The sequence below is a fragment of the Echiichthys vipera genome, assembly GCF_963691815.1.
Source record: "Echiichthys vipera genome assembly, chromosome: 17".
Taxonomy (NCBI): Eukaryota; Metazoa; Chordata; class Actinopteri; order Perciformes; family Trachinidae; genus Echiichthys; species Echiichthys vipera.
Window position 1 is genome coordinate 26532874 of NC_139842.1, and position 272794 is coordinate 26805667.

The 272794-nt window shown below is 41.2% G+C and overlaps 5 protein-coding genes across 6 annotated transcripts; 3 read left to right on the top strand and 2 right to left on the bottom strand.

Moving 5' to 3' along the window:
* Positions 1–65561: 65561 nt before the first annotated feature.
* On the bottom strand, positions 65562–142659 carry nsfa (N-ethylmaleimide-sensitive factor a). The gene is made up of 20 exons (XM_083931704.1): positions 142541–142659; positions 97696–97781; positions 88962–89061; positions 88794–88833; positions 87283–87449; positions 86958–87065; positions 85706–85781; positions 85035–85190; positions 81627–81826; positions 81372–81537; positions 80678–80752; positions 79635–79822; positions 79097–79192; positions 78828–78984; positions 77235–77368; positions 76922–77068; positions 75014–75148; positions 74259–74372; positions 72161–72216; positions 65562–66795 (listed from the first exon to the last, which is right to left on the bottom strand). Exons 1-20 carry the CDS (start codon positions 142550–142552, stop codon positions 66774–66776), a joined length of 2235 nt encoding a protein of 744 aa, XP_083787830.1. The 5' UTR covers positions 142553–142659; the 3' UTR covers positions 65562–66773.
* A 13085-nt stretch (positions 142660–155744) lies between these two features.
* LOC310959313 (cyclin-dependent kinase 5 activator 1-like) lies at positions 155745–157329 on the bottom strand (the record flags this gene model as incomplete). Its single annotated transcript, XM_083930615.1, has 2 exons — positions 155745–156236; positions 156820–157329. The coding sequence occupies 2 exons, from the start codon at positions 157327–157329 to the stop codon at positions 155745–155747; spliced, it is 1002 nt and encodes a 333-aa protein (XP_083786741.1).
* Positions 157330–170005: 12676 nt separating this feature from the next.
* Positions 170006–176364, top strand: rpain (RPA interacting protein). 2 transcript variants are annotated; one of them, XM_083931832.1, is made up of 7 exons: positions 170006–170175; positions 170277–170468; positions 171075–171150; positions 171330–171441; positions 171996–172059; positions 175806–175946; positions 176248–176364. In XM_083931832.1, exons 1-7 carry the CDS (start codon positions 170104–170106, stop codon positions 176275–176277), a joined length of 687 nt encoding a protein of 228 aa, XP_083787958.1. In that variant the 5' UTR covers positions 170006–170103; the 3' UTR covers positions 176278–176364. The 2 variants fall into 2 exon arrangements, with proteins under 2 accessions (XP_083787958.1, XP_083787959.1); XM_083931833.1 differs by having other exon boundaries at positions 171078–171150.
* Positions 176365–177053: 689 nt separating this feature from the next.
* LOC310959466 (26S proteasome non-ATPase regulatory subunit 11A) lies at positions 177054–203449 on the top strand. The gene is made up of 13 exons (XM_083930826.1): positions 177054–177163; positions 177899–178000; positions 185824–186020; positions 192666–192723; positions 192887–193081; positions 193263–193407; positions 193946–194006; positions 197484–197546; positions 197665–197790; positions 199985–200020; positions 200148–200199; positions 200295–200438; positions 202278–203449. Exons 1-12 carry the CDS (start codon positions 177073–177075, stop codon positions 200435–200437), a joined length of 1269 nt encoding a protein of 422 aa, XP_083786952.1. The 5' UTR covers positions 177054–177072; the 3' UTR covers position 200438; positions 202278–203449.
* A 23690-nt stretch (positions 203450–227139) lies between these two features.
* On the top strand, positions 227140–249933 carry LOC310960032 (homeobox protein Dlx3b-like). The gene is made up of 3 exons (XM_083931624.1): positions 227140–227558; positions 233732–233916; positions 247796–249933. Exons 1-3 carry the CDS (start codon positions 227207–227209, stop codon positions 248210–248212), a joined length of 954 nt encoding a protein of 317 aa, XP_083787750.1. The 5' UTR covers positions 227140–227206; the 3' UTR covers positions 248213–249933.
* Positions 249934–272794: the final 22861 nt, after the last annotated feature.

The window sequence follows — 272794 nt, forward strand, 5'->3', positions numbered from 1 at the left end:
CCTAAGGTTGCTGCTTCACAATAAAAGCCTTTAAATAACAACATAATTGGGGACTTTTATTGTGAAGAATTTATAGGATTTTAAATGTGTTCATCTGTTTGATAGTGGTCCTCTGACCATCATCATTAGCTCATTGATAATCAACATTTTTTTAAAAAGAATGCATTTCTTGCCATGGTTTTTCTGAAATGAGCTGCTAAAAGGTGTAATTAAATTATACTCATTGTTTAACAGGTTTTTGTTTTTATTCGACCAATTGAACATCACATTCAGGAGAGTAGAATATGACCTGTGCTTGCCCTATGGGCACGTGCTTTTGAAGCCTTAGTGTCAACCTCCGCTTTAAAGAAATAAGATTGAGCTGAATAATTTCAAATGCTTCCTGTAGCTGGTAAAAAAATGTGAGCGATATCGGCCATATCACTCTGTCCTGTTTTCTCAGTTTTATTCCAAACTGTGACCAACGCCAGTCTCCCTTCCCTGCAGAACAGTGAATTTCAGAACATCTTGGCTGAATGTCATTGTGCTGAGTCTGCACAGGGGAGAGGTCAGAGCCCCTGCCTCTCACAAGGTCTCCGTGTGGCCCTGCACGATACATTGCTACCTGGTCCGTGGGAAACACTGATACATGTGTGTTTATGGTCAGAAATAAAAGAGGAAAATGCATGGATTGCTGTCAGATAGGGTAACACAAACTCATTGTCTTTACTGTAAGCAGACCCATCACACATGCTGTCACGCAAAGTCACCCCCCAAAGGCCTATTTTGAGCCTTGAAGAACCCTGTAACCTGTCAGCATCATAGAATATGAATGGACATTAGTCAGCTAAACCTGAACAAAACTGTAAATAAAAAGTGAAGTGGACACACACAGAGACAGCAGCTGTGTCAGTCCTGTTGACTAAATGAGGTGGAGAAAGAAAAACCATTTCCTGCTGGAGATAAAGAGACAATCAAGCTAAATATGCAGGAAGTTGAAACAATGACATGAACACCTGGAACATTATAGTGTTTTAGCATCTTTCAGCGCATTGTTTTGGTTTTCTGCTTTTCCTGCAACATCAAACATTTGGAGTTGTGTTAGTGTCCAGAAGTAAAGCCCAGGGGAGCTGCACATATAGGGTCTCTGCAGCTTAATCACTTTGTCTCATAGGTTTCACACTGTCATTTGGGACGCTGTTGTTACCAACACATTGATTAAAGTCGCTTTAAGGTAAAAGAGCTGCATAGCACAGATCATCAATATCTATCAGCATCAGTATTTGTCAGCCTTTAAGAAGGTGAGACACTTAAAGAGCAAACACAATTAAGTTTTTACAACCTGCAGATAGTTCTTAATTGTTAATCAATAATGCACTAGTAGTAAGTAATGAGCAATGCCATAACTACAGACAACAAACTACAGCTTCACAATGACCTGAGAGAACAGAGAAACATACATCAATTAATATTGACAAATACAAAAATTAGGACTGACACTAATGATTATTTTCAGTGCCGATTCATTCGTCGATTTTTTTTCTTTTTTACTATTTCCAATCTTACAAGAGCGATCAACACATTTATACATATATTTTTAGGATGATTGTTTTGACCAGGAACAACAGTGCTAGCCTACAGTTAACCCTCAGTTAGCAACAGGACCCTCTCCAAATACAGCCAAATACAGTACTGTATAATCAGTACTTTATATACAGTGTAGGGCTGCACGATATCAGGAAAACTTGCGATATGTGATATTGTTGTTGACGATAGGACTTGTGATATATAAACTTTGCATTAGTTTAACTTTGCATTAGAAAGGACAGACCTTTAATACTTAAAAGTCTGTGCTTTCTAATGCATAGTCTTGCAGTTTCTAAGGATCTCATTTTAGCTATTGCAAATTACTGTTAGTGTACATCAGAAAGTGACACTAGCGGAAACCAAAGTCAACATAATTTCCTAGTACTGTCCTTAAATAAATAATTAATAAATTAAAATTAAATAATTTTTAATTTCCCTGCTCCCCTTCAAATATTTTCTTCTATTTTAAACAAAACATCCCTCACTGACTGGACTGTTTATTAAGTACATGTCATGATCTGGTTCTGTCAGTACCCTCCTCTCTTCCGTTCTGTGTGAGTTTGTCTCCCTCTGTCTGTGTTTCCCTGCATGTGTCTCTCCCGTCTGTGTGTAGGTCCGGTAGGCATTCCCCCAAAGCTGCAGCCTGTTATGCTGATTACTCCACCACCTTAAATACCTGAAGCTGACAGGCATGCAGCGCCGGACCGTCGTCGACCCTTTATTGGTAACTCTATTCCCCCCGGATTGGCATCCCCTTTCTCGTTGTGGTTTTCACGCTCCCCGTAGTAAGTTGATTAATCGTGTTCGTTTTCTGTTTTCTCCTCAGTTTCCCGTGTTCCCGTTTCCCGTCCGTCTCCCTGATCTTCCGTCGTCTTCCTATTCCTGTTATTCCCGTGTTCATTTAGTTAGTCTTTTGTTTGTATTCTCTGTAGTGTTTTTGCGTTTGTCCGTTTATTATATTAAACGTTTATTTTGTAACTTTACTTTTTGTCTGTGTCTGCATTGGGTCCACCTTTCGTGTTATACCTGTACCGTTCATGACAGTACATTTTAATTCAAGTCAAATAAATACAATTGAACTTAATAATGTTAATCAAGTGAAATGGACTTGTACTTATATAGCACCTTTCTAATCTTCTGACTACTCGAGGTGCTTTCACACTACTCACATTCACACTGAGTGCAAGGGGAAAACTACATTATCTAATCGAACCATTCACACCACATTCACACACCCATGCACAGCACGGGGAGCACAGGTTCAGTGTCCTGCCCAAGGACACTTCGACATGCGAACCGAAGGAGCCAGGAATCAAACCATGATCTCTCGAATGGAGGACGACCCGCTATACCTCTGAGCCACAGCCGTCTCTCAGTACCATTGTCTGTGTCAACTCTGTGATGGTATCTTCAGTCCAATTTGTTTAGCAGACTCACAAAACTGTCCCTGCTCATTGAATTCACAGGCATCATGTCCTTTGACAAATGACCCGTGATGGCCTCCGTTATTTCTTTGTTGCGTTTGGATGATCTCTCAAAAGGAGAAGCACTTGCAAAACTTGGATAAATGGACATCTGTTGGGCAGTTTTGCTGCTACTTGTCTTGGCGTTAGGATTTTTGCTTTGTCTAAAGCTATTTTTTTACCTCCTCGTACAGTTCCAGAAAATACTTTTCCATCATCTCTAACCTCCTTGACCCCCCCACCTCAGCCAGTCCTCCTCCTCCAACCTCCCTTCTACCAAGCCACTTACCTTTTTTATGAATTAGTTGATACTTAAAAAGGTAGATGACATACACTCTTCATTCTCCACCCCACCTCCTGATCTCACCCTTTCACCAACCTCATCTACATCCCCGCCGCTATCTTCTTTCACCCCCCATCTTCTGATCAAGTTCTTACTCTTATAACCTCTGCCCGCCCAACCACCTGTCCCCTTGACCCCATCCCCTCTCACCTTTTCCAATCTGTTGCACCTGACCTTCTTCCTTTTCTCACTCATCTTATTACCACATCTTTATCAACTGGCTGCTTCCCTGAGTCTCTTAAAGAGGCAAGAGTGAACCCCCTCCTAAAAAAACCTCCCCTTGACCAATCTGAAGTAAATAATTAAAGACCTGTCTCTCTTTCATTTCTCTCCAAAACACTGGAGCATGCTGTCTTTAACAAACTCTTTTCATAGCATCACCTGAATAGCTAGTAATGACTATTAATCGATTAATCATTGCAGCTCTAAACAAAAAAACATTCCACCTTCCAGATATACTTTTACTGTCATCTTTTTTGTAGTTTGTTGCCTTGTCCTTGTTTACTGTAACACAGTGAGACCTGTTATTGGATTGCATTCATTGTTGCTCACTGTGTAGTCTATCCAGTAGGTGCTTTTGTACACATACGGGTGTGCCGTTGGACGATGATTACTGTATGTTTGACTTGGTGGGTCACTTTGGTTTTCCAAAAAAGCTGATACCTTGCAGATGTATTCACAGACTAACTGAACATTGAGTGAACAAATAGTTATGAGTGATCGTGTAGCCTTGTGCAGCTTTAAACCCAATCAGTTCCTTCTATAATGGCACGTCTCCTCATACTCTATCATGGACAGAGTCAATATTTGCTGCGTGAAGTGACTGCAGACAGGCAGCAGATCATGCCTGTTTAGCACAGCATGCAGTATTCTATGTCAACGGGGACAGTTATACAAGCAGGCCACACGAGGACACACAGAGTATGCTTAGTATGAGGACAGCCACAGGGACAAACACACATACATTACTGACGTATAGGAAAGTGCCAAAGGAATTCAGGACATTCACTTATGCCTGAACAACACACACTGAAGCTATTATTCACATCTCTGCACACAGTACGTGTGTATACATGCTCACTGTATACTGTGCAGAATTCTCTTAACCATCTCACACACACACACACACACACACACACACACACACACACACACAGACACACATACACACACACACAAACACACACACACACACACACACACACACACACACACACACACACACACACACACACACACACACACACACACAGCCCATTTGTCCGACTGAGAGTGCAGTATGGGTGACCAGAATGGGTGACCTTGAATGCAGTAAGCTTTGCCAGCAGCTGAGCCAAGACCTGGACAGACAGGAGGGCAGGGGGGCGGCAGCAGCACGGTGGACGGATGACAGGAGAGGAGGGCAGAAGAGTCAAAGCATTACAAATCATTTGGAGACAAAAAAAGAGGAGGATGGTCAGATGAGGGGGAGAAATGGAGCTGAGGATACTGAAAAGGAATGAAGAATAGCAGGGAGAGGGGAGGGGAGGAGGAAGAACACTGAAGACATGACTGGAGGTGTGAAAAGCTATGTATATGGATTAGCTAGAAACATCTTCCTTTGGTTCCATAGCAACGAAAGTCATGAAAACTGAACCCTGTGCAATCTGCCAAAAAGGGAAAAAAAAGTACCATTCTGCTTTTCAGGCACTCAGAGGCTGAACAACTCCCCCGTTTGAGCAACACACACATACACATACACACAATTCCATTTGTCAACCTACGCACACACAAATCCCATACAGCTTTTGGAGCCAGAGAGGATGTGGTTAAGGAGTGACAGAGGAAGAACAGCTTGAGAGATGGAGTGATGAAACAATGAGAGAAGGGGAAGGAAGTTATTAAAGAAAGGTAGAGAAAAAAAACTGAAAGCTGATTATTTGTGAACAATACCATTTACAGTAAGTTTGCAGGAAAATGTCTTCACAATTAGCTTCTACATATTGTCAGTTCTGTTTAACACATCTCTCATCTATTGTCTTGGATACAATGTAAATTGAACCTCTTTAGATGAAGCAGTTTAAAGAAATACTTTACCCATTTTAGCATCGGAGATATAACAAAGAGCGTGATGACACAAAACGACGCATTACACATCATTCTGCAGATCTTCGATGCTCCGCTCAACGGGGACTTCCGCCATGGAGACAGGCCAAACACTGTTCATCTGAACACAATGCCCACATTGCCATGACACAGACATTGATTAAAATGGGTGATATTTCTTTAATGGTTCTCTGTGTAACTTTCAAAAAACTCTTGTTATTAGTGACACAAGTGGCCGTTAACAAACTGTAGTCAGCATCCTGTTGCTCGCACACTCCATAGCCGGGAGCGAGTTCCAGCCAAAACAGTGACACTAAACATAACTGACCTGCATCATGTTAGTTTAATGCTGTAAAATGAATTACAAACATATTTACAATAACACTAGCTTGCAGCAGATTCATGCAACTCAGCCGAGACACAGCCAGCTTAGGTGTCAGTTAGCTAACATTAGCAAACTATCTTTAGCTACGCTGCATGGATCTGGCGTTGGTTGCTTCATAACATTAGCTGATACTGACAAAATGGCGGCAGCAGGTAGCGCAGGTGCGGTCGCAGAGCAACTAACATACACATTACTTTCAAACTTTTTCCATACCTTTGACACACATCCTCCTTTTAATGAAACCAGTCACGGCAAACATTCTCCAATCAACCTGCTCACCCGATTCAAAAATCAAAACAAACATTTCGGATTTATGGAAAACACTCCATCATGCTACTTCTCCCATGCTGGAACTGAAGACAAACAAACAAAAAAACTAGGAAAATAACTGACAGCACTCTTATTATTGCCATGTGAAGTAGTGTCCCCGGCTGACGTGCAAGAAGGGAGCGCCATGGAGGGGGGGGCGGGGGGGGGGGGGGGTGTCCAACCAACCAACCGTTGGCAACACTCCAAACGCACTAAACACAAGTAAAAATCAAACAAATACATTGACAAACATCCAAACGGCTGATGAGTGTCGAATAAATCCTCCTCACCGGAATTGAAGATCTATATCAATCGGGAGATCCGCCGCATCGGAGAAGATAAACTCAGGAAATTAGAAAAAAAGGAAAATGGAACTTTTTGCAAACTGTAAATCACTCTGATTTAATATGGTGTCCTCTAGCCAAACACAAACGTAGTATCAAAGCAAAAATTGACAGAAAGTCCATTACCTTCTCTGAGACTCCAATCTTGACTTTTTGTCTGACGGAAACATGACTCCACAAATATTCTCCATCTGCTGCGCTAATGATACTAGGTTACAGGCTCTTTAGAAGAGACAGGCCGGATGCAACAGGGGGCAGGGTCCTGATTATTTCTTTAGGATATCCAGTGTACTGAAATCATATGGCCTAGTGGCAATGAATGTTTTGGCCTGAATGTAATGCTGTCACCAGAAATGTTTTTTATGTTTATTGAATTATACCTCCCACCCTCATCTAACATCGAGTTTTACATTTTGTGATATGCTAAAGGCGTGCAATCTTAAGAAAGAGGTTATGATTACAGGAGATTCTAACATAAACTGGGAGGATAACCTTACTAGGAAGAGGCTCAAACAGATTACAGAAGGATTTGAACCGTCCCAGTTAATCCAGGGTTAAACTAGAATCACTAATTCCACCAAAACCCTGATCGATCTCATTTTTAGTAACAGACCACAACAAATTGTAAAATATGATTACTGGATCATCTGATCATCTCTCTTGTGGCTAGAAAAAAGCTGATATTCTATCAAATTCTGAGCAATAAAAAATAACAATATTTAAGAATAAATCAAGTAATAATATCATCTCTGCCTTTTTCTATTTCTTGCATCCTGAGCATCAATGTAAAGCACATATTGTATAGTCAAGGAAATGAACACAAATAATCACAATAATTCTCACTGGAAGGTATTCAAGCTGCGTGTTGTTTTTTTTATGGATCTTTAAAAGCAACAAAAAGCAATAAAAGATAGCTGACCAAATTAACTATTTTGAGTCAGGCCAGTCTTGTATATTGTTCTATGAAAAATCAAATGAATAAATATTTACAGTGTATACAGTATGTCACAGTTTAAAGTACCGTCTTGATGCCAGCTGGTTAGCTGGCTTTGGCTATCTGGATGAGCATTTCACGCTAAAATACTATTTGGTATACACTGCAGGCATGCCATCTGCAGTTCCAATTATCATTTTGATGAAATCAGTCATTAGTCTCTTATCTATTGATTAAAATGTAACCTAACCCTGCAGTGATAACACTTCTGTCATTACTTCAGTGCACCACACTGAGTAGCTGGCGCTCGCAGACTCAACAACATCTTTAGCAGCAGCAGAGCTTCTCTGGTCACGTGTCCACTCCCCTTCCTGTTATGTCCACTCTCAAGAAACAATCCTATTCAGTAACACTGATAAAGCCACTGTACACTACCTGCTCAACACCAAACAGCAGGCAGACACAGCTAAAGACTTTCTGGTGAACATAGCGGAGTTGTTAGCCTCTAAAGATGTTCCAGTAACATTTCAAACAGATGTTTACAGAAATAGGCTTTAACATGCGGTTATTTCATACAGACTATTTAATTAGTTAATTACCAAAAAACATGCTATATCATTATATACTGTTTATCATTATCCACATATGAAATTACCTATAATGGTGTAGAACAATTTGTCCATAACATCCACCCCCATTTAGAATAAATAAAAAAATAAACAGTTGCATGACACCATTTCTAAATCACCTCAAGCATCTTTTTCTGCATTATATGTTCTGACGGATACAGTAATATCACCCGAGCGATATGTCTCGCTGGCTCATAAAGACAGGTACATAACTGTGCTTGGCCATAGCCCACCAATATAATCATTCAGCTGAATTAATATAAATGAATGACAATCCAAATTGCATTCACAACCCTATCTTGAGAAACTGCAGTTTGATTGTCCAATCCAGTGTTTAAAAAAGTCCTAATGAGTCATAAAAATACCTCGACAACAAAACACTGTGAGTTACCACAAAACACTATGTCTGCATTGTTACTGCCACTTCATCAGACCGAAAAACAACCTCTGAGGACTCAAATTGGGTCATCACACAAATGTCGCATCACCAAGCAATGTCACATTTGTCTCAAACGCGATGAGTTCATCCCGGGGTCAGGAGTCTTGATGATCAAATAGATCATGCAGCATCAAGAAAACATACTCTTTTGGGGCATACTCAGATAGGAACAGGGCTTTCCTTGTCTCGAGGTCCACCCATATTTTCTGGGCCTCATGCCAGGTTGTCGAAACCTACCCAGAGCACTTTATGGTATCGTAAATGAGGCCTGGAAAGCGACAACAGATGACCAAACACTGATGCAGAGGCTGTGAGAGGCTTCATTAATGCTGTTTTGGAAATGAGCTGGAGTGTTTGTTGTGCTTTCAAAGCAGTGTCCCAATGATGCACAATGTCACAATAGAGCGGATGTTGACATGCTGAATATGGTGAGAGCAAACAAAAAATATTTCACACACAATAAACGTGTGAATCCAAAAACATACTGATACACATAAAGATGTCCACGCTGCGTTGACCTCACAGTGTGGACAAGCAGCAAAGAAACATGATATCTGACTGTGCTTGGGTTTAGTCAGCAAGGTTTCAATGTTTTAGACTGAGCCAGAGTAGCTTGTCAATACACTCTGGAAAAGATATTGTACTGTGCAGTTATTCGTCCTATCAAAATACCAGAAATATGGTCATTCTAGATGGGCATTCTGCTCTGAGCTCTGGGCAGGCTTTAGCAAGTGAGTACTAGGGTGCGCAACTATACGTGTCATCTGTTTAACATTTACGTTTTTCCTGCCTGTGGCTCTCACATATGCTCACAATGACATTGACAGGCTACTTGTGTTCCCGCGGGCTCAGAGACGGAGAGAGAGAGAGACGGAACGAGAGAGGGTAGGGCAAGCATTACAATGAATATGGAGAGGGAGTGCCTGCCGTAATCAAGAACAAAGCAGTGAACACTTGAATATTTTTGCCGTTTCATCACAACTAGAAATGTAGCTGTAGCAAGTACCTCACTGTCTCTGTCCTCATTTATATTTTATAACGCTATAAATTTTATCCAGCTACGCAAAACAGCCTGAAAAGTCGGAGGTTAAAAAAGAAATACAGAGAGGCGTTGCTATGGAGACGATAACCCGTCCCGCCTTGTCTCCTTGGTCTGAACAGGCGTTTAATCTTGCTCTGTCTCACACTCAGGGGTGAAAGTAAGCCGGTACTGGCCGGTACGGCGTACCACTAAAAGATTTAAATATACTGTCTCTGAAGAAAAAGCATTTTCAGTATGACAACACGCCTGCTATCGTCAAATTAGTAGAAGCAACACATTCTAAACTGTCTCTGAATTGTATCTGAACCTTCAGTGCAGCATTTCACTCAACGCACAATGAGCTATACAGCTTGTACTGCTTAACCATCCTGCGCCAAACTTACGGGTTTTGGCCCTGGCACACTTGCTGCTCACAAATATTAAGGGTTTAAATAGTAATAATAATAATGTAAACAGTGAGTGATATTTTGTAGGGAACTGTTTTGGTATTTGGACTTTGGGTCCAGAACATGTGTGTGTGGTCGGCTGGGGACTGATTACAGCGGTTACAAGTGTCACTGTGGCTTGGGTTTATCTTAGCAAATTTAGCATTGGGGAAATGGGCTCTATGAAGCATGATACAGTGGGGACTGGGCTCAGAAGAGCAATCTTAATATAAACGACAGATATCAGCCGTTTGTGTTGTACATTGAGAGACAGGTATTGGTCCATCTCAGCTTCAGGGGGGTGGTTCATAAAATGTGGGAATTGCTTTTGGATAAAGTATCTCATTTGAAGGTACCGAAAAAACTGGCTATTAGGCAGGCTGTATTTGTCTGACAAAGATGCAAAGGACGCAAAAACATCTTCGTCATACAGGGCATTTTGAGGCCCTTGTCGGTGCAGGAAGGGAGAAACGCACAGCTATTCAAAACTGGGGCAAGGATCGAAGCCCTGTGAAAGCCGTACTGCTTCCTAAACTGGATCCAAATTTTAATGGTATTGGTGAGGACTGGATTAGGTGAGACATTATGGGCAATTATGGGGAGCTGTGAGCAAATCGTATGCAAAGACCAGGAAGAAGATGTTATCTTGGTATGAGCCCAGGGCGGGCAGACGTCTGCAACTTCCCTGCGGAGCCAACATAAAAGTTTATTAATGTTGCAAGCCCGGAAGTAGTGGTGGAAATTAGGGAGGGCTAGTCTCCCTTCAGGTTTAGGGAGTTGAAGAATATGTTTTTTGATACGTGCTGGTTTATTCTGCCAAATAGAAGCGTTAAGTTGTTGGTCTAGATTAGCAAAAAATGATTTATTAAGACTTATTGGAAGGTGTTGAAAAAGATACAGAAACATTGGTAAAATGAGCATCTTAATAAGATTAACCCGGCCTGCAAGGGACAGGGGGAGGCGTGCCCATCTAGACAAGTCTGACTTCCAAGTGTAACATGTGTTATGTAAGCTATAATTTTATGTTTCAAAGGTGAACATGATTAAATTATGTTGGGTTTGCATGAAATCTAACAACTTAAAATTCATTAGATTCATTCATCTTGCAAGAAAGTGAGGCAATTGAGTTTCTACAGGTAGACGGGAAAAGCAAAGCGAAATCGCTTAAGAATACATCATTATCGTGATATTACATTGCAAGGAAACTTGGGAAGAAGATCTTCAACAGCCTTTAGTCTGAAGTATTTCTGATTCTGATTCTGATTCTGATTCTGATTCTGATTTTGCGTGCACATGGAAAAGTTAACAAGAAATCTATTATCCATCATATACATTCAAGAAATACTATGAATAAATGTCTTTAGCAGTTAGTCCATTATTTCAGCGGTATTGGGTCACAATGACTTTATGAATTTATTGTTATTAGACTAAATAGCCAACGTCATTATGTGCCTCTAGGCTATCATGGCGGTGTTTATGATTACAAATGAGAGTGGCAGCTAAAGTGACATTGAACGTGTGGCGCGTCGAGGCCCGGTCAATTCGCAACTTTGGAGAAAACTCCGAGGGTCAAAACGCAGAGCTGCTTGTGGCGTTTACTTTGCGGTAATGCGTCTCATACGTGACGGTTCGCAGCGTCGGAGCAGTGAAGTGAAACAACAACCTGCAGCTCACCTAAGCTGACGTGAGATGTGAGTCAGAACAATGCAACTTTAAGAGGATAAAAGCAAAATATTCAGAGAGACCCAGGGAAGGAGGTCCGATTTTATTATGATGAAAGACATAGATTTAAGGCTGCCTAATCCCTGTCACTGCATGTATGCTAGTACTACCTAATACATAGCTTATGTTGTCTTGAAGCTGCATAGTTGCCTGGATCTATGAATGGTGTGCTGCCTGCTAATTTGTTTGACATAACTCGCACATTGTTGACTTGCTAAGGGGTTTAAAAGGACAGGTGTTGAGATGACTTTCCTGCTGTCAGTTTTTTGATGATGTTGCTTTACCCCTGTTGTTGTAATAATAAAAAAAGATAAGGTTTAATATATTAACATCTTGTAGTGTCTTTGTTTTGTTTTGTTTTTTAGACTGAGGGCGCACTCACACTGTCCTTCCGCACCGCGACCCGGTCTTTAGGGTACTTGTCCCCCCTCCCTCTCCCCCCGCGCCCCAGCGCCGTTTGTACTCACACTGCCTGGGCCTCGGCCAATGCTTCTTGCTGTCCATACGACATCACGCCGTAACACGTCACACGCATTGATCGCGTGTGTGTGGCTTTGTTTACAAATCTTTCCACAGACCTCAGAGTTTTTGTGCGTCTTGTCCAACTGTTTTTGAATATTTTCATCCGACCAAATCTGCAGTAAACACTCCACCTCCGCATCACACCAACGTGAACCTTTCACCGCCATTGTTGTTGTTGTTAAATGTCCGCGCATGGTCCGTCATTCTATTTTCTATGTCCGAACAGGCGCACATACCGCTACCGCACGCTCGTGCTCGTACATGTGCAAACGGCTCTGCTAAAGCCCACCTCTTTCAAGCGGGCCGTGTCGGCTGTTATGCGCGGAACGGGTGCACTGAATTACATTACAGTATTAAATTATGATGTCAACATGGTAAAGGATAGTAATGTATTGACGACATACATTATATTTACATTTGCTAATTTATTATTTGTTGTCTTATGTTTATAAAAGCGCAATGTAACTTGATTTTTTTTGTGCTATAGTCATGCAGGTAACTAGTTTCACTTTTACTGTGTGTGTTTGCAGATTAAACATTTAATACATTCACATTTACCTTTTTCTCATATTCTAATCAGAAAAGCACCTTTTTCACTACTTGAGTTTGCATGTCTGTCAATGATATATACGTGCTAACTTAACCTACATGGACATTAATTAATCTTTCTCAATTTCTCACAGCACCCTCTCCGGGAACCATTACCTTATCGTGGCGGAGAGGTTTGTGTGTCCCTGTGAACCTGAGGGCTGTGTTGTCTGGATCCTGGTGCTCCTGGTAGGGTCTACCATGGCAGAGTGGTCTCAGTCGAGGAACCTAGCTAAGATTGGTTTAGAAAGACTACATGGAAGTAAGTAGGCGGTATTTTACCGAACTAGCTGTCACGGCTGAACATGATGAAGATAATGGAGACGTTTAAAAACAACGTAAGCTTTGCTATGTTGATAATGTTAACTACGAGCTAACTAGCAATCTTTGATGCGTGGGAATTTGAGGATACTGCTGTCACTCTGTGGCAAATACACTTTTGATAACGTTTTTTTGCAACCTGTGAGATGTGTAAGGGTTTTTCCTGCGCTGAGATTGTTGGGTCGCCCGCTAAAGGCTTATTAAATTGCCAGTGCTAATGAAAACCATGAGCACCACAATGATGAAAAGACAAGCCAGCCTCAGCATTTTCTCTTTAACCCGTATATGGATGCACCATTTGACTCCACTGTTGTAAGTAGACATTATCAAACAGAAATAATATCTCTTTGGATTCATGAGGTTACCGTACAACATAGAAAAATACAAACATGCACTTTGTATTTGTGGCAATGTTCTTCCTTAAGAATGACATGGCAGCTCTGCGGAGATGGTGGTGTGCAGTGCCAGTGGAAAACCTGCACCTGGAGGGGTCTGTGTCCTTTTTTTGTCTGTCATATTTTGACTATTTGTTTTTGTTCTACAGACATGGCAGAAGGTTTGCCCATTTTTCCAAGGAGGCAGAAAGCATGCTGAATGGTCTTCTTCAACCCGTCTTTAGACTAAAACGAAAGAGAGGTGAATTAAGGGTCCAATATTATAAAAGTCTATGTCTGTTAATCACCATAACTGATTGATTTCTAACATTTTGACATGGTAAAAAAATATATACTTTCCTCAAACGGACACAGCTGTTTTTAATGTCCAGGAGGAGGTGACAAGCCAAGCGGAGGACAAAAATGGAAAGGTTTGAGACATTATTTGTTTAAGAAAAGAATGTGTTTTTTACAATTTTAAATAGTGGTAGTAATGTACATTTTCTTGACATTGCTAAAACTTCATTATATTATAAATGTAGCCAACAGGAGCTAACACAGGATGATCACGTCATCAGGGAGCACATTGACTTAAAGAGGCCATGCACAATCAACCTGGCTTAGTTGGTTAGTATGTGATTTACTTATTAGTATCAAGCATGCTATCTTGTCTTCCTAATTTATATCAAGCATTTACTAAACATAACTACATTTTAAAATGTTTACTTTTAGAACAATGGATCTAAGGGAGCATGAAAAGAATAGGTCAGTAAAAAGCCATCTAAGTATGTGGAATAAACTGCGCTTAGTATTATTTTAATATTTGCTCTATGAAATTACAGGAAATGGTAGAAGAGGCACAGGAGAAGCGGAAACGGCAGTGTTCAGTACTGATTGACTTCATAACAGGGAACACTAAACTAAGACAACACCTTGAGGTATCTATATGGCACTAAATTCATTAGCGGTTATGGCATTAATTGGATGTCCATCTTAAAGCATTTATCAAAAGATGATCAGTGCCATGTCATTTTAAAATGATGTTTATTTGCAGGCCATCACCACCAGCTATCTGCATTCGCCGTGGGAAGGAAAAAAGCAAACGGCCACCATCTACTTTGATGACACGCAGCTTTATGAAGTTCTCTTTTCTTTTTGGAATCCTTAAAGACACACCAGGAGCCTGACAACCTATAGATTCTGTTGCCTTTGTCTTTAACATGCTTTTGCCTGAGGTAAAATGTCAGTGTTCATCATTCAGATCCAGATTGGTAGAAACTGGTATATTGCCTTACCCTACACGACTATTGGTGTTAGAGATTTGAACGGTGTAGATGTGAACCCAGTGCAGGACACCCCTGTGGCCTCCAGGAAGGATGACACCTTCATTCACTTCAGTGTGGACAAGGAGATCCAGAGACATTTGGAGAACTTACCAGAAGAATTAGCTATCTTCTTTGAATTCAAGCACTACAAACCTAAAAAGAGGTTCACTTAATGTTTTGCCTTGGGCCTCATTGTCATCGAATTGTACAAGAAGGCCACAGACTTCAAGAGGAAGAAACTGCAGCTTCTAACAAAAAAACACCTCTATCTCCATCTTCACAGCCACTGCCTTAAAAAAACAACACGCAAACTGCATCATGTTTTGATCCATCCTGCAGCAAAAAGTCCCGAAATTCTGTCCAGAATGGTTTCAGTGTGCCATAAAGACTTTTTTGAAGTTTAATTATTACCATTTAAATAGATTAAATAAAAGAAGCTAGATCAGCTCCAGCCCCCCCCCCCCCCCCCCCCCCCGCACCCGACAGGGACAAGCGGTTGAAGATGAATGAAAGATTACAAACTGGTTAACTTTGCCTCATTAAGATTGAAGTAAAAAGCGTCAATAACTTCTTCTATTGTTGCCTAGATGATTATTGATTATTGAATTCTAAAATTGGATCATGAAATCAATATTAAAAGGCTATTAAACTAAACTTTGTTAATCCATACTCATGTGTCTGCTGGTCAAACTCTGCCCCATCTCACAATTTGTCCGCTTTAACATTTATAGTTTCCATTTTGTGATTTCTTTAAAATTATCTAACCTTTCACATTACATATAGTCATTTATTAATATAAATTTATATATTTTTCAATTTTATTAATATTTATTGGCAGTCACAGGACTGTTGTGCTCGTGGACTGACTAAGTATCGTCCTTTTCTACAGCCCACTACATTTATTTTGAAATTTCATGTCACCCTGTTACAAAGGGCTTTTAAATATTTGTTTATTAAAGTTGCATTTCATTTTTGTTTCCATTAAAACTTTGCAGATGTTTATCTTCACTAAAACATCCATATTGTAATATTTGATTTTAAATTTTATCTTTGTAATGTCACAATATTCAGGACTAAATTAACCGTAAGATACACTAACTGATGAATATACACTAACTGTGTATAAAGGACTGAGACCTGACTGAGGGGAATTGTATGTTCTTTTTCAAAAAAACGAAAACTTATTTTTTCAATAAAGTTAAAAAAAAAAACGATTTCCTTTAACTTGCTATGTTTTGTGCTTTTTCAAAAAAGTTTAAATAGCCTATTAAAAAAAACTTATTTTTTCAGTAAAGTTAAAAAAAATGATTTCCTTTAACTGTTGCTATGTTTTGTGCTTTTTCAAAAAAGTTTAAATAACCTATTAAAAAAAACTTATATTTTCAATAAAGTTAAAAAAAAATGATTTCCTTTAACTGTTGCTATGTTTTGTGCTTTTTCAAAAAAAAGTTAATATAACCTATTAAAAAAAACTATTGCGTGACTTTCAATAAAGTAAAAAAAACCTCATTTGCATCACTTCCGTCAAGCAAGGGGCTTTGTCAAGTGAGGAACTTGTGTCAAGTGAGGGGCTTGGGCTCCGGGTCTGCAGTTGGATACTATTGGGCATCTGGTAAGTATGCTCCCTGGGCGCCTCCCTAGGGAGGAGTTACAGGCAGGTCGAGCTGGAAGGAGGCCTCGGGGAAGACTGAACCCACACAACAGGAACAAAATAAGATGAAAAAACGGGAATCAAAAAACATTAAAAAAAAAACACTGGATCTTAAATTAACATGTCCTCAGTTTGTTAAAAGGTCCGCTTAGCGATCTCTGTTCAAAACTCTTAACAGTCAGAATATCAGCTGTCCATCAGGACTGTAACTACTACTGCTGCGGTCCAAAAATAAACTCCAGCCAGTCTGGGGCTGGTTAAAGCACAGCTATATAGCTGGCGTGTATGGTTTTCTCCTTCATCTGGTATCTGTGCAGCCCGATATTGACTGGCTGTGTTCTCTACCCTGGCTTCGGTTTATCGGAGAGCATGCAGTGAGCCCTGTCACATTCTGGCGGTGATTCCAAGGACCTCCATGAGCAGCTCCGTGAAGAAGGCTGTCGGCTGCGGCCCCTCCACTGCTTCAGGTAGGCCAATCACACAGGGATTATGGCGCCGGCTCCTGGACTCCAGTTCACTGACTTTAGCCAGCAGCTTAGCGTTGCTCTCTGTTAGTGTGGCACAGGAGGCCTCCAGTGTCGACAAATGCTCATCTTGTAAATTTGCACTTATCTCGAGGGAGCCTATCTTCTGAGCGTGGTCAGACACTGGCGTGGACGTGCTCCAGCTTTGCTTCGAGCGTTGAAATGGAGGCTTTAGCAATAGCCACCATGCTAATCTCACCACCTGCCTCGTCTGCGGTGCTAGCCTTCGCCCCTTGGTCTTTTACAGTCTGTCCGGTTGCATGCGTCGTCATATTTCGGTGGTGTATCCGTCAAAAAAGATGAATATTACTATTTGTAGTGGCTTTTAGGGTCATGAAACATGAACTGGTCTACTCCATCTCAGCCAAACCGAATGTCGCCAACGTCTTTCTGCCAATATTTACAGTTTTTCTTATAAGCTTGAGTACAACGGTCCACTCAGGAGTGACACTTTCAAAACACATAGGCCTGAACGGGAGAAAAGGAGTTTCTCACAGGTGAAACAAAAAAGTGTTAACACATGAACAAGAGAAGACTTTTGCTCTGCGGAGAAAGTTGCATATCATCTGTTATAATGAGCACTTGTCTTTTCTTTATTTAACTGTCTCTCCTGATTAAAATTAATACAGAAACCCATCAACAGAAAATGTGAGGATCCAAGTGTTTAGAACAAAGTGCTTAACACTGGCTCGTTAAGATAAAGTATTTTTTATATTAGAAAGCTTTTGGCCCAGAACTACAGTATACCCTGGCATGAAAACTTTGGAGCCCCTGATCTGAAGCCTGCTGGGAAACCAGCTATGGATGCTCTGACACACAGCTGATGTTGAACATTAATGATTTTGCTTGTTGGAAACAGTATATTGCAAATAAAGATGTCACCCTCGGGCACAGAAGCTTTCATCTACGGCTCTGATCTTGTGAGTGAAGAAGACTGTATTGTTCCTCCACTGGGTCTCTCTTTTTTTACTCCTGCCATGAAAGGAGCAGGGATTATTTAGTGGAATATGGGAGCTCATGTGAGTGACTCGACCAAAATCCCCCTGGCAAACAAAGAAAAAAGTGAACACTGTGTTTCTATTGAGAATACTGATGTACTATTTGGAGTTCCCTGTGAATAACACAAGGATACACTTCCAAGAACTCTAGTTGCTCAAAGAGCAGGGGAAAAATCAAAATCATGGCTGTTGGTACTGGGCCCGAACAGTTAAAGATGTTTTATGATGTTTAGATCTGAAAAACATTCAACTGGTATTTTAAATTATTATGTCAAGAAAAAGCTTACAAAAGGCCCAAAAGCACTTAAGAAATATGCAGCTCAACTGTATCTTACTCACTTACTGTGTACTGGTACTTCAGGGGATTCAGATTGTTGTATGTATGTATACTATATACAGTGTATTGTATATAAGTCCATATGATAAATCAAGAAAGATTAATTAATGTACATGTAGGTTAAGTCCATTAAATATACTATATATACACTGGTACTCCCTTGCAGTAGATGCACCAAATATGCACCAACAACCTGAATTATTTTGGACGGATGCATCTACAGAAAGTCCAATTAAGCAAAGCCAGATGAGAGGGGGTAGTCAGAGGAAGGCCCGGGTTGAACAGGAAGTGCCTCCATTAGTGGACCATTAGAGTCGGTTGTTGCTAATTCTGTGTGGGTTTTGGGCAGCATGGATGACAACAAAGAATATGTCTTCAAGTCCATGGTCACACTCTCCCTGCTTCACAACTCTTTGACTTACAGTGTGACTAACCTGAGTGAGAAAAAAGGCCAGGGGGGCCAAATCTTTGTCTTGTGAAGGACAAATTGTCCAACTTCCAGGTAATTAGTGGGGTGGGAATCTCTAGGCACCTCGATTACGATTCAGTGGGCTGTGAAGCAATTTTAAAATGATTATCGATGCATCTTGATGCATAATTTTTTCAAGACAGAATTTATTTTTTCACACTGTAACTACTTAGTATGTTTTTAGCAAAGTATTAGTAATGATACAAAATTAATGTAATTCCTATATATTTTATTAATAAAAACAAATAGAAGTGTTGTGACGAATCAATTGGAAGGTTACATTTGCCAGCATATATGCCTGCATTATAAAGAACTTACAGAAAATGTAAAGTCTGCCTGTAGCAACATACTTGTAGTAAATTAATACAGACTTCAGAATATTCTGAACAACATAAAAAGCTGCTCTTATTGACAAATAAATAATAGAGAATCCAAAACAGTTCAGCCATATTTGCAACCGTGTGGCTCTCATTTACTGCTCTAATTAGGAGCACATTCAGGCACCAGCTGCCACTCATCTGTGATAAAATGTGCAGTTATGGTGACGTAAAATTCTGTGAAAAAAAAACGCACCACATGTTAAAGCTTTCCTACTAGCTATCCTAGTGAGCGGATCGCTGAGTCAGTAAAATATCTTTGAGACCGGACGCTGTAGCACAGACGCAAATCATTGTCAATAAAAGTTGAGATAGAGTTAGCTATTTGCTTCGTCTTTCCGAGTTGGGTGGAAGTGCTGCCACACACTAGCTTTTAATGTATAGGGTGCCGTTGTGTCAGATTCACTTGTTTTTGAATAAACTGGTGACAGTGAGACAGATGTGTACACTAACCAGGAAATAAACACTTAACCTCTCTATCTCATTAATTTGTCGGAGTCTTCTGAAACTTTACCATAGAAACGTTTGCTAGGACATTTATTGTGCTCTCAGCAGTAACACATGAGAATATTAACGTTAGCTGTCTATATTATGAAAATATCATCTGTTGTTTAGTGAGTGTGTGTCCCTACCACAGTCTGTACCGATGCCTTCTACAGTAATGTATAACCATGCCGAGCCAGGAGTCAATGTTGCGCTGCTCTCTCGGTCATCAGTTAATTAAAAAAACAGTTAATTCGACACACGATTTCTGTGCCGTGTCTCTGTTATGTGCAACGCCACAGACTGTACGGTGCTTCACTAATGTATTTCAGAGTTTCACCTTTTATGTTCCGTGGACAATACTTTTTCAATTAACATTTAGAAAATCGATTTTTTACATTTGTGAATCAATTCAGAATCTTTCAAATCCACATTGCGATGCATCCAAGAATCGATTTGTTACCCAGCCCTAGAAATTAGCATGCAGCCATTGGCCGCTGTAGCATATTCTTCACAACCTCTAATAGTGTTTCAATTCAATTCAATTCAATTCAATTTTATTTATAGTGCCAATTTATAACAAAAGTTATCTCAGGACACTTTACAGAGTAGGTAAAGACCACACTCTATGACTTATTTATGATTTACATAGACCCAACAATTCCCCAGTAGAGTACGGTGGCAACGAAAACCTTCCCTATAACAGGCAGGAACGTCGGACAGACCCAGCTCTGTCTGCACCGGTTGGGGAGGAAGAAAAGGAAAGAGAAAGAGAGAAAAGAAGGACAGATGGACAGAGAGAGACAAAGACAGACGGACAGAAACACTTCCAGTAATTATAATAATATCTATAGTAATGTGAATATGACTTATAGCCTGAGTGGTTCTGTGCCTCAGACTGAGCTCATGAACTGCCCTCCCATTTCTGAAATCTAAACACAAAACAGATTAGATGAAAAAAAAGTTCAGACTGATGAAACATGTCCTCAGCTTTTATGTAGGTTAATGCATTTTCTGCCTTTGGGTACTGGCATATTCGTGGAGAGCTCACAACCAAAATTATTAATGCAGCATTTAAAGGACTGTTAAATTTATGATGAAGGGGGAGTTTGCATCTTACATGTTCAGTGACTCTGAGGGGGTTGAACACCCACTGGCCTATAAAGGCATTTAGCAGAGTGACTGGACAGAGGATGCTCAACTTAGTTTCTCATCACAGATACATTTATTTAATAATAGAATTGCTGTGAAAGCCAAATGATGAAGAACTGAAAGAATATTCCAGATTACATCACAAAACTGAGTTTGTAATTTCATGTAGCATCATAGACTATCATACTGAATTCTTTCATTTTCATTCTAAATTAACAGAACATTATAACAATCAATATGAACTCACCACCATCCCCTTACAGTCCTGAAACGTCTCCTGTTTAGTTTTGAAATCCTTTATTGAGTTTGTACTACACTGAAGAATCTGCCCTCCTGACAGTCACGTTGTCAAAGTGTCTCCCACTTGTTGTGTCTACTTAATGGTATAACCTGACTTTAACATAAGAACTAGGCCTGTCGCAATAAGCAATAAATCAATAAATCGCATGATAACTTTTAATGAGCTTGATAACTTTGCAAACCGCGATCATTTCCATGTTTCCTGTGTTTTCCTGGTGTCCCTCTATCAAGAATGGACGACAAGAGTTTTCACTGAGCCCTCTCTCTTATTAAGCGTAATGAGGTGTTAACCCTTGTCTTGTGTCGTGTCAGTCACTTGTCAGAAGCACGGTCTCTGTGTGGGGAGTTGGAACCCTGGAGTTACCCAGAGTGCAGCAGGAGAGCCCTGTGAGGAGCAGGTTAGAGGACACGCTAGTTGAGAGTTGGAGGTATAAAAACAAAGATGGAATTGGTTTCAAAGCTGAATGCCACAGCTGCTGTCTGGGACCACTTCAGGTTCAAACTCAATGACCACGGTGAAACACTTCACCTGAGCGAACCGCTGTGTCGCATTTGTTGTACAACAGTAGCAACTAAACGCGTCAATGTGTTAATATGTTTTTTTATTGTTTATTTTATTGTTAATTTGTGGATTTATTGTTTTTGGCTGTTTTGTTTTTTTATTTTGTATTTAAAATGTTTTCCAGTTATAGTGTTAAAAGTTCTTTAGGAATAAACATTTATTGATCTTTGAAAGGTTGTACTTGCATTATTATGACATTATCATTATATCAGTTGAAAATGGTCTCAAAATGGCAATATTAGCGCTTCTCGCAATAATTTCTGGGACAATTTATCGCCCAGCAAATTTTGTTATCGTGATAGGCCTAACCGCCACTAACACTTGCACAGCTTAAACTGTAGTGAGGCTGATAAATTCAGATTTTAATATTCCAAATATAATTGGCACGCCATGTGGTGCAGCTCCATCCAGCTTTTGGTTGTTCACACGGATTCAGATCTGTGTTGCATGTGAGGAAATTAGGACAGTGAACACAGCCGTGGAGGTACCAAACGTGTGGTAAATTTGCATCAAGGGATCTCACGAGTATGAAAATAATTTGAGGGGAGGGGGGGGGGGGTGATACAAAGTTTTATCAAGTCCGATTACATGCACCGTCATGTCACAACACGTCCTGTCACATCACATCAGAGCGTCGAGAGCATCTATCTATGACTCCCACCACTGCTAATCTCTCCGCTCTGCTTTCCCCACCTCCACGCAGCAGGGGATATAAGTCCATATAACCATTATCCATTGTCTGCACATTTCTCTAACAGCAGGGGTGGTACTACTTTACAGTCAACACACACACTCACACTTCTTGTACTGCACTGACACTCAAAGTGGGGAATGGAACTAATCCTTTGCTGCTCATGTAGAACAATTATAGAGAGCAAAGGATGATTAGGCCTTATACAAAACATGTTTGTGTCCTCATTATTTATGATAAACGAACTGCTATCTAACATATTCATTCCTGTCACCTGCAATAATTCAGTTTGTTGTTCAGTTATAAAATGTTTTACCTCACAGCTATTTATTTTAACCAAATCAGAGGGATCGTAACATAACAGTGTCAAACTCATATTGCATTATTGCTAGAAAAATCCTTCAAACATCCCCAAATGGGATTTGAGGATGTTTAAAGGATTTTGGGGGAACAAAAGAGCCACCATTATTACATAAGAAGTAAAGTTATGCACCAAATGTAATGTGTAGAACTGTTGAGCTAGAGTGAGTTTAAAAACTATATATCATTCTGACCAATCTGAAGGAGTTTGAGTTTTCACCTAATAAATGATAAGCATCTGAGTTTAATTCTGTATTCCACTGTATATAAGACTTTAATTTGGAAATGTGATATTCACATATTAAGATCACATTGGATCAAGAGACCTAAGACCAAAGTGAAACCAGTAACCAGACTGAGAGTCTACAGCCATCCTAGCAGCTCTGAGAGGCTGTACAGCAGAGCTTTGAGCTAAATTCTAACATCAGCATGCCTTATGTTTACTGCTGATGTTTAGACAGGACACATTTGACTATGTTCTCCAGCTTAGTGTTGGTTGTTAGCATGCCAATGTTACTAGTTAGCAGTAAACACAAAGAACAGCTGAAGCTTATGGTGCTACAGGAAAAGAAAATCATCAGTCATTATGAAGTCTTTAGGTTTCAGCCTCTTTGAGCTATTAATGTCTGTACTTCATTTTGTTTCAATTCATCCAATACAGATTTCAGTTCGTATCCAAGTGATGGCAGTACAGACAAACTATAGAGCCATGCTGCGAGTCAGCAATTGAAATTGCTTGTATTGAAATAATATTTTAAAAAAACACTTTAGGCTCATTAATGCTCAACGTTAGATCTGTTTACGGATGAAGCCTTTTGTCTATACTCTGCGTTCATTTCCTCCATATTTCTGCATTTTTCTGAAACATAGCTTAAGGATACAGGCAAAATGCAGCAGTTTCACCACAGATCGTGGGGGCAGAGTAGCCGCTTTTTTTGTTTTTTATTGCATGTATAGTAGATTGACAGGAAATCTCTCATCTTCAACCGCTTATCCGGGGTCGGGTCGCGGGGTACAATTGACAGGAAATGAGGGGAAGCAAATCATTTTTTTAAAAGACTTATTGGCCTTAAATCATCAAAAAACTATCTAAATAACAGTTTGGACAGTATAAAACAAAGTGTGTTACCATGGACACAGACCACAGCAACAGCATAGAGACAGAATACCCTACTAACTGTTGCAGTGCTAAAACCAAGAAAAAATACAAAGAGACAACACTCTTTCCCAATACAAAACCAATGTTTGCTGACTACATCATATGCAACAGCTAGAAGATAAAAACAATATCCTCTCTCATACGGACCACATCAGCACATGGAAGCAGGTCATTTGTAATAACTACACATTGCCAAAGAAGACTTTGGTCATGGTGGTTGCTTGACTGTATGTCAGGATGAAACCCTGTGTAGAGACAACCCTCTGCTCATATTTACATACTATACTAAGCAAGGAACAGTGCTAGTGCAGGGAAATGAGGCAAGCCTCAACTCCTTTGACGAACTCTTCCCCAAAATGAAGGCAGAAGCTGAGAGAGACCAACCCGGTACAAGCAACAGCTCTGTAAGAGGAAACACAGCACTAGAACAGGAAGAGGAGGATGACATATTGGACCTAGAGGTGACAGAGCCGGACCTTAAGCCAACAACCAGGCTGCCATCTGGCCCCACCCCTCCAACACCTCCCAAGCTACTCCAACAACTAAGATAGAGCCTGTCCCTCCTGGAGCTGGACTTCACTGAGTTCAAGGAGCTCACTCGGACCAGGCTAACTGAGTCTGATACCACACAACCACTGAGACATGAGCTCCAACCGTGGAAGCAGGACATGAGATGAGAGCAACTTCAGGAGTAAAACACTCATATCTCAGCCCAGCGAGACACATGCCGCTGCCCCAACACCTATCCTCCCCCCTGCTGCTAAACAACCAGTCCCCTCCAACACCAACAACAACCCCCTCTCAAAGCCTTTGCCCACGTCTCCGACCCTAATACCCAAAGACTCCCCTCTTGATGCAAACTCCCTCCCTGCTGTCCAACCCCTGGCCAACCCTGACAGCCCAGCCAAGCCAGATGGTCCTACTCATGGACTCCAATGAAAAATACTTGGACACCAAACATCTCTTCCATGGCTTAAACACCACAACCAAACTCTGCCGAAACACAGGCCATGCCATGGAGCTGCTTAGACAGGACACCCCCCAGTATATTGTGGTACATACAGGCACCAATGACCTCCATACCCTACACCGGAGTACTGCAGGGGCTATGACCAAGGTAGCTGAGAGAGCCTCCAAGGAGTTCCCTGACAGCAGGGTGGTTATTTCGACCCTTCTTCCCAGGACATGAGATCAACATAGAAATCTTAAGGAGCTGTGTAGCCCAGTCCAATGTGGGAGGGCTCCCAAACATCCACACCAACATTGGGACATGGGATCTCTATGACGGGCTACACCTGAACAAGGCTGGGATAAGAACATTACTAAAACATGGAAGGATGTTACCCTTGGCCAACAACAACAAAAATAATTTCCATCTTGCAGGACTTCATCTACATCCCATATCCTACCCTCATGCCCCATCCGACCACAGAAGATCCCCCCACCATCACCAACAGATGACCTACGCATCTATGGCGAACAATTCCACCCCTCTTCTACACACTACACCAATGTCTGAACTAGGGTCAATTAAAAAAAATGCTGCAGACATAAGGTACAAAGATTTTATTTTATTTTTTTAAGTTAGTTTAATACATTAATTCTCCTGTAAATTACTTGCACCAGGCTGCTATTTTGTCTGTTTCGTTTTGTTCATGCTTTATTTGAATTAGTTTCTCTTTTTTTGTTTGAAATGAAATCTTTTAAATAAAAGATACTGATATTTTAATTTTGTCAGATCTGATGCAGTTACTCAGTGTCCCCCAGGCTACAGTGAAATCACAGTGCCTTCAGTTAAGCTGAGCACAGTACAACGTGGTAGAGACTAAGAAGGAATAACGATCTGGCTCAAAGCTGATCTCACCAAACACATCACAACTATAAAGCAAAGCAAAACCAAATTTGGCTAAAAATGAATAAACACATCGGCATCTGCGAGGTGGACTTATATCTGTGTGCAATATACATCCCTCCATCAGAGTCACCGTACTATTAAGAAGTATACACACAGGGATCTGTCACTTTCAAGCCTAAGGCAAAATACTTCTGGAGATACACATATATTCAGTCAGTCACTTTTGACCCCCTCACTCACAACCATGAGGAACAAGCCTGACAAAACAACGAATAAAAATGAAGTTGTGCATCTCTGTGGAGCCTCAGGCATATATATATTAAATGGGAGGATCAGCAGGGACAGTTTGGCACGTTTCACCTACTGTTCAGCTTTTGGAACAAGTGTGGTTGGCTATTCCATCTCAGACATGGACCCCTCTTCGTTCAATGCTTTCACTGTCAGAACACACACCCCCCTTTCAGATCACAGTCAAATGAATATTTACTTGAGGAAATACACCAGGGATACGGTTAAGAAACATCCCTACGTAACCAATCCAACCAACAGATGGGCTCAAAACAATGCTGAAAGATGTATACAAATCTTGAATTCGAATGAAATAAAACATGTAATTAACACAATCAACAATTCTCACTACCAAAATAACTCTGTAGGTGTTAATAATGCAACTCAAGAAAATAACCATATTTTCCAAAAAGCTGCATTAAATGCAAAGCTTGTAAAAACAAAGAAACCCCACCGTCGAAACGGTAAAAAAAAAAAACTCTGAAAAAAAGTGGTATGTAAAGAAATAAGTACATTTATTAAACTGTTCAACATGGTGCCGACTGCTAGCTGCTTTCCCGATATCTGGAACCAGGGGCTGATCCGACCCCGTTCTATAAAAATGGAAGCAAACTAAACTCCAATAATTACAGAGGGATCTGTGTCAGCAGCAACCTTGGAAAACTATTCTATAGTATACTGAATTCAAGGTCACAGCCTTCTATTCAAGAAAAAAACATACTTCGTAAATGTCAAATTGGCTTTCTTCCAAATTATCAAACCTTCGATCAGGTATACACCTTACACACACTAATTAATAAACGTCCACCAAAAAAAGGGAGGGGAGAATATTTGCTTGTTTCATCGATTTATTTCATCGAAGAACAGGATATTTTACTCAAGGTCACGGGGTGAAGCAAGGATGCTGGATGGAGCAAGGATAACTCGAGTTATGAGCTTTCACAACAAGCCCAGATGCCTTGAAAACAAATACTATTTTACTTTGAACAACACTATAATTGAACACACCAAACATTACACTTACATTGGTCTGATGATATCTGCATCAGGAACTTTCAATATAGAAGTAAATGCACTCAAAGAAAAAGCATGCAGGGCGATGTATGCGTTAAAAACTAAATTATTCCACATAGCACACTCCAGTTAGAATCTGGACCAAAATATTTGGTAATGTAATTTTACCAATAGCTTTGTATGGAAGTAAGATCTGGATTGGAGTATGGCTCATGGGATAAACACCCATAGAAGCCCTCCACACCGAATTCTATCCAAGACCGTCCAATGGAAAACGCCAAACAACGCCTGCCGAGCAGAAATGGGACATTTCCCATCACTGCTGAACATACAAAAACGGGCTCTAACATTTTGGACACATCTAAATTTAAGTGCAAAAGATACACTTCCATTCAAAGCACTAAAAAGCCAAGAGCTGAACCCTGAAACCAACCCCCTCAGTCAGCTGATGGTGAACCAAAACCAAAGTAGACCAAATTGTTAATCGACTCTAAACAGAGAATATAAATTGGCTAAGTATCTCCACACTGTCAGAGATACGAAACAGAGACAGATCCTGACCAAATACAGGCTCAGTGACCACTAACTGCCAGTAGAGACAGGAAGACACAGACAGACATGGCTGCCCACAGAGGAGCGTGGATGTGGTCACTGTTTGACAGGCGAGGTAGAAACAGAGATGCACTTCCTCCTTCACTGTGAGAAGTTCCCCTCACTGAGAGAACTCCACTACAGGGAAATAGTGAGGAGACTTCCACACTAGGAAATTGTGAGCCTTCACCCAAGAGAAGGGACAGCAGCTCAGTATGTCTCTTCCTGCCACAACCCGAGGGACCCACCATTAATAAAATATCTGACCAGCAATATATTGGTAATTGTTTCCCCTGAACTGTTACTTGATATTTTCTATTGTTATGCACTACGTTATCAATTAATTGTATTTTTTGTGTTAAAATATGAATATGTTATGCTTTGGCAATTTTCTTTACAGAGAGAGAGAGAGAGGAAGAGAGAGAGAGGAAGAGAGAGAGAGAGAGAGAGAGAGAGAGAGAGAGAGAGAGAGAGAGAGAAAAGAGAGAGAGAGAGATAGAGAGAGAGAGAGAGAGAGAGAGACAGAGACAGAGACAGAGAGAGACAGAGAGACAGAGAGAGAGACAGAGAGAGAGAGAGAGAGAGAGAGAGAGGATTACTGGCAGTAAAGGGCCGCAGGTCAGAGTGGGACCCAGGTCGCTGCGCCAAGGACTTTAGCCTCTGTATGTATGGGCGCCCCAAGAAATTGAAAAAAAGGAAATGGTGATTTACAGACAACAGACTATCGCCGTTTGCAACGCTGCCTAGTAGGAGTTTAACGATACACGTATTCGTATCGAACCGTCAGGGTACAGGCACTTCTGGATGGATACAGAGGTGGTCTGTAAATATGGCGTATGTAGAGTCTTGTTTCTTGTTTTTTTTTTTAAGCACAGGATGTGCGTATGGATGACTAGTGAACAGAGAGCGAACTGCGTGCTGAACAACAACATGAAACCGGAGCTTGCAGGCGTCCCCTGTCATTCACTTCCCAAGTGTGGGATAACTTCATATTCCAGGTTAATTTTGGACATGCACACGCATTTTATAAGGCACCATCCCGGTGCTACTGTCATTGTTGCTGTGAAAAAAACCAAGCTGTGCAAACATAGCTCCAGACACTATTTCAACAACCCCTACCTGGGAATTCACAAAAACAAATGCAATTACCTAAGTCAATGCTGCAGTTGTAATTAAGTAAGTATTTTATTTATTTGAGCATTGCAGCAGTGTTTTTTTACATTTGTTATACATTTTATTTGTATGTTTCATACCAACAGCTAAATCTGTTTAAGGGCGCACTCACACTGTCCTTCCGCACCGCGCCCCGTGCTTTAGGGTACTTGTCCCCGCTCCCTCACCCCCCCGCGCCCCAGCGCCGTTTGTACTCACACTGCCTGGGCCTCGGTGTGAATGCTTCTTGCTGTCCATACGTCATCATGGCGTAACACATCACACGCATTGATTGCGTGTGTGGCTTTGTTTACAAATCTTTCCACAGACCTCAGAGTTTTTGTGCGTCTTGTCGACTGTTTTTGAATCTTTTCATCCGACCAAAATCTGCAGTAAACACTCCACCTCCACATCACACCAACGTGGACGGTCTGCTGTCCGCAGTTATGCGCGGAACGGGTGCACTCACACTGCTACTAGCTGAAAAACCGGTTTTGGCCCGGTACAGAAGGACAGTGTGAGTGCGCCCTAACTGTTGTGTTTAATTTAATTAATTCACTTGTAATAAGCAGTTTTTTCATTTCCCCCTTAGCTATGAACCGTACCGTACAATACCGTACCATGACTTTAGCTTACCATTACTCCCCTACTGCCTAGCAGAGGTAAATTATTAGGAGCTACTCTACTGCCACCGGGTGTGTTTTCAGAAACCTTTGACTCAGAGCTGCCTTCTGGTGGATGTTTTGCTTAACATCTATGCAAACGTAAAAAAAAAAGTGGATTTAAAAGGAGATTAAACAAGCCGTTAATCTACTGACTTGTTTGCAGAACAATTAGATGTAAAACCTCAAGCTTGTATTTGGATGTAAAAGATGCATTCGTATAGTAATCAGACAGCACTGTCATCCCACTGCAAAAGCATGTTGAGTGAGCAGACAGATTTCTCAAAACATTGCAGAAGCTAATGAGCTCAAGTCAAGGCATGTCTCAGGATCTAATTAAAAAGACTGATCTGTGACCTTCTCCAGAAAAAAGCCTGCAGGCTGCTCACGGCTGCTGGCGCTGAAGAACACCTCTTGTTCTTTTCTTACCTTGCTGCTGCGTGCTGTGCAGGCTTCACACAACTGACAAATAAAATTACACTTACAGTATCTGTTACAGTTGCTGCCTGAAATAACCCGTCTCACAGTAAATCGTGTCACAGGTTCATACAATAGCTACATCTTATGACAGTGGCTGGAATTTGGTGTGACACACACTCAATTTCTTTCATTTAACCTTTCCTTAAAAAGCGTTTCCGTATTGTTACTAAATGTGATTTCAGACTAAGCTACTGAAATTGTAGCCTTACAGCACACACATACTACAGAACACACTGTTACATCAAGTTCCTTCCTGATTACCTGTATGTATGTTTTTAAAATGTTTTTCCACCCTGCTAAGATTTCACAGGAGAAAATTGTATTGCTGTATGTCATCCACAATATATGAGATTTGAGAGAAGTGGGTTTGGTATCTGGTCAGCCTGTTACTATATTCACTACAAGACTGCGATCAGCACTGAAGATGAACAGATTGGGAAGAAAACCAACCTGGTGCAATGATGATGGAGGCCTGCCCTGCTCATGGAAACAAACATCAGATGGCAGAGCGTCTTCAGAAAAAAAAGTTCCTGCGCCAGTCTGAAAAATCAGAAACAATAAAAATAACCTAAGATTTTTTTTTTCTTGAAAATGTGGCATTGGAATATACCTGTGTATATATATATATATATATATATTATATATATATATATATATATATATATATATACTGTATATATATATTATAAATATAATGACTTTAAATTCAGCCATCAGTCTTTATGAAATCATGTTAAGCTGAAGAATATAAGGGACAACACTTTGTGTCTGCATGTGTGTGTGTGTGTGCGTGTGTGTGCGTGTGTGTGCGTGTGCATGTATGTGTGTGTGTGTGCGTGTATGTGTGTGTGTGCGTGTGTGTGCGTGTGCATGTATGTGTCTGTGTGCTTGTGTGTGTGTTTGTGTGCGTGTGTGTTTGCGCGTGTGTGTGTGTGTGTGTGTGAGTGTTTGCGTGTGTGTGAGAGAGATTTTGTTTAAATGAAAAGGGAGAAAACAAATCTAATGAAGATGTGAATGTTCAGACTGTATAAGAAGGTCAACTGGTGCCCCAGGTCAGATCACATGATTCTGATATAAAGAACAATTTCCAAACTCGTCTTAAAGAAAACCTTTTCCTCAGTCCTCCAGTCCTATCTGCTGCCAGCTTTGACCAGGTGAGTTTAATGAAAACTGAGAACGCACTTAATCTACTAAGTAGTGAAAGGGTGGGTATTAAAGACGTAGCATCAGTGACAGGGTGTGTAGTTGCTGGCCCGTGGCAAATCCTGCACCAGCACTAAAAAAAACATCTAAATTACTAAACAAACATCACGATGACCCAAAGCTGACCCTCACCGTTAGGCTGTGGGTTATTTCCACTCCATTTACTTCCTGTGGAGAGTCTAGCTACTGCCACTTCCAAATACAGTACATGTGGCTGCCTTGGGCTGCCTTGTCCACTCTCTCTTATTTATCATCAAGCAGAGAACTCATCTGGATTCAGAGGATTAACAAATCGTTCACAATAAAACACTTTTTACCGTTGAATAAATGACATCAGAAAAAAAACTGATTGAAGAAGACTTCTTGTTAGTTAGACCCTGTTAGTCTGGTTAGCCCCTGAACATATTGCTCATAAATGCCCTCATGCATAACTGAACTGGAAGAGTCTTAAAGTGAAATTCCAGTGTAAAATCATCCCAGGGTCTTTTTCGGAAAAATACACTCATCCAGTAAGCCATCGAGAATATATTTTTTTCTTTAACTATTAACGGAGAAATCCCGGAGAGTTGCTAACAGTTGCTAACAGCTGAATGTGGCAAACAGTGATTAGCTCAGGGCAGTAGGGTGACGGCATTAAAACGTCTTTTTTTAACCACTAATACTGCTGAAAATAACAGCAAACCTCTGCAGTAGCATGAGATGAGTCCCTACACAGAAAACTAGAAGACAGTTGCAGTGAAGGTGTTGCATGTTGCTGAAGGAAGTTCACATAAACATTTGCACATTTGCATTCACACTGCCATGTAACTGTACAAGAGGCCCAGAGGTATAGACACAGAGGATATTCTATCAAATTATGAACAGTAAAAAATATTTCAGAATAAATTAAGTATTAATAATTTGTTCTCTAATTTTGATCTCCAGTGTATATATATTTTTTCTATATCATTTATATCGCTACACCAAAAAAAACAGCATCAGAACTGCAATGTGCCCTTTTACTTTTCATTTGTCAAGTATTAAATTCACACAGGAGTATAGTAAAAAATAGACTTTTATTTTTATTTTATATATTCTATTCTTGATTGAATTACTAGAAAAATGGGATATATACCATTATGTAGACACAAAATGATTTGGCCATATCGACCAGCTCCAGTTGCCAATGTAATGTTCGGAGGTTATCTTATAAGTAAAAAAAGAATATAATAACAGCACTGCTCATGTGTGATGGATAAAAGCCATTAGACCCAGCTCAGTGTAAATCCTCTCTGTTGGGGTCTTACAAGACTGGGGGGAGGTGGGGCACACACCAAATGCTTCCAACTTTCCAGATCCACCTATGAAACTTGACCTTTACTGCATCCAGCCTCTCTTGTTTCTCCTTCTATCTTGATCTTGATTCCCTGCAGTGTCTCTCCCCTACATTTCCCTTCTCTCAGATGTTGACAACAGCAGGACTCCAGGAAAATACTTTCAAATAAGTCACAGAGTGCACTTTACTGTACAGGACTGATGAAACCCTGAGAGGGCGAGTGAAGGCCTCGACCTCTCTGCAGAAGTTCACATTGAACAGGAAGTCCATCCTTTTAATGTAATCCCTGGACCACTTCCTGTTGTGGCCACTCCTGACGCCGGTCTTGGTTCCTTTCTCCATAAGACTGAGAGTGCAGAGAGTGCATACTGCAAGGATCCTTGTGTACTCTACATGTGTATGAGTGAGAATCCTCCCTGGAGGTGAGAGAGCTTGTTTTAAAGTATTTCTCTCATCCCACCGAAGTGGTTTTTTTGTCTTTCCTTTTATCCAGTGAAACAATACAAGCCCCTTGAGAGATACTACTGAAAGAAAGAAAGAGACTGCACAGCATCAGACTCAGAGATGGAGGCAGGGAGGAGAAACAGAACAGAGACTGCCACGGCCAACACAGTGACAGCAAACATGCCATCACTAACTGATGATGCCGTCCCCCCTCTGGGCCAATCAGTGTCATTTTAAGAATGGCAGCGTGCACCACTATGATGGCTCCACCTGCCGCCACACAAATGTTGGTAACCCTCCTGCACTCTCTTATTTATAGTTTACACTTAATAATTCATTTTCGTCCTGTTTTCTTTGTTGACCTTTTGATCTTAAATACATTGTAAATATATGATGACACATGGCGTTTGTCCATTAAAATCAGTCTATGAAAATTTGGAAGATCAGGGGCTTAATCCCCATCTCCTCTTGTCCTCATGCCCTTGGCAGATTAGGTGATGGGCAGGTATCCTCTGCCATCAGTATGAATGTCTGTGTCAATGTGACAAGTAGTGTTAAAGCCCCTTGAGTGGTCAGAAGACTATAAAGAAGCTATAATAGGACATGTCGATTTACTATTTAGAGAAGGGTTAGTGTTCATTGCATCCTCACACAACAAATGTAAGGCTGATCATTTAATAGGCTGTATGCATGTATAAATGAGCTTCTACAGCATTCCCACCAGGCTTCTCTGTGAAGTCCATTCTCTGTGATCGTTTTTCAATTTTTTATGACATGCTATATACTACCCTATTGAAACGAACCATGGCGCATGGTCTAAAGTGCATGGCGAAAGTGCATTTAGGGCTTGTCCAATGCCACTTTTGCTCCTTAGTCGGTGCATACTCTGCGTGCAAAGTGACGCCCAAGGGGCAAAGGGGTTGAATTTAGTCTCCTTATTAATCATAGGTGTGTTCTGGGGGAAACATAAATAAACCATTCAGAATATCATCTTCCATTCTCTTTCAATGCATTAACCACAAAGCCACGGATAAAGCAGTAAAAGTGGTTAAAGCCAATAAAGCAGGAAAAAGCTGCGCTTTCAACTGTAGACCAAGTTTTTTGATGCAATTGCTTTCTGCTGCCTCAAGGTAGCAACACGGCAACATGGCCACAAGTACATTTGCTACTTACACAACAAAGGGGCTGGGCATGAAAGCCAATTCCATCTGAAGCTAGCAATGACTTTTGCTTTGCGCTAGGTGTAAGATTATAAGTCCTATTCATTGTTATGACATTTTCAATATAGGACCTTATGATTTAGATTACGTATTTGTTTGTTTTTCGATAAAAGAAAGATATGTGTTAGAGAAAGAAAGTTGCTCAGTGGTGCATGAAGTTTAGTTTCCATGCCTAAAATTACCAAGATATTTAGCACTGCTTCCCCTAGGGCTGTGCGATATATGTGTCATACGATAGACGATAGAAAAATATCTATCATTTCATATTTTTCTATATGGTTTATATCACAATGTGATAAATTATGCAATTTAAAGGCTGAAGTTGTGTGAAGATGGAAAAAGGCGCACACTCAGCCTAGTTTGCACACATCAGTCTAACGACACACATGCTCCCTGTGACTCCGATAAAGGCTGCAGTGTTTCAGTGGAATTAATCAATGATCGGATAATTACGCTGTGCCGTCAGTCTGACAGTCTGACACAGCGCGAAGTGAAACTAATTCAAAATTAGAAAACAAAGTATAAATACACGATTTATTCTGAAATATTGTTATTTTGGTTGTTCAAAATTTGATAGAATATCAGCTGTAGCTATACCACTGCTGTACTAGTTATTTAAATAACCAAGGCACTTTTATATTCCTCCCAGTTATTGGTGTTAATCTGGCACCTGGTGACAATTGACTTCATTGTTGGACACCCGCTATTTATCAGGCAGCTCTCCTGGTTACTTTGCAAGATGGCGAGCTGCTCTAATGTGACTGAAACCCTGAGAAAGCAGGTTGTCCAGATGAAGGCGAAAGGGATGACCCTCTCAGCCATCAGAGGAAGGTTGGGCATTCAGTGTCTGTGATTTCAAGAAGATTGAAACTTTACAAGTACACAGATTAATTTAAGTCCCTCAAAAAGGCCGGTCGTCCACGTAAAACAAGTGCACGAGAGACAGGATTATGAGAAGACTCTCAATGGGGAATCAGTTCAACACTGCAGCTGGAGTTGGTCTCCAGTTCAGTGCTGAACAGGGCAAGGATCTGTCTCTGCACACAGTGGCTCATCATTTAAGACTTTTTAGAGTGAAAGCCCACTCTGCAGTGACCAAACCTCTCATCAGAAAGAATCAAAAGGCTACACTTGCCTTTGCTGATGAGCATGTTGTGTGGAGAGAGGAGAACTGGTCCAGAGTGACTTCAGTGATGAGAGGACATTCAGTTTATTTGGGTCTGATGGAAACATTATGTTGGGCATAGGACTGGGGAAAGACTGAACCCAAAGTGTGTAAAGAAGTCAGTTCCATTTGGAAGCGGAAGTGTCATGGTTTGGGGATGTTTTCTGCAGCAGGAGTTGGGCCTCTTGTTCAGCTCCGTGGCAGGGTGAATGCAAATGTTTATGTGAACCTCCTTCAGCAACATGCAATACCTTCACTGTTACTGTCTCCCGATCAGCTGCAATTTTAATGCAAGACAATGCCCCCTGTCACACTGCAAAACAGGTGAAGGAGTTCCTTAAAGCTCAGAATATTTAAACAATGAAATGGCCAGACCAGAGTCCATATCTAAACCCCATAGAGAATCTCTGGAAAATCCTTGGGGACAAAGTAACGTCTAAGAAACCCACTCATGTTAACTGTGGAAGACACTGAAGAAGAATGGACCAGGATCAAACCAGAGCAGTGTGAGAAATGTGATGTCCTGTGGGCACAGATGTGCTGAAGTCATTCAAAGCTGTAGCCTCTACACTTACTGTTCATTTTTTAATCCTATAGAAGAAAACATTGTTGAAATCTTCTCTACTGACACAATGGTTAAAGTTCTCTAATTTGGATCACTTTTTTTCAAAAATATAAAGGTTTTTGTTAAAGTGCCTTGGTTATTTAAAAAAAAACATGCTAGTACAGCAGAGGTATAGACACAGAGGATATTCTATCAAATTATGAACATTAAAAATTAACAATATTTCAGAATGAATCAAGTATTAATAATCATCTCATCTCATCTCATCTTCATCCGCTTATCCGGGGTCGGGTCGCGGGGGCAGCAGCTTTAGCAGGGGACCCCAAACTTCCCTTTCTCGAGGCGTTCCCAGGCAAGTTTGGAGATATAATCTCTCCACCAAGTCCTGGGTCTTCCCCGAGGCCTCCTCCCAGCTGGACGTGCCTGGAACACCTCCCTAGGGAGGCGCCCAGGGGGCATCCTTACTAGATGCCCGAACCACCTCAACTGGCTCCTTTCAACGCAAACGAGCAGCGGCTCTACTCCGAGTTCCTCACGGATGGCTGAACTTCTCACCCTATCTCCAAGGGAGACTCCAGCCACCCTCCTGAGAAAACCCATTTCGGCCGCTTGTACCCGCGACCTTGTTCTTTCAGTCATGACCCAGCTTTCATGACCATATGTGAGGGTAGGAACGAAGATTGACCGGTAGATCGAGAGCTTTGCCTTCCGGCTCAGCTCTCTTTTCGTCACAACGGTGCGGTAGAGCGACTGCAACATCGCCCCCGCTGCTACGATTCTCCGGCCAAACTCACGCTCCATCGTCCCCTCACTCGTGAACATGATCCGGAGGTACTCCTTCACTTGGGGTAAGGACTCATTCCCTACCACCGGTTTCCTGCTGAGAGCCATGGCCTCAGATTTAGAGGTGCTGATCCTCATACCAGCCGTTTCACACTCGGCTGCGAACCGATCCAGTGAGTGCTGAAGGTCACTGAACGACGATGCCATCAGGACCAAATCATCTGCAAAAAGCAGAGACGAGATCCTCAGCCCACCGAAACTGCAACCCCTCCCCACCACGACTACGCCTCGATATCCTGTCCGTGAATATCATGAACAGGATTGGTGACAAAGCGCACCCCTGGCGGAGGCCAACCCCCACAGAGAACGAATCCGACTTACTGCCGAGGATCCGGACACAGCTCTAAGGTGATGGTTTCCGGAGAAGTATTAATAATTGGTTGTCTAATTTTGATCTCCAGTGTATATATTTATTTCCTATATCATTTATATCGCTACACCAAAAAAACAGCCTCAGAACTGCAATGTGCCCTTTTACTTTTCATTTGTCAAGTATTAAATTCACACAGGAGTATAGAAAAATAGACTTTACCATGTGGTAAAATAAATCAAGTATTAATAATTTGTTCTCTAATTTTGATCTATACTGTATACCATCAGCTATCGTCAAAGAAAGATATAAACAAAACACAATAAATACTTTTAATAAGATGCCCAGAAATCACATATCTCAGTTACCAACTGGCATGACCACGGGCAGCCATCCTGGACTGACGTGCACCCACAGCTGTCCTGTGTCAGTGGCTTGCCACCCAGAATGAGAGGGTTTATTTTGTTCACACTGCTATCTAAAATAATGAATAGCCCAAGAATGTACTGGGAGAATGTATTTGGCAGTTTGCCTTTATTGATAGCCTACATTAAGGCATTTTTATTTTTACAAAAAATGTGCTATAAAGTTGTCGGGATATGAAATTACCTTTATCGTGATATGAGACTGGTCATATCTCCCCACCCTATTTGGGTCAATAGAGGAGGAACACTAGGCGTGGCCACTGGTTTGGCCATTATATCAAATTGTCCCTTGGGCATGACTTCCACCCGCCAGCTAGCTTCTTCCTGTTCAGCGCTCAGCAGTTTTGAGTGGGGATTAAATGATTAAATCGTGCAGTTCTTCAAGACTTTCCAAATGGATCAATTTCTGATTGGGAAATGAGTAATATTGCAGGGATAGTGACATGAATTTACAGTTGTCACTTTCACCAAAAAAGTATTTTTGGGCCCCATGACATCACGTGACCGACACAGAAGCTGTAATACCACCGTTTGGCTTCAAAGCACAGCACACTTTCTGGGATGTATGAAAATGTATACTGATAGACTAGTTGTCCTGTTTTATTTTATTTGGTAGAATTTTGTTTCTAAAATGAGCAGATCAGTTTTAAACAGTTTGTTCCCCTTTTGTTTGGTCTCTTCAATTCTTATTTAAGTCATCATATGTTAAGTCATCATAGTCTGAGTTTAATTTTGTTTAGTTGACCTTGTAACCTTGTTGCATATTTTAAAGATAGTTTTCTTTTATTTTTAGGTAAAGATCTGCCTGTGACTCGTGCCTGCCAGCTTGGCCTCTCACTGCTATTGTGATTAGAGTAATAAAAATCTCAGCTTGTCTGGGATGAGCAAATGCATGATTGACGTAACGACCCCCTTTGGGCCAATCACTGTAATTAAAACACATGAAAACCCATTGATGAGATGCATTATTTCCTTTAGGTTTAAGCTTATTTCATAAGGAGTGCGGGAGATATCAAGTGTGACACATGGACAAACAATTGTAAAGATTAGCATCCCCCTGGCGCTTTCACACCAGCCTTTTTACGTTTCCTCATTTGCTACAGTTCGTTTGTGCAGATGGGAATGCAGCGAGACCAGAGTCTGTGTGAGCCTGTTTGAACCCATCCCCTCTGGCAAATCACACCATAAAAACAAGTATTGCAGAGGAGTTTGACTGACGTTGCCGTTAGCTGTTATCCATAGCCGTTAAGGCTAAGTAAAGATGAAAGTGAGGTTAGCGAAAAAGGACAAGCATAGCCATTTGGGCGTGCGTTTTAATGGCGTTTTTCTCCTTTCTCTCAGTCCATGGAGTGAATGCTTGGCCTATATTGACTCTGGTTTTTGCCCGTCTCCGCTCACTCAGCTGCAGGATTGGCAAACTCCATTTCACCCAGTGCCAGCCTACAGTAGCTGCACCCAACAACTGACAACCCTGGCAATCAGCAACGCCTAACGCTATTGGCTGCTACAATGGAAACAGAACGGGACAGAAAGTCATAGTCAAGCCCGTCAAAAAATGTTAAAATATTCATTCACTAAATGTATTTTTTAATGGAAAAGCAATACTTTCATTTTGTACCCCTCAAAACACCCCATGGGTGTATTTTTTTTTTTTTTTAAGAAAAGTAGACAGTGAGGAACCTACAGAGAGTCATCTCCCCGCTGCCCCACAAATTTAATCGTGTCATTCACATCCAAGGACCCCAAAAAATCGATTATTACTTTCATTACAACATGTAGACAGCTAGACACTGGTAAATGCATGTTTTAGCCAAATTCCAGTTTTCTCTGCTTTGTTCCAGACCCTAAACCTTGGCCAGTTTTCAAAGTAAAAAGGCTGCTTGGTCTCAACCTTTTTTCTACATTCTTAATGTAGTTCTGGGAAGGCAACTTGAATGAAGTATGAACGAGAGGTAATTGCATCTCTTTTCTCCAGTGTTGGGATGAGATTTTGAAATCCATCTTTGGCCATCGTGTTAAGGGTGACCATGTCTTTGGTGAGGTTGTGTTAGCATTCGTCTCACCAAATATCACCAAAGTGCTGCTTCTCTTAACTATTAAATTTCCCGCCATTGTTTGTGGTTCAGCTGAAGCCATTTTCCACGCATCCAAAGTTATTTGGGCTACCAATTTGTTGTTGGTGAGTGTTCACAGTCGATTTGGGTCCTGATTTGTGAGCATCACTTATACACGAGGAGTAAGGCTCTACTGATTAGTTAGCATGACTAAGCACGACTGTCACAAAAAGGTGACAGCATGAACCTCAGTCAGACAGACTGCATGAAGGGGAAGTCTTAAACCTCAGCTTTCGAGCGGGCATAACTGCAGTGTTCTAAATTGCGGTTTTGATTAAAAAACGATTCATCGTTCAGCATTGATGCAGCTCATGTGAAACCAGAAGAAAACAAACCTTCGATAGTGAAGAATAAGTGTTATTTACACAAAGAATCCACAGAAAATGTCCAACTGGAGAAACTACTGGATTCAGGAGCTTCTGTCAGTGAGAACCAATGATGAGAAATCAAAACAAATTCAAGAAACGGCAAGAGACTTGGTTGTTTACGACCAAATTAGGAAGCGGCTCTGTGATTGTGATGTAATCCACGTCATGTCCTCCCGCCTGCATGCTCTACACAGGCTCCACCTGTGAGTACTGTGAGTATTGCCAGTAAGTGACAATGTGTCTGACACCGACAACCTCCTGTTGTGTGCTGCATGTGAGAAAGGACAACCTTCAACAATGTACGCACCTGATTCTTTGGACACTGTCTAGACTTCATATGAGGGAAGGGCTTGAGTAAAGCATTTTTTTCTGTGGTTCCTAGTTGAAACATGAAACCCTAACAAACTAGAAATGTCCCCAACAGTATGTCCCCAAATGTTGATCATGTTGTGAGTTTGCATTCATCTATATAGCACAACATTTAAACTCAAATTAACTCAATTAAAGCACCATGTCATGGTCCCAAAATGACACAGTGACTGTCAACCTGATAAGATTTAAGACCTTAATTATGAGTAATTTCCTATCAGATGGAAGGAGAACTGGCCTGGCTTACATGTTGAGTTTTCTGTGGGAGATGTACCTTATGTCTCGATCTGGTGTTTAACACTAATTGAATAGAGGCTGTGTTTAATGAAGATGTCCCTGCCTTCGCACAAAAGAACAGAACATTCCAAAGACGCTTGCACCAAGAAAGAGCCCAGAGGCTCTTCTATAATACTGTGTGTGTGTGTGTGTGTGTGTGTGTGTGTGTGTGTGTGTGTATGTGTGTGTGTGTGTGTGTGTGTGTGTGTGTGTGTGTGTGTGTGTGTGTGTGTGTGTGTGTGTGTGTGTGTGTGTGTGTGTGTGTGTGTGTGTGTGTGTGTGTGTGTGTGGAAGAACAAGAACTGTACAGCCTGTTTTATATTGCACTCAATCAGGTATTATGTACAGAATGTACATCCACCAAAAGGTAACCAACATTCCAGATGCAATCAGTCTGCTTTGTTGATCTCTTCCCCATTCTTTTTCTGCATCTCATTCTCTCTCATTGACCTGGACACATACAGACCTCCACTAATGACTGTAACAACAGTTATAGTCATTAGTGGTTCATCTGTTGACTATCTTTCAGATTACAGTGATTGATTGGTTAATCTATAAAGTCAGAAAGGGAAAAATAATTGAATAATTTTTCAGAGCCCATGGTGATGTCTTCAAATGTCCAACCAACCGTCCCAAACCCAGAGATATTCTATTTATATTTATAAAACAAAGCAAAGCATCTTCACATTGGACAAGCACTCGCCAAAGCAAAAATCTTCCCCTGGTGACTTCATTCTGTAAGGCTCCATGCCACGGGCAGGTAAATGTTTGTCCCAATGGTTGTGCTTGTGCTATAAATTATGCATGACCTAGCAAAACTTTGTAGTAGCTATAAAATGATAAATTATGACAGTAGCAAACGTTAACGCTAAACCAGTGATTTGTTGTGTGCCGCACTGAAAAAGCTCCCCAATGACACTGTAGAAAATAGTTCCCATCAGCAGCAACGTAGCGTACACATCACCACTCTTTAAAAGTTTGGAGCAGTGACTGTGATCTAGCACAGCAATGTGGGGGCACATTCCCAGTGTGACTGAACCAAAGAGGAAAACACAGAGGAGGAGATAGGGGGAAAGGAAGGTGAAAAAGAAGGCGAAACATTGACGAAAAAAGCAAAAGTGAAGAAGTTCAGTGCGAAGTGAAAGACTGACAGGGAATGGCTTCAGTACGACAACTCAGCAGGTATTTCCTGTTTTTCTCCATCTGCCTGACACACTATGATGCTGTGGCACAAGAGCTCAGTTAGAAGCAGGCGGCCTGACCGTTATATTATTATTATATATTATATGTGGATGGTGGTGCACAGAGGGTGTCTGCTGAAGACAGTGATTAGAGATGCACACTGGATCTGATCGGTCCCATCTGTAGTTCTGATGAGTCATTAATGAGTGTTTCCTTTGTCAAAGTTTTGACCTGTTAAAGTTTTCAATTTACAATTTTTTGAAATTCAATTAATAATATTAAAATGTATTTCTAAATAATACCTTGGCCTCTTTTGCTATATAATACTGTTATCTCAATGAAAAGGACTGAAACAGATGTACCGTATATGCAACAAAGTTTATTATTAATTCATTCGATTTATTATTTGGCACGTAAAAAATTGACTTGGCCAGTAGATTCTTTCATCTACCTATCCCCTTGGCAGGTGAGCCAAAAAGTTAGTTTACAGCCCTGTCGACGAGCTAACACAAGCAAATGCTTATCAACTTTCCTTTATATAATACTAATACGTTGAGTTTAGCGTTGATTGATATTCTTTGATCCATTAATCAATAAAACACCGGAACAGATAGCATGAGGAGAGAAGACAGCCTTGCTGCCTGTCATCCCCTCTCTCTCTCCCCTGTTTCCGTCACTCTTCAGCTGTCCTAATAAATAAAGCCATTCAAAAAACTACAGATTATAACTACAGATATCTGTAACTAAATTACAGAAGTCTGATTTAAACTGTTAGAATTATAAAGGCAATGTACCTTACATTTCAAGATGTCTTGTGGTTTCTTTTTAGCCTTTTATTGTTGACCTGTGTGGGCAGGACTATTCTATTAACTATAACGATGTGAGCATCCATACTGATGAACGATCACACTGTAAACACTGTCACCAAACAGCTGTGTCCCTCATCTTCTGCATTAGGGGGTTTCCTCAATGCATCAATTAGCTTAAATAAAAGAGTCACATACAACATTTATAAAGCATGGAGCGATAGAGAAAGAAAAATGAGAAAAATAACCAACCAGAGCGGAGGAGTGTCTGATGCACTGCCGACCGCCTGGACTAACTTTCTCATAGTACAGCTAAACAGTAACGTAAAGTTGATTCATATTTGATCAGCACTGTCTAGTTTCACAGTTTGATCAGACTTCAGAGCAGTAATTGACACTGTGTGAGACACTCCTCGGCCCTGATGGGTTATTTTTCTTTGGGCGCAGTGGAAACTAGCAGATGCCATTAGGAGCAGACAGGAACAGCATGTTGAGGTAAAGATCGTCTGTGTCTTTGTGCTTTCAGGACATAGTGACAGTTTCAGCAAATATGAAAATAATTTTAAGTTCATTATTTATTCATCAAGAAAAAATACCGAACATTTACTGGTTCCAGCTTCTAAAATGTGAGGATTTGCTGGTTTTGTTTTAAATGGAATCATTTGAGGTTTAGGATTGTAGTTCACTTTGGGTTTTAGGGCGCACTCACACTGTCGTTCTGTACCGGGCAAAAAACGTTTTTTCAGCTAAAGCCTAGTACGTTTAAGCAGTGTGAGTGCACCCGTTCCGCGCCGCCCACGGCCCGCTTGAAAGAGGTGGGCTTTAGCAGAGCCGTTTGCACATGTACGAGCACGAGCGTGTGCACGTGTACGAGCATGAGCCCTACGGCGGTAGCGGTATGTGCGCCTGTTCGGACATAGAAAATAGAGCGACGGACCATGCGCGGACATTTAACAACAACAACAATGGCGGTGAAAGGTTCACGTTGGTGTGATGCGAAGGTGGAGTGTTTACTGCAGATTTGGTCGGATGAAAATATTCAAAAACAGTTGGACAAGACGCACAAAAACTCTGAGGTCTGTGGAAAGATTTGTAAACAAAGCCACACACACGCGATCAATGCGTGTGACGTGTTACGGCGTGATGTCGTATGGACAGCAAGAAGCATTGGCCGAGGCCCAGGCAGTGTGAGTACAAACGGGGCTGGGGCGCGGGGGGAGAGGGAGGGGGGACAAGTACCCTAAAGCCCGGGTCGCGGTGCGGAAGGACAGTGTGAGTGCGCCCTTAGTAACTTGACCTACTAGACCTAAACATTTATCCATCCATCCACCTTCAACCGCTTGTCCCTATCGGGGTCGCGGGGGGGGCTGGAGCCGAACCCAGCTGACATCGGGCGTGAGGCGGGGTCCACCCTTGACAGGACGTCAGTCTATCACAGGACACATAGAGACAAACAGAGACAGACACCCATTCACACTCACATTCACACCTACGGGCAATTTAGAGTCATCAATTAACCTAACACGTGCATGTCTTCGTGGGAGGAAACCGGAGAACACGGAGAGAACCCACACAGACACGGGGAGAACATGCAAACTCCACACAGAAGGGCCCCAGCCCGTATTCGACCGATGGAATACTGTGTCATAAATAATTATTAGTTGTAGTCCCATATGGGTATTACATATTTATAAATAATATTTGTCATTGTTTGTTTTGCATCTACAAACGTGCAACAGCCTTCCAACAGTGAAGCCATTCTGCACTTACACAGTCCAAAGTGCTCAAGTAAACAGCATAAGCCGGAGTATGTGGGTTACATGTAGACACTGAAGTATTCTCCTGAAGGGTCTGGATAGATGAGTCAAAGCCCCTCCTCCTACATGTGTGTGACGTCAGCTGTCCGTGGGACCTCAGGGACTGGGGCAGAGGCTGCCTCCACAGCCCCTGTTATGTAACTGATTTCCCTCAGACAGAGGCAGGCAGGGGGCGAGAGACTGCTTTTCTTCCTGTCTCCTCCTCCCCCTTCCTCCTCCTCCCCCTCCACTCGCCATACATTAAGCCTCAACCTCGGAAAACCAGGACGCTGCCTTGCAGCAAGGAGCCATGGGAAAATGGAGTGGAGGAGGGGGGGCAGGGTGTTAGGAACGGACGTCAAAAGAGGTCACGTCTGGCTGCAGGCAGGGATTATGGCTCTGTATATACATACAGTACATACATACATGCAGTAGTTTTACATGGACTGTCTTTGGTTTGTTATTCATTCCAGCATACTAATCTTTTATTCTACGAGGTTTGTGAAGACCTGACAGTTGGCATACGCCTGCCAAACACATATTCATTGAAATGTTAGCATTATTTATTTGAATTTGTAAAGCTGCTTAAAAAATAATAATGTCCACTCAGACAAACTGTCTTTCTTTCAACTCAGAAGAATAATTCATCTTTGAAAGGTTGCTGAATCTAATTTAAAAAAAACACCAGCTACCAAAATCATAACTGGGTTACTGAGGGAAACAGTTGTAAACAAGGTGAGTGCTTCCTGGGAAATTTTAGGTATGCCTGGCCTCTGCACTCTGGGGAAATATTGTATTTGGTTCCATAGTCATTCCTGTTTCACACCCAGATGTGGTTATATGAGTTTTCCTTCTTGTCCCTATCTCCTGAAATGTTCCGCTGTATATGAGTACATCACATGCACGTTATAATTACTGACTGGATTTGAAGGTTTTAGACAAAACACAAATGGCAAATGAGTCATTGTTGACATGGCATGACTAATATTCGTGTCCAATTTAAACATTCTGCTAAGTTGTGCATGATGCACGCTGCAGGGCAGACGAACCTTAACTGTAAGCGTGTTATGTGGACAGTCCAGGTGAACACTGAACATTCAAGTGTGTGACATCACTCACGCCTTATCCTGACACACTGCTCTGACGTTTGTCCTGGTCACTTACCTTAAACCCAGGTATGTTCAACTGCAGGTCTGGGCCCAAAACCAGTCATAGAATCGAGAGTGATGGTCCACCGACGGAGCAGATGATGCTGCCCTCATCCTTGAATCAAAAGTTCAAAAAAACAAACATTTAACAGCACACTCCTTCTCCTGACCATACTAGCTACACACACAATGCAAAGACTCACACATCACAGATATACACCGCCCCTCCGGCTGGGAACCACATTTCATAGTTCATGCTGTCCCATAACACTTGCATGGTTCATATCAGGTCTTCAGGAGCATTTCAAGCATACTTTGGCACACTTTTGCACAAACAGACCTGCTTAATTGGATGTGTCACAGCAAAGGAATGCGAGCAGTGGCTGCACAGTAGGCTGTATAATACATAGCAGCCTATATACTGCCTATACATGTGTTGGCACAAAGCCCTAACTTCCTCTTGAATAACACCTCTGCGCCCAGACTACACAGCCATGTAGGGCAAACAAGAGGTGAACGGGTTTCTGATTGCGATGATCACACAGCTCCAACCTTAACCGTGCACTTTGCTCTACCTGATCCAGGTACAGTAATGGTTCATCAATACAGCGACAGTATAGGAAGCTCATGGCAGTCACGCAGGTCAAACTGCACTGATACTTTATTAAAAGACACATAGAGGGGATTCTCGGGACAGTGAGCAGGCTTCTTTACATTACGTTATATGCGAAGTTGGGTACAGTAAGCAGGCCGGCGCGGCGCATCGCAGCGCAGCGCCCGGGTTGACATGAGGACAGTTCTCACGTTGCACCGCCGCCCCAGAAAGAACCCGTCACTGTATGTCGCTATAGTGTAATAAACGGACACACTCACCAATGCTTGACTTGTGATATAAAGCCGCCTCCTGTACCGTCAGCATAGAGACCGTGAGCAAGGAACAGACGGATAACACGTGAAGCAAAAGCAGAACAAATATAAGCGAGTCCAGCTGGTTAACCGCCCCAAACGGCGGAGCTAATGTTTCACCTCCTCCTGGTGTTAGCCCCCGTTCAGTCCGCTATCAGGTGTGAGGAGACGGGAGCGCCGTGTCTGTCAGGGGACTGCCAAAGCCATGGTCACGGTCTACAAGGGAACTCTACAGCGTTTATTAGCTCTCTGTGCTCGGTCCTCCCCCCTGCCTGTACAGTACGGGTGAATGCGGGTCAGGAGAAGCAGAGCTGACGCTGAAGGGGTGGTTCATTAGCAGGCTCCACACCGCCCTCTATCGGCCCGAGGCGAGGACTGAAGCAGGGGGTTGCATAATCCCGAGAGCCCGGAGAGTTAAAGGGGAATGCCAGTCGCTTCCACAGCAACATTTAAAAGCAATAGAAGTGGACTTCAGTGGAAAAGAAACACTGCCATGCACACAGGCTACAGCTAAATGCTGTACTGTACTGTGGTGGGGGAGACCGGGGATGGTTGTGACAGGGATAGTTGTAACATTTGTCCAATCAGAAACAAGCTACAAATCACCTGATTCACTGTATGCTCAGTTTAGTCCTTATTCCTTATGTGAGGTAATGTCACCATGTTGCAGAAACAGCCATATTTATAAGGAAAATAATAATAATTTTAAGGTATTTTTTACTTTGATAGCCTTGCCTGCTTTGTGTACATTTCAGTGTTTTCCCTACATTCATTCAGTAGCGGAGGTGCACCACTGCTGTATTAGATCACCGCTGCAGAATTGTTAATCATTTATTAATTCATTATTATTATTATTTTAAACTTTTTTTCACAAGCAATAGAGGAGATTGGTCGATGAGACGGAGCCGCTTTAGATTGTTGCATATAAACACGCAGCGGTGTGAGCTGCCCCGTCTCAACTCCACTCAAACTGTCGGATGGTGTCCCCTGAGCTCATCTCACCACCTGGTTTATGAACGTAAGGCTCGTCAACTGGTTCAGCAGCCAATCAGCTTGTAGTCACTTACAATCTGTCAGCTTATCAAAATGGCAGTTTTGGGCAGAGGCTCAAGGAGAGAGAGAGAGAGAAAGAAAAAGAGAGAGAGGGTTAAGTGAGCTATACAATTAATAGGGACAGGGAACACCATGTTAATGCTTCCTGCGTCAGCTTTCTGACCTTAGTTAAAAAACACAGGGAAGACACTTTCTTTGCGTCTAGGGATGGAGTCTGCACACGCTCCGTAGTTAACCCCCTTTAGTTCACTCAGCAGCTGGGAAATAGCACACAGGAGGCATCCTTCGTCTGGAGAAGCTGAAGAATGTATTAGCTCAGTGTGCACTACTTTACAGTCACTTGGTCTAAACTTTTCTACTAGCATTAGCCCAGACAACACTCCACTCAACCTGCATGCTCATTTTACATCCAACATCACCTTCTCACTCACTCTACCCGCAGACACACATGCACTACGTACTGGTCTGCTATTCTCCTGAAGAGATACACTTAAAATAGCCACAATCAAAAACAAAGCAGTGAATCAGGGAAATAAAACAGTAGTGATGTCCAAATGAAGCTTCATGAAGCATTAGTTGTATTTGTTCACTAGATAGAGCTCTTGGTTTAAAGAAAAGGGCTCAATGCATAGTGATTCAGTATGTTTTCAACCCTGTGTTGAACAGAGAGCTCCATCTAGTTGACTGGAAAACAAAGAAAATGATTCATGAAGCTTTATTTGGACATCACTACGTTTCATCACTGCTAGAAATGCAGCTGTTGCATGTTCGTCACTATCTCTCTCTCATTTATGTTGTATGATGCTACAAATTATATCCAGCTACGAAGTTAGAACTGAATTACAGAGATTCAGTTCTAACTACAGAGATCAGAGAACCCGTAAGGTTCTGACCCAAAACTAGCCTGCTGATGATGAGGTTACTATACTGCCACACTTATGGTCGCGTTGCCTTGTGACACAGCGTAAAAAACATCTGCTCACTGTTAAGACAGGGAGTTAGTCATGGTCAGGCTTTTAAAGTCAGAGTTAGAGTCACTGTGTAAATGAGCAAACATTTAAACTGTGCGCTCTCTCTTTCTCTGACCGCACACAACTATATAAAAATGTGCCGCAAAAAAAGGGTAAGGGAACTGTAGGTCCTACAGGCACGCCGCAAGATGCAGACTTCTGCTTTGGTCAAATGTGATCAATTGCAAGGAAAACATTGCTGATAATGGAATGTGACGCACTCAGCCTCAAGTGTGGCCGTTAAAATCACTGTGTCTATGTATCTTTAATCAAGTTGTTTGCATGTAGTGCTAATATTTTAGCTGAGCAAGTTCATGACTAAAGGAGGCTGGGTTAGTTGTAACAACAAAATATTACAACCAACATAAAATGGTCTTTGTATTTATAGTTTGTTGAATTCCAGTAGGTCTTGGAAGAAAAAGAGTGATGGGGGTTCTGTCAACATTTTGAATAGATCAACAAATGACGTGAAACACACGTCATCTGTTGACCGTTTCAAAGATGTTAACATAAACATTCTTAATGTTTTGAAGCGCCTTGCTTTTTCCCATCAGTTTCTAATGACACTTTCTCAGATGGTTCTGTGTAAAAACAGCCAGGGTAACTGTGGAAACTCTAAAGAATGCCTTCATTCGTCCAGCAAGAGGAAATTCATTTTTTTCAATCTGATATTATATTTTCATGTTACACACACACAGGCCTGAAATACACACACAAATGCACATTGCCGAGCAAAAAAAAGAGCTCCATGGAAGGAGGAGAGTGATAAGAAATGTTTTTCTTACAAAGCTAGACCATTAAGTAACAAAGCAGTGGTGGCTGGTGGAATTTATTTCTATGTCATAAATAAAGCCGACTTTCTCTCAGAAACATATAATATTTAACAAATATAACATCATTATAGTGAACACAGACACAGATCATATTGTCCCTATTTAGTTCCTAGCAATGACTTCAGAAACATCGTTTTTAGATAACGATTGACACGTTGTTGCTGAAGTGAACATAACTAAACATACTTTTTTTTATATATGTACACAGCAAATTGAGCAGAGTTGAATTATTGGTGTTAAACTAGAAATACACTAGTAGAGTTAATTATACTCTGGATAGAGTTAATCCATTATAATTAACTCTCAGTTGTTAAAATGTTGTTGTCAAAACTGAGTGTAAAACTAAAGTGTCACTAAATCAAACCTGTAAGAGTAAATATTTAAATATTAACTCTGAAATTCTTACTCTAAACTCTGATCCTGTATTTCACACCTCAAGTGTCAACGTCGCCCTTCCCCCTAACGTGACTCCGTACAAACATCGCTCTGCAGAAGCAACAAGTGAAGAACCGTCTCAACTGCGTGTCAACCGGTCTGCAGAGGATAACGGTTAATTCTTACACTGTTCAGTAAGTATATGAACTAGTATCTGATAATGTTGTATTTTATATTAATATTACTCTTCGGGCACCCGGTCGTTTTGCAATGGTGAGCCACGGTAACTTTACTCCTCACGCCGCAACCACCTAACACCTGCGTAATGAGCTAGAGGTTAGCGTGCTTGCTGGTGTCACTGTAACATAAACAGTGGATAACGGCAGAAAACGGTAAGTTTGGCTTAACGTTTCGGCTGAGAGAGACGAGCACTTTGTAACCACAGATATAAAACGTGATAAGATGATGCTAATGATTCGGAGTTAGTAGCTAGCGTGCTAAAGTGCCGCTAACGCTAGCAAACCCTTCGTCCAAAGTAATTTATTTGTTCTTTTTTTTAACGAAAATAACACAGCTATTGGTGAAGTATAATATAACTTTTTTGTCAGTAACAACATTCGACAGACTGCTCATGCTTACTGTGTCAGAACCGCGAACATTATTTTTTTTCTGTGTCTTATGTCTTTTAAAATGTGTAGATTCACCAATGTCTCCTGGCATTTCTTGTGGTAAGATATTTTTATTATATAGGCTAAGCTGCATGATATTGGCCCACATTGACGTTTCATTTTAATAACAGTGGATCAGATTAATTGTTCATAAAGCTTTCCTCTCTTTTAATTCACTTAATTCGCATAGAAAATGCTGGCAAAGGTGGAATATGGAGGAGTCCAAAAATACATAAAAATTCCACAAATTGATGAAAACTTTGACTTCCAAAAGTTTCTTCAAGAAGGTTTGTCTTCACACATTTTAAGCTAAAACAACCTTATAGGCCAATTTAGAGAATATTTTCATTATTGTAGTGTGTCTTTTTTGTTTTTAAGCTTTTGTGCTCTAAATGTCTGAATGACATGGTTGATAATAAACTTAATGTAACTTATTTTTTATTTTTCCCAGTAACAGACAAATTTAGTCTGCAGGCCCAACTTGTGACTGAAGGTGTGCTCAGCTTGACTGACACATCAGAGACCGAGGTTGATGCCGACACATTCGATGAGCTGGTCAAGTCAGGGGTGAGAAACTTCAAGGTTGGATATCGCCAGTATCCAATAACAGGTAAGGTTATGTTGTCTTGATTATCTTTTTATCTTTCACAAATGAATACATTTAAATTGATTCTAAACTGTTTCTTTAGACGTTGCTTTTATTTTGGATGAATCAGATTCATCTGTATTACCAGACCCATCACCAGCTCTAGCCTCATTGCCAGACCCTCCAGCATCACCAGCTTCGATGCCAGACTTCACAGCACTATCACCGACTTCTTCCATTTCATCAGATTCTACTATTATCTTCCCAACCACAAAGAACAGGAAGAGGGCCACAAAAGACCTGGATCGCTATGTAGCAAGACAGGTAAACCTTGAAACCAACTTCACATGTATTACTGTAAATCATAAAATTAGTGCTAGATAAGAGGCAGCACTTGGACTATTTATATTGGGTTAATGAAATGTGTGAAACGGATCTAAATTTAACCAAATGTAGTCAATTTATTTGAAGCACGAAGCTAATGGTTAAAAAATAATGTTGTCTTTGCAGAAGGTTGAAACTGCTTTGAGCTCTAGGCCAAAGGGTGAAGAAATCTTTAAAGAGTATGACAAAACCAAAACGCTGTCAGTTGCAACACGCAAGCAGATGGTCAACATTCTTGTTGCAGAAATGATAGAAAAATACGGGTAAGAAATCATTTTTAATATAATGGCAAAGGAAAACATGACTGGACACATCTAATAAATAATTTGTTTCTAAAGGAGGATTCCACCAATGCATGTCCGGGCCAGTTATGCACTTGGAATTGTAACCCTTTTTCCATATCTCCAAGATCCTTACTCAAAACATGGATACGTAAGTTTTTTAATGTGCCTTTGAAGTCCAAAAATGTGTTGTAGAACTTATTTCATCAGGCCCTGTTTCTGCTTTATATAAGATATGCACAATATTATTGGCACAACTTTGATATCAGCTGATAATGACTTAAATTAAATACCACCATCGGCCCAAAACTATCATCTCTGCTGATATGACAAACCAATAAAATGATGCTTTATGTTATGTCTCAATGCCCCACAAAATTATTAAAGCTATAGCCTAAGATGAAGTAGTTTCCTAACATTACCCAGTGAGTGTTTTTTAAAGCCTTTCATTTATGTCTGTATCTACCAGTGCACCATCATGGTATGAGTAGGCATAATGTATTTTTTTCATTACAAGAAAGACTCGGATTATTTTAAATTAGGGCAAAAATATCCACATTATCAAAATCATTACTACAATCACAACTACTTTTTATTTGATGTGTGTGCATGCAGGAACACTACTATGATCCTCAGGCCAATACTGGCTATCTTGCATGGAGACTCAAGACAGTGCAACGCAACACCTATGATGGCTTCCATGAGTGTTCCAGGCCTGATTTCCAGGACAGTCCGACAACCCAACGAGAATCTCTGTTAACTGGTGATCAACTCCTTGGTGAGGAGTGCAGGGAGGCTCTCTCCATAATGACACACTCGACGGACAAATCTGTGGTCAGAGAGAAGATGAGAGCCACCTTTGACTATAGACAGAAGCTGGTTCATGACTAGGATGCAACCGCTTCAGTGTTGGATGTCTTTCCTCGTTTTCTTGATAGAGCCGGGCTTGTAAGAATAAGTAGAGATTATTATTTTTATTATAAATTGTTTGAAAACTGACTCCTTCTAATACAAAGTGCATTTTAGTATGCTGTATGGACGTTGTGCCTCTGTTTAAAGATTGAACAGGATTTCTCGATGATGTTCGGGGACCATGTATCTGGAAGGTTTCTTGGGAGGTGGTCTTCAGATTTCAAGCAAAGAGTCATCACAGAATGCCAGAGTCTTCCATCAAGTCCTCATGTTGAAGAACTGCTGGCTGCTTCTGATCTTGAGGCTGAGAATGACTACGGTAAATATGAAGTTTTTCTGTATCCAACATACAATCTGTTGCCCATCTCAATAAATCTAATATGTAACAGTCATCCAAAGCTAAATTTGTGGTCTTGAAATAAATTAATTGATGTCTATTGTCATTTTAATAATGATGAATTTGAAGTTAAGTATGTTATACAACAAAAACGATAATTTTAGTTAAATGGTATCTGTACTAAGCAAGAAATAATGTTTTACAGTGCTTTTGTTGTCTGTCTCTAATATTTGTATTCAAGGCTGGGATAGTGATATATCTGCTCTCCTGTTGCTGTTGCATCTCCTGCCCCCTACATCGAAAGGCCAGAAAAAAACTCCCAAAATGAGCTCAGCACAGGCAGCCAATCATATTGTCAGATTCATTAAGGTATGTACCATCAGCTTTTTTTGTACTACCATGTAAGAAGTGTGAGGTGCAGATTGGACTGTAAGAGTGTATCTAGTATGTTATGCTAACTATGTACATGTGTCATTAAAACTACAGGAAGGAGCCAGCCTCACTACATTCCTGGATAAAGTTGATGCAAGGCAGCCTTTCCTCCTTTGCATCGGAGAGCAAAAGAAGAAAATCAGAAGGTTCTTCATTGTTGTGGACCAGAAAGCTATCCCATGCAATGCTCAGACATCGGTGGCTGCTTTTGATGTGCTGTTCAAGACTCACTACGTCTTCAGCCTCTCCTATGATGAAGCACTTTCTGCATTCTACACTTTCATCCAAACAACGATATACAACATCGATGTTGGAACCACAAAGGAAACCCCAAGAGTCAAGGAACTGAGGGCCACACCACTGCAAGTCCATTAAAATGTCACCAGTTCACAAAGGTCAGAGCACAGTTGAAAAAACAGTCTGAGTATGTTCACATGTTTTGTTTGTAAAAAGCACCACAAAAATTGTTCAGTTCTTTGTCAACATTTAAAATTTCAGCATGGATTATATCCAGCTAAAAACCTACGTTTGAAATGTGGAGAGCAAGGATGTCCTTCATCTTTTTGTACATACAATGGCTTCAGAAAGCACCTAAAGACTGTTCATTACAACCATGATGAACTGGTCGATACTAACCAGGAAGTGGCCACACAAAGACATTTTTGAGTTTGAATCTTTAAGTGAACAGCCAACAACTTCTGCTGCATCCATGTTACAGGTTCCCCCTGTAATAACACAGAACTCACTTGAAAGAATGTGCGGTTCACTTGTTTCACATTTACAAACCTCTGGTTGTTCACAAAGCACTATCCAAACGATAGTTGGTTCGAGGAAGTTATGAGTGATGTTCAATGTTGAGCACAAGAAGCAGTTCTACAAACATTTTTGTCTGAAACGAAGGAGTCTGAAATTTATAAGAAAGTAGAGCACTGTTTTAATCAATTAGACAATCCATTTTCAAAATTTAACACACAAATGAAGAGACAAAAATACTATGATGAAAAGTGGGAAATAGTTGAGCCTAAAGAATTTGTCCTTGGTGTGAGAATGGATACACGCAGAAATAGAATTACAGGTGTTTATAGTCAGATTCCTGTAACAGACAAGTACATGTATGTACCCATTTTAGGTACTCTGAAATCCATTTTCAAAAACAGTGAGATAAGAGTGCTTCTTGCAAGACAAACACTGTAAAAAGGGGACATACAAAGACATTAATGATGGGTTTTATTTCCAAAACCATCCTCTTTTTTCACAACATAGACATGCTCTACAAATTTTACTTTATTATGACGATTTTGAAACGGCTAATCCGTTGGGTTCTAAGAAGGGGATCCACAAACTAGGTTGTGTTTATTTTACTTTAAAAAACCTCCCACCCAAGGTCAACTCTGTGCAAATGAACATACATCTTGCAGCTCTTTTTTACACCCAAGATTTAAAGACCTACGGTTTTGAAGAAATATTAAAGCCTCTAATTGACGATTTGAAAATTTTAGAAACTGAAGGAATCCAACTTCCATTTATTGATGAACCAGTGTATGGCTCTGTAATTCAAGTCACGGGAGATAATCTTGCTTTAAATAGTTTGCTCGGCTTTGTTGAATCTTTCAGCGCAACATACTTTTGTAGGTTCTGTCTGACAAATAAGGAAGAAATTCAGTCCATTTTTTCTGAGGATAATCCAGGACTTACTCTGTGCTCCAGAGAGCTTCATATTGAACATTGTAATGCACTAAGTGAAAATCCTGCTCTACCTACTGTTTATGGTGTTAAAAAACCTTGTGTGCTTGATTCACTACAGTATTTTCAGTGTACTGATAATTTTGCAGTTGATATAATACATGATTTGTTCCAGGGTGTCGTACAGTACGAGCTTAAGATGTTTTTTCAGTACCTGCTTAAAAATGGTTACATCTCTATGAATACGTTGTCAGCTAGGATACAGAGTTTTAATTATGGACACATGGAACGGAAAAACAAACCGAGTCACTTAAAAATTGAGGACAACAGCAAGCACTTAGGTTTAAATGCAATTCAGTCATGGTGTATTCTACGTAATACTCCACTTATTTTTGATGATGTGGTTGAAAGGGACAATAATCACTGGAACTTATTGGTCCTCTTGATACAGATTGTTGATATAGTTGTCTCCCCTGTCCTTACTGATGGGATGATTTGTTATCTAAAACATTTGATCTGTGACCACCATAACATGTTCAAAACTTTGTTCCATGATAAGAAATTGATTCCCAAACACCACTTAATGATACATTATCCAAGGATTATGAAAAAAATTGGCCCTCTTATACATATGTGGTGTATGCGATTTGAAGCAAAACCCAATTTTTTTAAGAGGTCTGTAAACATTTTTAAAAACCTTACTAAATCTCTAGTAAAGCAACACCAGCGTCAACTGGCATTTTACTATGAAAATTATTATTTTAAGCGGTTTGAGATTGGTCCTTTAAAAATAAAAAGCATTGATAGCTTGGAAGGTGGACAATTACTCTCTCATACATTACAATTAGATCCATGTTCAGATGTTTCAACTACCCGTTGGGTCAGAAATTATGGCACAGAGTACCAGATTGACATGTTGGTATGCACTGGAACATCCCATGACCTACCTGTATTTAAAAAAATCTGTTATATCATAATACATGAACAACGTGCTTTCATAATAGGCAGTGCTGTTGACACACTGTACTTCGATGAACATTTTCATGCATACTGTATAGAAGAGCAAAATAATGAACATATGTTGATTTTCATTGACCAGCTGACATATTTTAGACCATTTGATAAGCAATACTCTAATGAGAGTGAGAGGACATACATTGTGCCCTACTGTTGCATGTTGTAGTATTTGTGGTGCAAGTTCAAAAATAAAGTTTTTTAAACTGCCAAACATTACTACCTTTTTTATTTTAGCAAAGTTTATTTTCCATGTATTTTGTAGGAATATATATATGAATTATATTGACACCTTTTAAGTGTTATAGAGGTAACACTTGTGTAGTAAAGAAAAAGTGCTCTGAGAGAGTTAATTGCTAACACTACATAGAAGTGTTAAAAAAAATAACACTGGTTGTTGTTAGGGGGTGTTAAATTTTAACTCCAAAAAGAGTCAAATTTACACCAACTTAGTGTACAGGTATCAACACTCGAAAAGTGTTAAATTAACACTCTGAGGTGTGGACCCATATAGACATTTTAAAAGTGTTAAAATCAACTCTTACAGTGTTAATTTGGGTATGCTGATTTTACTGTGTATATATATATATGTATATATATGTATACTGAATTATACTGTCATGACCGAAAAAAAGCCGCCAAAATGGGTTTTCTCAGGAGGGTGGCTGGAGTCTCCCTTAGAGATAGGGTGAGAAGTTGAGCATCCGTGAGGAACTCGGAGTAGAGCCACTGCTCCTTCGCGTTGAAAGGAGCCAGTTGAGGTGGTTCAGGATCATCTAGTAAGGATGCCCCCTGGGCGCCTCCCTAGGGAGGTGTTTCAGGCACGTCCAGCTGGGAGGAGGCCTCGGGGAAGACCCAGGACCAGGTGGAGAGAATATATCTCCACACGGGCCTGGGAACGCCCTGGGATCTCCCAGTTAGAGCTGGTTAATGTGGCCCAGTAAAGGGTCGTTTGGGGTCCCCTGCTAAAGCTGCTGCCCCCGTGACCCGACCCCGGATAAGCGGTTGAAGATGAGATGAGATGAGATGAATTATACTGTGATTACTGGTCTGCCTGTTTTTTTGAGCTTGTGTAGCTAACTCCCTTGTCCTCTTTGCTTGCTTCAGATTTCCGTTGGAGTTTTTTCTTCACCTGGGTATTATGAGACACCACACTAGGATCACGGTCACTAGCCACTTCACCCTGGGATCAAGGACAACGCCACGAGGAACCTCGCACTTCCCCCACCTCCCCCTGCATATTTGTTTGAGTCACTTTGTGGAATAAATTTTGTTCTCTGCAAACTTTGCTTCAGGAGCCGTGCTTATGGGTCCAGATCCGATACCAGCCGTAACATTTTTCTTTAAACCAACATCTTCATTTAATGAACTCAACAAATACAATTAATGGTTCATGAAGCTTCATTTGGACTAGTTGTAGGTACCTTTTTAATATTTTTTTCAATAATATGTAAACACCCCTGTCTTTAATGAGTGTAATGGTATGTACCAATTTAGGGATGGTTCTGTCTACCATATAAAAGGGATGTGTTTTAGTTATAAAAAAGGGATGTGTCCTATACCCTCAGATAAGGGAGGTATTTTGTAGTGATGGGCAAATTAAGCTTTTGAGAAGCACTGTACCACTTGAACCAATTGTTTGTGGGTTCATTACTCAAGGCTTTAGTTACAGTGACCTCTACTGGCAAAGTGCAAGGCTGCAGGGGATTTAAAGTGTCTTTACTATGAAAAGTCTTTGGACATGGACACACACACGTACACACGCACACACACACACACACACACACACACACGCTTTGCTGCATTCACTTGTAACTGGAAATCTGGAAATTCCAACTTCTGAGTCAGGCTCTATGTAAGGGCAGAAGTGCAATAGGAACAACGCAGACCGCACGTTCTGTATTTGGAACAACAGCAGACTTGATGACGTCACCATCTCAGCTTGTCTTGGTTGTCAGGGTTACCCTAGGACCTCACATCTCCGAAAACGTTAAAGCAAATTTTACAATAGGCTCTATATTGATACATTGACCACAGATTCAAAGTTTAAACAACCATATCCCCACCTCTAAAAAAAATCTTAAATCTGCTTTTCGTGACACAAATAAAGTAGTATTTCGAAAACTATGACTCAAAGTTGTGTGTTGTCTCTTGCGCCATCTTCGCTGATGTTAGGCTGAAATACATTCTGGGATACCTGGCTTTCTGAAGTCCACACAAGTCATGTCTAATGCTTTGTCGATAAAATTGGCGGAATAAGTCACATCCAAGCATTTGGACTGTACTCGGTGAGATTCGGACTATTGAATTAGAACAGGGCTTGGGCTGCGACTGATGACGTTTCACAAGTCCACGAGAACACAAGTACGGACAAGAACGCAGATTGAGAAACTGCTATAGTGACCGTGAGTGTGACAAGATGGAGGCTCTGAAAGAACAGGCTTGCCTGCAGTTACATTTTACCTCCACAGAGGCCGCTAGAAACAACATATCTCAATTCTTACTGATTAGGTGGTGGTAGAGATATGAATGATAACAATAATTATCGTGGTGAATATGATAAATGAAATGAATAGTAGCAATAACAGATAACAGTAATCCAAGATGGCGATACACCCAATAGAGCAGTGTTTTCTTTTAATTTTAACTCTTCTTTTGACTTTTGACTGCCAATGTCTACTAAAAACAGCCGACTGAATACACGAACAGTCGGCTGTTTTTAGTAGACATTGGCAGGAAGGTTGACCGCAATTTTCCTGAGGATATTCTACCCAACAGACTGAGACACGAGCTGCAGGAACTCGGATTACTTCGCCGGTCGACTCATAAAACATCCTCAGCATCGTCCGGCATAAAGCACCTCAGCCTCCTCAGGAAGATGAGTCGGCTTTGGCCCTTTTTGTAGACAGCCTCTGCATTTCTAGTCCAGTTCAACTTATAATTGAAGTACACCCCCGGGTACATTCTAATGAGACCCCACAGAGCACGGCTAAGCCATAAGATGCTGCAGTCTTTAGTGTTCTTCAAGTGCAATCAACGACAGGTTAAACATGTGATCGATCTCTCTCTCTCTCACTCTCTCTCTCTCTCTCTCTCTCTCTCTCTCTCTCTCTCTCTCTCACTCTCTCTCTCTCTCTCTCTCTCTCTCTCTCTCTCTCTCTCTCTCTCTCTCTCTCTCTCTCTCTCTCTCTCTCTCTCTCTCTCTCTCTCTGCGCTGAAGCACTGCCCCCTGGATGGAGACAGGGGTAACAGGTGTTTTCACCCTCCTCAGATCCACTACTAGCTCCTTTGTTTTAGTCACGTTGAGCAGCAGATGATTCAGCTCATTTCAAGTGACAAAGTGCCTGTTGCCCACAACAGTCCTGTATTCACTTTCATCCAGCCACTTTCAATGCAGCCAACTATTTCTGAGTCATCAGAACACTTCTGAAGGTGGCAGGACTCAATAGTTGCAGTCTGAGGTGAAGAGGGTGAAGGGAAAGGGAGAGAGGACAGTCACCTGTGGGGCCCCAGTGTTGCTGACCTGCTGATCCGTCAGTAACAGTTCTGTAGGCGTAAATACTGTGGTCTGCCCATCAGGTAGACTTGTAGTCAAGACCGCCTAAACCAAGACCAAGACACTAACAAGACCAGAGAGTATCAAGACCAAGACGAGGTGAAGACCAAGACCAAGACAGATAAAGTCAAGACCAAGACTGGTTCAGGTTGAGACCGAGACCAAAATCAAAAAAGTCGTTTTTTTGCCATTTTGCACAAGTTGTAGAACATAAGCACTATACTGGGTTCAGCTGAGATTAATCTGAGCTGAACCCATAAATATAAATGTTTTCATCAACTAGCTAAAAATCAAATATGTGTAGCAATTGCATGACCCTTATTTCTACACTATTGAAGGATCGACTTGAGTGCTGTTAAGGACCGACATGACTATAGTCTTAAAGTCATCTAACAAAATAACAAGCCTCCATCACCACTCTGCACCGTAAAAAAAGTTTTACTTCACTTCGCTTTTCACTTTATCAATATATGATGCCTGTAGTTCAGTGGGACAAGAGCAATAGAACCCAGACATCACAAACAAAGAGCAGATACATAAACTAATACAGTAAAACTGTAAAACAAAAGGCATATTGTGTCATGCATGCATTTGTGTCTTGGGTGACTTTGTCTTTTTTGTAGCTTTCTGTGTGAAACCATTTGTGTTTCTGTAGTTTTGTGTGTGCGTATCTGGGGGGAGTGCAAGCATGTCAGTAGTATGAGTGTGTTTACTTAATTTATGTGAGGCAGTGCTTCAGCGCAGAGAGAGAGAGAGAGAGAGAGAGAGAGAGAGAGAGAGAGTGAGAGAGAGAGAGAGAGAGAGAGTGAGAGAGAGAGAGATCTATCACATGTTAAAGCTGTCGTTGATTGCACTTGAAGAACACTAAAGACTGCAGCATCTTATGGCCTAGCCGTGCTCTGTGGGGTCTCATTAGAATGCCTCCTCTGCTAAACACTCTCTCCCCTGGGGCAGAAGAGACAGGGACAGAGAGGACTTTTAAGGCAACATTGTTTAGTTGAGGGAAATGCTCTTGGTCATTGCATCACAGTCATAGTCATTCATGTTGTCCAGGTACTTGCTAATTTGTGCAGTAATGCTCGAGTCCCGGGTTGTGCTGTGCTGCATCTTAAATTTCCTCCTGCGTTGCTCAGTCGTGCGATGGAAGCCGTGGACAGCCATGCGCTGATAAACCTTTTCATTCTTCACTGCTCCATCCAGCTCTGGCGCTAATTCCTCTTCACCAACAATGCAAAGGAATGTCTGTGTCAATCGACTGCATTTTTCCCTACCTAGTTTTAGTATTGGACCATTGTGCTAGGTACCTCAAAAGAGGGGTAACGAAAAATGGAGCAGTTCCATTGGTACCATCGTCAACTTTTGACAGTGGAAAAAAAAACAGTTCTGTGTAACGAACTGAACTGTACTGAAGCTTTGTGTTTGGCCAGGTAGCAAACTTGCCAACAAGCTTCTACAACAGTTACGAAAGTCAACGTGTGGTGCACTTTATACACACAGTTGAGGTGGGAGGTTAAATGTCAAACTAGATAAAGCCAACCAAATGGTTGACATTAATTTAATATCAAACATAACCACACTGTTAATTATAAACAATATCTTATACAGGCATATACATGTAGATCACAAGCTCTGCACAAGTTGTTTTTGCTTAAATACATCTCTGAGAGCTCAAAGATTACATGTTGACAGGGAGTGCTGCAGTTTAACCCCCATAGAAAGTAACTAGTATTACCAGTATCAGGGAAAAGGAAGACAGTGTTACACAGACACACAATCACACACACACTCACTCACGCATGCACGCACGCACCTTAGAGCTGCTGTGAAGCAGGATTGTGAACTTGGTGGATTTGGCAATGGCTCTTGCTATTGCCTTCACTTCTTTCATGCCATCACTTACAACCAGTTGGAGCAAGTGTGCAAAGCAAGACAAGCGTTCATCTGATGACCACGGCTGTTCGAAGTCTTCTACATCCTCCCACATCATTTCATCATCATGGTCATCACTTTCACTTACAGGTTGCTCTGAGTCCGGCAATCTCACTTTAAAGCTTCCTGTTGGATGCATTATCCGTCAGAATAAAGCTAATTTTGTTGCTAATGCCATACTTCTCAACAATATCATCAAATTCTGAGGCAATTTTTCACCACAGTGCTTCCCTGTAAAACAGTAACTGTAGGAGTCCTTGTCTTTGCAGGCAATATGCGCAGTAACTCCAAGGAAGGAAGGAGCGAAGCCTCCTGTTGTAAGTGCAACACTTGCCTGAGCTTCCAGAGCTTTGATGATGTCATCCTTAACCTTACTGACTAGATAAGGTATCTTCTCCGTCAAGCTGGTCCTAGACAAAAGACTGTATTTGCAGTCCATGAAAGAAAGAAAGTGTCTAAAATTTTGATTTTCTACTGGAGACAGGGATAGAGAGCATCCAATGACAAGGTCCTGAAGGTTGGCCTGTGTAATGGCCTGTTGCGTGGATGAATTTGGGGCATGTAAGTGGACTGAAAGGAAAGGACGGATATTGTCTGCTGTGTGGTGTCTGCCACCGCCAGTGATGCCGGTCCTGCTTTGTACTCCAAGTACCTGCAAAATAGGGAAAGGGGCATCTGTAAGACATCTGTGTTTGTGTGTGTGTGTGTGTGTGTGTGTGTGTGTGTGTGTGTGTGTGTGTGTGTGTGTGTGTGTGTGTGTGTGTGTGTGTTTGTGTGTGTGTGTGTGTTTGTTATCACAGTCACAGATCGACAGACTGTGTGCAGCAACACCAGACCGTACCGGACTGAAATACAGAGCTAGTTGCTTGATTACCTTTCCCAGTGTTTTGGCTCCAGGTGTCTGGTGAGAGTGGATGTGGTCCCTCCTGTCTACGTCAAAGACGCTTTGCAAAGTTACAAATAGCAGAATGCTTCGTCTTATTGTGTGGCAAACAAACTCTTTATGGTCTGTGAAACCAAGCCTGACAACTGACGAATTCACCGACATCTTGCGTCCTCCTTCATGGATCAGTGACCGTGCTTGAAGGGGGCGTAAAAAAAAAAAAAAAAAACTGTGCCTGCCTGGATATTAAAGGTTACAAATCCCTTCGAGAGCGGTCAGAGACATTGCGAGACTGAGATACCTGAGACCGAGACAAGACCGAGACAAAAGACTGTTTAGGCCGTTGCAAGACCAAGACCACAAAAAAGTGGTCTCGAGACCAAGACCGGAGGAGTAGGGGGAGGTAAAGTGGCAGTAGTTGAAGGGCAGCCAGCAGCAGAGTCATGTGGGGGATGGACCGCAGTATTAAACCAATTGAAAAATAGGTTCAGTTCATTGGCCTGCTCCCCATGGTCCTACAACCCTGTGCTACCAGTCTTCTTGAACCTGGTGTTGGTTCTCATGCCCCTCCACACATCCCTCATGTTGTTTTGCTGGAGTTTGTTCTCCAGGTTTCTCCTATAATTGTCTTTAGCCTCCCTGATTTTCAGTTTCAGTACCCCCTGCACTCTCCTCACCTCATCACGGTTGCCATCTCTGAATGCTCTCTTCTTTTCAGGATGGCCTTAATGTCCTTGGTGATCCAGGGTTTGTTACGTAGCAGGTTACAGTCCAAGCTGGGACACTGCAGTCCACACAAAAATGTATGTAGTCCGTGATGCACTCAGTGAGCCCATCCATGTCCCTGTGCGGCTCACAAAGTGCAGGCCAGTCAGTTACTTCAAAGCAGCCCTGCAGTGTCTCATAAGCCTCTTCAGACCACCTCCTCACAGTTCTTGTGGTTGTAGGCTTCCTCTTCACCAGAGGCACATAGCAGGGTCTCCATCCACCTTTAATGACTTTAATGACTTTAATGACGTTGCACTGACCCCCATCATTATGAAGTGCTTTGAGAGGTTAGTCATGGCTCACATTAAATCCCTTAAACCTCCACCGACCATCAACGGTGCTGCTGTAGAGCAAGTGAGCACCATCGAGAGCATCCTGACCACATTCTAATTTTGGAGACTCTAGAACCACAAGTAGCCCTTTGGAAACATGAAAGGGGGTTATCTCAAAATGATATAATCTTTTAGTTGAGGTGTACTCCAAGTCTTCTCTGCTAAAACTGAATGTTGAAATGACCTGCAAGGAGTACTGGGAAGCTGCATGTGCTGAAGCACAAACACTAACTGTTAACACTTGTTTCAGATTGCTGCAATATAGTTGGTTAATGAGAACATATGTGACATACTAAACAAGTATAATAGTGCTATCCCAGACCTGTATATGAGTTGTTGACACAAGAAAGTGAGCTTCTTTAATTGTGTTTTGGAATGTGGCAAAGTGAAAGTTAAAACAGGTCTGAAAAATATACAGATCACACGGTGGTGGCCTTAAGGTTAGAGAAGCGAGCTTGTGACTGGAGGGTCGCTGTCAGTATAAATCTGGTTGGGAAAGGAACAAGCAGCACCCCCCTTACCTTTACCATCAAGGTGCCGTTGCACTGGGCAGCTTCCAGGTGTTACTGTGTGAATGCATCTCTGAAAAAGAGAACTGCTCTCATTGCTCTCCCCCAGAATAAATAAAGAGACTGTTGCCTTAAAGGTTGAATATGGAGAATGAGCAGAACAACGCCATCTAGTGTCTCAAGATTTTAGTCGCAACAACAAAAAATAATTCCAGCAATCGGGTTGCCAGGTTGGTCAGACCCAGCCCAGAAGCCTACAGGAGACCAGAGTCTGTTTGAGCCTGTTTGAACCTGTCCCCTCCAGAAAATCACACCATAAAAACAAGTATTAGAGAGAGAGAGATGGTAGCACAGGCAAGTGATTGCCTGTTAAGCATTTCTGCTTGTCGCACCTCTGATGGTGCCATTGCGGGTAGCTGCAGGGTCATCAGCCGGGAGCCACCCTGCATTGATGTTTCGCTCAATTAATCCCGGGACATCTCACGGTGGTGGAGCAACGGCAGGGACGTCTCCCTGCCGCCCCCTGCAGCTGGCCCTAGGACCCTTGTTTTCCCCATGCCTGGTCCTTCCTTCTTAGCCAAAGCCAGAAGCTTCCCTGCTCAGCCTCATCAGCTAGGTCCTTCAGAGCCTTTCTGAGTTTGGGGCCGGTGACCCCCATGTTTTTCAGGAAGCGCTGGGTGGATGCTCCCACGAACCCCCTACAGCCGACTTCCACCGGGTAGCAGACAGCTGACCACCCAGCCTCTCTGTGTTTCTCTGTGTCTCTGAGAAGTGTTTGACTGACAGTTAGCCATTAGTCCCCACTCACTCAGCTGCTGGGACAAATAACGCCCCCTTCACTGAGGCTCCGCAGCAGCTGCAGGATTGGCAAACTCCATTTCACCCAGTGCCAGCCCACAGTAGCTGCACCCAACAACAGTCAACCCTGGCAACCAGCAACGCCCAACACTATTGGCTGCTACCATGGAAACACAACTGGACAGAATGTTATTGTCAAACCTGTCATTTGTTTTTTTTAATATTAATTTTAAATATAAAATATAAATAAATTGTTTTATGGTAAAGCAATACTTTCATCCTGTACCCCTCAAAACGCCCTGTTATTATTTTTAAAAATATAGCCTTTAATAAAGATTCTACATGTTCAACCTTTAAACCTTTACTGCAAAGAGCTCTCTCACTATCTTGGAAGAAGTTATAAAGTTCATTATTTGGATCAAACGCTTATCCATAACTCTTCCAATGGAAAAGAAGACTCCCTCTACATATTAAAGGTAAACAACCACTCTTTTTTTTTTACACTATCTAGAGAATTATGATCTAAGTCATGTGGAGAATGTGGTGAGGTGTAAATGTAAGTTGTCCTCTGCAGTTGACTGTTTGCACCCCCTCTGATATGTATTCTGTTTAATGTAAACTTCACTAAATGTCTGTTATGTAGGGGAAGACCTCATTCTAATATTGCAACGCTTTTGTAAGAATAAACTGTACAAAATAAAAGACCAGACAAGAATCTGGAAGCTTCTTTCTTCTGTGCATCTGTGCTTTTTATTGCAATAATACATCTGCATGTTGATATATATTTACACAAACACACAAACATACACACATCGTCGATGGTCAGAACAAAACAAGAACTTTGGACAATAAGCACTGAACACATGACATGAAAAAACCCCCACAAATTAACCACAGATTTTCTGAGCCTAGATTCAAATGCACACACACACACACACACACACACACTAAAACACACACATGCTCACATTCATAAACACCACCACGCACTCGCACACGCTCTAACACATTGGACACATGCAGCGTTTAGTTCCCCACACATGCACACGAGCAGACACAAGCTCGAGTTGCCAAGAAATACCGCTGAGATAAGTACTAAAGGTTTTTTGAGTCGATGTCATAAGTGCAGAATATTTTTTAGCTTTAACACTGTAGCTACAATAGCTAGACTGAACTGAACTGTACTGTACGCAACACAGACAGACAGGCCAACAATCCAACATTTACTTTCACTATTACAGTAACCTGGTAAAGTCAACATCTCTGGACCAATAGGGAAGAAGAATCATACTGATATAGTACGAAATAGACTTGAGACTGATCATTTAAATAATTAGCATACTGCATTTGTCTATATATACTATTTACAGAACATGAACAGGTTACATACTGTATATTTAAAGGGTTTACATTTACACATGGAACAGCTTTTTTTTTACAGCCACTAAATAATCACTAAAAGCCTCGCATAGATTCAAGTATTAAATATTCAAATGGTTTGGAGTTTTGTGTCAGTTTTGAATGTATTCTGTTTATTCTGTGTTTGTGAGGATACATTGTACATACTGTATATCTGTATACATGTACAGATATATCATTCTAATAATAACTATCTTTTGCAGGACGAGGGATAAACAACAAACACAACAAATACTATAGCTGAAAACATACATGGCTTTTTTTGGGTTATTTTTACGCACAATGCACACAACAGAACTTTTTAAAATCATCTATTGCAATTTCTTTACAGATAACAGATTTTTAACAGTACGACTTCCAGTAGTTTGCTGCGATATGTCAAAAAGTAAAGTTAGTGGTGATGAAGAGGAGGAGGATGGTGATACAGTGATATTGCATACGGAAACATGCTGCGATAAAGGGGACTGGTGGGTTCCCCTCTATGACAAGGTGTGTATTTAAGGAGATAAATGGACAGATGAATCACTGGGTGGGTGGACAAAAGGAACGTCTTTTCTTCTGCTCCTCCCCTTCTTCATTTTGACCCACGGGTGGCTTGTTGGTGGCGAGATGCTTGCTTCGTTCCTCCGGCCCCTCTACTCATAGAAGCTGCGATCACTAGAAAGAGGAAAAAGCAGAAGACGAGTTGCTTCAGTTTCCTGTGGGTGTGTTGCGTTACGCCACCTCCCCTTAAAAGACTCAATTTTTAGCAACCAACGACAAACTCCGGTGTACTCACACAACACCAACACAACGCTGGGCGGTTTCTTGAGTAAAATAAAAAACGATGTGCAGGTTTTAACTGGCTATAAAACAAGAAGAGAGCCACAATATAACACCATCACTCAGTGCTCTTTTGAGACTACTGCACTCTACATTCTGTGTATGGAGGATTGAATACATTTGTTTTAATGTCAAACACAAAGGCAAGCCTCAATCCTCCAACACACCGCTTTCACTCCAGCCATCTGCTCTGGGGTTTTCAACAGGAATGGCCAGGTTAGGGTTGCAACAGGTATTTTTAAATTCAGTACTACTATTACTTTTATTACTAAGACTACTACTTCTGCTATTACTATTACTATTACAACAACTGCAAAGTCATCAGACGTTTTCATTGATTAAATCTCATTGCACTCATTAAACTCGAGAATGTCATATGGATCGTAAACATGGGAAGATTTCTTCCACAGATGTGGACTGGTCACTGTTTTGATGACTTACAACTTGACTTGACAGTAAATAAAAGACTTGAGACTGGACTTGAAAGTTAAAGACTTGTGACTTGACCTGAATTGAGACATGATGATTTGAATAACTTGTCTTTGTCAATTTGATGTTCTTGTAAAATTTTAAAATAAGTTGTCCACATTGACATTACAAGTTTGTGTGTGTAACGTTACCCAGTGGCTTTGCGGGCTGATGATAGCTAATGATAGCCAGATACAATCTGATCTCTCACAACTCCATAGATAGCTAGCGTTAGCCTGCTAAAAAGTTGTATAATCAAAACAATCACTAGAATAAAATGTTGGCATTTTGATTGAGAATAAATAAATAAATAAATATATAAACTTAATTGGTTGATGACGTTTTTGTCAGTATTTCACTGCTAAAATGAGTGGGAGGGGATATGTTTTTGATATACTATATTGATAAAATAAATAAATAATTAACAATAATTATGAAATAAAGAATAAGCTCTCATAAGGTTATTTGATGAATGTTCGTTTTTTAACTGTATATCAATAATTATAATACATTTTTGAACAGGTTACATGAACAGATCAATTGGCCAATAATATTATTAGATACTATTACCCTGTGTCTATTTAAAGACAAGAAACTGCACGTAAGTGACTTGACTTGTCTTAACTAAGACTTGACTTGACACAATTGTGACTCGACTTGACTTGAGTCATGTCTGTGCTATATTCATCAAATATATGTTGCTCACTTATTTGAACAATGGACTGTAGCTGACATGAACAGTGTTGCTTAGGGCTGGATGATATGCCCAAAATATTTGATCCCGATATAGGTTATTTAATTTCTCTGTATTGTTATATATCACGATATACAACCCCAATACCCATGAAGTTGGGATGTTGTGCAAAATGTAAATAAAAACAGAATACAATGATTTGCAAATCCTTTTCAACCTTTATTCAATTGAATACACTACAAAGACAAGATATTTAATGTTCAAACCGATAAACTTTATTTATTTTTTTACAAATATTCACTCATTTAGAATTTGATGCCTGTAACACGTTCCAAAATAGCAGGGACAGGGGCATGTTTACCACTGTGTTACATCCCCTTTCCTTTTAACTCCACTCAATAAGCATTTGGGAGCTGAGGACACTAATTGTTGAAGCTTTGTAGGTGGAATTCTTTTCCATTCTTGCTTGATGTACAACTTCAGTTACTCAACAGTCCGAGGTCTCCGTTATTATATTTTGTGCTTCATAAAGCTCCACACATTTTGAATGGGGGACAGGTGTGGACTGCAGCAGACCAGTCTTGTACCTGCACTCTCTCACTACAAAGCCACGCTGTTGGAACACGTGCAGAATGTGCAACTTTCCCAGTCTTTTGTTGCCCCTCTCCCTGCTTTTTTTAAAACATATTGCTGGCACCACGTTCAAAATGAGTGAATACTTGTAAAAAAACAATAAAGTTTATCATTTTGAACATTAAATCTTGTCTTTGTAGTGTATTCAGTTGAATATAGGTTTAAAAAGATTTGGAAATCACTGTATTCTGTTTTTATTTACGTTTTGCACAATGTCTCTGGTAATTCCATAAATAAATAGTCTCTATGAAATAACCACATGATAAAGCCTATTTTTCTATACTCTTGCGTGAATTTAATATGTTATAAACTAAAAGTTTTGAGAAATGTTCTCATTTTATTACAATGAGTTAGCATGTGCTTGTTATTATCACTTTAGATGACGTAATTGTGTAATAATTGTATAATAATTAATGTAATAATTTCATCACGATACAATTCCAGTAAAAGGCGATAAATGATTTTATAGAATTATTGCCCAGCCCTAGAGTTATTTTTAAGGCACTTTCCACAGGCTGTTATAACGTCGGCTAAATAAGAGCTTCAAGAAAAATCAGAGTGCATTTATGTGTAATATGTCACTAGGAAACATTTGCAGCCCAAGCCCAAGTATTACTTTAGTTTTTCCATATGCACATGGAGAAATATGTGTTTCAGAGTTAAGAGCATAATTTAAGCATGTTCTGTTGCTGGAGTTATTGTATATTTCTGTGAAATATCATTTCCACTCTACCCGGTTTACACCATTATTAAGCAGCATTTTGATCAAGTGTCTGGTCAGATTTGTCGACTGTAATTCATTTTGCCTCTTTTAGTCTTCCTCTAAAATCTAAATAGTTCATATGCTAACAAGCTAACTTGCTTTGTCAGTAAATTTAGTTAGCTATGAACGATTACACATGGCAGTAACTGGATGTTAATATTTAGTAACAACTACCTCTATGAAATATTTTGTTTGGTTTGTGTGGTGAGGCCATTTCAATTAAGTTATCTGTTAATTTTCATTAGGTAAACACATATAACTACTCTAAAGCCCAGTTTAGACCTAAGATTCGCAACGCAGCGAGTTGAAACTTGCAACTACTTGCATCGTGCAGGTCTGCAACGTTCTGAAACCTGCCCGACAGACCAATGCGACGAGAGGAGACGGTGTATCATCTCCATAGCAACGCCTCTCTGTACTAACGTTCTGACCTCCAACTTGTCAGGCTTTTTTGTAGCTGGATATGATTTGTAGCATTCTAAAAAAATAAACGAGGACAGAGAAAGTGAGATACACTCTACAGCTGCATTTCTAAAGACATGAAACAGAGAAATAAAATGTTTTATTTCTTTGATTCGCTGCTTTGTTCTGAATTACTGCACTCGCTCTGCTTATTCATTGTATTGCTCGCTCGACCCTCTCTCTCCGTCTCTCTCTCTCACACGCTCGTTGAGCCTCCGTTCATAACGCTCTTTTCAACCAGCTGACAGTTTGTCAGTGACTTGACCAGCGGACTTTGCTAAGACTTGATTGGCTGTTGCCACAGGTGAGGTGTGTTACGTTCTAAAACCAGCTGATGGAGATTTGACAAGTTGAATAGCTGGCGATGTCATCAGACGGTTAGATTCGCAACGAGACGGGTCAGTTCACACTGCTGCAACTTTCACCTGCGACGTTGGAAAACAGTTGCGTTGCGAATCTTTGGTCTGAACTGGGTTTAAGGTTCAGTTTATAAAGAGCTAATGCAACCGACTCCTGAAACATGTACCATAAGAAGCAGGACTGAAACTGATAATCAAAATATAACAGCTAAAATGTGCAAAAAAACCTTAACACTCATAATCACTCATCTTCAGAAACAAATACAAATGAACTTCAATGCTATGAGTCATAAATTGCTTGCAACAGTCAAATAAAGATGTATATATCATATACCAAGATATCATGGTATCTCTAGGTTTACACATTTTACAACGCCATGTAAAAATCCATTTTGCTAATGAAAGAGGTATGAAGATGGAGGGGCAAAGAGCTGGATAAGCGAGACTATTTAACTCAACAACAAACTTTTCTCTTACAAATTTCAAGTTGATATTAAGCCACTGGTGCTCTTTCCAATTAATCTCAATACTTTAGCTGATACAATTTTTATCAGTTGTGTCAGTCAGGTGGCAACATTAGCTTATGTTAGCAAACTTTATATAGATACTGTTGGATGGAGCTTTTGCATCTGAAAAGTGAAGGTCATCCCTGTGTTCCCCTGTCACAAAAGCCTCTGCCTTCGCTGATTTAATTCAGCATTTTTTTTAGGGTTAGGGTTTACGGTTAGGGTCAGGGTTAGGGGATAGTGTTAGGGTCTACATAGACCTATTTGCTATGGAATTTGGTGCTAATTTTGGAAAAAATAACAGACGGGGAACATAGGACCCGGGGAACATAGGTACGCTCCCATAGAGGCTTAGCAATACATATGCATGGCAATGTGGACATTATTTGTCACCTCAAAATGTCTTGTTAAGCAATCAGTTTCTCGTTGGTATCAGAGCTTATGTTACCAAGCTAGTGCTAGCTTTAGCTAGTAACTTTGTAACTTGGTAAAACTGCAATTTTCAACCAGCTCGGTGTGACTGCAGCGCGGACAGTACGCAGTGACTGTAGCTACAGTCTATGTAGCTGATACTACGGACTTCATTTTCTAACTCTTCTCCATTAGCATTTGACAATAGGACTATCATGTAAAAGTATCTTGTGGAGTTACATAGTCTCACTTTAAACTTTGAATGAGACACGATTGTGCAAAATAAAATAAAAAATTCCCTCAGCACAAATCTTTTTTACATGTAAACTGTAAACACTAAAACACCATTAAAACAGTTATCTGAAGCTAATGCAATCCAAATTCTAGATCAGTAACAAAATGAAGGGAAATTCTAATCTAATAGCTAACTGACAAGCTACAGGTTTTGTACTCCTAACTTCAGACACTGGTCTCAATGCTTTGCTGTCGACCTTACCAGTGCACAGCGAGAGCGACCAACACCTTAAATTCGGATTTGATCGCCTTCATTCAACCTGGTGATTGCAAAATAAAGCTGTTAAGGTCAATAGTTGGTGACTGACTGACTGTTAGCCCTTTTCTACACTGTTAGGACTACACTATGTGCAGTGTGGAAATACAAGATAGGAGTCTTCGAACTCAATATGTATTCTAGTGTAACATAACTGTGGTGTGTTAAAAGTTCAAGTTCAAAGTTCAATGATGTTTTTGGTAATAACAATATATACTTAATAGTCTAAAGAAAATAATCTGACGGTGTAATGAAAGGAAAACCATAAAATGGATGGAGATGAGAATAAGACAAGAGGGTTAAGGTTGATGGAAGCAACGAAAAGTATTGTGATTGGTGGAATGGTGTACTCACGCGCCCTCGTCTCTAAGCAGAGACAGGAACTTGGAGACTCTGTAATCCTGGTCCATCTGGAGACAGTAAAGAACACAGAAGGGCAGAGAGAGATTGAAGGGTCTGTTGACAGTAGGAGCAACCAGTAGTAACAAAAAATCAACAGAAGTCAATATGGGTCATCCCAGTCAATATACTGGTCCCTTTGTAGAGGTCCACTAGAACACAAATAGTAGCTTCACTCATCTTTATGGAATAGTTCAACATTTTTTCTTGCTAAGACTTTGATGAGAAAATTGATAATACTCACATTTGTCTGGTAAATAAATCTACCGTCAGCAATCAGTTCAACATATTCTCATCAACCATTTTGTAGGATATCATAGGAAAAGTTCTGCACAAAAACTTGTACAATATATTATGAAACAGCGAACGGAAGTCAACTGCGAGACTATGACGGACTGGAAGTGGACCTTGAAGGTTGCTTTTGGTTCAGCGCAGGGATCATTGTTTCACACGGAGCGTTTTTGCGGATGCACACCACTACATCCGGAAAAGGCAGAGGATATGTTTGGAATCATTTCACACTTAAAAAAGAAGCCAAAAAGGTGTAATGTGTCCACTGTGAACTAGAACTGTTCTACCACAACAGCACGGCATGGATGATTGAGCGTCTGTGCTAAAAGCAGCCCGTTGTTAACGCCACTTAACCGAGCGCCGCTGTTCAAGTTTAAGGAGGGCGGTTGCCGTGGTTACGGAGAAATAGGAAGATAATGTGTAACGTTAAGTGTCCTGGTGAACGCCTCTGTGTTTAGTTTTTCATGAATGTTAAACATAACGTCATCTTCATGATCAGTCTTTATAGTTTTGTTTGAGTAAATGTGTCAGTGGAGTTTTGTTCGTTGTTTGTTGTTACAGTAAACAGGAAGAGAGTGACTCGCTCTTCCTGATAATATCTTTCTCTAATTCATTTATAAATCAACCTGTTTGTGTTTAAACACTTTTGTCATAGAGAATTTTATGCACCACTTTGAATTGTTTCAATAGTAACTTATTCATGGTAAATTTTGAGTGTATTGCAGACACTACACACACATCATAATATTTGTTTTTACAAAATAACGCAAATTGTAATACATTTTTACGCAAAATTATAATTAATTTAAGGAATAATGGGTGGAATACTCAATGACAAAAAGATTCAATAGCTGAAGCCCTACTTCCATGTAAAAAAATTACCCAGATCTTCTGCATCTTTGGGGGCTATAGTGCCAACTCTTTATGTCCAATTGAACAGTTTGGCCACTAGGTTAAATTGGGCAGTTCCTGGGGGCTTGGTCATGTTGCACCATCAGGCAACATTTTTACCTAACCTGAAGACCTATAGGTTCAACTACACACTTAGAAAACGAGGAGTAAGGTAATCAATATCTGCTGTCTGCAATCCGCTGCAGAGCCCCTCCAGCGCTGGGGCCCATCTCCAGGAACCATCTCCAGCGCCAGGATCTATGGTGGAAAATCACCACTAGGGGTCTCTCAATGAAAACTGAGGCCATTGTGAAGCAGAGCGCATGGGATCAAAATCTCAACTTTTATTCACATTATGTTTTGTGACATTTATTCACTTTATGTCATTAATTATCATATTTCATTCAAATTATTTTTTTCTCTTTGTGGTCGTTACAAGAGTAGCATGAAGCATGGGTGAATAAGTCACTCTCTGATAGATATTAACTTAAAGGTAAGTAAATAGATGGAAATCTTACAGAGTACAACTTTAAACATACATGACAAGTTGTAGTTGGTCATGCCTTGACCAACGACATTGACCATGACGTTTTTTGGAAATATGGTTGAAAAAACACAAGGACAGCCTCTCAAAGTCCTTAAAGATACAGATTGTGTGTAACCCCAGGTTACAGGTGTACAATGGAAAAGGGCTTACTGTAGCTTTAACTAGTAAGAAAAAAAAGAGTTTATTGTTAATTGCCATGGAATTTCCTGTTGTCTTTACTCCTCTATGTACTATATATCTGTTGTCTAATATCTTATACATCACATCACAGCTTATGCATGGTGCTCTATGAGCAGCTTCACTGCTGCAGGGAGTCTGCCGTACCTGCAGTGACATCTCGATCAACACGAGGAGCTTCTTGATGCCGATCCAGACTCGCTTTCCTTTGAGCTGGTGTGCGATGCTTGCCCGCTCTTTATCTGTGAAGCTCCCCAGCAGCTACACAGACAACAAACATGAGATGAGATTTCTAATACTACCTTTGAGATAAAGAAGTGTGATGGCGTATTAGGGCCACATATAAAAAAAATAAAAATACAGAACTGGGGTAGAGACGTAATATTCAAGAAAAAAGTGACAAGTCTTCGAGAGAAAACTAGATTTATGAAAAAAAAGTCTGAAAATAGTGTTTTGTTTTACACCTCCCTGTTGAACCACATCACTTCAGGATCAGCACAGATGCTGCTGCATGCCGTGCAGACTACTATGTCTGCAAAAAAATACTGTGTTTTGAAAGAATGAAGGGTGCTACAAGGTTTGACAGCTTTCGTTTGAACTTGTTTCAATAATTTGCTATTTGCAGAGTAGTGCAATGTGTTTGTGTAAAACAGCGGTGGTTGATGAGAGACTTCATGGTGGCGCTTATAATGTTATAAGTGCAATAACCCCCCCCCCCTTTCAGTACTATTAGTGAATGCAGTTTTTTCTTCACATACACTACGGATACAGAGTCAGGGTCTTTCAAGGCTGTGTCCTTGTAAGAGCAGGCAATTGTGAACATCTTCTTTCAAGCAACTAAATGGGTTGACTATATGAAAGTGAATGCCTGTAATTGTGTGCATGTGTGTGCACGTTAATACCTCTAAAGCGTCGACTAGCTGCTCCCCAGTAGAGATATTGGGGACATGAATGGTGGTGCTGAAGGCGTCCAACATCTCCATCTCCTGCAGCACATCCTTCCTGCTGGTGGTGCCGATAATGAGCAGCTTCCGACCCTGCAGGCGGAATAAATGGCATGGAAAGAATATTCTTTCAGTTTCTGTGATGAGTGGAGATTAACTTACAAGCTCAAATGTAATGGGTACAGTGTAGATCTCATTTCAGCAGATTCATTTGTTTTTTTGATTGAGCAAATTCACAGTTCCAGCTTTTGTTGATCTAATTAAAAAGAAAAAATCTGATTCAAACACACAGAGCTATCTATGATCTAGCTAAATCTAATGACTTGTTGATGCAAAAAAAACAATAACAGAAAACTAGGCACAGACACAGTAAAAACTTTAAGGAGAAAACTGAAACACAAAGTAAAATGCTATGGGGAAATATTTAATTTATTGCCTGATTTATTACACAAAATATATATAGCTGTCATCTTGAAGGAATAGTTTTGAAAGACTCAAATAGGGCTGGACGATAGTTGGATGTGATCATTTATTATAATGTGAAATCATATATTGAGATATCATGATACACAATTACATCATCTACTGTAAATTGAAAATAACATGCACATACTAACTCAAATTTCTCCTAAACTCTGATGTGAACTATTCTGAGGGGATATCATTTGAAGACTGCCGTTTTGTCTTTATATCATATATTTGATATATTTATAAAGTAGTGTTAAATAATTAAATTCATACATGAGGATACATAAATATGCTTTAACATGTAGTAAGCATGCTATATCCTGATGTTTATATTGTTTTCCAGATATGAAATTAGTTATATCAGGATAGAATATTTTTGGCACTCAGCGACGGACAGATGTAAACTGACTAGTGTAAACTGACAGCGCTCCCCTTCACTGGCCTAGGTTTATGCGTGCTGTATTGGCCCCGGCATGAGGCTGGGTGAGCCACAAATGGTGTCATCCGCAAGTTCTCAGTTATTGTATCAACCATGCCACATATGAAAAATACTGCCATTAGGCCTGACCACATCAATCTGCCAGCAAATAAAACATCATCTCCCATTTTTGTCTGGTTCCCAGGCTAGAAATGATCAACCCTCATATCTGTCTGTTAAATATAAAGCTAAAGCCAGCAACCAGGTAGTTTAGTTTGGAAACGGATGGAAACAGCCAGCCGGGTTAATGCGCCATGTCAGAAAAATATCACAGTACATAACCACCCCCAAAACTACGTTGCACACAGTTTTTGTAAAGATTAAACAAATGGCTAGCTGTTTCCAGTCTTTATGCTAAGCTAAGCTAATCGGCTGCTGCCTTATTATCATCCGGACAGACATGAGAATGGCATTGGTTTCTTTTAGTAAGAATATTTGTATTTTGTTGATATTCTATATTTTTTATTGTCAACAAATCCCATGAAAAGACCAAAACCTCCTCTCAAAACTTCAGACAGTGATGAAAGAAGATTTTGCTTAGCAGAAATGAATTTCTTTAGCTTTTCAAATCTATTAACCTATCAAATGTATTTTGCGACCGTATGGGGGATCCTGACCCCTAGGTTAGACACCACTGTCCTAGTGTAGAGATCGAGTCAGTCAAACAAACTACAGTGTGTTCATGATAATGGAGGAACATGTCACCCAGTGAAACAGTGTGGCCCATTGGTGTTTCACGACAACAATGGAGCTCTGTGGCACAGAGGAAGGAGATGTATCAGGCTTTCATACACACACAATAATTGTTAGTAAGATCAGTTAATTGTTGGCTTTGGTCTTTTCGTGTGATTTGTTGACAATAAAGTATACATATATACTAATAGTAACAATATTTATACAAGTTGCAGATAAACGCTGACCTTGGGTGGAGCTTTTTTCAGCAGCACCAGCAGAGCCTGAAGCACCAGATTGGAGAAACGAGGACCGATGGGTACGTAGTCTAGCAGACGCTCAATGTCATCCACCACCACACAGCTGAGCTGTGACTTATAAGCATCATCAAAGACCTGAAGCAGAGTAGAGACAGGAGGAGGGAGAGAGAGAGGGGGACAGATGGACCGAGAAATGGACAAAGACAGGCAGGGAGAGTAGCTCCATAATCCATTGTTTAAATGCAAATGTCTCATTGTTTGTTGATATACTATAAGGGTTAAAACACATTACAGTACTCACCTTTTTGATTGCCTGGCACTTAGAGATCTCTGAGTGTCCAATCATCTTGTCTGGAGAGCACATCTTAATGAAGGGGAACTGCGAGTCCTCTGCAATCTTAGCTGCCAATGCTGTCTTTCCACTGTGGGGTGGGCCTGGGGGTGTTTGTCAAGGGGAGAGGAGAGGTACCATTAACTGTCTGCATGTGTCTGTATTTGTGTGTTATTGTGCCAGTCAGTGGGGGGGAAGCTGGGACATCGCAGCAAAGAATCATTTTCTCTTTTTGAATGTATTTAACTTAAAGGAAAACTGGTGGTCCCTTCTGCAGTCTCTGCCATCTATTTTAAAAGGGCACCGTCGTCTTAGCTCTACCCAAGACCATAGTCCAGCGCTATGGACAAAGTGCTGTGGAGACAATGTGAGGCTACTTCTTCAGTTTTTTCTTAACAAAAGGGTACAAAAATAACTCTTCGTCAGCTTGAACTAAACTGTAATTTTCTTTCCATTTGGATGGTGTAAATCTTTGTATTGATCTCGCTTGAATATCACCAACACTCTGGAAATTGGATTAAATCTTGTGGAAAGTAAGACAATATCAGCAAGACTGACAAAACTGTAAAAACAGCAGAACTGATTTGAAAACCTCTTTTATTAGACTAAATAGTGTATGTCTTAGTGTGCATAATGCCATCACCAGCTTTAGATGTTATCACTTCACTGAATGGCTATGGGTTAGAAGGGCTAGACCTACAGTTCCAGTAGTTTCAGAAGGCTGTTATTATTTATTAACATGGGAACGCTCGCCGACCTCTTGATGTCACTTTTAACACTCTGGGAGTTCCGTTGTGAATTCGAACAAAAACAAATGTTACATGGTTAGGTTTAGCCATCAAACTAGTTGGTTAGGGTGTGGTTGGACATAAACCCCACTTTCAGTCTTTTAATACTCCCTATCACTCCCTATCAATTATATTCAGGTTAAGGGAATAATACGGTTTCTTAAACACTATGCAAACACAGTACAGTAAAACCGGAGTCCTCATACCCTGGTTAACAGACCTAGAGAACTCCTTCAGTACCCTGATTATTCCTTCATGTACACAGCTTAACTTGAGTATTATCAGGTTTCTCGTCTGCACATGCTCCGTAGAATATAACTTCCCCTCCCCAATGTGAAAAACAACAATAATAGAGAGTTACCTTTAATCTGAGGGAGGACTTCACCATGGTAACTAACATCACTACCAAGAAAACCAGTTTCTGTCGAAATTCTGTCCAAGAGTCAGCTATTTTTGATTTTGACAAAGGTGAACCGGAATATAAAGCTGTATTCGAGCTCCACTTACTGTACCGGAGGAAGAGTTACTCTGTCATTTTATCATTCTCCCCCTCATGTAAACATGGGGAACTTCAATAATCTGATTATTCCCTTAACTGGGAAAGGCCATTTTCGGGATTGTTGCTGTCAATATTGCGTGTGATCTAGCGGAAGAGTAGGGCCATACTACCTCATATCTGTGGTACTACTACGCCCAAACAATTGTCTGACAACAGCTGAATCAGCTGATGCCAATTACTGTATTTTTGCCAATTACTGAATTTCAGGTTCTTTACCCTCCAGTAACACAGCCACCAGTGGTGTGCGATCACTGTTCTTGGTCTGCTGAACCAGCAGCTCTCCATCATCTAGGACATGAGTGACTGGGTCACCCCATTTGATAATGCCGTTCATGATGTAGCTGGAGTAATCCTCCTGGTTTGTACCAAACGCCTAGATGAAAACATGAGGAAGTGTTAGGAACTGAGTTTTGCCTTTTCACATTTCAGGATTATATTACATTCTCCAGTCAGGGACATAGTGTCTAAAAAGACCTGGTACTTACAGGTTTGATGTCATTGTTGAGGGATCCCATGAAGTCAGCTCTGGTGACCTGCAGCTTCTCTGCTCTCTCCATATCCACTTCCACTGTAGATGTGGCCTGGAAAAGAATACACACATTCAATTACATAAAAACAATGTCAGGCTTAAGGGGCACTCCCATGTTACACAAGGTTGAGTTTACTCTGCACAAGGAGTCGACTTTATAATGTTTTCTGTAGCTCTGTATGACCAACTATCACGCTCCACTATGGTCGCTGTTCTAAACACGGAGAACACGTGATTACGTTGCAAAAAGTCAAGATGAAATATCTGAAATCAAGGCAATATTTGCTTGTTTTTTTGTCTGACAAGATATGGGACAGTTTTTATGTTGAGCATTTCACTTGTTTCAAGGTTTTTGGTTATTAATTATCTTGATGAGATATTCTATCTTCTTACTGAGATTTTATTTTATTACTGATTATGAATAATGTCTAGGAACGGATTCTACATATGAATGTAGAATCAGTAGGCAACGGATCAAGACTTGGTAAAGTGACCTTGATGTGTCGGTTCATTGCAGTGGACTGAGCAGCCCTGACCAGCCCCTCCAGCTCTGCACCGCTGTAGTTCTTAGTGTCTGCTGCCAGTTCCTTGATGTCGACATCAGGAGCGAGCAGGTTGAAGCCTCGCATCTTGTTAGTGTGGATGGTCAGGATCTGGACACGCCCCTTCTCATCAGGCAGACCTGGAGATGAGAAGACGAGGTAACGAGGGACAGAGGAAGAGGGGTGGACAGAAAAGATGGACAGACGTATGGGAAGGAAGGAATTAGTGTTGAGAGGTCACCTAACTACATACAGTGAGTACAGAAAAACTAGTGATAGGAAATGAATTAACTATGTAAACATGTCTTGCTTTATGACAAGAAGTTAGCAGTTCATTTTAGACAAGCAGCAGAGTTTCGATCATCATGCAATCAAAGTTGGTGCTCAGCAGGGGAGTGTACCTATGTTCCCTGCTTTGTCTGTGACTGGGGAACATCAGAACCTTTTTAAAAAAAGTCCACACAGAAAGGGTCCTATGTTTCTCGGTCTGTTATTTTTTCCACAATCAGTGCCAAATAACCTACCAAATAGGTCTATGTAGACCTTAACACTACCCCCTAACCCTGACCCTAACCGTAACCTCTAGCCCTATCAAAAGCGGAATTAAATCCATGAAGGCAGAGGCTTATGCGACCAGGGAATATAGGACCTTTTTCGGGAAATAGGGTTTGATGTTTCCCGACCGGGGAGTGTGTATTGATTCCAATGGGAGGAGTGAACATGAAGATTATGACTGATCTCTTCATCCCATAATCACTAAAGTAAATATTGGAGCCATTTTTCACAAGCCACATATCTCCAGAACACTCTGACAGGAGGGCATTTGAAAAAATGAACTCGACTTAATGTTTGAGACCTGTTTCTGTCCCAGCAAAAAAGTCTTGTGAGATCTGCGAACATAGCAAAGCTAAGTTAAGAAAGTGGATAGCATTTTAAAGGCATGGAGCTGAACAGAGAAAGAGACAGAGAAAGAGAAATATTCCCATAACACTCACTAATTTCCATCTTGACCTCAAATCTGCCAGGCCTCATCAGGGCATCATCTATCAGGTCAGGCCTGTTGGTCATACCTGGAGAGAAAGAGAAAACAACAAATAATTAGACAATGGCAGCAACAACCCAGACTCATAACTCCAGCACAACAAGGTTTACTCCATTTTTCGATTCTCTGTTCATCATGGAGGCAAGCCACAAATCACAGTTTTCTTCAAGATTTCAAGGCAACACTCTAAGACTAACTGATGTACAAATGGGCATTTTGAGGGCATAGTAATCCTTTAAAAAGGAAAACCAACATAAAGTGACTTAGTGAGGTGCTGGGCCACCCAGAGCCTTCAGGACAGCTACCATGCTCCATGGTATAGAGGCTCTAATATCTGTGGAGCTCCACTGGAAGGATGATACAGTATGATTCGATTCCAGTTCCCTCATTGGCTGTTAATGATGGTTTCAGCATGTCTATCATAATAAAATGTACTTTGACACTGAAAAGGTTCACAGAAAGAAATATCACTGCAAGATTTACAGCCAGTGATTGCTGCATAAGGACTCTTGCGTGCTCATACATGAGTCAAGTACATTATGTGCTTTGATTTGACTGGTGGCCCCTGCTCTCCAATCAGTGTCAGGTATCATACAGCTGGTGAGGATGGTAGCTGGGGCGAATCAATTCCCTCTGATGCTACTGACCGATGACCAGGATGTTGTTAAGTTGCTCCACGCCGTCAATCTTAGACAGGAGCTGGTTGACCACGGTGTCGTGCACGCCCGTGCTGCTGGCGCCCGTGCCTCTCTGCTTGCAGATTGCATCCAGCTCATCAAAGATGATAATATGAAGGCCACTGTTGGCTCCCAGCTGGAGACAGGTGTAAATAAAATATGATGGTATAAATCTTATATATCTAAATATAGAAGATATAAAAAAGTACACTGAGCGTCTCTCACCCTCTTTTGCTCGTCCTCTGCATCAGCGAACAGTTTGCGGATGTTGGCCTCAGACTCTCCTACGTACTTGTTAAGGATCTCAGGGCCATTGACGACCTTCGGCTCACGGGCGTTAAGCATCTTGCCGATCTGCCTGGCCATCAGTGTTTTACCACAGCCTGGAGGCCCAAACAGCATGATGCCCTTCACATGCTTACACCCTGGAAGACAGAAAGAGGGGAGGGATGAGAAATGCCAAAGGGAAGAGAGAGAGAGATGAAGAAATAAAAATATGAAAGAAACAAATGTAAGATGCAGGGTGATGTAAGAAAATAAGGCATAAGAAATAACAGGGACAAGGCAGGATAAGAGTGGGGAAAGATGTATGCATGTCATTCAACTAGAAGAAGAAGAAACCAGATTATTAAATGAATCATAAAACCAAGGAATAAAATGTGTGTTACTGTCTGTGGCTGTATCTGTCTCTCTGTCTGCCCCCCCCCTCTCTTTCTGTATGAGAAAAAAACAACTGCTGTGACTAACCCTGTTTCCTCCTGTAATAGTCTGTATTATATTATCTACTGTGGTGAACACATAGTATACAATATAACTAGCAAGATCTGATTGTGCTAAACAAATGTTTTATCCATAAGAGTGAAGTTAAATCAAGAAACACAGAAACATGATGATAAATTGTCTCATAGTAAGCCAATAAACAGGCATCGAGTCTCAGCACAAAAAATAAACATAAAACTAAGGCAGTTGGGCCAGCTTTATCTCCCCTGAAACCAAACAACTGGTACAATCGAATCAGTCTCATGAACTGCCTGGAGGACATGAAATCTTCCTACAGTTGAATGAGAACAAGGTCCTCCTGACACGACGCGATTACAGACAATCTTGGCAACCTATTCACACTTGTTAAACTCCATATCATAAACCTCGGTGTGATATTTGGTTCCGCCTTTAAGGGTTGATTATGTAGAATCGTTATTAAAAGCTATATTTAAAAAAAAAGAAATACACCCACGGGGTGTTTTGTGGGATACAGAATAAAACTTTTGCTTTTCCTTAAAAAATACATTTAGTCTGAATTAATATTTAAATTTTTTGACGGGTTTGACAATGACTTTCTTTTCCGTTCTGTTTCCATTGTAGCAGCCAATAGTGTTGGGCGTTGCTGGTTGCCAGGGTTGTCTGTTGTTGGGTACAGCTACTGTAGGCTGGCACTGGGTGAAATGGAGTTTGCCAATCCTGCAGCTGCTTCAGAGCCTCAGTGAAGGGGGCGTTATTTGTCCCAGCAGCTGAGTGAGCGGAGACGGGCAAAAACCAGAGTCAATGTAGGCCAAGCATTCACTCCATGGACTGAGAGAAAGGAGAGAAACGCCATTAAAATGCACAAGTCAAGTACATTATGTGCTTTGATTTGACTGGTGGCCCCTGCTCTCCAATCAGTGTCAGGTATCATACAGCTGGTGAGGACTTTCTCCCTCTCCTGTCTCACTATGGGTGACAACTTTAAGCGGTAGTGCTTCCATGGGCACTGTGTCGTGAAAATGTCACATTTGAGGAGGTTCTGGTTTGAAGATAAGTTTAAAGTGTGAATAAGTTCAACTAAAACTGTCTCCAGCGGAGTTGTGTCGGTCTTAGCTCCATGGACATCGAAAAAGAATAGACAGCGAATTAAAAAATGGCGCCCATTTGACCTGTACTTATATAGCGCCTTTCAAGGCGCTTTCACAGTGTTTGTCACATTCACCCATTCACACAGGCATTCACACTGATGGGAGTGGACATCTACATACCATCTAATCTAATGTAACCATTCACACCACATTTACAAACCCATGTACAGCACAGGGAGCAATTCGGGGTTCAGTGTCTTGCCAAAGGACACTTTGACATGTGGACCGGGGGAGGCGGGGATCGAACCGTCAATCATTCGAATGGAGGACGACCCACTCTACCACTAACCCACAGTCGCCCCACCATTCATTCCTATGGAAAGCTACTCAGTGGTTCAGGTTCCCGTAAGACCGCCATCATTTTTGGTCCTCGTGAACACGGGAGGACTTACTGGATGTATAAATATTCGCGTTCCTGAGTCCATGCCCGAGCACGAAACAACACGGAGAACAACGAAAAACAATTAAAAAAACAACAGCCACAATGCAAAAGTTTGAGCAGAAGAGTCGTGTCTCTGCCGGAGCCTTGCACCGGGCTCTATGGAGATGGGAAGTTTTTCACTACACCTCTTTTTAGCCGCACACCCTCCTTCTCCTGCCCGAACTCGATTTTGGTCGGGTCTAAAATTATGCCCATATACATTTTTTTAGTAAAGAGTCGGAAGATAATTATGAGTCTTTCGATTGGTATCTAAAAAAGATTTTTGGAGGCGACCTCCTCTTCCCCACATGTATGGGAGTGAACGGGCGAGTGTGCTTCCGTTACAGGATCGTCACTTAAACAGGCGAGAGCTACAGTACCAAGCTTGGCCGCTAAACCCATGGTGGCATACGGTGAGGGCGCCAGTCCTCACTCACTCACTGACAAAAAATGCACAGATTTGATTGGCTTCATGTGAGGTGATACAAAGGTTCCGTTAATGCTAGAAACGTTATGAAAGTAAATGATGTGTCAAATTTAATAATTCTCAGTTATTTCTTTGGTTTTGGACTCGATTTTGGACTCGATCTGGATTGGACATAACCTGAATCCGCCACATGGATTGATTCGCATATTCGCATATGCTCAGCAGATCCATCTTGGAACTCTGGTTTGGGGATCTTTTGGGAAGAGGCGAAAATACTGGTTGCTGATTGGATAAATCATCTGTCTATCACCACTGCACTTTACCAGACTGATTTGTGAGTAAAATACAATGTACTAGATTGGACAGCTTCTGGGTATTAGCCTGGGCCGTGATCCACCTGTCAAGGTGGATACATACCTCTGGTTCCGGACGCAATTCGTCTGTCCGTCCGTACCACATTGTCTCCGTTACAACCCTTAATACCGTCCAGTTTCAGAGTTGTTATGGATGTTACGCAATATATCCTAGAGGACAGTGCTGTTTTGCAAATTACCGGCATCGACAATGATGATGATTGATGATCATCAATGATTGATGAGATGATATTGCCTTGTGTCATCCAAAATCAGCAAAAAAGGCGCAAGAAGTGCACGTGGCAGTGGCATGTGAGACCACTCAATGAAAACTGACACCTTAACAGCAAGTTTTTTTCTTTGGCTTTGCCAATGAGGGAGCTGGATGGTTTTGTGCTATCTATCTATCTATCTATCTATCTATCTATCTATCTATCTATCTATCTATCTATCTATCTATCTATCTATCTATCTACCATCCATCTATCTATCTATCTATCTATCTATTGATGTGTGTGTAGGAGGATAGAGAAGGTTTCTCACCCATCTGCTCCACAATGTCTGGAGGGAAGACTCGAGAAGCAAAGGCTCTGCGGAAAATATCAGAGAATTCCCTGTCCAGACCTCCAATGCCCATCTTCTCAAAGTTCCATTCGGGGTTGATAATTGTTTGACGTGCCTCTTTGGTCTTTGCTTTACCTGTTGAAATACATAAGGGAACTTCTTTGCCAGAAACTTACAGATATAATTTTTTCAATGCATGTGACTCCACGAGGACAGAGTAAGATTTTTGTCTAAAAAGTTCTGTAAAAAAAACATGCTTCAGAATGTTGTGTGATGGGAAGGAAATGGGATTTCTTTAGCTTAAGAATGAATTAAAAGCAGACAAGTTATTTATGGAAGATGCATCAGTGATACAACACTGTCATGTGCTCTTACTGCCATCCTGTGGAGGAAATAGATAAGAGACTGTTGCACTGTGGCTCCACGGCCCTTATATTGTTTATGCAGAACTCTGAGTTTACTATCAGGACTGAAATATATACAATGAAATACCTCAGCTTTTTAAAGCTGACGATGTTACACTTATATAATCATGCTCAAGAAAAACTGGCTATATTTACTGCCATGATTTAGTGACCTATTTTCCTTTTGTTTGCCCTTCAAAATCCAAATCCTGAGGTCAGTGAATGTTTTTGAAATAAGAAACGTACCAACTAGTGTGAGGGATGAACTCTCAGCCTTCTCAAAAATCACCTGGCTGTTGCCTACCATCAGTCCGATGTCGATCTGTCAAAGAGAACAGTTACGATCAGTCTCCATCAGTAGAAGTGGTATATTTACACATAGACTTTGTTCAAAAGCTTCCTTCATTTAGCCAGAAGTCAGATAAAATGATTCATTTATATATTTCTACATCCGTGGTTATTACAGATGTCTTGACTTTTTAAATTAATACGTAAATACAAGGACATCTTTTCCGTGGGTTTTCTGGTGAAATATTTAAATATACAGTATATCTCCTGATTAAGACATTTTCTGGGAGGACTCACATTTACATATAGATTACAGTGGTAATATAGCAAACATATAAACAAGCACAAGCAGCACCAGTAAGGAAATGCACTGCAAATGTGAGAATGAAGCAAATATCCTCCCAAAATGAAACAAATAAACCATTGATATTTGCAACACATTTCTCTCAATACATTAGCTTTAACTTGTGTATGTTTTGTTTGGTATTTTCAGCTGTTCATACATTTTTAATTTCTCCAGATGTTTGTGTTTTTATTTTTAAGTGTTGTAGTAGTTGATGCATTTCTGAATTTGGAGATTATTTCTTTGAATGTTTGTGTTTTTGCCTTGTTTGTATTTAGTGTCTGCTGCAGTTTTTTAATCTGAAGTGCATTTCAACGTTTGTACTTTTACTAGTGTATGTGTTTTGTCCTTAGAGGCCACCATATTATTGTGCATTAATAAATAGTATAATGCATTTAATTGGAGGGTAGGCCGCTCCCCTGTATTGCAGTGACCACTTCAGTGTGAAGAAGGTCTATATGAGCATCAGGATGATGCTTGAATTAATTATTCACCAGAAGCCATTAAGCAGCTGCAGTATATGTTAAAAATATATCATATCATTTCATTATGTTTGCCTCTGTAATGCCCTTTTCTACTTAATGCCAGATGACATTTGTGCCGTTTAATTTCTCAAAAGCAATTTAATTTTCAAGTGTATTCTCTATTAGGTATTAATAAGAGTTTAATTATGAAGAGGTATCTATATGTCAGTCAGTTTAGTAACTTAACTTTGGAAAGATTGATTTTCTGAAAAACAAGCAACAACAAAAGAAAATGCTATTCTCTGAACAGGACAGGATAGATTACCCATTTCAACAAAATGGTGACACTTTTAACCTTTCATTTCTCTGGTTTTGATGATAAATCTTAAACCACATTAGGTACCTTTTGTTTCTTTCCAGAAGCTGGTTCTCCTTTGAGGATGCTGGCATCCATGGCCTCGATATCTTTTACCATCAAACCAAACAGCTTGTCACAGAAACTGAACACTAGCTGATAGAAGGAGAGAAGGACAAATAAACAACCTACACAGCAACATTAAACAACAGAGAAGAAAGCAAAATGTATGTGTGCCTCTGCATCTGTGTGTGTGTGTGTGTGTGTGTGTGTGTGTGTGTGTGTGTGTGTGTGTGTGTGTGTGTGTGTGTGTGTGTGTGTGTGTGTGTGTGTATGTGTGTTTGTGTGTGTGTGTGTGTGTGTGAATCTGAACCTGCTGGGTAACGGAAAAGGCCTGGTTGTTGAATTGTTGGATAAACTCTGCAGCCATCTTGTCTGAGTCGTATGGGGAGGAGTCAGTACTCTTCTTCTGCAGGAAGTCAATTTCGATTGTCATGGCTCCAATGCACTGCTTGGACTTGTCAAAGTTGTAGTTGGCCACTGAGGGATTGAATTTGCAGAGTGACTTCAGTGATGAGATGACGTTCAGTTTATGTGGGTCTGATGTAAACATTATGTTGGGCGTAGGACTGGGGAAAGACTGAACTGATCACTGTTTTTTTTTCATAAAATAAAGGTTTTTGTTGAAGTGCTTTGGTTATTTAAAAAACATGCTTGTAAAGCAGTGGTATAGACACAGGGGATATTATATCAAATTATGAACAGTAAAATTAACAATATTTCAGAATAAATCAAGTATTAATAATTTATTCTCTAATTTTGATCTTCACTGTATATATCTTTCAATATACAACATTTCATTTGAAACAAGTTTTGCCTTTCCTGTGATATTTTTGTTTCTATATCAGCCTGCTAAGTAGCTCATGAATGTAGCATGAGCATACATCCATGGTAGTCACTGCGAAATTGGATGGCAAAATAGTTAGCCGAGGTAAAATGAACAGTTTAAAAACACAGAAATCATTACTCCAAACGGGAACTATTAGGAAGAGAAGTGTGGGTCAGGAGGAGAATATTTTGTGCAGCCCTGTTGAAACTGAAGTGAATGACAATACAAGTGCTAGTCGATACTTCAGCAGTGCCAGTGAAATGTCCCTCGCGGTGTGTAGTTGTGTGGCAGAGTTGAAGTGCCAGCTACTGTCCGTAGCTGGATAGGGTCGGCCTATACTGTATTTAAATGTCAGTCCTAGTGGTGGAACTTTGAGGAACTTTGTCTGAGGTGGTCCGCAGTGTAAAAAGTTGCAGAACCTCTGATCTAAGCTAAGATGATCAGCTTTATGTTAGAACAAAGAAGTTTGATTGTATATTGGCATCATACCAATAATACTAGGACTACTAGCACTACATTGCAATATAAGAATAATACTGCTCCTTTATTTACATGTCTTCTACAATGATCATCAATTGGTTAAGATCATAACTTCTTATCTGAGACATGCAGCTGTAGCCTCAGGCCTTTAGCACGCAATCATGGATGTAGGCACGCGTGCATTTTTAAGACAGGGTTCTTGTTTTATTACGTGTACTCTGGAAAAAATAAAAAGGCCGGCAGATACTACATTTTCAACTATTTCATGGCGCTAACATTAGCTTAATTAGATAGCCAGCTGCAGCTGATAAAGTACTTGAGTGACATTTGTCATTTCAGCCGAATGAATGTGCACAAGTTTACAAAGAAAATCCTGCTTTTGTCTACTTTGTATGACACCAAGGACCCATTGTTTCAGAAAGGGCTTAGTGAATGTCTATTACAGCAAAAGAGCTCTGATATTCTGTTTGGACAGTAAAGCATCATTTGCAGCGATCAAATAGAGAATGTTGTACCTTCCACCTCCTGGCCAATGGAGAGGCCGGCCCATTTCCTCTACAAGGGAAAGAGGAAAGACAGATAAGTAAAGAACATCCAACAACTGCTGAACACTGTGTGAATTCTAGTGTGTGTGCGTGTGCGTGTGCGTGTGTGCGTGTGCGTGTGCGTGTGTGTATGTGTACCTGCGGCAGGCTGAAGGCGATGCTTCCAGGTGCCACAGTGTGGTGGGTCTTCACTGTAAACACAAACTTGTGGTTGGGAGTGGTCTTCACAGTCACATGTCTGTAAATACAACAGTCAGTTGGACCCTGGTTATTACATGGCTGTCACTGATTTAATGACTACATCCTGACTCATCCTAAAACCAGTTCCTCCTATTTGACCTTTAGCTGTCTTCCATTTGGTGCTTTAAAGCTATGGTCTACCATTTGGAATATTGGTCATTATTAATAACATTGTTTATACAGCAATTATGGTCCTGTAGTTTGATCTACACAATATGAAAAGCAAAAAGAACCAAAAAATTTATTCAGTCTGTCAGCGGTAGGCCTTCATAGAAATTGACCAATGGGAGCCATCCAGTCCGAAAGGCTCCCATTGGCTCGTACCCTCCATTCAATCCCTTTGTCTTCCCTGCTCCTCGTCCCCTCCCACTCGCCCTCCCTCTCTATAAAGTCTGAGCAGCTAGTGATTAGCTTAGCTTTTTTCAAATCTGTCTCAGAGGCTCAACTGATTTTCAGAATGTAGACCAGAGCTTTACAGTTTTTTTTGATTGCTCTGACCTTGTTGAAGAAACTGGTAACCTCTCAGTCTTCATTATCACTCTCTCAGCAGAGCAAAAGACCCCTCCCGCAAATGAGTTAACCCATTGTCATTGTTTTGACACACTTCCCGCACCCTTTTGCAAATCAGTTAACGCAGATGTCATTCAAGCAGTCCAAACTCCATTGCTTTAGCTGTGGTAACCAAACAGAACATATATGTTCCAATCTCCTAGACACTTCTTGACCAGTATGCAATCACTGAAGCACCTGTTTGACACTGCTTCACAAAACTTTTCAATTTGCAATCAGTCTGCAGGCTTCCTCCATACACTTCTTTTTTTAAATCCTATAGAGGAATTCTTCAGTGCATGGAGATGGAAGGTTTATGATCATCGCCCCTATGACCAGATGCCCTTGATCGATGCAATGACCGCTGCTGCCCAAGATATAGATGCAGAGGCATGCCAAGGCTGGATCAGGCATGCAAGAAGATTTTTCCCTCGGTGCATCGCAAGAGAAAATATTGAGTGCGACGTAGATGAGGCCATGTGGCCCATTCGTCAAGAGAGGATTGACTAGAAGATATTTTTTTCTTTATTGTACAGAATTTTTATTTTCATTTTCCTTACGTCTTACACAGTGATGGATTTGTATACTATATATGTGGTTTCTGTTGGAATATTTCATTTCTTAGCAATGACAGTTTGAGGCAAGGCAAGGCAAGTTTATGTGTACAGCACAATTCAACAACAAGGCAATTTAAAGTGCTTCACATAAAACATAAAAAGCATTGGGAGAAATAACACATAAAACATATACATTTAAAGCATATGGAAGATTTAAAACTCATAAAAGGTAATTTTTAAAACATAAAAGATGGTTACAGTTACAGAAGTTGAGAACCAAATGAAACCATCTTTTAATGTTGATGCTTAGGATTGCATTACATGACATCATTAGTGCTGGTTTTCGACGGTGAGTGAGAGCTGTGCTGAGGCAATCCTCAGCATATTGAGAACAGCCTGTTTAAGTCATGACGTTAAATTTTGCAAGCAGACTATGAACATCTGCATATGTTCATTACAGTGACGTGCAGTGAGGGTTGGGGTTGGGGAGGCACTAGGAGGATGCCAATAGGATAGGAGGAGAGAATAGGATGCTGAAAACCATTTTAAAACACCAGTGCAACTGTATATTGCAGTATATCTGACCTTTACTGTAAATGACTATATATTGCAGTATATCTTACCTTTACTGTAAATGACTGTATATTGCAGTATATCTTACCTTTACTGTAAATGACTGTATATTGCAGTATATCTTACCTTTACTGTAAATGACTATATATTGCAGCATATCTTACCTTTACTGTAAATGACTGTTTATTGCAGTATATCTTTCCTTTACTGTAAATGACTGTATATTGCAGTATATCTTTCCTTTACTGACTGAAAGTCCAGCTTTGAAAAATGTCTTAGTTTAGAAATCAAATCCTCCATTTTCAGGGCGAGAAATGACAGCTTGTCTCTAAGCTCTACAGCGTCGCACAGCACACTTCTTGTGTTTACTTTTTGCACACAGGTCAGAGTTCACCGTTATCTGGCTGCAGGCTATCAGGCTGGTGGCTATCAGGCTGCTCACTATCGCCGCCTGCCTTGAGGCAGAGGTAGTGCCTGCCTCAAGCCAGGCATTTCCCCTGTGGATTTATGTCACAACAATAAGATGTAAATATTACACACATACGTAAAATACATCACTGAACACCATGGAAAAGAAGACGTATGCTTTTATTACATAAAAGTGTCCTCAACCATCATATTGGAAACATAAACAGAAATGGGAACAAGCATGCGCAGAGGGCACGCGCTCAATACAGTTTGTGAGTGATTGCGCAATCTGGAGGGAGGCACGGCTGTCCGTGCCTCACCTCTCGTCTCCGAAGAGACTCCGTTTATTTAAATAGGAAATACAGAATTTCCTGCCATTTTTACTATAAAAACGGTCAAAATACATTAAGAACCACACCAAAATCATAGTCCAGAGGACAAATATTAATACTTGTGTTATTTTATTATTTCGTTTCTTTTTCCTCTCATGATGACAGGGGAGGCACAGCCTCACCTGCCTCCCCTGACCGCACGTCACTGGTTCATTACCAGAAACTTGAATTTCCATAATTACAACCCGGTTCAACCTAGAAAATCCATCCTGAGCTACTCCTGATAAAAGAGAACATGAACGGCATCCTGTTTATGGCACCAACATTGCTGCTGGGTGACAGTGACTATAAAGACAAGCCTGCAGTTGCCATGGCAGTATAAATGCAGGACACACTCAGATCACACGTTTATTTCTTCTTCTCTTTTCTTTACCTTTATTTCTTCAGGGGGGTACACTGAGGGCAATGCTCTCTTCATCAGGAATGTCCTGATAACATTTACATGTGGAAGCTGCCCAGTACAGCCACAGTGTGGTCTGCTACCAATGAGCAAATCCACTGGAGTTGTTGGAGTTAAGGGCCTTGCTCAAGGGCACCTCAGTGTTTGTTTATTGATATCACCTTGGTATGAATGCACCGGCTCGGCTCTCTCCTTGTATTGGAAATTCAAAGTTACCATTTACTGCCATTTGGGATTAATAACATGTGAAATAGTGGTGCTAGCCCCTCCATCACTTTCACTTTCTTCACCCAGATTTACCCTCGGACCATAGACTGTATAAAAAATGGATGTATCCTCTCCCCCAACTTGATCCAGTCGTCCTCGCCTACGGGAGTCTCCATCTTGTTTTTTGCTACAAAAAAATATTTCATACGTTAGTAATCCCAAATGGCAGCAAAAGTAACTGTTTGAGGTATAAGGTCACATCAATGAACTCAACTTGTGCTGTGTTATAGTGAAATATGCCAAGTCAGGAATGGGAATTACCAAATATTTCATTTGATAGTCACAGTATTGATCCAATTAAACCTAAAGCACCCACATTGGTGCCCCGTGTGAGGCTTAGTTATGTTGGCTGGCAATAATTCATAATTGTCTGATATTAATATTCGTCATATTTTTGGACATTTTACAATTTCTGGATTTTTCATCCAATATTTTCCAAAAGTCGTTTTATTGAACTCCACTTGTTTCCACAGGACTAGACATCCAGCTGTACTTACAAACAAGTATAAAGTGGTGTTATTTGATTAATTCTCCAAATTTAGCTTAAGCGATTTGAGAATATTGATAACCTCTGTAAGCCTGATAGTTACCCTTAAGATTTTGCTATTGCTGCTAGCTATTTCAAGTTTGGTTTAGCATTTGAATATCACATATTCAATGCAATCTAATAAGTCTTGTCATAAGCTGTTGCTAAATTAAGTGCTCCTTCCCCTTAACTCATAGCGTGCCCCCGGCCCTATGATCCAGAGAGCTTGAACTGTTGGAACTGCCTTGCATTTCAACCCGAGTGGAGATGGATAGAGCCACAGTGTGCTACCAGCCCTGTGAAATAAAGTTACATGCCCAGCTGTTTCTTCCATGTGTCTCAGCTTGAGTAGTACTTTACAGATATAAATCCCTGACTGACTGCCCTGCATCTCAGTTAGTGTAAATTCTGGTCCCAGAATCACATAGTGCTGTTGTTGCACCTCCCCGTGCAGGAAGCAAGTTACCCACACAGTGTAGACCAGAGGAACTGTTGTTTTAGGCTAGTGTACTACCCAAGTCACATCACAAGGTGTCTGCCAAGCAACACAAGAGGAAAAAACAATTGCATTGTTGTACTAGACAACAAGTTTTAATCTCACCTTCCATTTGAAACAATGGAGAACCCATGTGTAGAGAATTTTATTTCTTCCCTAGCACAGAGCCTTAAACCTGGCTACCCTGAGTTCATTAACACATTGAACTTAGAGTCCCAGCTCTTCTCCCACAAAAAGGAATTGTTAGGGCTTAGATCAGAAACTCTTGCCCCACCAAAGTCATTCAGCCATGCTGATTCTGGCTTTTCAAATTCAAATTCCTCCCTCAATGAGTGATTAACGCCCTCTCCAGAGCCGACCAGGGAAGTTCAGTCCTGCTCTACCTCCTCACTGCGTCACTTTGAGAGTGATGACAGAGCTAGCATAGTCTTGCCTTCACAAACGGTGACCTCACAATGTCCCCGCCTTGAAGAGCTTGAGCTTCTAGCTAAAGATATGGACGTGTTTGATCCAGACAACTGCGATCACAACATTGAGGACCATTTTAGGGAATTAGATGAAAATCTAATTGACCTGCCATATGCAACATAGAGAGAGAAAGGTAAACTTGTGTGGAAAACCAGCTCAAAAGCTGTCCACAAAGTTATACAGTCTCAACCTGCCAGAGTCAGAAATGACTACAATGAGCTGCGTCATGCACTGACAGAAGAATTTGCTTCTACTGCAGACGAAATCGCTTCTTTGGTTGCAGCAAGTCAAATCAAACATTCCCGTCAAGAGAGTCCCAGGAACTACTACAGACGTTTGAGACACGTATACTTTCAAGGAAAGAATGCACCAGGCTTAGAAGAGAACCCAACCTTTAAGTCCCTATACTTGCAGAATCTTCATCCTTGTATACGTACGCACGTTATTCTTGAGACAAGAAAAGATAACCTCTCTCTTAACAAGGTTAGGAAAATAGCACAGGTGGCTTGGGAAACTGTTGTCAATTGCAAAGCAAGGGAAACAACATCTGGTTCCAGCAGCTCAAACACCGTAAGGTCACACAGACCTTCTGTCTCAAAACCCCACCCTCAGAACAGATCGAAAGGGGGGGGACAAAACACAGCATAGGGACGCAGAGCGTAACGCCATGTCCGCCAGCTGCCACGGGATAGTCATGCCCAGAGCAGGAGCTGTAGAAGGCCATATTCTGAGATCCTGGCCCAGCATAATGACCTGCCAAACCACTGCTCAGATGATGACTACAGCATCTCTGACCGCAGCTCAGAACCCGACAGTGACTGCGCCTCTGAGTGTCTTTCTGTACAGGGCTACAGGCAGCGTTAACGCCCTGAGCCACACGTGAAGAAGAACTTCAAACAACAGAACTCCAGAGTCCGCTCCTCTCGGTTCTGTAGGTAACAGTCCGCCTGTACTGATAGTAAGATTAATGCAAGCTCAGCAGCCTTACTTTTCTTACAGTTAAATTGGTAAACTTTGATTTGTTAGCAGCCGCAGCAAACTCAATAAGACCCAAATTGTAATTGGACTTAACACCTTGTACAAACTTGCAAATACTTTTGGATCAGCTCCTTGTATTTTGTAATAAGCTCACTGGTAAACACTAGTTTAGGACACACCTTATGATTAACACACCAGTCATACACCTGTCCTCATGCAACTGACAGCTGCACCACATCTGTGTCTCACCCAAAGACATTTACATAACTAACACTTCTGTTCTCACTAACCTAAAGAGTAGCTGAGAAACAATGTTCATTATGTATTTCATATAGTGCCATTGTCATGTTTAGATTTTGTTTTGTAACTTTTGTTCTTGCCTAGTCGAGATATTAGTAGTGTTTAGCCAATTCCCAGTTGGTGAAATAACTGAACCAAAATGTTGCAGACAATGAACTGACAAATGAACTCTGTACATCTATGGACTGTGAAAGATGCCCTTAAAACCGCACATCGGGTGCAGTCTCAAGGACATCGGGGGGATATGTAGGTGCAACCGGCACCCAAATATGATTGTTCATTTCTTGATTAACTCAAACTTTCAGTTTGATTAAGACTAGGCCCAAAGCCTGGTTGCCTTTGTCTCTGAAACAAAGGCCTGCCACGTCTTCTCCCCCACAAATCACACCCAGGTGTGATTCTCCAAGGGACCCCCAAACTGTTCATTGGCTGACTTTACCTCTGACGATGACATCACCAGGGCCTATATAAAGTGTAGCACACAACCTGCACTTCCTCTTCCTCCCTTTCCTTGTTCCGGATCTCACACTCAACTCGACACGCTCCTGCGGATCCAGGAGACCAGCTGCTTGCTGTCCCCTCGGCCCTGGACCTGGCCTATGGCCCAGGATCACCAGGAAGGTTAACCAACCGGTTATCCTCAACTGAGCACAGCAAGGAGCGATCTAAGACAAGAACCATTCTTCAACAGGCTTCTTTTCTTCAACCAGCCGCTGGCATCAAGCAATGCAAAAAATCTCCCATCGCATGGACTGGTAACTAATCACCAACTGGGCATTACTATATGTTATAGGACTTTATGAACGGCTAGATACAATTGTAACTTTGTCATAAGAACCGAGAACTGAGATTTCAAGCTGCTGGTGCTTTGTGTAACTTAAATGTTCACACCTTCTCTGCAGGGTTCCAAGCCCCCACCTCTTCTCTTTGTCTCTCTCACACACACACACACACACACACACACACACACACACACACACACACAAACACACACACACACACACACACACACACACACACACACACACACACACACACACACACACACACACACACGTACACACACACACACACACACAAACACATTTGCTGTTAGCTTTAGTTAGTTTATTGTGTTTTGTTTGTTGCATTTATTAACTTGCCAGCCTCTACTAAGAAAATAACTTTTAAATCCTTCAACTAATTAAACTATTACATTTATCAGTGTTTAACCCTTAATTAGTAGTTAAATATATTTAATGAGACTTTAATATTAGTTATCACTCCGTCTATGACGGTGGTGCCCCGAGGAACTGGTTTAACTACAGTAATTTTTGTTATTATCTTTGATAATTATTGGTGATAACTAGTATTTACTTGATGAACGATAAATTTATTGAGAATACTCAATCTCATAATCTGAACGTGAGTCAAGGCCCTACATTTGATTGGTTCTCCGTGTGAAGTTTTATTAAATTAAAATTATTAATTTTTAGTAATTTTTCTTTATTAATTTTCTTCATCAAATATTTCATTTGATAGTCACACTATTGATCCAATTAAACCTAAAGTACCTACACCCAAAATGCATTTGTTTTGACACATTGGGATGCACAATGTGGATTTTTTTTCAGCTGTTACAATGACCACTTATTACCTGCTTCTCATGGCTGACATCAAAAAGATAACTGATAATTGAATAAAGGTGTATCATGTATACACACCTGAGGGTAAGAAAGGCTCAAATATGGGGATTGAAGATGGATGATTGAATATTCCACAGCTCTGACCAAATCCATCTGACATCACTACTGTTAACACAACAAACAAACAGTTCTGACTCCTAAAATGTTCTTCTATTTGAACTTCACCAACATACTTACTTGTATAGAGCATTTGCCTGTGAATTCAAATGAGATGCTTTGACATAATCTTGTCAGTGGATACTCAATATGTGTGTAATGGCAAATCCCAAACTGAAATGGGAGTGTGTAGGTGCTGCACTCTTAATGAAAGCAACTTGGCTTCATATTCATCACCTGATAATTTCTCAGCTCTAATTCAATTTTTGGGATTTTTTTAATTGAATTGAATTGAATTTTTGGAATAATACATAATAATATACATTTAACATTATCAGCCAGAATTGTATATAGCTATATATTTGAAGATAAATACCGTACATCCCTAATGACATTGGATAGCCACAGTATCATTTTTTACTTTTTAAAGTTTCTGTTAATGGTCTGCAGTTTTCCACAATAAAGACTTTTTTTTTGTAATTGCCCCTCTACATAGTGATTTTACTGTTGCTCACTAATTAAATAACACCTTGTTTACTGATCAGGGATAAGATCAGAAAACACTAATAGGGTTGTTTTTAAAGGCGATAACAAATACGGTATTTTGTCATTTAGTTTCAAAAATCTGTTAGCATTAATGTTTCTGATTTATTTTATTTTTCCTTATGCTGGATTGAGAAAACATTACCCAAACTAGAACATGAGACTTCCCGGTTGAAAAGATGGTTTCTTTTTAAAGCTTTTATTTTCATTATTACAACATCCAGCAACATATTCTGAATAATCACATACTGAAAGTCCTGCAGCCTCTTGTCACATTACTGACTGTGACCTTCCTGATGAATGATGGGTGACCAGATGAGAGAATGGATGACTAGTGTGCGCCAGTACTGAAAAATGAAAAAATCATTGATGAGTAGGCGATTATGAAACTCACTGTCCTGACTGCAGATCCTTCTCGCTCACCACGGCACAGTTAGTCAGCGACAGCTCATCTGTCGGGCATCGCGCCGCTTGCATGGTCTGCGGAGAGATAGAGGAGGAGAAGGGGTGGATAAGAGCAAATGCTTGGAAGATGATAAAAACACACTTTTACTGAAGCTGTTGTACAACTAGCATAAAGAGCAGAACAGTTCTAATTTGTTTTATCTGAAGTGAAATGTTATCTGTATCCCCCACTGTTCTGAGAGTTGTATTCTCTATAAGAAATACAATCATTCTGTGTGTTGTTTCAGCTTATTTCTGCATTAACAAAACACACACAGTTTGTGTGCAGGTGATGTGCAGCCATGAGATGAGATAATGATATACAATAGATGCAATCAGAAGCACAATGCCATCTATAATATTTTCAATATGACTACATTTGTCCTTTGACCAAAAGTCCTTGACATCCTGACATCTTTTTTTTTTTTCTTATTCAACTGTACACTAATTCATTCCAAGCTGGTTCAACTTCAAAACTTTCTCTGATGCCTTCAAATGTGAGTTAAAGGTTGAACATGGAGAATGAGCAGAACCTCACCATCCAGTGTCTCCAGAGTAGTAGTAGTAGTCACAGCAACAAAAAATAATTCCAGCAGTTGGGTTGCCAGGTTTGTTGTTTGTTGAGTGTGTCAGTGATCAGCCTGATCCATGTCAGTGATGAATCATACAGGGGAACCAATAATTTGGACCCTCGACCTTGTTTTGGTTTATGGTGTGGAAATTGATGACTTAATAGTCTTTCCACAGAATCCTATTTTATCAGACCATTATTTAATAACTTTTGAATTCATATTACAGGACTACTCACCACTGGGTAAAGTGTCTACACCAGATGTTTATCTGATAGTGCTATAACTAAATTTAAGGAAGCAATGCCATCTGCATTTACTTTAATGCCTCATCCTAATATTCAAGACTCTTGCACTAACGTTAGTTTCTCTGAAATTGATCACCTTGTTGAAAGTGTTGCAGGCTCTCTAAGAACAACACTTGACTCTGTTGCTCCTTTAAAAAAGAAGATAATAAAACAGAGGAAGTTAGCTCCGTGGTATAACTCACAAACCCGTGAATTAAAACAAATATCGCGAAAGTTGGAAAGTAAATGGCGCTCCACTAAACTGGAGGAGTCTCACTTAGTTTGGCAAGAAAGTCTTAAAACCTATAGGAAGGACCTCCGTAATGCCAGAGCAGCATATTACTCATCTTTAATAGAGGAGAATAAGAACAATCCTAGATTTCTTTTCAGCACTGTAGCCAGGCTGACAGAGAGCCACAGCTCTATTGAGCCATGTATTCCTATAACCCTCAGCAGTAACGACTTCATGACCTTCTTTAATGACAAAATTATAACTATTAGAGACAAAATCAACTCGCTTGGCACCAATCTTTCATCGAACCCAGGAACCTTACAAACTGTACGACCTGATATATTCTTGGACTGCTTTTCTACAGTCGACCTTAACAAATTAAACTCTACTATTTCAGCATCAAAACCTTCTACTTGTCTTCTAGACTCTATTCCAACTAGGTTACTTAAAGAAGTGTTACCTTTAATTAGCACTCCTGTATTAGATATGATTAACATGTCTTTATCAGCAGGTTATGTACCAATGTCTTTTAAAGTAGCTGTAATTAAACCTCTTCTTAAAAAGCCCAGTCTTGATCCTGAGGTACTAGCCAACTATAGACCTATATCTAACCTTCCTTTTCTCTCTAAGATCCTCGAGAAATTAGTTGCCAATCAGTTGTGTGACTTTTTACATAATAATGAGTTATTTGAGGATTTCCAGTCAGGATTTAGAGCAAATCATAGCACTGAGACAGCACTGGTGAAAATTACTAACGACCTTCTAATAGCTTCAGACAAAGGACTTGTCTCTGTACTTGTCTTACTAGATCTTAGTGCTGCCTTCGACACTATTGACCATCACATCCTGCTACACAGACTAGAGCATCTGATCGGCATTAAAGGAACCGCACTGAGCTGGTTTAAGTCATATTTATCAGATAGATCTCAGTTTGTACATGTTAATGACAAATCCTCCATGCACACTAAAGTTAGTCACGGAGTCCCACAGGGTTCTGTCCTTGGACCGATTCTTTTCACCTTATATATGCTTCCCTTAGGAAATATTATAAGGAAGCACTCCATTAACTTTCATTGTTATGCTGATGATACACAATTATATTTGTCGATCAAACCTGAAGAAACCCATCAGTTAGATAAACTTCAAATGTGCATTAAGGAAATAAAAAGCTGGATGACCTGCAATTTCCTGATGTTAAACTCAGACAAAACTGAAATTATTGTACTTGGCCCCAAAGGCCTCCGAAATTCAATAGCTAAAGACATTGTTACTCTGGATGATGTTGTGTTGTCCTCCAGCACCACAGTAAGGAATCTGGGTGTTATTTTTGATCAGGATATGTCCTTCGATTCTCACATAAAACTAACAACAAGGACTGCATATTTTCACCTGCGTAATATTGCAAAAATTAGGAACATTGTGTCTCAGAAAGATGCAGAGAAACTTGTTCATGCATTTGTTACTTCTAGGCTGGACTATTGCAATTCCTTATTATCAGGCTGCTCCAATAAGTCTGTTAAGAGTCTCCAGTTGGTCCAAAATGCTGCAGCTCGTGTACTAACTAAAACAAATAGAAGAGAACATATTTCTCCTGTATTAGCTTCTCTGCACTGGCTACCTGTAAAATCTAGAATAGAATTTAAAATCCTTCTCCTTACGTACAAAGCTCTTATTGGTCAGGCTCCGTCGTATCTTAAAGAGCTCATAGTACCGTATCACCCAACTAGATCTCTGCGCTCTGAGAATGCAGGGCTACTCGTCGTTCCTAGAGTCTCCAAAAGTAGAATGGGAGGCAGAGCCTTCAGCTACCAAGCTCCTCTCCTGTGGAACAAACTCCCAAATGTTATTCGGGAGGCAGACACTGTCCCCATATTTAAGAGTAAACTTAAAACTTTCCTTTTTGATAAAGCTTACAGCTAGGGCTTACGATGAGACTTTATTCTGCTTAATTATGCTGCTATAGGCCTAGTCTGCCGGGGGATAATACTTTTCCTGATACTCTGAGCTACTCTCCTCTCTGTCTGAATCATTCATGTCCCATCAATGCATGTTACTGATTCAGCTTCTTCCCCGGAGCTGTTTGTGCTTTGTCGTCTCGCAGGTCTCTGCTGATCGTGGTGGTGCTTGCTGCCATGGTCCTACATGACGCTTCCTGCTGCTATTGTCACTGTTACTCATATATACTATCACTAGTTTAATAAACTATAAAATTTGTAGCTGTATCGTAGCTGCTATTGCCACTACTCATCATTGATCATGTTTGCCACCATAATTATTATCATTTTCATATTCTGTCACCTTAGCTGTGCTTGTTTCTACTATTCTGTTGTATTAACTGCCTTAACATATACGTTATATTCACATTACTATAAATATTATAGTTACTGTTAGGCTTTGCTTGCATCTCTGGAAGTGTGTCTGTCTGTCTCTCCCTGTCCATCTGTGTGTCTTTTCTCTCTTTCTCTCTCCTTTTCTTCCTCCCCAACCGGTCAAGACAGATGGCCGTCCTCCACAGAGCTGGGTCTGTCTGACGTTCCGGCCTGTTATAGGGAAGGTTTTCGTTGCCACTGTACTCTACAGAGGAATTGTTGGGTCTATGTAAATCATAAATAAGTCATTGAGTGTGGTCTTTACCTACTCTGTAAAGTGTCCTGAGATAACTTTTGTTATGATTTGACACTATAAATAAAATTGAATTGAATTGAATTGAATTTTACATTGTAAAGTAAATATTACCGTAAGTGGCTGTTTTATATGTTGCAAAAAAAAACTCCCATTTGCAAAAAAACGCAGCGCAACACACAATATCTGCTGTGATATAAGAGCATTACTGGTTGTTAATGTTGGAAATGTAAGGAGGGATGAGATGGACTGTGACATGAAACGGTGTTTCCCTGCCGTGAAATACAGCCCCTCGCATTATAGGTGATATTCTGGATCAAAAGGCTGTTGTTTCCACCTATAGGAGTAGTTTATATAACGGTAACCCAATTAAAAGCACACACTTTTGAACCTATGAATTGCAAGAAAAGCTGGGATTATATTTAGGAAACGCTGAGTCAAATACATTCAACTTGCTCAAAAGATCCATTTAATTCATTTTGTAATTATGGCTGCAGTATATTAAGGATGTCTATGCGCGGTCTGATAATCATCTCCCGACAAATATTTAATTCTCTGTGCAGTAATGCGTCAGCTTCATCCACGGGATCGTTATCAAAAGGACATGCCATGGTAGTGAAATAGTCACCACCTAATATAACTTCTAATGACTGATTTTTGCAATGATTTTCTGAAAAAACAGACGGAACTATAGCAGAACTATACTACGCCAAAACTCGCCCGCTGACTGAATGAATGAAGAAATCAAACACCGTGTGTGGCTGAAAGAGGGGGGAGACAGAGAGAAACTCAAGGTTTTCTGAGAAAAACCTGGTCCCGACCAGGTTAGTTTCAGAGAGCATGTTACCATGGTAACTGACCGAGAGGTTAAGTTACCTCTCTTTGTGAAACAGGCTAGAGTTACCCCTCTGTCTCTGGTTTGAGTTACCTCCCTTTGTGAAACGGAAAACTCAGAGTTTCCCTCATTTCAGGGTTAACAGACTCAGAGTTTTCACTAAACCTGCTTTGTGAAACAGGCCCCCGGAGTACAAGCCCCTCACTTGACACAGGTCCCTCACTTGACAAAGCCCCTTGCTTGCCGGAAGTGAATCAGTAAGTGGGCGGGAATTTTAGCGAACTCGCTGTCACGGCTGAACATGATGAAGATAATGGAGACGTTTAAAAACAACGCAAGCTTTGCTATGTTGATCAATCTTTGATGCGCTGGAATTTGAGGATACTACTGTCACTCTGTGGCAAATACATTTCTGATAAAGTTTTTTTGCAACCTGTAAGATGTGTAGGAGATTTTCCTGCGCTGAGATTGTTGTGTCAGCCGCTAAAGGCTTATTAAACTGGCAGTGCTAATGAAAACCATGAGCACCACAAGGATGAAAAGACAAGCCAGCCTCGGCATGTTTCTCTTTAAACCGTATATGGATGCACCATTTGACTTCACTGTTGTAAGGAGACATTATCAAACATGAATAATATCTCTTGGGAATCATGAGGTTACCGTACAACATAGAAAAATACAAACATGCACTTTGTATTTGTGGCAATGTTCTTCCTTTAGGATGACATGGCAGCTCTGCGGAGATGGTGGTGTGCAGTGCTAATGGAAAACCTGCAACTGGAGGGGTCTGTGTGTGTCTGTTTTTGTCTGTCATATTTTGACTATTTGTTTGTTCTACAGACATGGCAGAAGGTTTGCCCCTTTTTCCAAGGAGGCAGAAAGCATGCTGAATGGTCTTCTTACACCAGTCTTTATACTAAAACGAAAGAGAGGTGAATTAAGGGTCCAATATTATAAAAGTCTATGTATGTTAATCACCATAACTGATTGATTTCTAACAGTTTGACATGGGTAAAAAAATAAATACTTTCCTCAAAAGGACAGAGATGTTTTTAATGTCCAGGAGGAGGTGACAAGCCAAGCGGAGGACAAAAATGGAAAGGTTTGAGACATTATTTGTTTAAGAAACTAATGTGTTTTTACAATTTTAAATAGTGGTAGTAATGTAAATTTTCATGACATTACTATAAGTTCATTATATTATAAATGTGGCCAACAGGAGCCAACGCAGGATGATCACGTCATCAGGGAGCACAGTGACTTAAAGAGGCCATGCACAATCAACCTGGCTGAGTTGGTTAGTATTTGATTTAGTTATTAGTATCAAGCATGCTATCTTGTCTCCCCAATTTATATCAAGCATTTACTAAACATAACTACATTTTAAAATGTTTACTTTTAGGACAATGGATCTAAGGGAGCATGAAAAAACTAGAGGTCAGTAAAAAGCCATCTAAGTACGTGGAATTAACTGCGCTTAGTATAACTTTAATATTTGCTCTGTGCAGTGTTGAGTACTGATTGACTTCATAACAGGGAAGACTAAACTAAGACAACACCTTGAGGTATCTATATGGCACTAAATTCATTAGCAGTTATGGCTTTCATTGGATGTCCATCTTAAAGCATTTATCAGAAGATGATCAATGCCATGTCATTTTAAAGTGATGTTTATTTGCAGGCCATCACCACCGGCTATCTGCATTCGCTGTGGGAAGGAAAAAAGCAAACGGCCACCATCTGCTTTGATGATGACACGCAGCTTGATGAAGTTCTCTTTTCTTTTTGGAATCCTTAAAGACACACCAGGAGCAAGACAACCTATAGATTCTGTTGCCTTTGTCTTTAACGTGCTTTTGCCTGAGGTAAAATGTCAGTGTTCATCATTCAGATCCAGATTGTTAGAAACTGGTATATTGCCTTACCATACATGACTATTGGTGTTAAAGATTTGAACGGTGTAGATGTGAACCCAGTGCAGGACACCCCTGTGGCCTCCAGAAAGGAAGACACCTACATTCACTCCAGTGTGGACGTGGAGATCCAGAGACATGTGGAGAAGTTACCAGAAGGAGCAGCTATCTTCTTTGAATTCAAGCACTACAAACCTAAAAAGAGGTTCACCGGCACTAAATGTTTTGCCTTGGGCCCCATTGTCATGGAACTGTACAAGAAGCCCACAGACTTCAAGAGGAAGAAACTGCAGCTTCTAACAAAGAAACACACCTATCTCCATCTTCACAGCCACTGCCTTAAAAAAACAACACGCAAACTGCATCATGTTTTGATCCATCCTGCCGCAAAAAGTCCAAGAATTCTGTCCAGAATGGTTTCAGTGTGCCATAAAGACTTTTTTGATGTTTTAATTATTACCATTTAAATAGATTAAATAAAAAAAGCTTGATCAGCTCCAGCCCCCCGCACCCCGACAGAGACAGGCGGTTGAAGATGAATGAATTCTCATTCTCATTCATTCTCACTTATTTAGTTTGTACTTATTTTATTCTCACTTATTTAGTTTGTACTTATTTTATTTCAATCTGCTGCTAAACTGCACGCTGCCTATTGTTGTATATTGTATATACCTACGCTTAACCACGACGTCTGTTGCACTCTGTCACACTTGGTTCATTGCTTGATTTATCTGACGTTAGCTTTATTTTGATTTGATTTATGTTTATGCTTATTGTTACTCTGATCCTTTTCCGCCTTTGTATGAAACTGTTGCACAATAATTTCCCTCGGGATAAATAAAGCTTCTTGAATCTTGAATCTTGAATCTTGAATGATTACAAACTGGTTAACTTTGCCTCATTAAGATTGAAGTAAAAAGTGACAAATTAACTTATGTATTGTTGCCTAGATGATTATTGAATTCTAAAATTGGATCATGAAATCAATATTAAAAGGCTGTTAAACTAAACTTTGTTAATCCATACTCGTGTCTGCTGATCGAACTCCGCACCATCTCACAATTTGTCTGCCTTAACATTTACAGTTTCCATTTTGTGATTTCTTTAAAATTAACGGACCTTTCACATTACATAATCATTTATTAATATAAATTTATATATTTTTCAATTTTATTAATATTTATTGGCAGTCACAGGACTGTTGTGCTCGTGGACTAAGTATCGTCATTTCCTACAGCCCACTATTATTTTGAAATTTCATGTCACCCTGTTATAAAGGGCTTTTAAATTTTTGTTTATTAAAGTTGCATTTACTTTTAAAACTTTGCAGATGTTTATCTTCACTAAAACATCCAATATTTGATTTTTAATTTTATCTTTGTAATGTCACAATATTCAGGACTACATTAACTGTAAGATACACTAACTGTGTATAAAGGACTGAGACCTGACTGAGGGGAACTGTATGTTCTTTTTCAAAAAAACGGAAACTTATTTTTTCAATAAAGTTAAAAAAACGATTTCCTTTAACTTGCTATGTTTTGTGCTTTTTCAAAAAAGTTTAAATAACCTATTAAAAAAAACTATTGCAAGACTTTGCATAAAGTAAAAAAAACTACATTTTCACTTCCGTCAAGCAAGGGGCTTTGTCAAGTGAGAGACCTCTGTCAAGTGAGGGGCTTGTACTCCGGGTCTGCAGCTGGATGCTATTGGAAAAACCTGGTCCCGACCAGGTTAGTTTCAGAGAGCATGTTACCATGGTAACTGACCGAGAGGTTAAGTTACCACTCTTTGTGAAACAGGCTAGAGTTACCCCTCTCTCTCTGGTTTGAGTTACCTCCCTTTGTGAAACGGAAAACTCAGAGTTTCCCTCATTTCAGGGTTAACAGACTTTTCACTAAACCTGCTTTGTGAAACAGGCCCCTGGTGTGGCAGGCATTTAGAATAGAAATCGCACAACCAATCGTCTCACTGTTTCTTTGTCACTGTAGTGTCATTAGATACCCAGGATCAACATTTTTTAAATTTTCGATTAACAATAAACATTATATTTATAACAAATTACTTATACGTTTATGTTGATTTTCAAGATAAGACATATTTTGACATTTAGAGAAACAACAACAATAACAATCATAATGATGAACAGAAACCAAACTACATTCCACTGTAATGTGGAGGTCAGACACTAATTGAAAAACCCTTTCACAGAGCACAGACTGAGGCTCTTAGTCCTAAAGAGGAGGAGGAGCAGACTCTCCCCTCTGTTTCCTCCACTCTCCATACACACGGCGATCCCCACAGTGCATCTCCTCTGTTGTGGTGTCGTACACAAGCCAGTCGCCAACCTTGCGACCATCATTTTCCAATTTCCACTTTGTTTTAAAACGTCTTTTTTTTAATTGTCCTCCTCATCCTCTTTTTGTTCTGTAGCAATATGCCGCCACATTTTTTTTTTCTTCTTGTTTTTTTTATTTTAAAAAGTCCAAGAAAGTGGCGGGGCTTGCTTAGCAACAACAGGCTACCTGATTGGTCAACAACACACAACACTGAGTGTCTTATTGGCTACACGCCAACTTGGCGGGTACTGTAGATTGACAGTTTCACCCAGCATTTGGCGTGAAGGCGGATGCCAATTTCATGCCCTGAATGCAACAACATAAAAGTCTACTGTCTACTGTTTTTTAATTTTCCCAAGAGATCTGGGGCTATAGCCCCGAATCGCCCGGTTTAATAACACGCCTGCTTTTTAACCAATGACATTTATTTCATAGGTGGAGTTAAAAATGACTTTTTATTTTGGAAAATTAAGTGAAAAAAACAACAACAAACAAACAATCAAAATACACTTGAGCCTGTAATAACATTATTTGGCCACACTGCGACAGTGGAAATAATTTGTGAAGCCAACATTGAAGTGCCAAAAAACTCTAGTTCATCGAGTGGCATCTTGATTCTGGCTCCAAAACAGAGATAGCTTTACAGCAGAAATAAATGTTTACAGCCTGGAACAGAAGCCCTTTGGTCTCTAAAGCTAATTTCACTATTCATGACAACTGCGCAAGGGGTGAATTAATTTATATCTCACCCATTTTAATTATATTAAGGGTCTGCTCACATTGTCCTCCCGGACCACGACCCGGTCTTTAGGGTACTTGTCCCCCCTCCCTCTCCCCCCCGCACCCCAGCCCCGTTTGTACTCACACTGCCTGGGCCTCGGCCAATGCTTCTTGCTGTCCATACGCCATCACGCCGTAACATGGACGGTCCGCTGGCCGCAGTTGAGCGCGGAGCGGGTGCACTCACATGGCTTAAAGGTACTAGACTTTAGCTGAAAAAACGGTTTTGGCCGCGGCCAAAAGGACAGTGTGATCACGCCCTAAGTCTTGAAGTTCTGCAGAATTCAGGTTATGGCTGCTTGCAAAGATTGCAGGCTTCATTTTGCCCCCTTAGCTCCTGCCATGCTCCACTCTTTGCTCATATTTGGATTACCCAGGAGTGGGTCGACATCTAGTCTCACATAGCCAGACCTCTCTTCAGAGCACTGTGTCAGTGCTGGAGTAAGGGCTGGCTACACCAGTTTATCACTGTGGGATAGGGTAAAAAACGCTCTTGCTTGTTTATATTTCTGACCTTGGGCGGCGCCAAGGCTGATATTGGAGATAATAGAAGTCAGGCTTTATCCAAGCACTGTAAATCAGATAAACCAGACTAGGCAGCGTCAGGCACTGCCAAGATGGCGACGGCCAAACCCACCCACTCCCAGCTTCACAACGGCTCTTCAGAAACATACTGTATGGGTGATGTCATGTTATGGTGACTATGTCCAGATTTTATACAATGATGTTGTGAAACAGGCTGTTCTCCTTTTCCATGTTTGTACAAATACCTATGAAAAGTAATACACTTTAATTCATGTGTAATCCACATTTATTGCTGTAGAAATGACGTCAGGAGCAAAGAAGAAAATCAGGTGACGTAGTAGAAGATCGCTAATCTCCATGTACGGAGGTAGTTCAAGGTGGTCCCAAAGCACAGGACCTGGGGGCCGTTGTTCATGTCCCTGTGGTGTTCGTGTCATGACGCACTAAGCCAAACCACAACCTTTTTTCTAATCCTAACAAAGTCATTTGATGCCTCACGTAACACTTTTGGTGCTTTTTGTTTCCTAAATGTAATGTCAGAGTCCACTTAATGATGCTAAATAGAATGTCATATGCAGGGTTTTCTTCTGGTAAAAATTTGGACTGAGGCAGGCAGGGGAGCGGAAAGAGAGCTGGAACGTGCACCCTCGTCAAGTAACACTTGCATGAAGTGCAAAAACCACTAAATACTGAACTAACGTTATGTGCACAAAGCCAGGTCCACCTTTCTCATTCATACATCGGTGTCACCCACATTCCAAGAACCAAAGTAGTTCCCTACAAAATATCACTCACTGTTTACATTGTTATTATTATTATTATTTAAACCCTTATTATTTGTGAGCAGTAAGTGTGCCAGGGTTCACGTCAAAACCTGGAAGTTTAGCATCGCGCTGGTTCGCATAATCCAAAGCGGATTATGTCAGAAAATAAGATCTGTGACTCATGTTTATGATACTTACACATTTTGTTCAGTCAATCGTGATCACCAGAAGTAAAAAGCTAACGTTAGGTTTTAACCGGCTTTAACAGACTAACGTTACTACACGGCTGCATGATTTTAAAAACCTTGTATAATGGGGAGATTGGACTGTTTTTACTTGTTGGTTGCTCTGTGCCGGTGGTGTGCATTCAGGCTCAGCACAACGTTTGAACAGAGCGGAGTCCCTATTGAGAATGAGCAGACACGTGACAATTTGGTAGGGGTCTGAGTATGGTCTGAGCGCGCCCGCCATGTTGGAATCCCAAGCTATTAGTTGCCAGGGCAACAATGCACCAGAGAGTGCTACAGTACAGATTTAAATCACAACCCGAAGCACATAGAGACGGAATCACTGTGTTTAAACTGAGATATGACGAGACAACTGTGAAGAGATGGAGAAGAATAAGAAAAAAGAAAAGGGTTCTTATAGGGACAAACTTACAACCAGGGCCGAGCAGAAATATTTAGAATAAGACAAAAGAAAAGGGTCCTTACGGAAACAAACTTACAACCAGGGCCGAGCAGAGATATTTAGAATAAGGCAAAGGAAAAGTGTCCTTACAGGGACAAACTTACAACCAGGGCCGAGCAGAGATATTTAGAATAAGAAAAAAGAAAAGGGTTCTTACAGGGACAAACTTACAACCAGGGCCGAGCAGAGATATTTAGTATAAGGCAAAAGAAAAGGGTCCTTTCAGGGACAAACTTACAACCAGGGCCGAGCAGAGATACTTAGAATAAGACAAAAGAAAAGGGTTCTTACAGGGACAAACGTACAACCAGGGCCGAGCAGAGATATTAGTGAAGCTGGCAGATAGACGGCGTTGACCCATACGAGTTGGCTGTCATGTTTTGCAGCTTGTAATGCTTATTAATGTAAAGTTGGGACTTGATTTTAGCCCAGTGGGTGTCTGTTGTGGAAAAATCAGTTCTGGTTAGGCTAGACGGGTGAAAGGAGTTTTTATTTCTATCATATTGACCAGTGGGCAGCACGGTGGTGTGGTTGTTAGTACTGTTGCCTCAAAGCAGGGTTCCCGATTTGAATCCAGGCTAGAGCCCTTCTGTGTGGAGTTTGCATTTTCTCCCTGTGTCTGCGTGGGTTCTCTCTGGGTTCTCCGGCTTCCTCCCACAGTCCAAAGGCATGCACTTGTTAGGTTAATTGACAACTCTAAATTGCCCGTAGGTGTAAATGTGAGTGTGAATGGTTGTCTGTCTCTGTTTGTCTCTGGGTGCCCTGTGCTAGACTGGCGTCCTGTCCAGGGTGTACCCCGTCTCAAGCCCAATGTCAGATGGGCTCGGCTCCCGCCCTCGTGTGACCCCGATAGCGACAAGCGGTTGAATATGGATAGATGGATATTTACCAGTAGTGCGCAAAGCCCACCAGTGCTGATTACTCTAAGACTGCAAGGGAAGCTCAGCTTCCTCTAAAGGTCACAAAGAAAAGAAAAGAAAAAGGTGGTGAATTATGTAAATATGTACTGCTGTGTGTCCATTTCATTGACTAATACGCATTAGAAAGCCTTCATCTTTTGTTCAGAATCAGCTACTTATCACAGGTAACCGGAGCAACTTCCTCCTCATTCATCCCCACAGCTCCACAGCGCTTTACAAAGTCAGACGCTCAGCTTCTACTGACTTCAATGGGGAAGTGTAGAGCTGGTTGTTCCACTGCAAACTAGACGCTCATTGGATAAATGCTGGGCTTTGTCCCGCCCAATCGGACGCTCAGCGTCTCTGGGGGTCTATGGGACAGTGGGCTTGCCCGGACGCTCTTCTGCATGATAATTGAATGAGCTGTCTGAGGCAGAATCCTTTTTTGATTGACAGCTAAATGAGCGAATCAGCGATCTTGAAGAATAAACCTCCAGTGGAGCATTTTCGAAATTTTTCATTTCATTGTTCTGAACTGATCCAGAGACTTTACCAATCCCCCAGAGACTTTGTCTTAAAAACGACTAGTGTTGTGTTTGGAGACTCTTTTCTGTCACTCTGCGGTTTCTTTCCCCAACGAACAGCGGCCTCTGCGGAGCTTCTCCCCCCGTCACGATCACTCAGAGGTGGTCACACTTCACAGTAACCTGGCGCATACAGGGGAACCACTAATTTGGACTAATCAATGAATTTACATCAGTATTTAAGGTTAGCCAGTCTTCAACTGGAAGTCTTTCTTTGAGTGCTGTGGAATCCATTAGCTAGCTCTAAACTCAAAATTATTCTTGTTTCTGTAACAACAGACAACACTGCCAGCCAGCAACGCCCAACGCTATGGGCTGCAACAATGGAAACAGAACATGACAGAAAGTCATTGTCAAACCAAATGATTAAAATATTAATTCAAACTAAATAGATTTTTTTATGGAAGAGCGATACTTTCTGTACCCCTCAAAACGCCCCATGGGTATATATATATTTTTTAAATAAAGCTTTTAATAAAGATTCTACATATTCAACCTTCAAGCATATTTTGCTGATAATACTAGCAAAAAATCCATCAGCTGTAAAAACAGCTTCTTCCCCTCAGCAATAAGAACAATAAATCCTCCAATTCCTCCAATAAACAGTCAACAGTAAGGACTTTAGATGTGGTCTGCTGCTGTTATCCCACTGTATATATGTATATATATGTGTCTTGTCTATGGTCTTTGTTCTTTGAAAATATAGTGCTTTTCTCAGTACTCAAGGTGCTTCACAGAGTCCAGGTTCCATTCATTCACACAGACTTACATAGTGGTGGTAAACTAGGATAGTCACAGCTGCCCTGGGCAGACTGAAGAATGCGTGGCTGCTCATCAGCGCCTACGGCCCCTCTGACCACCTCCTCAAACATACAGCAGTCATACACATTCCCACAAGGCAAGGTGGGTGAAGTGTCTTGCCCAAGGACACAGCAACCATGACACAAGTAGGGCAGGGCAGGGATCGAACTGCCGACCCTTCAGACATTGGCTGACCCCGCCATGCACTATGTTTTGTTGGTGAGATTTGTGATGTGGTATTGATGCACTTCATAACTGTGATTTGTGTTGTTATATATGTTCATGTGGTAACAGTGAACCATCATGTACCGAACCCAAATACCAAAATACCACCTGGTTGCATGGCAAAAGATACTATTCTATTCTATTCTATTCTATTCTAGGATTTCACTTTTAATGGAGTAATTTAAAATTAATATATTGGTACTTCTACTTAAGTGAAGGATCTGAATCCTTCTTCTGCCACTTTAGATACCTTAGCTATACAGAAGGATGAAGGATGAGTACTGCAGGAATGGTGAAGAAGTGTTCACCTTGATTCTATAAATAGAAGGTGAGAATACATCTTACACTGGATTTGTTATATTTAACATTAGCAAGTAAGAAGCAGGGAACCCTGGCCAACACCACAAAGAACATCTTTAGCACTGAAAGAAAAGACGAAGAGGCAGAAAGCAGCTTCAGGAAAAACAGAACCAGCACTGCAGTCACCAGATGGTCAGAGACAAACACATTATATCTATCTTCTGATGTCTAAACTTTTTAATTACAGCTTTATCTCACATGAGGGTGAGATAACATCAAACTCCATGCTGCTTTATTATGTGTTCTCTGGGATTTGCTTTTACCCTGACCTCCCATTTGAGCGTGTAATTCTTTGTCTTTCAGGAGTCTCCAGGTATGGTTAGAATACAAAGACACACCGCCATGTTCTAATTTACACATGAATTGAAAAGCCTTTTCAGTACAACCATCTCTGCAGCACAGGGTTCGGCAGATAGAGAAATTCCAATGCATGTAACTGCAGCCTGAAATGGTTACCATGGTAACTGCATGAGGCAATCAGACAGAGCGTTTGACAGTAAATCGGGCTTTACTGCTGACTGATTTATCCCGGGAAGAACAGTCCCCCAGAGGCCGCAAAGTTTACTCTGCCACAAACTGTTTTAAGTCTTGTGTTTCAACGAGGCAGATACATCAGTCCTAATTGGTCCTATAGAGGTCTGTTGCTGTCTTAGATACTGCTTTGGATTAGGCTAAAAATAACAGGTTAAACATTTTGTCGATATCAGAGGTAGTAAAAAGTCGGCTTCACTACAAAGGAACGGACATGAGCTTTCAGAAAACCATGTCAGTTCACAAATGATGGGTTGGTGGAAAGTCAAGTTACTGTTATTCACTGTTCATTTTGAGTCGTGTTTCCAATTTTCACTCTCTTTAGCTCTGTTTTTGTTTTTCAGCTCCTGGAGGAAACCCTCTTTAGCTTTAGTCCAGAGATGTGAAATTATTTGAGTTCATTGGCCACACTCATCCTGATCTGATCTCAAGTGGGCCAGATCAGTAAAATCATTGCATTATAACCAATAAATAACAACACCTCCAAATGGCTTGTAGCATGCAAAAAATAATCATAGATTTATTGGCCTTGCTAAGGTGATGGTTTATCGGAAAAATACCAAGGATACTGTAGGTGCAACCAACACACCAAAGATGATTGTTCATTTCTGGATTAACGTGAACTTTCAGTTTAATTATGAGAAGGCCTCGGCCTGCACAGGCAAAAGGGACGACTAGGCCCAAAGCCTGGCTGCCTTTGTCTCTGAGGGCATGGTCACAAACAAAGGCCTGCCATGCCTTCTCCCCCACAAATCACACCCAGGTGTGAATTATTCCAGGGACCCCCAAACTGTTCATTGGCTGACTTGACCTCTGGCGATGACATAACCAGGGCCTAAAAAGAGTAGGACACCCATTCCCTCTCGGACTCTTATCTCACACTCAACTCGACCCGCTCCTGCGGATCCAGGAGACAAGCTGCCCGCTGTCCCCTCGGCCCTGGACTTGGCCTATGGCGTAGGATCACCAGCAAAGGTTAACCAAACGGGTATCAACTCAACTGAGCAGAACAAAGAGCGATCTGAAGCCTCTTTTGCCTAAGAGCAACAACCAAGACAAGAACCTTTCTTTAACCAGCTTCCTTTCTTCAACCAGCCACTGGCATCAAGCAACGTGACGTATCTTTCCATCTCATGGACTGGTAACTAATCACCAACTGGGCATTACTACATGTTATAGGACTGTATGAACGGCTAGAAAGAATTGTAACTTTGTCATCACCTGAATAAGAACTGAGATCTCCAGGCTGCGGGCCTTTGTGTAACTTAAATGTTCACACCTTCTCTGCAGGGGTCCAAGCCCCCACCTCTCCTCTTTGTTTCACACACACACACACACATACACACACACACACACACACACACACACACACACACACACACACACACACACACACACACACACACACACGTCATTTGCTGTTAGTTTTAGTTAGTTTATTGTGTTTTGTTTGTTGCATTTATTAATGTGTTAATAAATGTTTGTGTTTACCATGTATCTGTTTATTTACTATTACACAAAGATGAATGAGCCAGCCTCTACTAAGAAAAGAACTTTTAAATCCTTCAACTAATTAAACTATTACATTTATCGGTGTTCAACCCTTAATTAGTAGTTTAATATATTTAATGAGACTTTTATATTAGTTGTCACTCCGTCTATGACGGTGGTGCCCCGAGGAACTCTGGTTTAACTAGAGTAATTTTTATTATTATCTTTGATAATTATTGGTGATAACTAATATTCACTTGATTAACGATAAGTTTATTTAGAACACTCAATCTAGTAATCTGAACGTGAGTCAAGGCCCTACATTTAATAGGTTCTCTGTGTGAAGTTTTTAATAAATTAAAGTTATTAATTTTTAGTAATTTGTCTTTATTCATTTTCTTTATCAGATATTTCATTCGATAGTCACACTTTTGATCCAATTAAACCTAAAGTACTTACAATACACAGTTTGGGGTCTAATATTAGTTTTATAGCTGTAACCTGCACAATCATAAGCATCAACTCACTCCAAAGTCCTGAATCAGTGGGCATTCCCATAGGCAGTGGTATAGTGTGCCCTCTCTTCCACACTTTTACACGTGTCAGGGTTATTGGGGTTGAATTTATTTAGCTGAGTTGGTGTTACATATATTCTCATATCCACTTGTACTGAAGTAGTTTAAAATGGGTTTTTATTGTTTGCAATTTTGCTAAGGCCTTTGTTTTTCCAAATTTTGAAGCCCATATCTTTTTTGCCAGGTTTAAAGTCACTGTTGCTCCAGATTGGTGTACATTGAGATAACACAGGCATCTCATCTTTATGTTTATGAACCACATACCATGCCAGAATTGTGTTTTTAACAAAGGGATTACGTTATTGCCTTCAATTCCTTTAATTTAGCCGAGTATAGATATGAATTGGGTGGTAGAGGGAATTACATACTTCTTTCCATACTCATCCAGGACTGTGGTGTTTCTTCTGAGAACCAACAAGAGGCAGTAGTGAGCTGGGCTGCCCAATAATACCACTGGAGGTTCGGGACTGTCAAGCCTCCTCTATCATACGGGAGATAAAGCAAAGTTAAGCGTAGTCTAGCCCATCAGTTGTTCCAAAAGAAATTGCAGAACATGCTTTTCATCTTTAAAAAATAATAATTGGAGGACTAAGAGGAAGAATAATTTTAAGTATATTGATTCGCCCTATCATGGAAACTGGTATCTATTCATGGAATCTGAAACTGACTCTATCACTCTATCACATAATTTGTCTCTACTAGATCTTCAATTTTCAGAGTGATTCTAATACCAAGATATGTGAAGCTATCCCTAATCACCTTGAATGGAGTTTGAACAGGAGATTTTATTCTCTCTGAGTGCTTGAGGAAAAGTATAGCAGATTTGGATTCATTAATTTTGTAGCCGGATAGTTTACTAAAAGAGCTAATGATATTAAACAGGTGAGATTGACTGTTCTAAATGGGATAAAAAAAATTAAAATATCATCCGCAAATGAGCCTATTTTGTTGTCAATCTCATTTATTTTAATGCCTGTAATGTATTGATTACTCCTAATGGCTATAGCCAAGGGCTCAATTGCCAGCACAAACAAAAGGGGTGCAAATGGGCACCCTTGGCATGTGCCTCTTGAAAGATTAAAAGGTTTGGATATAATATCATTAGTTAATACAGAAGCTACGGAGTTGTTATATAAGACTTTAATCCAATCAGAAAAATAATGACCAAAGCCAAAAAGTTTGAGTGCTTTGTGAAGATATTCAAATTCTTTCTCTGCGTCTAACGAGAGCACTGCTGTATCTGGATGTTTTGTCTTCGCATAAACAATATTGAGAACCATGAGGACACAGTAGAAAGCTGTAGAGTCATGTGCTGACGTGTTACGGTGACGTATTACGTTATTTCTTGTGCTTGTGTGTTGGTCACTCGTTGTTGTTTCACTGTTAGCTGCTCTCACTAAATTCAACTGTTTTTGCTATAATATTCACCACAGCGGCTAACTACCGCTTAACATTTAATCATCAACTAGTTCTACTCAAGCACTCACAGCTCTCCTTCTTTCAGCCGCTTTCTTGCTAATTAATCGTTACACGCTGTTAGCCACTTTAGCTTAGCAGTTAGCTTCATGGCTGGTGATGGCTTCCCCCGCTCTCTCTCCTGCTCTCTCTTGCTCGGAGTGTCGTATGTTTAGCTACTCCTCTGCCTCCTTTAGTGATAATGGTAAGTGTAATAGGTGTAGAGTATTTGTAGCGCTGGAGGCGAGGCTCAGTGAGTTAGAGGCACCATGGAAGCTCAGTCTTACGCTACAGTAGCTAGCCGGCCACCTACAACTTTAGCCGGTGCGAAGCCACATAGTGTAGCGTAAGCTCCTGCTAGCCCTCCCCCGGCAATCCCTGAGCAGCCAGGGTCCTCCTGGGTGACTGTGAGAGGAAAGCATAGTTCTAAATCGAAGCCCATGGTTAACCATCCGTATAGTAAATATGGTAGGATTGTTATTCACGTCGGCGGTAATGACACCCGATTACGTCAATCGGAGGTCACTAAAATGAATGTGGAGTCGGTGTGTGCTTATGCAAAAACTATGTCGGACTCCGTAATTTTCTCTGGTCTCCTGCCCAACTTGACTTGCGATGACATGTATAGTCGACATGTCATCATTCCGTCGCTGGCTGTCTGGATGGTGCCCGGTAAATAATGTGGGCTTCATAGATAATTGGCAGTCTTTCTGGGGAAAACCTGGTCTTATTAGAAGAGATGGTATTCATCCTATTTTGGAGGGTGCCGCTCTCATATCTAAGAACCTGGACGCAGTTGTTAGCGGTCTAAAACCATGACAACCCAGTGTTAGGATCAGGAAGCAGAGTCGCAGTTTAATACACCTCTCTGCGCTGCCCTTATCGCAGGTGCCCAGGAAGCAGAGTGGCAGTCTTACACACCTCTCTGCGCTCCCTGTGGAGCATTTTCCAGCTCAGTTTAGTATACAAACACTGTCTGCCCCACGATCATTTAAATTAAACAGATCAAAAATGAACAGAAGAGGAACTATAAAGAAAAACTTGATACAAATCAACGCAAAATCTGCGACCATGCAACAATATCAAAAAATATAATGTGGACTTTTAAACATCAGATCCCTGTCATCTAAAGCTGTATTAGTAAACGATCTGATATCAGATAACCATATTGATTTACTCTGTCTGACCGAAACATGGCTGCGTCCCGAAGAATATGTTAGCCTAAATGAATCCACTCCTCCCAGTCATATTAATACTCATATTCCTCGAGGCAGTGGTCGAGGAGGAGGCGTTGCAGCTATTTATGACTCAGACCTATTAATAAACCCTAAACCTAAACTAAATTATAATTCATTTGAAAGTCTTGTTCTTAGTCTTTCACATTCAACCTGGAAAACTGTGCAGCCAATTATATTTATTATAGTGTACCGTGCGCCTGGTCCGTACTCTGAATTTCTGTCTGAATTCTCAAAATTTGAGGTCAAATTTAGTCCTTAAATCTGACAAAGTAATCATTGTAGGTGATTTTAATATTCATGTGGACAGCGATAATAATAGTCTCAGTATCGCGTTTATCTCTCTATTAGATTCGATTGGTTTTAGTCAGAGTGTACATAAACCTACCACTGTTTTAATCACACCCTCAACCTTGTTTTGGTTTATGGTGTGGAAATTAATGACTTATTAGTCTTTCCACAGAATCCTATTTTATCAGACCATTATTTAATAACTTTTGAATTCATATTACAGGACTACTCACCTCTGGGTAAAAGTGTCTACACTAGATGTTTATCTGATAGTGCTATAACTAAATTTAAGGAAGCGATTCCATCTGCATTTACTTTAATGCCTTATCCTAATATTCAAGACTCCTGCACTAACGTTAGTTTCTCTGAAATTGATCACATTGTTGACAGTGTTGCAGGCTCTCTAAGAACAACACTCAACTCTGTTGCTCCTTTAAAAAAGAAAATAATAAAACAGAGGAAGTAAGCTCCGTGGTATAACTCACAAACCTGTGAATTAAAACAAATATCGCGGAAGTTGGAAAGTAAATGGCGCTCCACTAAACTGTAGGAATCTCACTTAGTTTGGCAAGAAAGTCTTAAAACCTATAGGAAGGACCTCTGTAATGCCAGAGCAGCATATTACTCATCTTTAATAGAGGAGAATAAGAACAATCCTAGATTTCTTTTCAGCACTGTAGCCAGGCTGACAGAGAGCCACAGCTCTATTGAGCCATGTATTCCTATAACCCTCAGTAGTAACGACTTCATGACCTTCTTTAATGACAAAATTAAACTATTAGAGACAAAATCAACTCGCTTGGCACCAATTTTTCATCAAACCCAGGAACCTTAGAAACTGTACGACCTGATATATTCTTGGACTGCTTTTCTACAGTCGACCTTAACAAATTAACCTCTACTATTTCAGCATCAAACCTTCTACTTGTCTCCTAGACTCTATTGCAACTAGGTTACTTAAAGAAGTGTTACCTTTAATTAGCACTCCTGTATTAGATATGATTAACATGTCTTCATCAGCAGGTTATGTACCACAGTCTTTTAAAGTAGCTGTAATTAAACCTCTTCTTAAAAAGCCCAGTCTTGATCCTGAGGTACTAGCCAACTATAGACCCATATATAACCTTCCTTTTCTCTCAAAGATCCTCAAGAAATTAGTTGCCAATCAGTTGTGTGACTTTTTACATAATAATGAGATATTTGAGGATTTCCAGTCAGGATTTAGAGCAAATCATAGCACTGAGACAGCACTGGTGAAAATTACTAACGACCTTCTAATAGCTTCAGACAAAGGACTCGTCTCTGTACTTGTTTTACTAGATCTTAGTGCTGCCTTCGACACTATTGACCATCACATCCTGCTACAGAGACTGGAGCATCTAATTGGCATTAAAGGAACCGCACTGAGCTGGTTTAAGTCATATTTATCAGATAGATCTCAGTTGGTACATGTTAATGACAAATCCTCCATGCACACTAAAGTTAGTCACGGAGTCCCACAGGGTTCTGTCCTTGGACCGATTCTTTTCACCTTATATATGCTTCCCTTAGGAAATATTATAAGGAAGCACTCCATAAATTTTCATTGTTATGCTGATGATACACAATTATATTTGTCGATCAAACCAGAAGAAACCCATCAGTTAGATAAACTTCAAATGTGCATTAAGGAAATAAAAAGCTGGATGACCTGCAATTTTCTGATGTTAAACTCAGACAAAACTGAAGTTATTGTACTTGGCCCCAAAGGCCTCCGAAACTCAATAGCTAAAGACATTGTTACTCTGGATGATGTTGTGTGGTCCTCCAGCACCACAGTAAGGAATCTGGGTATTATTTTTGATCAGGATATGTCCTTCAATTCTCACATAAACCTAACAACAAGGACTGCATATTTTCACGTGCGTAATATTGCAAAATTTAGGAACATTGTGTCTCAGAAAGATGCAGAGAAACTTGTCCATGCATTTGTTACTTCTAGGCTGGACTATTGCAACTCCTTATTATCAGGCTGCTCCAATAAGTCTGTTAAGAGTCTACAGTTGGTCGAAAACGCAGCAGCTCGTGTACTAACTAAAACAAATAGAAGAGAACACATTTCTCCTGTATTAGCTTCTCTGCACTGGCTACCTGTAAAATCTAGAATAGAGTTTAAAATCCTTCTCCTTACGTACAAAGCTCTTATTGGTCAGGCTCCGTCGTATCTTATAGAGCTCATAGTACCGCATCACCCAACTAGATCCCTGCGCTCTGAGAATGCAGGGCTACTCGTCGTTCCTAGAGTCTCCAAAAGTAGAAGTGGAGGCAGAGCCTTCAGCTACCAAGCTCCTCTCCTGTGGAACAAATTCCCAAATGTTATTCCGGAGGCAGACACTGTCCCCTTATTTAAGAGTAAACTTAAAACTTTCCTTTTTGATAAAGCTTACAGCTAGGGCTTACGATAAGACTTTATTCTGCTTAATTATGCCGCTATAGGCCTAGTCTGCCGGGGGATAATACTTTTCCTGATATTCTGAGCTTCTCTCCTCTCTGTCTATACCATTCATGTCTCATCAATGCATGTTACTAATTCAGCTACTTCCCCGGAGCTGTTTGTGCTTTGTCGTCTCACAGGTCTCTGCTGATCGTGGTGGTGCCTGCTGCCGTGGTCCTACATGACGCTTCCTGCTGCTATTGTCACTGTTACTCATATATACTATCACTAGTTTAATACACTATAAAATTTGTAGCTGTATCGTAGCTGCTTTTGCCACTACTCATCATTGATCATGTTTGCCACCATAATTATTATCATTTTCATATTCTGTCACCTTAGCTGTGCTTGTTTCTACTATTCTGTTGTATTAACTGTCTTAACATATACATTATATTCACATTACTATAAATATTATTATAGTTACTGTTAGGCTTTGCTTGCATCTCTGGAAGTGTGTCTGTCTGTCTCTCTCTGTCCATCTGTGTGTCTTTTCTCTCTTTCTCTCTCCTTTTCTTCCTCCCCAACCGGTCAAGACAGATGGCCGTCCTCCACAGAGCTGGGTCTGTCTGACGTTCCTGCCTGTTAAAGGGAAGCTTTTCGTTGCCACCGTACTCTACAGAGGAATTGTTGGGTCTATGTAAATCATAAATAAGTCATTGAGTGTGGTCTTTACCTACTCTGTAAAGTGTCCTGAGATAACTTTTGTTATGATTCGACACTATAAATAAAATTGAATTGAATTGAATTGAATTGCCGTCCTCTAACAAATCCATTTTAGTCTGGATCAGAAAGAAAAGGCAGGTACTTCTCAAGCCTTTGTGCCAGTACTTTGGCAATTACTTAGTGTCAGAATTAATCAATTGGTCGATAAGAATCATATTTTGTTGGTGATTTTCCAGGCTTTAGTATCAAAATTATAAGTGCGTTACACATTGATGGTGGTAGTTTGCCGGAATTGAAGCTTTCTACAAACACATCCAACAGTGGGGATAGTAACTGGTCCTTAAACATTTTATAGATGTCAATAGGAATCCCATCTGGGCCAGGAGCCTTTCCCCCTTTCATTTTGTCAATTGCTTCAAATATTTCAGCTGATGTGATATGGTTATCAAAGTCAGCTTTAGCTTCCTCACTTAATGAGGGGAGCGTTAACTGATCAAAAATCTCTTGAAATGATTCATTAGTCACTGAACACTCCGATGAGTATACCTGTGTGTAATATGGTACAAAAAGTGAATTAATTATTTGAGGGTCTAATGTTTTAGCTCCATTAGCAGTGACAATCTCTGTCATAGTTCTTGCATTTTGTTCTGTTTTAAGCGCCAAGCAAACCTTTTCCCTGCCTTTTCTCCCTGATCATAATAGGTCTGCTTCAGTCTTATTAATCCTGCCAGGGCTTTATTAGTGGATAATGTATTGTACTTTGCTTTTAGGATTACTAATTTCTGTTGTTTTTCTCTACTATTGTCATCAGTTACTTCCAATTCAAGTTCCTCTATATCTCTTTCCGGCTACAATATCTCTAGATATTGTTTATTTGATTTATTTATTGTGTATCTCATCATTTCACCCCTAATAAAAGCTTTGAAAGCCTCCCATCTTACTGAGGCGGATGTTTCTGTTGTATTTAGTCATCAATATTTTGCCCAACATATTCAAGGATTTGGGGATTTTGTAACCACTGTGGCCTTAGGCTCCAGAGTCTTTTTCCTTTGACAGCATTGTAGCTGTGTAGTTTAGCATAAGCAAAGCATGATGGGAAATGAGAATACTCTTATAATTACAATCATTGACATCTGAAGCAAGAAAATTGGACACAAGAATATAATCTATGCAACTGTATGTATTATCTGTGGCAGAATAACAAGAGTATTCTTTCTTTGTATCACAGTTCATCTCTGCCTCACACTCTGCACCTGCTTCAAATCTGCCAATCAGACACACCCCCCTCATCAAGCAAACTCCACTCACCTGTGCTCTCTGCTCTGGCTGCATTTAAGCCCCAACTCCACACTCACTCATTGCCAGATTGTTCTCGATGCTTGCACCAGACTCTCCAGCGTTACTCTGCCTGATCTCCCGGTTTCGACCCAGCCTGCCTCTGACTATCCTGCCTGACCGATCTCCTGGAAACCACCTCAGCCTTCCGTCCCTGACCACGATCCTCGCCTGTCCCCTTCTGGATTCTGCCTGTCGGCTCCTGTGGCTAACTGGCGGTTACCTGGTTCAGCTCTTCAGAGTGAGTGTAACTCAAGTCTCCTCTGTGGCTACCTGCAGTGGCGTGACTCTGATTATTCCCTGCATCAAACCAATGAAGTTTGTTACCAACGATACCTGCCTGTATTTGTGCTGCTATTGGGTCCCAACCAAACCCGTTACACTTTGTCTGTTTTTTTACTCTCCAAATATCAATTAGGTTAAGCTCCTGCATGAATTGGTGAATGATCTTCCTGCTTCTTGCATGGGTTAGATCTATGCCTGAAGAGCGACAAGTTTTGGGTCAAGGGTTAAAATCACTGCTGATTATTATGACACCCTGAAGAGAAGAAATTTGCAAGAATACATTATTATAAAAGTTTGGGTTGTCATTGTTAGGACCATACAGGTTCACAAGAATCAAGTCTTGGTTTATTAATGAAGCTTGTATAATAATATATCTGCCTGCAGGGTCCAAAACCTTCTTTTGAATACGAAGAGGAACAGACTTATGGACAAGCACTGCAATTCCTCTGGCATATGACCGTATTTTTCGGATTATAGATCGCAGTTCTTTTCATAGTTTTGAGAGACTAGGCGTATATCAGCAATCGTCACACACACATGTCAACCAGTCAAAATTTGGCGGGGGTGGGTCATGGCAGAAGTGCATTGTGAAAAAAAAGATGCTACCTGCTAATGCTTGAGCTAAGCAGCGCATTGTCTACCTTTGGAGTTGGCGGAGTTGTTCAGAAGGGACACCGAGGAAGAAGAGTTCATTGGATTTAGTGATTAGGAGTGACAGATTGTTTGGTAAACGTATAGCATGTTCTATTTGTTATAGTTATTTGAATGACTTACCGTAATATGTTACGTTAACATACCAGGCACGTTCTCAGTTCGTTGTTTATGCGTCATATAACGTACACTTATTCAGCCTGTTCTCTATTCTATTTTAATTTTAAATTGCCTTTCAAGATGAAATGTCTATTCTTGGTGTTGGATTTTATCAAAAAATTCCCCCAAAAATGCACCTTATACTTGAGTGCGACTTATATGTTTTTTTTTCCTTCTTTATTATGCATTTTCGGCTGGTGAGACTTATACTCCTTTTAATCTGAAAAATACGGTACTTGACCTGGCCAACTTTTCTTTAAGTGACCCATTTCATTAGAGAACAAATGTGTTTCCTGTAAGAAAACAATTTTGGGATTACATTGCTTGATCCTATTCATAACTTGCTTAACTTTAACTAATTTTCTTAGACCTAACATTCCATGAAACTATCTGAATGTCTAAATTCCTATTAATGTATTGATACTCTGATTATGCCAAGGCCCTGATGATACCTTTTTGCCATTACTGTAAAGAAAAGCACCTTACATTTCAAGAAAGAGAACATTAAAACACTCATTGTAACACGGAACTCTTAACCCTTCCTGTCCCCTGTAACAGAGTTTACACAGAAACCCTTCCCACTTAAAGCGAAGCTAAACTCACTGATCATTCAGAAGGAGCAGGTGAGCAAAAGAAGTTACGAAAAAAAAAAGCAACCAAAAACCTACTACCTAAACTATATAAGTCAAGTGCTCCGATCCCGGTGAACATTAATCATCTCACCCATCACCCTTTTGATAAAAGGGTTGTAAGCCTCCAATCATATTCACCTGTAACGTTATACAGGACAAACACCACTTAGACACTGTGACAATGTTCTTAACTGTCCCTCATAAGACATGATGTGTTTAATAGCTTGATTTGGCATACATAATGTTGACAGTTATTTACCCCTCTTGCTGCTGACGAACACGTTGGATAAATGCTTCCACCTCTTCTGGTGTGTTGAACTGGTGTCGGCTGCCTTTAAGAAAGATCTTCATCTTTGCGGGGAATATAAGCCCAAAGTCCAGGTGCAGCTCCCAGAGTTTCAGCTTCACATCGTTGTATTGACGGCGTTGTTTCTGTACCTCCACAGACATGTCCAGAAAGAACATGACTTGGCACTCCCGATATACCACTTTTCCTTTTTTACGAGCTTCTCTCATTACCTGGACTTTGTCATGATAGTTAAGGAATTTCATGATGAGAGTGCGGGTTGGCCGGGCAGGCGGTGGGCACGTTCAATAACAATGGCTCCCGGGAACTTGTCCGGACTGAAGATTTCTGGCAGCCAGGTTTGAAGGAATGCAACCGCATCTCGCCCTTCAGTTTTCTTGGGCAGGCCGACGAGCCGTAGGTACGATCTTCTGTCTCTGTTTTCGAGGTCATCAAGTTTTAGCGTAAGCTCTTGAACTTGCTTTTGAAGGGACGATTCCTTACCAGCTAGCCCTTATATGTCGTTTTCAGCTTTGCTAATGCAGGACTATGCCGCGGTTAGCCTGTCAGAAAACACACCAATTGTTTCTTTTATGTCTTGGTTAGAAGAGACAACTTCACGCAGTTAAATAGAAAAGTCAGCTCTCATTGAACGAATGGCAGCTAAAATATTATTGTCTTTTTGGTGAGCCGCATTAACATCCTCTAAATCCACCTCGTTGTCTCCAGAGGTACAGTCCATGCTAGCGTCCTTGTCTTCATCGCCACCCGGTGATAACTGAGTTGGTTGAGGGTCGACTTGGCAAAATGGAAGTGCAGAAAAAGCACACGGGATCGGTGCTCAGAAACCTGCTGCTGCTCAGGTAGACGCCATAACCGGAACTCAAGGTTTAGCAATAGTTACATTTATGTGTTATATGATTTGTCAAAATACACTGGAAATTCATACTTTCTGGGACAAAAAATTGGCCCTGGCAATATGGCGGGTCCTGCTTATGCCCAGGATAATCTGACCTCCTCCCCTGTCAGTGGCCCTGGCCCATTTTCTACAAGGGTGGAGGATTTTTTTTCAACATTTGAGGAGGCTCATATTAAAGGGGAATCTCTCTCTCTCTCGCTCTCGCTCTCGCGCAATGTGATGTTTAGGACCATTGTCCTCTCAATGGCAGCAGAGTTAGGCTGCTTTAATGGCCTTGGCCCAGCTGGAGCTGCTGCGCCTGTGAAGTGTGAGTGATCGTGACGGGGGGAGAAGCTCCGCAGCAGCTGCTGCTTGTCGGGGAATGAAACAGCAGAGTGACAGAACAGAGTCTCCAAACACAACGCTAGTTGTTTTTAACAAAGTCTCTGGGGATTGGTAAAGTCTCCAGATTAGTTCAGAACAACGGAATGAAATTAAATGAAAATGCTCTGCTGGATGTATCATTGTTCAAGATCGCTGATTCGCTCATTTAGCTGTCAATCAAAAAAGGATTCCGCCTCAGACAGCTCATCCAATCATCATGCAGAAGCTGAGCGTCCGTGCCTGCCCACTGTCCCAGAGATGCTGAGTGTCCGATGGGCGGGACTAAGCCCGGCATTTATCCAATGAGCATCTAGTTTGGCTGCAGTGGAACAACTCGCTCTACACTTCACCATTGAAGTCAGTAGAAGCTGAGCGTCCGACTTTGTAAAGTGCTGTGGGGATGAATGAGAAGGAAGTTGCTCCGGTTACCTGTGATAAGTAGCTGATTCTGAACAAAAGAAAGGCTTTCTAGCGCATATTTAGTCAAAGAAATGTACACACAGCAGTTCATATTTCACTACTTTTTTTTTTTTTTGGTGACATTTTAGGGGAAGCTGAGCTTCCCTTGCAGTCTAAGAGCAATCGCCACTGCTACATATCAAAGATTTACATTTATCTTTTATACATTATACAGGACTTATTAGATCCTTGCATGTATTGGGACAAAATATAAAATTCATACATTTCTTGAGCAACTGTCAATGTACTGTATAATATTTATATATATATATATTCTTGTGATTATGAACTATTGAAATCATTTTGCAAAAGGGCGAACCATAAACTCGGGAATGCAAAACAATTTTCCTGGGGAAGACAATTTAAATGTGATGCATGATGAAAAACATTTTTTATGGTAATGGAGATGGGGAATGTCGCTTTCAGCAGAGACAACAAAGTGCCAAAAAATCCATTTGGAGTTCAAAGAGGCAAGTAACGAGCAAACATATCTTTTAGAGTTTTAATAAGTGATTGCCATGGTTATCTGCAAACTGCATCCCATCTAGGCTACCCTAGAAAGCACCTGTGTGACCGAGAAAACAGTGAAAATCAAGTGTCAGGGCATGGTTTAAACCCAATGACATTTGATCATTCACATGTTTGCTGGGAAATAAAGTTTTTAATCAGAAATTCTTTGAAATATTTCCCTTCATAAAAAAATCAAATGTAACAGCTTATGGTTTCCTTTCAACCCTATTACACCATCTTAACACATCAGTGCATTTCTTCACATGATGTTGTTCTTGATGTTTCTAAGACAAATTATTTAGATATAAGGAGCTACAGTGCTGTAAAAAAGTATTTGCCATAACATCCCCTTACAGATTTCTTCTGTTCTTGCTTTTTGTCACACTTGTTTCAGATCCTCAAACAAATGTTAATATCAGCCAAAGATGAAAGTAAAATGAAGTAAATAGAAAATTAAGTTTTTAAATAATGATTTAATTTATTAAGGGAAAAAAGTAATCCAAACCAACTTATGTGAAAAAGGACACCCCTGGTTAAAACATTATTTTTTTTTTTTTGTGAGCCATTCAGAGGTGGACTTGCTGTGTGTTTCAGATCATTGTCCTGCTGCAAGTGCTCAAGTGCTCTTGAGCTTAAGGTCCCAAACTGATGGATGGACATTCTCCTTCAGGATTTTCTGGTAGAGAGCAGAATTCATTGTTCCATCAATTACAGCAAGTGGTCCAGGTCCATCATGTAACAGGACGCACACCTCACAAAAAGTTCCACTTTTGACTTGTAAGTTCACAGAATATTTTCCCAAAAGTCTTGAGGATCAACAAGATGTTTTTTGGCAAATGTGAGATGGACTGCGTCACACAGTGTTCTTTTTAGTCAGCATTGGTTTTGGCCTTGGAACTCTCCCATGATGCCATTTTTGCCCCGTCTCTTTCTTCTTGTTAAACACTGACCTAACTGAGGCAAGTGAGGCCTACAGTGCTTTAGATGTTGTTCTGGGTTCTTTTGTGACCTCCTGGATGAGTCGTCGATGCGCTCTTGGAGTAATTTCGGTCGGCCAGTCACTCAGGAGAGGCAATAACTTTTTCACATAGGGTCAGATTGGTTTGATAGCTTTTTCCCCTTAATAATAGAAACCCCTTATTTAAAAACTGCATGTTGTATTTACTCAGATTATCTTTGTCTGATATTAAAAGTAGTTTGATGATCTGAAAAATGTAAATGTGACAAAAAAGCAAGAACAGAAGGCAACACTGTTTATGCTCTATGATTTCCAAGCAATATATGGACGTTTTTGCACTTGAGATATTGATATCTCCTGAAAGTGTTTTGACACAAATTGTTGCAATCTTTCAATTGCAATCAAATTGTAGTATCTTAATCACCTCCATGACCTGTGTCAAAACTTCTGCTGCTCCAGCTACAACCACAATATCTAAGTTTATATGCAGATTTTGATAGGTCATCGCCGGAATTCATTCATCCACATTTAAGATCTTAGATGTTAGCAAAACACAGAGAATGTGCTATAATACAAATCTACCTCACTGGGGTTTACGCAGACTATGTGCCACCTGAATCAAAATGGTGAGTCCCTCATAGAACAAATCCATTTTATTCTGGGCTTCAGAGACTAAGTGTCTGTGTGAGTTGTGGTGCGACGGGGCAATTAATTAATGGAGGCTAATGAGTAAGCATTTCCATTCTGTCAGCACATTACGCCAGCTTGACATTGCAGCTCACTGGGTTGCAATAGTGCCAGATATTCTAGGGCTGTGTGCAGGATATGTGTATGGTTGCCTGTCTGGTAAGGTGCTAGTTGGCTGTAAGCAGTGACGTACGAGAGCACGGGGCAGCTTGTTTTGGACATTTTGTGTATCTATACATACCTTGAAAAATATTACGACCTTGTGGGCGCCAGCATAGGCAAGCAGAGAGGAAGGACAGAAAACAATATTTGAAACGGACGGAGACTTAAAGCAGCAAGCTGGGGCTAAGGCCATGGTGGCTGAAGACAGGTGCATTCAAGCTTCATTCACATGTATGGATTTACTCATGCAAACCACGCTCACATAATGAGATCACCAGGGATGGGGTCAAGTACGGTTGTCAAAAGTGTCAAAGTATCGATACTTTTCAATGCCACATGTTGCAAAAATGATACAAAATCCACATTTGATAGCATCTAAAGTACAGACGCTATTAAAAAAAAAGCAGATCTACTGTCAGATTTTCAACCAAATGTTGTACAGATGAAAAAACAGGGGATAAAATTGTGACCCAGTGAACAGTGACTTTGTCTGTACAAGCACTGTATGCAGGTCTTTCAATTTTGTGTGTCAATCATTTTTTTTGCCGTGGTATCGAAAGAGGTATCTGGTATTGTTTTTTATACTAGCATTGAAGTTTAAAATTCTGGTATCATCACAACCTTCAAGTATCAAGTGCATGGAGACCAGAGTTAGGGTTTGTTTGGATTGAATTCGAAACCCTTTGTCAACCAGAAAACACATTTCTTTTTTTAAAATGCCAAATGTACGAATTTTCCAGTTATAAATAACATCCCAAATCTGGTAGTGGTCAGATGATGTGAGTCACATGCAGTGTTATGTTTATCATTGGGCTCTATCTCTTCACCACATTAGAGACAACATGCCAACTGTCTTAAAGTGGTAGTAGACAGAGTTACCAGAGAAAGGTCTGCTGCTTTTGTTCTCTGATGGGTGATTATTAATTGTTAATGGATGAATAGGGAAGTGAAGATGTGTCTATAGTGGGAATAGGACCCATTTCTGTCATATGCCCGTAATTTTCTTTCACATTTCACATTTGAAAATCCATTATTTTTTCTGGCGTTGTATTGTTAGGACTGGATCAGTTAGCATTAGCCGGCATGCTCAAAAACACAAGACATCACAGGTAGTGGGAAAATATCAGAAGAAAATACAATTGAACATATTTTTAACAAGTCATGTTAAAATCAGTTGTCCTGCATGAATTTTGCTTTGTTTCTTAGCAGGGCCGTGTTGATCTTTGTTTCAAAGGCTCCATTCACACTGCATGTCTTATTTATTTCTCAAATCTGATTTTTTGTTTGTCCGTTCACATCACGTCTTTAAATGTGGCCTGTCTACAGATTTCTGTGTGAACACTTCACGCTCCTGAAGTGACACGCATGCTCAGTTGATCATTGATGACATCACGCCACAACGGTGTTTACGGAAGAGAACATGGCAACGGCTACCAGTATTGTAAGACTTTATGGCCCCATTCGGACATTTCTTTTGAAATGCTATTGAAAACAGATGTGTTACAATGAGACCCTTCAAGTCGAGCCCCAAATAGGTCTAAAACTTCACTCTCCCTCCACTGGCCGCCTGCTTCACTGCTGTTCTCCACGTTTGTTTGGATTCTGTTACTGGCTCCCGCCAGATTGTGGTCGCATTCAAAAAAATCTGTTTTTATCATGCCATCATGACCACATCCTAGTGTATGGCCATAGTGGGTGTGTTTCTTGATATTGAGAAAGCGTATGACATGTTGGGGAAAGAAGGGTTAGTGATAAAAATTATATGATGCTGGGACTAGGGGTTGAATGATAAACTGGATGAAGGACATTTTGAGAGGCCATTCAATGCAAGTAAGAGTAGATGGAGATATGTCCTCTGATATGTCCACTTCCCCACCAAGCAAGTGTAATAGAGTTTAGATTTTCTGCCCGAGCCTGAGCCAGACCCGGCCCGAGGATATACCACTATCCTCGGGCCGGATCGGGCCAGGCCTTTGATCAAGCGCTCGTGTTTTGTTGTTGTTGTTTTTTTTCTTATTTAATCATTGCTTTCCTGGCCTAATCTGAGGAGAAAGCTATGCCATAAACAGAGATATTAAAGGCCAATACAGATTTTTAGCAGAGTAGGCCTAAGTAACAAATGTGTACAAAGTTGCACAAAGTAATAAAACAAAACAAAAAACAAGACAGGTTTCAGCGCAAAGTGTCTCCTCCACTCGCCTGCATCCTAATTGGCCTGCTGCTGTGCTGTGCAGCTAAAGTGCAACATGGAGCTTGGAGATGTAAAGGATCAAATAAAAACGTGAGAATTAACTTTTATCAAGTCTAAAGTCAGGTCTGAGGTATGGAAGCATTTCAAACACGTCTGGGCAGTGACAACATGTGTGTCGGCTTTGTCCAGTGCATTAGTGCGGTTCACGTTTCTTCATTCAGATTCTTTTGTGATCAATTCCATTCTGAATAATTCCATTCTGTAGTTCAAACAACTCCAAATTTTATTTGAGAACGTCAGATTTAATAGCCCATGTATTTAGAAAATTCTGGGCCCGATCTAAGCTCTAAAGTGTAATAAGTCCAGTTCTATTCAATGTAATGATACATTACATGTTTTATCTCCCTCTGTGGACAGGCAGGGAGACTGTATGGACTACATGCAAGCGAAATTACAAAAATTGGTGATGCTGAACACTTGATTAAATCAATACTCGGCACAGAAAACAGCAAAACAACAAAGGCTGTAATCAACTATCTATATCGCACAAGGATGAGGATCAACAATTGGTGATCTAAAAGTGACCTGTGGAGGACTCCACCTATTATGCATCTAGTCTGCCGCAAATTCCAAAAGAAGAGGGAGAAGATGACTTTCCTCTCTGCCTTCTTCCTGACTTCCAGCCAGACCATGCAGTGCCTTGATTTGCTGTGTTAGAGTTGATTGTGGAATAGAGTGTGAATCTTTGTTAGTAACTGTTGTACATGAAGAGATCATTTGAATAGAGCAGTCCTGGTAGGTTGGGTTGAGTGGCCATTTTGTTTTGGGAACTTAATTTTCAGGCAGGTAAGAACCCTGTATTTTCTTTAATTCTAATTATGTTAAAGGTTGAATATGGAGAATGAGGAGAACACCGGCATCTAGTGTCTCAAGATTGTAGTCGCAATTAAAATAATTCCAGCAGTTGGGTTGCCAGGTTCGTTGCTTGTGTCAAGTGAGACCGGAGTCTGTTTGAGCCTGTTTGAACCCATCCCCTCCGACAAATCAGACCATGAAAACAAGGATTACAGAGGAGTTTGACTGACCGTTACTGTTAGCCATTAGCGTTAGCCGTTCCAGCTAAGTAAAGATGAAAGTGATGTTAGCAATCGAGGAGAAACATAGTGAAAGGAGAGAAACGCCATTAAAATGCATGCCCAAATGACTGAGTCCATGAAGTGAATGCTTGGCCTATATTGACCCTGGTTTTTGCCCGTCTCCGGTCACTCAGTTGCTGGGACAAATAACGATTTCACCCAGTGCCAGCCTACAGTTTTTGTGCCGAGCAACAGACAACCCAAGCAACTCGCAATCCCGGCTGTTATTGGCTGGTACAATTTAAACACAATGTGACAGAAAGTCATTGTCCCATGGGGTCAAAGGCTATGACCCCATGAAAAAAGAAAAGAGAAAATTCAGGCAGAGGACAGGGTCTCTATCAATTTTATAGTATGATGATTGAGAGGGGTGACCTTTGTATTAGTTTTTTATTTTGTTTTAAGGGTATAACAATTACAAAATGCTGCAACGTGTTATTTTTACACTTTTATGTTTGGATGGATTTAACATATGAGGTATAATGTGTTAAGGAGATGGACTTATAAGGGTTACATCCTCTCAGCCTAAACAAGGCAAGTTTATTTGTATAACTTTTAATCGTTCTTCCTTGGCTCCAAAACCAATAATTTGAGTTTTTTTCCTTGTCTAATTGGGGAAAATTCTGGTCCATCCAATCGTTGATTTGCCCCATGCATCTGTTCAGTGCTTTTATTGGACTATAGTCACCTGGTGATATTGTCATGTATATGTGTGTGTCGTCTGCATATATGAGGTTTGATATTGGTCTATAATTGTTCATTAGTGAAGTGTCTAAATTGTTCTTTTTTAATAGAGGCTTAATAACAGCAGTTTCAGATGTTATATATTCTCCAAGTTTTAGGGTTAATCGCATTAACTTGTGCCATAGTATTTGCATTGGTTTTAGGTGGGCACATGGACAGCACATGTCCTGCACCTGGTGTGGAGGCACTGACTGTTTGCCTATTTTTTTTTAATTTTGTCATTGAAAAAGGAGGGAAATTTCTTCAGGCCCTGGTGGAAAACTGTTCAGGTGCTACTGACACAGGAGGGTTTGTTACCTGTCGACAGTAGAAAAAAAGGCACGTGCATTATTATTGGTTTTGGCAATGATGTCTGAGAAGACGGTCTCCTTGCATTTCTTAGTTTCAAACAGTATTTTTGAAGTCTTTCTTTATAGATTTCTTAGTAAACCTGGAGATTTGTTTTCTGCCATCTGCGTTCAGCTTTCTGACACTCTCTTTTTTCTATTCTTACCAAGATACTGTTTCTCCACAGAGACTATTTTTGCCAGGGACCACTTTCATTTTCACCCAATCTGAAGGTTGCACAGGTTCACACAGACCCTCCCAGAAACACAGCTTGTACAGTGAGTGTGCAGCTTCATATTTGCTGGTGTGCTGTGTTGGCTTCCCCGCAGCATAGTGGCTCTCTAAATTTAGCTACAGCTCAAAGCTCACAGAGGAAGGCCCTTTGTCGAGACAGCCGGGGATTAACCATTACTCTCCCTCTCACACATACACACACATAGGAACATTCCTACACCCACCCACTCGCATAGTAAACATGCAAGTAGGCTACCCATAACTACTCACAAATATAGGTAGGCTACAGAACACTTGGCTTTCTTAAAGATGGATCATGCCCTTATATATTAACTAATTAATATTAACACTCAAAGATATGCTATTGTTACTTTTTAGTGTTTGCTGGCAAGTAAAGAGGCTATGTGTGGTGAACTAAAAAACAATGAAAATCTGTCTCACAAGCTGCCAAGGACAGAGCCTTTTGGATTTTAGCTTGTCACTCAGTGAGACAGCAAAGTATGCAGCACCACAGGTGTCATGTAAATGGATACAATGCTCTTTATCAACTGATAATCTAACTAGACAAAAAAATCGGAATGCGTATTTGAAGTAAGTGAATTGGTGAAAAAGAGAAAACTACAAAGAGAGAGGAAGACTGACAGAAAGATAGGGAGGCAAGGAAATATTGGTGCTGCTGTTGTACAGATGCTTCTCAGCTCATTTGACTGACTTCATGTCATTCCACGGCAGTGCATTGCGGCGTTACATTGGGGACTTGTGGGCTACAGTTGATAACCGTAGATGCTAGGGGCTAGCCAAATGCTTGAAATCTGTTGACAGAATTGAAGGAGTGGTTTGCAATCAAGCCCCCACCACAACGACTTCCTGGTTGGTCCAATCTTGGAGATTCAAGATTTCAAGATTCTTGAATTGCCAAAAATGTCAGTTCTTCGAGTGTCCACCAGGAGAACTGACATTTTGAAGACTGATTGAACTGGTTTCACAACAGAGCAGCTTCTCATTGACCTTCATGTTAAACAGGCTGTTTTCACAGCATAATTAAACCTATTTAAGACCTGGTAAGAAAAAAAAGAACATTCTAGTCTGTATGTTTACGTCATATCTCCATGAAAACACTGGGGGGGGATTATTTTATACCACGCTAGTTTTTATTTTATTGGATTGTATTTCTGCATGTTGGCTTCAGCTGAAGAATTTACGTTTTAGAGTAACTTAATGACAGCTACAATAAATTGAAAACAATAACCTAAATATGAGATAACCGTGTCCTGTCATGTTTCTGGTGAATGAAACCCACAGGACTTGATGTTGATTGGTGGACTGACATTCATCATATTTATTCAGCCGATTCTCCACTGTGGAGTCAAAGCAACGGTAAGAAGAGACATGACCATCCTGTTGTCAGTTTTCATCATTGTTTACATGTGTTTTAATCGGTCTATTTGTCCACCAAAATGGATACTTCATCTAGTGTTAATGTGGCACAGAGTATAGTTAAATGCATTTGCTCGGCTGTTATTCTTATTACAATATAGCCTAGTAAAGGCCTATTTCCAGATACAGTTGGCCGTTGGTATCGAGTAGCCTGGATCTACGCATGTATTTTTCCAATTATTATATCACAACTTGTGACAATATATTTCTTAAGGTCTTTAGGGTAATGGCTGATGACTTGTTGAAGGTTTACGGTACACTCAGACCCAAAAGTCTGTCAACTAATTTTATAATGTCTAAGGTCATAACACTGTGTCCACTATACAATGAAGACTCTGATGTGTAAGTATACTGTAAAAGTCTGGCAGATAGTTTGGTAAAGGGCTGTGATTCATTCCCAGCGTGTTTTTATCTTGTTTCTCCCACTGCCCGTCTGTACGATAGACTGTATAACTCATCCAGGCTGTTCACACGTGCCACCTGGTGGGCACTGCAGCTACTGCAGCCACTGAAGCTGACACCTGAATAAATTATTTCTGCCCCCCTTAATGATGCTATTGCGTTCACACAGTAAAAACAGATTGTTTCTCAGTTCATTTGACCAGATCACTGAGTTCTATGTAGATTTTGCCTGTTGAAGGACCACATAGCTGCGTGCAGAGGGGGAGGAATGGATGAGCTGCGTAATACTAGAACTAAGCCCGCGGGCCCACGTGGTTGCATGATCCCTGTCGTGCCGCTTACAGAGTCCATGGAGATTCACTACAACAGTCTCTGACCTTGAAGATGCAGCCTGCTGCCTCAAAAATTGGGTGTGGGTGTAAAACAGAAGTTAGAGCAGGAAAACAAATAAAAGCCTTTTGACAAATAGCTGCGGAGCAAAAGATGGCTGAACAACAGCAAGATTATGAGAGAAATGAACTGCTCACTTCATTCAAGAGGAGCAGCCATCTTTTGTAACCCCCTCACTTGTTCCACAGATAAGTAGGCGTCTTTTTCTAATTTCTTTTCCTTCTGACTGTAAAATCAAAAGTCTCTCAGCTCTGGTTATTGATTCTGACACAATCAGATCAATCAGGTTGTCATTGAAGCTACTCAGCACTGTCAATGTTGACAGTGATGAAGAGAATTCCAATTTATACCTGAAACCATCTGTCAGAAGTTGAAGTGAGTTTGACACTTGAAATTATGGCTGGAAAAACAAAACAAATTAATATTTAAATAATAACCAATACTCAAATGAAATTTCTACTTCTGAATACACAACATAAAGCATAGAGGGTCACTGATTATTTGTCTAGAGTAACCCGGTTAGCGTCCACACTGCACTTGAAGTCTAATCCCCCTTTAGCTGTTCACCTGTGACACCTGCCACAGGTGCTCTTATTAGAGCAGTATACTGAATATTTGTGTCCAAAGATGGAATTGTCTGCCAGGAACCCTGCCCTTATCGGAGGTGGAGGAAGATCATCAATGTTTGCTTAAGGGGACATGGAATTCCTGTGAATCCTGAGGTCAATGTGAGATAGTAGATCAATAATTCATTAAAGTCTGCATAAGCCCCTACTTAAGACATTCATCTTAATCTTAAAGGCACTAAAACAGAGGGTGAATACATATATTCAGACAGACAGTATGATAAAATACTACAATTTGGAGTATGTGTCAGCCTGGCAATCCATGCATGCACATTTCACAATCCATCAATATTTGCATGACTCCAAAGCCATTGGGCTGGCTTTGTATTCCTTTAAAGACAAATTATATAAACATGGGTTATTTTCTTCTTTTTCTTCTTCTTCTTCTTCTTCTTGGCATATCAGCTACAGGGGTATGCCACCAACTGAACTAAGTAAGTAAGGAACAAGAGATGGATCATACATGTCCCCACATTTCCCTACTGCGTTAGCCGGTCCTGGGCGCTATCAGAATGTAACCATGGTAACGTTAGCAGGTCTGTCCTGCTCTACTTACTACTTATTGACTTATGAATATGGGGTTTACACTACAGCAACCCAAGGTGAACTTTTGGTCCAATTTAGCTTTTATCAAATACTTTAACTAAATTCAGGTTTTAAAATTGGTCTTGTTGATGTCCACTGGAAACAGCAATTCAAGCTAACATTAGCTTAATCTTATTAAAGCTTTAACTGATAAAATCTTGTGGAATAGCCCAGCCAGCAAAACAACAGTCACCAGCTCAAAATTAGAATTTTGCTTTTGACTGTGTAAAGTCAAGGACCGTTTTTCCAAAAACAAGGTGGCAGATTCAACAATTTAAAAATTGTTGAATCTGCCCCCTGTATTATTGTAGAGTTCAGATGTACCATGCAAGACCGCAAACACTGTCAGGCATAGCAACAGTAACTAAGGGGGACTGGGCTTATCAAACAACCAATGGATTTATCATTTAGGCTTATCTACAACATGCTAATGGAATTACAAGTTTGACTTCTTGAAACTGGAAATACCCTTAAAAAGACCAAATAACTGTGTTTAATACAAGTGTAGAAACCAAAACCACTTGAAGCTTATTAAAACTAAATCACTTAGTTGTAAACCCAGCATGTATATGACAAGCAAGCAGTTGAGTATTCACTGTGTCTGCATCTTCCCACACAGACAGTCAGTGACGGCTGGAAACAAGGCCAACCAAAATGTTTCTTTTTTTGCCATCAGTGATGAATCCTTTTTTTTTCCCTCTACAGGGATCTCAGAACATAGGGTCAGATACAGGAAGTCAGTGCTAGAGGCTTGTCAACATGCAGATTAGTCATATCTTCTTCTTTCATCACTGAAAGCTTTCCTGGCAGTATGATTATGAACAGCCATAAATAATTCATGAATACATTTGACAAACAGGCAGAGTGTTGAAAGCCATCGCCTGCTCTGGAAGTGAGAACTGGGAGCTTTAAAAACAGTGGTGGTCCGTTAAGGCTGTCGGGGCAACGCCCCTTCTACTTGTGAAAAACATATTTTGATGATAAATTTCCGTTACGTTACTCCTACATTATGATACATTATTAATAAAATATGCGATAAATAATTAAAAAGCGCTGCATACAATGTGTCGGTGTGCTTAAGGTTGTGCTTTTCTCAGCCTGACAGTTTTATGTTGGGATTTTCCTGGTAGCTCCTGATTGCTTGAAACCACGTGGTGAAATTGCTGGGTTTGGCAAAAAACTATGTGTATGCCCAAGAAATGTTGCCAGATCCACACAATATGGCTTAGGCTGCACAGCCACCAAATCTCAACGTGATAATGCGATAACAATATTCAGGTCACACGAAAATCCATCTTGTCAGGCTCCAAAATGAAAAAGAGTGAGCCGACCAATCAGCATCCTTGAAGGAGGTGTGGGGAGCGGGCGTGATGACAACACGAAAGATGACTCGTTGAAAACAACAATGGTGGCTCCTAAAGCGGTTAGCTTAATGCTACGATGGCATCACTTTGATCAGAACTGGAGAGTTTTTCTTCATTGAGTGAAGACAACGACACTAAAGGCTTTCCTCATTGGCAAAGCTGTTTTGCTGCAAACTGACTTTGGCGAGAGTTTGATTGACAGATGGTTCTCCCAACACCGTCTAATTAGCATTAATGTATCAACAGTAAGATGACAGGGATCTTTCCACCAACATCATATTAACCTTTAAAACTGTAATTTCTCTATCCCATCTTTTGAAGGTGATGTTGAGCCCGTCAGCGTGTGGAACTGTGTGTGTGTGTCATGTGTAGCGTTGCAAAGGAACGTATAATTCCTAGAAACTTTCCATGGAAAGATAAGCTGGGCAATTTTGGAAATTTTCCAAATTGACATTAACATTAATACCATACATCAACTATATTTACCCCATTATATCATCATAACTTACTTTACTTTAAGTAGTCCACAGGCTCTAATGTGTGCTCTCAATAGTCAAGGGTTCTAGCAATCATCTCTGCATCATGTGATGGAGGAGTGCACAGTGCATGTAGCGGGTGTGGCCTCAATACCTCTGCAGTAAGCAGTGTGTACTGTGCATGTGATTGAGGAATTGCATGGGTATTCTCAAGTGTACCTGCATTAAATTAATCTGGTTGTATTAGTCAAGATCATGCTCCCCATTAATCCCTAAGGGCCACTTTGTATGGAATTTTGGTGTGTGTGTGTGTGTGTGTGTGTGTGTGTGTGTGTGTGTGTGTGTGTGTGTGTGTGTGTGTGTGTGTGTGTGTGTGTGTGTGTGTGTGTGTGTGTGTGTGTGTGTGTGTGTGTGTGTGTGTGTGTGTGTGTGTGTGTGTGTGTGTGTGTGTGTGTGTGTGTGTGTGTGTGTGTGTGTGTGTGTGTGTGTGTGTGTGTGTGTGTGTGTGTGTGTGTGTGTGTGTGTGTGTGTGTGTGTGTGTGTGTGTGTGTGTGTGTGTGTGTGTGTGTGTGTGTGTGTGTGTGTGTGTGTGTGTGTGTGTGTGTGTGTGTGTGTGTGTGTGTGTGTGTGTGTGTGTGTGTGTGTGTGTGTGTGTGTGTGTGTGTAAAGGAATGTACCATCTCGGCCCCTCTTTTCATGTAGAGACAAACACACATTCTTTATTTGATTATTTTAGCCAGGACTAGTTAGCTTGTTTACAACCTGTGTGACTTTATTTGAACTTGAATTTATTCCTTTTGGAGTCTGTCAACGCACACACACAAATGTAGAATCCAATCTCAGTTTATGAAGAACTGGGAAAAGTACCTAAACCATAATACAAATACAGCATTTAGCACTGGGCAGATCAATCTTATTACCGATGATACAAACATTGATATCAGTATATATCAGTACTTGCAAGATGAGCTCAATACTTAAGTTTCCATTTCTCTTCTCAATAGTAACTAAGTAGTGGGGGTGGGGGCAGGGCTTTGCAAACAGTTGGTCCAATTCCTCAGACACCGTTTTTATCTAATTTATTCACCGGGTTTGTAAATGTCATTGTAAATTATGTAATTATTAAATGATTCTGCTCTATAGTTGTTATTAAATACTGAGCATGGGAATCTGTGAATTCTCACCCCCTATTCTTAAAAACAACTATTATATTGATAGTAAAAGAAGCACTTACAAAGACCCAATTAAAGGATCGAACTTGTATGTGTCATCCAGATATCCTGTGTCATTGTCTTGGGGCTGTCATATTACATTATTTTAGTTCATAGTTTTAAAGGTTTGTAGCACATTTACCACATCAGACAGGAAATACTATAATCAAATTCAACGTCTCAATGTCAGTAAAACATTAACTTATACTGTACTCCTCTGTTCTCATATGATGATCATCTGTCACACACTTGTAGCCAACCTGAGGGCCGTTTTTAATATGAGAGTGGCAGCATTGAATTTGTTTTAACTAATTACTTAAGAAGTAATGCACAAATCCATTCCCCTTGTAAAAAAATGACAAATGAAAACCAGCAGCCCTTCAAAGCACTACTGAACGAGCTCCCTCGGGTGTTGGCCAGCTGTCAGGCTGTGAAACAAACTGCTGCCGTTAGCCTGCCTGGGCTCTGCAGTCAAGATGGACTGAAAGGTCAGCAACCTCCAGCCTCATACATGTTTTGGCTTGTTATTTAACAACTATTCTGAATTTGCTGTTCTTCGTCTGTAGCTTGCCAGCACAGAAAGTGAAGGGGTGAAACCAATGAGGCTTTTAAGATCTGCATACCTGCTATGTGAGGTTATGAGCCCCCTGCTGCAATATACTGAATGTTAATGCCATGATCACTCTCTTTGTAGTGTAACATGAGCATGATGAGAAATCTTGCTGTGTAATGCTACAATCTATTAGCACCTTGCATCACGACTCTGCATGATGTCTTCACTATGATGTCACCTAGGGTCTGGTTTCTTTCCACAGATTTGAAAAAGAGAGCCCAAATAATAAGTTTGACAGAACTAGAGATAGACCAAGATACCCAGCCCTGGAGTAAAAGCTACATCACACCATTTTAAGAATAATCAAATGTAAGAATCTGAAACCCCTCACAACTCACTGATCTATGTGGCATACAGTCAGTACGCTGCTTAAAGGAATCCTTCAACATTTTTGACTTGACTTATTTGCTTTTTGGCGAAGAATTATATGAGAAGATAGATACCACTCTCATGTCTGTATGGTAATATGAATACCAGCTTAGCACAATGACTGGAAAGAGAAGTGACAATTCACTGCTTTGTGAAGGTGTTATGGGCTTGACTATTTCTTACATCTAAACAGTTTCCAGGCAACCATTGGAGACTGCTTCAAACCAAGAAATACTTCGGCACTTATAGCAACCCTCCGTAAAAAACAATGATTTGTTGTTTTTACACAACAAACAATATACCAGAGAAAACTCAACTCATGCACCTCATCTTGGCTCTGTTCGGCCAATCAAAGGTCATTTCAGAGCGAGAGAGAGAGTTCCTATTGGCTCAGGACAGAGAGGGAGAGCTGCAGGAAGAAGTCTCACTCTGCTTCAAATTCTGCCTTTTTGTTCCCTTTTTATCTACTGCAGCTTTTTTTAACCACTAATACTGCTGAAAATAACAGCAAACCTCTGCAGCAGCATGAGAAGAGTCCCTACACATAAAACAAAGCACCAATGGGCTTCTTCCTTTGGGATTGACTTTGGTAATCCACTTGAATGGACTACTATGAGAGGAGCTGGTACAGGTGCCATTAGGTAACTCTTTAAAACACTCTTTGAATAAACTCTGGGTTCACTTACTATGCTGATGGTGCTTTGTTTTCTGTGTAGGGACTCTTATCATGCTGCTGCAGAGGTTTGCTGCAAAAGACCATGGGATGATTTTACGCTGGAATTTCACTTTAAAGGTTCAAGGTACATGGTATCTTTATTATCCCTGAGGGGCAATTTGGTGTACAGCCAGCAGTAAAAGAGGCACAGCAAACAACAAATATCAAACAAAAAAACAAAAAACAAATTCATGTGGTCGTTGACCAGACTGATTGCAGCGGGCATGAGGTGGTGGTAGATGGATTTTGTTACCTTTGGACAGAGCCAGCTTTACCCTTGTTTCCAAATCTTAATGCAGAGTTTAACAAAGCAAAGGTTAACCACTGGCGCAGCTTCAAATTAACAGACATGAGAGTCGTAACAATCTTTCTCTGCCACAAATTTTATTTCCTAAAATAAAGTATAAGGTGTTTTGTCGTGAAGCAAAATGGTTGGGAACCATGGTTCTAGAATAATGATGTACTTGTCAAATCGGAAACAAAATGCAACCTTTGAAGTTCAGGTGCTTCTTCATATGGTACACATGATGAAAGAGTAGGATACCTCCATCTGTGAATGTGATCACTTCACTAAATGTACTGCAAACCTGCTTCCACCATCAATATAAAGGCCATGATGCAGCAAAAGCAGCTGTTGGCTTGCCCTGCCCTTAGTCAATAAATTTTTGAATCAGAAGATGCGGGTTTAGAGATGCAGCTCTACCCTGCCCGTCAGATGAAACACTGCTGCGTCCCTCCCTTCACAGCAGGGCCTGTGATGAGAGTGATAGACAGCGGGGCAGATTGGCACTGGTTGCCTGACATTATCCTCCCTGTACGTCGACAGGTTCTGCACAGCCATTGAAATAAAAATGCACACTATGTAGCAGCCGGCAGCGCAATGCTCCGCTCCACACTGCAAAGCCGCAGCAGGCTGGAGGCTCGAGCGGTAACGCTTCACCTCGTTGTTTTGAGGTATCAAATGCATGCTTACATGCTTGATGCAGGCTCGTTACACGATGTTCCTCGCTGTAGCAAACACTCAAAACGTCAGCTCTGATATTTTAGATGCATAGCTCGTAAAAGCCTTTCAGTGAGCGTTTTTTACGCAGCCGCGTCGGCTCAAGGACAAGGAGAGCCCAGGATTAAGCAGCGATCGTCCCGGAGAAGGGTCTGACCCTGGAGCTCATATGCAACTCTACATCGGAAATGATTCCTCCTGGCATTTGTCAGGGTTATGGTTCTGCACCATCATGTGAAACAAACCATATTCTGCTGTGGCGTTGACATTTAGAAGACAAATGTCCCAAGACTGCGCATAATATGAACAGAGACAGCGCTCGCCCGTCATGTGACGCCATGTTTCCCCTTATTTCCCAGACAGAAACACAAGGATATTACACATTTTGTTGAAATAAACCAAGCACATAGCCGATGTATAATCTTACCCGGGCCGCCATCTTCACGGTTGCGGTAGATGAGGGATGTAGCTCGGGTCAATGATTCATAGGACAGCGGGGACAGTGGACGGAAAGGCTCGGCAGCAGATGGATTTATAAGAGGCAGCGCACCTCCTTCTGATTGGCTCATACAAGCGGAAGCGCTCCGATTAGCTCGCGTGCGGTTGGGGAGGATCGTCTTCTCTCCGTAACCCTCTGCCGTGCAAAAAACACTCCCGTGGCAGATCAACAAAAACGAGCAAAACACGGCAGACATGTGGCTCAGAAAACGTCGACAGTCAGTGAAGCACACTTGACTGCTCTCGTTTCTCATTGATGGTTAATGTAAGGACCACTGAAGCTCTTAAATGTCTATCTGAACTGGCTTTATTATAACTGAAACTAAAACATTTGTGTTGATTTTTAAAATTTCTATTAGCATGTTAACATCTCTGCTATTACTGCTAAGGTTTTATGAAAGACCATCTTTATTTTGGTTGTTCAGCACCACGGACAGTGCCCCTGCACTCAAGAGCTCAACTGTCGCAGAGTTACAGTAACACCATTCTACTGGGACGAGGGAAAACAGTATAAGCACCGAAAAGTAAAAATAAAGTAGGCAGTGGAACAATAACCAACAGCAGGTAGGCCATTAGAAAAGCTCTACAGGCAGCTGAACACAATAACATCCATTCGATCGCAGCACCGCTCACCAGGGCTGACCTTGAAGCTCATTCACCCTGGACAGCTAAGAAAAACAGATGTGTGAAGACACCATAGACTGTATAAAAAATGGACGTAGTCAGTTCTCTCAACTTGATCCAATCATATTTGCCTCTGGGAGCAAATCTTTTCAGACTTTGACTCGTTATTTCCTCTGACCAAAAAAGGGCATGTATGTGACATTGGTGGGAGGGACATACGTCCATGTGACGTTTACAGAATTAGCCACATTAGCTCACATTAGCTCCACCGCCCGGGAGCTAGGCTAACAATACACGTTACTAGACGAAAGAGAGCGTTAGTCCAGTGTCTCTAGCAGAGATTACACCGGTTCCAGTAGTGAAGTGCAGGCAGCATTTATGATCTCTGATTTAAACTGATTTTCAACACAGTCCCATGCTGACAGACTGTAAAACACCGACCCTCCCAGCCTGAATCCTACCACGACTCAAGATTAGCATCGAGTGTATGTGTCATAGATAGCAGGCTGTACTGCAAGTCATGGTGCAAGTGGGGCTATTTAATTAGCTTAAGCGAGCTAACGTTAACACGGTGTGTTCCAAAACCATCTGTTGGTTCAGTTTAAGAGCAAACCATCTTGTCACTTACAGTAACACCACCACACGAATGACCACAGTCCAGGTCCAGATGATGGAGTTAGCATGCTAATGATGCTAATCCTGACAACTAGTCTCTGAGGAGAAGTGAGGGCCAGAGGCTAGCTGTCACTCAAGAGGCCACGCCTCTAGTTATTCATAAACTTTAACCTCCAACAAAATAAAAATTAGTCTGGTACAAAACAATTAACCCCCTTCAGTGCTGTCATGGAGATATGACCTAAACATACAGGCTAGAATGTTCTTTTTGTCCAAGTCCTTAATTAGGTTTAATTATGATTTGAAGGCGGCCTGTTTAACATAAACTTTCAGTCTGATTATGAGAAGGCCTCAACCTGATCAAACAAAGGGAAAGACTAGGCCCAAAAGCCTGGCAGCCTTTGTCCCTGAGGGCATGGTCACAGACAAAAGCCTGCCATGCAACTCTCCCAGGTCACACCCAGGTGTGAACTCTCCAAAGGAACTCCAGACTGTCCTGACCTCTGGTGATGACATCATCAGTGTCTATGAAACTGTAGGACACCTCCTGTCTCTCTCTTGGCCCTCTTCCTTGGACTCTTAGGGCGCACTCACACTGTCCATCCGTTCTGTGCCCCGTGCTTTAGGGTACTTGTCCCCCCCCTCTCCCCCCGCGGGCCAGGCCCGTTTGTACTCACACTGCCTGGGCCTTGCGCAAATGCTTCTTGCTGCTTAAATGTCATCACGCCGTAACACGTCACACGCATTGATGACGTCATCGCGATGTGTCGCTTTGTTTACAATTCTTTCCATAGACCTCGCAGTCTTTGTGCGTCTTGTCCGACTGTTTTTGAATATTTTCATCCGACCAAATCTGCAGTATACACTCCGCCTCCGCATCACACCAACGTGAAACTTTCGCCGCCATTGTTTTAAATGTCCGTGCATGGTACGTCTTTTTATTTATTTATTTTTTTCTATGTCCGAACAGGCGCACATAAAATGACGTCAGAGTAGACCTCATGCTCATGCTCGTACACGTGCGCACGCTCGTGCTCGTACATTTGCAAACGGGCTTTACAAAAGCCCACCTCTCCCAAACGGTCCGTGGCCGGCAAGCGTGCTGCAGCTAGGCGCGGTGCAGTTGCACTCACACTGGTCAAACGAACTAGGCTTTACCTGTGAAACCTGTTTGGGCACGGTATGGATGGACAGTCTGAGTGCGCCCTTACTTCGAATCTCCACACTCAACTCGACGCTCTCCTGCTGGATCCAGGGACCAGCTGCCGGCGTTCCCTAGGCCCTGAACATGGCCTGTATGGTGTAGGATCACCAGCCAGGTTAACCAACTCAACTGAGCAGAACAAAGAGCGATCTGAGTCCTCTTTTGTCTAAGAGCAACAACCAAGACAAGAACATTTCTTCAACCAGCTTCCGTCACAAGGACCAGCCACTGGCATCAAGTAACGCAACTTATCTTTCCCATCTCATGGACTGGTAAGTAATCACCAACTGGGCATTACTACATGTTATAGGACTGTATGAACGGCTAAGCATAGAACTGTATCTTTGTTATAACTTCTGAGGTCTTCAGCCTGCTGGCTTTTGTATAACTTAATGTTCACACCATATCTGCAGGGGTCCAAGCCCCACACCTCTCCTCTTTGTTTCACACACACACACACACACACACACACACACACACACACACACACACACACACACACACACACACACACACACACACACACACACACACACACACACACACACACACACACACACACACACACACACACACACACACACACACACACACACACACACACACACACACACACACACACACACACACACACACACACACACACACACACACACATCATTTGCTGTTAGGTTTGGTTAGTTGACTGTGTTTTGTTTGTTGCATTTATTAATGTGTTAATACATGTTTGTGTTTACCATATGTCTGTTTATTTAATATTACACAAAGATGAATGAGCCAGCCTCTACTAAGAAAAGTTTTAAATCCTTCAACTAATTAAACTATTACATTTATCGTGTTCAACCCTTAATTAGTAGTTTAATATATTTAATGAGACTTTTATATTAGTTGTCACTCCGTCTATGACGGTGGTGCCCCGAGGAACTCTAGTTTAACTAGAGTAATTTTTATTATTATCTATGATAATTATTGGTGATAGCTAATATTTACTTGATTAACGATACGTTTATTGAGAATACTCAATCTCATAATCTGAACGTGAGTCAAGGCCCTACATTTATTTGGTTCTCTGGTTGAAGTTTTTAATAAATTAAAGTTATGAATTTTTTGTAATTTTTCTTTATTAATTTTCTCTATCAAATATTTCATTTGATAGTCACACTTTTGATCCAATTAATCCTAAAGTACCTACAGACGTATGTCCTTCCCCCCAACGTCATATACATGCCCTTTTTTGGTAAGAGGATATGAGGCGGAGTCAAAGTCTGACAAGATGGTGACTCCTGTAGGCGAGGACGATTGGATCAAGTTGAGAGAATGGACCTCAATGTCCATTTTTTATACAGTCAATGTTTCCCAGCCTCCTCCCCAGCCCAGCCCACCTTTGAAACATAAAGACAAACACAACAGCATAATAACATTAAGCAGATACTCTTTACCCAGATTGTAATGGATGTAAAAAACAGTTTATATGTAAAACAGCTAAGTTATGGCATTTTATAATAATGTTCTGATACTTTTTGTTTGTCTGATATAAAATGTCCTTGCTGTGTGAAATCATTTTGTTGATTGGGGATGCCAAGGAGAGCAACAAAAACATAAATAACTGTAGGGATTTAAAGGTTTCTGAAGTTCAGCAGGAAATTTATACAGGTCATTTTTGACCCGCGTACGGAAAAGTGGAGTTAGACCTGCACTATGGCATGCTGAAATACTTTTATCATAGAAATAATGGGGAAACATAGATTAGCTGGGTCATTTCTGAAATGCAAACGCAATGACGTGAATTGAGCGACAACTCTACATTGAAAATCAATGTAAATGGCGTGATGACACACGATTCACTGTGCATTCACACCAAAAGCGATGGAGGCGATGAAAGCGTCAAGCCGTTAAAATCAATGTAAATGACCCGATGACACACGTTGTCGCTTCAGGCGACGCATTTTGAGCGATAAGAGCGATGATGTGTCCATCGCGTTTATCGTCTCATCGTGTGTGTCGCTTGAAGTTGAAAAATTTGAACTTTTCAAACGACATCGCGGAAGCTTTGCCACGACAGCCAGTCAGTGTTGAGATTGCGGTAAGAGCCACCAAAGTTCTCTATGAAACATCCAGGGGCTCACTGGTCTCACCAAAGCTGCCATTGTTGCAGTCCTTGGGGGAAATCAGACTGTTCTTGTGGATATAATATAATGGATATAACCATGGACTGAGGATGGCAGCAACGTGCCTTTAGGCATCTAGTCTACGAGAAATCCAGAAGAAGAAGAAGAAGAAAGCCGTCAGTGAAGAGTGAAGCGTATCCCGGTCTGATCTACCGAAGATCGGGCCGCACCTGTACAGCTTCAGAGGTTAAATCACTAACGACCTGATCTCACTACACTATAACGGCTCTTTTAAGAGCCACAAACTTCCTGTGAGAGCTAATTTCTGTTCTTTTAAAAGCATTCAGATCCCTGGTTAGCACTAGCATAACTTCCATTTAGCACAACAGCAGAGTAGGCTGAGCCGGGGTTAGCTTCAGTTAGCCAGCCGCCTTGGCTGCTACGTGCGATTGAAGGGATGAAGTGATGATCAAAAATGTGACAAATGTGAGCAAGCGACGCGATACTCGCGCTCTGGGCGATTTAATCGCCTTCTATTGCTTTTGTTGTGAATGCACTGTCAGGCGGAGGCGTAGCGAAAGGAGCGGTTGAAGCGTCTGAAGCGCTTGGAGTGTGTAAAGGAATCCAATCAGCGACAAGTTAAAGCAGATGATGTATTTTCCCTCACGTACTGCTGTTTACATTCAGACCAACATGGATCAGAAGCTAATTGTAGCTGTGTGTGGGCACGACACTACTGCACCCCCCCCACTCGCATCAGGCATGATAAGTGCGAATGACGTGAAAGACATGAATAGACCAAAAATTACTCTCTGAATCTTTTAATGATATTATGGATTGTAGATGATGAAATCCCTAAAATCATTGCAATTGTACATTGAAAAACGGTCTTCTTAAACTGTTGGACTATTTGTTCAGACGGTTGTTCACAGAGTGGTGAACCTTGCCCCATCCTTGCTCTAAAACAAATGAGTCTTTCAGGGATGCTCCTATTATACCCAATCATGACACTCACCTGTTTCCAATGATTCCATGTTCACCTGTGGAATGTTCCAAACTGTTGTTTTTGAGCATTCCTCAACTTTCCCAGCCTTTTGTTGAACGTGTTGCAGGCATCAACTTCAAAATGAGTGAATATTTGTAAAAGAACAATAAAGCTTATCAGTCTTTGTAGTGTATTCACTTGAATATAGGTTAAAAAGGATTTGGAAATTGTTGTAATCTGTTTTTACTTATGTTTTACACAACATCCCAACTAGGGCACTGGGATTGGCTCCAGGCCACCCGCGACCCCGATAGGGACAAGCGGTTGAAGATGGATGGATGGATGGACAACGTCCAAACTTTATTGAATTGGGGTTGTAGTTTCTGTTGTTTGTTACCTTGTAACTGTCAGTGTCAGCTATGATGACAGTGTGTTTTCTCTCTGTACTGACAGACCACTCTGAGATTGAGGGTTCAGATTTATTTGCCAGCTTTTACGTTTTAGACTGTGATTGGTTTATGGATTAGTGACGTCCAAATTAAAGTTGGCTGAACACGTTTGAATGCTGAAAGCTCAGAGAAGTGCTAAGACGTGAAATCACCTTTTTAGTCACAAAATGTCAGTGTCAGACAGGGTTTACTGTTTAACTCAGTAGAGGGTTTCTTTTCTTCTGTCCTACTTACAGTATTTGGTAAATACACTCTAAAAATGCCAAGTTGTATTTTTTGGTGTATATAAAGAATACAAACCTTTTGAGTTCAGAAATGTAAATGTAGAAAAGGTTTGTGCCTACTGAAAATCTTCAACTGTGATTCATTACAAAGTGAGAAATGTCTGTGAATAGTTAGGTCTCTGTAAATCAGTGTGATCTCTACCTTCTCTATATGGAAAGTGTCCTGATATAACTCTTGTTATGAATTGGCATTATAAATAAAAATGTAATAAAATTGAATGATACAATGTGTGTGTTTGATGCCGAGCTTTCAAGTTGTTTAGAAACATTGTCAGTTTACTGAAATACTTCCCTGGATACATATGTTTGAATTAAAATGTTTTAGTATTTGAGGAACTTATGATCGAGGCTTGTGAATCGCTATTTATACCTACCACATTAAGGGTACGTCCACAAGATCGAAAACAACCTTTTATTCTTTGTGGTTCCTAAAAAGTTTTCAATCCACACGGACTGAAACAGACTCAAAACGCTGTAGTACACATGCCAGGCCTGGATGTGGAGCTGTAACTGCCACAGAAATTAACCAACAACGGAGAAGAAGATGTGACCCTGCGGGGTTAGAGGTCGGAGTGAGGAGATGATGCCATCCTTTAACAAAGTCTGAGCTTTCACCGTCTAGACGACAACGCCATGGGGGACTTTTTAAAAATCTTTCCACTCTGGGAACCCGGTTTGAAAAGATACAGCTTTCAGGCTCCGATAACGCCGACTGTGTTTGGATGGTTGGCCAAATCAATAATAAAGTTGTGCGGTAACAGGAAAATGTGTCTCTGTGTGGACGGGCCCTAAAACTTTGACCAACCATGAAGTAGATTTATTGCTTTTCCAGTAAAAAATAAATAGATACAACTAGCATTGCAGATGACTCTTTATGACAAAAGTAAACAATTGTTGGCTCAACTTAATTTCCTGTCTCTTATTTTCATACTTCATACTAAGGTGGTTTAAGTCCTATTTATCAGATCACTCTCAATTTGTTCATGTTAATGATGTGCTAAAGTAAGTCACAGAGTTCCACAAGACAGCCCAAAATTTAAGCATCCCAGCTATAATAATGTGCATCCTTGATGGCTCTTGGTGTGGCACAACACCTGTCAAGACTACCCCCAAGCAATAAGAGAACTGCCAATTATGGGGCTTCATCCCAGTTAGGAACTCTCAAATCACCCCAAATACCTCTTCATCCCTGAGCCAAATAAACTCCTCAGCTGCCTCACCTGTAACTGCTGTAGATTACAAGAACAACTCAGTTCTGCACTGCTGAGAAGAACAGTCGGTCTGTCTGTCCGTCTGTCTGTCTACCTCTCTATCTATCACATCATTTCAGGTGAGAATAAAAAAAGAACGCCGTTCTTGTAAATGTTTTTTTTTATAAAGTACCTGTAACAGTTGATCAAATGATTATTTCTCACATACATATTCATACATCCACATAGTAACAGACTGCAGCATCAACAGTCTAGTAACACTAGTAGCCTTGACTTTTGTTCAACAAAGATTTTTGTTTTCACAATATGATTCACAAATGAAAAGGAAGGAAAACCATAATAACTTCATCATTATCATAAGCTTCATATGTTACACGATAGTTTTGGTCTTGTACGTGTTGCAAGATAAAATATGGCACATAGTTATGGGTTGATCAATGATGAGAGCATGTATACGAGGGGGTCTAGTCATCCCATACTTCTCTCTACTTCAAGAAAGAGGCTCATTCAGAGGATACGGTTCCTTTCCTTGCCTCCTGTCCTGGCTTCCTTGTCTTTTTTTTATTGTCCCTGCAGAGCTGGAAGGACCTCTCAAAGGATCTTTGCAGATCTTTTGTTTCACAGAGAAATACCTCTCCTCTTGTCTGTCAAAAGCTGTCATCTGACATCCACATGTTATTAAATAATCAAAATATAATATTCCGAGTCTGAGTGGGTGTGTGGGTTTTGTACTTAGGATAGGGAATAATTTAGTAGAAATAATTGGGTGTTCGCTAAATCCCCTCCAAAACTAAAACCAAAACCAAAAGACCAAAGGTTTTAGGAGCATGGCAAGCTAACTAGCTTACTAGCTAGAGTAGAAGCCCAGTTTCCAGACATATATTTAAGACACCTTTTACATCATTTTAAAATCCAGTCAGCTGGAAACAATAAAAGTGAACCAAACACATCATTTTAACCAGCTCATTGAGCTGATATTAGCTCAATTATCTAGCTACAGTTTATAATGTGTGCCAGTGACCCTTGCCAGCTAGAAAGTAGAAGCTGACAAACACATATATTTTCCGACTCTGTCTGAAATCGAGGACCTATAGTTTCATTCATCATAAATCTGCCACCATTGTCACTGTAAACTGTATGTGCTGTGTAAGAACAGAAAGCTGGACGGTGTGGCAATGATAAAGGGGACAGGGCTTAGTGAACAGTAAGTTACGGTCCTTAAAGGAGCTGTACTCAATATTCAGAACACTAATATATCTGCATATATCTGGATTTGTTTGGATCAGACTAGTTTTTATTTTACTGGAGGTTAAAGTTTATCAATAAATCTTTAAAAAATAAAGTTTATGAATAAACTTTAACCCGCTTTAAGCCGCTGGCCCTCACTTCTTGTCAGCCAGATGGAAGTGAATGATCTCCCTCCCCCAACAGCACATACATGCCCCTTTTTGGTAAGAGGAAATGGGGAGGAGTCAAATTCTGACAAGATGGCGGCTCCCATAGAGTACGATTGGATCAAGTTGAAAGAACGGTTCTCGATGGGTATGCTACATCCATTTTTTATACAGTCTATGGTCAAAACCCAAGGCAGTCTGGCTTGCTCTGTCCGGTGGGCAGTACTTAGTTATGGCCCGACTGTTAACAACATGGGAACCATGTCACAAATGTTCTCAGTTTACAGGTAAACAGTACACTAATATATATTTTTGAAAACATTTCAAGCAAGAAATTTGATCAGCGATGCCTAGTTTGACTGTTTGATCTGAGCTTAGCGAGCCTGGTTTGTTGAGGTGGACGGGTCTCATTTGCATAAAGTTGAGGTTGAGTCGTGTTGATGCAAATTCAGATCCAGTCAGACAACTCACCAGGCTGTATCCCTCCTGTAACGGGCGGCCGGATCGCCTGCTCTCCATAGGAAATTCAAAGGACTTTGTAGGCCCACTTTTTTCAGTATTAAAAGCACAGCTCCTTTAAGATTTACCACAAAGAATCCAGGTAACAGTTCTTGGTTTCAACACTCCTCTACTCCGCGACCAATCAAATCATTATATTGAAGTAAAACACACATTTTTAGTTAATCCTTGTGGCTTTTTTCAGTTAGCCAAATATAGGATATAATTCACACCAAACTACTATTTACAGTTTGGATCTTTAAGTACAACAAATTAAGAGAGAAAATGACTATTCAACAGTCATCATAGGAATGCTACTGGTGTACTGTTCGACCCATCAGAAACAGCTAGCAGGAAGGACATGTAAACAAGCTTGTTTGCCATGGATTCATTCTTCATGTGCATATTTGTCTCATGAGGTCTGAGTCTGCATCAAGGCTACATTATTTTCACAGCATAGCACCTACTGCAGCCCAGCCGGTTCTCATTTGAACACAAAAAATCACCTGTATTGTGGACCAACCCAGCCTCAAGACAGGCATGACATTCTGATTTGATAACAAGCTTTTAGAATGCCATCCCCATGTTTTTTTTAAAGTAAATAAGGAACTGTTATTTTAGTTTTTAAAAATTGGAGAGCAGGGCAAATAAATTTTTTCATAGATTATAAATTCACCAACAGAATGCTAAATATTCCAGCTTTGGATGACTCGAAGTTTGGCTTTCATTTTGCGGTGACACATACAACCTCACTGTGTGTTAAAATCACAAGCTTTCCATTTCGACTCCATTTCCTTGACATCTGAACAAAGTCTCTGTTTCCTCGTCTACACCTCTGACACATGATGTAGCAACATTGTGAAAGAGTGTATTTGTGGTTCCATTATAGTCTTTCTCACAATCAGAGACTTTGAGTTGACTCATGTTTCATAGTGTCTTGTGTGTGTTTTTTTTTTTTTTTTTGCATGATAATTAGTCTTTAAAATGATATGGCACAAGGTGCCCTGTTTGAGAAGGCAGAGCTTTTCTAAAACTGGCTTTGGTTAGACCTAGTGATGTGACATGATCAAGGAAAGAGTATAATTTCTTTAGTGGCTCTGGAGGGATCTTCCCAAAGTTTGAAAAAATAATCCTAATGATATCACCAGGGTCGTTTCTGCTTGGGCTTGAGACTTAAAAAATGTTTAGCCTCCGTTACAAACTGAAGGTGTGGGCTTTAAAGTTGTACTCTGTAAGATTTCCATCTATTGACTATTGACTTTTAAGTTAATATCTATCAAATAGTGAGTTAATACACTGGTGACTGATCATTTGACCTACTAATGAAAGCACTTCTACTTTCCTTTTTTTCTGAGTATTTCACATTCCGACATTCCTGGGCTAAATGTAAATAAGCCGCCATGTTAGTGACCCTGCGGACAGCGGTTGGTCTATCCCTTGTTATGCTGCGTTCATTTGTAATCGGAAATTCAGTCAGGCTTGTAGTAAGGGTAGAAGTGTAACAGGAACATGTGTGTGTGGATTTAAGAGGGAACATATAGGGGACAGACTCGGACTAGAGAGGTGAATGTGTTTCAATAGTGTGTTTCAAGTTTACAAAAGAGCAAAAAAATGTGACCATGAACGTGACAAGATGGAGGCTCCGAAAGAACAGGCTCACCTGCAGTTACATCTTACTGCCACAGAGGCCGCTAGCAACAAGGCATCTCAAATCTTATGGAGAACAACTTTAAAATCATGTAATATGGGTGATGTAGGATCCACCACTTTTGGAGCTTTGCCCAACTAGGGATTAAACATCAGGATACCTTGGCATCTGCTGCTCAAATTTAGACTATTCTTTCTAAAACAGGTCACTTGTGAAGCTGCCAACTTCACTAAAATGCAGTATAAATTGCTCACTTGCGCTATTACTGGATTAGGCAAAGATACAACTAGCCGTTCACACATTTCCTTCATTAGGGAGTCCTTGTGCCAAGTCCCCTGGATGTCACATCACTGAGTCTAGCTTTCAGCAGTTCAGTGTGGCGACTGCCAAGTCTCTTCTGTAACATTAGGTGCGGTGTGCCCAACACAAAGCAGAATGCTAGGAAACCTATAGAAGCACACATGCATGTCAAAAAACTCGGTGAATAACTAAGCCATCAGGTCATCAAACCAGAAAGTCTCTAAATATGGGACAATTGAATTGGACTGGAGCAAGTGGACAGAGAGAGCGAATCTGTTTTGTCCAGGTTGTCGTGAAGCGTAACGAGCGGAGGAAAGAGGAGAGAGGAGAAGGAGGCGACACTCCCAACAGCAGAGGAGCTCCCTCGAACTGAGTGGTGAGAGCAACATCAAAGCATCGTTTTGGAAGAAAGGTCCGATCAACACTTGTAGCATCTGCTCACACACACCCGGAATATAGTCACTTCTTTCATTCGGACGTGTGTAGCCATTGGTTGAGACAGATCTCATGACCCAATGTCTATGTCTTCCACGACCCAGCTCAACTGATCATTCGTACAGTAGCACACAACAGAAATCTTTTCTTTCTTTCTTTCTTTTTTTCTTTCTTTCTTTCTTTCTGTAAAACAGAAAGTGGTCACTCAGGACAGCACCAATATGGACTGCAGGAGGAAGTGCAGGGGAACAGGAAGGAGTGAAATAATTGTAAAATATACCCTGGAGGTGTAAGTATTGCATTTCCCCATGTTTCTGCCAATGTTAACAGCTTACAGAAGGGCTTGTTTGATGATTTATAATGTGTGTCCAAGGGATTAGTATTTCATACAGTACATAACTGACCTCCCAATTCATAGCACATTTGACTGGATAAACCCAAATATTCCCTTGAAAGTAGGCCTACAGTACTTCATGTAAGATGTGGATGAATTCATCCACTACAGTACAATTATGCCAAATAGCGACTTAAATTCAGTCCCAGTAGTTTGACGACTAGTTGTGTGGTTGATTCTAACTCATCCATGTTGTGGTGTTTAATTTAATGATCTTAAAGTTTCAAAAGTGGAGCTCACAGCCTGTGTTGGTGAGTGCAATAAGCTCGGGCAGGACAATAGGAATAAGGTAAAGTGGAGTTGGCAATAAGCAGGTGGTCATGTGCAAAGACGTATGAAGTGACCTCATGCAAGGTGGTTCTTGATTTTCATTATCGTGACATTTCTCTATAGTGGAAATGTCTGGACGCTATCACACAATATCATCATATCAATATTCTGTATCTTTATATTTATAGTCTTCACCTTTAATTAGTAAATCTGTGTTGTCTGGCATTTCTAAAGCCATTCATTTTTTTTTTAAACAATAGACAGAAAAATACTTCAACGGGACAAATTATCATATATTTGCATTAAAGCATGTTCTTGTCACATCCTGAGCCCAGTGTTTAAGGCAGGATATCAACAAGTAGCCTGTCATTAAAGAGAATCGAATCAGATCCAATCATGGCCACACACCGCAGGCCTGATTTAATCGGCTTTGTTGTTGTTCAAGTTGCTGCTTTCAGAAGCAGTTCAGTTTCTGCCTCTGTCTGTTAATGTTTTGTGGCTCATTGCCCAACTCCAATGATTTAAATGCTGTATAACACCCCACAGGTTCTTCTGGGTTACAAACAGGAAATTTGGTTAATGATAAACTAGTAGAGACGCCAGACAACAGTACTGCTCCATAGTATTACTATACTTGAATTAGTCCAACTCAACCTATTAACTCCATCAATCTTTCCAGCCATCCATCCTTCCTCCCACCCTCCCAGCTCCCTCTTATCGGTCAAGGCCTATGAGGAGCTTGGTCTTCTCCTCCTCTTTCTTGCTCTCGTTCTTCAGGTCAGCAAACACCTGGGTAAAGAAGTGTGGGTCGGTGTTGATCTGGAGCATCTTGCCGCTCATGCGGTTGATGATTTCCAGGCAGCGGTCCCAGAAGGCTTCCTTCTCCGCTTCGACCAGGAAGGGCTTCAGTGGGTAGGAGATCTCGTTGCCCATGTAGGAGTAGGACAGGTAGAGGCAGGTCAGCAGAGAGGCCTGCAGCTCGCGCTCTGAGGCCACCTCGGATGAGACAACGTCACGGCACAGCATGTAGAGGAAGACCACGTTGGCCGGAGTGATGAAGCCCTGATCCTGCCAGCCCTGTAGGAGGAGGGAGCGGTCGACACTGCGCAGCCACAGCACAGGATCAGTCGGGGATAAACGCTTCAGTCTGTAGCACCGACGGCACAGGAACTCACCCAGGCTACGCATCAGTTCACTGGTTGAGGCCTGTGTTGGAGAGAGAGGGAAAGAAAAAGGGAAGGTAAGAAAGAGGATCAGGGAAAGGATTGGTGAAATGAGGCAGCAAGAGTCGAAGAAGCTAAAGATGATAGAATGCTTTGAAAAATACTCATTTTAGGCCTAGTCAACACAAACACGGGTATTTTTGAAACCGAACTTTAATGGATCCCTGTTAAAATTAAAATCCTGTCCACACCACTGGTGTTAAAAAAAAAATATCTCCCACCACATGAAACCCCAAAATCTGCCTCTGTCAGCTGGTCACGTCTAGAGTGCTCCACAAGTCTCCATGGATACAACTTACTGTTTACAGCCGCACAGTGTGACCTCAAACAATGTCAACAAGAAATTAAGGGTTTCCTTGGTTTTCCGGGCCACACATGACTGCTGAAACTGGACTTTTCCAAAAAGTTCACCTTGGACTCCGGTTACAAAAAACCCCGGTTTCAGGAGCCCAAAACACATGTTACGTGTGGATGAAAGGACAAACCGTGCAGAGAAACACGCTTTGAAGAATACACACGTTAGTGTGGACGGACCCTTAGTGACAGACAAATAGGGTGAGGGTTACCTGGACAATGACACGTTTGGGTGTGCCGGTTGCAGTAGATGGCTGGATGCCGGAGCCTGTGAGGGAATTCTTTTTGGCAACAACAGTAGCTACGTTAGCCAAGGTCTTAGAGATAGGCAGGTGGGAGGAGGTAGTGGTGGTGGTAGCCGAGGGGTCCTGGCTTGAGGAGAAAGAGGAAAGGTTAGCGCAGGACTGAGACTTCTTTAGCTTCAGGCTATTGGAGGCTGAGTTTGCCGTGGCATGGCCATCTGGAGAGCTTCCTTTCCCCCCGTCCCCGCCGTCTGCTTGCAGCTTCTTGGAGCCCTTCCTTTTCGACGATACAGCCACAATGCGTTTCCATGGCAACACACTGATGATAGAGGGGCGCTTAAGGGATTTTCCAGCAACTGTTGCAGCATCCTTGGAGTTCTTGCTGTTCTGGACCGCTGTGTAGTGGCCTACCGTGGCCGGGCCGTCCTCAAACAGCACTGCCTTGCGGTAGCTGGGAGACAGAGACAGCACCGTGCCCATGATGTCTGCACAAGGGTTACTAGTGGGGCAGAGGATGGGTGGAGCGGGGAGTAGTGGGGGGAAAGCTCTTTGATTGGTCTAGACAAAGAGTTTTGAGAGGACCAAAGTGTCTCACTTCTGGAGGAACTTGAACCTGTAAGAGGAGAACAGGAAGGAGTGACCATATTCTCCATTAGTTACATTACAGGTAGTAAACACTGCAAAATGAAGCCGACAACAACAATGACCAAATTATTCCAGTTTAGTTAATTAAAGGTTGAATATGTAGAATCTTTATTAAAGCTATATATTTGTTTAAATAATACACCCGTGGGGTGTTTTGAGGGGGACGGATTGAAAGTATTGCTTTTCCATACAAAAATATATTAAATTTTAATTAAAAAATGTTTTTAAATTTGATAGGTTTGACAATGATTTTCTGTCCCATTCTGTTTCCATTGTAGCAGCCAATAGCGTTGGCTGTTGCTGGTTGCCAAGTTTGTTTGTTGTTGGGTGCAGCTACTGTAGGCTGGCACTGGGTGAAATGGAGTTTGCCAATCCTGCAGCTGCTTCGGAGCCTCAGTGAAGGAGGCGTTATTTGTCTCAGCAGCTGAGTGAGCGGAGACGGGCAAAAACCAGAGTCAATATAGGCCAAGCATTCACTCCATGGACTGAGAGAAAGGAGAGAAACGCCATTAAAACGCACGCCCAAATGGCTACGGTTCTCCTTGATCGCTAACATTACTTTCATCTTTACTTAGCTGGATCGGCTAATGCTAACGGCTAACGCTAACTGTCAGTCAAACTCCTCTAATCCTTGTTTTTATAGTGTGATTTGCTGGAGGGGACAGGTTCAAACAGGCTCAAACAGACTCTAGTCTCCTGTAGGCTACTGGGCGGGGTCTGACCAACTGGCAACCCGACTGATGGAATTATTTTTTGTTGTTGCGAATACGACTTTAAGACACTAGATGGTGGTGTTCTGATCATTCTCTGTATTCAACGTTTAAGATTATATATATATATATATATATATATATATATATATATATATTTTTTTTTTTTTTTTTTTTTTTGGTCACACTAGTGTTTCTAAAGCCAGTAATTAATATTCACACTGGAATCTTCAGCTGTTTTTGTAAAGAGGGAGCAAAGAGAAATCTAATCAAGGTCCACTTATTATCTTTCCCAGAGCTGAAACTGTCCCTATATCCTGACGGCCCAATGCAGGGCTCCAGACTAACTTTTTTCACCAGGAGCACTGTGGCCCCTAACTGAAATTTTTAGGGGCACAACCAGAAATTTTAGGGGCACACACAGCAAATCAAGAACAGATGCAGAAATTACAATGTGCTGTTTCAAATTCAGTGTCACATTTTTATTGTTCTCTTTTGAAGATGCAACATAGAAGGTAAACAACAGCACCATGACTGTCATGACAGTACAATGTTGAAAAATATACCATTCGTTCAGAATTAGGGCTGTGACTAGCCGCTGCACGATATTGAGTCAACAAGAACGAGATTTTAACTCTATTTTAAAATGTCAGTATTTTCTTTACAGGGGGGTTGATTTTAGCAGAGAGCTGTGGGGCTGCAGGTGCCTTTGCATAGTGTTAGCCGCAGTGTAGCCTACAGTACTCACAGAGGTAAAGTATAACACTACGACCATCTGGTCGCAGTCTGGAGCCCTGCAATGAGACAGGCGATCTGTGGAAAAGTCATGTTTCTCTGCTTCCAGCTGACAAACCTAAAACAACCAATCAGAGCCGTGGAGTCTCTGATGCAGTGTCAATGAATCAATATTGACAATAGTGTTTCAGCAACATATTTGAGTTACTGTTTAGATATAAAATGAGAAGGTTTGTCCCACTGAAGGATGGGTTTGGTTCTGCCTCGACTTGGTCAGAAACATTCTAATTTTACAGCTAAACAGTAACTAAAATATGTTTCTGAAAGACTTTATGTGAATAATAGGCAGTACAGTAACAGTCTTTATTTGTATTATTTTATATATTTTCACAGATGGTCCGAGTTCATGAACAGTCATTGACAATGTGTCAGAGACTCACCGGCTAGTGAGTGGGTGGTCAGACGCAGTGGGACTCCAATGCAATTAGGAGAGTCAGGTTGAAGCGGGTCTCCAGGATTAGCGCTCTCACTGTATGCCACCATTGGCCTAGCGGTACTGTAGCAATCGCCTGTTTAAGTGACGATCATGTGGCGGAAGCACACTCGCCCATTCACTCTCACAAAAGACTCATAATTATCTTCAGAACCTTTACTAAAAAAAAAGTATTTGGGCATAATTTCAGCCCCGACCAAAATCGAGCTACGGGCAGGAGAAGGAGGGTGCACGGCAAAAAAGAGGCGTAGTGAAAAACTTCCAGTCTCCGTAAAGCTCAGTGCAAGGCTCCGGCAGAGACATAACTCTTCTGCTCAAACTTTTTGTGCATTGTGGCGGTTGTTTTTTCTATTGTTTTTCATTGTTTTCCGTGTTGTTTCGTGCTTGGCGCTCAGGCATGGACTCAGGAACGTGAATTTTTATACATCCGGTAAGTCCTCCCGTGTTCATGAGAACCAAAAATGGCGGCAGCCTTACGGGAACCTGCACCACTGAGCAGCTTTCCATAGGAATGAATGGGCGACATTTTTTCGTTTGATGTCCATTCTTTTTTCTGTCCATGGGTTGAAGCAGAGGAACATGACTTTCACAGATCTTCTGTCTTATTGTGCTGTCAGGATAAAGTGAGAGTTTCAGCAAATATGGAGTAACTGACTGCAATTTTAAGTTTTCAAATCACTGTGTTTACCTTTCAAATGTTTATAGATATGTATGCATATATTGTTTTATTATGTTTTATCTTACAACCTGACTGAAGTGTGATTATGAATTCTATAGCTATAATGTGATGGCATTCCTTCACAGTAGAAATGCAGCCTACAGGTCACAGCACTGGTGTAATGAAGGATCACATAAAGGAGTCAGCTGAAGATAAAATCAACATGTCTTGGCACCTCAGCAACTATGAATTTCATTTCCATCCGGTTTTAATCTTCAACATTGTTACTGACTGATGTATCTCACCTTAAAGCACAGAGTATGCAACACGGGCCTGCAGCCGCTCCACTGTACATCAGTATTATATAAGAACAGAGGCATGAGAAAGAAATGTGCGCAAGCATCCATCTTAGCTTCAAAATGGAAGCCTGGAAAACAGCCCAACACACGGCAGCTTCACAACCACCAGCTGATGTGCCTGTGTTCTCACACATCCGCAGCCTCAACATAACACATATGATGCTGTTGTCTTTTATATATGTATGATTCATTTGTGAGCAACATAAATCATGTCAATACAAAGAATAGAGCGGCCACACACCTGTGTGCCTTCCCTGGATTTATGGCTAGGCTTCTCTGGGTTGATTTATCTTTTAACATTTGCAGAGCTGAAATAATGTTGATTCATGAAGCAAAACAAATCTTTATCTGTTCTTACCTTGTGATTAATCCACTCTTCGTGTCAGATCCATGGATCACAATTTGACCCCCTTGCTTTTGGGCAAATACGGTCAAAATGTGAAAAAGGCTCAGTTTCCACAGCGCCGACACAAGCTGTACAGGGTCCAGGGCGTGAGAACGGTTCGGTCCCTGATTCTAGCCTACAGAAGCGCCCGTGACAGGCGGACAGGTTCGTCTCCGGCCGGTGGCCTGCTGCCTTTTTCAGATCCTCATTTAGCTATAAGACGTCCCTCGCTCGTCGATGGGAATACAGATGCGAAGCAAACGTGAACTGTGCTCCACTCCTTCGCTCGCAGCGAGTAGGAAGATGTCTTCCATTGAGAACCGAAAATTCATTCGGTCACGGCTGTTAATGTCGGACAAACCTAGCTCTGACATCAATCAAAAAAAAGCGCACTCCGCTGTAAAAAACTTCATCAACACAAAGGAGAAGAGCAAGAGAGCGAAGGAGAATGAAAATGGCCACAATGAATTCCAAAAATAGACCTAAGCTATGAAAACCTGCCAGAGAGAGAGAGGGAGAGGGGGGAGAGGGGAGAGAGGGGGGACCGCTGCTTTGATGCGGGCATCTGCAGTTATTCGGGTTGGATGCGGGAGAGAAAGGGCGCCTCCTGATTGGCTGCAGCCGGGATGCTGCTGCTGCTGCTGCTGCTGCTGCTCGTCGCTGTCGCAGCAGCGCCGCTGAAGCCATTGGCCGCTGACGAACCGCAGCCTATCGGAGAGTTCTCTGTCCGAGGTGCTGAACCAGCCGACAGATGTGTCACAGAGAGCTGCTGTGGCGGAGGAGGCCGGCTGCTGAAGATGCACACGGAGGATTTTATGAATCACTTTGAGTTGGCCGGGCCCCACGAACATCCGGCTGCAGACACATGAGAGGCGGTGACTGTATGGCCTGATGCTCCTCTAATTATTAGAAACGTTCTCTGATTATTTACACAAATGAACCAGCAGTGGAAATGCACTAGGCTACTTTGACTCAATTACATTTTGGAGGTATACTGTACTTGTAGTTTAGTATAGTTATAAAATCCACTTTCTGCTAAGTTGATTTTGTCATGCTTCCGGTGTAAAGTCATCCCAGGGTATTTTTCAGCACTTACATACATCAAATAAGCCATGCACAATTTTATTTGTGTGTATGAACTATTAACGGAGATACGTCTTTTTTAACCACTAATACTGCTGAAAGTAACAGTAAACCTCTGCAGCAGCATGAGAGGAGTCCTTACACAGAAAACGAGCTTTACTACGAGGGGAGCTGGTACAGGGGCCAGTAGGTAGGGCTTTCAAGACACTAATATTTCCCCCAATTTTTTTATTGAATTTTGCAGACAAACAAACCAGAGCAAGTATAACAGTTGTACAGTGTACAACTTGGTTAAAAACGACTAGCGTTGTGTTTGGCGACTCTTTTCTGTCACTCTGCGGTTTCTTTCCCCAACGAGCAACAGCTGCTGTGGAGCTTCTCTCCCGTCACGATCACTCACACTCACAGGCGGTCACACTTCATAGTAGCCTGGCGGCCCAGCTCCAGCTGGGCCAGGGCCGTTTAAGCAGCCTAGCTCTGCTGGCCATTGAGAGGACACTGGTCAAGTCCCTGGAAAAGATGCCTAGTTGGTACGACAAGGTTACAGATCATTTTCTTGAAAAGGAATGAAGAGTAGAAATTACATATAAATAAACAAACACATTTATGATGTAGGCCAGGAAGATGAGCTTCCCCTCCTTCAAAGACCAGCAGCCGCCACTGACTTCTACATAGATAAATTCATGAAATTCAAAGAAATCGCGAAGAGCAACCAAATCCTAGCGTTCAGAGCTGAGCACAGCTGACCCAGACAGTCTCAGGGCTCACGTCTAAATGCAAGTACTTCATTGTTTGATACTTTGGTGTCTTTTAACATGACTATATGTGACCTCTCTGTGGGGCGTCCTCTGGCCAAATGAATCTCGGAGCTGATCAGGTTTGGGTAACAGCCGTTTATTCGTTCTGCGTATATAACAAAAGATAATGGTGGCGTTCAATCATCTGTCGTGGACAAACAGCGCATGCTCTCAATGTAATCCTCCGTTGCTTTGAGGATTACCCATTCGTTACAATTTGTTTTACATTTTTCATGCTTACAAAATTAAAGTACACAGTATACAGTGATCGTATAGATCTAAACTTATGTAAATACAATAAACACAATAAAAACGGTCTGACTGTTAAATTATGAATGAAAATAAAATACAATAACAGAAATATTTCATATTTAAAATATATCATACAATTTTTTTAAACTGGACTGTTACCCGTTTTATATTTTATATTTCTAAAAATGATGTAACTTACTTACATAACATCGTAATTACACCACAACATTACTGCAGTCTCTTTAACACAAACGAACCTGCGTATATAACAAAAGATAATGGTGGCGTCCAATCATCTATGTTATTTTTAGCTAGCGACACTGGAGGGAAATCACTAACAGCAAAACACATAAATAAGACCAGATGACTTAATAAAAACGTGACAAACTTAATGCAAAATAACTTATATCCTACAAAATACAGTCAGCTTAGCGTTTAAGTACTTAAGAAATAAGTTAACATTGTTTTTGTCCACAGGCATTCTCAGACACGTTACCTCAATGTAATCCTCCGTTGCTTTGAGGATTACCCATAATCCTTTGCTACTACGGCAGGTTTTAGAACTGTAGATGGCAGTGTTGTCCCATTTAGTGGGATTTATTTACCATGAACCTTTTTAACTATGTTACAAATACAACATGATTTTTTGTCTAGGAAGACGTTTCACCTCTCATCCAAGAGGCTTCATCAGTTCATGTACGCAACTGACCAGGCTGGGACTGATGAAGCCTCTTGGATGAGAGGTGAAACGTCGTCCTAGACAAATACCCAAGTCCAGTTGCTTTTGACTGAAATTGCTTTGGGGATGTATCAGTATGTACCAAAGTATCAGGAACAGTATTATCCCCAGGCAGACTAGGCCTAGCAGCATAATTAAAGTGAGATTCCACCACTGTCTTTAGAAACTAAAAACCAAGTCTGAAACCTTGGCGTGCTAATAGACTCAGATCTGAGATCAACAGCCATATCAAATCAGTCACCAAATCAGCCTTTCATCAACTTAAGAACATATCCAGAACAGTATCATCCCCTGGCAGACTCGGCCTATAGCAGCATCATTAAAGTGAAATTCTGGTGTTTGTGGGTCTCTCTACAAATTCATTAAGAAACCCACTGTTGCAGTCCACTATAAAGGAGACACACTAAAATGTCTGCTCAAACAGCGTTTAAATGATCAGTTGTTGCTGTCTGTTCCTTTTGCCTGCACAGAACTGGGAAAAGGGGCTTTAGTCTCCTCTGCTCCTTCCTGGAACATGCTGCAAAAAGACTGGAAATGAACTGCACTGTTTTTTATAATTGTATTTGTTGTCTGTATATTGTAACTTTGTAACTTTTGCTGCCTCTTGACCAGGACTCCCTCAAAAAAGAGGTTTTGAATCTCAATGGGACTTTCCTGGTAAAATAAAGGTAAAATAAATAAATATTTAAAAAATAAACAGCACTGGACAGGCCATTTATAGCACTGTCACTCTTTCTGATCATTTCTGTGTGTTCTTTCTCCAATCATTCAGTTAAACTCTGTATCTGTTAATAAAAAGTTCAGAAATGAGAGGACCAGAGTTAAGTTTATAGAAGCTGCAGATGCAGAGACAGTTGATGAACTCCTGGATAATTTCAACTGCAAAATCTCAAATGTCATTGATACCATTGCACCGATTAAAACTTAGATGACTGAAATGATTAATAAGAACATCAGCAACAATCACGCTCTGTTTGCTATGGTTGATAAGCTTACAACCCCCCCCCCCCCCAAAAAAAAAAGAATACAATGATGCAATCCTTAAAATCACCTAGGAATAAATCAACTGTAATGTCAGAGTTTAATACACTTGACCAAAAAACAATAGAAGAAACCGTTCAGCATCTTAAATCATCGACATGTTGTCTTGACACAATACTGTCTGACTTTTTTAAAACTACTGTAAGCTATGTCCAAACTGATCTGCAGCCAATAATAAATTGCTCACTTCAATCAGGCAGATTGCCTAAACCCCTAAAAGTAGCTGCCATCAAGCCACTCTTAAAAAAGAGAATGTTGGATACCACCATTTTAACCAACTACAGACCCGTCTCAAATCTTCCCTTTATAACCAAGACTGTTGAGAAAGTGTTTTTTTAATCAACTTAGCAACTTCTTGAACTCCAGTGAAGTTTTCACTTTGGAACTGTGGATCCCAGTATACTGCTGAACAGGTTGGAAACCCGGGCAGGGATAGTCCTAAAATAGTTCAGGTCCTACTTGGAGGAGCAGAGTTATTTTGTGACCATTGGTAGTTACCAATCTGATCGAGTGGCTATGACATGTGGCATTCCTCAGGGGTCAGTCCTTGGACCCCTTCTGTTCAATTTATATATGCTGCCTTTGGGTCAAATTCTGCAGAATTCTAATGTCAACTATCATAGTTATGCAGATGACACACAGATATATCCCGCACTGTCTCCAGATGACTGCAGTCCAATAGAGTCATTATGTCACTGTTTAGAGCAAGTCAAAAATGGGATGAACCAAAATTTACTTCAGTTAAATCAAGAAAAAAAACTGAGATCATTGTTTTTGGTAATAAAGAGAAGAGGGTTGCTGTCAGTAAACACCTTGAGTCACTGTCTTTAGAAACTAAAGACCAAGTCTGAAACCTTGGCATGCTGATAGACTCAGATCTCACCTTCAACAGCCACATCAAATCAGTCACCAAATCAGAATTCTATTAACTTAAGAACATATCCAGAATATAGGGGTTTTATGTCCCAAACTGATCAGGAGAAGCTGATTCATGCTTTCATCTCCAATAGACTGGACTACTGTAACATCTTCTGTCAGGACTCCCCCCAAAAAGGATCAAGCAGCTGCAGCTCATTCAGAATGCTGAAGCTGGAGTTTGAACCAGAACAAAGAGACCAGATCACATCACCCCAGTTCTTAAGACCTCACATTGGCTCCCAGTTAGCTACAGAATAGATGTTAAAGTTCTGCTACTGGTTTACAAATCACTGAATGGGTTTGGTCCAGAATACATGAATGACATGTTAGTGGAGTACAAGCCCAGTAGAGCTCTGAGATCCACTGACTCAGGTCAGATAGTGGAGCACAGAGTTCAAACTAAACATGGTGAAGCAGCATTAGCTGTTATGCTGCATATAACTGGAACAAACTACCAGCAGATCTGAAATCAGCCCCAACTGTGAGCACTTTTAAATCCAGGTTAAAAACATTTCTCTTTTCATGTGCTTATAGCTGAGCTATTTTTAATCACTTTAAACTTCTATCTATTTTCTTTTCTTTTACTTTTTTTATTCTTATTTGCTCCTGCTTTTGTGTTGATGCTGTTTTAAAAAAAAATGTTTTGTCTTTATGTAAAGCACATTGAGTTGCCTTTGTATAAAATGCGCTATATAAATAAAGATGCCTTGCCTTGCCTTTTAATTTTTATACTCTAAGTATACAGTATTTTGATGATGATACTCCTATGCTTTTATTTTGAGGGCTTTTATTTTTTAAATAAATGTATCAGTCTTTTTTTCCAAGTAAATGATCTAATCTTTCAACTACTGAAATTTGCTAATGCAGTATGTAACTATGAATCCATTAAACTTTTGTATAATTTGGTACTTAGAGGGAATATGGAGACTAATGTTTTTTTTTGCCACACGCTCCTCACATTAATCAGAATTAAAGTGTAATTCCAGTGTAAAATCATCCCAAGGTCTTTTTCAGCACCAATGGGCTTCTTCCTTTTGGATTGCATTTGGTAATGGACTTGAATGGACTAACTACGTTATTGATGCTTCATTGTGTAAGGACTCTTCTCATTCTACTGCAGAGGTTTGGGTGTTATTTTGAGCAGTATTGGCTAAAAAAGCCGTTTTAATGCCACGTCCGTCTGTTAGCAACTCTCCCGGATTTCTCCATTAATAGTAGTTACATGAAAAAACTGTCTCAAAGGCTTATTTGTTGTATATAAGTGCCGAAAAAGACCATGGGATGATTTTACGCTGGAATTTCACTTTAATTGTGATTACCATGATCAGTTTGTACCTGTAAATCAAATTTAAGGTTTAGTCAAATAATGCAGCTCCGTCATCCAAGACTCACTGAGCCTTCTGCACCCAAGCAACACCTACTGGAGCCTCGCCCTTAGTATTTGTTCCCACCAGTTATTGTAGTTCTAGTACCTGTTTTTACAGTAAATACAGAGGATATCTCAGGGTTTAGACTAGTTAAAAATGACTTCTTAACAGTACAGCTGAATTATCTAAGTGGTTGAACTACTCCTGTACAAAGAGCTAGAGATTGGTATTTGGTAGGATTTTATTTTTCTTTAAAGTTGTACTCTATAAGATTTCCATCTAGTTAATTGTCTGTTAAGTTCCTCTCTATCAAAGAGTGAGTTAAAACAATGGTGATTGATAATATGATCCACTAATGAAAGCACTTGTTGCCTTTTTGCTGAGTATTCACATCTGTGTTTCTGTGGAGACATTCGCAGGCTAGATGTAAATACGCTGCCTCGTCACACCAATTGCTCAAGATGACAGGAAACCCTGCGATGATCCTAACCTTGCAGGAAATCACATTTGCAGTTGAACATCGTAAAACTAGCACATCTCCTGGAGTTGATGGCCTCTCTGTAGAGTTTTATCAGGCTTTTACAAAATATTTAGCTCCCTTTCTACTTGAAGTAATATTAGAAAGTGTTGAAAAAGGTACTCTACCTCCTTCACTGACCCAAGACTTAATCTAGCTGCTAAATCTGACGTAACGTGACAACAACGGCCGAACATGTGAACAATTATGGTCACCTCTTTTTTCAGTGAGACACCTTTTCATCGATAGGAAAGAGGTAAAATGACAGTAATGTTGTTTTTTAAAAACAACGGGGAACACAGCACTGTGGCGTTGTAGAAATACGAGGCTTGGACTCTGAAATCATACTGTAGTTTGAAAGGGCGTTAAGTCACAATTTAACGGCGGGATTACATTAATCCCAAAACCCAAAAAGGAGAAACTATTTATTGATAACTGGCGACCTATTTCATTACTAATGCTTCAGTAATTGCAAAAATGATTAGACAATGTTTTAGACCCTATTTTGGATGAAGTCCAATCAGGATTAATGAGAAAAAGACAACAATTTGTGGCATTACCTTAGATATAATTATTCATTTTTACCCACTAAACATTGGATGTTGGATAGACGTGCAGATCACGTCTATATTGGGTCTATGACCAGTTCTGAACATCTATTCAATATCCGAACTAGGTCCGCTGTTTGGACGTCCAACTATGATAAAGACTTGAACATTGTATTGACGTTTATCATTTGACCTTTGAAGTAGGTAAATTTTTTGGATGTCATTTGGATGACAGGTGTAGGAATTATACATAAGTTTTTTTTTTTTTGTTATTTAACCTTTTCTTGTCTTTCTTTAACTGGTTTATTTCGAATAGTTAAGTTATTTATTCATGCATATATGTATTTTTGCATTTAACAGTTTTTATTTTATTTGGAAATGCAATTTGTGTTAAATAATTTCATGGTGGCCGATCCACCTTATTATGGCAGAACTCTCCGACAGTCCAATTCTACCAAGCCAGAAAATGCAGGTCAGGAGCAACAAGCTAATGTTGGCGCATCAGGCTGTTAAGTTGTGACGTAACACCCTTTCAAAGTATGATTTCTTGGACCAAGCCTTGAATTTGTACAACGCCACTGTGCTTTGTTGTCAGTTGTTTGAACAGATCAGAGTTTTTTTTAAAAACAATGTGTCATTTTATCTCTTTTCTATAGATGAAAAGGTGTCTCACTGAAGAAAGAGGAGATTGTAATTGTTTACGTGTTTGGCCATCGTTGTCCTGGATATCATATTTTGAAAGGGTGTTAAATCAGACTTAACAGCCGGATAGCTGAAGATGAACGGCCAAACCTTTAGTCAAAGAATCAAGAAAGGATTTCTTTTTTTAACCTGACGGTTCTGTTACAATCCCATTTGCCCTGGTTTAACAGCAAAGAGGAAGACATTGGTGATTCATATTTTGTAGCCTGTTAATATATCTGGTGCCATTCTGATTGCATTCAGAACAATTTCTTTTTGAATAATTGTCATGTTCAAGATTGTCTTGAAGCATAGGACTAGCTCAGGTAGTAGACTGGGTTCGGCACTTCAACCTAAAGTGTAACTAAACAGTATAACCTGAAAAATTAACAAATGGCTGCAAATTACCAAAGAGTGAGAAATTTAAGGGGTTGGAATACTTTCCGTTCCCACTGTATGTGTTAACTGTTCTTTATGGGGAAAGACTGAACACAAAATGTGTAAAGAAGTCAGTTCCAACAGGTGAAGCAGTTCACTGAAGCTCGGAATGTTGAAACAGTGAAAGTTACTGTGGAAGAGACTGCACAAAATATAGGTTTTTGTTGAAGTGCCTTGGTTATTTAAATAACTAGGACAGCAGTGGTACAGCCACAGCAGATATTATATCAAATTATGGTCAATAAAAATAACAATATTTCAGAATAAATCAAATATTGATCATTTGTTCTCTAATTTTGCTCTCCAGGGTAGACGCGCTGACTCTGCTGCTGTTAATCACAACACTTTCACTTTTCAGCCCCACTCACTTCATTGTGTCATTTGAATAGTTTATTTTTTATCCTATTCCACTGTATTTAATGGACGTGTTTGTATGTATGCCTAGTTGTATTCACTTCTGATGTTTCTATTGTACTGCTCCACTGATCAAAACCCCCCCTGGGGATCAAGAATGGTGTATTTTATTTTATTTGATCTTAAAATATGTTTGACAGTGTTATTACTGGTTTTGAAACAGCCTCGAGTAAATAAAATGTACACGAGAAAAACGAAACGTTTTTTTTCACTCTAAAGGTAAGGTGTGTGTTGGACTATATCTCTGAATCAGTCCATCTTTCGGGATTGCTCGCAGTTCAACCATTTTTGACAGCACACAACTACATAACCCATGATGCAATCCGATTCAGCGCACAACAACTTCCGGGTCACGGGGTTAAAAGCTGATCTGTTTTGGTTTGGGAGTCTTCCCTGAGTCTCCCCCACTTTCTGCGTTTTTGTTGGACGAAGGTCTCTGTGTGTCTGTTACTGGACACTGTAGCAGCAGTAGAGATGGATGCTTTGCACAGACACCGGTCACTTTATAAAGGAACCACTCCGCCATGGAAAGAAACATACCGCAAGGTGAGGAATATCATGGTATTTTGTCAGTTAGCCAGCTAGCATGTCGGCCTGTCGTTGTGCTCAGTGTAACTCTGCTCTTCTGCTTCTCTTCTCTTTTTTAGCGCTGTGTAGACAGACTTCGAAACAGTCGGTCCAGGGTGCTGGAGAAATACCGTCAGATGTCAGAGAGCCTGCAGCACAGCGGCTCCGCTGCCTCCATCATTGTCCAGGAGGTGATGGAGGAGGAGTGGACTGCCCTGCAATCAGAGGACCGGAGACTGCCCTCGCTGTGGGGGCCAGAGGGCATGTCAGAGGTCGGCCTCCGTCAGTCTTTTTCTCCCGAACCAGGGACTCTACCCCTGGATCTCTGTAGACTACCTATTTCTAGTTGTCTCTTGTCTGTGTGTTTCTCCTGGTCTTTCTGTGTGACTGTAAGAAGTGGTCACAGAAGGGAACATATCTTTTTATTTTTTTAAGAAAAAAATCTGATGTTCCCTGCTTTTCACAGAAAGGATCATGTGTTCCCCGGTCTGTTATTTTTTCCACCATCAGTGCTGAGTTTCATGGCAAAAAGGCCTATGTAGACCCTAACACTAACCCCTAACCCTAATACAACCCCTGACCCTAACAAGATGCTGAATTAAATCAGCCAAAGGCAGAGGCTTATGCAACCGGGGAACAAAGGACTGGGGGAAACCCCACAGAGAGAGCTGCCACCCCCTTAAGTGACATGGCACATTTCTCATGTCAAAATAGGGTTCTCTCCACATTAAACCAGTAAGTAAAACACTGCACTGTAATGACGGAGTGAACAAGAGAGAAAAGACTTGGACTGCCATCATCTGGGGGGGACTTGTAGAGCTGAATTGTATATTTATCAGATTTAGAACCAAGTGTTTGCTTTCTTTCCTTTTTAAAAGCAGATGTTCAGTACCATGAAGGAGTATGATGAACTGGCAGTAATGGAAGAAATCCAACAGGAGCTCATGTCTCAAGGTAATATATTTCCATGATCAAAACCACCCTGTTTTTTTTTTTTTATCCAAACTGTAGATATGGACCAAAATTCCATAATGCCACATACATATCAGAATGGTTATACACCATGGTACTTTGAGCAGGGACCTGTTGATTTTGAGCCCTTACCGAAGATGTGTTTTCTTTTCTCTGTGCAGAAATGTCTATTATTGAAGAGTACGAGAGGAACCTGCAGTTTGAGCAGCAGTACATGTCATCTGTTGTGGAAGGGATGGAGGATATGCATCTTATTTGCCCCATATGTCACATGTAAGTCCTCGAAATGACTATATGCTATAATATTTTCCCATTATATCTACTCATTTTTAGCAAAAGGCTGATAAATCGTTCGGCCGGCTGATATAATCGACAAATATTTGCCTTTTCTACGTGTATAAGTTTCGTCCGATGCGGGCTGCTGCTTTTGCCTTTTTCCCTGCATACAGACAGGCGTCCACAGGCAGCTCTCTGTTGCTGGAGACACCTTTTTTAGGTTCAATAAGTGTTCCTTTTTAAATTGAGACAGCAACATTTGTTATCATCATTGTGTAGTTTTTATGATGTAAATTGAGGGAGCAAAAGTAATATCGGCTCCAAATTTAAGCTCGAGAAAATCGGCAGTCCGTATCAGTCATCAATACGACTAATTTGTAACTATTCATCTAAAGTTATACCAACACAGTTTCGACCAGTGGCAGTCCGTTTTTCTTGCTTTTCCCCCCTCTGTTTTGAACTGACATGAGATGACACTTGAAATCTATCACTGCCTACCTATGTCAGGAGTTTTAATGATTCAACATCAGCATGCTTCTTTTATCTCACAGAAACAACTTGAACATCAACAGCCACTCCATCTGCTGCCCCTGTGGACTGTGCATCAACACTACGGTTTGTTTATGAAACTCTATCCTATTCAAATTGAGGACACTTGTCACTCCATGTATGCATAAGTGTAGAGCTGCTGGAACACACCCGAATGACACTTTTTTTCTCCAGGTGAAGACATCCAATATTCCCAGGTTGCATAATTGGAATAAATCACATAATTTTAAAGCATGTGATGATCCAATCATATATGGTTTGCTCAGTACGGCGCTACAGTGCCTATAGAAAGTCATGATACTTTTTTTGTTTTACAGCCTGAAATGATTAAACATAAAAATGATATATTTTTCCAGCGTGATTCAAACAGACTGATGGCCCTTATTAAAGAAAAAGGTGCCTCCATAAAGGATTACATCTGGGGACTCATCACTTTTCCAACCCTGCTATTCTAGTTTTAAATTTTTTATTCATTTTCAGAAATTTGTAAAAAAAAAAATTAACTTAAATGTTGTAAAGCCAGATGTGTAAATCAAGCTGGGAAAAAAATAATAATCAGAATGTAAAAAAGTGACTATTTCAATGCGTGCGTGCGTGCGAGTGTGTGTGCGCCCTATGTTTAACATTCATGAGAAACTAAACACAGAGGCGTTCACCAGGACAGCTACACATTCTCTTCCTGTTTTTACATCTGCCTTCTCTACAACAACCAGTCAGCGCTTTTGCCTCAAGGATTTTTTTTTTGGAAGTCGAGTCATTGTTTCAGCCCTACACCTTAGACTGTATGAGTGTATTAACAGGTCTCAAATACTCTTAAACCAGTTCAATTGTTATTGAATTAACTGGTGATATACACGTGTTGCAAAGAATGAAGATGACTAAGTAGGTGGTTGAGTCGATGCCTGTACACAATACTGTAAACATCAATATTGTAAATAATCGTCCTGTTATCAGTCTTCTATTTGTATCATTTGTTGTTATCAATCTGAGTTCAAGGTGATCTAAGAACGGTTCATGCTTTTATACAGCGTATAAGTGAAACATTCAGTCTGAGTTGTTTGTACCTAGTGCTGCTGTGGCAACGTGTGATACGACAACCAAGCTGCAGGCTAGCATAAACAGGAAGTTTGACACGGTATTGTTCTACACTTTGACTCGTGGAAAAAAATCAACGTTCGATATAGTTCATGCACGTCACAACTCTAGTGTGAGGAGAAGAGCTTCAGCTGGGAGCAGGAAATCTGTGCAAGCAGCAACATATCTACTATAAGTACTATAAGTGTGAGCACTTGAATAAAGATCGTAAACTAACTCCGCTCTAGTTGAGTCACACAAACACCAGGGTTTTCTCTTGTATATTACAAAATGGAAGCCCACCAGGCCTAAATTGACTTCCTGTCGGGCTTAGGCACCAGGGATTTTTCCTTTTTTGCTTCTATTTTTAAAAACTAAGATGTGTTCAACAAATAGCGAACACCTTTTTTAAGAATGAGTGTATAAGGTGAGAGGGGAAAAAAAAAACCATGCTCAGATAAGTTTGTTCTTTTTCTCCACATTTTTTTTAAATTGAATTTTGCAGATCAAAGAAGAAAAAGGACAACAGTTGTACAGTTTCAATGCATCTGCCTTAAAGGGAAGAAACGGGAACAAAAAACAAAAACCCAACATAAATCCCACTATCCCTCCCAACAACCCATATCAAACATGATCACAGTAACCAACTAAATAATTAAATAAGGTGCAATGAAACCAAATAAAGTGAAATCTATAGCTAATAGCAAAAATAAATGAGGTAATTCAGGAAAAAGAAGAAAAAAAAGGGGGAGGGGGGGGGGGGGGGGTCTCTCTCCTTCCAGCACTAGGAAGCGTCCTCAGCATCATCAGGAACAACAGTAAGACGATTACTAATAAGAGTGAGCAGTGGGTCCCAGGTTTTGTGGAAGGCTGTTAAAGATCCCCTCTGTGAAAACCTCAACCTCTCCAACCAGAGACATTGTAAAATTTCACGGATCCAACTTTTGTGAGTCTGTGGAGAAACATGTTCCCAGTTAAGGAGAATGTGACGCCTGGCGAGTAGGGTGGTAAAGGCCACGACACGTTGTGTAGTGATGGGCAGATTTTTAGCGAAGGAAGCCCGAAAAGAGCAGTCAGGCTCTTAACACAGATTTGAAACCAAATCCCCTGTTTGAGGGTTTGAAATATATCGGACAAAAATTCAGCAAGCTTCAGGCACGTTCAGAACATATGTGTGTGGATGGCTGGGGACTGCTTACAGGGGTTACAAGCATCACTGTGACTAGGGTTTATCTTAGCCAGTTTAGCGTTGGGGAAATTGGCTCCATGAATCATGATACAGTGGGGACTGGGCTCAGAAGAGCAATCTCATTATAAATGACAGATATCAGTCGCTGGTGTTGTACGTTGAGAGCCAGGAACTGGTCCATCTCAGCTTCAGGGGGGCGGTTCGGAAAATGTGGGAATTGCTTTTGGATAAAAGGTAGCATTTGAGGGTACCGAAAAAAGTGGCTATTAGACGGATCGTATTTGTCCGACATAGATGAAAAGGACACAAATCCCCTTTGTCATACGGGGCATTAAGCGTTTTGAGGCCCTTATCTGACAATATGCGGAATGCAGGGTCGGTGCAGGAAGGGAGAAACGCATGGTTATTTAAAACTGGGACAAGAATCGAAGCCCTTTGAAAGCCGTACTGCTTCCTGAACTGGATCCAAATTTTAATGGCATTAACGACAACTGGATTAGTTGAGACCTAATTGGCGGTTATGGGGAGCTGTGAGCAAATCGTAGAATGCAAAGAGCAGGAGGAAGACATTATCTCAGTATGAGCCCAGGGCAGGCAGGCGTCTGCATGCTCAGATAAGTTTTGCTGTAATTTCTGCTTGCACTGCTGAACTGTCCTCTTTGTCTGTGTCAGAGTTTCAATGACAGTGAGAGCGAGCTTGTGTGTGACAGAGAGTATGAAGTTAGCTGTGACATTGTAAATGTGACCTAAATGTCAAGACCAAGTCCCTGTGTCTTTGCTTACAGTCTGCTGATGAAGGAGAAGGGGTTAGCTAACAACAACTTCAGCTGAGGCTCACTGGACCAACCTTTAAGGTGGACCAGCTGTTTTTTGTTTGTTTTGTCCCTTTAGTAGTTAAGATGGACCATTGGACCACTGATTCACATTGTGATGGCAAGCTGCTCCATCCCCTTTTGGAAGGGAGAGTCTGTGGCTGCTTTTCTGGAGAAACCCCTGCCACAGACTCTCCCTTCACTTCTTCACTGGGAAGCAAGACATGGGGAATGGGGCCGTGTTTATTCATTGGCAAACTGTAACCTACACTAAACATTTACTGCCACCAGACAACTTCTCTGCTCGCCTTTCCCGCTGCTCTGCTTGTCAACACTTCTCAGCACTGCTGCATGGTGCTTTAAAGTTCACAAACAAGACTGAAAGGATTTAGACAGTCGCCTCTGTGATGCGTGAATGCTGTCAGAACAGGAGTGTAACGCTGACGTGATTTTTGCGGTCTAGAGAGGGGGTACGGTATTAACATTCACACACAGATATTTGTATTGGAAATCTGTCAACAAAACGTGAACACAGTTTTATATCGCATAAAAAAGGTTTTCATTTCTGAGTAGCCCATAATATTCTGCAAAGACTATATGTCATGCCTGGCTAGACATATGGTGACTCTAATGAAGGTCTGTAATTAAGGAAGAGACAGGGTCTCTAAGCCTGCTGTTCAGTTAAATAAGTAGTGACATTGCTTTTAATGCTGCAGTGTTGTATACTTTGTCTTTAGAGCCAGAACATCACCCCTGATATCCTGCAGCATCTTCTGGAGTCACAGGTGTCAGAACACATGCAGGACTGTCTCCACAACCCTGTTTTCTCTGTAGCTCCCACCACAGACTGCTCTACCAACCTGCTGATAAGCTGCAAGGTAGGACTCAGGCACTGCCCAGTCATTTGTAAAGAAGTTTCACAAAGTTCATACCAATACAATCTGCTGCTACTGTAACTCCTTGCTGCAGAGGATCTTTTTCACAGGCCTTTAGGTCCTTTTGTTGTAATGAAGGGCTGTGTTTTCCTTTCTTGTTGTGTATGTGCTGGCCTGTTGCCCATCATGTTATCTGCTGCTTGACTGATCCAGTTTCCCTCATGGAACAGTATAACAGTAGCACCACTAGTTTTGGATGGATTCTTTGCCATCACACGTTTACTGTTGTTTTCTCTGTTTTCAGGTTTGTGACTACCTGTCCATTGTCCTGTAAAGACTTGCCTGTGAGTGACTTGACTGAGATGAGGGTTTTTTTCTGCTCTCTGTATGTTTTGCGAAATAAAGACTATTTTTTATTATATTTATTGTGTTTATGTTCTTTATTGTGCTGTTGAGCACACCCCTGTCTATCTACCATTTTATACCAATTATCATATTAAGTTATAATTTTTTTTCAAACACAAATGAAACAGTTGAGAAATCCAAGTTACTTAAAGGAAACCTGACTGCTGAACTTCACTTTATTTGACTCCTATCTTCTAAGGGTAGTACTGAGTATGGTTTGAGGGTGATGTGTATGGACCTGAAATTATTAACTGGAGTCTGGCTGACAAGTCAACCTTTTGACCCCCAGTTACAGTAAACACCGATGTGACTTTAATTCAACCACCTGCTCCAACACAAAACTTCTATCACTGACACACACTAGAGATGATGATAATGGTGGTGGTGATCTCAGCAAAACATTTTTTTAATGCATATTTTTGAAATGTATCTGAAATGTAATGCTTTAAAACGCCAATAAGGAGGACAAGGAAAGTTTGTCTGTTGAAATGCTACCGGATTAAGACTAATCAAATCAATTAAACGATAAGCTGAGTGTTCAATAGAACATTGATCATCAATAAACCTGACGGTCCAGTATCACGTTCGTTTTTGGAGGTTCCTATACCTCAAGGCGTGCAGAACTCAGCACCACCGTTACGGGGCAGCATTGTTCGGGCCATCTGAGCGAACTGACCGGAAAACAACTCGGCAGAGCGGAGCGGAGGAGGCAGGCATAGGAAAGATGGCAGCCGCTGCAGTGGCTGAGTTTCAGAGAGCACAGTCTCTTCTTGGAACAGACCGGGATGCCTCTATCGATATCTTACATTCTATAGGTAAATATAATTGGCACAATATGGCACTGGAAATACAAGAATCATACACTTAGATACCGGAGCTATACACCCCTCTATCAAACGTGGAGCAGTTGAATTAGCCAATTAGCAGCTAAGCTAAGCTAGCTACCCCAGTGCTGCCCGTCTCTTTTTTTCGTCGTTGCTTGCACAGTGAGTCAGCACCAGTGGGCTAGCAACATGCCGGCTAGCTTATCAGGGAAGCTAACGTTAGATACCTCGGCTCATTCATTTGACAGTAACTTGTGTGACTGTTGGCTAGTTAAGGTTAGCATGCAGCTGGCGTTGCTAGCAGCTATTCCTCGTCTTGTCAGATGTCAGGCCGACATGGGAATGGGACGTGAAACTGAGTTGACGCTTTTAACACCACCTCCTTCGTCACAGCCTCTAGGTTGTGCTGATGTACCTAATGCTTTATGTCGATATGTAAAGCATAGCTATCTAGCTGTCATGGTCGGTCATTGTTTGATTTGGCAGCTCCGATCTTTCACAGCTTCGCTTGGCTGCTTGCCATTCAATCCAACCTGTCCATGATATACATGGACTTAATACGAGTCCCTAGAGACAGAAGGATGGAGTGTCACATCAGCAGTTTCCACTGTTTGTATATCACAGGGATTCATGTCAATACGGATCAGATTACATCATGTGTGTGTGTGTGTGTGTGTGTGTGTGTGTGTGTGTGTGCGCGCGCGCGTGCGTGTGTGCGTGTTGTAGTGAAGCGGGACATCCAGGAGAGTGATGAGGAGGCGGTGCGTGTTAAAGAGCAGAGCATCCTGGAGCTGGGTGGGCTGCTGGCCAAGACAGGACAGGCGGCAGGTAACAGTACATGATGTTCATAATCTCAAACACAAAGCTTTACTATATCACTACAGATTGTGACATGTATTTTGGTCTAATTGGATTGTTCTGCGACTAACACATCTTGGCATGTCATGTGATTTTGCTGGCAAGAAATACTTGCAAAATTGTGTTTTTTCTATAAGGAAACACCAATGGAAATGTGACAAATGCTGAGTAGCAAGGCACTTAAGACAAGGGTGTCTGTCAAATGTAAATGCTATCTGATCACCTCACCTACCCTTCTTTCTGAATAAACTATCTGCAGCTTTAAAAATCAAGTCCATGATCTTTGCTCTGTTGTGGGAATAATATCCAGGTAAAAGGCGGTTTGAGATGACACTATAGAGGATGCAGCTATATCAATTCCAGGATACAATGTTACTGTCAGGGTACTCTGTAAGGTTAGACAGAGAAAGGTTTGCAGGTGTGGTTGCTTTCTTTATACAAGACCATATTCCAGTAAAAATTAGAAATGATCTTGGCATGACAGGAGTGGAAGGCCTTTGGCTCCAAGTTTATACTTCACATCAGAGGCCTATACTCGCATGCTGCTGCTTTAGAGCACCACGTTTGAATATTGAATATTTGAATAATATATGCACTATGCTCCATAATGCAGCAGATACTAGTTATGACATTTTTTTTCTTGATGATATGGATATTGACTGGTTTTCTGAGAATTGTTCATTGAAAAGGGTGTTTAGGATGATGTAGCTAATATATGCAATTTATCTTAAGTTATTAACTTGCCCACTAGAATAAGTATTAATAGTGATGGTTCAATCACATCAACATGCACTGGTAACTCTTTTACTAACTGTGGGCAAAAATACTCAAAAGCTGTGTCATTACCTGTGGGGTTCAGTGACCACAATATTATTGCCTTGGCTGTAAAACAAGGGCTCCCAAAGCAGTGCCCAAGTTCATTTATAAGGGAATTTAGTGTGGAAAATATAGAATGGGATAGTATACTTGAGAAGCTGCATGCAGGACCTGCATTGGAGTCCTTTATGAAGTTTTCTACAGTATGTGACTGACATGCTCCAATTAAGAGGCTCTCTGTAAGATCGAAAAAAGCATCATGGCTGGAGGATGAATTAAGAAATTGCTTGAAAGTAAGGGATCAACTGAAAAGGCGTGCTATTACCTCTGGTTGTTTGGCAAACTGGAAAGCTTATTGCTTGCTAAGAATCAAGGGAAACTACATTAAGACAGAAGAAAAAAACAATAATGTAAATCCAAATTTGATGAGTGCAGTGGTGACAGTAAAAAACTATGGAGAACACTTAATGAAGTTATGGGCAGAAGTAAAAATGGTAAAAAAAAAAAAAAGTCTTCTATTATAGAACATAATGGGATATTAATTACCAGACCATATGATATAGCTAACTATTTTAACAAATATGTTACATATATTACAAGAAGTTAAATTAGTGATCAGCTGTTGCCGGGATGCTATAGGCCATCTATAGCTAATATGAGAAATCACTTTATGGTTAATAAAGATTGTTGCTTGAATGTAAAATTCTTAGAGAGGTAGATATGGAAAAACATCTTCTCACAATTTAAGTGTGACATTTTTGCAAGCAACAGATTCCCATGGAACTAAGTGTTGCAAAAAATAATTATGTCCATCCTTAATTCAATTCAATTTTATCTATAGTGCAAAATCCCGACAAAGGTTATCTCAAGATCAAGATTGCTCTAAGACTGCAAGGGAAGCTCAGCTTTGCCTAAAATGTCACCAAAAAAAAAACAGTGGTGAAATATACACTGCTTTGTGTAAATTTCTTTGACTAAATACGTGCTAGAAAGCCTTCATCTTTGTTCAGAATTAGCTCCTTATCACAGGTAACTAGCCCAACTTCCTTCTCCTTCATCCCCACAGCTCCACAGTTCTTTAAACAGTCGGACGCTCAGCTTCTACTGACTTCAATGGGGAAGTGTAGAGCGAGTTGTTCCACTGCAGCCAAGCTAGACGCTCATTGGATAAATGCTGGACTTTGTCCCGCCCATCGGACGCTCACGTCTCTGGGAGTCTGTGGGGCAGTGGGCTGGCCCGGGCACTCAGCTTCTGCATGATGATTGGATGAGCAGTCTGAGGCGGAATCCTTTTTTGATTGACAGCTAAATGAGCGAATCAGCAATCTTGAAGAAAAAACATCCATTTTCCAAGTTTTTCATTCCATTGTTCTGAACTTATCCGGATACTTTACCGATCACTAAGGTTGCAAAGGGGCGGAAAATTTCCGGTAAATTTCCGGAAAGTTTCCGGTAAATTTCCATGGTAAGTTAAGCTCGGGAATTTTGGAAATATTCCATATTGGAAACTTTCCATGGGAATAATGCGAATTATGGAAATTATTGGGAATTTAGGAGAACTAACTGGGAATATATTATTTCCAAGCATAAATATAAACAGAAGTCATAAGAAAAACTCCATGCAAAATGTTTTCAACAGATATTTCAACAGATTTATTTGTAATACAGTGGAATAGAACACGTTTCAATAACTTGTTTCATGGATGAACAAAAACAGAAATGTTGAGTTTAATAATACCATCCCCTAACCCCACTCCCCCCCCCCAAAAAAAATGCCCCCCATCCAGAAATCTCCACAAAGTCCCATTCAAAAGGTTAAATGAAAAATGCCACTTTTCCTCCAAAATGTCTCTTTAAACATGCAAATCTTCCTTCAAGCAATCCTCTTTTCTCTTTTTTGCTCAGTCAATAGACTCTTCCTGGACCTCATCATCATCCAACAACATGTCCACTTCCTCAATATCCAACTCTGAGTCTTCCTCTTCAGTGTCACTTTCCAGCCTTGTTGAGGATGGCTCTGTGTCAGGCTCAAACAGCCGTAGGTTTGCCCGAATGCCAACCAGCTTTTCCACTCTCACATTTGTGAGCCTGTTGCGAACCTTTGTGTGGGTGTTCCCAAACAGTGACCAGTTGCGCTCGGAGGCGGCTGATGATGGTGGGATTTGGAGGATGATGGAGGCTACAGGTGCAAGGGCCTCAGATTCACATAGTCCCTTCCACCAGGTGGCTGCAGATATGTGCTGGCATGACTGCCATATTCCATCCCCTTTCCAAAGGCCTTGCTTTGTTCGATACTTTGCCAAACTGCCTAGAACTTTGCCTTTATCGAGACCCAAGTGGTCAGCCATGGCTGTAATGACCGCATTGGCACCGTTGATCTCTTCCCCAGAAAGTATGCCCTTGTCATATTTGGGGTCCAGCATGTATGCTGCTGCATGCACTGGCTTCATGCAGAACTCCCTCCGCTTTTCCAATGACTTGACCACAGCCGTTTCCTCTGCTTTCAGCAGTAGGGAAGTGGGCAAAACTGTCTGGATTTCCTCCTTGAGCTCTGCAAAAAGGCACTGGACATCCGATAAGATGGCACCATCCCCCTCTATCTTTGCTATTGCTGCTGCAATAGGTTTGAGGATTTTCTGACTGCTAGATACCCTTTCCCAGAACACATCATCCAAGATGACATTCTTGATGTCACTGTCGATGCCTGCAGACTGGGATATGGCCATCTCTTGCAGAGACTCCTTTCCCTCCAGAAGGCTGTCAAACATGATAACAACACCACCCCATCGCGTTATGCTGGGAAGCTTCAGTGTAGTACCCTTGTTCTTTTCCTTTTGCTTTGACAGAAATGTAGCGGAAGTTACTTGTTTGCCTTTAACATATTTGACAACTTGCTTCGCTCTCTTGTTCAGAGTGTCCATTGTTTTCAGTGCCATTATGTCTTTCAGGAGAAGATTTAGTGTGTGGGCAGCACAGCCAATTGTATTGATTTGAGGGTAGGTCTCCTCCACGTGTGCCCAGGCAACCTTCATGTTGGCTGCGTTGTCAGTGACCAGTGCAAAAACCTTATCTGGTCCAAGGTCATTGATGATCCCTTTCAGCTCATCTGCGATGTATTGGCCTGTGTGTCTGTTTTCTTTTGTGTCAATGCTCTTGTAGAACACAGGCTGAGGAGTGGTGATTATGTAGTTAATAATTCCTTGTCCCCTTATATTGGACCATCCATCAGAGATGACTGAAATACAGTCAGCTTGGTCAATGGTCTGCTTCACCTTGGCTTGAACTCGACTGAACTCTTCATCCAGTAGATGAGTCGACAATGCATGTCTGGTTGGGGGAATGTATGCTGGTCGGAGAACATTCAAAAATCTCTTCCAGTACACATTGGATGTCAGCATCAGGGGTGAGCCAGTTGCATATATTGCACGAGCGAAACACTCATCTGCGTTTTTCTGGCTAGTGTCATCCATAAAATCAAAGAATCCTTTGATGCCAGAGGGACCAGGAGCTGATGAGTGGGTATCTGACTCTGATGCAGCTGAAACAGATTCATTTTCCCCTTGAGTGGAGCTCCTGGCTGCTGCATGTGTTGGGCCTTGAGGAAATTTCTTGCACTTTGCAATGTGCTGTTGCATTTTTGTGGCATTCTTCACGTAGGTCTTATCACAATACTTACACATATATACAGACTTCCCTTGTACATTAGCTGGTGTAAAATGTCTCCACACATCAGATGGCGCACGTGGCATTTTTCTGTAAAATAACACAAGAGCTTGTAAGAATGCTAATGCAATGCAAGAGATTGTAGTAATACAATGCAATATGATAAACAGATATAAATAGTAAGGCTAGCTAAACAACTAGAATGATCTTCAAAACAAAACAGCCAAATGAGGTAGCTAGCATCTGTTTTATGCTATAGCCTACTAGCTATTGCTTATTTAGCATCTAACTTATCAGATTGCTATCTACCAGATTAATACAGTTTATGTGATATTTGCAATTTAAACATTTAATGAATATATTTCCCCATAATATCATCAAAACTTACCTCACTTGTTAAGTCCACAGGCTCAAATGTGTGCCTTCAATACTCTTTGTCCTTCAGGCTCTAAAGTGTGGTCCATGTGTTCATGTGATGGAGGCATGCACAGTGCCAGTAGGGGGTCTCAATAGCCATGGAGCAAGCATGTGCTCTGTGCATGTGATTAAGGAATGGCATGGATATTCAAGTGTATTTGAATGGCATCTGTTTGTTTTAGTCAATATTAGGCTAAAATATACTTTGCTCAACTAAATTTAAGTTCCCTAAGAAGAGCCAACCTTCAATTTTGAAAATTCCCAGTTTATTCCCATAAATTCCCGTTAATTCCCGTTTATTCCCATTAATTCCTGTTAATTCCCATGGAAAGTTTCCATCTTTGAAAATTCCGGGAATTTTGCAACCCTACCGATCACCAATCTTTGTTCAAAACGACTAGTGTTGTGTTTGGAGACTCTGTTCTGTCACTCTGCGGTTTACAGGTCTGGATACGTTTGGAAAAAGGGAAAAAGAGTATGGAAAAATATTTGTATTGTTTCCAGACTATTATCTCACTTTCTAAAATAAATATATTAATGATGAACTGATGAAGCCTCTTGAATTGAGGTGAAACCTCTTCCTGAAATAACCAAGTCCAGCTGCTTTTGACTGAAATTGCTCTGGGCTACAATTCTAAGCAATTTTTATTTTTCACATAATTTCATAATTATTGAATGAAATAGCAGAATGAAGCAGGTGAACAGTGACCTCTACTGTGCAACATGAACAGCAGCTTTAAAACACCTAATCTTATTTAGGATAGTATCAATTGTTACTTAAATATTACAATTTCTGTTTAAAGATCATCAAATTGAAGCTTTTTCATTTTATTTAAAAAAAATGTAATTGTGCCACTTTTCTTTCAATATTTGCCACTTTCTAACCAAGAAAAAGTGGCTTATCACAGAGAATGAGTCAAATGAGTGTTACCTACTAATGGATGGTCACCTTCATGAAATGATTTATCCAGTGTTTTTCCTACATTAAAATTAAATTAAAAGTCGAGTTCAGTGAAACGCCTTGACTGCAGTCTTTGATTTCAGTGTCACTATTATAGGTTTTAGACTGTAGGCGTAACAAGTCAGGTGGTGTAAGTATTTTCTGTCAAATGGGGTTAACAATATTTTTCTTAAAAATATCATGTGCAGGTAAATAAATGATTGATAAAAATGACTTACTCTACTCCAGTGTAATAACAGTTTTTTTTAAGACTTTTTACCCAATTTGTCATCAAATATTTAGAAAACAGGCATTTTTTTCCAGCATGTCTAACTTGATACTGTGAAAACAAATATAATTTAAATATAGAGGTAATCCTAATAAAATCTATTTTCGGGTTTTATTTTGAAATATACAATAAGTAATTATTGGTAGCAGTACACCCACATAAAATGTGGTGGATGAAATATTAAATATTTATCATTCTTTTGTTGTTACACCACTTGGCGTTTTTGGTCCATTTGGTCCTACATTTTGTAAAAAAAACAATGGTGCAAATTAAATTACAAATGAAACAAAATTAACATTTACACAAAATATACATTTTAACGAAACCCAAGCATGCTTTTTAAAAAGGTTTTTCAAATATTTTCAAATTTCTCATGTTGCAAACCCCTTTTTGTCATCGACCCTTGGACAATCTTTAATCAAAAACAAAGAAACTAAAGCTTTGCCTGTGTTTCGACAGTAGTTTGGAATTGACATGTTTTTTAAGTAATATCAGCATATCTTTATTTTCAGAAGCTGATATCTCTGCACATTCACAAATGAGTGCATTTACATGGACATGAATATCCAGTTTATGAGGCTTATGATCATATTCAGAATGTGGTGTTAACATGAGCAAAGAAAACTCGGGTTATTCATATTCTCCATACACATGAGGAATACCATTCTGTTAGCAGAGGTGCTGTTTATAGAAACAACCCAGCATCAGGAAATATGAAATATTTACTAAAACTTAACAACTTAACTGCTAATTTCTCCTCTGCTCCGACCATCAGCAGCTACAGCTGTCTGCTCTAAGTTCATCCTCCGTCTCTCTTCACCTGCACACACACACAGACTAGCTCACGTAATGTACTCATAGACTGTATTGAGCTGTTCCTGAAATTATTTACGTAATAACTTCCTCTGCGCCGCTGCCAGCCTGTGTCACTAACAGAGCGTAGTACAGGAAATCAGTGGATGAAGATACACAACTTCTTTCACTTCCAAAAGACAAAACTGAGTTAGAACCTCCGGACCGGAGCGACCTGCTGCGGCCGCCGCCATCTTGAGAGACTGACGGAGAACGTCAACAAACAAAATCCAAAGTAGATAGAGGCATCTGATTTATCTTTCATCTCAACAATTTGAATCGTCACACATTTGAATCGATTTTTAACTGTCTCAAGATGCATCGTTACATCCCGAGCTCAGATTTCAGCAGCAACCAGAAGTCAGAGTGAAATTGTGCACACACAAACAGGCTGCAATGAGGTTACTTGCCTCTCTCTATCTGTGTGTGTGCGTGTGAACGAGAATGACAGGGAGAAAGAGTGCTATGCGAGTATGAATTAATGTAAAAATACTGTATCTACATTTCAAAATCGCGTTGAAAAAAAAGCCCAAACTAACTCTGAATTAATTAGTGGCGCTCAGTGTTGATTCTGTGGCGGTCTTTGTTTGGGAAACACTGTTTAAACATCCGGTGGGAAGCTTGAGCGGCCTTTGAGGAAAGGTTTGCTGCTGCTTAGGAGTGTTCTTTCAGAAAGTTGCCGTCAGAGTGTTTTACAATTCTTTTAAATAATCTGATTTACTTGGATAACATTTTGACATTTACCAGCCATAGTGGCAGATTGATCATAAGTTCATTTTGACCTGTGTTCTGTTTACTTACTTGTTGTCTTCTCAGAGCTAGGTGGTCTGCTGAAATATGTACGCCCCTTCCTCAACTCCATCTCCAAGGCCAAGGCAGCCCGTCTGGTCCGCTCCCTGCTGGACCTGTTCCTGGATATGGAAGCTGCCACAGGTCAGGAGGTGGAGCTGTGCTTGGAGTGCATAGAGTGGGCCAAGGCTGAGAAGAGGACCTTCCTCAGGCAGGCACTTGAGGTGAGACTTGATGGTGTTGCAGGGTTTGTTCCCACCCAGCGGCTTGTTCAGCTTCCGGAGTTCTTCTTTTCAGGTTTGTCCGGGCAAGTGAGAACAGGCGGGTCACACTCAAGTGGCACCAGATAATTGGGCCAAGATGCCTGGAATTGTGGATTTCTGAACTAACTGTGATTTGTTTCATTGTTGCCCCTTAGCCAGCAGCAGACAAACAGACAGTCCACCTCAAAATTAGGACAGCTAATTGGCTGCTGTCCAGTTTAAAAAGCTATGTGGACAAATCAGCTCATCAACATTAGCTTACTAACTGGAAGATTCCTAATTATTTCAACAGTTATGCCGTAATTTGGTTTAGAACTTTCTAACAAATGTTCCCACCTTCTTTAAACATGAATCCAAAGGGAAATGTTGAAAGAATCCCTGGCTTGGTCAGGTTGGCATGACAGCATCTGAGCATCTCTGGGATACTGTTCCACCTCAGTGGGTGTTATCAGCAACTGCAATAGATACAGTGAACAAACAGCACTCCAGTCAGATAGATATTTGAGTATGGGTAGAAAAGTGGATATGTGTTCAGTCTACTTGTCCGAGTCAAACAGTTATCTGCGCTGGCTGGAGCCGTGGCTGGAGCCATGATGTTATCGGGTTGTTTGTCCCTCCCATACTTGTGAACGCAATATCTCAGGAACCACCGGAGGGATTTTCTCAAATTCAGCACAAACGTCCACTTGGACCCAAAGATTAAGTGATTAGATTTTAGAGGTTAAAAGTCACTGTGACCTCACAAAACATTTCAATGTTTCTGCTGCTCATTGGTGCTCCAGGAATTTCATCGCCGCTGTTAAATTACCGTATTTTTATTACATTACATTATAAGGCGCACCTTCAATGAATGTCTTATTTTGAAACTTTTTTCATATATAAGGCGCACCGCATTATAAGGCGCATAGAATAGACGCTACAGTCGAGGCTGGGGTTACGTTATGCATCCATAGATGGAGCTGCGCTAAAGGGAATGTCAACAAAACAGTCAGATGTTTGTTGCTTCCTCCACTTCCGCACCATTGATTTGTTAATGTTAAACTCTCTCGCTGCTGCTCTATTCCCGTGTTCTACTGCGTGACTAATCGCCTTGAGTTTAAACTCTGCGTCGTAAGCGTGTCTCTTAATAGGAGCCGTTTTGGGGGCTTTACACAAACACACAAATGGAAATGAAACGGCACGCTTCGCGCAGTCATATATCTCAACATGCACCGCGCATTACTTCTTCTACGGGGGAAAATAGAGTCGGCGGCTGCTTACCGTAGTTGCGAGACCTGTTGTGGCTCAATATTGGTCCATATATAAGGAGCACCGGATAATAAGGCGCACTGTCGGCTTTTGAGAAATTTTCATCTAAAAGACCAAATTTAAAATGGCTGTCAAAATGAACAATGGGTGATACGGGTCACTTATAACTGCTTGTTTGTCAAATCACATGTTTTAATTTCCAGATGAGTAACTATGCACAGAAGTACAGTACACAACATAAGTGAGTACACCCCTGTGCAATATCACCAAAATGTCAAATGATTCAAAATTGTATTACCTTACAGTAATTGCATCACTTCTGAGTTGAACAGTCGGGTATTTGCTCTTCTATAAAATTAAAAAAAATTAAGTTTAGATTTACTATATTTACAAAAGGCCCACTTGAGGAACTCAACGCAACAAAAGTAAGTACACCTTTCATTACTGAGGTTCAAATTTTTTTTGATGACAGACTCAGTCCTCCTTGGCATGGAGGACACCAGTGTTGCACACATTTCTGGAGAGATGTTCTGCAATTCTTCAGTGTTTTCTTCAGTATTTTTTCTGGCTGCTCTTGTCTGGAGGGGTTGTGTTGCTCTACCTTTTCCCTTAAGATTCCCCAAATGTGTTCTATTGGATTCCAGTCAGGTGACCTACTTGGCCAGGTCATAGTTTACACTTTTTCCTTCTTTAGGAACGCTTGTGTGATTTTGGCAGTGTGCTTTGGATCGTTATCATGCTGGAATATTCCTCTTGTGCCAAACTTTTGGAGACTGGGAGTCATCTTGTCAGCCAGTCAGGGTGCCATCTATAAATTAGAGATGCAAAGTATTGTTTCATCTTATCGATGGATCATCGATTAATTGATAAGCTGAAATTGTTCTGAGAAGCTGAATTTCCCTCTTAATAGGTTAACTGTATCAACCTTTTTAATGGAATTCCATTACTAGGCAACAGCCTTGGTCCTTGGTAACTTCCTGTAAGCTGATGTCATTCACATTCACTGCAACAGGAATCAAACTTGGACACATTTAGAATGTTTATGTTTATAACTTTGAAAACTTCCTTATGACATAAAGAAAAATGCAAACCATTCCTTATTCACTCACTTGAGGGCAAATGTTGGTAGCATATCAAACATATTCTGAATAGAAAATATCAAAATATTACACAGGCTACTTAACATTGAAATAAATTGGGCATTCTGTCATCTGCGACATTGGAAACATTAATAGCAGCAGCATAAAAAAATCATTCCTGAATAGAAGAATACAATCAGGGCTCCAGACTACCTTTTTTCACTAGGAGCACTGTGGCCCCAAACTGAAAATTTTAGGGGCACGCACGGTAAATCAATAATAGATGCAGAAATTACAATGTGCTGTTTCAAATTCAGTGTAACATTTTTATTGTTCTCTTTTTTAGATGAAACATAGAAGGTAAACAACAGCACTATCACTGTGATGACAGTACAACAATAAAAAATATACCATACATGCAGAATAAGGGCGGTGACGAGAGTATACACGATATTAAGTCCACGAGACACGACAAGATTTTAACACTAAACTTTAACGCTAAAGATTCAGTATTTTCTTTACAGGGCCCCTGATTTTAGAAGAGAGCTGTGGTTGGGCTGCAGGTGTCTTTGCATAGTACTTGTGTTAGCTGTGGTGTATCCTACGGTACTCACACAGAAAAAGCTGTCACTCTGCTCGACTTGGCGGAGACCGTCTGTCAGCAGCTCGTCACATACGGAGACTTCAGGTCCGTCAGGCGACACTGTGACTATAACTTGAAGCCTGATGTTAAAGAAACTGCGGGAGTTCACGTCTTAAAGGGGCTCCATACTGCACTCTGTTTTGCCCTCTTCATCCTGTCACTTAGTGATTTAACAGTGGTTTGTAGTTCCGGATTTGATTCTTGTAGAGTAACGATGGTATGCTGCGCAAAATCCAGGGGGTATATCCTTTACCTCTTAATGTGAAGAGACCACAAGGTCCAGTTTTTTATTGATGCTTGCCAGGAAGTACGCTTTCCCTCGATATCGGTAGTTTGTAGATATCTGTGGCTTCGAGGTTCGTTAAATCCTCCACTGTTGGATTCTTACGTTCAGGGTTGTGTTAGATGTAGTAATAGTGAGAACTAAGTTGAAATGTTTTAAAAGTTTCAAAGAACACTTTTCAGTTTGGGTCTTGTGTATTTCTAGCAGTCTGGCGCTGCCATGTTGTATTTCGCCTCCGATCTTGCGTGATTACAGCACCTCCCGCGTGATCTGCATCTCCTGTGTCCCCCACCAGGGGTTCAGCACACTTCTATTTTATTTTTATTTTTTTTCCTTTCATGATAAATTCAATTCACAATTACATTTACATACATTTAAACATTTACATGAATGGAAAGGAGCAGATAAGAAGAATACAATTCATATATTTGTCTGCCCCTTTTCAACTTAACACAAACATGTGATGACCTCCCCTGATTTCCCCCACCCTCACACAGTTATCACCAAATTAAATACTAAACCTATAAACCTATAAACAGTTTATACAAAACATGCATCAAGCTAGTCCTCAAGTTTATTTGATTCAATACATTTTGTTAAATACAATCTTTTAAATTGAAAAATATTCAGACAACTTTTTAACTCATCCTCCTGGGAATTCCACAGTTTTACCCCTTTAACAGATAATCACATTTGTTTTAATGTGCACACTGATTTTTAAAGTCAAACTTCCTCCTATGATTTGCATTCTCTGATGTAAAAAAACCCAACTTTTGTATGTCCTCTGGTCGAATTCTGTTTCTAGCTTTAAAAATTACCAATAACGACTGCAATTCTATGATGTTTTTGAGTTTCAACAATCCTGAATTAATGAACAGTGCATTTGTATGATCTCGAAATGCAGCTTTGTGTATTACTCGGACTGCTCTTTTCTGTAATAATATAAATGGCTTTATGTTAGTTTCATAGGTGTTACCCCACACTTCACTACAATAATTGAAATAAGGCAGTATCATTGAGCAATATAACATTCGCAATATGTGGCCAGGTAAAATATATTTGGATTTGTTCAAAATGAATAAGTTCTTTGATACTTTGTTTTTCACATAAGTTATATGTGATTTCCATGTTAAATTTTCATCCAACACTATACCTATGAATTTTATTTCATTCACTCTTTCAATGTTTGTGTTGTTAATGGATAAAGTGACTTCAGTTTTTCTTTTTTTTGCCAGATATTATATACTTTGTTTTTATTAAATTTAGAGATAATTTGTTGTAATCAAACCATTTTTTAAGTTTTATCATTTCTTTTTCAATATTTACAGCCAACTCTTTAAGATCATTTCCAGAACAGAAAAAGTTTGTGTCCTCTGCAAACAACACAAACTGTAGCACATTTGACACCTCACATATGTTGTTAATATATAAAATAAAAAGTTTAGGTCCAACAATTGAACCTTGAGGAATTCCACACTTTATATTCAAGCACACTGACTTGTTACCTCCAAATTCTACATATTGCTGCCTATTTTGTAAATAACTGGATAACCAATTCAACACTACTCCTCTTATTCCATATGAATACAATTTAGAGAGTAGAATAGAATGATCTATAGTGTCGAAACGCCTTTTTTAAATCAACAAACACTCCTATCATATATTACTTTTTTATCAATTGCTGTTGAGATTTCTTCTACAATTTTTGTTATAGCCAAATTTGTTGACCGGTTAGACCTAAAACCATACTGTTTCTCACTGAGTAGTTTATTTTCTACAAAACTATCCAGTTTATCTACAAATATTTTTTCTAATAATTTTGAAAATTGAGAAAGCAGTGATACTGGCCTATAATTATTGAAGTCATGCTTGTCTCCAGTTTTAAAGAGAGGAATTACTTTAGCCATTTTCATACTCTGGAAATATTCCCGTTATAAATGATAAGTTGTAAATATAATGTAGGGGTTTAAGAATACAATCTATAGTCATTTTAATTATTTTCATGTCAATACCATCACTGTCCTTTTGATATCTTGTTTTTAAGTTTTTGAACAACAGCTAACATTTCATTTTCTGTAACATCGGCTAAGTACATTGATTGTAGAGTATTTTTTTCTCCATTACAGTCACCTTTAAATGTTTTATCACATGAAATTTTGTTAGCTAGACTGGGACCTATATTGACGAAAAATGAGTTAAGTTAATTTACAAAATCCTCCTGCTTATCAATGACCATGTTATCTCTTATGAAATATTTTGGAATTTCTGTGAATTCTGTCTTTTTTCCTATTGCCTTACTCAGAATATTCCAAGTGGCCTTGATGTTATGTTTATTTTCATACAGAATTGTGGAATAGTATTCCTTTTTAGCATGTCGCAATATAGTTGTTAACTTATTTTTGTAGTCCTTATAGCGCTTTTCAGCCATTGATGTTTTTGTTTGGATAAAGTTCTTGTACAGTTTATTTTTCTTTTTGCAGGCATTATGTAAGCCATTTGTAATCTAAGGTTTTTTATTATAATTATTTCTAAATCTACATGGGACCATTGGACAATGTTTATTGTAGAGATGTAAAAAACATTTTAGAAATGACTCATATGCTGTGTTCACGTCATTTGTGAAAACATTGTTCCAATCTTGATTATTGAGATCATCTCTGAAAGCACTTACTGTCTCATCATTCAGTTTTCTTTTATATAGTTGAGAAAATACTGTTGACTTCTTTGGTAATTGAAGGTTAAATATTACAAAAATAGGCAAATTGTCGCTTATGTCATTAATTACTAAGCCACAATTTGTGTCATTTTCCAAACAATTAGTAAATATATTATCAATCAGAGTTGCACTAGTTGTAGTTATTCTACTAGGCTTTGTGATCATTGGATAATAATGACAGCTCCCAATCAACCTCACACATACTGGAGGGAGACGCCACCTCTGCAACGGCACTACTAGGTAGAGAAACACACAAACGGCTCGGTGGAATCGTCTATACTAATGTCGACAACAATTTACACAAATACAGAATAAAATGATGAATTGATGACATTTTCTACCCCAAGGTCAAGGGTTGACTTCACTGGGACATGTTTCATAATTCAGGAATTGAAGGAGACATTTGATCAGATACTGAACTGGTGAGCTCTGGAGATGTGTGTTAAGCATATACTGTATATGAAGCAAAGTCTTCACTCCATATATTATATAATTCTGGACAGTTTGGATGTAAACTGCAACTGGACTGGTTGGCGGAGGCATACAACCACAAGTCGCTCATTCTAGTTCTTATTTATATTTGTCATTTATGAACAGACTCATATACGGAACATGCTGTTTTTTTCTCCCCTCTCAGGCTCGTCTCATCTCACTGTATTTCGACACAAAGTGCTACCAGGAGGCATTACAACTTGGTGAGTGTTGAATCTCCTGGAGTTGGGGATCTGACAAATTTGACAAAAGGGGGACATTTGTTATAAGTTTCTCATTTTTCTGATGGGAATTAGATTAGTTAGTTGGTCCTAAAGCTAATCTACTGAAACGTTACTTTGACTGTAAACTCCCTTTCTTCCCAAGGCTCCCAGTTGCTGCAGGAGCTGAAGAAGATGGATGACAAGGCACTGCTGGTTGAGGTGCAGCTACTGGAGAGTAAGACATACCACGCTCTCAGCAACCTGCCCAAGGCCCGCGCCGCCCTCACCTCTGCCAGGACAACCGCCAACGCCATCTATTGCCCACCTAAACTACAAGCAGCTTTAGACATGCAGTCAGGTACAGAGCAGGACAAACACTTGACCAAATCAATGTTGTGAGCTCTCTGTTGCTCAGCTGCTGGTAGCTCTTGATGTATATACTGCTTACTGAACCCATAAATCACACTTTACACGTTTCTGAGAGTAGCTCTTTTCTGTTGCAGTTAACTTAACATTTGTGTGTGATTGATTGTTTCCAGGGATCATTCATGCAGCGGAGGAGAAAGACTGGAAGACGGCTTACTCCTACTTCTATGAGGCCTTCGAGGGCTACGACTCCATTGACAGCCCCCGTGCCATCACAGCCCTTAAATACATGCTGCTTTGCAAAATCATGCTCAATTTGTAAGTGGTCTACTTCTCAGATTCATCCTATTGGATTTTTGCGTTTTTTTAGGTGTATCAGTATCTGCCGAATGCGGGCTATTGTGTTCACCAGGTGTCTGCAGGCAGCTCTGTGTTGCTGGAGACGCCTTTTTAAAGTTCAATAAATGTTCCTTTTTTTAAAATTGAGACTTGTAACATTAGTTATCATCATTGTGTAATTTTCATGATGTAGATTGAGGGAGCAAAAGTAGTATCAGCTCCAAATATCAGCTCAAGAACATCGGCAACCCGTATCAGTCATCTGCTAGGGCTGAAATCCGCAGCGGCATCAGCCTTAAAAAAAATCCATATTGGTGGATCCCTACTTTATGCAGCAATCATTCATAAAACATTTGGTTTTAAAACATTTCATGTCAGATGTTCGACTCTGTTGAAAGTGCTCAACGTGTTTATATAAGCTGACAAAATGCAGTGAAATATTTTTTCAGTGGGCGAGAAGCCAGAATTGATGTAAATTCTTTGTCCTGCTGTCTGATGCATATTGTTTCTGTTTCAGGCCAGAGGATGTCCAGGCCCTCATCAGTGGAAAGCTTGCTCTGCGGTACGCTGGCAGACAGGTATCACTCTTTATTCCTAAGATTTTAAATAATACTAATTTAAGCTAACTGTCCACTTTCCCCCTTTTAAACTTCTCCCCTGACAATTGTGACATTTAATCATTATAAGTGGGCATCACAGTCCTGTCTCGCTCTGGAGTGCTACACATGTTGAAGTGGTCTGCAGGGTGTTTGTAGTTTGTAGTGCTGTCAAAATACTCTAATAAGTTCAAATATTCCTCCAAAAACACATACTGTAGTTGTTATGTATTTATGAGAGCCGTGTGGAGACAATCGCAGAACACTTTTTTTTCAGGATTTCTCAGACTGTCTTTAAGACGGAAAAACAATACATGAGACACAACTACTTGTACAGATTTATTTATTTATTTCAACATAAACATCCTTTAAAAGATCACATTTCTAAATAAACTAAAATAATTTCCTTTACCGTAAAGACATTAGAACTCTCTTTCTAGAGTGTGCAGGAGGCAGGACATGACACAGATCACAGGTCACGTATCAGGTTTGTAATTTGCTCATAAAAGGCCAAGTCTCTTTCCGTTCCTTGAACTTTGGTTCCGATGACGGTTGTCCTCTCTCCAGTTAGACATTTTTGTTGCTGTCTTTGTGTAAATCACTGTTGAACTGTAGAAATTTCATCAACACTCCCACTCGCTCACTGTGAATTCTCCCGAGTCACCCGCTGGGCTCAAACGGACCATAGTTACACATACTTTGTAATAATAGTATCTCAATATTATAAGTCGGCGGCGTAATGACGTCACACCCTCATGCAGCGGCCATAAACTGCGCTGCACAACCAAACAGACCTGATTGAGGGAGATGGCAGCCTGACTGTGCCGCTGGAGTTAATACCTAAAAAAAGGAGCCACTCAGACAGTGTGGATATATTTTGGTTTTAAAAGAGCAGACGTGGCACAAACCACAGTCATATGTGAGACTTGCTACCAGCCTTTGACGAACAAAGGTGGAATGAAAGACTGCTCAGAGAAGAGCTCAGCTGTGGCAACTTCTAACACAAGTAAACAAAGTAAATTGGTTCAACATGGCATTGCTAAGGCCTAAGCAAGTTACACGCCTTATGACAAGACAAGCAAACGCTGGAGATACATTATGAAGCAGTCACTTTTTTGTGGCTGAAGATATGATGCCGATGTGGAGAGGGAAGGCTTCAGACACCTCGTTCGTAGGCTTAAATAACATAGTATGTTCTTGAAAATCATTTTTAAAAATTGTGATATCGTCAATAATTTCGTAATCGTGAAAATGATTGTGACATTACTTTGGGCTATATTGCCCACCCCTAGGCCAGGCCAATACAAGAATGTGCGAGGCAGACAGCTGGGGCAGCTGCTTTTTTTTTTTTTTAACAATCAAATACTAAATTTGACATTTTTCATTTTTTTTTACAATTTGAATATATATTAGATAAATCTCTCTGGAAGCAAGAGAGATTTAAAGAGTGTGAAGGCTGGTGTCTTGTTTTCACCTTTGTCAAAGTGAAAACACGAGCAAATCTGTGAGGTGTGGATTAACTGTATTTTTGTCTGCTCTAAAGTAAGCTGCAAATGTTATATTTTCCCTGATGGTCTGAATAAGTTGCTAATTTGGTCACTAGTCGCTTTTTATAGATAAAGTTGCTGAGAAGATCTGAAAAGTCCCTAAATCAAGCGTGAAAATGCCCGTCTGAGTGCTTTGGGACGGGGAAAAAACAAAAGGTCGTTTACGATCGTGTGGACGTACCCTTAGCCTGTAGCCTAGTCTTTTAGCACAATATCTTGTAGCCATTCTCTTAAGGAGGCCCTTTTACAGGGTTCTGTTAAAAAAAAAAAAAAAATCAGCTGTGTGTGTTGGAATCTGAGTTTCTCTGTTGTTGTGATAGACAGTCTGGCCAGTCATATATGTAGTCTCATAGTCTCACATATTGGGGAACAATCTTTAAAAGCCCAGTTATTAATATTGATACCATTAATATAGTATTGGAGAACAGCCCATTTAATTAGCTAGCTGGTTGAAGCTGATAAAATCTGCCAGCCACAGTTGTCATTTCAGCAACCATTGATTAGAAACAGACCTGACTTTCTGCTGTTGTCTACTTCTGTCTGAAATAATGGGCTCACTGTCTCTAAAATGACTAACAATGTTGAATCTGCCACCAATGTTGAATCTGCCACCATTGTCAAAGCCTATGGGATTTTTCCATTGCATTTTGGATTATTGCAGAAAATAAACGTTGTCAATGTTAGTTGAACAAGTAAAAAAGGTTGTGCCAGTGGAAAGAGTGAAAGTTGTGAAACACTAAGAGAAAACAGCTGCTGGAACATCTCCGAATGAATGAGGTAAACTGGCAGCAGGTTAGTGAAATGATTGGGTCTAAAAAGAGCATCCAGAGAGGCTGAGTCTGTCTGAAGTAAAGATGTGGAGGGCTTCACTTCACTCTAGTGCAACAATTTCACAATAATGTCACCGTATAATTGCTAAGAATGTTATGATCTCATCGACTACAGTACATAATATCATTAAAATAACAGCAAACGTTCTCCTCAGTTCCCAAACGCGTACAGAGTGGTAAACACGACCCTGTCCCAACTGTTTTGAAACATGTTGCTGCCATCAAATCAATCTAAATAAGGATATCATTTTCAAAAACAGTTACATTTTTGTTTCAACATTTGAAATGTTATCTTTGTGCTATTTTCAATTACATATTTGCAAATCATTGCATTCTGTATTTATTTATATTTTACAGTATCCAAACTTTTTTAGAAACAGGGTTGTGTGTCATACAACAAAACATTAAAATCTTTTTAAAGTTGTACTCTGTAGATTTTCATCTATTTAATTGTTTTTTTAAGTTCCTCTCTATCACAGAGTGAGTTCAATGGCGACTGATCATATGACCCACTAATGAAAGCACTTGTTGCCTTTTTGCTATTCCAATAGACGTTAGCTGCTGACAGCGGTTGATCTGCCGGCCAAACCCCTCACTACCGGTTATGCTGCATTCACTTGTTATCGGAAATCGGGACCTTCCATCTTCTGAGTCAGGCTTGTAGTAAGGACAGAAGTGTAATATGAATGTGTGTGTGTGGATTTAAGAGGGGAACATATAGGGGACGGACCGGAAACCAGAGAGGTAAATGTGTTTCAATAAAGAGCAAAAATGAATAAATAAAAATAAATACACATAGTGATCATGAACGTGACAAGATGGAGGCGCTGAAAGAACAGACTCACCTGCTGTGACACATTACTGCCAAAGAGGCCTCTAGAAACAACGTTGCTCAAGTGTTATGGAGTCCAACTCTAAGCCTGTGTAACGACAGACTTTATGTCACAGAAAACTCAGTGACTTTGAGACAAGGGAACCCGGAGTGTAACAATGATTACTTTGCTAGTTTTAGGTCTATTCATTTCTTTACATAACGATGTTGTGTGTGCCTATAACCTTGTGTTTGTATCATTTTTCTATAGACAGACTCACTGAAATGTGTGGCCCAAGCCAGCAAGAACCGGTCGCTGGCAGACTTTGAAAAGGTTTGTGTCTAGAGTTTGATGCTGTATGTGGACTGTTGAGGCCAGTAACTTTTAAATGTTCCAACATTAAGAATAATGCTAATGATGCTTAACATGTCATGTTCCCACTCTCGCCAAGGCACTAACAGAGTATAAAGCAGAGCTGAAGGATGACCCCATAATCAGTACCCATCTGACAAAGCTGTATGACAACCTGCTGGAGCAGAACCTCATCAGGGTCATCGAACCTTTCTCCAGGGTCCAGGTCATCTTTTCTCATCTTTCCCCATTCACCCACAGTTAGTTCAGACAGGCACAGAACCTTCTCCAGGGTCCAGGTCATCTGTTCTCATCTGTCCTCATTCACCCACAGTTAGTTCATACACAGAACCTTCTCCAGGATATGGAGACTTTGTTCAATGCCCTAGAGTAGAGGTGGAGGTATCACTTTTTTTTTTTTACAGTAAAATCCCGATCACAATTCTATCACGGATCTTTAAAATTGATTTTTAATTATTTTGCAAGTTACTGAACAGTGCAACCAAAGTATTTTCCTATGCATAAACTTGACCCTAAAAGAAAAAATATATAACTGAGCATTCAGGCGTATGAACCTTTCTGAATATTTTTGAGTCAGTTTGTGCAATTTTGCCAACTTGTGCCAATGGACATTTAACAAACAGCTGCCTAAAGCACCTGTTGCTTCTGCTGGCTGTGGTGTGGCTGTTTCACTCTCAATATACTACCTGATTTCTATTTTATTCCTGTCGCACGCATTGAAAGTGTTGCGATGAGCAGAGAACAGCTGATCATTGAAAGTGTTGCGATGAGCAGAGAACAGCTGATCATGAAGTTGAAATTATGCATTTTCTAAACTAGACCTCTTCATTCACTACAAAACATAAATAAATGTGTTGTTGAAGCTAAACAGGCCAGATACTGTCCATTCAGAAGAAGTGTGTGACTGTGTGTGTGTGTGTGGCAGCTTTGGGCAGAGTGAAGTGATGGTGCTGCCTCCTTTTTAAACACATTAGGAGTCTGCTGTTGCATGGGACATTTAAGTTTTTTAAGGAACATATTTTACAGCTTGTTCCTCAAACTCTATTAATATTTATGGACAGACAGCTAGTGTTGTTTTTGGCGGCCTGTTTTACTTTTAGTTTTAGTCTAGTCTTTGTGTCAAGCTGTCATTTTAGTCTTTATTAGTTTTAGTCACGGTTATATTCTTTTTAGTTTAGTCAAGTTTTAGTCGACTAAAAGTCTGAGCATTTTAGTCTAGTTTTAGTCAGAATTGTCCATGACTAAGTTTATCTAGTTTTAGTCAACGAAAATTGTATATAAGTCTCTTTTGTAATGCAATTATATTTAATCAATATAATAAAAGTACCTAGTAGTATTGAAGAAACCAACATTTTCTTTTAGCCAAACCCATGCAAATATATTTTGTTTACATGCATGTACCGGTGTTGAATAAGTTATTCAAAGTCATGTTGATGCCAGATTCAGTTCAGTGTGACTGCTATGTGAAATACAAAACTAGTGAAATTATTTGTACTTCTGGTGTCAGACTTTGTTCTCATTGTTCTTTAGTTTTTGTTTACGTTGACCCACAGCAGCTGCATCTTCTGTATCTAAATAATGCCGCGTGTGGGGATTGAGGAAGTGACGTTGCCCAAACGCGAGACACAGTTAACAGAAAAACTACAAAATAATAATAATAACGTGACAAAACAACGTCATTTCGTTTTTATGCGTCAACAACATTGCATTATATATTTAATTATAGTTATCGTCACATGCCCAACATTTTCGTTTCGTCGTGTCTAGTTTTCCTCACGTGATAAAGGTTTGTTGACGACAATATTTTGTCATCATTTTCGTTGACGAAAGCAACACTACAGACAGCGTCACTGTGACGTGTGCTGTTAGGACATGATGTAACTCCTCCGTTCTGTTTACGTTTTCAGCCATGACCTCCTGCTACTCTCTGAATCAGACATGACTGGGGTTTGAGAAATCCTCGACACTACCTGTAGTTCGCTATGATTGGATGATCAGCTTGTCTTTAGGGCGGGCATGAGGCGGTAGTACCTCATGCGGTAGCCAATAATGTGATTTGGCTGAGGAAAAAAAACACCTGAAGAGATTAGAAGATGGATAGAATGTGCCTTACAGACGATACTACGATCTCTCTGCTTTGGCAGATCGTCAGCACGTTCTGATCCTTCACCATCTAATATTATCATATCGCCCAGCCCTACTCTAGAGTTAAGTCATACAGATTTTGTTAGATCGAGAAAAGGTTTTAGCAGAAAAACAGGCATTACTCAAAGGTTTTTGATATTAGTGGAAATGAATAGTCTCCTTAGTAGTGAAATTGAATATACTTATAAATATGCTTGTAGTATATGCATTTAAAGGTCTTTAATCCTTATGCTTGTCCTTTTTTTCTCTAACAGATAGCACACATTTCCTTCCTCATCAAGCTATCGAAGGTAAGAGCTTGCTCATCTTCATCGGATTCCTATTATACTTTCACTTTCATTATACATGAGATGCCTGATTTAAGTAATCCTTTTTTTCTGCAGTGAAATGCCTACAATCCGATTGTGTGTTTTACAGGGAGAGGTGGAGAGGAAATTATCACAGATGATCCTGGACGAGAAGTTTTTCGGTAAAAAGTCCATCTTTTGGCTTGCAGCTCTCCTTGTACACCACATGCTACATAGCTAAAAATGCTCTTCTTATCACCCCCACCCTGCCTGACAGGTATTTTGGACCAAGGTGAAGGTGTGCTGATTGTCTTCAATGAGCCAGTGGTGGACAAGACATATGAGGCAGCCCTGGAGACCATTCAGAACATGAGCAAAGTGGTCGACTCCCTCTACAACAAAGCCAAGAAGCTAACATAAGGTCAGCCCCAGGAGAACTGAAAGAGTTTGTGTCTATGTATGATGCATATTATTAAATCCTCCAGCGTGAGCCCCCCTGTTTTATAATGTAAACTGTTTAAAGGCAACAAAATCCACCTCCCAGAACCTCTTAGGGCGCACTCACACTGTCCTTCCGCACCGCGCCCCGGGCTTTAGGGTACTTGTCCCCCCTCCGTCTCCCCCCGTGCCCCAGGCCTGTTTGTACTCACACTGCCTGGGCCTCGCGCAAATGCTTCTCGCTGTCCACACGTCATCACGCCGTAACATGTCACACGCATTGATTGACGTCATCGCCATGCGTCTCTTTGTTTACAATTCTTCCCATAGACCTCTGAGTTTTTGTGCGTCTTGTCGACTGTTTTTGAATATTTTCATCCGACCAAATCTGCAGTAAACACTCCACCTCTGCATCACACCAACGTGAACCAACATTGTTGTTGTTGTTAAATGTCCGCGCATGGTCCGTCCTTCTAACTTCTATGTCCGAACAGGCGCACATAATAAATGAAGTCAGAACCGCCGTAGGCATCGTGCTCGTACACGTGCGCGCGCTCGTACATGTGCAAACAGGCTCTACAAAAGCCCACCTCTCTCAGGCGGGCCGTGGACGGCCCGCTGTCCGCAGTTATGCCCGGAGCGGGTGCACTCACACTGCTCAAACGCACAAGGCTTAAGCTGAAAAACCGGTTTTGGCCCGGTACGGAAGGACAGTGTGAGTGCGCCCTTAAGCTGTGTCTGTAGCTTCATATTACTGTCCAGACTGGAGAGCATGTAAGACTTGAGATCAACTGTTGGTATTTCTCAAAATGTCAACACCAGCCTTATTCTTTGTTACGTCTTTTACAGTTTGGTAGATATAACTTAAAGTTCATATAGCCAAAACATATGTTTCTGTGCAATCTCAGGGCAATCTCACACTGTCCATCCGTACCGTGCCCAAGCACGCTTTGCACCTAAAAGTCTAGTTTGTTTGACCAGTGTGAGTGCAACTGTTCCACGCCCAGGCACGAAACGCTTGCCAGCACTGACGCACATCTACGGGCACAAGCCTACGCATATGTACAAGCATTGACGGCGGTCCTGATGATGTTTGCGGTGGTCTGATGCGGAGGTGGACTGTTCACAAATCACTGAATGGTTCTAGTCCAGAATACATGAAGGACATGTTAGTAGAGTATAAGCCCTGTAGAGCTCTGAGATCCACTGACTCAGGTCAGATAGTGGAGCACAGAGTTCAAACTAGACATGGTGAAGCAACATTTAGGTGTTATGCTGCATATAACTGGAACAAACTACCAGCAGATTTGAAATCAGCCCCAACTGTGAGCACTTTTAAATCCAGGTTAAAAACATTTCTCTTTTCATGTGCTTATAGCGGAGCTCTTTTTAATCACTTTAAGCACTACCTATTTTTTCTTTACTTTTTTTATTCTTTGCTCCTGCTTTTAACTGTGCTTTTTATGTTGATGCTGTTTTTAAAAAAATGTTTTGTCTTTATGTAAAGCACATTGAGTTGCCTTGATATGAAATGTGCTTTATAAATAAAGATGCCTTGACTTGACTTGCCGCAGATTTGGTCAGATAGAAGTATTCAAAAACAGTCAGAAAGAACTAAATCTCTGAGAGGTGATGATGTATAAGCAAGAAGCAATCGAGCCGGGGCTAAGATCATTTTATGTAATATGGGTACAAGAGGACGTGGGCCGCGGGGGAAATCGCAATCGACAATCACCCTAAAGCACGGGGCACGGTACGGATGGACAATGTGTTCCATGCCCTCGGTTGATTCTCCTCAACCTGTCTTTGTCTCCCCCCTCAGAGAGAGTGAAACCATGGGTCCTTCTGTCAGGAGAGCCATGGGCCAGGCAGACCTCCGTTGTTCGCTCACTTCAGCCTGGGGGGGAAGAGGGGAGGAGGACGAGGAGAGGACAAACACTTAACAATCCAGCAAGCAAATAAACCAGCTGACCGACTGAAGATGATCCAACAGAACCACACACTGACAGAGTGGACACGCCGCTCCTCCGAGTCCTCCATCACTCCTCTGCTCTCCCTTTGTCTTGTCTCTTCCTTCTTATCGGACTGGGGTTGATCTGACTCAGCGTGCTTCTCCCTATGGACAAATTCAGGCACTGTGCCCCTCTTCTCCTCTCCCACCACTGGTTTCTACTGTATGTCAAATTGGACAAGCTGCCCTTCCCCCTTTTTGTCCTGTTTGTCTCTGCGCTGGCCATCAGGGAATCTTGTAAAATAACAATAAAGAATACATTTACATTACTTATCCATACATGTATTATATTTAAAAAATGACAACATGCTGGGTCAGTTCTCCGAGTGTAACCCAGGGTTAACGTGGGTTGGTTGGTCTATGTCTCTGTCCTGTTCTGTTCAATCTGCCAACCAGCCCTGATTCTGAATGTTTGGATTTCTGATGTTCTGTGGTTTCAAAGAATAGTTTTGAAAATGGTGACCATCAGAATAGCCCTGCCCTTCTCCTCACATCCTTACTTTGACTCCTTTCACCCTTTGTGGTCTCACTCACTCACAAGGCATTCTGGGATTTGTGGATCATACAGGGAAATTGCTCTTCTGTCCACTGGGGACCACGCCACAAGGAGAGGAGGACATTGATCAACACACTGGGGTCTCCCACACCCCCGTTCTCCCCCATCCCGCACTCCCACTTCCTGTTTGTATATAACTTTGCCAAGCGCCTCTGTTCATCCAAGGCCTGATGTATTCATTGTCCCCTTTTTTATACTGCGTAAGAACATACTCAACCTCGTCACTGAGAGCTCGGTCAGTCACACAAAGTGCTTTTGATGCTTGAGACGTGACTGGAGAGGGAACTCTGCGTCCTGAGACGGGACGTGTGTCCCGAAAGCAAAGGGCGGGTTTCACTGAAGAAAATCTAGCTGTACATTTTTGGAAACTTTATTTTGCAAGGACTTGAGGGATTACTATATATGACATAGAGGACAAATGCTAATAAACAAAATGAAACCTGCAAGTTGTGTGCTTTTAGGATCATGGTTCTGAAAATGTGTTACAGGTTCAAGCTTCTCTGTGCTCCAGTTGTATGCCTCATATCATGAGTTTTATTCATTGAATTTGTGTGCTTACACGTCTCTGCAATCACTAACGAGTGTCGGTCAGTACTGAAGCCGTAACTTTTCATACAGTGCATTACCATCATGCATCTTGGCCAAACAGTTAATGTGACCTCCAAAACTCACTCAAATCACCAGAACATGATACACACATGACTCATTGGACCAGAACATTGGCAACAGTTCTCCGTCAGAAAGCATACACTGTAATTTATAACACACTGGGCTAAAACACTAACAACAGGCACAACTATGTCAATTACCCACTGTTATATTTTAAGTTTGAGTCTTTTTTTTATTTTTTTACATATTCAGAAGTTTGGGAAATGTGGTCATTGAATGTGTTTTGTGTGAAACCACTGTAAACTGGTCCACAGACTGAAGAGTTTTGAATGTGTGACTTGACTGATGCATATTCTTTTGATCAGTGATAGCCAACCAAGGCTACGTCTGCAGTCACCAGTGAGAATGGACAAAGATTATGCAGCTGAAATCTGCATATTTGAGTGCAACAGCTGAACAGTTCACTGGGACAGAGTGATAAAAGTAGTTAGCAAGCTCACAAGTCTCAACGGTTATCTAAAAGGAATGGATATATACATCTGCCGCTCATACAAACTTGAGCTGAAATGAGCCCATTTGGAACATGAAGGGTGGTGATGGAGCTGGAGACACTTGTTGAACCCCTGCTTTGGAGAAAACTAATGCATAACACAGGGATAGTGGGACTTTTTCATTCTACTTCAGTCTGTATTTGTTAAATAGAGGTTAAAACCAACTTATTTTGTTCAAACTCCATGTTAAGTTTTGACGCACCTGGTGGCTAAATAATTCCCCTGGAATCTCATTGTGTTTACAATATTCCTTAAAATCTCCACAACTGCTTTCAGTTAAAGTGGCATTAGTGACATCTGGTGGTGAGGGAATGCTGCATTACTCAAGTCAATCCTACAGCAGGTCTTCAAAGGTCCTATGCTGGATACGCTGCCATACATCCTGCATGCTTATGTACAGGCAACACACTGAAGAGCTAGGCTGCTGTTCATGCAGGAGCTGCCTGTGGAAAATGTCTTTGTCAAAAAGGACAGAAGTGGACACAGTGATGAGTTTTCCAAGAAAATTGAACACACTGATCCCCACTGACCAGAATGCTTTTGAAAACTGAGACATTCTGTTGAAATTGCACTCAATCTTATGAAGTTCTCTCAGGCTGGTAATCGTGTGTTTTGTAAATGGATTGTTCATTCACTCTCAGAATGTCTTTGTACTTCTTTACACTAACAGAAAGGGACACATTTGGAGGTGGTGTTATGTGTCTTGCTTATTATGCAGTAGTTTTACTGGTCCAGCCCACTTGAGATCAAACTGGACTGTATGTGGCCCACTCAGTTCAGTGTGACACCCCTGGAACAAACCTTTCTGTATGTCTAGTGTTGCTTTTAGAATCTGTGGTGTGTGACAAAAGTTAATCTCGTCTTTACCCTCATATTTACTCTGACTGACACCTCGTGGCTGAAAAGGTCTTCGCACAAAACACTGCTATAAAATCATCATATATCCAGATTTTTTTCTGATTTTTCCCCATTAATTTTCTTAAACAACTTTAATCCTGCTCAAAACTAAAGAATATTCCATCATTTTCAGGATTTTAACCCTTAAGTTAGAATGACAGTTGTATTATTTCACTGAAAACTAATTTGAATTTACTCATTTTTATATGTCAAGTGGTTGCACAAAATAAATTCATCTAGATAGATATATTTGTTAGGTTTTGTTTATATAAAATGTATTCAGTTGATTTTACTTACCTATTTTTAATAGGGTTTACTCCTACTTTTAGTTAGAGTTACTAATAATTATTATCTTCAATTTAGTAAACTGAATTATGTTAATACAGAAACTTAATTGTTTAATTTAATTGGGTCTCCTCCCAGCTGGACGTGCCTGGAACACTTCCCTGGGGAGGCGCCCAGGGGGCATCCTTACTAGATGCCTGACCACCTCAACTGGCTCCTTTCAACGCAAAGGAGCAACGGCTCTACTCTGAGTTCCTCACGGATGGCTGAACTTCTCACCGTATCTCTAAGGGAGACTCCAGCCACCCTCCTGAGAAAACCCATTTCGTCATGACCATAGGTGAGGGTAGGAACAAAGATTGCCCTGTCATATGCCTTCTCCAGATCCACAAAGCACATGTAGACTGGAAGGGCATACTCCCAGCCCCCCCAGGATCCTTCCGAGAGTGAAAAGCTGGTCCGTTGTTTCACGTCCAGGACGGAATCCGCATTGTCCCTCTTCAATCTGAGGTCGACTATAGGACGAACCCTCCTTTCTAGCACCTTGGAGTAGACTTTACCAGGGAGGCTGAGTAGTGTGATACCCCTGTAATTGGCACACACCCTCTGGTCCCCCTTTTTAAATAGGCGAACCACCACCCCGGTCTGCCACTCCCTTGGCACTGTCTCAGACTTCCACGCAGTTTTGAAGAGACGTGTCAACCAAGACAGCCCCTCCAAACCCAAAGCTTTCAGCATTTCTGGACGAATCTCATCATTCCCTGGGGCTTTGCCACTGTGGAGTTGTTTGACTACCTCAGTGACTTCCGCCAGAGATATTGACAATGATTCCCCATCAACCTCCAGCTCTGCCTCTACAAAAGAGGGTGTGTTAGTCGGATTAAGGAGTTCCTCAAAGTGCTCCTTCCACTGCCCGATTACCTCATCAGCTGAGGTCACCAGCGTCCCGTCCTTACTGTAAACAGCTTGGACAGTTCCCCGTTTCCCCCTCCTGAGTTGTCGAATGGTTTTCCAGAAGCACCTTGGTGCTGCCCGAAAGTCCTTCTCCATGACTTCTCGGAACTCCTCCCACACCCGCTGCTTTGCTTCTGACACAGCAGAGGCTGCAGCCCTTCTGGCCCGTCGGTACCTTGCAACTGCCTCCGGAGTCTTCTGGGATAACATATCCCGGAAGGCCTCCTTCTTCAGTCGGACAGCTTCCCTGTCCACCACGGTGTTCGAGGGTTACTGCCCCTTGAGGCACCTAAGACCTTGAGGCCACAGCTCACCGCTGCAGCTTCAGCAATGGAAGATTTGAACATTGCCCACTCCGGTTCAATGCCCCCAACCTCCACAGGGATGCCAGAAAAGCTCCGCCGGAGGTGTGAGTTGGAGTTCTCACGGACAGGGGCCTCCTTTCAGACGTATCCAGTTCACCGGCACTACTCGTTTGGGCTTATCTGGTCTGTCCAGAATCTTCCCCCATCCTCTGACCCAACTCATCCCCAGATGGTGATCAGTTGACAGCTCTGCCCCTCTCTTCACTCGAGTGTCCAAAACAAACGGTCTCAGTTCAGATGATACTATCACAAAATCGATCATCGACCTTTGGCCTAGGGTGCTCTGGTACCACATACACTTATGAGCATCCTTATGTTTGAACATGGTGTTAGTTTTAGACAATCCGTGACTAGCACAGAAGTCTAATAACAGACAACCGCTCGGATTTAGATCAGGGAGGCCGTTCCTCCCAATCATGCCTCTCCAGGTGTCTCCTCATTGCCCACGAGGGCGTTGAAGTCTCCCAGCAGAGCTATGGAGTCCCCTACTAGAGCCCCATGCAGGACTCCATTCAGGGTCTCCAAGAAGGCCGAATACTCTGAACTGCTGTTCGGTGCATATGCACAAACAACAGTCAGAGTTTTTCCCCCTACCACCCGCAGGCGTAAGGAAGCGACCCTCTCGTCCACAGGGGTGAACTCCAACAGCCGGGGGTTTGTGAGTATCCCCACACCCACCCGGCGCCTCACACCCTGGGCAACTCCAGAGAAGAATAGGGTCCAACCCCTATCCAGGTGTACAGTTCCAGAACCGATACTGTGCGTGGAGGTAAGACCCACCAACTGGTAGCTCTTCACCTCCCGTACAAGCTCCGGATCCTTCCCCGACAGAGAGGTGACATTTCACGTCCCCAGGGCCAGCCTCTGCTGCCTGTGTCTGGTCGGTCGAGGCTCCTCACCTTCACTGCTACCCGTGCAGCAGCGCACCCGACCCCAGCGGTTCCTCCAGCGAGTGGTGGGCCCACAGGATGGAGAGGAGGGAGGTGCCACGGCACTTTTTCGGGCTGTGCCCGGCCGGGCTCCGTGGCAAACCCGGCCACCAGGCGCACGCCGGCGAGCCCTCCGTCTGGGCCTGGCTCCAGACAGGGGCCCTGGGCTTCCTCCGGGCAGGGTCTCTCTTCCTCTTCCTGGTTTGTCCATAGAGTCTTCGTGAACCATTCTTAGTCCGGCCCCTCGCCTGAGACCACTCTGCCATGGGAGACCCTACCAGGGGCACTAGACTCCAGACAACACAGCCCTCAGGTTCACGGGGACACACAAACCTCTTCACCACGATAAGGTGATGGTTCCCGGTGAGGATAATACAATTACGTTCGATTAAATTCATAATTTTAAGCTATTTTAGCCAGATACATTTAATAATCAGACAAATCAAACTAAATATTTTCAACACTTTATTTAAGTGCAACAAAAGTGAAAAGGCAGTGCAGAAGTTCACATTTCACATGAGTGTTCTCTTCTGCCCTCAAACACGCCCACACAATGCAGCTTCAGCAAAAAATGCATTTACATTTACAGAGCCCAGGTTCAGAGAGGAAACAGTCAGTCAGTCAAACTGGGACCACAGTGAAGATGGAGTCAGCGGCCCGGATTACTGAGTCACACCGTGTTTGGAGAGGCCAATGGCTTTCACCAATGGCGGTTAGCATCAACACTTAAGGATTCTTAACGTTTTAGTGCATAACGTAAAGTAAGTGTCTTTGTTTGTGTGTAATGATTTTGTAAAGGCCAAAGGTTATCTCATCTCAGCAAGTCGCATATCAAAATATTCCACGAGTTTCCCAGTGGAAATTACCTCATGTTCATTTGAAAAACACAGAACAAAAAGTCAAAGGAAAAGTTTACTATATAAATGAAAACAATATATACTATAGAAAAGGAATTTATAGATTGTATGTCATATTGTTTACTAATGAATGCATTTGTGGGGGAAACCATTGAACCGGAAGTGCATTCAGGATTTTATTTTGAATGTTGTCATGTGTCCAGGGGTCCGTTTCACAAAGCAGGTTCAAAAAACTCTGAGTCTAACACTGAACTCTGAGTTGATCTACTCTGAGATAGGAAACTCTGAGTTTTCAGTTCCAGAACAGCAGATTTGCATTAGGTTGATCAATTCAGAGTAGTTTGACCTGGAGTTAAGCGCGTGCACCACAAGTAAAAAAAGACAGGTGATATTCTGGATCAGAAGGCTGTTGTTTCCACCTATAGGAGTAGTTTATATACCGGTAACCACATTCAAAGCACACACTTTTGAACCTATGAATTTCAAGAAAAGCTGGGATTATATTTAGGAAACGCTAAGTCACATACATTCAACTTGCTCAAAAGATCCATTTCATTAATTTTGTAATTATGGCTGCAGTATATTAAGGACGTCTATGCGCGGTCTGAAAATCATCTCCCGACGAATATTTAATTCTCTTTGCGGTAATGCGTCACCTTCATCCACGGGATCTTTATCAAAAGGACATGCCATGGTAGTGGAAATATTCACCACCTAATATAACTTCTATATAGGCCTACTGAATGATTTTTATACGTTGTATAAAAAAAAACCCTTTTGCAAAAAAACGCAGCGCAACACACAATATCTGCTGGGATATGAAACGGTACCGCTCAAAAACAGAATTGCCTGGAAATGCAAGAACATCTAACATATCGTAACATAAAATGCTGTCTTCCTTATGACAAAGAAAAAATGCAAATCATCTTCCTTATTCACTCACTTGAGGGCAGGGAATAAAATATTGGTAGCATATCAAACATATTCTGAATAGAAAATATCAAAATATTACACAGGCTACTTAACATTAAAATCAATAGGGCATTCTGTCATCTGCGACATTGGAAAAATTAAAAGCAGCAGCATAAAAAAATCATTCCTGAATAGAAGAATACAATCAGGGCTCCAGACTACCTTTTTTCACTAGGAGCACTGTTGCCCCCAACTGAAAATTTTAGGGGCACAAGCAGAAATTTTAGGGGCACACGCGGTAAATCAATAAAAGATGCTGAAATTACAATGAGCTGTTTCAAATTCAATTCAATTCAATTTTATTTATAGTGTCGAATCATAACAAAAGTTATCTCAGGACACTTTACAGAGTAGGTAAAGACCACACTCAATGACTTATTTATGATTTACATAGACTCAACAATTCCTCTATAGAGTACGGTGGCAACGAAAAGCTTCCCTTTAACAGGCAGGAACGTCAGACAGACCCAGCTCTGTGGAGGACGGCCATCTGTCTTGACCGGTTGGGGAGGAAGAAAAGGAGAGAGAAAGAGAGAAAAGACACACAGATGGACAGAGAGAGACAGACAGACACACTTCCAGAGATGCAAGCAAAGCTTAACAGTAACTATAATAATATTTATAGTAATGTGAATATAACGTATATGTTAAGACAGTTAATACAACAGAATAGTAGAAACAAGCACAGCTAAGGTGACAGAATATGAAAATGATGATAATTATGGTGGCAAACATGATCACTGATGAGTAGTGGCAATAGCAGCTACGATACAGCTACAAATTTTATAGTTTATTAAACTAGTGATAGTATATCTGAGTAACAGTGATAATAGCAGCAGGAAGCGTCATGTAGGACCACGGCAGTAGGCACCACCACGATCAGCAGAGACCTGCGAGACGACAAAGCACAAACAGCTCCGGGGAAGAAGCTGAATTAGTAACATGCATTGATGAGACATGAATGGTACAGACAGAGAGGAGAGAAGCTCAGAGTATCAGGAAAAGTATTATCCCCCGGCAGACTAGGCCTATAGCAGCATAATTAAGCAGAATAAAGTCTTATCGTAAGCCCTAGCTGTAAGCTTTATCAAAAAGGAAAGTTTTAAGTTTACTCTTAAATAAGGGGACAGTGTCTGCCTCCCGAATAACATTTGGGAGTTTGTTCCACAGGAGAGGAGCTTGGTAGCTGCAGGCTCTGCCTCCACTTCTACTTTTGGAGACTCTAGGAACGACGAGTAGCCTGCATTCTCAGAGCGCAGAGATCTAGTTGGGTGATGCGGTACTATGAGCTCTTTAAGATACGACGGAGCCTGACCAATAAGAGCTTTGTACGTAAGGAGAAGGATTTTAAATTCTATTCTAGATTTTACAGGTAGCCAGTGCAAAGAGGCTAATACAGGAGAAATATGTTCTCTTCTATTTGTTTTAGTTAGTACACGAGCTGCAGCATTTTGGACCAACTGGAGACTCTTAACAGACTTATTGGAGCAGCCTGATAATAAGGAGTTGCAATAGTCCAGCCTAGAAGTAACAAATGCATGGACAAGTTTCTCTGCATCTTTCTGATACACAATGTTCCTAATTTTTGCAATATTACACAGGCGAAAATATGCAGTCCTTGTTGTTAGTTTTATGTGAGAATCGAAGGACATATCCTGATCAGAAATAACACCCAGATTCCTTACTGTGGTGCTGGAGGACAACACAACATCATCCAGAGTAACAATGTCTTTAGCTATTGAGTTTCGGAGGCCTTTGGGGCCAAGTACAATAACTTCAGTTTTGTCTGAGTTTAACATCAGAAAATTGCAGGTCATCCAGCTTTTTATTTCCTTAATGCACATTTGAAGTTTATCTAACTGATGGGTTTCTTCTGGTTTGATCGACAAATATAATTGTGTATCATCAGCATAACAATGAAAATTTATGGAGTGCTTCCTTATAATATTTCCTAAGGGAAGCAGATGTGGCGGCTGGGGGGGCGAGACCCCAGTGGAACTACGAGTGGCAGATCTAGAGAATCAATACATCGACAACGCCACCTTAGGACTTGCACCTAAAGAGTATACTTTAACTTTATTTCTCTGAGGGTTTCCCAAAAACCACCCATACACAGGTCCCTACACAAATGAATACAGGCACGGTGTAAAATAATTTAACAACCTTTATTAGAAACAATAAAACAATTTAATTTATCAAGTTCTGTCTAAAACATTTATATCATTATTTAATTTAATCCTTAACACCAGTGATGTTCCACCTACACCAATACAGTCAGTCAGGAAGTGGAAGGCAGTACACCCCAGCTAGCTCTGGCAGAGGTCCCTGCACTCAAATAATTCAAAAGAGAAACAAAACAATATATTAAACAAATCACTGCAACTCAAAAGCAAAAGGGGAAAAACCATACAAGAAAATGTATAAAAGTGGCACGTCCTCAACAATAGGCGCTGCGGTAACCCCTCCCACCCCAACTGACGTCTCGCTATGGGATTGGGGTGGCGCACAGGTGAACTCACCTACACTTAGCAGAGAGATTGAGTGTCAATACAAAGACTTAACTGTATACTAATAAGCAAGGCAAAAGAAAGAAGAGAACTTTGAGCAAGTTAGAGGCACGTTAGAGGCAACGTTAGAGGCAAGGCAGGGCAAACAGCAGCCCAACGCCAACAACTGGATCCTGCACTCATCAGTGCTTGTAGCTGCTAGCGGCTACGGCGGCAACAACAGCTAACCAGACGAGGACGCACACGGCACATACACACCACCCCAGTCCGACGCGCCAACCTGCAGGACGCACAGACACCACTCCGGCCCGCCGCTTCAACCTGTAGGATGCACACGGCACACACACACCACCCTGGCCCGATGCGTCAACCCGCAGGACGCACAGCGCGTACACCCGCGGACGCTACGGTGTGGCGGAGCTGCGAGCTGGCCGCGCTTGCTTCGGCAGAGGCAAGAGAAAGACTAAACTACCGGGGGGGGGGGGGGGTATATAAACCCCCCGGCATTAGCGGGTGAGGACTCAGCTGCACTACAGGTGCCGGTACGGGGCGTGTCACACACCTGCCGCGATCGCCATGCCAGCTGTAAAACAAACAGACTGCGGGACACCAGATAACTGAAATGCAAACAGAATATAAACCATCCGGTTACACATATATAAGGTGAAAAGAATCGGTCCAAGGACAGAACCCTGTGGGACTCCGTGACTAACTTTAGTGTGCATGGAGGATTTGTCATTAACATGTACAAACTGAGATCTATCTGATAAATATGACTTAAACCAGCTCAGTGCGGTTCCTTTAATGCCAGTTAGAGCGTACTCACACTGTCCTCCCGGACCGAGACCCGGACTTTAGGGTACTTGTCCCCCCTCCCTCTCCCCCCCGCGCCCCAGCCCCGTTTGTACTCACACTGCCAGGGCCGGCCAATGCTTCTTGCTGTCCATACGCCATCACGCCGTAACACGTCACACGCATTGATCGCGTGTGTGTGGCTTTGTTTACAAATCTTTCCATAGACCTCGGAGTTTTTGTGCGTCTTGTCGACTGTTTTTGAATATTTTCATCCGACCAAATCTGCAGTAAACACTCCACCTCCGCACCACACCAACGTGAACCTTTCACCGCCATTGTTGTTGTTGTTGTTAAATGTCCGCGCATGGTCCGTCCTTCTATTTACATGTCCGAACAGGCGGACATAACGCTACTGCCGTAGGGCTCGTGCTCGTGCTCGTACACGTGCGCACGCTCGTGCTCGTACATGTGCAAACGGCTCCGCTAAAGCCCACCTCTTTCAAGCGGGCCGTGGACGGTCCGCTGGCCGCAGTTGAGCGCGGAGCGGGTCCACTCACACTGCTTGAAGGTACTAGACTTTAGCTGAAAAACCGGTTTTGGCTGCGGCCAAAAGGACAGTGTGAGCAGGCTCTTAGATGCTCCAGTCTCTGTAGCAGGATGTGATGGTCAATAGTGTCGAAGGCAGCACTAAGATCTAGTAAAACAAGTACAGAGACGAGTCCTTTGTCTGAAGCTATTAGAAGGTCGTTAGTAATTTTCACCAGTGCTGTCTCAGTGCTATGATTTGCTCTAAATCCTGACTGGAAATCCTCAAATATCTCATTATTATGTAAAAAGTCACACAACTGATTGGCAACTAATTTCTCGAGGATCTTAGAGAGAAAAGGAAGGTTAGATATAGGTCTATAGTTGGCTAGTACCTCATGATCGAGACTGGGCTTTTTAAGAAGAGGTTTAATTACAGCTACTTTAAAAGACTGTGGTACATAACCTGCTGATAAAGACATGTTAATCATATCTAATACAGGAGTGCTAATTAAAGGTAACACTTCTTTAAGTAACCTAGTTGGAATAGAGTCTAGGAGACAAGTAGAAGGTTTTGATGCTGAAATAGTAGAGGTTAATTTGTTAAGGTCGACCGGAGAAAAGCAATCCAAGAATATATCAGGTCGTACAGTTTCTAAGGTTCCTGGGTTTGATGAAAAATTGGTGCCAAGTGAGTTGATTTTGTCTCTAATAGTTATAATTTTGTCATTAAAGAAGGTCATGGAGTCGTTTCTACTGAGGGTTAGAGGAATACATGGCTCAATAGAGCTGTGGCTCTCTGTCAGCCTGGCTACAGTGCTGAAAAGAAATCAAGGATTGTTCTTATTCTCCTCTATTAAAGATGAGTAATATGCTGCTGTGGCATTACTGAGGTCCTTCCTATAGGTTTTAAGACTTTCTTGCCAAACTAAGTGAGATTCCTCCAGTTTAGTGGAGCGCCATTTACTTTCCAACTTTCGTGATATTTGTTTTAATTCACGGGTTTGTGAGATATACCACGGAGCTAACTTCCTCTGTTTTATTATCTTCTTTTTTAAAGGAGCAACAGAGTCGAGTGTTGTTCTTAGAGAGCCTGCAACACTGTCAACAATGTGATCAATTTCAGAGAAACTAACGTTAGTGCAGGAGTCTTGAATATTAGGACAAGGCATTAAAGTAAATGCAGATGGAATCGCTTCCTTAAATTTAGTTATAGCACTATCAGACAAACATCTAGTGTAGACACTTTTACCCAGAAGTGAGTAGTCCTGTAATATGAATTCAAAAGTTATTAATTAATGGTCTGATAAAATAGGATTCTGTGGAAAGACTATTAAGTCATTCATTTCCACACCATAAACCAAAACAAGGTCGAGGGTGTGATTAAAACAGTGAGTAGGTTTATGTACACTCTGACTTAAACCAATCGAATCTAATAGAGAGATAAACGCGATACTGAGCGAATTATTATCAACGTCCACATAAATATTAAAATCACCTACAATGATTACTTTGTCAGATTTAAGGACTAAATTTGACAGAAAGTCTGAGAATTCAGACAGAAATTCAGAGTACGGACCAGGAGCACGGTACACTATAACAAATATAATTGGCTGCACAGTTTTCCAGGTTGAATGTGAAAGACTAAGAACAAGACTTTCAAATGAATTATAATTTAGTTTAGGTTTAGGGTTTATTAATAGGCCTGAGTCATAAATAGCTGCAACGCCTCCTCCTCGACCACTGCCTCGAGGAATATGAGTATTAATATGACTGGGAGGAGTGGATTCATTTAGGCTAACATATTCTTCTGGACGCAGCCAGGTTTCGGTCAGACAGAGTAAATCAATATGGTTATCTGATATCAGATCGTTTACTAATACAGCTTTAGATGACAGAGATCTGATGTTTAAAAGTCCACATTATATTTTCTGATATTGTTGCATAGTCGCAGATTTTGCGTTGATTTGTATCAAGTTTTTCTTTATAGCTCCTCTTCTGTTCATTTTTGATATGTTTAATTTAAATGATCGTGGGGCAGACAGTGTTTGTATACTAAACTGAGCTGGAAAATGCTCCACAGGGAGCGCAGAGAGGTGTGTAAGACTGCCACTCTGCTTCCTGGGCACCTGCAATAAGGATCCCAACACTGGGTTGACATGGTTTTAGACCGCTAACAACTGCGTCCAGGTTCTTAGATATGAGAGCGGCACCCTCCAAAGTAGGATGAATACCATCTCTCCTAAGAAGACCAGGTTTTCCCCAGAAAGACTGCCAATTATCTACGAAGCCCACATTATTTACCGGGCACCATCCAGACAGCCAGCGACGGAATGATGACATGCGGCTATACATGTCATCGCAAGTCATGGCAGTCGTCACACTTCACCACGATCACCCTCAGCACAGGCTCTCCACAGGGATGTGTATTGAGTCCCCTTCTATTCACCCTATACACACACGACTGCTCCCCGACCCATCTCTCAAACACCTTCATCAAGTTTGCCGACGACACCACAGTGGTCGGGCTCATCTCAGAGGGAGACGAGTCCGACTACAGGGACGAGGTAAACAGACTGACGACGTGGTGTTCAGTAAACAACCTCCAACTGAACACAACAAAAACAAAAGAACTGGTACTGGACTTCAGGAAAGGGCAGAGCGGACCCGGCCCCCCTTTACATCCACGGGGACTGTGTGGAAAGGGTCCACTCCATCAGGTTCCTGGGTGTGCAGATGGCCGATGACCTCTCCTGGACTGCAAACACCATGGCGGTGGTTAAGAAAGCCCAGCAGCGTCTCCACTTCCTGAGGGTGCTCAGGAGAAATAACCTGGAGGAGAAGCTGCTGGTGATGTTCTACAGAGCCGCCATAGAGAGCATCCTGACGTACTGCATTACAGCGTGGTATGCAGGGTGCTCAGCCGCAGACAGGAAGGCGCTGCAAAATCACTGGGTGCCCTCTGCCCAGCCTGGAGGACATTGCCAGCTCTCGCTACCTCAGCAGAGCTGAAAACATTATCAAGGACTCCTTTCACCCCAGCAACCACCTGTTTGACCTGTTACCCTCAGGCCGACGCTACAGGTCACAAAAATCACGGACAAACAGACTCAGAGATAGCATCTTTTCTAGAGCTATCACTGCAGTCAATAACAAAAAATAAAACAACGAAACAAACTACCTCAATGTTACAAATATTGATCACATTGATCAGATTTAAAATTTAGAATCTAAATAACTTAACAAAGCCACTTTAAACTGAAAAAGCCACTTTAAAACTCTTGTGCAATAACATGCTCCACCATAAATATACATATTTTATTTTAGTATAGTTTCTGTTCTCCACCCATCTGTTTATACTGTTCCCCATCTGTTTATACCGTTCACATTATTATATTGTTTATACTATATTGTGTGTTTATTGCTTATATTATACTTTGCTTATTGTTTTATTATATATTATTTTTCTAAAAATGTACCAAGGTACAGTAGCACTCCAATTTCGTTGTATGCAAATGCAATGACAATAAAGGCTATTCTATTCTATTCTATTCTATTCTATTCTATTCTATTCTTTTGAAGATGAAACATAGAAGGTAAACAACAGCACTATCACTGTGATGACAGTACAATAATAGAAAATATACCATACATTCAGAATAAGGGCTGTGGATATTAAGTCCACGAGAACGAGACGCGACAAGATTTTAGCGACAAGAAGCAGTGTGACGACAGTCACTCGCTCATCTCACAGAACAGATACTTTTCCATTTTACTAATTAGATCGACTCCTGACCGTTTTAAACATATGAACCATATGCCTGTGAATGTTCTCATTTGTCCAGGTCATCGTTATCCCCAAAGCAATTTCAGTCCAAAGCAACTGGACTTGGTTATTTGTCTAGGAAGACGTTTCACCTCTCATCCAAGAGGCTTCATCAGTTCATGTACACATCTGACGAGGCTGGGACTGGTCCAACTATCTGGTTTGGAGATCAAGGTATTTAACCTTTCACAAGGCCGATGATGTCACTGGAACCCTTTGTGCTCCAAGTGCCAACGACCGCCGTTAGAGTGACAGTCGTTAGTGGGAAGTTGGTTTCGACTTCGTTAGTGCTCTATTGGTAATGGTAAGCTTGTTAAAAAGGACAAAATAATAATTGACAGATAACTTGTGTCAACAGGCAGCACAGGTCATTGGAAGCCTACCAATCAAACCTGATAACTTAAGTTAAAAACAAATTTAACATTGCTATAAAAATCTGCACCAAATTGCACATTTTAAGAGGGTAGAACATGGCAGACAAGTGGATTTTATTTGATTTATTGGTTTAAAAAAATTGTGTAATTCACTTATTTATTCATTCATTGCTGGTCTATTTTCTGGTAGGGGTGATATTTCTCTGATATGCATTACAAAATACTGTGTAGCCTTAATTAACTACATAGGAACTAAATACTATAATCTATGTACATGCAGAAAGATTTTAATTCTAAGAAAAGTTTTGGAGAGTATGATAATTATGGAAATTACAAAACCCATTAGGTTATTTGTACAATACATGAAATATAAATGCCGTCTTCTAGTGCTTCTAGATGGTCATCATGGGCTCTGAATTGTCTATGGCTTCATAAAAAGCATAAATATCTGAGAGCAGCAAACTATCGTCGCGATACTGTCTAGTATTACTACTCGTTTTCATGTGCGTCAGTATTGCAACTTATTGAATGCCTCAGCTTACCCCTCTGTCTCTGTTACTATTTTCACCTGACAGTTTTAGGGTTACCTCACATTACCGGACTATTTAATAAATGGCGGGTGGCAACTAACGGATAAAGTGTTCTACAGCACCCCCTCCTGATCCCGTGGCTGTAAATATTACTTTTAAAGTGCAACTTGCAGGTTAATTGTTTTACTAAATTTACATTTAACCTTTCTCTTAGATGACCATTTGGAAAGTTAATGGATGATTTTTTATGTTTTACAAAACATATGGGCAGAAATCAGAGGTGAAAGGGGCTGTTTTTAGCATTGCTTCTAAAAACCTCTTTTTTTCAGCATCATACGTCAAACGCGTCATAATACGTAGGGGTCTTCTCTGTCCGCTGTACGATCATAGGCGATAGTTGGTGTGAACGGTTTTAGTTTTCCTGACTGTTTTTTTCTGTAGTTTTACATTAAATTTAACCATTTGTCAGCATGGTGATTTATTTTATTTGTAATGGAAGCACAAATTTCAGCTTGTCAAGACCTGAAGTCCGTAGTTTACAAGAAAATGATCGGAGCTAGCTTCGTGCCTGAGTGTGTTTGCGAGTGAAGAGAGCAGATGGTACTTCACTGCTGCATCAGTACAAGAAACGCAGCTGTGTAACGTTCAGGCGCTCTTATTTTCCCAGTGCATGTGAGGCACCTCTATCGGTACAGCAGATTCATCAGCCCCCGGTGCAGCTGACGCCCCCCGGTGGGACGGATGGTCACTATCATGGACACTCAGCTGGACGAAATCATGAACTGTTCACCTTAAGTTTAATTTTCTAATGTTTGTCAGCTTCCACATGAACCAGCACAAGTGTTTCAGGAATAACAACCCAGCTGTGATTAGTACTCTTGCTGTAAATCAGCCGAAACACACCATCTAATAAGCTATATTATTGTTAGCTGAAGTTAGCATTAGCAGTAAGCGTCGGATTTTGTCAAACCTACAAGTTGATTGGGAGAAATCTGTAACATCAGTTGGCTAATGTTATTATCCTGAATTGTAGTTACAGAGCGTTAGGTTTGGATTATGTATTTATAATTTATGGTTGTAATTGACAATGATAATTGATAATGATTGTTATTGCCTTGGTCCAGACAGCTAGGGACAGATGCACCTAAAGTTACAGAGCTAAATTGTTGTTGATTCAGAGCAACAACATGTACATTTACTCTGATTAGGAATGCAAACAATTTATTGATTATCGATTAATTAATTAATTGATTATCGATTATTTGTCGATAAGAAATTTCTCGATTAAAATGACTTACGTTTGTTACAAGCTGCCGACAGGCGGTCTCTGCCATCTATCGGCAGCTCCTGAGCCAGGTGACAGCAGAAATGTACTAAAACAAAATAGTTTTCATGTCGGCTCTATGGGAAGAAACCAACAGTGTTTTACTGATTCATTGACTTTATTTCTCCGCCCAGCGCAGCGAGTGAGTGAGTGAGGCAGCAGGTGACACACAAACTGATATTATCAGTCAGTTTAGATACAGTTAATATGTTTAATACACACATACAGACTGATCTGATCAGTCAGTCAGTGTAGATACAGTTCATATGTTTAAAACACATAAACAGACTGATTTGATCAGTCAGTGTAGATACATGTGACGAAGAGCACATCGTCACCAGTTTTGCACACATGGCACCACGCACTTTAGACCGAGTATGAATACAGATGCACTTTAATAATTGCACAGACACTTTAAGAGCAACAGCACTTTATTAGATATTTGCACAATACATTTTAACACTATTTTTGGATTTGTAGCCATGTGATTGATGTTTGGCGGGTCTTGATCTGGCTGATAGGTGCTGTGTAGGCCACGCAGTTTACCTAGAGCAGAGGGACATGGGGTTAAATGTGCCTATTAAGTTGTTAATTGATCAAACAAGGAGCTAAGTTAAAAATGTGTATTGTGTTGCTTAATGAGTGTGCAGTGGATAAATCAAGAGTGTTGTGTACTCACCAGTCTTTTGTCTTCCGGGTGTGCAGGCAAAAGGCTTCCCCAGGAAACGGACGCCACTTATATAGTTCCGGGGGCAGCCAAGTGTAAATTGGTGTGGGGGTGGTAAATGTGTGCATTGTATTTTAGTGGCGGTAATATGAAGTGTATTGGTGTATTTTCTCTGTCAGTGGATGTAGAGTAGGATATATATAAGTCACAGATGATGGGGTGCAGATACAGAAATAAAAACAATGGTGGGTTAAAAATGTTTTAGGCCAGGGATCCTGGAGAATGGATTCTTCCAGGGTAATAGGTTGACACCCTATAAATAGGCGCCATTTTGGCAACCTGGGGTTCTCTTTTGTTTGGTGATCCTGATGTGCCTATACGGTTTGCCAAGGGCAATGAATAAAGAATCGCCTTGATGACCCACCTCAAACCTTGCCTATGGATCATTTTTTTGCTGTATCATCCTGCTGTAATTGTCGTCATTCTCACAATACAGTTCATATGTTAAAACAGATAAACCGACTGATCTGATCAGTCAGTGTAGATACGGTTCATATGTTTAAACACATATACAGACTGATCTGATCAGTCAGTGTAGATACGGTTCATATGTTTAAACACATATAAAGACTGATCTGATCATTCAGTGTAGATACGGTTCAAATGTTTAAAACACAAACAGACTGATCTGATCAACCAGTGTAGATACAGTTCTTAGTTTAAAACACATAAACAGACTGATCTGATCAGTCAGTGTAGATACGGTTCATATGTTTAAAACACATAGACTGATCTGATCAGTCAGTGTAGAAACGGTTCATATGTTTAAAACACATAAACAGACTTATCTGATCAGTCAGTGTAGATACGGTTCATATGTTTAAAACATATATACAGACTGATCTGATCAATCAGTGTAGATAGGGTTCATATGTTTAAAACACATAAACAGCTGGAGAAAACTTGGGTGTGAGTCGATCTACTTAATAAAATGTAAACGTATCTGTTCTGTGAGATGAGCGAGTGACGGTCGTCACACCGCTTCTTGTCCCTTTGTTGGTGTCTGCGACCTTCAGCCCACTGCCCCAGCATGTGACAGTGAAGAAGAACGCACTGGCCACAATAGACTCATAAAACATCCTCAGCATGTTAAAGGACCTCAGCCTCTTCAGGAAGAAGAGTCGACTTCGCCCTTTTTGTAGACAGCCTCTGTGTTTCTAGTCCAGTTCAACTTATTATTGAAGTACATCCCCAGGTACTTATACTTCTCTACAGTGTCCACAGGGACCCCCTGGATGGAGACAGGGGTAACACGTGTTTTCACCCTCCTCAGATCCACTACGAACTCCTTTGTTTTAGTCACGTTGAGCTGCAGATGATTCAGCTCACTCCAAGTGACAAAGTTGCCCACAACAGTCCTGATACTTTCATCCCCCTTTCCACTGCAGCCAACTATTGCTGAGTCATCAGAAAACTTCTGAAGGTGGCAGGACTCAGTGCAATAGTTGAAGTCTGAGGTGAAGAGGGTGAAGAGGAAGGGAGAGAGGACAGTCCCCTGTGGGGCCCCAGTGTTGCTAACCACCACGTCAGACACACAGTTCTGTAGGCTTACATACTGTGGTCTGCCCATCAGGTAATCCACAATCCACGACACGATGGGGGCCTCCACCTGTATCACAGCCATCTTCTCACCCAGTAGAGCCGGACGGATGGTGTTGAATGCACTGGAAAAGTCAAAGAACATGACTCTCCCAGTGCTCGCAAGCTTGTCCAGATGACTGTAGACCCTATTCAGCAAGTAGGTGATGCAGTCCACAACTCCCAGGTGGGGCTGGTACTGTAATGGATCAGTGAAGGGCCTGACCATAGGCCTTAGCTGCTCCAGGACGAGTATCTCCATGGTCTTCATGATGTGGGACGAGGCAGGATGTCTTCCACAGCACAGGGACTCTCTGCAGGTGCAGGTGCAGGCTCAGGCTGAAGACTTGACTCATAGCGTACTCACACTGTCCTTCTGGCCGGGGCCTAAACCGTTTTTTCAGCTAAAGCCTAGTACCTTTAAGCAGTGTGAGTGCACCCGCTCCGCGCACAACTGCGGCCAGCGGGCCGTCCACGGCCCGCTTGAAAGAGGTGGGCTTTAGCGGAGCCGTTTGCACATGCACGAGCACGAGCATGCGCACGTGTGTGAGCACGAGCACGAGCCCTACGGCAGTAGCGTTATGTCCGCCTGTTCGGACATGTAAGTAGAAGGACGGACCATGCGCGGACATTTAACAACAACAACAATGGCGGTGAAAGGTTCACGTTGGTGTGATGCTGAGGTGGAGTGTTTACTGCAGATTTGGTCGGATGAAAATATTCAAAAACAGTCGACAAGACGCACAAAAACTCAGAGGTCTGTGGAAAGATTTGTAAACAAAGCCACAGACACGCGATCAATGCGTGTGACGTGTTACGGCGTGATGGCGTATGGACAGCAAGAAGCATTGGCCGGCCCTGGCAGTGTGAGTACAAACGGGGCTGGGGCGCGGGGGGGAGAGGGAGGGGGGACAAGTACCCTAAAGTCCGGGTCGCGGTCCGGAAGGACAGTGTGAGTACGCAGTCAGTATTCCACACAGCTGTGGGGCACAGGCTTTAAGCACCCTGGGAAATACGTCATCGGGGCCTGCGGCTTTGCCAGAGTGGAGTCTCGTCAGCTGTCTTCTCACCAAGTCAGGCGTGAAGGACACTGTAGAGGTGTCGGTTGGGGGAGGGCTGAGGTCATCAGGTTGTGGAGGACATGATGTAGAGCAGAGGGGAGGGGTGGAATAGGTAGGTGTGAAGTGCGGTGGTGAGGGACAGACAAGGGGTCTTTAGGGAGGAGGAGAGGGGGAGGTAAAGTGGCATTAGTTGAGGGGCCAGCAGCAGCAGAGTCATGTGGGGGATGGGCCACACTTATTGAAAAATAGGTTCAGTTCGTTGGCCTGGTCCCCACGGTCCTCCAACCCTGTGCTACCAATCTTCTGGAACCTGGTGATGGTTCTCATGCCACTCCAGACATCCCTCATGTTGTTTCGCTGGAGTTTGTTCTCCAGCTTTCTCCCATAATTGTCTTTAGCCTCCCTGATTTTAAGTCTGAGAACCCCCTGCACTTTCCTCACCTCATCAGGGTTGCCATATCTGAATGCTCTCTTCTTTTCATTCAGGATGGCCTTAATGTCCTTGGTGATCCAGGGTTTGTTGTTGGCGTAGCAGGTTACAGTCCGAGCTAGGACATTGCAGTCCACACAAAAATTGATGTAGTCCGTGCTGCAGTCAGTTAGCCCATCAATGTCCTACCCGTGCAGCTCACAAAGTGCAGGCCAGTCACTCACTTCAAAGCAGCCCTGCAGTGTCTCATAAGCCTCCTAAGACCACCTTCTCACAGTCCTTGTGGTCGTAGGCTTACTCTTCACCAGAGGAACATAGCAGGGTTTGAGGTGAACCAGGTTATGATCTGACCTGTCCGGGGGGGGGGAGGAGGTGTATGCATTCTTAATGTTAGCATACATCAGGTCCAGAGTCCTCTCCTCTCTGGTAGGACAGCTCATGTACTCTCCTTTCCGCTTACCGCTCTCGGTGCAATCCCAGTCAGCCCGAATGGTTTTGAAGCCATTCACTGAGACATTCTGGTCCATAATGTCCCTGTGAAAAACATCAGACTGCACTCACAGTACTCCGAGTGGCTCCATGTTAGTGCCGTCAGTTACAGAGACCGTATATTTCCCATTACAACAGAGGGGAGACACTGCTTAAATCTTCTCCTCTCCATTAGCCTGTCCTGTCTCGACCCTCCTCTAGTGCCCTGATGTTGCTTCCCACCTCTGCGTCCCCGGTGTGTTTTTCTCCAGAGTTCGGGTGGAATATCAGCTGGTCTGGTGGCTATGCTGGACGGCATTAGGGCGATCAGCTGTTCTCCGGAAACAGTACGAAAAGAAACATGAAAACTAGCGAAAGTGACCTCATTGTAGAGGGAAGAACTTCACAGAAGTTAGGGTGGAGAAACAGAACAAACAAAAGACAATAGAAGTTAAGAAAGTTTAAAAAAGTGAAGTCAAAGACCTTAGCAGTAACAGGCAGCGTGCATCTTTTGCGTATGCGCACTAACCACAGCTTTATTTATAGGACACCATTAAACACCATAAATTGTACTATTTATGTATTAAGCTGTTGTATTTGCAAGTTCAAAGAGATACGTCAACCTTAAATACTGTATAAAACATCAGATTCTTGGTTTTAAAAGCTGCTGGACACTCATTATTGGTCTAGAAAATGTGGAAACTCTTTTTGGAGATGATAAATTTTTTTTGTCCTTCGATTCTCACATAAAACTAACAACAAGGACTGCATATTTTCACCTGCGTAATATTGCAAAAATTAGGAACATTGTGTATCAGAAAGATGCAGAGAAACTTGTTCATGCATTTGTTACTTCTAGGCTGGACTATTGCAATTCCTTATTATCAGGCTGCTCCAATAAGTCTGTTAAGAGTCTCCAGTTGGTCCAAAATGCTGCAGCTCGTGTACTAACTAAAACAAATAGAAGAGAACATATTTCTCCTGTATTAGCTTCTCTGCACTGGCTACCTGTAAAATCTAGAATAGAATTTAAAATCCTTCTCCTTACGTACAAAGCTCTTATTGGTCAGGCTCCGTCGTATCTTAAAGAGCTCATAGTACCGTATCACCCAACTAGATCTTTGCGCTCTGAGAATGCAGGGCTACTCGTCGTTCCTAGAGTCTCCAAAAGTAGAATGGGAGGCAGAGCCTTCAGCTACCAAGCTCCTCTCCTGTGGAACAAACTCCCAAATGTTATTCGGGAGGCAGACACTGTCCCCATATTTAAGAGTAAACTTAAAACTTTCCTTTTTGATAAAGCTTACAGCTAGGGCTTACGATGAGACTTTATTCTGCTTAATTATGCTGCTATAGGCCTAGTCTGCCGGGGGATAATACTTTTCCTGATACTCTGAGCTTCTCTCGTCTCTGTCTGAATCATTCATGTCCCATCAATGCATGTTACTGATTCAGCTTCTTCCCCGGAGCTGTTTGTGCTTTGTCGTCTCGCAGGTCTCTGCTGATCGTGGTGGTGCTTGCTGCCGTGGTCCTACATGACGCTTCCTGCTGCTATTATCACTGTTACTCATATATACTATCACTAGTTTAATAAACTATAAAATTTGTAGCTGTATCGTAGCTGCTATTGCCACTACTCATCATTGATCATGTTTGCCACCATAATTATTATCATTTTCATATTCTGTCACCTTAGCTGTGCTTGTTTCTACTATTCTGTTGTATTAACTGCCTTAACATATACGTTATATTCACATTACTATAAATATTATAGTTACTGTTAGGCTTTGCTTGCATCTCTGGAAGTGTGTCTGTCTGTCTCTCTCTGTCCATCTGTGTGTCTTTTCTCTCTTTCTCTCTCCTTTTCTTCCTCCCCAACCGGTCAAGACAGATGGCCGTCCTCCACAGAGCTGGGTCTGTCTGACGTTCCTGCCTGTTATAGGGAAGGTTTTCGTTGCCACTGTACTCTACAGAGGAATTGTTGGGTCTATGTAAATCATAAATAAGTCATTGAGTGTGGTCTTTACCTACTCTGTAAAGTGTCCTGAGATAACTTTTGTTATGATTTGACACTATAAATAAAATTGAATTGAAATTGAATTGAATTGAATTAAATTATAAAAGATACCGTTGTAGTTTCTTTGCCCAGGCCTACTTTATAGGATTATAGAACAGGGGTTGTTGCTGCCCTGTCTGCCACACTATTTGAATCATAGTATGAAAAGGCAGCCTGCACTCAACCTCAGTGGCAGGGCCCCATTCACTTTACATTGGAACTATCGCTAACATTAAGCCCTTGCTGTAAACAAGCACCATAAGCCCCTTTACAACTTACTTTCACAAGATAGTCATTCTCCTAATGTTATCACACTAACACGATTAGAAAACACACTTGAAACAAATCTGCAAAATGATCAATGTTAGGCTCGAAGCTAAGCTAGTTTAAATAACCTTTTCTAAATTTAATATAACAAAAGCACAACACTGGTGTGAGCTAACTAATAAAATGTTTGTGAGTATTAACAGAACAATCTTTTAGTATAATATAGTTATAGGTATATTGCTTACTTACCCAAATTGCTGAGGCAGCTGGATATGAGTTTTGAAGGAGACTGAAGAAGCAGGAGGAAGAAAAACAGCGGAATTTCATTCTGCTTCAGCGCAGTCTGCACATGCTAATTAACTTTTACCCAAGTAAATTATGATTGATTTAAAAAGTGGGAACACATGTTACTATTAATGAAAAAAATATATAAAAGATTCCCTAATGCAATTAATTCAGTAAAAACGCTCAATTAAAACATGCAAGATATACTAGGGGCCAGAATCAGACGTTTTAATCACTTATTACAAAAAAAAAACACAAAATATGAAATATTTTCCCATATAATAAATAGTAGGAAGATGAAAACTTTGCTGGTGATTAGAGTGTTGGTATTGTCAAAGATTAGCACTCAAAGTGTATAGTAAGTTTAAATGGTGGCTGTTTCTCTTCCCTGGGGCCCAAGTCAACACTGCAAAGAAGGCAGCGCCTTTTTTAAATGAGCCTTGATTAAGTGTAAATAACTCCCAACATGGGTCGACAGCAGCACTTGACTCAGTGTCTGCATGTGAATGGGAAGCAGCACCGTAAAGCTAATGCGTAAACAATCCTTATCACAACACCATTATGCACGCACTGCTTGGTAAATCTGTATCTACTGTGCTGCCGACAGTCGTGAATGTCGTTAAGTCTTCAGGATATGTCTGGAGGTAAATGTTAGTTTGAGGATTTCACAGGCTTGCCAACTGTTTACGCGCTCTGGTGCAGGCCCGAGGAGAGGCTTACTGGAGGTTTCTGTGGGAGAAGAAGGGAGCCAGACAGGCGACAGTCAGCGCTGTCTTGGCCTCAGGGCAGAGGCAGGGAGCGAGCGGGCGAGCCAATGAGAAGGAGACTTCCACTCCCCTCTGCCCTTCCCGGCCTGGCTCAGCTCGGCGCGCCCTGTAATTAGGAGCTCTAGTTGGGTTGGGCGCCGCCACGGTGGACAGCCCGGCTGCTGTGTCAAGGGAGTTTGGGAACACCAGCTCCAGACTGTGAGGATATCTGAACACTGCCTTTTCCGAGTCTAGAACGAAAAACCAACATGAACGGGCAATCCTCACCTTTCTTCGAGGAGAAGAAACCATCCCTCCCCATGGCCGGGAGCTCCATCTCGGCCACCAAGGATTCTCCGACCCTGCCGGAGTCCTCATCCACAGACATGGGCTTCTACAGCGGCCAGAGTGTGCTCCACGGCTCACAGGATTTCTACCCTGCGCAGCAGCCGTACTCAGCTCAACACATGAACCCGTACGCGTATCACCACTATAACATACACGGAATGGGTCCAGGCGGTGCCTACCCTGTTGGCAAGGCAGAATACCCTTACCCCCATTCAGCGTACAGAGAGCACGGTGCGTTCAGCAGGGAAGCGCAGTCAACGTTGCAAGACGCCGGTGAGTTAAACAACCTGGAAATAAGGCATGTCTGCAGTGGAGGTGGTGGAAGTGATCACTGCATAGATAGTAATGCCGAGTTATCTGAATGAACAAGTGGTCTTACACACAACCCTGCAAAACCGCAGCTCCATCTTTTCCAAGAACTAGGAGAGCCGCACTGACCCCCTGAGACTGACCTAAGTTCTTAGGTGGAGCATGAATTTTACGCACGGAGAAAATGAAAACATAAACCCTGACACAGTGACCTCCCGATTTAAAACATTATATGTCACAGATATATTATCAGCTATATAATATATTTCAGAACTATATGTAAATTAATGATTGAAGCAGTGGCGTGCATAGACTTTTTGAAGGGCAGGAGCTAAAAGGAAAAAAGGGCACATATAGCCTTTCCTCGCCACTGAAGAGGCCAATTTAGCACACGTTTGGCTCCTAGAGGGCACTTTAGCATGCATTTGGCTTAACCAAGAGGGCATCTTAGCACACGTTTTAATAGGTACTTTAACAAACATTTAGAGGGCACTTTAGCACACGTTTTGACTCCTAGAGGGCACTTTAGCGCGCGTTTTGGCTGCCATGAGGGCCTTTAACGTGCGTTTTTATTCCTAGAGGACACTCTACCACGCGATTTGGCTGCCATGAGGGCCTTTAACGTGCGTTTTGGCTCCTAGAGGACACTTTAGCACGCGTTTTGGCTGCCATGAGGGCATTTAACGTGCGTTTTGGCCCCCACGGGTCACTGCACTTGCATGGGTTTTTCGACAATGTGACCCCCCTCTCTCCGTGCACGCCAGTGGATTAAACCATGATAAAGTGCAGCTGCAGAAGTAGAATTAAACATTTATTTATATTTCGGTACATATTTATGCTCTGGAATATTCAAAGTTAATGACTTTTCAAACAGTACAACCTAAAAACTAATGTGAAGGTTGGGCTCCACAAACAGTATATTTAGGGAGTTAGATCCTCTCCTCCTGCTTAGGTCAGATGTAGAATATTTAATTGTGAGTAACTGCAGTTTTTATTTGCCAGGGATGACACGCAGTGCAGTTTTTAGAAATTTTAGTATAAGTGGTCAACTTTTCCATTCACTGAAGTTTCCAGAAGAAACTAGACCTGCAAGCAGGTATCAACGGGGTCCAAGCCCCTGTGCAACTTGGGAACAGCGACCTGCGGAGGTGATGCAATTCAGACCTGCATGTCCTTGGGCACGACACAAGTCGCTCCTTGAGTGCAGCACACATAGAAGTTAGTAGTAGTGTTGGTATTTAAAAAAGTAGAATTTGCATTAGTTCACATAATGCACGCATTACTCCATTTTCCGTAACAGTGCCAGCTTGTGGCAGATTGACCTCAGATATTGCACAGAACCTTACTCTGGAATGGGAAATTACTCTTGTAAGATTTGTTTCAAGATTTGTGTTAATTGGAGAAATTATTGCAAAGTAATGCAGCACTTCCTGTTTTAACTACAATGTACAGGAAGTCTTTCCTCTATAACTTCCACATTGTATGGATTATGAAAATTCTTTTGCTAATAATGATGTAAATATAATGTCTGCAAAGTTTCATGCTTATCAGCCTCTCTGCCTAGGAGAAGTTAGAAAAAGTAGTTTCAATATTTTTCCCGAAATTATTTGTGTATTTTTCAGTTTTGTGTATTGGTGCCAACTAATGTCCGATTGATCTCAAATTTTACACAGAGCCTCAAGTCACCGTGGAGAATTGCCATGCCGAGTTTAATGGTAATCAGACTAATTATAGCAAACATATAAAACACTTACTGTTTTGAAAGGGAAAGGGAAGTTTGGGGTTCCCTGCTAAAGCTGCTGCCCCCGCGACCCGACCCTGGATAAGCGGTTGAAGATGAGATGAGATGACTTACTGTTTTGACTACAACATACAGGAAGTTGTTCCTTTATAACATACACATGTTTTGGACTTTTACAATTCTTTCGATAAGTTGTCATCAAGATGATCTAACGATAATTCCTGAAAAATTTCATGGTGATCGGACTCTCAGCCTAGGAGGAGTTCTAAAAAATAGGTTTTTCATTTTTGCCTTTTCCTTGATTATAGCGCCACCTTGTGGTGGACATGTGTCATTTTTGGTGTGTTCTGTGGGGGCACCAGTCTATACCTCTTCTGAATGTTTTGTTTCCATAACTTGTACGGTTAATGCTCCAGTATGTGTGATATTCAAAACAGCGCCACCTCCTGGATGATTGATGTCATGATTTTCTCAAGGCCTCAGACGAGCGTCAGAAACTGTTGTTCTAAATTTCTTGTTAATCCGACTTATAATTTCTAAGATATGATGAATCCTAACAGAACCACTGGCTGGTTGGTTGTTGTTGAATTTTGTAGAAGGCCTCAGTAAGACATAGGAAACTAGATTACCAAGTTTTGTGTTGATCCTACAAAATTTGAGGAAGATACGCAGCACTTTCTGTTTTGACTGTAATCTACAGGAAGTTGTTCCTTTATAACTTTCGCATTTATGAGAGTATCAAACTTCTTTTGACAACTTTTGATAAGGACCATCCACACATTACGTGTACCAAGTTTAATCTTGATCAGACACTTGGCCTAGGAGGAGTTTGAAAAAGTAGCTTTTGCATATATCACAATCCTGCGAAAAAAAAAGTCTACGCGGAAATGGGCGTGGCCTATACCCCCGAGATTCATGTAGGTTCAGGGAATGCCAAGATGGCAGAATTTTAAATGTGCAAGGTACGATGTGGGAATTACAGGCAAAAATGCTTTCAACTTGTGTCATTTTTGGTGTCTGTACATGCAGGGGTCTGAACCAATGTTCAAAGTTTCACCTCCATAACTTGTACAGTGTAGGCTGCGGTATGATTTTTACCAATGGAAAAGTAAAAACTAGACCTGCAAGCAGGTATCAACATGGTCCAAGACCCCCGTGCAACTCGGACCTGGCAACCCAAAGAGGCGATGCAACTCGGACCTTCAGGTCCATGGGCATGACACAAGTCGCAACTTGAACGCAGCACAGATTGTAGTTTGAAACAGAAAGTGTAGGTATTCAAATTAGGAGATATTGCATTTGTTCACTAAATGCATGCATTACTCAATTTTGCATAACAGCCCCAGCTTGTGGCCGATTGATGTCAGATTTTGCACAGACCCTCAGTGCAACTCGGGAAATAACTTTTCCAAGTTGTTTGATAATCAGAGAAACTACTTAAAAGTAACGCACTACTTCCTGTTTTGATTACAGTGTACCGAGTCTTTCCTATATAACTGTCCTATTGTTGATTATGAAAATTCTTTTGATAAATTTTGATCATAGGGTTAGAAAGATTATGTGTGCAAAATTTTGTGCTGATGAGACTCTAGGCCTAGGGCGAGTTCGCAAAAGTAGGTTTGAATATATTTCGCATGGTTTGTGTATTTTTTAATTTTGTCTAACAGCGCCAACTGCCTGAAGTTTCCATGGAGAACTACCAATCTGAGTTTGCTGTTAATCGGACTAATAATTGTGAATATATACAATACTTCCTGTTATGAGTACAACATAGAGGAAGTTGTTTCTTAATAAAATACACATATTTTGGACTATTACAATTCTTTTGATAACTTTTCATCAAGATAATGAAAGGATCATTCTTCACTCTCAGCCTAGGAGGATTTTGAATTTTTTTTTTTGCAATTTTGTGCAACTTTACTCAGCAGAAATGTGCCGTGGTCTAAATACCAAGATTCAGCGCCTTTCAGAAAACATGTGGATGTGAGAAATCTATATTTGCAATATACGATGTGGAAGTTAGAGGCTGTCACCTTGTGGTGGATGTGTCATTTTTGGTGTGTTCTGTGGGGGCACCAGTCTTTAACTCCCCTGAAAGTTTTGTTTCCATAACTTGTACAGTTAATGCTGGTTAATGATCGGACACTCTGCCTAGGAGGAGTTCGAAAAAGTAGCTTTTGCATATATCGCGATCCTACGGAAAAAAGTCGAGGCGGAAATGGACGTGGCCTATATCCTGAGATTCACATAGGTTCAGGAAACGTCTGCATGTAAGAATTTTGAGCGCCACCTACTGGTGAACATGTGTCATTCTTGGTGTTTGCCATATGTGCAGGGGTATAAACCAAATTTCAAAGTTTCACCTCCATAACTTGTACGGTGTAGGCCGCAGTAAGAGTTTTACTGATGGAAATTTTTTTTTATAATAAATATACTTGCAAAAACAATAGGGTTCCCAGCACTGTTGGTACTGGGAGCCACACTGCTCCTTGCATCGCATGGCCCCAGCTCCCTCGGGCTTGGATCACTAATAAGTGTGGCTTAAAAGTTAGGGAAAGGTACAGGAATGGGGGAGGTGTACATGAGTGAAAAGGAAACAGGAGAACATTTCTTGTGAGATAAAGGTTCAGCCTGAGGCAATAGAAACACCTTTGAGTTTGACTGAGGTAAACCTACTTAGTTGTTGTTTTGTGTTTCCTTTTTCTCACTCACCTGGTGGTCATCTTGTCTTTGAACAGATTGGATTTTAATAGGAAAATGGAGATCCGCCTCAGGTTGTTTGGATGGAAGCCATGGCCTAGTTCTAGCAAGGGACTTTTTAACTTCACCTTTATTAGGAATGAATAAGTCATTAATTAACATGCAGCTGGTTTATGTGCACTAAATAGGTAACCTAAACAGTCTGTGCTAAAATCAATAAACTAATCATAGAATACTACAAGTCAAACACAGATCCTACAGTAAAAGAACATTAAAGACAACATTTGGAACGAAGCTCTTTAACTTCAGTTCTTACAGTTCAAAAGTTTTTTCTTTTGGCTCTTGTTTGAGCCTGAAAGATGTTTCTGTGCAAACTACAGAGGAAAAACAAACTCGACAGACTGGTGTACTGTTTTTGACATTCCAGTTGGGAGCTGACTCCTTGGAAATGGCCCCAGGGGACTTTGGCCCACAGCCACGCACATCAGGTGTCACGACATGTCAGTCAGCTTTGGCCTTTGAATCATCCAACAAGGACTGCTATTTATCGTGCAAGGCCTGTGGCCACGCCCCCAAGATGGAAATGAACAAATACACAGTCAGGTGGCACATTCAATACATGGATAAATGTACATGCCTAATTTATAATACAAACTAAATTACTAATAAGAAATACATGTTCCAAACAGTATAACTGGTTAATGTGAGTAAATCAATAAACAGATATATAATGGCTAGAATTCTAGATATATAATAATAATACTATAATACTGATGTCATGGGTAAAGCCCATTCAAATGATAAGTAATTGGTCTGACTATAATACTTTTGGAAATGTATTTCTCAACATAATGTCTAAATGCTATTCAAAGCTAGCCCCAAATACAAATTTGAGTTTTGGATTCCTTTAGTTATTTTAGTCGTTTGGTCCAAAAGTATTCCATTTGAAAAATATTGAGTCTAAAAACACATTTTTTTATGCTCAGAATCAACCACAGACAATCTTTGATCTTGTATATTTCACTACTGTAAATATTCATTTCTGTAAATTCAAATTTGATTCTTTTCTAATATATGCTTAGTCCGTATAATATTTGTTGTTTGTATATCTGGAGTTTTGTAAAAAAAAAAAGATTTTTGATTCTGATTCTGATTTGATGTGTATGTTTAAATCATAGTGTAAACTGCCCGTCAGGTTGCTGAAATTCAGATAAAAATACTCAATACATTACCTCAGTGTCCTTAATGGTAATGTGAACAAACAGTGAAGTAGTGAAGAAAAGTAACAACCATATTGTGTAAATGAATAATTGACCGGCCTTTGATACAAGAATAACAGCACAAAGCAGTTCTCCAGGCTACATGAAAAGCACCTATAAATCTGTCTCCTTCCCTGGCTGTGGGAGACACAAAGACCTAAATTACAGTTTCAGAGTAATAGCGGAATTTCTTTTAAATTTCGAGGTTGTAGCGGCCGTGGATATTTTTGTGCTACAACTTCTGTGCAAACACAGCCAGACCTAATGCAAGTTCATTTCATTGTTTGAAGAAACAGTCTCATACAGGTTGAGTTAAATTTCTGAGATCAGAGAAGAAGAAATTGACAGTACCTTGACATTTTGACTGTACATTTCCACAAACACACAAGAAGTCCCTACAGGAGTATAACATAGCGTTTAACTCTTTCCTTCTGCAGTGAAAGAGGAACCAGACGTGGAGGTTCGGATAGTCAATGGGAAACCCAAAAAGGTGCGCAAGCCCCGGACCATCTACTCCAGTTACCAGCTGGCAGTCCTGCAGAGGAGATTCCAGTCAGCGCAGTACCTGGCTCTGCCGGAGCGGGCCGAACTTGCTGCACAGCTGGGCCTCACACAGACACAGGTCAGGCTGCAGGGAACACCATCCAGTACAGTGCACTTAAATGAGAAAAAATGAGAGACGGCTGTGTTTGCATTCATAAAAGAATTGAAGTGTGCTCTCTCATGTGTAAACAAAATAATCTATCCTGATATAGGTCATTACATATCTGGATAACAATATATATCACGATATAGCATGTTTTCTGGTAGTTCAATAAATAGAATAGCCTATTTGTGTGTGTAATTTAAGACTTGATGAGTATTTTCTCATTTTATTAAGAACTTTAGTAGAAATGAACATCACATGCAAGGATCCGAATGTAAAGCATATTCCAAATTGCCATAAATTGCCATGAGACAGTTTGTCACCTGGTTTTTATACATTGTGATATACGATCGACCTTTTACCAGCCACAACACTGGTATTGTTTTCCCCTTGTGAGTGTACGAGCCTATGTGTGTGTCATCATGGTTAAAAAGTGGTCCTGGGGACACCTATTATAGCAAGAATTAACAGAGGATGTTTTGCCAGATGCTTATATGTCTGTCTGTCTGTAGATGGGTTTTGTCGCCGTGATAGCGTTACAACCGTGCAAGATACAATCACTTTTCAGCTGTGTAATGGAGATCAGAATAAAGGCTGAGTTCAAAGATGGGTGGGATCCGGGAAAAGGTGGCAGAAAAAGAGGGGTAGAAAGTTAGGAAGGGCCAGTGCCCCCGATATTTAGGCCCCTTGCTCGATTTGGTGTTGCCTCTGGTATGGACTCATCATGAGATGTTTTCTTTTATCGTTTTTATGATATATAATGTCCTTTCGCGCTAACCTGACTCTGCCAGATGTATTTATTCACACAATTCTCATTTTATCAGCATATCCATCTGGGAACTCTCATTTGGAGATCTTTTGGGAAGGGGAGAAAATACTGGTAGCTGATTGGATAAACCATTTATCACCAACATACGGGCAAAATCAACCAATCAGATCAACGAAGGGTATGACGTACTAACAGCGTGGAGGCAAAGCTCAGAAAGTAAACAACATGTGGGTAAAGGATATTTTCCATTTGTGTAACGTGAATTTATGGACCAAAGGCCCATTTTCAGGAGACAGGTCCATATTCAACAGAAGGATCCAGAGAAAAAAGAGTTAGTGAGAGGCTTGCTCCATAGCTGCTCATATCATTCATGGAAGACTCCATGTTGTTTACTCTGAACAGTTGCTTCTCGTTTCATCACTTAAATCCACCTCAAAACCAACTCTGATTGGTTCGGTCGTTTGGGCAACCTTCTCCAAATTTCTCTGCCCCAGATTACCAGACTGATCTGAGAGTAATATTCAATGGAGCTCAGAGATCAGGATGGACTCACGAGGCGACTATTGCACAGCCCAATGTTAAAATCATCATTTGCATATGAAGTGTTGATTGGGAGTTGCAAGGTGAAGCCCTCAGAGCAGCTGAAGCATCAGATTAAGTTAAAACATCAGATGAAGTTGAAGCCCTCAGAGCAGCTGAAGCATCAGATGAAGTTGAAGCCCTCAGAGTAGTTGATGTATCAGATGAAGTTGAAGCCCTCAGAGTAGTTGATGCATCAGATGAAGTTGAAGCCCTCAGAGTAGTTGATGCATCAGATGAAGTTGAAGCCCTCAGAGTAGTTGATGCATCAGATGAAGTTGAAGTTCTCAGAGTAGTTGATGCATCAGATGAAGTTGATGTTCTCAGAGTAGTTGAAGCATCAGATGAAGTTGAAGTTCTCAGAGTAGTTGATGCATCAGGTGAAGTTGAACCCCTTAGAGCAGCTGAAGCATCAGATGAAGTTGAAGACCTCAGAGTAGTTGATGCATCAGATGAAGTTGAAGCCCTCAGAGTAGTTGATGCATCAGATGAAGTTAAAGCCCTTAGAGTAGTTGATGCATCAGATGAAGTTGAAGTTCTCAGAGTAGTTAATGCATCAGATGAAGTTGAAGCCCTCAGAGCAGCTGAAGCATCAGATGAAGTTGAAGCCCTCAGAGTAGTTAAAGCATCAGATGAAGTTGAAGCCCTCAGATTAGTTGATGCATCAGATGAAGTTGACTAGTAGTAGTAGTTGTAGCGTCTAAGGCACGTAGAGGGTTTGAAATATCTACAGTTGAAGTGTGAGGATGAAGTTTCTTGGTGGTGTATGAATGAGTCTGAAGAGGTTAACGAGGAGTTCAGAATGTTCAAACTATGGGAATTATGAGTAATACAGTATCTTAAAGCTATAGGTTATACTAAAATATAATTTGAAGATTTGACACATCTATTTGAAAGCAGAATCATATAATATACGTAAATACCTTTTACATAATTACATAACATTTAACAAAATAAATGAATAAAATACAACAGAATACATTGTGATAAAATACCATACAATACAATATGATAGAATTCAATTTGGCAGAATGTCGGACAGTGAGTTGCTACTGTGGTGTCAGCCTGGTTTATGCAGTCATACTCTTACTGCTCTGATGATTTATTATCTTTGCTCGAGAGATAAAAGACAAAAGTTGTGTTGCAGGTTGTTTTTACACAGCTGCTGTAAATCATTGTTCAGTGTTTTACTTGGACTGCCTACACAAGCTGAAAACAAAGGCACGGGCAATCATTTGGTTTGATGTCCTCATGGATTAAATATTGTTGATACAAATAACAGCATTTAATAGCTGTAAATAGACAGTATTTCCTCTGCTGGCCACTGTTCTCAGATAATGTTTTGTGTGATATGGTAGTTTGATTTGACGTACTAGTTACACGGTTGATTCCGGGTAAAAAAATGTTTTTTATTATAACCAGGGCTTGACATTAACACCCGCCCACCCCCCAAATGCAGGTGAATTTCAGCCGCGGTGGGTAACACACTTGCTCCTGCTAGCCACTTTGGCTGGTTGAATTTAATTGTAGTTTTCTCAAAGGTGATCTGAATAATAATACTAATAATAATAATAAATTGTTGGCAAAGTGATACATTGACGCTACAACTCCCATGAGCACTTGTGACGGAAGACACTTCTGTGTTGGATGGACAAAAATAACAGTTTAGTTCAGAAACACAGCTACAACTAGAGAAGTAGATCCAGACACGATTAGTAACTATCGATATGTGGTGGAAAAGAAAAGAGTCTTCAACAAGTGGAAGACAGGTAGAGAGTGGCTAACGTATGATGGCATTAGGAAAACAAAGTACTGTGCAGATTGGATTTTCTTATGGCGAGGAAAAAGCAAAAGGGGTTTTGTTTGTGATTTGTAAAACAAACTTCAAATTTGAAATTGTAAAAGAACACAAAATTTCAGCAACTCATCTAATATATGGGGGAAAATGTCATCGTCTCATGTTTGAGATGCACCTGTACATGATTACTGCTTAGATATCCTAAATATAGAGTAATTACTAAGGCTTTCAATTAAGAATATTTAAATGTTCTATGTTTTATGAATCGTATGTATTTGAATTGCATTAGACTTCAGTGTTTATTTTTGTTATAGATAAATTATGTTAATAAATGACAGTATTCATCTTTCAGTAGAGTTATCTCTCTAATTAATCTTTTACATCCCCGCACCATTTTCTTCGATATGGATAAGAATCTCCTTTTATATAGGTTTTTTTTTTCTGTATATACTATATACAAATTTGGGGCTAGTGAGAATGCTGAGTGGCTAGTGACTTTTGAAAACCACTATCCACAGTGGCTGGTGAGCAAAAAACTTAGTGTCAAGCCCTGATTATAACATATTTTTTGATTGATCTATTATGAGAAAAACATTTTGAGAGGATGTTTTTTTTGACAATAAAAAGTAGATCCATTTGAGAAATTAAACTAAAAACAAGTGGGACAACAACCTGGATAAATATATCAACTTAATAAATGTGCAGACGGAAAACGTCTTTAAAGATATAACATGCTAACCTGGGTTCAGATCTTAGAGCGTACTCACACTGTCCTTCTGGCCGGGGCCAAAACAGTTTTTTCAGCTAAAGCCTAGTACCTTTAAGCAGTGTGAGTGCACCCGCTCCGCGCACAACTGCGGCCAGCGGGCCGTCCACGGCCCGCTTGAAAGAGGTGGGCTTTAGCGGAGCCGTTTGCACATATACGAGCACGAGCGTGCGCACGTGTACGAGCACGAGCACGAGCCCTACGGCAGTAGCGTTATGTCCGCCTGTTCGGACATGTAAATAGAAGGACGGACCATGCGCGGACATTTAACAACAACAACAATGGCGGTGAAAGGTTCACCTTGCTGTGATGCGGAGGTGGAGTGTTTACTGCAGATTTGGTCGGATGAAAATATACAAATACAAAAAACAGTCGACAAGACGCACAAAAACTCAGAGGTCTGTGGAAAGATTTGTAAACAAAGCCACACACACGCGATCAATGCGTGTGACGTGTTACGGCGTGATGGCGTATGGACAGCAAGAAGAATGGGCCGGCCCTGGCAGTGTGAGTACAAACGGGGCTGGGGCGCGAGGGGGAGAGGGAGGGGGGACAAGTACCCTAAAGTCCGGGTCGCGGTCCGGAAGGACAGTGTGAGTACGCCCTTAGAATCTGCCCACTCCACGGAGTTAAATAATTTGTCTGGTATTGTGGCAAGAAACTGCGGTTTCTCCGTTGCAAACACGTTAGCCAATGAGCACCGCAAGGGGACTGGCAACTAACCAATCAGCAATATGGATTGTATAAAAAAGTTGTATAAAGCCTTTAGTGTCTTCAAAAGAAACAGTGAAGTGTGATACATCCTGAGAAAGAAGTAAGCTCCTTTTCACTTCAGTGAGAATTGCTCGCCTGGTGTGTTCACCCAAAAAGGTTTCTTGGCTTCCAGCTTTCCTTTTCCAGGGTATGCAGCTCACTGAATATGTGTAATAGCGTTCCTCCAACAGGCTTCACAGCTCTGTGTTTACATAGACAGCACTTACTTGCCAATCACAACCAAGTTGGGGCAGTGTTAGGGTCTACATAGGCCGTGGAATTCAGCACTAATTGTGGAAAAAATAACAGACCGGGAACATAGGACACTTTCTGTGAGAAGCTTGGTGTCAGACCTGGGCAGGAATGAAGACTCAGATGCGTAGGTACACAGGTTAAGCTGGTGTTTATCCTCAAATCCAAAACGGGAAGCACTGAGCCAATAAAACATAAAACAAAAGTCACTCCGAACAGGAGCAAAAAACAAAAATCGAAGTCAAACTACACTGAGCTAATAAAACGTAAAACAAAAGTCGCTCCGAACAGGAGGAAAACAAATCTCAAAGTTAGCTAATAAAACACAAAAACAAAGTCGCTCCGATCAGGAGGAAAACAGGGTGGACAAAAGGGCATTCAAAAAAATCTAAATCACTCTTAAGAGGAAAACAGAAAACACAAAAACATGAGCGTGAATACTTAGATCTCAAGACAAGAACAAGGCTGTGGAACGGGCTGGAACTTTTCAGCATAGCAGACAAAATATTCTGGCAACGAGACAGGGGGAAGACACAGACTATATACACATGAAGGGAGGGGAACACAGGTGGAAACAATCATGGATCAGTGGAGGACGTCAGACCGGTGACACAAGAGGAAGGGCAAGTGACCTGAAACGAGAGGAGAGTTACTCTTCAAAATAAAACATGAAATTCACAGGAAAAACCCCAAAGACAGGACAGACCTCACCGCAGTGTGACAGTACCCCCCCTCTAGGACTGACTCCTGACGCCACAGGGTGTTCAGGATGAGCCTGGAAAAAATCTTCGATCAGACTGGGGTCCATGATGTGGCAAGATGGGACCAACCGGCTTTCTTCTGGTCCGTAACCTTCCCAGTCCACCAGAAACTGTCTGCCCCGGCCCCGGTTGCGTACTGCCAATAACCGCTTAACCTTGTACACTGGTCCCCCATCGATCACCTCCGGGGTTGGAGGGGGTGCCGCTGCTGGCACCACGGAGCTCTCCTTTGCTGGTTTCACCTGGCTGACGTGAAAGGTGGGGTGTACATGAAGAGACCGGGGCAGACGAAGTCGGACCGCCGCAGGACCGACAAGTCTGGTGACTGGGAATGGACAGACAAAACACAGAGCCAGTTTCTTGGAGGGGACTCTGAGGTGTAGGTCCTTGGCTGACAGCCAAACTCTCTGGCCTGGCTGATATGCTGGGGCAGGGCGTCTTTTGCGGCCTGCCGCTTTCTTTACTCGATCCCCCTGCCGAATCAGTACTTGACGGGCGGCTGTCCAGATGCAGCGGCAACGTCGGACCATGGCATGGGCCAAGGGGACCGACACCTCCAACTCATTCTCTGGGAAAAGAGGCGGCTGATAGTCAAAAGCACAGTGAAAAGGGGAAAAACCAGTAGCTGATGTAGGCAGTGAATTATGTGCATACTCAACCCAGACCAGGTGCCTGCTCAATGTTGAGGGATTCTGTGAAACCAGGCACCCGAGGCCGGTTTCCAGTTGTTGGTTGAGGCTTCCGGGTGGTAACCTGAAGTCAGGCTGGCCTTGACACAGATGAGCCAGCAAAACTCCCTCCAGAACCGGGACACAAACTGGGGCCCCCGGTCTGAAACAATGTCTTTGTCTTTGGGGAACCCATGGACCCTAAAGACATTAGTCATCAGGACCTCCGCTGTTTCCTTGGCGGAGGGTAGCTTAGGCGAGGCAATGAATCTGACCATCTTGGAAAATCTGTTGACTACGGTGAGGACGGTGGTGTTTCCTTGGGAGACCGGGAGCCCTGTGACGAAGTCAATGGAAATATCTGACCACGGTCTGGAGGGAATTGGAAGCGGTTGTAGAAGGCCCATGTGGGACCCGGAAGATGTCTTGTTCCGTGCGCAGACCGAACATGCCTCCACGTACTCCCGGACCTCTGGCTCCATGGATGGCCACCAGAACCGCCGGTAGATGACGGACATAGTCCTTTTGACTCCCGGATGACATGAAAACAGGGAGGTGTGAGCCCAATGAATCACCTGTGGAGGCAGCTCGGTGGGGACAAACAGGCGCTTAAGGGGGGCATCCACTAGGTGATAGGGCTCCACCATTAGCTTGCTTAACCTCGGTTTCTATAGGCCAAGTCACCGCTCCAACCACATGGTTCAGTGGAAGGATGGTTTCAGGTTCCTTGGCTTCAGGCTCGGGGTCTAACACTCGTAACAGGGCGTCAGGCTTGACATTGCGGGACCCCGGCCTGTAAGACAGGGAAAAAGAGAAGCGGTTAAAGAAGAGAGCCCACCTGGCCTGGCGAGAGTTAAGCCTTTTGGCTTTCTTGATATAGTCTAAATTTTTATGATCAGTTCGTTGGAGACATCCACCTTCACCTCCACCACGAATTGGCGGCGCGGGTCTGGCATGGTGAGGATGGGGGCTGAGGTGAAGAGTCTCTTAAGGGTCTGCAAGGCCTTCTCTGCTTCCGGCGACCAGCGGAACTGCACCTGGGTAAGAGCATGGAGAGGGGCTGCTATTGCGCTGAAGCCTCTGACAAATCGCCTGTAAAAGTTAGCAAATCCCAAGAAGTGCTGAACCTTCTTGCAACTGTCAGGTGTAGGCCAATCTGCCACAGCGCTAACTTTAGCCGGGTCCATCTGTACCTTTCCAGGAGCTACAATGAAGCCCAGAAAAGATACGATGTCGGCATGAAACACACTTTTCTCTGTTTTGACGTAAAGGGGATTGTCTAGTAGCTTTTCTAAGCCCTGAGTCACATGAACCTGGTGTGTGTCTAGGTCGGGAGAATAGATTAGAATATCATCTAGATATACATATACAAAGTGGTCGAGGAAGTCTCCAAGGACGCCATTTATCATGGCCTGAAAAACTACCGGAGCATTGGTGAGTCCAAAGGGCATGACTCGGTACTCATAATGTCCACTAGGTGTGTTAAACCCGTCTTCCACTCATCGCCCTCCTTTATCCGAACCAGGTGATATGTAGTGAGTCTGAGCATTTTAGTCTAGCTTTAGTCAACTAAAAGTCTGAGCATTTTAGTCTAGTTTTAGTCGACTAAAAGTCTGAGCATTTTAGTCTAGTGTTAGTCAAAGAAAACTTAGGACATTTTAGTCTAGTTTTAGTCAAAGAAAATTGTATATTAGTCTCTTTTTAGTAATGCAGTTATATTTAATCATTATAATAAAAGTACCTAGTAGTATTGACGAAACCAACATTTTCTTTTAGCAAAACCCATGCAGATATCTTTAGTTTACATGCATGTACAGGTCTAGAATAAGAAATCCAATTTACGTATGTTGATGCTAAATTCAGTTCAGTGTTATTTGCTCTGTGAAATACAAAACTAGTGAAAGTATTTGGCCAACAAGGGGAAGTTTAGTGCACTTATAGAGTGAGTCAGTCAGGAACTAAAAACCCACTTTACACTCTCACACACACACACACACACACACACACACACACACACACACACACACACACACACACACACACACACACACACACACACACACACACACACACACACACACACACACACACACACACACACACACACACACACACACACACACACACACACACACACACACACACACACACACACACACACACACACACACACACACACACACACACACACACACACACACACACACACACACACACACACACACACACACTCGCAGCTCCAGTGGCTAACGTTTAAAGCTAGCGTTAAAAAACGGCACATTAACCTTAGCATCGTGTCGCATTGGCTTTCTAAAACAGAAAGTATCGTTACTTTAATGTTTTGACTTACCTAAATGTCAGTATGGGATGCCCTGAGGTGTCTCTTAAGATCCGTGGTGTTTTTCCTGTGATTTTTTGGCTGCATTTCTCCCTTTCTTTTTCCACAACACATTTCGTTTTGCTTTCCACTTCTGTATAATGAAAGTGTTTTCGTCTTGTCATTAAGGGGACTATAGTCAATACAGGGTCAGAGGGAACCGTCCTTCTTCTTTCAAAGAAAAACCCCACTCTTGCCGGTGACGATGAGGGACGGATGCGTCCCGCTTCTAGAGAGGCCGAGATGTAGTCCTTCATGGCCTGCTTCTCTGGTCCAGAAACGGAATAAAGGCGACCCTTAGGGATGGAAGAACCAGGAATGAGGTTGATGGGACAGTCGTATGGACGATGCGGAGGGAAAGAGAGAGCCTTTATCTTGCTGAAGACTCTCCGAAGGCGTTGGTAGTGAGATGGGACCAAGCTCAGGTCTGGGTACTCGCAGTCTGTGGCAGGGTTAGCAGAAAATAGGTCAATGGAGGTCCATCCGTCTGAGAGTGTCGCTCTGTCGCCGCTGGTCCTCCGGCCCGCTGTCGTCTGAGCTGGGCGAGCCGGTTATCGGTCCGAATGGCGAGCGCGATGAGTCATCGGTGGGAAGGTCCAGAGGAACGAGGAGGTCCTGAATCGGAGCTGCGAGTCCTTTCAAAAACACATCGTATAGAGCTGTGGCATTCCAGCCACTTTCCACCGCCAGAGTGCGGAAACGGTTGGCATAGTCGCATACTGACCCGCTGCCTTGTTTCAAAATGCTGAGTTCCTGCGTCCTTTCTCTGTGCGTGGTAACGGGGTCAAACGTCTTAATAAGCGCGGCCTGGAAATCAGGGAGAGAGTTACAGACAGCAGAGCCCTGACTCCATTCAGCTGGTGCCCAGGCTTTGGCTCTGCCAGACAGATGCGATATCATAAAAGCAATCTTGGACCGGTCCGTGGGGAATGCATGGGGCAAGAGTTCAAAATGGAGCAGTCTATTAAAAATATCTTGCAGGTTCCAGGCTCTCCCGAATACTGAGCGGGGGAAGCCAGCCTACAACTTGCGCCTCTTTCTGGCGAGTTGGGAGCCGGTGTGGTGTTCACGGCCTGAGGCGGAGCTGTGGCCACAGGTCGAGGTGAGTTGCCCCAGCAGGTCCTGTAGTTGCGAGGAGAGTTGGCCAATGTGGACGGCCGTGGCCATCTGGAACTCCTCCTGCTGGACGAGGCGGGCCTCCTGGGTGTGCAGAGCCACTGATAAGCGTTCAGCTTCTGCTGGGTCCATACTGGCCAGAATATACTGTCAGACCTGGGCAGGAATGAAGACTCAGATGCGGAGGTACACAGGTTAAGCTGGTGTTCATTCTCAATTCCAAAACGGGAAGCACTGAGCCAATAAAACATAAAACAAAAGTCGCTCCGAACAGGAGGAAAAAACAAATATCGAAGTCAAACTACACTGAGCTAATAAAACATAAACCAAAAGTCGCTCCGAACAGGAGGAAAACAAATCTCAAAGTTAGCTAATAAAACACGAAAACAAAGTCACTCCGATCAGGAGGACAACACGGTGGACAAAAGGGCATTCAAAGCCTGAATACTTAGATCTCAAGACAAGAATTAGGCTGTGGAACCTTTCGGCATAGCGGAAGAAATATTCTGGCAACGAGACAGGGGGAAGGCACAGACTATATACACATGAAGGGAGGGGAACACAGGTGGAAACAATTATGGATCAGGGGAGGACGTCAGACCGGTGACACAAGAGGAAGGGCAAGTCACCTGAAACGAGAGGAGAGTTACTCTTCAAAATAAAACGTGAAATTCACAGAAAAAAAACCCAAAGACAGGACAGACCTCACCGCGGTGTGACACGGGGAACATAGGCATGCTCCCCTGTTGTGCCTTAGCGTAGCCAAAACCGGTTGTTTGGACCGGAAGTCTCTTGTGATTGGTTAGGGAAAATCAGAAACCCTCCCTCTTGGAAATTAGTGCAGGCAATGCCAGACTGAAGATGTAAATGTAGTGTATCTATTGAACAATTCTGTCTGATCAGGCAAATAATATATGCAGGATTTCCTTAAAAACAAAGTATAAACTAATATAAAGTAATCCTTCTCAATCCTCAATTATGAGCCACCAGAAGTGTGTGGTGGTGTCTGTATCTGCAAAGTCTGCCCTCTGTGTGTGGGATGTTTTCGGAATGTCAACAAAGAGCCTTTGGGCCCAACGTGGATGTCTGACCCTCAGCAACAGCTGCAGGGTGACCAGCCTGTTCTCAATCCCAATACCTTCACTTTGTTATGCCCCTTTGAGTCTGATACCAACGCTCAAGACCCCCTGTAGCACCTGTATGATACAAGTATTTGAAGATGAGAACAGGTTGTTACATCGCTGTGTGTTTTCATGTACTTCAGTGTTTCCCCAGCTTCTCGTCTCTCTCCTCTGCTGTGTGCTTGACCGACAGACACACACAGAATTAATGAAGCTATGCATTTACATAAAATCCAGCATTGCAGTTACTTCCATCAGGGTTGTGTGGAGGTGTGTGTGTGTTTATTTGTGCCATAAATATAACAACAAGAACGTAAAGACAAGGAACAAATAAATGTTTTAGTACTCTGATTCACTGCTTTGTGTGCGCAAACGCCACTCTCTCTCTTCATTTACTCTCCAGCTACCTTTCCTTTACCACTGTTTTCTCTCTCTCTCTCTCTCTCTCTCTCTCTCTCTCTCTCTCTCTCTCTCTCTCTCTCTCTCTCTCTCTCTCTACCTCGTTCTCTACATATTATCAGGGGTGTACTGCTCCAGTAGCCTTGTGAGACCATCCTGATCTCTGAGCTCCATTGTAGTTTACTCACAGATTAGTCTGTCAGTCAGGTAACCTGGGGCAGCAAAAATATCGAGAAGGTTGCCCTAGCAACCGAACCAATCAGTGTCGGTTTTCAGGCGGCGTGAAGTGTGATGCAACGAAAAGCAACTGTTGAGTGTAAACAACGGCGGCTTCCGCGGATGAGATGAGCACAGCTATCAAGCAAGCCGCTCACTAACCCTGAAATTGGGCCTTTGATCTGTAAATTCACGATACACAAACAGAAAATATCCTTTACCAATATGTTGTTTACTTTCCTTCGACGCTCTGTTAGTACATCATAGATGAGAGTAACACATGAGGCCACGCCCCCATTCCGGTGAAAACAAATTTCAACTGGCGGTAAATACAAATCCTGCAGTAATCTCTCCGGATTTCACCTATTTTAGGTTAACCGGTCTGGAAACCTTCTGCAGTGGCTAACGTTAATCAGGCACACAGATATATTACGTTGTTGCAGAGCGATGATCGGCGTTATATGGAAAAATCAAAGAGTTAGAGAATGTTTGTCCAGTTTTCCAGTCATCTTTCTATCAACAAATATGGAAATATTACTTATATTTCCTCAAATGTAATCAAATTTATTATTATAAACGTAGTGGTGGTGATATCCAATCAGCAACCAGTATTTCCACTTCTTCCCAAAATATGTGAATATGTGAATCAATCCATCTGGCAGAGTCAGGTTATTGCTCCAGCACTTTTTTCTCATAGTGAGAAAAACAGAATAGTTGCAGTTTGAATAATCTGTGAGACATTCATACCGTTTTTTGAGAAGTGTATGTCAGAAAGACAACAATCATCCATCTTCATCTGCGACCCTAAGTGGTTGAAGATGGATGGATGGATGGATGGTAACTGACAAAGAGCGGTAAAAAACAAAATGATAGTGGAGAAAGACTGTATGACAGCGCCACTAATCACACCGGCAGTGATGCGAATGTGCAATATCTAAGGTTTGAATATTCACAGCAGTACAGGAGGAGTCCCGTGTCTTGTTTTTCCTGCTGAGTTAAGTGACGGACGTTAGAACTAGAGACTTTGACCAGCAGACATAATAAAAGCGTCTCCTCCTGTGATTTCTGAACACAGTCAGGAAGCTGTAGCAGGAAACACAAACACTGAGTTCCTGTCAGATATGCAATTGAGTTTCCTTTTAGAGAAATGCGCTAAATGAATTTAAGTTCCCTCTGGTAAACAGTTAACTACGTAGGGTGTGTCTAGAGCTTTTATTGTGAAAGGTACGAATGGAAGAAGTGAAGCGAGGTTGCCTATGTTGTTGTTTAAAGTAAAATAGTTTTCCATCTGATCCATGGATGTATGGGGTCTAGTGGCAGACCTCTGTTGTTGTCTTATAATCCTCATCAGTAAAAAACACAACGTGCTGGGTTGATGTTTTATTTGTGGTGCGAAAGTCCCCTAAAATCAACCTTGATGCGAAAAACTAAAGTCACTTTTTCACCGTGTAATATTCACGTTCTGTGTGAAAGTACTCATTTACAGAAGTCCTAAAAGGCAAGGTGAATTTTTTTTTTTCGGGCATTGTTGGCTAAAACCTAAGTTTATCTCCTACGTAGGAGATACTGTCTTGTACTTTAAAGCTGCATTATTCGGTGTTAGAGGAACAGGCTAAAAAGACATATTGACCTTATAAATTTGTTATGGCCATGTGTGTTGGCAAACAAAGTGCTTATTAACACCTACTGCAGTCCCAGAACAACATAAGCATTCATTCATTTCTTGGCACATGATGAATGTAATCTGATATCCACACACTTAGCTCTGTCTTTGGTCTCCACCAACACCTGAGAAAATCATCTGGCTGTTTAGCTGCTAAATGCTCCATTATGTTCACCAGCTAGTTTCAGATTTTTCCTGTCTGCTGTTTCCAAATCAGCTGCCTGCTGCTGCTTGATACAATATTGCTAATCATTGGACTAATCAATGAATTTTACATCAGTGTTTAACGTTAGCCAGTCTTCTTTCTTCGAATGCTGTGTAATCCATCAGCTAGCTCTCAACTCAAAATGATTCTTGTTTCTGTAACAACAACAGACAACCCTGGTAACCAGCAGCGCACAACACTATTGGCTGCTACAATGGAAACACAACGGGACAGAAAGTCATTGTCTATGCCCTCAAATATTGACTGAATATTTTTTTTTATGGAAAAGCAATACTTTGGGTGTTTTTTAAAATAAACAAATAAAGGTTTTAAGAAAGATTCTACATATTAAACCTTTAAGTGTTGTTTAATTTCTTTAAGTTGCCTCAACATTTGATGATCTTTCTTCCAGGTCAAAATTTGGTTCCAGAACCGTCGCTCCAAGTTTAAGAAGCTCTACAAGAATGGAGAGTTTCCACTAGGGGAAATTCCTCTTGAACATAGTCCAGATGCAAGTGATTCCATGGCCTGCAACTCTCCTTCGTCCTCAGCCGTGTGGGAAAAAAACAACAGCAACAACAGCAGCAGCGGCGACAATACAAACAACGGCAGCAGCATCAAGAGTAATGCATTGATGGATCCTACCAGCAGAGGGCAGGGTCCCTATCAGCCTCCTGTTGATTCCTCACCTGCCTGCATGGGAGAGTACACACACCAGAACTGGTACCAGCAGCAGGGTGCGCATTTAGGTCTGCCTCAGTCAGGCCTAACGCACCACGCACCAACAACAGCACCGACAGCTACACAGAGTCTGGGAGCCGTCTACTGATGCTGAAACACAGACTCTGCACAACAGTTTGACTGAAGCCCTGTGCTCAAACACAAGGGGAATTTTTTTATGATTTGGAGCGCTGTTGTGACCAAAAACACCTGACAGTGATCAACAGACACGAGTCACGACTGTAAAACTTGACACACGTGTCGTAAAACCAGCTTTTCTACAGTAAATATAGATTAAAAGCAACCACTGGCCTCAGTTCCCCTGTTCATTCAACTCTGAATGTAGTAAACTCAGGGTGGTTGATGGCGTGTTTTCAGTGCCCAGACTGATTCCTTATTTGACATTATTGATAACAGATGGTATTTTGTTATATTATCTATATTTTAAATATGCACATATTAATGTCAAACAATGTCCTTTATTTTTTTCTTCTGGAAAGGGCCTCTATCACAGCATGCTCCCTCTAAAACAGAATACTACTGAAATTTCCCAGGCTTTACAGCAAATTAAAGGCCACCGTTTAAAGTATAATTCCCGTGTAAAGTCATGTTCTCCCCAGGGTGATTTTCAGCAAATACACTCATCAAATAAGCCATCGAGACAATCTTTTTAATGTAACAACTATTAACTCGCTAACAGTTGCTAACAGTCAGATGCAGTGATTAGCTCGGGGCAGTAAGGTGAAGGCATTCAAACGTCTTTTTTTAACCACTAATACTGCTCAAAATAACACCAAACCTCTGCAGTAGCATGTGAAGAGTCCCTACACAGAAAACAAAGCACCAATGGGCTCCTTCCTTTGGGATTGACTTTGGTAATCCACTTGAATGGACTTTACTATGAGAGGAGCTGGTACAGGGGCCAGTAGGTAAGTCTTTAAAACACTCTTTTAATAAACTCTGGGTTCACTAACTATGTTGTTGGTGCTTTGTTTTCTCTGCAGGGACTCCTGTCATGCTGCTGCAGAGGTTTGGTGTTAGGTGAACATTACACCTGAATTTCCTTTTAAGATGTTGGGCATTAAAGTGACAGAAAACAGGACTGTTTGGTGTAGCTGTGGGTTAAAGGTGAACAAAACTGAAAGGCTGGTTACCTTTTAAAATAAAACAGCGATACCAGCCAAACACAGAAGACAAACTGTGACACAAGATCCATAAGAGGGTGTTTTTTAAGGAAAATCTGCCTCACCAATTTGTGAGCATCAAACCAACAATGATTTTCCTCTGATCTAGGGCTGTTGTTGAGGAGTTTGAAATCAGGGCTTAAGTTGGGTAGCATGAACTAAGCACAAGTTGATGATTTACTTCTGTAGCTACAGCACATTTTACCTGCCACTCACAAAGTATTTTCCAAACATTGTTTGCGTCCATATATGTTTTGCCGAAAGGAATTTTATTTTATTTCTTATAAAACCCTCCTGGAGCAGATAAAAATGTTCATAGAACAATGGGCAAAATGTCACATTGTATAAAGCATTTTGTGTAAAGTTTGATAAACTGCCTCTAGAACTTGGTTGGGTCTACAAGTTTAAAAAAAAGAAACGTTAAAAAGAAGTGATCTTACCAGAACTCTGTAGCAAAAGCGATAGAGAGAAGGTGCTAAAAGATTGAAAAATAAGTTAAGTATAAGTTAAAAATAAGCATATTTTCTATTAACACGTGTGCTGTACTCAGGTTTTTTTTATTTATAGTGTCAACTGTAGAACAACAGTTTGTGCCTTAGGAGCTTTTGCAGAAAATTTGTGAAAAATAAAATGTCTATGTGAATCAGTCACTAGTATATTCTTATTTAAGTATGAATGTAGTACAAACACACACACACACACACACACACACACACACACACACACACTCACACACACAAACACACACACACACACACACACACACACACACACACACACACACACACACACAAAAGGCATTGGAAGTCTGCTGACGGTGCTTTGCTGGTGTACCTGTCAGGATGAGTCAGACAATAGATACAGGTTGCACCCATTTATATTATACGCACATTCTCTCACACACACACTCTCTGACATACACACACACACACACACACACACACACACACACACACACACTGTGTGCGTGTAAAGGAATTGTGGGAGGTGATAGTGCAGCAGACACTCTGGAGTCTCTGGATACTAATAACACACCGCTGACACACAGCGTGGGTGTACTACTGCTTTCATGTGGCGCACAGTTTGAGAGGGGAGGAGAGACTTGTGTGTGTGTGTGTGTGTGTGTGTGTGTGTGTGCGCGCACCAAACAAGCTACTCTCCAGGCTCCTACCCAACTAACCCACAGGTTAGCCAACAAAAAGAGAGCTTGAATGATGAGGAAGAAAAACATGCACAATGTTAAAGACCCAAATTCAAGGAGGTATGTTAATTTCAATTTAAAGCTGAGGTTGGTAACTTTCTATAAAAAATATGCCTTTTTTTCTTCATATTTTCTGAAACTGTCACTATGTCCTGAAAGCACAAAGGCACAGACGACCTGTGAAAAAGTCATGGATCTTCACCACCACCTGCTGTTCCTGTCTGCTCCTAATCGCATCTGCTAGTTTCCACTGCACCCAAAGAAAAATAACCCATCAGAGCTGAGGAGTGTCTGGCACAGTGTCAATAACTGCTCTGAACTCTGATCAAAATGTGAAACTAGACAGCACTGATCAAATATGAATCAACTTTCTGTATTACACATTTCTTACATACTCTAAGTGTTTTCAGAAACATGAGAGAGAATGAGAAAATTTGTGACCAAGTCCAGACAAAGCCAGAATCTTTGTTACTTGTTGCTACAAAATAAAATTGGATGATATATTGCTCCTACACTGCAAGAAAAGAAAAGTTTGGTGAACTCAAAATTTCAAGGCAACAAACTTTGATAAAATTTAAGTTGGGTAATTAAACTAAATATTTTAAGTTTGCTTTTGAGTTTGCTCAACTCTGAATTCAGATTTTTGTCAACTCAAATCTAAGTTGCATTAACTTATACACAGGGTTGGGAACAGCATTATGTATTTAAAATATTAAATATGAGTAACTTATATTTTATCATAGATACAGTTAGTAAATTGGAGTATTCAGAAAACAGTTACTTTCTTAAAAAAGAACACGTTACAGATTACTGCACCATGCAGGTGGGACTGTGGAAGCAAGCCGCTACGGCGGTGGTGTGTGTGTGACAGTGTGTGGGAAGAGTCTCTCGGCAGTAGAGTTGGAAAACACACCACCGTCTTAACACACAGTCGTGTGAGCCGGTGTTACCCTACTGTGGTTTCTGTTGTGTTTCTCTAACAGCTGCCCCGGGTACAGTCATCAGTGTGAGCCGGTGTTACCCTACTGTGGTTGCTGTTGTGTTTCTCTAACAGCTGCCCGGGTACAGTCATCAGTGTTAGCCGGTGTTACCCTACTGTGGTTTCTGTTGTGTTTCTCTAACAGCTGCCCCGGCCGGGTACAGTCATCAATGTGAGCCGGTGTTACCCTACCGTGGTTTCTGTTGTGTTTCTCTAACAGCTGCCCTGGGTACAGTCATCAGTGTGAGCCCGTGTTACCCTACTGTGGTTTCTGTTGTAACAGATTGCTCCAATCAGAAACAAGCTACAGTGACATCACTCCTTCTGGAGATGTATCATGGACACCTCTCCTTGCTGTAACAAAGGATCTCACAAATTAGGTTATCAACAAAAAGTGTATTTTTGACATTACAATGTAACTTTCTTTATCAGTATCATTTTTGTATACTGTCTGGATATTAAATATCATAAAAATTTAAAACATATTTTTAGAATCACTGTTTTGTAAGCTAGAAATAAAAATGTCATCTGCCAAAGTAGCAGTTAAGTTAGGCCACACAAGGGCAAAACATGGCTGAAGGTCTAGGGACGGTTGTAACATCCATTGACTGTATAAAAAATGGATGTAGCCTCTCCGTCGGGGTCTGTTCTCTCAACTTGATCCAATCATATTCACCTTGGGAGCCGCCATCCTGTCAGACTTGGACTCCTCCTCATTTCCTCTTACCAAAGAAGGGCATTGATGTGACGTTGGGGGGAGGAAGATACGTCCATCTGGGGGGACGTTTACAGAATTAGCCACATGAGCACCACCTCCGGTAGCTAGGTTAACAGAACACGTTACTATATAAACGGGAGTGGGGGTCCAGTGTTTCTAGCGAAGAATACACCGGCTATGATATGAAATAATGTTTGGAAAAAAAACTAACATAAAAACACCGGCTCGGTGAGTGAAGTGCAGGCAGCATTTATGATCTCTGATTTAAACTGATATTCAACACAGTCCCATGCTCATAGAATATAAAACACAGACCCTCACGGCCTGAATCCTCCCGCTGATCCAGATTAGCATCTAGTGTATGTGTCATAGATAGCAGGCTGTACTGCAAGTCATGGTGCAAGTGTGGCTATTTAATTAGCATAACAAAGCTAACGTTAACATGGTGTGTTCCTAAACCATCTGTTGGTTCAGTTGATCGAAGAGCAAACCATCTTGTCACTTACAGTAGCATCACACGAATGACCGCAGTCCAGGCCCAGATGACGGAGTTAGCATGCTAATCCTGACAACTAGCCAGAGGCTAACTATCACCCAAGAGGCCACTCTAATTGTTCATAAACCTTAACCTCCAATAAGCCTGTGAATGTTCTCATTTGTCCAGGTCATCATTATCCTCGAAGCAATTTCAGTCAAAAGCAACTGGACTTTGGTTATTTGTCTAGGAAGACGTTTCACCTCTCATCCAAGAGGCTTCATCAGTTCATGTACGCATCTGACCAGGCTGGGACTGGTCCAACTAGCTGGTGTGAGATCCAGGTATTTAACCTCTCACAAGGCTGATGATGTCACTGAAACCCTTTGTGCTCCAAGGGCCAACGACCGTCATTAGAGTGGCAGTCGTTGGTGGGAAGTTGGTTTCGACTTCGTTAGTGCTCTATTGAGTCTAAATGACCATCGTTGGAGTCACAGGAGGCCTTTTGTGAACAGTTGTTCTTTGAGGTTAGATTGTTGGATCTACTGGGAAGGGATGAAAGGGCAGCATTGTAAATTGGAGATAAGTGGTGTCTCAGACCTCCTCCTCTGTTTAGCGCTGGTTTCTCTACTTTTACATAGATGGCTTCTTTTACTCCTCTTTCAAACCATCTGTCCTCTCTGTCCAGGATTTGGAGATTGTTGTCATCAAAGGAGTGGGCTTTCTCTTTGAGGTGTAAGTGGACAGCGGAGTTGTCAGCAGCATAAACTCGGTCACTTACAACATTGCTAAGCATGTTGCCAATATTCTGGCCCCACTGGTGGGCAACACCCCACGCCACATCCAAAACTCCATAGACTTTGTGAACAAAGTCCGAGACCTAAAAATGGATCCAGATGAAACCATGGTGTCCTACAAGTGACTTCCTTGTTCACCTGTATTCCAACCATGGAGGCTTTGGCCACAGTAAGAGAGCGGCTCACGCAGGACAACTCCTTAAACAACCGAACAAATCTAAAACCAGACCACATTTGCCAACTTCTGGAGTTGTGCCTGGATACCACATATTTCCAGTCTAATGGCATTTTTTACAGACAGAAATACGGCTGTGCCATGGGTTCACCAGTATCCCCTATTGTGGCAAATCTGTACATGGAGGAGGTAGAGGACAAGGCTTTCAAAGGAGTAAATCCCAGCCATTGGTTCAGATATATGGACGACACATGGGTTAAAATCAAATCCAAAGAGGTGCAAACTTTTACGGAACATATAAACTCTGTGGACAGAAACATCAAGTTCACCAGAGAAGTTGCAAGGACAATAGTTTGCCTTTCTTAGACTGTGACGTCCATATGGAGAATGACAGGAGCCTCCACATTGGGGTATACAGAAAACCCACTCACACAGATCAATATCTACTGTTTGACTCTCACCACCCTTTGGAACACAAGCTTGGAGTTATCAGAACACTGCAACACAGAGCTGATAACGTACCCACCAGCTCACAGGCCCAAGGGGAAGAACGCAAGCACCTGAGAAGTGCCCTCACAACTTGTTGCTACCCAAGCTGGACCTTTGTGAGAACGGCAGCTGCTTCCAGAAAGAAAACAAAAGTGGTTGAGAAAGAAAAAGAAAACAAGAGAAACAGCATAGTCATTCGGTATGTGGCTGGGGTATCAGAGAAACTCAGGAGGATCTTCAACAAACACTGCATCCCTGTGTATTTCAAACCCGGTAACACACTCAGACAGAGACTAGTACATCCCAAGGACAGAACACCACACACCCACAAAAGCAATCTGGTTTATGCTGTCCAATGCAATGAGGAATGCAAAGATCTCTACATTGGAGAAACAAAACAACCACTGCATAAATGCATGGCCCAACACAGGAGAGCTAACTCCTCAGGCCTGGACTCCGCTGTCCACCTACACCTCAAGGAGAAAGCCCACTCCTTTGATGACAACAATCTCCAAATCCCGGACAGAGAGGACAGATGGTTTGAAAGAGGAGTAAAAGAAGCCATCTATGTAAAAGTAGAGAAACCAGCGCTAAACAGAGGAGGAGGTCTGAGACAACACTTATCTCCAATTTACAATGCTGCCCTTTCATCCCTTCCCAGTAGATCCAACAATCTAACCTCAAAGAACAACTGTTCACAAAAGGCCTCCTGTGACTCCAACGACGGTCATTTAGACTCAATAGAGCACTAACGAAGTCGAAACCAACTTCCCACCAACGACTGCCACTCTAATGACGGTCGTTGGCACTTGGAGCACAAAGGGTTTCAGTGACATCATCAGCCTTGTGAGAGGTTAAATACCTGGATCTCACACCAGCTAGTTGGACCAGTCCCAGCCTGGTCAGATGCGTACACGAACTGATGAAGCCTCTTGGATGAGAGGTGAAACGTCTTCCTAGACAAATCACCAAGTCCAGTTGCTTTTGACTGAAATTGCTTTGAGGGCTTAACCTCCAATAAAATAAACACTAGCCTGGTACAAAAAAATTCACCCCCCTCAGTGTTGTCATGGAGATATGACCTAAACATACAGACTAGAATGTTTTTTTGTACCAGGCCTTAATCAGGTTTAATTATGCCGTGAGAACGGACTGTTTAAAACAGCAAACTACACCTAATGGCCTCAACTGTATGACATGATCAGTATGTCGCTGCCTGTTCATGGTGCGTTTCATGGCAGTTCGTAAAAACGTGTTGGGACATGTTACAAATGAATTGAGTGGTTGTAAAAAGTGCGGGGGACAGAGCAAAATATGAATATGCAGAGGGCACAGATACAGGAAGTGCGGTGGCCAGTGGACGTGGCTTCTGCTGGTTGGGGCGGGGGCAACTGGTTGGGGGCCCCCTACTGGTTGGGGGCTTAAGGGAATAGCCTACTTCGCCTTAATGGTAGGTTCACCTCTGAATGTCAGCTCTTATTATGTTATAAAAAAAGAGAGCAGTCAGGGGATTGGGTTCCAAATTTGTGTTAAGAGCCTGTATGAGGGTCTGTAATATATCGGACCAAAATTCACCAAGCTTCGGGCACGTCCAGAACATGTGTGCGTGGTCGACTGGGGACTGCTGAAACTAGTTGCATTAAGTGATAAACTAACTGCCTAGCTCCTATAGCTGCCATGTATTCCTGTAAATTTTCAGGTAACGTGGTTCAATGTGAATTTATAACATTATAAGAGCTAACAGCATCACTGTGAATAGGGTATATCTTAGCCAATTTAGCCTTGGTGAAATGGGCTCTATGAAGCACCTTCCACTGTAATAGACCTTGCCTGGTACAAATCGAGGATAAGTGAACCTCTTTCAGAATGTCCCTTCACTGGTCATCAGTCTACCCCCAAATCCTTTCCCATGCATTTGTAGGTGAGGCATTGGGGACTGGGCTCAGAAGAGGACTCTTATTATATAATGACGGATATCCATTACTAAAGAAATAGCCCTGTGGCCCTTATTTTCATTCATTTATATGCAGATAATAAAATGTTTATGTTAATAAATAACAGTTCATGAAGTGTAAATATGTTTAAAATGTGTCAGATTATAATATGTTAAAACATTCATTCCATATACAGTTAAAAGTGAGAGAAAGAAGAGTGGTGTTAGTTTTAAAAATCATTCATAGTTGGTTGTCAACTGTAGCTACTGAGCTACTGAGCTACTATATAACAGGGTGACATGAAATTTCAAAATAAAAGTAGTGGGCTGTAGGAAAGGACGATACTTAGTCAGTCCAGGAGCACAACAGTCCTGTGACTGCCAATAAATATTAATACAATTGAAAAATATATAAATTTATATTAATAAATTACTATATGTAATGTGAAAGGTCAGTTAATTTTAAAGAAATCACAAAATGGAAACTGTAAACGTTAAAGCAGACAAATTGCAACAATACATAAAGCTTATTTTTTCACTTTTTACTTCAATCTTAATGAGGCAAAGTTAACCAGTTTGTAATCTTTCATTCATCTTCAACCACTTGTCCCTGTCGGGGTGCGGGGGGGCTGGAGCCGATCTAGCTTTTTTAATTTAATCTATTTAAATGGTAATAATTAAACATCAAAAAAGTCTTTATGGCACACTGTAACCACTCTGGACAGAATTCCGAGACTTTTTGCGGCAGGATGGATCAAAACATGATGCCGTTTGCGTGTTGTTTTTTTAAGGCAGTGGCTGTGAAGATGGAGATAGAGGTGTTTCTTTGTTAGAAGCTGCAGTTTCTTCCTCTTGAAGTCTGTGGGCTTCTTGTACAGTTCCATGACAATGGGGCCCAAGGCAAAACATTAAGTGAACCTCTTTTTAGGTTTGTAGTGCTTGAATTCAAAGAAGATAGCTAATCCTTCTGGTAACTTCTCCACATGTCTCTGGATCTCCACGTCACACTGGAGTGAATGTAGTTGTCTTCCTTTCTGGAGGCTACAGGGGTGTCCTGCACCGGGTTCACATCTACACCGTTCAAATCTTTAACACCAATAGTCATGTATGGTAAGGCAATATACCAGTTTCTACCAATCTGGATCTGAATGATGAACACTGACATTTTACCTCAGGCAAAAGCACGTTAAAGACAAAGGCAACAGAATCTATAGGTTGTCTCGCTCCTGGTGTGTCTTTAAGGATTCCAAAAAGAAAAGAGACCACTTCATCAAGCTTCGTGTCATCATCAAAGTAGATGGTGGCCGTTTGCTTTTTTCCTTCCCACAGCGAATGCAGATAGCCGGTGGTGATGGCCTGCAAATAAACATCACTTTAAAATGACATGGCATTGATCATCTTCTGATAAATGCTTTAAGATGGACATCCAATGAAAGCCATAACTGCTAATGAATTTAGTGCCATATAGATACCTCAAGGTGTTGTCTTAGTTTAGTGTTCCCTGTAATGAAGTCAATCAGTACTGAACACTGCTGTTTCCGCTTCTCCTGTGCCTCTTCTACCATTTCCTGTAATTTCATAGAGCAAATATTAAAATTATACTAAGCGCAGTTAATTCCACATACTTAGATGGCTTTTTACTGACCCCTAGTCTTTTCATGCTCCCTTAGATCCATTGTCCTAAAAGTAAACATTTTAAAATTTAGTTATGTTTAGTAAATGCTTGATATAAATTAGGGAGACTAGATAGCATGCTTGATACTAATAACTAAATCACATACTAACCAACTCAGCCAGGTTGATTGTGCATGGCCTCTTTAAGTCACTCTGCTCCCTGATGACATGATCATCCTGTGTTGGCTCCTGTTGGCCACATTTATAATAAAATGAACTTTTAGCAATGTCAAGAAAATTTACATTACTACCACTATTTAAAATTGTAAAAAATACATTAGTTTCTTAAACAAATAATGTCTCAAACCTTTCCATTTTTGTCCTCCGCTTGGCTTGTCACCTCCTCCTGGACAATAAAAACAGCTGTGTCCTTTTGAGGAAAGTATTTATTTTTTTACCATGTCAAAATGTTAGAAACCATAATCAGTTATGGTGATTAACATACATAGCCTTTTATTATATTGGACCCTTAATTCACCTCTCTTTCGTTTTAGTCTAAAGACGGGTTGAAGAAGACCATTCAGCATGCTTTTTGCCTCCTTGGAAAAATGGGCAAACCTTCTGCCATGTCTGTAGAACAAACAAATAGTCAAAATATGACAGACAAAAACAGACACAGACCCCTCCAGGTGCAGGTTTTCCACTGGCACTGCACACCATCATCTCCGCAGAGCTGCCATGTCATCCTAAAGGAAGAACATTGCCACAAATACAAAGTGCATGTTTGTATTTTTCTATGTTGTACGGTAACCTCACGATTCCAGAGAGATATTATTTATCAAACAGTGAAGTCAAATGGTGCATCCATATACGGGTTAAAGAGAAAATGCAGAGGCTGGCTTGTCTTTTCATCATTGTGGTGCTCATGGTTTTCATTAGCACTGGCAATTTAATAAGCCTTTAGCGGCCGACACAACAATCTCAGCGCAGGAAAAACCCTTACACATCTCACAGGTTGCAAAAAAACTTTATCAGAAATGTATTTGCCACAGTGACAGCACTATCCTCAAATTCCTGCGCATCAAAGATTGGTAGTTAGCTTGTAGTTAACATTATCAACATAGCAAAGCTTACGTTGTTTTTAAACGTCTCCATTATCTTCATCATGTGCATACTGTTAATTCGGCATTGCAGCTAGCAATTGCTCATTTGTTTAATACTGTGGGTTTTTCGCCGTAAATTAGCTTATAGCTTCATTATTAAGAGGAATTATGGGATTCAGGACCGGACATTTGCCATAAGAGGGAGAGAATGAGGACCGGGAGAGTCCTGGACCTTTGGAGAGAGACTGTAGCTGCTGTACTTGATCGTTGGTTCAACGCTGCGTGTGCTGCACCCCACATTCCCTTGCCGCTGAAACTACACCTTGCCCTTTGCCCTTCCCCCATTCACCAATCTTCATCTCTGACTGTTGTGGATTTGTGAGTACACTTCTAACACCGTGCACGTGCTTTTTGTTTATGCTGGGTAACCAGTGAATGGGCCATTTGTTTCTGGCCTCAACGAGCTTCGACCGGGCCTGTAACGTTTTCTTTTAGTTACTTTTAATAGCCTGCTGTGAATGTGTTTGTGAGTGTGGGCTGTGGATATTTGAGTTTTTCTGATTTGACTTTGTCTCTGTGTGTTCATCATGGGTCCTTTGTGAACCTACTAGAGCAGGTCATTGAAAGTTTGAACACTGTTATGAGTGCACACTTAAAGGTCAGTTGACTAATTTCCAACCAACCCATTTGTGATTTTGTAATAAATAAGTCTTGTTGTTTCTACTAAATCCTGTGTTGTAATTGTAAGGTGATACTTTTTGGAAAAATAAGTGGTAAAACAGGTTGAAGTGAACTGTTGAGTTAAGGGGGAAGTACCACATGTTGTGTGTAACCCTTCTTAATAGTTATTGGAGGCACCGCCAAGTTAATTTTCATCTTTATCACAGTTTTCACAGGTACATAGCGCCATCTTTAGACAAACTCAGGCCCCGTCCCATTGTACTACAATACCCTAATTGTTTATCCATAATAAACATATTTACTAGCTAAATGGGACTGGGGTTACATAGTGACTATTACCTTTTGGTTGCTTGCATCTCTGGAAGTGTGTCTGTCTCTCTGTCTTTTTTCTCTTTCCCTCTTCTTTTCTTCCTCCCCAACCGGTGCAGACAGTTGTCCGTCCTCCACAAAGCTGGGTCTGTCCGACGTTTCTGCCTGTTATAGGAAAGGTTTTCGTTGACACCGTACACTACGGGGGAATTGTTGGGTCTATGTAAATCATAAATAAGTCATAGAGTGTGGTCTTTACCTACTCTGCAAAGTGTCCTGAGATAACTTTTGTTATGATTTGGCACTATAAATAAAATTGAATTGAATTGAATATCAGTCGTTTGTGTTGTACGTTGAGAGACTACACAAACGACTATTGCTTTTGGATAAAATGTCTCATTTAAAGGTACAGAAAAAATTGGCTATTAGGCAGGCTGTATTTGTCAAACGTAATTGCAAAGGACGCAAAAACACCTTTGTCATACAGGTTGTTAAGCATTTTGAGGCCCTTATCTGACCATATGCGGAATGCAGGGTCAGTGCAGGAAGATAGCAGCGCACAGTTATTCAAAACTGGGGCAAGGTTCGAAGCCCTGTCCAAATTTTAATGGTAACTGGTTTGTGGGCAGTTATAGGGAGCTGTGAGCAAATCGCAGAGTGCAAATAGCAAGAGGCAAGGCAACTTTATTTGTATAGCACTTTTCATACACAAGGCAGACTCAAAGTGCTTCACAGCACAACATGTCATGAATGAAAATGCATTACAGAAAGACAAAGAGAATAAAAACATAGACAATAATAAAAACAGCGTGGACGGTAAAAGTGCAAAGATTTAGCAGAAAGCTAAGGTGAACATAAAAGTTTTCAGTCTAGTTTTAAAAGTGGTCAGAGTGGGTGAAAGTCTTACATCTTCAGGAAGTTTATTCCAGCTGTTTGTTGCATAATGACTGAAAGAGGCTTTGCCTTGATTTGAGTTTACTCTGCGAACCACTAACAGATTGGCCTCAGAGGATCTTAGTGATCTAGAAGGCTTATGTAGTGGGAGCATATCAGTGATATACTTCGGCCCTAGATCATGTAGTGATTTATATGTGAGTAGGAGGATTTTGAAATCAATTCTCTGACGTACAGGAAGCCAGTGTAATGATTTAAGAATTGGTGTAATGTGCTCACATTTTTTGGTCTTTGTTAGAACTCTAGCAGCAGCGTTCTGAACAAGCTATAACTGCCTGACAGTTTTTTTGGGAAGACCTGCAAGGAGACCATTACAGTAGTCTAGCCTACTGGTAATAAAGGCATGGACAAGTTTTTCTAAGTCTTGAGCTGACATGAGCCCTCTAAGTCTTGTTACATTTTTAAGGTGATAGTAGGCCGATTTTGTTACTGATTTGATGTGACTGTCGAAATGTAAATCAGAATCCATAATAACCCCAAGATTTCTGGCTTTATTTGAGGTTTTCAGGGACAGTGATTGAAGGTGTTGGATGACTTTAAACCTTTCTTTCTTAGCACCAAAAACAATTATCTCAGTTTTATCCTAATTTAGTTGAAGGAAATTTTGGCACATCCAGTGTTTGACTTGCTCAATGCACTGGCACAGACGATCTATGGGGCGAAAGTCATTTGGTGATAGCACAACATAGATTTGGGTGTCATCGACATAGCAATGGTGGTCAATGTTATTATTTTGCATTATTTGTCCTTGTGGGAGCATATAGATGTTAAATAAAGTCGGCCCCAAGATTGAACCTTGGGGGACTCCACACGTTACGTTGGTTTGTTCTGATACAAAGTCGCCAATGGAAACAAAATAGTTCCTATCTTGTAGATATGACTTGAACCAGTTTAAGACTGTGCCTGAGAGCCCCACCCAGTTTTCCAACTTGTCCAAAAGTATTGAGTGGTCGACAGTGTCAAATGCAGCACTGAAGTCCAATAGCATTAATACTGAAGTTTTGCCAGAGTCTGTGTTAAGACGGATGTCATTTATAACTTTAATAAGGGCCGTCTCGGTGCTATGAAAAGGTCGAAATCCTGACTGGAGGTTGTTGTGGCAGCCAGTAGAAGCCAAGAAGTGATTTAGTTGTTGGAGTACAACTTTCTCAATTATTTTACTTATGAATGGTCGATTTGAAATTGGTCTGTAGTTGTTGATAATAGAGGCATCTAGGCTCCGCTTTTTTAGAAGACGTTTAATGACTACAGTTTTGAAGAGGAAGATGTTATCTCGGTATGAGCCCAGGGCAGGCAGATGTCTGTAACTCCCCCGCGGAGCCAATATAAAAGTTGATTAATGTTGCAGGTCCAGAAGTAGTGGCGGAAGATAGGCAGTGCTAGTCCCTCTTCCGGTTTAGGGAGTTGAAGAATTAGTTTTTTTGATACAGGCTGGTTTAAATAAAGGTGTTAAGTTGTTGGTCCAGATTAGCAAAAAACTATTTAAGCAAATCGGGAGGTGCTGAAAAAGACACAGAAATTTTGGTAAAATTACCATCTTAATAAGATTAACCTGGCCTGCAAGGGACAGGGGGAGGCCTGCCCATCTAGACAAGTCTGACTTGCATATATCCAATAGCTGCTGGAAGTTCTTTTGAAAAAGGTCCCTGAATGGACCTGGTGATAAACACCCCCAAATACTTGAACCCCTCGTCAGCTGTTTTAAAGGGGAATATGGATTGTGGGAGTGATCTCGCCCAGTTGTTGACAAAAAATAACTCACTTTTCTGAATATTCAATTTATACCCTGATAGGTGCCCAGACTGATCCAGAATTGATAAAACTGGGGGGAGGGAGGATGTGGGGTTTGATATGAATAAGAGGAGGTTGTCCGCATTTAAGGAAAGGTTGTGGACTAGACAGAAATGAGTGATGCCTTCAAACTCATTCTGGTTTCTGAGCCAGGTGGCTATAGGCTCGATGGCTATGTTGAACAGCAAGGGTGAGAGCGGACAGCCCTGCCGGGTCCCACGTTTGAGAGGGAAATTTGCTGAATGGACACCGTCAGTGTTTACAGATGCAGAGGGGGTTACATACAGAAGCTTAACCCAAGAAATAAAATTAGAATCAAAGCCAAATTTCTCCAAATTATAAAATAGGAAGCCCCACTCTACCCGGTCGAAGGCTTTCTCCACATCTAGTGCCACTACGACCTCAGGAGTGTCCGATCTATGGGAGAATATGATGTTGAGCAGCCTTCTGGTGTTGAAGAATGGATGTCTCACTAATGTAAAACCTGTCTGATCTAGCAAAATTATTGATGACATCACACTTTGGAGGCGGAGAGTGAGGACCTTAGCAAGGATCTTACAATCTACGTTTAATGTGAGACTGGTCTGTAGCTGCCACATGAAGTAGGATCCCTGTCTTTCTTCAGGAGCAGTGACATAGATGCCTCATACAAGGTCGCTGGCAGTCTGCCTTAAATAAAGGAGTCATTAAACATTCTCACAAGGATGGGAGCTAAAAGCATCGAGTACGCCTTAAAGAACTCAACTGTAAAACCATCAGGACCAGGAGATCACCTGTCTGGCATAGACTTCATCGCTTCGTGCACCTCCAACAGAGCGATGGGTCTACCGACCTCCCTAGAGATGTTTATATCAATCTGAGGGTACATTTTAATCTGAAAGCACTAGCTCTGCTGGGCTGCTGCACCAGGAGTCTCCCTGTTGAATGGAGAAGCTGGTAATTGGGCCAGTAGGTAAATCTTTCAAAACATTTTTTTAATAAACTCTGTGTTCACTAACTACGTTGTTGGTGCTTCGGTTAATGTGTAAGGACTTTTCTCATGCTACTGCAGAGGTTTGGTGTTATTTGGAGCAGTCTTAGTGATTAAAACAAGATGTTTTTAATGTGTTCAACTTGCCGCCCCGAGCTAATCAGTGTTAGCCATGGCATGCTGTTAGCGGCTCTCCAGAAAATCTACATTAATAGCTAAAAAATTGTCTCGATGGCTCTATTTGATGACCCAATTTGCGTGTGAAGATTTTACATCAGAATTTCCCACTAACAGGCCTGAGAGGTCTGCAGGATTCGGTGAATTCAATATGAGAAAGTACATACAAAAGACTGTCAACCTTAAAAGTTTTGATGATGTCCATTAGGGTTGTACGGTAAGGTCTAAAATTTATATCACGGTATAATCTGAAGCAGTAACAGTAACAGTATTATATGCCAGTATGTTTATCTTGAAATACAAGTTTATCAAGTTAATCTTAAATTACTTCAGTTATTAGTTACTTTACCAATTTAGATTTTTGTTTGACAGCTTCACAGTGACAGTTATACACAAAAAACTTCTCTGTCCATTCATTGTTGAACTGACGGTCTTCTGTGTCAACCTTTCAATTTTTCAAAGTACAAAGAAACATTGTGGTGGAGATTTATCCCCGGATTTAACCAGACTGAAACCATTGCAAGAACAATAACAGGCTGAGAGGAGCGATGAGGGATGTGACCGCGTGCCTACAGGAAGTGCGTGAGCAAGTCTCCCAGCGCGCTGGTATTTTACACGCTGAAACAGTTGCAAGAGAGGACAGCAGTCAACATCAGCCACTATGGCTATGCATTACTTTTTCACATAAGCTTCTTCTCAAAGGACCAGTACTCCCTCGTGGGCCAGATCTGCACACATTGGGCCTCATTTATCAAACTTGCGTGGAAACGGGTGCAGATCTGAGCGCAGAATTGGTCGTAGGAAAGGACCCACGTGTGATTTATGAAACATTTGTATCTGACCAATCTCAGCGTACGAATGAGCGGGCCTTGATAAATGCTGCGGCTGAATTTAATCGTCATTAACATGTTACGCCCCTAAATATTCCTGTTTCAGAGGCCTCGCCCACTGAGGTCAAACATGGAGAGGAAGAACGCAGGTTAGAAAAGAAACTTTTCCGACACACAGATCGGCATCCTGACATCCGAGATGGAGCAAAATAAAGATGCACTTTTTGGCAGTCTTAAGAGTGGAATAAATGGGGCCCATAAAACGCTGTATTGAAGAGAATAACGGAGGCAGTCAAACCGAGGCAGCGCTCCACTGTGATCCGAGTGCACCTGTGTGCACTGTTAGACAGGTGTGCCGTATTCAGCACCCCTTCCGTGAAATGCACCCCCTCGCATTATAGGTGATATTACTACCGGTGGGTCATTAGGTATTCCGTAAGAGGATACCTTTGTCATCTAGAAGAACCATACCAAGATGTTAATCATCTGATACCTTGTTTGATTTAATGCAATTTATCGAGGGTAGCCACGAACCGAGGAGATGACTTTGGCTCTGCAGTGCGTCTTGCTGCAGCCGCGCGCCAACACATTCATTCATTCATTCATTGTCGGGGTCGCTGGGGGCTGGAGCCGAGCTGTTTTGAAATATAAAAGAATCGTGTGCCCCCCCGGTCACCTGGCCACCACGTTTAAAAGCGATAGCTTAGCATCACACATCACCTGTACATTTATCGAGTGGTAGTTTTTGCGATTGATGAATGCGTAATCATTCATGGATGGTGCCTTCAGATGCACATGAGTACAATCGATCGCTCCAACCACAATTTTTATTTTTTTTATCCGTTTTAAGAATCCGTTCTGATCTGTTCTTAATATGTGATTGCTTATGCTTAATGGCAGCTGAGCTTTGTTCATTATTTTCAGCCAGATTTTTCTGTGCTGCACCGCAAATACACAGGCTGAAATGTGCGTACACAACCTCAGACCAGACGTGAAATTTGCTTAGCTCCCGCTCACGTCCAAATTGATAAATGCCGACGTTTGCCAGGAAATGGTCTTACGCACGTTTTTCTGCCGTACGTTCGTTTGATAAATGAGGCCCATTGTGTGGTTACGTTAGAGCTGTCAAAATCCATACTGTAGCCCAACTCCTACAGTCCTACCATCAGGGCTTGACACTAACACCCACCCACCCGCCAAATGCGGGTGAATTTCAGGCGGTTACACAGTTGCCCCCTACTAGCCACAGTGGCTGGTTCAGGACAGCGTACAGAAGAGAGCGGGAAAGGAGAAGTGTTATGAGCGTCCAAGAGAGTGCAAGGAGAAATAAAGTTTATCAAGATAATGTGAAGATACCAATGTACAGTAAGTCCTGTGTGTTGTTTCTGCTGCTGAGTGCAGTGATAGAGGCTAGCTCCAGAGACTCCATCCAGGAGACAAAATAAAAGCGTCTCCTCCTGTGATTTCTGAACAGTCAGAAAGCCGAAGCAGGAAAAGGTCAAACTGAGCTACTGTAAGATATTTAAGTGAGTTTCCTTTTCGTAAAATGCTATGTTATTTATTGACAGAGTAAAATAATGTGGAATTCTTTAATGATATCAACGATATCTTTGGCATTTTTGGTCCAAACAAAATAAAGGTTGCATGCCATTGTGCCTTACAGAAGCCATGTGGAAAATCAGTTTGATCCTGATCTGCAGAGATATTTGAGGAACACACTGACGTAAAGGACATCCACATTTCATATCAAGTTCAAGTGTGCAGGGTGTGGACCCTAAACCACAGATACACTAGGACACCTTCCATGTTTGTTTAGGCCCTTACCTTCCTGTGCTGAGCCCTCAGCTTCCAGGTGTCAGAGAGGAATGTATCTGAACATCACAGGGAGACAGACACAGAGGGCAAATAGGGACTTGTAGTAACCTGTGACTGGTATTCCACAGGAAAAACGTTTTTCATCAAAGACATTGAGGTGGGTTTCTGGCTATTTTGGTTTCAGCTAAAAAAAACAGTATTTTATATGCATGCAAGTTACATTAATATGAGTCCAAAGACAAGGTGGATGTGTGGTTTTTCATAGTCATGAATTGTGTGTTCTGATCGTGAGATGAGGTTTTCTGCTCTTTGGCAATCAAACGCAGGCTGGAGAGGGTGAGAAGAGGTGATGACATCAGCTGCTGCGAGCTGAACTCAGCAGCGGAAGGAAATTTTATAACAGTGTCATGAAAGATTTGGAGCTGACGTTACTTTCCTTTCCCTGCCTCCAGCCATGAGCTGCACACTGGGGTTTGGACTGATAGTGTATTTGAGAGCCGATACCAAAGCCAACACCTGTATTTTTATTTTATTCTTTACAGGGCAATGCCAATGGAAACATCACATTTTGGGAAATAATAATAATAAAACTGACAGGGACACGATATGAGAAAAACTATTTTACAATACAATTACAATTACATACAATTTCAATCAAAAATCGCATCCCCTTTTCTAAGAGTAATAACTCTGTCAAACCAGAATGTACTGTCGGCATAAGCATACTGCTATGATCAGCACATCTTGTAATACCACAATACATGTCAGTAAATATGCCTAGAATTCACATTCAAATCTTTTAGATGTAAATGTTCTTCTGTATCAAAAGTACTCCAGCACCTTTTTTTCACATATGAACTCTGTAAAATGTTTAAGGAATCAAGTCTGAAGTTTCTCTTGTAGCATAAAACTGGAGATTCTCAGTGTACAATGCGTTGTCACTTATTGGAAATAAAAATGAGATAAAAATCTATTTGGTTAAGATGACGGGTGGAGCCTGTGTAGTGGAGGAGTGCAGGAGGGAGGACATGAAGCAGATTACACCAGGGTGAGGGATCATAATTTGATCATAAACAATCTAGGGCCTTGCCGTTTCTTTCTTCACACATGCCGTTTGCAAATTACCTTATGAGCTAACATTATGAAGCAAGCAACAACAGGATGCTGACTGCAGTTCACTAATGGCCACCTTTGTTGCTAATAACAAGAGTTTTCTGAAAGTGGCACAGATACGTAACCTTGAAATATTAAAGATTGTGCATTATTTGCATCCATGTTCAGCTAAGATAAGATATACAACAGAAATCTAAATACACAAATTAGGTACATAAACTAAACTAGAATAGGATAAAAACAAGAGACTAAATAACATGATGAAGTGAAAGTGCTGTGATTAATAGCAGCACAGTCAATAGGTCTATGTAAACAGTGTTCAACAGACTAATATATGATATGATACTTTTTTCTACAATACATTGGACATTTTTCCCTGTGTATTTTAAAATGAAAGTAAATCATATTGATATTACAAAATGTAAAGGTTTATATAAATGTGTCATGTGATTTAACAGAAAAAAACTGGAATGCATTCAATATGTCAGGATTCCGGTCCTGTCAGGCCCTTTCCTCTTCCTTTCGTGTGAGTTTGTCTCCCTCTGTCTGTTTTCTCCTGCTCGTGTCTTTCCCTTTGTGTTTGTACGTCGTATGTCCCCTGGTAGGCATGGTCCCGCCCAGCTGGTGATAATCAACTCGTCAGTGATGGAGGATAAATGGCCGGATGTGGCCAACCTTCAGCACCAGACCGTTGTTGCATTTACGTGGTATTGTGTCTTTCTTGGTTGGCTACCAGTACTTTTGATTGTGTTCTCTTTCCGTGTTACGCTGTTACTTGTTAATTGTTTCTTTGTTTCTTTTGTTATAGTTTTTCGACCACCTGTTCGTGTTTTGTCTCCTGATCCCGTGTTGGTTTTTCCTTGTCTTCACCCGGACCCTGTACCTGTTTTCCCCGTTCCCTGGATCCTGTTTGTTTCTCGTTTACCCATTAAATATTTGTTTAATTCTTTCTCTGTGTTCGAGTCTGCATTTGGGACCCGCACCGTTCATGACACAATATCTTTTTTTAACAGCTTTTGAATGACAATTTTAACAGAAATAACATTAAAAAAAGTATTATTTATTGATAAATATAGCTAATTTTCTGTAATTTTACAAAAAATTGCTTTTGCCATGCCGATATATTAATGTCAAATACATAAGAACAATGTTAATAGCACATTTAAAAATGTATAATTACAAGGGAAAAAATGATATAACAAAGAAACACTGTCAATTTGCATCAATGAACCACAACGATGCCATGCAATCTGAAGTATTTCCACCCAAGGCCCTTTAGGAGCCTTTTCAAAGCTCAAGGGTGCTGGATGAAGTTTGGTTGGGTGTAGAAATATCTCTCATCCACTTCAATGAACAATAACCACTGCACCACTGAAACAGTGAATGCAGTCCAAATATTAACAAGAAATTTGTAACAAATGGTGGTCTAATCATCCAAGTAACTGTGTTGGAAACTGGTTTAAATCAATTCTTTTTTCAGTGTAGAGTATGACTCTGGTAATTTGGGTAATAATAATGAAAATTATCTGTACTTAATCGTAATTCCAGCGCAAACTCATCCCATGGTCTTTTTCTGCACTAATTTACATCAAATAAGCCATCGAGACCATTTCTTTCTGTTTATCTTCTATTAATGGAGAAATCCGGGAGAGATTTTAACACCCAGACATGGCTTACACTGATTAGCTCGGGGCAGTACGCTGAACTCATTAAAAAAGGAGTCCAATGGTGTTTCATTTAGGAATCGGTCGCCTCTTCCAAATTTATTCTGGGAACATGGTAAAAAAAAGTGTCCAGTGCGGTGCGGTTGATGAGGGATGGGGAATCCTCCAGAGTAGTCACACAGCCTGTTGCAGTATTCAATGATTCCAGGCCACGGGGAAAAATGTCACTCTGTTGGCAGCATAAACATTCTTCTTCAGTGCCCATGGACACACAGTTGGTTCAACAAATACAACTAAAGCTTCATGAAGCTTCATTTGGACATCATTAACCAGAGGCACACCCAAAAATTGCCTGCACACTGAGACTGCTCCACCTCCTCCACTGGCTGTTCTCCCATCCTCCGACTCCTTTTGTTCGTTTGTTGTTATTCCTGCAGCTCTTCCTCTGTGTATTCTAGTTCAAATAGGTATCAGCACCCATCAAAATCTTCTGTCTGATTGTAATCTGTTGAGTCAGCCATTTCGGTTCCTATGTGTGAGTGTTCAAGCTTGCTGTCTAGTAATGCTTGGACACCAACGCGACCCACTGACCTATAGTGACCTAATGCTACCTATACCTGTAGCCCCTTCATTACACGCCCCCACCCCCTCGCATGACATTTCTGTGCTGCAGAGAAATTTACTGTGGGACTTTTCCAAAATTTTTACATCTATTATTAACTTATAATTCACCAAACTGCCACAAACCACAACATCTATGTGTTATGCTGGAATAAATCACCAACAGACTCCTTCCTTTTGGATTGACTTTGGTAATGTATATTAGTACCAAGAAAGACCATGTGGTGATTTTGAGCCAGAATTTAAGCTTTTCTTTACCATTATTCTGTTTTTAGGGATATCATGAGGTATATGACTCCATAACATTTAATATATGTTAAAGTAAAACATTTCATGGAATTAGGAAGATTTCATGTAAAATGACAGTAAATTTTGTTGGTACAGTTTATCTGTGTTTTTAATTTAACACTACCTTGCTGCCAGAAAATTTCAGTTTCTTAATGTTCTTTTTTTACAAATATGTAGGGCATTGACTCACAATCAGATTATGAGATTGAGTATTCTTAATAACTTATCATTAATCAATTAATACCAGCTATCACAAATAATTATCAAAGAAACAATTAAAATGACTCTAGTTAAACCAGAGTTCCAGAAATAACTAATATAACTTTCATAAATCTGAGACTGAACTCTGGAACAATCTAGTTCTGATTCAACAAGTGTAGTGGTTTTGATTCTAGACCTGGTCTGATGTGGGCTATATGCAGAAAAAGCAGTGAAATCTCCTGTTTTCATTCATTAATTCATTCATCTTCAACCGCCTGTCCCTGTCGGGGTCGCGGGGGGCTGGAGCCAATCCCAGCTGACATTGGGCGTGAGGCGGGGTCCACCCTGGACAGGACGCCAGTGTATCACAGGGCACATAGAGACGAACAGAGACAGACAACCACTCACACCTACGGGCGATTTAGAGTCATCATTTAACCTAACACGTGCATGTCTTTTGGATTATGGGAGGAAACCGGAGAACCCGGAGAAAACCCACGCAGATACTGGGAGAACATGCAAACTCCACACAGAAAGGCCCCAGCCAGGGCCCGAACTGGGAACCTTCTTGCCGTGAGGTGACAGTAACCACTGCACCAACGTAGAATAAAGCTTTCATAAATGACAAAATTAGTTTCAGACAGCTTTAATGCTTTACTTAAAATGTAAGAGGTGCAGACAACCAAAGATGTTTTCTTAATTTGTTTTGTCTATTTCTTAAGTTCGAGGCTGTGAGCTCTCTGGGCCACCACGATTATCAAACTGATAACATTTAATCTGATCCAGACTCAAAGAAGTTTTTTTTTAAAAAATAATATAGGCCTATTATTAAGATATTGTAATAGAATTTACAGAATAGAAAGGAGCAAGCAAAGCATTCTCAAACATTCACTTGTCATACACAGAAATATTGACATTGGACAACATGACTACTAACATCAGGCAAATATATCGGTCTAGCTGTGTTGCATAGTGCATGACGCAAACGAACACACACACACACACACACACACACTAGCAAAGCCCTGCAGTATCTCAGTTGCACTTCGAAACTAAGCGTCTATGTGTTTTCACACCACATGGGTCAAGTTTAACAAGCAAATATAAAGTGACCCCTACTGTTTATGACTTGTTCTAATTAATGTGTTTTTCCCCCCATGTCTCTCTCTCTCTCTCTCTCTCTCTCTCTCTCTCTCTCTCTCTCTCTCTCTCTCATTCTAGGAATCTCTCTCTCTCCTTTCTACTCTACAGGGGGTCACACAATGTCATCTGCCAAGTAGCAAGTTTTGAAGTCATCAGTTTTATGGTTTTTACATTTTTGTCCTCACGCAAGCTCTTCAGTATGTTCCTCTATATCCTATTAATCTTTCACATGCTTGGTGTATATTTTCAGTAGTCATCCACAGTCTACAGTGAATATCTTATTCCTGTCACCTTAATCCTTTTAACTTGCCATATAAGAAAGTTTAGCAAATAAACACTATTTCTGAACATCTTGAACAATCTCATATCTTTGATAAAAATAAAGGTCAATGATTTTCTCTTGCCGAAGCTGATTCACATTAAACTCGGATATTTCAGAGTAATTGCAGGTCTTGAAAAATAAAAAACAGCAGGCTGTTCCATCCTTTTTCAAAGAGCTCTAGCAGACGCTGTCAATTCAGTGGGGATTTATTGGCATGGAAAACAAAAGTTAACTTTGCCAAAGCAATTACATAAAATAATAAAATGAATGTACAAACACAAAATCATTTGACAACTATTACACATATGTACACAGTATATCATTATAAAACGAGTAATATAAACAACATGGCTTTTTTTGTACAGTAGTGTGTATGTGTTTGTGTGTGTGTCTGTGTGCGTGTGTGTGTGTGTGTGTGTGTATGGTGTATGTGTGTCATTTGGGTGATGCGTTCCCCTCCACTGTCACTACTGCAGCTACAGCAGTTAGGAAGCCCATCATCTAACTGCTTTCTATTATTACTGTCATATTTTATTTCTTATTCTATACACAAATTTGGATGTAAAAGAACAAACAAATAACAGTGAGTAAGCCCCTCTTGCCACAGCTACTCTATCTGTGATGGATGGATAGACTGACCTACAGTATCAGTCTGTATTTTAAAAAACAATCAAACACAAGCTATGTGGGCTTTATTAAACATCAATGTTTGGATGATAACACTGATTTTTATGTGTTTCTTTCCAATCTTTTTAATGTTTTATGTAAAACACTTTGGATTTCCTTGTTGTTGAATTGTGCTGTATAAATACACTTTTTCTTGTAATATCCATCTGCATTTGCAGTCAAGACACCATCTCTACTTGAGTCCATGGAATAATCTTCCTGGTGAAAACAATGTGCTCTGATGTCTGATTCAGGGTGCATTTAGTTTTACCACTGTACAATTTAGGGTAGGGGCTATTAGAGACGCATGTTATGAGGGCAGGCTCAATTTTACCAGTAATTGGGGTTATGGATTCATCATGTGTCCACTCCATTACACTGCCTGCAGCTATTGGTTATTTTAGTAAGATACTTCTTTTTATTGATCCCTTTGGGATGGCTCCCGCAAGGAAATTTAATTCAATCAAGTAATCAAGTA

Excerpts from the sequence above, each read along its gene's own strand:
- nsfa (XM_083931704.1), bottom strand. Across the intron at positions 88,834-88,961 it reads TCGCCTTCAGCCTGCCGCAG|AGGAAATGGGCCGGCCTCTC; the intron begins GTACACATACAC and ends TTTCCCTTGTAG. Across the intron at positions 81,827-85,034 it reads AGACATTGTGGAGCAGATGG|GGTGTAAGCATGTGAAGGGC; the intron begins GTGAGAAACCTT and ends TCTGTCTTCCAG.
- rpain (XM_083931832.1), top strand. The coding sequence starts at position 170,104 with ATGGATGCTTTGCACAGACACCGGTCACTTTATAAAGGAACCACTCCG. Across the intron at positions 170,176-170,276 it reads GGAAAGAAACATACCGCAAG|CGCTGTGTAGACAGACTTCG; the intron begins GTGAGGAATATC and ends TCTCTTTTTTAG. Across the intron at positions 171,151-171,329 it reads ACAGGAGCTCATGTCTCAAG|AAATGTCTATTATTGAAGAG; the intron begins GTAATATATTTC and ends TTCTCTGTGCAG.
- LOC310959466 (XM_083930826.1), top strand. The coding sequence starts at position 177,073 with ATGGCAGCCGCTGCAGTGGCTGAGTTTCAGAGAGCACAGTCTCTTCTT. Across the intron at positions 193,082-193,262 it reads AGCTTTAGACATGCAGTCAG|GGATCATTCATGCAGCGGAG; the intron begins GTACAGAGCAGG and ends GATTGTTTCCAG. Across the intron at positions 193,408-193,945 it reads TGCAAAATCATGCTCAATTT|GCCAGAGGATGTCCAGGCCC; the intron begins GTAAGTGGTCTA and ends TTTCTGTTTCAG.
- LOC310960032 (XM_083931624.1), top strand. The coding sequence starts at position 227,207 with ATGAACGGGCAATCCTCACCTTTCTTCGAGGAGAAGAAACCATCCCTC. Across the intron at positions 227,559-233,731 it reads GTCAACGTTGCAAGACGCCG|TGAAAGAGGAACCAGACGTG; the intron begins GTGAGTTAAACA and ends TTCCTTCTGCAG. Across the intron at positions 233,917-247,795 it reads TGGGCCTCACACAGACACAG|GTCAAAATTTGGTTCCAGAA; the intron begins GTCAGGCTGCAG and ends TCTTTCTTCCAG.